Consider the following 288,358-nt stretch of genomic DNA (forward strand, 5'->3'; position numbering starts at 1 on the left):
TTTCTATGATTCTATGATTATAAGTGGAAGTAGATCAGATCTTGGGGTAACTTTTCATCTTCACTGCCTGGGCAGTAATCCAGCACAACACATCGCTTCCCATTGTGGAACTTGCCTGATTTCAATGGAATGAAAAGCGGGCAAGTTTGCCAACAGATGTGTGTTTCTCCCCGCTGGATTACTGCCCAGGCTGTGAAGATGAAAAGTTACCCCCAATCTCCGTTTCCCCTTTCCCTGAGATGGAGTCTCTCACCCTAAGTGAAACACTCCATCTAGTGGCTCTGTCAACAAACTAAATCAACACTGCCAGGCAGAATAGAGTGGCCAGCACTTTGGGACCTAAACCTTCTGTGATCAGCTTAAAACATAGATGGATAGTACACACTGTTTCAAGCAGCTAGAGTGTGTACTCTAAAAGGGAAAACTTTTTTTTTGTAAGGATGAAGTTCCTTTTACTGGGATTTAACAGTATCAGAGAACTGACATTTCAGGCCAACATTTTAAACACTTACATTTCCTTCACTGCTGGACGGTACATTCCTTACCATCATGCAAATGCCTGAGCTTGCAAAACCAGCTTGGCAGACTGTTTTCAGTGGAAAATATTCGTATGAACAGAGGACATGCTAAGATTACCAGTCTGTCATTTTGGAACCTTGAGTTAGTGTTGCATTTCATTGGCAGTAAATAGATTCTACATAACTTGTAATAATGTTAGCTTGCTGACAAGTGTATCAATTGTACAAACAACACAGCCATCCCGACCTTTAAATCTGCAGATTTTGTTTCTAACAGCAGTTTCCAACTCATTGAAGAAACAGATAAAATAAAGAATGGAAATCTGAAATAAAGACAGAAAATACTGGCAATAAGCATGTCAATCAATATTTGAAGGTGTGACTCTGTGGTGATGTGGTTTATAAGGTTCTGATATACAGTTACAGCTAAAATGTTAATCATTCTTTATCTGCTTTTACACCTGCGCTGCTTTAATTCTGATTCAGGAAGATCAGTGTCTGTGAGCTGGTTTTCAGAGTTTACACTGCTAAATCTGCTTTATTCCAGCGGTAGACTCATTGATCCAGTTTTTCATGGGTCTACAGGTCTGTCTTCACGATTAAGGGTGCCAGAGTTAGTTGTGTAATGACAGTCTCCTGGAATCTGAACTATATAACTAATAGGTATATAACTAGGTTTCCATTTGTAATCATTAATTCACTGATATTTTAGGTACAGTGGAATATCAGTTATCCGTGCTCCCCTTATTCATGTCTTGATTATTCAAGAACATTTTCACAGGAGCCAAAAGATTCATTAGGGTGGCTGCCAACATCTTTTTCCTTCTAAAATCTTCAGACTAAGGGATCATACATGGCAACTGTCAGTGTTTCTTCTCCCTCACCAATTTTCTTCGCTCCTATGCTGAAGTCATTGGCTCAGATAGAGAGAGAGAGAAAAATCAGCAGCAGCACTTGGTGGAAGGGGGGTGGAGAAGAAAAGAGAGGTCAGGAGCAGTACTTACGGGAAGAGAGAGTGAGAGAGAAGCCTGGAGGAGTCTTGGTTGGGGAGGGGGGGATAAGAGAACATGCCACAGATCACCTGGAAAATAAATCTTGTTCCACCAACATTCGTATAATCCTTTCAGGTTTTCATGTACTAAAAGTGAAGGAATATTGGTTATATCTGCAGCTTAAGTTCGAAGTTTGTGCCCCATCATTGGCATGCCCTCTGTAAACTGCTGCAGTATTTAATGGTTGCAGCAGCTTAAAGCGACACGCCATTGATGGAATGTTAGGAAGCAAGCAGAATAGGGATAACTTACTGTAGTGGCAACCCAGAGAACATGTTCAAATCCCACTATGACAAGTTGTGAAACTGAATTCAATAAATCTGGAAATCTGTGGACAAGCACCAGAAAAATAACCATAAAAGCTGCTGTCTTAAAAACCCATCTGGTTCACTAATGTCTGGGGAAGGGAACCTGCCACGCCTAAATGGTTTCGCCTATATGTGACTCCAGATTCGCGTGCATGGTTGACTCTTAATGCCCTATGAATTGGTCTAACAAGCCATTTAATTATAAAAAGCAATTACTGGAAGAAAGCCCACCACCATCTTCTCAGTGCAATAAATTCAGCCTTTCCAAGGTTGCCCATATCCTGAGAATGAGTATAATTTAAAAAATGACTTCAAGAATCATGTCTAAAGGTAGCGCAGCAGGGCTAAGAGGCCCAAGTTTTCAGACTTCTCTGAGGAGATTTTATTGGTGCAAATACAGGAAAAGAGATAGAAAATCTTTGGGACTGGAAGAAGGAGGCCCATGAAAGAAATGGTAAAGGCCCAGTTGAAGGAAGTGGCCTTGGCAGTCAGTGCCACTTCCATCAACCTCACACAGCAGCTCAATTCTGGAAGAAGTTCAGTGACCTTACCAGGCTACCTAACGCCAGAGGAGGCAGTCACACCATGTACCAATGCAAGAAGCATGTTCACATTTCCCTCCACCTTGCCCTCCATGTGTTGAACACCATCTACTACTTAACAGAAACTACCACAATAACTTTCACACCCCCTTCTTTCTCCTGCAAGTGTTCCTTCATTCACAGCCAAAGCAGTGAAATACTCATGTGATATATAGTTACTCATTTCTTTCACCTATTATCGTCTCCATTAAGGAATGTTTACAAACACCTTACATTCCATTTGAGACAACCAGAGGGCATTCACAAAGTGTACATACATTTTAAAGGAGAAGATGACCCATAACCAACACTAGAGCCTCAATTTTAACTGGGGGCAAAGGCTGAGCGTGGGGCTGGCAGGGCGAGCACCTGGCTCGCTGATGTGAGGCCTGGGCCATTTTAACTCTCAGGCTTCATTTAAATAAGTTAGATCTGACTCCCAGCCAAAGCTGGTGTCAATGACATGGCACCAGCAGAAGGGAGCGGGCGAATGTGGCAGGAGGCCGCCACCGGAGACCCATGGGAAGAGTCTCCAGCAAAGATAAGTTTAGTGGGGGGCAGGGGGTGGGGGTGATTCTGGAGACGATCATTGGTGGGTGAGTGAGTTGGAGGGGGGAAGGGAAACCCAAGACAGCCTTTGTAGGAAACCTTTAAAAAATAAAATTAGCTTACTTTATTGTCCCTCATCTGAGCCATGGCGCTCGGTGTTCCTAGCGAGGCTGGTACTGGGCGGCGAACGTGCGATCGTGCATTAAAATTTTAAGCCCCACTCTTGTCGGGTGCGGGGCGGGGGGGGGCGGTTAAAATTGGTCCTTAGAGACCAGCCATAGGTGGTGGAACCCCCAGCCTCCCACCTCTCACCCCATGCAAGGAGAAGACCTGGAACTCTTGGGCAGGCATACAAGAGAAGCAGTGGAAGATAGCAAAGAAGGAGGGGAGGTAACAACTGCAGGTTGCTCATAAAATTCATCCTCTCATCAGTTCCTGTAGCACTAACATCACAATATACTGTGAATGCTTAAGCTCACATCTTGTTGTGAAAGAGTTATGGCCATTGTGTAGTTCTTCAGCCCATGCTTACCTCTCTTCTTTTTGTGCCCTTTTAGATGTGTCACAGCAACAAACAGAGGAAGAGGAGGAAGACAAACCTGACCCCTCTCCTTCAGAGCCCTCATCCTTTCTTCATACATGTTGCTAAACGTTCTCTTTTTCCCAAGCACCAGCCCAGAGACACTTACTGGTAAGAGGGTCGGGAAGTAGTTAGTGAGCCTGAGGGGAGTGCACAGGGTCGTGCACAGGAGGAATTGGGGGTGGAGCAAGAGGAGGCAGTTGTTTCCGACCAAAGGGTCAGAAGACATCTGGCCTCGGCTGAGGAGCTTCAGAACCCAGACCTCACGGATCCTGCATTTAAAAGAAAGTTGCTTATAGAATATTAAACATATGTATGGTACTAGAGATGGTGTGCTAGAATGTGCTGTTCAGGGTGGCTCAGCTTTCTGTAGCACTATGATGGATGTTTATTCAGCACTGCAGTCAACTCTGCAGCGTATGGCAGCCCCAACAAAGGACCTAACAACAGACACAACTTACAGCATGGAAGTTGTGACTGCTGCCATAGATGCTATGGGTGGCAGAGTGGAGAAGGCTGTGTTTTCTGGTCTCCATGTGAGTGGGGCTCCAATCCAGATAAGTGTATCTCAGGGCTTCAACTATCTGATTAGTATCATTCGGGCAACTTTCCCACTGGTCAGTGGTTAATCAGAGTCAAGGTCCAGTACCAGTGGCCTGGCATTTGGGCACTCCCATGATGGTGCGGTCTCTCAGGAAAGTACCACATGTGTGCTCTCCCGGCAATCCCTCAGGTGCATGCATATGTGGAAGAAAGAAACCAAGGCCCTTACAGCAGCAGACGGAACACAGCCGGTAGCAGTTCCTCACCCTAAGGTGAGGGCCACCTCAGTCCTCTAAGGCTACTAAAGGAAAGCACCAGGCAGCCACTTCACAACCTTCTGCCACTTAGGGAACACCAAGGAGAAGTAGGAGACTAAGATTCAAAAGTCATACAATTTACAGGCACTGAGGGGAAGGATGATGGTAAAAATTTCTGTTCATTAAAAAGTTATTAGTACTTATACAAGGCGCAGATTGTTTTGGGGGCAAAGTATGGGAATACCTTGAAGAATGAATTGCAGAATGTTTCTAAAATGGAAGCCATGGTGGTTGTGACTGAGAGTCAAATGTCTGTATATGAATATAGTGGGGTTTGTGGAAAAGGTGGCACATGGTGACAGGACTGGTTTTGTAGCGGTCACGGGTATTAGTTAGGTAAAGACGTTCCCTGTGAACTGTGCTGACAGGCTTCTTGCAGCAATTAATATCATGCAGAATAATAATAGGCATATATATCAGTCTTAAGATGAGATTTTAATAGTACAAATCTCTTTATATTTCCAAGGCAAACAGACTGTTTACATGGTACTTACCATAATATTTATATAGTGCTGGAATGATTGATGTTAAATCCAATTAAGGATAATAAAGCACCCAGAAATAATCCTCAAGTGCAATTTGTGTTCACTGAAACATCCAATAATTCCTGTTTATATTGTTACTTCACAGATATCTATGACAGTAAACTCAGACTAATGTAACTTCTTCACATGACCATTCTTTTTTGATATAGATACAAATAAATTTAATAAAACAATATATTGTTTAAAAGCTGCATAAATAGTTATGTAATTTTATTTTAAAATTGAAGCGTATGCCGATATAGCATATGGATACATTCTGCAAATATGCTGAAAATTGGTTGGTATTATTTTATTGCCAAATCTTTTATGGAGTCCAGTTCTTTTAAATAAGTTTTTTGCAGATGGTGTCAGCCGTGGCTCAGTTGATAGCACTCTTGCCTGTGAGTCAGAAGGTTGTGGGTTTCAAACCCCAATCCTCGAGATAAGTATATAATCAGTGTTAACACTTCAGTGCTGTACTGGAGGACTGCTGCATTATCAGAGGGCCTGTCTTTCAGATGAGATATTGAACTGATCCCATGACACTATTTGAAGAAGATGAGGAGAGTTCCCCTTTATCCTAGCCAACTTTATCTCTCAACCAACATTACTAAACAGATTATCTGGTCATTTATCTCATTGCTGTTCAAGGGATTTGTAGTGCGTAAATTGGCTGCCACATTATAAGAATGCCTACACTTCAGAAATATTTCATTGGCTGCGAAGTGCTTGGGACATCCTGAGGATGTGAAAGGCACTATATAAATTCAAGTTCCTTCTTTCAGATGCTACCCCAGCCTTGCTGTTTGTTACCATCACAACTTTTAGTTTTTTTAAACACAGTGGCCCTAAAATTCAACGGCGGTGGCGGTGGTGGTGGGGGGGGGGGGTTTCTCCCAATTTTCCAGTATAACTCTGGCTGAAAGCAGCTGTTTACACCGTGTACCTGGCGGGTCTGCTGGCCTCCCACTGAAATTATGGAAGGAAATTGGGAGAACCCCAGTGGAATTTCAGGGCCCATTGTCTGTCAACAGTATGAACAGAGCTCCTCTTTGAGAATTGGGAATGTATGTCGTGGGCTGTGTAACCTTGGACTAACAATTATCCTGCAATCCAGAAGGCAGAAATTATCAATTGCTAGACCCACTTCACACAGGCTAAAAGTATGGATCGAATTTATTTACAATTAGATGATTTACAGAAGAAAAACCATTATACAGCAACAACTTATAGAAAAAGGGAGAGGGGATATAAGGCTGGAGGAGGTAGTGGAGGTAGGGTAGGATAAGGCAATGGAGAGATTTGAAAATGAGGATGGCGATGGATGAAGGGGCCTTAGGTCGGAGGCAGGAAACGGATGGCTGAGTTTTGGACAAGTTGGAATTTATAGAGGGTAAAGGATGGAACACCAATATAGAGGGTGTTAGAAAAAATGAGCCTAGAAGTAATTAAAGAGTGGATAGAATTATGGTGGCAGGGGGAGGGGGAGGTAGAGGCAGGTGCAAGTGATGTTATGGAGGATATGATGGACACTGGAGTTTCACACAGGCTGAACAAATGGTTGGGGAGGGGAATGCAGTGAGTGGCAAGGAAGCAGCATCTATGGCAAAGTTTGAAAATAGAAACACAGGTACCATCCTGGTAGTTGCATGATACAATGATAATGGAGTTGTTCACTAATCATAGCAAACAATGGCTCTTGTCTTCCTGATGTTCAGTTGAAGGAAATTTTTGCACATTCACGAGTTATTGGGTGAATTTCTGCTGGGGTTGTTCCACTCGTCCGCCCCAACTTCAGCAGGAAAGCCTTGGAAACCCTGGAAAAATGCTCCTCCCGACCCCACATGCTGCCGGCCACCGCTCTCCCACTGATCACCGTCACTACCCCCGGATCACCACCACTATCCCCAATCACCACCACTACCCCCTGATCACCACCACTACCCCCTGATCACCACCACTACCCCCCGATCACCGTCACTACCCCCCGATCACCGTCGCTACCCACCCCGATCACCACCACTATCCCCGATCGCCGTCACTACCCACCCCGATCACCACCACTATCCCCGATCACCACCACTACCCCCCGATCACCACCACTAACCCCCCGATCACCACCACTAACCCCCGATCACCACCACCATCCCCGATCACCGTCACTACCCCCCGATCACCACCACTACCCCCCCGATCACCACCACTACCCCCCCGATCACCACCACTACCCCCGATCACCACCACTATCCCCGAACACCACCACTATCCCCCGATCACCACCACTACCCCCCCGATCACCGTCACTACCCACCCCGATCACCACCACTAACCCCAGATCACCACCACCATCCCCGATCACCGTCACTACCCCCCGATCACCACCACTACCCCCCCCGATCAACACCATTACCCCCGATCACCACCACTACCCCTCCGATCACCACCACTACCCCCCGATCACCACCACTATCCCCGATCACCACCACTACCCCCCGATCACCACCACTACCCCCCCGATCACCACCACTATCCCCGATCACCACCACTACCCCCCCGATCACCGTCACTATCCACCCCGATCACCACCACTATCCCCGATCACCACCACTATCCCCGATCACCACCACTACCCACCCCGATTACCACCACTACCCCCCGATCACCACCACTACCCCCCTGATCACCACCACTATCCCCGATCACCACCTCTACCCCCCCGATCATCACCACTATCCCCGATCGCCGTCACTACCCACCCCGATCACCACCACTATCCCCGATCACCACCACTATCCCCGTTCACCGTCACTACCCACCCCGATCACCGTCATTACCCCCCGATCACCACCACTACCCCCCCGATCACCACCACTACCCCCTGATCACCACCACAACCCCCCGATCGCTGTCACTACCCACCCCGAATACCACCACTACCCCCCGATCGCCGTCACTAACCCCCCCAATCACCACCACTACCCCCCGATCGCCGTCACTAACCCCCCCAATCACCACCACTACCCCTCCGATCGCTGTCACTATCCCCCGATCGCCGTCATTACCCCCCTCGACTGCCACAGCTACCCTCCCAATCACCGTCGCTACTCCCCCGATCACCACCACTACCCCCCGATCGTCGTCGCTCCCTCCCATTCATCGTCACTACTCCCCGATCGCCGTCGCTACCCCCCTCGATCGCCGCAGCTACCCTCCCGATCGCCGTCACTACCCCTTATCACCATCACTGTCCCCCTCAATCGCTGTAGTTACCCGTCCCCGATCACCACCACTACCTCCCCCCACCAATCATCACCGTTTCCTTCCCTCGTCCCCCGCCACTGCTATTTCCCAACCCAATCGCCCCCCACCCTCGGAAACCCCCTTCCTGGTCGTCCACCCCTCATCACTTAACTGAGGGCTGCCACTGGCGTCGTAGCAGCCCGATATTCAATCTCACTTCGCTGGCGAACTGCCTGTTACTGTCCGCAGCTTGCCAGCTCGAAGGTGATAAGGCCCAAGGCCCAAGGCCCAATATCGGGTGCACCGTGGGCCTCACCATTCAGGCGCTGGGATTGATCCCTGCACCCCTCACGGGCCCAATAATGGGGTGCGCCCAAATTTCTAGGCCCACATTTCAGTGCGTCCTGCAAGCAGCCATCAGTCTCCATTTATCCTCTCATGATAAGATTTTATTGAAGAGTTGCTCTTCCTTTAAACATAAACAGGAGAGATTGGCACACGGAAGTCCCTGATCTCAGTTGGTGTGTTGCTTTCCCAGGATCACATATATTGAATATAAAATTGCCAGTTATCACCACACTTGCTTTCCAACACTGCCCATTCATGCATTCTGTCTCAGCCCCACCCCAGTTTTTTAAGGCAGAACACAGTTAGTGTGAATAGTTTAGTTTTGGCATGGGACCACATATCGACGTTGCATTCCAGGAACCCTACCAAAGAGAGATAAAATTAGACACTCCAGTCTGCTAGCAGTATCATTGAAATTACCTTTGAAACACAAAAGAATTCAGATATTTGGACCATCCAGGAAGCTCACTAGAATACACATCTCAGAATGCCCGATAATTTTTAACTGGCATGTCATATCCTTCCATAATATTGCCCTGTAACTTCTTGAGAAGGGCTTGGTTGTTTTCAGATAGTAGGTAATCACATTACTTATCTGTGCACCTGCATGGACCATTTCTGCAAGGTTCATACACTTGTAAGAGCTCAGCTAAAAAAAACTTTGGCAGACGATAATTTGCAACAAACGACATGGGCCGATTTTCCTGATCCTTGTCGCTGGGGAATGTTCAGATCCCTGGACGCAAAGGCCAGGAAAATGGGGTGGAGACTTTGATCACCTGGTCTACATCCCTTTAATGCAGCGCCAGGATTTCCGGGGTTTTCCTGGGATGGGAATCATGGCCTGCGCCTTCTGTAGGCAAGGGAAAACTTGGCTATTGCAATGAAACGGGAAAGGGCATTCGCAGCCTTTCACTTTCAATTTCTGTGTCTCTCACTTAGGAGGAAAATTTGCCCTAATGGGTGCAGCTTTCTCATGTGTGGTAGTGTCTATGTGGTATGACTACCAGCGTCATTTAGCACCTATTTTTTTAACAACATAAGAAAACATGGAATGGTAAAATGCCATTTAGTCTACTCTCCCATTCAGTCGTGTAGAAATTGGACAATAATCAACTAATGTATCTCTGGAAAGCTCCACTAAATTTCTCTGTAACCCCAAAAGTAATTGATTAACGATGCATCCATCAAATCTTACGACTACCATTATTCAACCCCTGACAAGTTGCTTTTCATGGATAACATTTTTTTTTATTTGTTCATGGAATGTGGGCGTCGCTGGCGAGGCCAGCATTTATTGCTCATCCCTAATTGCCCTTGAGAAGGTGGTGGTGAGCCGCCTTCTTGAACCGCTGCAGTCCATGTGGTGAAGGTTCTCCCACAGTGCTGTTAGGAAGGGAGTTCCAGGATTTTGACCCAGCGATGATGAAGGAACGACGATATATATCCAAGTCGTGATGGTGTGTGACTTGGAGGGGAACGTGCAGGTGGTGTTGTTCCCATGTGCCTGCTGCCTTTGTCCTTCTAGGTGGTAGAGGTCATGGGTTTGGGAGGTGCTGTCGAAGAAGCCTTGGCGAGTTGCTGCAGTGCATCCTGTAGATGGTACACACTGTAGCCACGGTGCACCAGAAGTGAAAGGAGTGAAAGGGCTGCTTTGTCCTGGATGTTGTCGAGCTTCTTTAGTATGGTTGGAGCTGCACTCATCCAGGCAAGTGGAGAGTATTCCACCACACTCCTGACTTGTGCCTTGTAGATGGTGGAAAGGCTTTAGGGAGTCAGGAGGTGAGTCACTCGCCGCAGAATACCCAGCCTCTGACCTGCTCTTGTAGCCACAGTATTTATGTGGCTGGTCCAGTTAAGTTTGTGGTCAATGGTGACCCCCAGGGTGTTGATGGTGGGGGATTCGGCGATGGTAATGCCATTGAATGTCAAGGGGAAGTGGTTAGACTCTCTTGTTGGAGATGGTCATTGCCTGGCACTTGTCTGGCGCGAATGTTATTTGCCACTTATCAGCCCAAGTCTGGATGTTGTCCAGGTCTTGCTGCATGCAGGCACATTTCCATGGTCCCTGCAGCTCAAGAATAATAATATTCCATACAATATTTGATCATTTATATCTATACTTATCTCTATCTTTAAATCAAGGGGGCTGAAAATCCACAGCTCTTCAGCAGGCATGTGCCGAAAGGGTCGCAAATTACTCTGGGCCCTGACCTTACGTTAGGGATTCTAGGATGGCCAGTTGGGGGGCGGCGTCGATCGATTCAAATAAGACCATCAGCATAAGGGAAGGGGTGGGAACGGATTCCCTACGTTGGAGTTTCCACTTTCCTGGCATCAGAGGAACCCAGTGTAGAGTCGGCGGAGGTATACCTGGTGAGACTAGTCATATCTACTATCTAATCGGCACAGGCTGGGCCCACCTCGGAGTCCAGGCCAGGATCATGTCTGAACCCCCGAAGAAAAATAGAGATTTTTATTAAAAATTATTTTAAAGTGGCCCCCCTTTAAGGACTCCCCCACCCCCAAGCCCGGAACAGCAACCTCTGCCGGATTTTCCAGCCTCTCTACTACGGTGGGTGCCCGGGATGTATCTCTCGTTTTTCAGATGCCTACTATTCCCATGTAAAACAGGGGATCTCCCCAGAATCTGTGAACTTTGGTGGAGTCTGTGTCAGAGGTCCCGGGTGGCGCATCTCAGCTCTTTCTCTTGGATGGCGCCCCTTCGCTGCAGATTTTCAGCACTTCGAATATTTATCAAGTATTTGCTTAAAAAAGTTTATTTATTACCATTAATTGCTTTTGCTGGGAGTCTGTTCCACAAGTTCAAAGTGGGAAAATATTTCTTTATATCTCTAGGTTTGTTTGAGGCGTGTTAATGTACTTATGTCCTCTATCCCTGTGTTTATAGTGCGAACTGAATTGCCCACTTACACCCACATCATGTAGCTTTTGTTACTATGTCGTATTCTAAATTATGCATATATGTATTTAGATTGGCTGCATTGTAATTGTTTATCATCATTATTACCTGAGGCCCACTTTGCTGCTCTTGTTTGTAGGGAGAGTGGTGACCAACTCCACCTTTCCTGCCCACAGATTTCATCTCAGCAATTCTACTCCTTCATACATCACTGCCTGATGTCCTGTGTGGTCATGGACAACATTTTTTTAAAAGTTAGGTGGAATTTTAACCCCTCCACTGCCTGGCAGGAACAATGCCAATGGACCAATGATCTTCCTGTAAATCGAATATTTATCAAGTATTAGCTTAAAAAAGTTTATTTATTACCATTAATCGCTTTTGCTGGGAGTCTGTTCCACAAGTTCAAAGTGGGAAAATATTTCTTTATATCTCTAGGTTTGTTTGAGGCGTGTTAATGTTGTACTTATGTCCTCAATCCCTGTGTTTATAGTGCGAACTGAATTGCCCACTTACACCCACATCGTGCAGCTTTTGTTACTATGTCGTTGGATTATAGGCTCATCAGCTTGCTACAAATACTCAGACACAGACAGATGGAGACTCCACTTTTCAAAAATATAGATAGATAAAATAAATCTCTTCTTACAATCTTTCCACCTCCCTTTGACTTGAGGGATTGCAGTAATGTTCAGCGTCCTATCCACTATGTATCTCACATGCAGCCACAGTATTTAGCAAACTTTTCTTAGTGTAGAAAGAGTTTTTTTTTAATTGCACCATTGCCTAATTTAGTCTGATCCTGAAATTCCACAGGGGTGACACCACTGTCCGGTAATCGGCATAACCCCCAGGGAAATTGTGGAAACAGCTGATTCTGCCGTTGCCCTGGGGGTTCTGCCAGTCTTCAGCTGGGGTTGTGGCATGAGACTGGTGGCATCCCCATGAATTTTATGGCCTTTGTCTCCTGGTGGGCAGGACTAATTTACCATTTGTCTACCTTTTCTTGCAGCTTCCTCTGTGGACTTTTCATGGATTTTATTGAGAAATCAAAGTGAAGGGCCATGGCCCATTGGCCATATTTTCCTCATTTTTTGATAAAAGCGTTAAATGCACTTTCTCATTGATTTTTTTGATAACTCAGAAAAACATTTGCAATGGTCGGGTAGATAACTCGTAGGAGACCAAAGTCATCCTCTGCATCTACAGCTCCTGACCCCACTGAGAAAACTCCTAACAGCAGAGTAGCACCTTTCTTGGGACACCTCAGCAGCTGTTTGCTGATTGTCAGCCGATACTTCTACCTTCAAGAAAAGTGTCCCCTCCTCTTGGTATGGGTCCACTTCAGACCACTCTGTCACCCGCTCAGTGTCAATCTCAAATTTCTCCCCACTCCGTGCAATTCAAGCTGCCTTCTAATCTCTGTTTACTTGACATCTCCTATCTTCAGCTTTTTCCGCCATCCTTGCTGCTGCTCCTGCTGCTCCCACATGCAGCAATTATGAGCTTGCTGTGGGTGGTTGTCCTTGGCAGCAGTGAAACCACTTCAAGTGGCACAGGGGATGCCAGGGTAACTCCAGCCTCGTAGCTCTCCCTTTTGCAGTTACAGCAACAGCAACCTCCAGCATCAAGGAACCCTAGTAAAATTGAAGTCAATGAGAATCAGGGGAAAACTCTCCAGTGGCTGGAGTCGTACCTAGCACAAAGGAAGATGGTAGTGGTTGTTGGAGGCCAATCATCTCAGCCCCAGGTCATTGCTGCAGGAGTTCCTCAGGGCAGTGTCCTAGGTCCAACCATCTTCAGCTGCTTCATCAATGACCTTCCCTCCATCATAAGGTCAGAAATGGGGATGTTCGCTGATGATTGCAGAATGTTCAGTTCCATTTGCAACCCCACAGAAAATGAAGCAGTCTGTACCCGCATGCAGCAAGACCTGGACAACATCCAGGCTTGGGCTGATAAGTGGCAAATAACATTCACGCCAGAAGGTGCCAGGCAATGACCATCTCCAACAAGAGAGTCTATTCACCTCCCCTTGACATTCAACGGCATTACCATCGCCGAATCCCCCACCATCAACATCCTGGGGGTCACCATTGACCAGAAACATAACTGGACCAGCCACATAAATATTGTGGCTACAAGAGAAGGTCAGAGGCCGGGTATTCTGTGGCGAGTGACTCACCTCCGGACTCCCCAAAGTTTTTCCATCATCTACAAGGCACAAGTCAGGAGTGTGATGGAATACTCTTCACTTGCCTGTATAAGTGCAGCTCCAACAACACTCAAGAGGCTCAACAACATCCAGGACAAAGCAGCCTGCTTGATTAGCACCCCATCCACCACCTTAAACATTCAATCTCTTCACCACCAGCACACTGTGGCTGCAGTGTGTACCATCCATAGGATGCACTGCAGCAATTCGCCAAGGCTTCTTCAACAGCACCTCCCAAACCCACAACCTCTACCACCTAGAAGGACAAGGGCAGCAGGCACATGGGAACAACAACACCTGCACGTTCCCCTCCAAGTCACACACCATCCCGACTTGGAAATGTATCGCCGTTCATTCATCGTTGCTGGGTCAAGATCCTGGAACTCCCTACCTAACAGCACTGTGGGAGAACCTTCACCACACGGACTGCAGCGGTTCAAGAAGGCGGCTCACCACCATCTTCTCAAGGGCAATTAGGGATGAGCAATAAATGTCGGCCTTGCCAGCGACGCCCACATTCCATGAACGAAAAAATAAAAACAGTGGAGGGGGAAAAGAGACAGGTGGGAGCATGAAGGAATATGGAATGTGAGAAGGACAATTAACCAGAGATTGACTGGGAATGAAGGAAGGGAAATTAGCCAGAAATTATACGGGGTTTCATGCTGACATGCAGGAAGTTGGAGTTGTTTTGTTTTTAACCTGATATAGAGTGGTTAAAACGGACATGGAGTAAATTTGTGTTTAAACTAACGCATGCGTAGTCTGGTTTTTTTTTGCAGTAAGAGCAATGAAATAAAAATATATTTTGCAGTTTACTAAGAAAGAAGAAAAGAACTTGGATTTATACTAGGGTTCTTCATCAAAAGTACTTGGCATTTCAAAAATGTAATATAATGAATGGAAAGTTTCCTAAAACGAATAAGCTCAAAATGATCTCTTTTACCATAGGAGTAAATTTCTCAGCTTTCAGCTGAAAATAATTACAAAACAAGTTTAAACACGTACTGCATGAAAAACCTTTCAAAGCATTTTCCCTGAGGGTCTGAATCATCCTTTTTAATGTTATTTCTTGTCTCCATTCCTTCTTCCTCTTTGATCTATGCAGAAGTTGTGGCTAAGAGGGCAGGTGCGAAGGTGGTTCCCAGTCCTCCACTTATGCTGCTCTGGGCGTGGCTGCTAGGGGGTGCATGACATCAGCTCAATCTTTCCTTCCTCCATGGGAAAGTGCCTGAACTCTGCTGTGCGCTCCCCAAAGTGATGTAGCTTTGATAGAGAACTCAGCGATGTCAGGGTCACAGGACTGAAGCCACATTCCATCCCACCTTGCACTTCAAACTGTCCCCTAATCTATGTGTGAGATGTTAAACCAAGTCCCCATTGGCCCTCTCAAGTGGATGTAAAAGATCCCAAGGCACTATTCGAAGAAGACCAGGGTTAGGGTTAGGGTTAGGGCCAACAGATATCCCTCAACCTAAACCACCAAAAGCAGATTATCTGGTAATTTATTTCATTGCAGTTTGTGGGACTTTGTGTGCAAATTGGCTGCTGTGTTTCCCTACATTACAACAGTGACGACACTTCAAAAGCACTTGATTGGCTGTAAAGTGCTTTGCGAGGTCCTGAAGACATGAAAGGTGCCATATAAATGCAATTTCTTTCTTTTGTTTATGTGTACTTGGAATCTCCTGCCTCCTGCTGGTTATCTGCTCCAGTGTTCTGTACTGCTGTACCAACCTAAGGTTTAAAACTGAATATTACAGGAGATTCTGTGATCTTACACTCCCAGTGGGAATGCTGCGCTCATGTGGAGCATGGTTGGAGTATCAGGACTACAGTGTTATCCCCTTATTTCAAGCCTGTGCTCCCTGCACGTGCATTTCCTCGCTGGGGGTGCAGGATTGCGGAATCACTCTGAAAATTCCTTTTATTAAAATTAATATTTTATTAATTTTCTCACCTTTCACCCGCAACTGCGCACATCCTCTGGCATAAAGGTACAGCTAGAGATCTGCTCCCAGGCATTTGCCAACATATCTCTACAGATAGCTACTCAGATAGAAGCGTGAAAGTGGCACAGGCTGACTAGAAATATCTGATGCCATTTGCTATCTTCCTATAATCAGAGACTCACTGTGTGGGCAATTGTGGCCATGATTCCATGTCCTACTATTTTGTGGGTTAGGGCACTGGACCTCTGCTATGTCATTTTATTTTATGTTCTAGTTTGCAGTTGTGCTTGGGTTTTGCAGTTGATCACAATGGGATAAAATAGAACAGCTCCCCTGATGGTTTAGTGGTTAAAGCACTGCCTAGCCTGATACTGAGCCACATAGACCAGGAAGGTCCCAAGTTTCATGCTTGGCTCAAAATCATGTTAAGGTAGCAACTGGGTGCTAGAATTGACTTTGCCAAAAACACAAATAAATGTTCTATTTACCAGTACTGCAATTGCTTACTATTCAAACACAAAAATGCAAACATTTCAAAGAAAAAGATATATATCTACAGGGACTTGAATCTGGAGCACTACTGAAATTATAGTTATGGTGATGTAAACTTGGCTTCAGAAATCTGTTGGCATTTAAGTTCTTAAAACAGAAAAAGATCCTGGTTCTCCCAATAGTTCAGTGAGCTTATCTAGTGAATAGTTAATCCATTCAGTCTAGGAAGTGCTCAGGTTTGATCCCCACTCTGTGCTGAATTAGCTGATCTCAGTAAAGGGAGAGGTAAGAGGACCACAATTGACCTCTGGGTCCCTGTGTCATGGAGGGGCAAATCAGCCAGGCTTCCCACTCATGACTGTCATCCAATGACTCCTGTTGGAAATGCATGCGGGACATTTGGTGTGGACAGGATTGGGTTCAGCTATGATACTCACAGATTTGAAAAAACCTGCAGACACTCTCTGTCAAGACTCACATGTGAATTATAGCCATTTGGACCAGGTACTGGAGGACAGCACCCCTCAGTACTACACTGAGGTATCAGCCTTGATTGCCAGACTCTGGAGTGGGACTTGAAACCACAACCTTTTAACTCAGCAGGCAAGACTGCTAACACTGAGCCAAGGCTGACACCTTGGTATCAGTTAAGAGTTCCAGTGGTTAACAATGTAGTAGGCCAACAAAGGCATACACTTTCATATGGCTCCAAACATAAATATACTTCATAGAACAGTTTACAAAGGCGGTGAATTTCATAGAGCGTCCTACATAATGGGGAGTGATGGGCTCCGAACAGGAAGTGAAAGTATTTTGGGGAAGGAGAAGTTAGACTGAAAGCATGGTCAAAGAAATACGTCTTTAGAAGGCATTTGAAGGCACAGATAAAGGTAGAAAACAATTATGGAAGCGAATTCCAGAGGGCAGGATATAATGGCTGAAAAATTAGCCTCTGATGGTGATACAGAGGAAGCAGGAAACAAGTAGTGATCAGTCAGGGGAACAGATGGTGCGAACTGGGATGTATAGTTGCAGAATATTTCCCAGATAGGGTGGAGCAAGGTTGTGGGTTGATTTGAAGATGAGAATAAATATCTTGAAACAGATTCACTGAGCCACAAGGAGTCAGAGGAGCTCAATGATAATGGGGATGTTGGGGGGGGGGGCGGTGGAATTTTGTGGGGAAGAGGACTTGTATCCCAAGTTCTAGATTAGCTGAAGTTTATGAAGGATGGAGATGATGAGGAGGCATTTGGGTTGATGCTGATGTGGATAAGGATTTCATTAGCAATGGAGTTGAGGATCGTCTTAGCGGCGAACCAGATATTTGTTTTGAAGCTCAGCTGATGGTTGAAAAGAATGGCAAAGATCCATATTAGCATGTTCAGCCTGAGCAGACAGACAAGGAGGTTGATCAAGTTGGAGTCAGAGCTTTGTAGATGCTGATAAGAGCCAAAACAATCACTGTAGTTGATTTTGAGCTGTAGGAAATTTCAGCTCATCCAGGACTTGATGTTGAACAGGCAGTTGGATACTGCAACAGCCCATGGGGTCAGTAGTGATGGTGAATATATAGATAGCATACACGTGAAAGTTGACCCAGTGCTTCCAGATGATATTGCTGAGGGGTGGCATGTTGATGATAAGTAGGAGGGGACTAAAGCTGGAGTTGATTGTTTGGGCAGTGGAGAAGAAACTATCAGAGGAGATGCAGTGACTGCACTAGAATAGATGAACCTTTATTGTGAGCATGGCTGGTATGATTATTTGAGTGGATTTTGCATAGTTTCTTGTTATTGCTGTACAATAGGCTCATTCTTAAAGAGTTTAGTGGCAGACTTTTACACTCTCATGTCATAATGAAACCCTACTGCTTGAGCTGTGTCATAAATAATTATTAATTCTTTGGCACTTCAAGGTGTAAGTCATTATTGGAGGAATTACTTGAATGTAAACTATTTCTCCCATAAAGCCAATTAGAAAAGATTGTTAACTATCCTCCCCAAAGCAGTTTTTGGAGACTGTCGCATTGGCCTCCTTACTAGAAGACAACCTCCCAAATATGTACCAGATATCTGTCTGTCCGTAGCCAACTGTTTCTGAAGAAGGTTGTGACTGGTATTCTGACCCTGGAATGAATGTCAAAGATCTGATACCGGTTGGGAAACTGTCCCGACTGGTATCAGGCTTCACTGTCAGATTCAGTGGGGGTGATTTTAGGAGGCAAATGCGGGTGCGTTGGGGGCTCCGAAAATCGCGCAAATCCCATTCGGGTTCGGAAGTCGGCTCCAACCTGCCGGCTTCAGAGTTTCCCAGGGACCCACCTGTGTGCGTGCGGGCGACCCGAAACCGGAAGTCCCGCCAGCTATTAAAGCTGATGGGATGACAGTTAAAGAGCCAAATGTACTTCAGAGGTACTTAAGGCACTTTACCTGTGACAGAGTAAGTGATTAGAAAGATTTTTAACTTAGCTGGGCGGCTTGCTCATCACTTCTGATTAACGCTTGGTGAAACCAGACATGAAGGGCCGGATCAGGGAGAAAGAAACTAAATAAATTAAATAAAGAACGTGCAATGACGTTAAAACACTAAATGCACCTACCTCTGAAACCTGCTCTGATGTCCAATGTCTCCCGCTCCCCCTCTTCACCATCCCGATGTCCCCCCGATCTCACCCCCCCGATCTTCCCCTGATCTCCCCCCGATCTTCCACCGATCTTTCCCCCGATTTTCCCCTCTCCTCCCCCCCGATCTTCCCCTCTCCTCCCCCCCCCACCCCGGTCTTCCAGTCCAGCGCCGGATGACGTCTGGCTCTCTCTCTTGCCCGCCCTCCCCCCTCGCGTTGCAGCTCCTGCTGGCAGCCAGTCTGTCAATCAGCCTGGCAGCCGGGCACAAAACCACCAGCAGTCAACGTGCGATCGTGTCGGAAACGGTAAGTTTGGTTCATGCGGGTTTGCCACGCGCCCAATCGCCCCCCCCCCCCCCGCTGCCAACCTGTCTCCCCGCTAATATCAGGGCCAGTGTAATGTGTTTCTGTGTGAGATTCGACAGCTACCACTGTGGTTCTCCAGTGGCCATCTGGTGGATCAATCGAGGAATGGCAATTGGGGATTTCTGGGTGTTGGATTGCTCTCCCTCTTGATTAAAGGCTACAATGTGGATGCGGGGGGTTAAATCTGCTGTGCATCAGTCCTTAAGTCCAATGAGTCATAGAGGAGTGACTGTAATTTAGATATCTACTCCAGGCATTTAAAATGAGCACAGCCAAATTGACAGAAGAGAACAACACCTGCCTTTGAACTTAACCCACTATACCCATCCACCCAGCCACCTGGCATTCTCATAGACCCAGAGTCATTCACAGAATGCTACCCAAGTACATTCAGGCTGGCCAGCAATTTCACTGCAGCCAATTGGTGACGTTGATGACATGTGTGTGAAGTACCACATGCGCAAAATGTAAAACTGACTTAATCTGATATGTTAAAGCATGTTAAAACTCAAAACATTTTATAAAAGCACATAATTCTGACTGACTCAATGCCACACCTTCCATTTGTAAATCAAATCCATTTTAACTAAACAATACAAATGAAAACTTAAAGCAACAGTGCCCACCAGGCTTTAAAGCATTTGGCTTAGATTAATATAACTATTATTTGTCTTTAGTCAAGTTAAACAACAAATAAAATATGTATCATGTGTTCAAGAAATCTCCGGAACATTGTTTTAAAATGAATCACAGTGTCAGTTTGCACAAGAAGGCAGAGATTAAAGGCCAGCCAACAATTCCTCCACTTGCCAACACTTTGTTCCCACTTCAGGACACTTTTCTCTCATAAAAACAATACACTGATAAAATGAAAAATGAAAGCAGGAGCAGGTAAGGCATTCCCCATGGGTCTATCCTAGAATGCCATCAACTTTTATATTACAGATTAATTTCAGGTAGTCATGGGGGATCTCTGTAATATCAGATAGAGTACAGAATGGAAATGCATTGGTCAGTAGATTGACCCACTTGCAGGAGAACCCAGGAATTCAGTGACTTCAGCGTCACAACAAGCGAGCCGTGAGATAGGGCCATTGAGTTTTATGGAGTTACTGGCTTTACCATAGTCCAGGGTGCAATTGATGGCACCCACATTACTTTGGGAGCTCACACAGAAAACCCCCTCAACTTCCTCAACAGGATTGATGTCCACTCCCTGAATGTACAGATTGTGTGTGACAACGTGTAAAGGATTCTAGATGTCAATGCGAGATATGCTAGAAGTTGTCATGATGCATTCATCCCTGACCTCTTCAAGAAGAAAATCATGGACGTATACTTGAAAAGGAACATTTACAGGGCTATGAGGAAAGATTGGGGGAGTGGGACTAATTGGATAGCTCTTTCAAAGAGCCAGTGCAGACATGATGGGCTGAGTGGCCTTCTTCTGTGCTGTAAGATTTGGATGGCTTGTGGGTGACAAAGCATACCGCCTGCTCCCATGAATAATGACCCCACTAAAATTGGCCCAAGCAGCAGCAGGGAAGTGCTGTAATGCGGTACATGCTTCTACAGGAGTGGTTATCAAAAGGACCATTGGAATCCCAAAGAGATGTTTTTGCTGCCTGGGCAGGTCTGGGAGTGACAATGCAGTATGCTCCAGCTCGTATGCCATGCATATTTGTAACCTGCTCTGCCCTGCACAACTTCACCATACAAAAAGGTTTGGACTTGGACATTGCTGGGGAGATGGCCCTAGTTGCTTTGGAGTCAGAAGTACATGGAGGCGAGCATCACAATGACCTGTACTTAGAGAACTCCTGAGTGACTGCTGCAGGAGGCAGCAAAGCATGTCTCATCACTAAAGTCATCTCTTCTGTTGAACACAGTCTACTTTTGACACCAATGCCGTACCTCCTTCTCCTCCAACTTTAAATAAAGGAACAGTCCTTCAATCCTTCTACTCATCCTAGAACATGACAACACAAGTCAGCCCACTTTGCCCCTACATGACTATGCCAATAATCATCACCTGCTTGAATAAATCAGCACCAAATAAATTTACTATCAAAGTAAATCAGTAAACACCAGGAGCAGGATTGTAACTGTGAAAAACAGGTGGGTTGGGGCATTGAAAATTGCAATAATTTCAGACCCGCTCCCAACCCGCCCATTTCCGGTTTTCACTGCTCTCAGGAGGCGGGTTGGTCACTAAAACCTTTTAACGAGGCTGCGGGCATCCATTTTGAAAGGTTTTGCGATTGTAACGCCTGGGGGCCGGGATTCCCGGGCCTCCTCCTTCACGCCACGTGAAAGGAGGCGAGAAGTCCTGAAACTGCAGGTAAGTGCCTTTCTGGCACAGCTTGTGGGCCCGGAGGAACTGGAGTGCTTCCCCCAGGCCCAAAAAGCCTACCTGCATTGACCTCTCCCAACGATCGCCCCACCCACCCAAATATTGTGACCCCCCCCTAACGTTTGCAGACCCCCAATCCCGACCCCCCCTCGGTGACTGACCGCCCCGGTGACTGACACCCGATTTCCCCCCCCCTTCCCCCATGACTGACTACCCCGGTTACTGACCTCCAATGACTGACCTCCCCCCCCATCAATGACTGAACCCCCCCCACCGTGGCTCCCATGCTCCCTGGTGCCCCATGCCCACCCATACCCCCTGTGACCCCATGCCACCTGGTGGCCCCATGCCCACCGATGCCCCCATGCCCACCCAGGCCCCTGTGCCTACCCATGCCCCTCTCATCTATACAATCTCAGACTTACCTGAACACTTACCTTTTCACGTCCTCTTCCTTACTCTTCTCCGTTCTGACTGAGCCCAGCCTGTCACTCAGGCCAGCCTGTCAGACGGCAAACCAACAAAATAAATAAAAGACGTCCTTACGTCAAAATCGTAAGGACGTCCGGGAAACCTATACTTCCAGGTTCCCTGTCCGCGATTCGACCCCCCTGCCCCCTTCCCGGCTCTGGGTGAAAATCCTGGCCCATAAGTTGCAAATCACAGTCTTAGTTTCTAAATTGAACTTATGGCACACAGCCGCTTTAAGTAGGAACTTATACATTATTTTCTCTGGTATTGGATGCAAGACAAAAATTACAATGCTCCTGCCAATAATGGAGCCAGAAACTAGCAGGACAGGATTAGTATCAAAGCAAATTGTAAATCTCATAGATTTGAACAAACAGACTTGCATTTATATAGCACCTTTCACAACCTCAGGACAACCCAAAGTACTTTATAGCCAATTAAGTACTTTTGAAGCATAGTCACTGTTGTAATGTAGGGAAACACGGCAGCCAATTTGCGCACAGTAAGATCCCACAAACAGAAATTAGATAAATGACCTGATAATCTGTTTTAGTGATATTGGTTGAAGGATAAATGTTGGCCAGGAAACTCCCCTGCTCTTCTTTGAATAGTGCCATGGCATCTTTTACATCCATCTGAGCGGGCAGATGGGACATTGGTTTAACTTCTCATCCGAAAGATGATCGTAATCCCACCTAGGAAAGTTATATTTCTGTATTAATGTTATCTTTTTAAATGGCATTTATTTTGTGCTGAGTAAGAGTTTTAAAGACACTTTCAAGGAAGACTCATGCACTGACAGTGATTATATTTTCACTTAATCAGCAACTGTCTTTGATATACAAGGGGTAAGTGTACCTGTCAGGAAAACTGTGAGTCAGATGTTCTTGTACCAGGCGTCGAGTACCTGGATTAGATGTTTTCCAATGCCCCCTTTACTTTACAGTGCTGTGATTGACAGCAGCTCTGACTTTAATGCCAATGGTGAACAGTAAATGAGGTGGCATTTTGCTGTACAGGCCTTTACCTGACCACAGGGGAAGGTTCTGCAGCCAGAAAACAAAGTGGTGAATCATGACTTTCAAACAACAGCGCATGCTGTTCTTTGCTCCAGTGCTGTGGAATCCATCTTGCAATATAACCTCTTGAACCAAGCTGACATCAGTGGTGGCATTGCTGCGGTAATGGTATTACTGATTGTAATTTGGTACTTCTGCCAGTGATGCTACTTTTGATATTGCACTGTGCAGTATTAGTATCAATTGCATTAAAGCATTTGGAAGAAATTCTTTGGGTGCCATTTTAATAAAGAAACTTACCCATTTATTTTAAATACTTCCTTTATTAAAATAGCAGACATAAGGATTTCATACAAATGCTTTAATGCTTTTCTGACTAATGTTGCAGTGTGATTTTTCCCAACAGAGCTATTACTGCCAGTCTATGTTTTATCACATGCAATTTGAAATGTTGGTAATGGAGTAATGTTTATTTCTTTTCTTACACCTGAATTTTCTTCTTGTGCTTTCTATCCTTTTTTTTCCCTCTTCCAATGTTTCTCCTCTTCTTTTTACTGTTCCTTTTGCTCTCTTCTTCGCTTCTCTTACTGCCTCCTCCCAAGCAGGGGGTGCCTATGAGTCACTCACTCACACTACATCAGTGCATGGTGATGAGCCATTTCAAAGGAAGAAAAAAGGGAAAAAGTAAATAACAATGAAAAAATGGAATAGTTCAGCAGGCTCCAATAGTAAGTATGGTCAATCTGATATCAATAGCCTTCTCTGAAATATAAGAGCAAAATGTTGAAATGCTATGATGCAGGTGATGGTGGATAAGTAATGGGGAAAAGTTCCTAAGCAAGTGCCCATGAGAAAGATCATGTGGTAGTGTTGAAAACAAGGGCCTAGAAATTCAATGGAGCCATGCCCATTTTTCAGGCAGTAAACGAGGGCCTAAGCCTCCAATATGGCAGGGAGGAAGTGCGCTGTCCACAATATTGATATAGGCAAAAGAATAGGCGTCCAGGGCCCGTGCCTGAAACAGGCAATAGACCCTTTGAATATGCAAATAAGGGGCCAAATGCCTGGTTGAGGCCCCCTGTGGAAAATTGGGTTGTAGGCCAGCATGAACAAATTTCTAGACAAAGATATCTTTCCCTTCCTTTTTCCCCTCTATACCCAAATATGTAGCTCCATTGGCAATGGATCACTGACCACGTGATTGAACCAGATCCACTGGTCCTGCAGCCTGAGAGTGCATGCACTATACCTGGGCAATATAGGGAACGCTTACACCAGTCCACTGGATTACTTAATATTCCTTTGTCAAACTTCGAAATCATCTTACGCAGAACAAGACTGGTGGTAACACTGCGAAAAATAAATTCACTTGGTCAAAAATGATTTCCCTTCTAAAAGCAGATAAAAGATATTGTTTGTTACAGCTGACTTTACAGCCTGTTAAAGAATTAGGCACGTGTAACTTTAGTGACGGTGAACAATTTGTAATATGAGATATTGGTGGAGAAGGTGGGAAAATTGAGCGGTGAGACCTGCCGCTTTGACCGTAAATCCCTAACCCACGACCCCACTAGGCGGCCGCTAGCTGCCCCTTCATTGTCCCCATTTTCTCCTCTTCCCCCCCGCCCCCCATCTTCCCCCCCCCCGCCCCCCATCTTCCCCCTCATTTCTCTCCCTACCATTCCGTCTGTCATCTTGTCCTCTTCCTCCTCTCCCACTGCACCACTGCCAGGATTTCCCATCGTTGGGAGCAGCAGGCTCCCTCTTGTGGCTGGTATCCTGCCTGGTGACCGCCCTGCACGTTGAATGACACTCGACCCAAAGAAATGGGTCGGGGTTGGGGCATGGTCAGGGTGGTGAGCAGAAGCCACGATACTGCTATGAAGAGGGAAATCCAGCTCCCTGTGTCAAAGTCTGGCAGCAAGCTTCAGGTGCCACAGTACAGGCCTGCACATGTGGCTCAAATTTCGTATTGATAAAACAGTGACAACGAAAAAGGTAAGGAATGTAAGAAATGAAATTGAGGAAAGTAGATAGAAAATCTACCAGTGCGGAATTACATGAAAACATCAAACCAAGTCAGCAAAATCTACCAATAGGAGAAAGTGGGGAAACCAATAAAATCACACCAATAAGGAGAAGAAGAACAGACAATCAACACATTTCCCAAATGAAATGTTACGCAGGTGATGATATCAAAATGTGTCATCTACCTTTAACATGTTCTTATTGAGAATTGAGATAAGAAGAAAAAAGTTGAAAACGGATTTTAAAAAAAATCTAATTACCAAAGGAAAAAATGTTATGCAGGATCTGAATTTGACAAAAGCACTAATACTGACTACAGAAACCAATGTTCTATCACAAGTGGTTTTATAATGCTATACTAAGACTAATTGCAGCATCACCTGCAACATTCGATGGTTGTAAGAGGTACTTCATTAATATTATCTTTACTCATATAAGAGCAGAATTAGGGCCTCTTACTTTATAGCTTATTACTGTTCAGTTCCTGGAAAATCGATGTCAAAATGACCTCTCTGGTACTCTCTCATTTTTATATTTCAAATCTGCCACTGGTCTCCTTTGGCCCATCAAAATTTGATTTGTTCCATGCAGGCCAGTTATTTTGCACTCGTTGGAATGCCCCATCCATATATCGGCAGAGTGCCAGATTAATTTGGAAATGGCCTTGTTATATTTTTCAAATTAAATTCGATTTGTTAAGCAGCTGATACATAGGTCTCTTTTCATCATGTAGCTTTTTAAAAAAGCTTCCAGATAATTATTTTTGACAGAAGCCAGCCCTGTTCATCGGCATGCTTGCGATATGATTCTATTTTGTGTCGTTACACAAATGTGCTAATACTGTGCACTAGCTCAATTCATTTAGAAGGCTATAGGAGGAAACAGTTGATCCAACGAGAGGGCACAAGACCCATAAAAATCATGGGTCTACGCTGCCATTTGGTTTGCGGTGATCTTTGGACAGTGCCTCGCCAGTCGGAGGGCATCGGCAATCGGCAGCACTCAAACAAGAAATAATTTGTAAATATAATAGCGCCTTTCAAATCCCAGGGATGTCCCAAAGAGCTTTACAGAAATTAATTTCTCTTGAGGTGTAGTCACTGTTGTGTTAGAGGCAAACACTGCAGCCAATTTGCTGACAGCAGTCCCACAAATAGTAATAAGAGGAATGATCAGATAATCTGTTCTAGTGGTGTTGGTTGAGGGGTAAATGTTGCCCAGGACTCGAGGCGAACTCCGCTGCTCTTTTATGTCCACGTGAACTGGCAGATTGAGCCCCGGTTTAACCTATCATTTCAAGACAGCATTTCCGATAATGAAGCTCTGAAGTATCAGCCTAGATTATGCGCTTAAATCCTGGAGTGGGGTTTAAGGTAAACGTGCCTAAGATTTGGGGTATATTCTATGTTCCAGCACTTACCATACAGTTAGATACCAAAATTGTTTTGATTGTACACTGCATATTTGTCTTTTTAATGGCACCATTAACCTGCTTATTCTAAATATTATTGCCTGGAATTTCCACAGGGGATCTTCCGATCTCCCACTGTAACTTCGACAGAAGATCAGCGGAAACCCTAGAAAAACAGAGTAAATGGCAGTTTACACCATTTCTCTTGGATTTCCACTGAAGTTAAGATGGGAGATCAGGGAGCCCCCATGAAAATTCTACCCAGTTATTACTTCCATTACAACAACGGAGAAAGGAATTTGCTACAGCATGCCAAGTATTTGTATAATGACATCGCTGAAAGGAATTTCTACCCAAATATATTTTATATATATTTATTAAATTAAAATTATATGGACTTTGTATTTTTCAAGGTGAATTAATGTTATTCACACAGATTTGTAGCTAAAGATTGGCAGGAATTATTTTATATATGACAAGATACTAAGATGTATAACATAGATTTGAGATATGAGATGCAGACTGTTGAACACATTTTGTGGCTAATAATCTTTAATTTGTGCAGGAGGCCTGAAACACCCCTTCCTAATAAGCTCAGAGCAACTTCAGCAAGGAAACTCTTCATATTCAGCTGTTACTAAGCAACAATCTTTCCACGTGACAATAAACAATTACACCTCACTAAACAGACTCACACTACCACTCAACTTCCCTTGCAAGAGATACCAGTTACCTTGTAGCAAATTCAAACACTACTATACTGAAGGGTGGGGGAGAGGAAGAGAAAGGGAGAGAGGGGGGAAGTGAATGGAAGGGAAGGGAGGGGAAAAAGGAGAAAGGAAGAGGACAGAAGGAAAGACGAGAGAAGAGGAAAGGGGGGAGGGGACAGCAAGGGATGGGAAGAAACTGTGTGGGGCAATGGGCTAGGTACTCCTCTTGTACCTCTGGGTCCTGGGTTCAAATCCACCCCAGAAAGTCTATTGGCTAGTATTTAATGGGCATATGGCCACAGATGTACATACAATGTGAAGGGATCTCTATATCTCATGTCACTTTACTGCTAAATATCCTCTACATACATTAATGTAGAATACATTGAAGTATTCATTATGCACAAGAAATATTGAATAATTGAATGATTTATAAATGCTTCCATTACTTTGCACATTCCAAATCTAATGTTGTTAATTTTTTAAAAATACCCTAGCAAATACAATTGTGTTATACATAAATCCATAAAAAAAGAGAAATTGAACTCAATAATTTCAGTATATATTCATTATTCTGGCAATGAAAAATACTTTTCTTCTATCTCCTAAATCACCAACATTGTTGCTCAAATCAGTAAAAATCTCAGCTTGTAGCACAATCCCCCACACAGTGCCCTCCCCAATCCTGTCCTCACCCAATGTCCACATTGCACAGGTCATTGGAAGCAGCAACAAAGGCTGATTTCCACCCCCTCCCACCCCTTCCCCCCTCTCTAGTTCAGGGACACTGAGGTTGATTGTAGCATCTCTATTGCACCATGGCTGAAATTAGCCAACTCAGCAAAGATCAGGAATTGAACCTGGGCTCTTCCTGTGTGGCTCGGTGATATAGACATAGTGCATGTCTAGAGCCATCAGAGAAGAGGCATTAGTCCAAATACATGGATGTTAAACATTTCCACTTCTATTTTTAATGATATGTTACACACTATGATAGTATATCAATACTAATGTAATACGGGTACTTTTAAATGACAGCATCTACTGTCCTTATAATAGAAACAAATTCCTATAGAATGGCAAGATTGTTTTTTAAAAATTGCTCTCGTTTTTGGTGAATTCTTATGCTCATCAAGTTGAGAAATGCTAATAGTGGGAATGGGACCCATTTCCACTTCTATCGTTTACAGAACTGTCAGAACTGAGTTTCCCAGGTCTGGTCCAGCAAAGGCCAGGTGCAGAGTAAAACTTCTTCCACTTTGTCTAAATCAAGGGAAAGATTTTCTTTCTCTATTAGATGTAGCAAAATCGTAAATATATTCTTTGTAAACACATTTACAATTTTGCTACACTAAGTGCATAGAAAAAAAATCAACCCCCAAAGATGCTTCAGCCCTAAACATATAAAAGCATCCCCAACTGCAAGCTATTCATTTATCCACCTCTCACCTTCCGTCATCATTATCACCTTTTTGAACAACTGCTAATTTGGTATCATATTGTGGTTAGCTAAATTTTAGCTTTACACCCACTGGAATCCTGGTTGAAACTATCCAACCTCATTTCATGCACTCAACAGAGAGGGAGACTTTCATCCTAGCAGTCTGAACTGGATTGAAACTCAGGTCTCAAGACCTTAAAGTATAGTGTGCAAACCCACTCCCACAACACTTTCTTTTGAAAAATATTCAGTATTTAGTCATAGCCAAGAAGTCCAGAAGGAGTTTCAGATTTTATTAGCTAGTTTTACAATATTTGGAAGTATCCCAGCATTTTCTTTTATAAGTGTATCAGTATATCAGTATACGTGCAGTACTGAGCCTGCTTTTCTTTGTCCCTTTCCCCCACTGAACATAAGGGATATTTATTTCTCCATTCACTAGCTAATGTTAAGAAAAAGGTCAGCATAAATATAAAACAGACTTCCTGCTTTACACTCACACTAATGTTTTTTGCTAAACTTAGACTGTGTTCTCTTCCTCCAGCTCCCCCATGAGAGAGAGAAAGGACACTTATCAATGACAGAGAGCAGCTGCCGAAGGCAGCACTCTATGTTTACTTCCTGGTCAGAACACTGTAAATCCTCCTCATGGTTAGTGAGGCCAAAATATTTCAAATTGCATTTCTCTAGAAATCAACTATAGAAATGATACCTATTGATGGAGAAAAACTTAACCTGTGATATATTCAGTCCAGGTGCTCCTATGTGACTCAATGCATTTTTAAAATGTTTTTTTTCTCCTTATTTTTAAGTTTTCCTATCTTGAGTTCATCCTCATGTCAAGACTAGAATGTAGATGAGAACAGCCCAGGTTGGCTCACCTTCACGGAAATATCTTTTGATTTATTTTGGACCTCCCAGGATGACACAGATGACTTACCTTCTTGATTTACCTTGTCTTCTCGCCTTTTCTTTGCTGGTATCCTGCACATTGAATTTTGGATTTCATCTGGATTTCTCAGTAAAACGAATGAATGTTCCCTGTTGATCAAGAAATATGAATCTGCATCTACTAAAAAACATTTGGTGCTGTACTTCTAGATTCCTCAAAAGTCGTGACTCAGATCTGGTCTCGGGTCAATTTGGGTCAGACTATTCCAAGAGGCTGATTTACTTGCCCTTAATGCTGTGCCAGTAAAACTAAACTTGTTTTTGACATACCAGTGACTTGAGACTGAAGCAAAACAAAATACTGAGAATAAACGAATTGTTTGGACATTACTTGCCTTTTTTTTCTATCTTTGCAAAACTAAAATTACAATTTCATGAAGTAGTTTGAGTACTGTGAAGTTGAAAAGTACCCAGAATTGATTAAAAGGTAGCTGGACACTGTTTGAACAGCACTTGGTTTAACGCTCTGTGGTGTGCTAGTCAGGGGAAATTGGGAGGGTGTGCCAACAAAATGTTGAGTTACCTAGGAAACCTTAAAAACATTCTAAGCTACCTTCAGGCAGGGGCAAAACCACAATATGAAAGGGAGGGTTATTGGAAGGTAACACTTGTTCTGCTACAGGACAAAAGTGATTTCTAAAGCTTTCAATCAGAGAATGACTAATTTTTCATTTCATTAAGCAGGTTTTTATGCCCACCAGGATACATGATAATGAGTCACCATGGTGACGGTACACCTACGTTTCCTTTTGCTGATTCTGAGCAGATCAAACTGGCACAAATACAAAAATCATGTGAAAATCTTAAAATTAAAATAATAAGGAAGAGCAAAGGGGCTATAAGAATCAGACTTTGTACCATCTCCAGGGTGTTTAAAAATGGTTGTTTAAGGATTGGATCCCGAGGAACCAGCATACATGGACTGTGGGCTAAATTCTGCATAAACAGTATGTTGAATTGGGGACTGAGTTACTCAGCGGATTTGCACACTGCCCTATCACCTCTGAGACTTGGGTTTAAATCCAATACGCACTGAAAAGCTGTAAGGGTTATGAGAGAAATAACTTTGAAAAGTCCTAATTTCATTCCTAGTGGCTGCAGGCGTACACACCAAAAAATAGCTCATAATTTAGCAACAATTGGCAATCTCCCTCAAAGAAACCATGACAGTGATTGGTGTGGGAAAACTTTACACTGGTGCAGCAAGGATAAATGTAAAGAATATGTGATGGAGGCACATTGTTGGAGGCTGAATAGATGGACTTTTCCCTTGCATCTGCCAGTGCAATACATAATCTTGGAAAACTTGATGCTGACGTTGAGTGCCAAAAGTTGGAAAGTCCTCCATTCCCCAAAACTAATACCTTTTACCTGAATAAGCACAAAATAAATTAAAATGTGTTGCACATTTTGCATTATGTAAGAAAGAGTGCTGTATCTTCTTTTTGACAGATTATATATTGGTCTAGTTAGTATGTCACATTTGGGTGTGTGGCTACATTTTGTTTGTATGTATGTAAATTAAGTATTTCACTCCATTTCACACAAAATGTGATTGCATTAGAGAAACTTGGCTTAAGTATGACCATTTTCTAATTACTTATTCCACTCTGCATTGGAGTAATTATTGCACTGAATACAGGTGGCTGTTTTTTTCCACAGTGGTGGATGGCTATTGATGGCACCAGCTCACCTGATTAATGTAAAGAGCGAGGCATCTCCCATTATTTACAGGCAAAATTTAGGTATATTTATTGGTTTCACATGCACTGTTTCCACAGATTTAGACTTAACCTGGAAGTGCTATTTAAACCTCTATAAGGAGAATTATACATTGCTGGTGCCAGGGAAGAAGACCACAGTGTTCACCTTCTGTACTACTGCCACCTTTCAGATCCCTGCTAGAGCAATTAAGCAACAGGTATAGAAATACATAAAAGTTACAACATGGAAACAGGCCATTTGACCCAACCAGTGCGTGTCGGCATTTATCTTCCATGTGAGCAAATAGTCCTAATTATATTTACCCATCCTGTTTCCATATCCCCATTTTCTTCATCCACCTATCCAATCTAATCTTGAATGTTGACATAGTTTCTGCCTCAACTGCTATCTATGGAAGTGAACACCATAACCTCACAATTCTCTTGGTCTCCGTTCTAAATTTCTTACATTTAATCTTGTATCTATGGACCCTCGTTCTTGACCCCTCAATTTACTGGAAATAGTCTGCTTCTATCTACCCTGTCCTATCGTTTTATAATTTTAAATACTTCCATCATATCACCCCCTAATCTGCATTGTTCTTACACTTTCTTGTGTTTGTATTTCCTCATACCATGCATCACCTCACACTTACTGACATTTTATTCCATTTGCCACTTTTTAGCCCATTCCCCCATATTATCAATATCCCTTTGCAGCTTCCTTTAGTCTTATAAAGAATGAGCTATACCTAGTATTTTGGTATCATCTGCAAATTTTGACACCAGTCCCCCATGGCCTATATCCAAATCATTGATAAACACAGTGAACAGAAATGGTCCCAGAACAGAACCCTGTGGGACACCATTACACACTTCTGACCATTCTAAAATACTGCCCTTAACAACTGCTCGCTGTTTTCTCCCTTCTGAGCAATTTTTAATTCAGTTTGCTATCCTCCCCCTAATTCCACAACCCTTAATCTTCTCTAATAATCTCCGACGTAGTACCGTGTCAAAGGATTTCCTAAAGTGCATGTACACTATGAATTCTATGAGATTTGTCAAACATAATTGTCCCTTTTAAGATCCAGGCTGGCTACTTATAACTATTTTCTCTTTATCTAAATATGTTGTAATTTCATCCTAATTAGAGACTCTAAAGTTTTCCTTACCACAGATGTAAAACTAACTGGCCTGTAATTACACAGATTAACTCTGTCCCTCTTTTTAAAATTGGGTACTACATTAGTCACTCTTCAGTCCTTGGGCACACACACATTCACTCAATGCAGCCATGAAGTATAATGTGATCATGGCAATTTCCTCGACCATGGCAATTTTCTCACTCATCTCCCTCAGGATCCTAGGACATATTCTGTTGGGCCCTGGCACTTTATCTTCCTTTAGTCTAACTAATTTACCTAAAATTTTCCTTTTATCTATCAGAATTTGCTTATCTTGATCTCAACCACTTCAGGATTCACCTCCTCTCTGATATAAATAAAGGCTTGCATTTATATAGCGCCTTTCACAACCTCAGGACGTCCCCAAGTGCTTTACAGCCAAAGTACTTTTGAAGTGTAGTCACTGTTGTAATGTAGGAAACACGGCAGCCAATTTGCACACAGCAAGGTCTCACAAACAGCAATGAGATAATAACCACATAATCTCTTTTAGTGATATTGGTTAAGGCATAAATATTGGCTAGGTCACTGGGGAGAACTCCCCTGCTCGTCTTCAAAACAGTGCCATGAGATCTTTTACATCCACCTGAGAGGGCAGAATGGGGCCTCGGTTTAACGTCGCATCCAAAAGACGGCACCTCCGACAGTGCAGCACTCCCTCAGTACTGCACTGGAATGTCAGCCTAGATTTTGTGCTCAAGTCTCTGGAGTGGGACTTGAACCCACAATTTTCTGACTCTTACATTCTGTAACAGGAACACGTTGGAACAGGAAAATCCCATTCTATTAATGTTCAGCCAGTACATTATGTGAGGCATATCATCACAACATGTGTGCCAGTTTTCTTGGCAGTATCCACAATACATTTGTGGAGCAGGTGGCAGGTTTGTGGAAGGAGGAATAATTGATAGATGGCTACTGTAGTAGGTAGAAAGCTGCAACTGAGACCCTATAGATTAGAAGGTAAAAGGATATTGGACTAGGAATTACAAAATATGGTTGTGTGGATTATAATAGAAAACTAAATGACCATATCAGAAATATTTACATATTTGAATGCATGTGTGATGGAAATGATGTATTATACTATTGACTTCTTTCTTTTTGTTATGGCACCTCTGGGTATAAAACAAAGTTCACTTGAGGGATAATCACCTGTTAGCTGCTGGCTTTGTTCTGAAAGCAACCAATAAAAATACCTCATAGGCCACCCAGGTGTGAAATACAGTTTAATACAACCCTAACAAAAGAACATAAGAATTAGGAGCAGGAGTAGGCCATACGGCCCCTCGAGCCTGCTCTTCCATTCAATAAGATCATGGCTGATCTTCAATCTCAATTCCACTTTCCCGCCCGATCTCCATATCCCTCGATTCCCCTAGAGTCCAAAAATCTATCTATCTCAGCCTTGAATATACTCAAAGACTCAGCATCCACAGCCCTTTTGGAGTAGAGAATTCCAAAGATTCACAACCTTCTGAGTGAAGAAATTTCTCCTCATCTCAGTCTTAAATGGTCGACCCCTTATCCTGAGACTATGACCCCTGGTTCTAGACTCTCCAGCCAAGGGAAACAACCTCTCAGCATCTAACCTGTCAAGCCCTCTCAGAATCTTATATGTTTCAATGAGATCACCTCTCATACTTCCAAACTCCAGAGAATATAGGCCTATTTTACTCAATCTCTCATCATAGGACAACCCTCTCATCCCAGGAATTAATTTAGTGAATCTTCATTGGACTGCCTCTAAGGCAAGTATATCCTTCCTCAGATAAGGAGACCAAAACTGTGCACAGTACTCCAGGTTTGGTCTCAGCAAAGCCCTGTACAATTGTAGCAAGACTTCCCTACTCTTGTACTCCAACCCTCTTGCAATAAAGGTCAACATTCCATTTGCCTTCCTAATTGCTTGCTGTACCTGCATGGTAACTTTCTGTGTTTCTTGTACGAGGACACCCAGATCTCTCTGGACACTAATATTTAATAGTTTCTCATCATTTAAAAAATATTCTGCTTTTCTATTCTTCCTACCAAAGTGAATAACTTCACATTTCCCCACATTATACTCCATCTGCCACCTTCTTGCCCTCTCACTTAACCTGTCTATATCCCTTTGCTGACTCTTTGTGTCCTCCTCACAGCTTACTTTCCCCCTACTTTTGTATCATCAGTAAACTTGGATACATTACACTCGGTCCCTTCATCTAAGTCATTAATATAGATTGTAAATAGCTGAGGCCCAAACACTGATCCTTGCGGCACCCCACTAGTTACAGCCTGCCAACCTGAAAATGACCTGTTTATCCCTACTCTCAGTTTTCTGCCTGTTAACCAATCCTCTATCCATGCTAATATGTTACCCTCAACCCCATGAGCCCTTATCTTGCGTAACAACCTTTTATGTGGCACCTTATCGAATGCCTTTTGGAAATCCAATTATACTACATCCACTGGTTCTCCTTTATCTACCCTGCTAGTTACATCCTCAAAGAACTCTAATAAATTTGTAAAACACAATTTCCCTTTCATAAAACCATATTGACTCTGCCTAACCATATTATAATTTTCTAAGTGCCCTGTTACCACTTCCTTAATAATGGATTCTAGCATTTTCCTGACGACTGACATCAGGCTAACTGGCCTGTAGTTCTCAGTTTTCTCTCTCCCTCCTTTCTTGAATAGTGGTGTTACATTTGCATAGTAGCAAGGTTACATGGGAGCAAGCTATTGAATTTGAATCTACTGACTCACAGGGGGTGCAGGTCTGACCAACAAGCATTGTCTGTATTGGTCATGTGAATATTTGACCATCTAATGTAATTATGAGAGGTACGCTTTTAATATCCTTTGATCCAGTTTCATTTCAAAGGACTTTTGGTGGTTTAGCTCAAGTTAACTTGCTCCAATTTTGCAATTATTCTTAAGCCATCAGATATAGGGGAAGGCCAGAGACTCTGTGGTAGGTTAACAGTGAACCACCATGTAAAATTAGTCAGGGATTTTGTTTCAGGTCCAGTTATACATTAAGTTTTAGCACAGGAGAAGTGACTTTGTTGTTTTCTACTTCCTGAGGAGGAATCCTTAAGTCTATAACTACTGTAAACATATAGTTTGTTATTGCTACTGTTCATCTGTCTATTTATTGTTCAAAAGGTTGGTCTGATAGCCATGGTCTGATAGAATGTTTATTCCAGTGCCTTTCAAAGTCAAGGTGACATGTGATATATCCATTAAACTGAAATACAGTGGCAAGGGCTTTTTGAATGACCCCTAGGCTTGCCACAGTTACTAAAGTAAAAATAATTCTAGTTCATAGGAAGTGACGGTTCATTTGTGGAAATGGTCTATGATGCTAAAAAAGAGAAAAATATCTCGTACAAACCCCAAAAATGTAATGGCATGCATTCCTCTAGTGGCCTTGGTTATGGCAGCTGTAGTGTTGCATACTATATCTGTGCACATGTTATAGGCTCATTAGCTGGTAGTGCAATAGCTTGAACACCAGCATTGCAATAGAAGGACACGTGGTTAGCCTACTGACACTGGTCCTAGAGAATGAACAGGCCCATTTGCATCAGCACAATGACACATATGGACCCTTCAGTTACTCCTCCAGGATTAATTAGATGGAAATGTAGTTTTCAGTTATATTCAACTCCATCTCAATGTGGAAAATCTTTCCTTCTCAATGTGCTTCAGATTGTTCCATTAAGTTATGATGCTTTTCCCCCCTGTTTCACTGATGGTGTGCTTTTCAGCCCATTGAATATTTAACCCAAAATTATGACAATCAAGTTGGTTTTATGTTCCCTGTTTGCACTATTAATTTTTAAAAATTACTTCTGTCACAATAAATTCGAGTTCTTATTTGGTAAAGTGCACTTTCCTCTGCTGGATATTTCACTCCCAGTCATGAGGCTTTCAGGCATATTACCATTTTGTCATATTCTGAAAGCCCCAGTGCTGACTCCATTCCTTTATTATTGTGCCATTAGCATCCCCATTTTATTTACATGATTTCTGGGAATTCACTTATTCATCAGCCTAAATAATAGAATGTCAAATTTGCACTAAAATTTGTTGGTGCATAAGTCTGTGTCAGGAATCACACAAGCAAAAAAAAACAAGTTCTTATTGTCACTTTTGATTTTTGATCTCTAAAAGAGAACAAGTCATATTACTCCTTGTCTGTAATAGGTTTTACCATGTCGTCAACAGCTGAATACATCTAGGTTTTGAGAGGTGAGTGAGGTGAGCATTGGGGAATGAACATTTTTCACATTTGTATCCGGTGTCAGAATCAGCAACTTGCAGGTCAGGTAGAATGCAGAGCAAATCTTCCGCTATGTTGCTCAGCGGTGTAGCTTAACTTAAATGTCAGAAGAGCAACCACTACTGCATCTATTGTGCATCCAATTGTATACAGTTTTGGAGACGTCAATCCTTGAGAAACTGGAATGAGGCTGCCAAACCTACTTCACTTGGGACCTATAAACCCAACAAATTGGAGACTTTTTTTCCTGCAGCCTGGACCGGGTTATAACTCAGGTTCCAGACGTGGAAATATTGTGTTCTAACCTACAAAACTACCTAGTCCCGCAGATACTTCTTTTTCAGTCGTATATTCAAATTTGGGATTTGATATTCTTTCCTATATACCCAATTCTTACACTTAGTATTCCAATCCCAGTCTCCATGGAACTATGTTTGTTTCAGAGGCCATTCAACAATGTTATTAATATATGGTGTTAGCCTTGCAAAGTAGTTTTCCAGTTGCCACAGAAACTGTGGGTATTGAGATTATGTCCCAAGAAGCAGAGTTATCAAAAGTTGAATCTTGACAGTGAAATATATTTGTGAGATCTTATGGGACATTAACTCTCAAGTGTTTGATTGGCTTACAAAGGCCTGCAACTCTTTCTATAATATCTTTTATATCTATATCAATCATAATTAAACTTCTTTCCAGAGGTGCAGGCAAAGTATCCTATTTATCCAAAGACAAATACTGCGGATGCTGGACATATGAAATAAAAACAGAAAATGCTGGAAGTACTCAGCAAGTCAGGCAGCACCTGTGGAAAAAGAAACAGAATTAATGTTTCAGGTCGATGACCTTTTGTTAGAACTGATCCTATTAATCCATTTGCACAGACCTGGACAACATCCAGGCTTGGGCTGATAAGTGGCAAGTAACATTCGCGCCAGACAAGTGCAAGGCAATGACCATCTCCAACAAGAGAGAGTCTAACCACCTCCCCTTGACATTCAACGGCATTACCATTGCCGAATCACCCACCATCAACATCCTGGGGGTCACCATTGACCAGAACCTTAACTGGACCAGCCAAAAATTACTGTGGCTACAAGAGCAGGTCAGAGGCTGGGTATTCTGCGGCGAGTGACTCACCTCCTGACTCCCCAAAGCCTTTCCACCATGTTACAAGGCACAGGTCAGGAGTGTGATGAAATACTCTCCACTGGCCTGGATGAGTGCAGCTCCAACAACACTCAAGAATCCAGGACAAAGCAGCCCGCTTGATTGGCACCACCCTAAACATTCACTCCCTTCACCACCAGCGCACTGTGGCTGCAGTGTGTACCATCCACAGGATGCATTGCAGCAACTCGCCAAGGCTTCTTCGAGAGCACCTCCCAAAACCGCGACCTCTACCACCTAGAAGGACAAGGGCAGCAGGCACACGGGAACAACACCACCTGCATGTTCCCCTCCAAGTCACACACCATCCCAACTTGGAAATATATCGCCGTTCCTTCATCGTCGCTGGGTCAAAATCCTGGAACTCCCTACCTAACAGCACCGTGGGAGAACCTTCACCACACGGACTGCAGCGGTTCAAGAAGGTGGCTCACCACCATCTTCTCAAGGGCAATTAGGGATGGGCACATCCCATGAGTGAATAAACAAAAACATGAATAATGGCCACTTGGGAGACTGGTACTATATGGCACCTAGCACCTGTGGGAGAAAGAGAAAAAAGGATGGTAAAAACATGTGGATTAATGTAAACAGAGCACTGGGGTCAAGTTTCTGCTTGTTTATGTTAGTTATATCAGTGCAATCCGGGTGCAATCGGCGGAACCAGTGCAAAAGATCGGGGAATTTTAAACGTGAGTTATGCCCAAAATCACTTACGCTCGTGTTTTCCGCAATCTTTTACGTTGGTTCAAGATTCAATTTGCCCGAATCAGGCCCTGCCCCCAGGTCGAAATTGCGAGATTCCGCCAATTGCGCTCGTTCAGGAAGGCTCTTCAAATTGGGCTCATTTTCTTAGGTGCACAGGCATGTATTAAAAGCTTTTTCATATCAAAAAAATTTAATTTACTAAGAAACTGTCGAATGTACACCAATGAAACTATTAAATGGTTCAGTATAGTTTTTCAAAGCCATTTTCAGTGATTTTAAATCAGATTACTCACAGGTGGAGGCCCGGACACCCTTTTAAAAATGCTTATTTTTGGTGATAATCCCATTTTCAGCTGTATTCATAAAACTGCACCAGGCTACTACTCTTAAATACATCAAGGGATACTTCTTAACGGAAAAAGAAAGAAACAATTACATTTCTTTACACTGCCCGATTGCGCTGCTTTATCGAAGATTTTACGTTTGTGATTCTGCAAATGAATTTTAGCAAAAACTTGAAATGTAACCTAACCAGCGCAATTTCAAGTGCATTTTGGGTGCAATTTCCTGACTGTGCCCAAAGTGGAAACTCTATCTCATTATGTTTATCTTCTACTGATAAAGGGTATTTTATTCTCCAGTCCCTACTGCTTTGTTGCAGTTCAGCACTAACTAATTACATACCGCATACAATCATTGCATTTAAAGGGACACTGTGTTCGTGAAATAAATGTTTGCAAATCTTTTGTTGTTTGTTTGTAATTATATAAATCACACTGCAACACATCTTACAAATAAGTCATCATGAAGAAAGCAATGCATCCCTTTTGGGTTCCCTCTCTCTGTAAGCAGAGGCTTGCCAATGATTTTAAAAGAAATGAAGTCAGTGTCCCTGTGCAAATAACATGCTATTGAGACACAAGTTTTTTGAGTGCTCATTAAAACAAAGAGCTCCATAAATACAGGGGAATTCTGTATTAAATACAGAGACTTCTACTGCCTCCCAAAGATACACAAAGCCAACACACCCGGACGTCCCATCGTATCAGGCAACGGAACCCTGTGTGAGAACCTCTCTGGATACATCGAGGGCATCCTGAAACCCATCGTACAGGGAACCCCCAGCTTCTGTCGCGACACTACAGACTTCCTACAAAAACTCAGTACCCACGGACCAGTTGAACCAGGAACACTTCTCACCACGATGGACGTCTCGGCACTATACACCAGTATCCCCCACGATGACGGCATCGCTGCGACAGCATCAATACTCAACACCAACAACAGCCAATCTCCGGAAGCCATCCTACAACTCATCCGCTTCATCCTGGATCACAATGTCTTCACCTTCGATAACCAGTTCTTTACCCAAACACACGGAACAGCCATGGGGACCAAATTCGCACCCCAATACGCCAACATTTTCATGCACAAGTTCGAGCAGGACTTCTTCACTGCACAAGACCTCCAACCAACACTATACACCAGATACATCGACGACATTTTCTTTCTATGGACCCACGGCAAGGAATCACTAAAGAGACTACACGATAACATCAACAAGTTCCATCCCACCATCAAGCTCACCATGGACTACTCCTCAGAATCAGTTTCTTTCTTGGACACACGAATCTCCATCAAAGACGGGCACCTCAGCACCTCACTCTACCGCAAGCCCACGGACAACCTCACGATGCTCCACTTTTCCAGCTTCCACCCTAACCACGTCAAAGAGGCCATCCCCTATGGACAGGCCCTGCGAATACACAGGGTCTGCTCAGACGAGGAGGAACGCGATGGACACCTACAGACGCTGAAAGACGCCCTAGTAAGAACGGGATATGACGCTCGACTCATCGATCGACAGTTCCGACGGGCCACAGCAAAAAATCGCATAGACCTCCTCAGGAGACTAACACGGGACGCAACCAACAGAGTACCCTTTGTCGTCCAGTACTTCCCCGGAGCGGAGAAACTACGCCATGTTCTCCGCAGCCTTCAACATATCATCAATGAGGACAAACACCTCGCTATGGCCATCCCCACACCTCCACTACTCGCCTTTAAACAGCCACCCAACCTCAAACAGACCATCGTTCGCAGCAAATTACCTAGCTTTCAAGAGAACAGCGTCCACGACGCCACACAACCCTGCCACGGTAACCTCTGCAAGACATGCCAGATCATCGACACAGATACCACCATCACACGAGAGGACACCACCCACCAGGTGCATGGTTCATACTCCTGTGACTCGGCCAACGTTGTCTACCTCATACGTTGCAAGAAAGGATGCCCCAGAGCATGGTACATTGGCGAGACCATGCAGACGCTGCGACAACGGATGAACGGACACCGCGCAACAATCGCCAAACAGGAGGGTTCCCTCCCAGTCGGGGAACACTTCAGCAGTCATGGACATTCATCCACCGACCTTCGGGTAAGCGTACTCCAAGGCCGCCTTCGAGACACACGACAACGCAAAATCGTCGAGCAGAAATTGATAGCCAAGTTCCGCACCCATGAGGACGGCCTCAACCGGGATCTTGGGTTCATGTCACGCTACACGTTACCCCACCAGCGAACAAATGTTATCTGTTTTTAATATAATGGGTCATTTGCTGGCTCTCTCTGCCTTCCGGATGTTTCTGCCTCTCACTGTTTTTTTTCTCTGTTTTTTTTCCCTGTTTGTTTTTTTGTTGAATGTGTATTCGGGGGTTCTGCAGGTGACACCTCTCTGTCTGAACACGGTGATTGCCTTGGCAACGGGCAGTTGCAGGGGCAGTCTGTAAACACCATGTATTGTTCTATATGTATAAATGCGTAGGCTTCAAGGAGCTCCTGAAACATTTACCTGAGGAAGGAGGAAGTCTCCGAAAGCTTGTGAATTTAAAATAAAATTGCTGGACTATAACTTGGTGTTGTAAAATTGTTTACAGGGGAATGGCAGAGGGAGTAGAACAAGAACTCTGTCGGTAGTAAAGACCTATGTTCAGAGAGGCACATCCTTCTAACGGGATGGCTTATATAATTGGTTGCAAGAATTTGGATTGTTTTCCCACAAGAGCCCCTACTTAGCATGGAGAAAATTCACCTGGGAAGAAATTGCTTGTTAAATTAATGCCAAATAAGTCAAAAGGATTGGGAATGAATGTTGGGTGTAGTTGAATGATGTCCTCTAATGTAAGAATTACATTGCTGCCAGATGAAGGGGCATCAGGGCAATTGAAGATAGATTGACTTTGCTCCCAGATATTTCTGATAGGTCAATCTCTGCCTTCCCAGAAACAGTGGCTTTTGGATAACAGGATGTGGTAATTGTCAGGAAGGAGTGCAGTCAATTGCTGGCAGAACAGATGTAATAAAATCAGGTAGTATGTGAATACATGCAAGAACCTGTTCTATATGTCACATAAATTAATGAATGATTCTTTTTTAAGGCAGGTAGAGACACTGTTCAAGATGGAAGCTCCACTAAACTAAACAGGAAAATGATCAATGTAATTAAGGCATTCTAGATTCTGATCAAGACTAAATTATGCATGTTAAACAAATACATACAGATGGCTGTACAATTAAGATATACATTACACTGTTCAACTCTTTTAACTGTAATGCGATGTGTGCTTTAAGCAGTTAAAATTAATTACCTCACTCTATTTGTGTATCTGTGCCAATGCTAGAAAATTCCACTCACTGCATTGCCAGGTGTGAGTAACCATCCATCTTTGGTGAGTCAAATAGCAAATGTGCCTGGTTACTAAGTAGCTTCAGCACCTTTCTTCACCCATCTCTCATCTATTCATATTTTCCCTGCTTCCTTACTGTTGTGATCCTTTGTGGAGTATTGTTATTCTACCTCGCTGAGGACAAAGCTGCTAAAAGCTATGGCACTGTCAATAAAACTCGGTCTATATTATTTTATAGAAGACCCATTTGTATGGCACAAAACCCATTGTGTCTTTTGAGCTGTAGATACTGCAGCCTTGAAAATCCTGGGAAGGCGAGGCGGCAGGTGGGCATAAGTTTGGGGCAGGACAGAGTTCACGGAGTCTGTGCCTCTTTTTTTCTCTACTGCAAAATTCCAGAGGAAATGGGTGAGGCACTTTTTCTGCTGTCCCCTCCATGTGAACGTCTGTAGAAGAGGAGGAAAGATTTCACTGGTCAGAAATCCTGTCAGTTCCACCTCACGTGCACCCAACACAAAGGAAAATCCTGGCAGAGATGGGGCCCCAATAAACAGAATATGCTGGTTTCCTAACGGCAATCGATCGCAGTGTGAAAAACAGGGAGGAGCTGAAAATGGCGCTGGCTTCCACTCCCACTAGGCAAATGACCCTAACCCTGGGAGTTGAGACTGGGCCAGGACAGGGCAAACTGATGGACACATAAGTCCTGCTCTACCACCCTTCTGGCGGTGGAGTGGGGCTTCAGGAATTTCGGGGTCTGGAACATTTTGCTCTTCAAAGGTCTTTGCTTATTATTTACTTAAACTTTCTCAGAGGGAACAAAGGCATCAAAATTCCTGGGCCCCAATCCGCTGTCAAAAGTGCAGCAAGGCAGGACTTCAGCCTGGTAGTCTGCCCCGACCCTGACCCCGTCCCAATTCCTGGGGCTTGGATCATTTGCATAGAGGGGACAGGTGCCTGTGCCATTTTGAGTGCTCCATATGTGTCTGTCCGGCAGGGGCGAAGAATTTGTCAGTGGCACCTTGTAGCACTGTCAGACGTGAGACCGTTCCGACCGAAGGCAGACAAAAGAGTTCCAGTTTTGAATTTGTCACCTTCCAGACGGCCACTAGGAAACTGGCATTTTCAGCTTTTTGAGGCCTCACTTCTGCCAGGATCTTACACCTACATCATGCAGATGTACTTTGCCTTGGGGCAAGTGAGGCACACTGGGAGGATTTCTGACAGGTGATGATACCCCATCAGTCTTGCCTCATCGAATGACACCCGTTTAAAGGGCGGTGAGTGAAATAAGTGGCTGCGTGGATTTTGAGAAGGGGGTTCCTGCCCCAAATTCTGGCATGCCCTCCCGGCTTACAATATCACAGTGTCCTCTCACACCCAGGAGATTTGGGGCCAAAGGCTTTATAAACCTGTCACATTCTATGTATAATTCTGAAATTTGGCTTGTCTGTTGTTTGCGAAAAAAGTATAGACCATTTCTCGTGTGGTCACATGTAAATCCACAATTAATCAAAATGTTTAAAATACTGAATTCACCAAAGGGCCACACTCTACTGCCTATTCCCCATTCCAATGTTTAAAAATACCCATCCTGGGAAAAACAACATTAAGTTCAACAGCAACTTAATTTGGAATACTCGGTTACAGGACCGTGGTTATGCCTAGTCAAGGGGCTGGGGGCTCATGGGCGGATGGGTCCTCATGGTCTCATGAAACATATTGGTCTCAATTTCTTAAAACAAGCACAGCTCCATATTTAAATGGATTTGCAATCTGTGTCTGGGTCTAACAACACTCCTGCATTCCGCACACATAAGATTGAGATCTCCTATGATGAATCAGATGGACATTAAAATTCCTATGGCACTTTTTGAAAAAGAGCGGGAGTTTCTCTCAACATCCTGGCCAATATTCTTCTCTCAACCAAGACTACCAAAAGTTGACTAATTAGCTATTTATTTCCATGTCCAGTCACAGGTTGTGAGGGTTGGCTAGATTCCACACTATAATTCCCTGGAGTTAGGCCAATCAGTAATAGTGCTGGAAATAGAGAAGAATGAGCCCTCCTTCAATTCTGATGAAAGGTATTCACCTCAAACATTAACTTGTCTTTTCTCTTTACATATACTGATCGACTTGCTGTGTATTTCTAGCATTTTCTGTTTTTATCAGGGAGGGTGAGAGGAAGCTAAGACACGAGGTGAAGGAGAAAGAAGGACAAGTTCAGACACAGGTGAGGGAGAGACGAGTTCAGAAATGGGGAAGGGAGACAGAGATACATATTCATTCATGGCAGTGGGGGACAGAGGGACAAGTTTGGACATGAAATTCAACTTTGGCAGGGCACAAATCCGGCAGTGACGAATTTGCATCCTGTTATACACCCTGCCCGATTTTACTTTCGGAAAAACTGAGAGAGGGAGAGTTATTTAAATACTTAGAGATAGAAATGTTTAGACACAGGGAGAGAGAGTCATGGAAATCCAGATAGAATGAGAGTTCAGACACATTGGGGGTAATATTGACTTTAAACTTCAGTGGAAACGAAAATCAGGAGGTGTTTAATGGGCAGCCGAGCCGATATCGCCTGTTTTACACTATCGTCTAAAGTCAAAATTACCCCCATAGAGAGATGGGGTGAGGGAGAAGAAGAAGCACATAGGGAGAAGGAGAAAAGTAGCAAACAGAAGTATGGGGGATCTTTTGGTCATGGTGACAGACACAGAATCTCAGGTACATATCGAGATACTGGGGGGAATTTTAACCCCCAGGAACGGGTGGGTTGGGGGCAGGTGGGAGGTGAAAATTGCAGCTTTTTAAATTGCATCTACAACCTGGCTCCAACGCGCCCACTTCCAGGTCTAATGAGGGCGTGTTTGGATGCACGCGCGCAGCTGAATCCCGGAAATCGCGTCCCCAATAATTGCCTGTGGGTGGATCGTTAGTGGGGCAATTTGTTTACTTGAGGTAGGTATTTTTTAATTGAGTCTTAAACAGAAACAAATTTAACATCTCCTGTAGGGGTTTCCCGGGCCTTTTGAATCTTGCCATTGAAACGGAGGCGAGATTCAGCCGAAGTTGATTTGGGCTTTTAAACCTGTGATGGACACATCTCAATAAAGGCTCAGGTATTGCAGCTGGTCTCTCAGTTCTCTCAGGCAAATGTCCTTGTATTGAGACATCTTTAGCAAAACTTTGGAGCCTCTCAAACTGACAAGGTCAGGATGGGGGGGGGGCGCAATGGATGTATTGCAGAGGACACTTGAGGAGGAAGAAAATCATCATCCATGGCAATCATGTCGTGCTGGGAACTGCAGGTGTACAAGAGAGAGTTGCTCAACAAGGATATGGAGAGCAGCAAAGAGGGGAGCAACAGAGGGGCTGAGTGGTTATGTTACTGGACTAGTAATCCAGAGTCATGAGTTCAAATCCCGCTATGGCAGCTAGGGAATTTAAATTTGATTAATTAAATAAATTTTTAAAAAGCTAGTATCAGTAATGGTGGCCATGAAACTACCGGATTGTCGTAAAAACCCATCTGGTTCACTAATGCCCTTCAGGGAAGGAAACCTGTCCTTACTCGGTCTGGCCTATATGTGACTCCAGACCCACAACAATGTGGTTGATTCTTAATCGCCCTCTGAAATGGCCGAGCGGCTCATCACCACCTTCTTCAAGGGCAATTAGGGATGGGCAATAAATGCTGGCCTTGCCAGCGATGTCCACATCCCATGAACGAATAATAAAAAAAAGGTCGCAGGAGGCATTACCCACATGAAAGGGTCTACAGGCAGAGGATGAGCTTCCTGGGAAAAAAATACATGCAGGGTTCGAGAGAAGAGAAACACAGATTATATATGTATAGTGAGACAGAGAACCATAGCTATGAAAGAGCTATCCAATTAGTCCCACTCCCCTGCACTTACGCCATAGGCCTGCAATTTATTCCTTTTTTTCCCAAGTGTATTTATCCAATTCACTTTTGAAAGTTATGATTTAATCTGCTTCCACCACCCTTTCAGACAGCGCATTACAGATCATAACAACTTGTTGCATAAAAAAAATTCTCCTTGTCTGCCCCCTGGTTCTTTTGCTTAAATCTGTGTCCTCTGGTTACCGAACCCTTGACATTGGAAACTTAAAAATTAGTATTGGTTATTTATGGCCACAGATGAACGAGTCCCGTGAGTGGAGCCACCCATGCGGATGCTCTTACAAAACATGAAAAAAAATAATTTTGCTCCAACAAAATTGGGTGTGTTGAAGGCCATTTATCCAACAAGAAGGACTTCCTACTCCATGCAGTTGAACATCTTCTCTGTGACCATGGAGGGTACCAGGATGTGGAGTTATTTATGTTCTTTCAAGTGGGGCACCATAATGAGCAGGATCTGGTGTTATCCCCAGACTGGAGGCCTCATATAAAGCCCATTTGATCAGTGTGGACTAAGCTGGGGGGGGGGGGGGGTGGAGAGGAGCAGGGGCCAGCGAGGAGGGGGGGGGCGGCAGTGACTGTTTCCAGTCTGGTAGCCAGGATCTTGGCCAGTATTTTGATGTCAATGTTGAATAGGCATATGAATCTTAGGATGAACAGAGTGGAATGTTTGCATTTTTTTACGTAGAATCATAGAATCATAGAAGTTTACAACATGGAAACAGGCCCTTCGGCCCAACATGTCCATGTCGCCCAGTTTATACCACTAAGCTAGTCCCAATTGCCTGCACTTGGCCCATATCCATCTATACCCATCTTACCCATGTAACTGTCCAAATGCTTTTTAAAAGACAAAATTGTACCCGCCTCTACTACTGCCTCTGGCAGCTCGTTCCAGACACTCACCACCCTTTGAGTGAAAAAATTGCCCCTCTGGACCCTTTTGTATCTCTCCCCTCTCACCTTAAATCTATGCCCCCTCGTTATAGACTCCCCTACCTTTGGGAAAAGATTTTGACGATCTACCTTATCTATGCCCCTCATTATTTTATAGACTTCTATAAGATCACCCCTCAACCTCCTACTCTCCAGGGAAAAAAGTCTCAGTCTATCCAACCTCTCTCTATAAGTCAAACCATCAAGTCCCGGTAGCATCCTAGTAAATCTTTTCTGCACTCTTTCTAGTTTAATAATATCCTTTCTATAATAGGGTGACCAGAACTGTACACAGTATTCCAAGTGTGGCCTCACCAATGTCTTGTACAACTTCAACAAGACATCCCAACTCCTGTATTCAATGTTCTGACCAATGAAACCAAGCAAGCTGAATGCCTTCTTCACCACCCTATCCACCTGTGACTCCACTTTCAAGGAGCTATGAATCTGTACTCCTAGATCTCTTTGTTCTATAACTCTCCCCAACGCCCTACCATTAACGGAGTAGGTCCTGGCCCGATTCGATCTACCAAAATGCATCACCTCACATTTATCTAAATTAAACTCCGTCTGCCATTCATCGGCCCACTGGCCCAATTTATCAAGATCCCGTTGCAATCCTAGATAACCTTCTTCACTGTCCACAATGCCACCAATCTTGGTGTCATCTGCAAACTTACTAACCATGCCTCCTAAATTCTCATCCAAATCATTAATATAAATAACAAATAACAGCAGACCCAGCACCGATCCCTGAGGCACACCGCTGGTCACAGGCCTCCAGTTTGAAAAACAACCCTCTACAACCACCCTCTGTCTTCTGTCGTCAATCCAATTTTGTATCCAATTGGCTACCTCACCTTGGATCCCGTGAGATTTAACCTTATGTAACAACCTACCATGCGGTACCTTGTCAAAGGCTTTGCTGAAGTCCATGTAGACCACGTCTACTGCACAGCCCTCATCTATCTTCTTGGTTACCCCTTCAAAAAACTCAATCAAATTTGTGAGACATGATTTTCCTCTCACAAAACCATGCTGACTGTTCCTAATCAGTGCCTGTAGATCCTGTCTCTCAGAATACCCTCTAACAACTTACCCACTACAGATGTCAGGCTCACCGGTCTGTAGTTCCCAGGCTTTTCCCTGCCGCCCTCTTAAACAAAGGCACAACATTTGCTACCCTCCAATCTTCAGGCACCTCACCTGTAGCGGTGGATGATTCAAATATCTCTGCTAGGGGACCCGCAATTTCCTCCCTAACCTCCCATAACGTCCTGGGATACATTTAATCAGGTCCCGGAGATTTATCTACCTTGATGCGTGTTAAGACTTCCAGCACCTCCCTCTCTGTAATATGTACACTCCTCAAGACATCACTATTTATTTCCCCAAGTTCCCTAACATCCATGCCTTTCTCAACCGTAAATATCGATGTGAAATATTCATTTAGGATCTCACCCATCTCTTGAGGTTCCGCACATAGATGACCTTGTTGATCCTTAAGAGGCCCTACTCTCTCCCTAGTTACTCTTTTGCACTTTGCAAGTGTCTGAGAGTGTGTCTGCCTCTTTAACATGTGCAAGACTTTCAGCAGGAGCAGTGTCAGTTCCGGAGGCAGAGCCTTGTAAAACATAACTGTGCAGATGTCGCGCCTTTACTGATGATGTTGTTTTGACACTTCAATTTTCCTTCACTGTTGTTGGGGTCCAGTGACTATGCTTTCTCCTGGGAGAGCTGGGAAAGGAGGAGGTTGGCAAGGTGGTATGTTGCCTAAAAACTCTGAAGTGCATAGTGAGGCACAGAAGTCTGCAAATTCCTTATTGATCTCACTAGGGCCTAAGATTAGCTTGCCCTCTGCATAGTTCTGTCCTTTGTAAACAATTTTACAACACCAAGTTATAGTCCAGCAATTTTATTTTAAATTCACAAGCTTTCCAGTTCTGTCCTGTGCTTGTTGTCACAGGGTGTCTACTAGGAGCTTTCCCATTTTGTCTCTTTGCTCATAATATTTTGCTTTGCTGTGTTGGTGAAGCTCTTCCACTCCCACTGATAATAGACTGTTTAGCTTAACTCGAGTCTGAATCAGGGCTCATTCATTGCTCTGCGGTTGGTGCCTTTTTTGTTGGGCTTCTAGTACCGTATTCTTTGCTCCAAGCCTCTTTGGCTGTACAGTACTAATATAGCCACAAGGACCGCTTTGGTAGTTTCCCAGAGTAGTACAGGGAACCCTTCTCCATTTTGCTTGTACAGTTAGGTCCACAGAAATTCTATGGTGCTGAGGGGTGTGGGATTTAGGCAATCGAACCAAGGATGGGTGATATGTTAGTGAGGTAGAGATGGAGGGGAATTAAAAGCGTGGCCTTATCTGGCAGATCTTGATTTGGGCAGGGGTCTGCTTTTGGAGAAAGTAGTTGATTCCGGTCAGAAAGATCATCCTGTACTTGATGCCTTGGTTGTGGAGGGCAAGCTCGATATTTTCAAAAGGCCTTATGTTTCTGCAGGAGCTCTGGGGACAGATCCACGAAGATTGGGACATGGTGGCTCTGGAATTTTAGTTCATCCTCGATCCTGGCCTAGGTGATTATTATCTCCTTGCTCTGAAAGTTATTGACTCATAAAACAAAGGCCTTGGGTGATGTAGGTCTGTGAGCATGGGTGCTAGGATTCAGTGGGGACGTTTGAATGTCAGGCCCAATTTAAATCCAGATCTAGGAGTGATCTTAGTGTCTCCTGGAAGAGGTGATTGACCTATTCCTCAACAGTTTTTCAGGGCTACAGAAGATCTGGGTATTATTGAAATGTCCCCAGTTGTCAGTCATCTACTTTTGTAGCCATTTCTCAGTCTCTTTCCAGTCAGCTGTCATTTGGGCTTGCATTGCTGTAGTCTTATCATCACCTTTGACAATCCAGTTTTCTACCCAGCCATTTTTGCGAAGAGCTCAAGAATTTCCACGTAGATGGTCGGATTGTCACCAGCGTTCTCTCTGAGCCACTGGATTTCCTCCATTAGGCTCGACAGCTAGTTGTGACTGGGATTTTCATTCACTTTAAGAGTCCTGCCCTGGTTTGTCGCAGTGGTTGATGTTCCCCAGGAGGTTGTGCCACAACAACGGCTTCCAGGGTACCAGTCTAATACTGTATTTTGGTGCGGAGCTGTTAATTATTACTGGGGGACTCTTTGTGCTGGTTCTAACCCTGATCCAAGGTGTGCTGTTTTCGCGAACTAGGGCTTGATCCTCAATGGGCAGTGTTGGGGATTTTAGGTTGTGTTGCTGTAGTGGGTAAACTGGACCTCCAACTCTTGAGGGAATTGGTTGGTCTAGGTTGAGTATGCTGGTGTCTGGGTCTGTGGAATGGAAGCGGGTGAAGTAGTCTGTAGGAGGAGGTGTACATCCAGATTCTGGGTCTGACAAGGAGAGAGGCACAAACATTTCAGACTTTTCTGTTGACTTGGAAGGGGTAGTCTGCAGCTCACTTTGATGTTCAATTACGAGAACTACTGGAAGGATCTTCAGAGATGAGCATCTTTCAAATCTTGTGCCCACTTTTCCAGCTGGGGAGGTTCTTGTAATATGCCGGATTAGCAGAATGAATGATGGGTCAGCAGGTTTAGTGAGTGTTATAGTCAGTGCTCCTGCTTGTCTTGAAGTCAGCCATGTGTGTGGTATGGTAATAGGGCGGGAAACAAATGATCAGCTGATGATGAATCAGATGATCCTGTTGGCTGTTGCATTGGATGTATCAGTGGATTGGAGATTTCATGCTCAACTCTTTCGTAGATGCAGGACTTGTAGCAGAGCCTAGAAAGAACATCTTCAGTGGAGTTCTTAGGCAAGGAAGCCAGGTGAGGTGAGGGGCAGCGTTCAGATATTGGGGAGGGTATTTCCGGCTTTTTGCTGCTTTCCTGAGAGGCATGTTGTAGAGAAGACGTGTCTTTTTACTTTTGACTGGTTTGCTGGGAGATCCAGAGCTCTCATTTTAGGCAGCTTGTTGACCATAAAGTCACTGGCAGTCCCAGGATGATTCTGAAAGATGTGATAAAGGAACTAACTATATAAATGCAAGTTGCTTTTTTCTGACACACTTGAATGGAGAGACTGCATATAAACAACAGTTCTTGCTTTTGTTTCTTTTACTTCCCCTTGTTGGAAAGGATCAATAGTTTTACATTTGATTTTACTCACGGATAGCCTGACCTCTACAACGTTCTCTTACTCTTGAGTGAGAGGAAACACGTGAAAAAGTGAAGACAAATGGTGCAACATTGTCCTGGCCAACATTTACCCTCAATGTTACTAAAACAGATAATCTGGACATTTATCTCATTGTTGTTTGTGGCACCTTGCTGTGTCCAAATTGGCTGCCATGTTTCCTTATATTACAACAGTGACTACACTTCAAAATTACTTCATTGGCTGTGAAAGGTGCTAAATAAATGCAAGATGTTAAAAAAGAGGACAAAATAAAGGAGGAAAAAAATTATTAATAGCAGTTCGGTCGGGCATAGATGGACTCAGTTTCAGCTCTACCTTTACAGTAATACAAATAGGATTTGTACAAATGTATTTTCATTGCTATGAAGTTGAGGAAGGCATACAAGAAGTACTGCACACTGGTCTCACAATGTTAGTGTAATAAGCATTGGAAACAGATGTAAATAGTTCTTTTCGATGGTAATGATGATACAACAGGCTATCAGAGTTTATTTTTAACTTCATAAGTTGACCTTTTTTGGAGGGGCTTTGCAACACTTGTTTTTGTATTATAGCCACTTCCTTCTGGTGTGAAGCTACCTGTTCCAGATGATTTCTGATTGATGATCAGATGTAAGCACTGCTTTCTGAAGTTATCAGGAAATACAACTTTGTTGCTCTATCCATAACTGAAGAAATCAGTGGTTTGGAGCAACCGCATCATTGTTAACAGGACAGTAAAAGTGTGGAAAAGGCATTAATTTGATAATATGGTAATTTGTCAGTTAGATAATTTGCTAATGCAAGATTTTGATACTGTTATGATAACAAAAGTAAAGAATGTGAAAAGGGCCCTTCTATCCATCGGAGCGTATACCCTAACTCTCCTATTTCAGTATCCAATTGCACCTTATTGATCAAGTTTAAGGACTCTTAGGAGTGAGATTTATGATCAAAAAGGATGAGACTGATCACAAACCTACATAAGTATATAGAGCTTGTTTAATTTTTAAGGCTGAGAAACATTAAAGTACACTACCTTTTCAAACCTGAAATGCCTAATATTTTTGATAGTACTACTCTGCCTGGCAGATTATTCCAAACACACCACTATTTGAGCAAAGAAGCTCTTCCTATGATCTAATTTAAATTTATTTCTTCTGATACTTTCCTGGCTTACTTTAAGATAATATTCCAGGTTTACCGTATCTAAACCATTAAATATTTTATATACCTTGATGAGGTCTCATTTAACTGACTTTCTTCGGTGAAAGTGGTTGAACTTCTCTAATCCTTCTTCGTAGCTCATCCTATCTATTAATGTTTTTCCCTGCACCCTCTACAGTGCACTTCCATGTTCAGTAACATGCCGAGCCGAATTGACCATGCTGTTCCAAATCTACTCTGACCAGTATGTTGTAAAGCTTTAGCTTATTCGCTGTAGCCTTGTACATAACCGTTCTGGGTATATATTCCAGCATTCTTTTAATTTTTAATAGCTTTGTCATATTGTCTAGACATTGAAAGTGACATGATTACTATTCTCCCATGGTCTCTTTCTAAGTCTCCTTGATCTAATTTATTTTCATTTATTGTATAATTATCTTTGAATATTACATCTTCAACAGTATGCAATCCTTTATATTTATCAGTGTTAAATGTCAGTTGCAATTTTTCTATTTGGGTAAAGTTCCTTCTGAATTCCCTAATAGGTTAATTAGCGACTATCTTATATTTACGGCCCTTAGTTTTGGCCTTACCCGCAAGTGGAAACATTTTCTCTACATCTATCCCATCAAACCCTTTCATAATCTTAAAGACCTCTATCAGGTCACCTCTCAGCCTTCTCTACTAGAAAAAAGAGCCCCAGCCTGTTCAGCCTTTCCTGATAAGTATATCCTCTCAGTTCTGGTATCATCCTGGTGAATCTTTTTTGCACTTTCTCCAGTGCCTCTACATCCTTTTCATAGGAGACCAAAACAGTGCACAATACTCCAAGTGTGGTCTATCCAAGGATCTATATAAGTTTAACATAACTTATTACAAACTCATTCAAACATATTGGCAGTGGACGTAAAAGAGTGAAATACATCAAAATAAATAACATTTATAAGCTAAATACAAGAGATTGGGCAACATTTCTCTTTTTTCCTGGAACATTTTAAAGTAGCATAAAATATATTGTCTTTACCGATGGGGGTTTCAGCGACGGACCGGAAGTCCACGCGGGGAAAGTGGTCCGGGTTCAGTTACTTAGCAACGGCCAGAAAGAGCGGGCCCGAGAGCAGAGATGGACGAGGAGGACACGGTGAGTGGGGGCCGCCGTGAGCCGATTCCTGCCGGTTAACCGACGGTTGCCGCAGCCGTTCTCCCGCTTCTTGTGCAGGCGGCACGCGTCCGCTAAGTGAACCGTACGTCACCCGGGTAACCGCCGCTCTCACCGAGCGGGGTGATGGGGCCCGTGTCACTCGGCTGCACTATACTTCAAATCCAAGGCTTAAAATTTTAAGTTATAAAACTTCAAGTAAACTTTTGAGAAAAGGCGAGTGGTGTCCCCGTCACAGGGAGCATGCAGTTCCTGTTTCCCCCATGACCTAGAGCGGTGCCCTTCTATCCCATCTTTATTATTGAGTATTATGCTCTGTGTACCTGTAACATGGAGCTGTGCATCTGTAATGTTGGTTTCATCACTTTTTTTAATACCCCTATGATTTTTCGCCTTTGTTTGCAGCAGTGACCAGGAGATTAATCTTTAAATCCTGGAGGGTTGGCAACCTTATGTGCATCTTCACCATTAAGTGGTGTCCTGGGCACCTGTAGCAATAGGCTGTGAACATTCTGTTCAGAGAATACATATGTGGAAAAAAAATCAAAGTATAATATCTTATTGCTGTCTGAATTTTTTTTTAATGAAGCTATAATTTTAACTGCTTCTAAAAAGATGGTCTTGTTGTAGGAGGATCTGTTTTTAGTGTTGCATTTAGATATGTTCCCAGTTTATGGGCACAAGATTTAACCTAACCTATGTCACATTTGGTGTGGTAAAAGTTAATTAAGGAAAACCTCTTAAGTCACTAATCAAACTAACTCTAGTGTGAGGGCATTAAAGGGTTGTGAGCTTCAATCTCTTAACGTCATTTGAACTTCACTGATGTCAATGGGGAGTTTCAGTTGAGGTAGACAAACCTGCAGGAGGGATAATTGTTGAAGCCTGTCATTTTTTTTTTATTCGTTGATGGGATGTGGGTGTTGCTGGCGAGGCTGGCATTTATTGCCCATCCCTAATTGCCCTTGAGAAGGGGGTGGTGAGCCGCCTTCTTGAACCGCTGCAGTCCATGTGGTGAAGGTTCTCCCACAGTGCTGTTAGGGAGGGAGTTCCAGGATTTTGACCCAGCGACGATGAAGGAATGGCGATATATTTCCAAGTCGGGCTGATGTGTGACTTGGAGGGGAACGTGCAGGTGGTGTTATTCCCATGTACCTGCTGCTCTTGTCCTTCTAGGTGGTAGAGGTCGTGGGTTCGGGAGGTGCTGTCGAAGAAGCCTTGGCGAGTTGCTGCAGTGCATCCTGTGGATGGTACACAATGCAGCCCCGGTGCGCTAGTGGTGAAGGGAGTGAATGTTTAGGGTGGTGGATGGGGTGCCGATCAAGTGGGCTGCTTTGTCCTGGATGGTGTCGAGCTTCTTGAGTTTTGTTGGAGCTGCACTCATCCAGGCAAGTGGAGAGTATTCCATCACACTCCTGACTTGTGCCTTGTAGATGGTGGAAGGGTTTTGGGGAGTCAGGAGGTGAGTCACTGGCTGAAGAATACCCAGCCTCTGACCTGCTCTCGTAGCCACAGTATTTATATGGCTGGTCCAGTTAAGTTTCTGGTCAATGGTGACCCCCCCGATGTTGATGGTGGGGGATTCGGCAATGGTAATGCCATTGAATGTCAAGGGGAGGTGATTCGACACTCTCTTGTTGGAGACGGTCATTGCCTGGCACTTGTCTGGCGCGAATGTTACTTGCCACTTATCAACCCAAGCCTGGATGTTGTCCAGGTCTTGCTGCATGCGGGCTCGGACTGCTTCATTATTTGAGGGGTTGCGAATGGAACTGAACACTGTGCAATCATCAGCGAACATCCCCATTTCTGACCTTATGATGGAGGGAAGGTCATTGATGAAGCAGCTGAAGATGGTTGGGCCTAGGACACTGCCCTGAGGAACTCCTGCAGCAATGTCCTGGGGCTGAGATGATTGGCCTCCAACAACCACTACCATCTTCCTTTGTGCTAGGTATGATTCCAGCCACTGAGAGTTTTCCCCCTGATTCCCCTTGACTTCAATTTTACTATGGCTCCTTGGTGCCACACTCGGTCAAGTGCTGCCTTGATGTCAAGGTCAGTCACTCTCACCTCACCTCTGGAATTCAGCTCTTTTGTCCATGTTTGGACCAAGGCTGTAATGAGGTCTGGAGCCAAGTGGTCCTAGCGGAACCCGAACTGAGCATCAGTGAGCAGGTTATTGGTGAGTAAGTGCCGCTTGATAGCACTGTCGACGACACCTTCCATCACTTTGCTGATGACTGAGAGTAGACTGATGGGGCGGTAATTGGCCGGATTGTATTTGTCCTGCTTTTTGTGGACAGGACATACCTGGGCAATTTTCCACATTGTCGGGTCGATGCCAGTGTTGTAGCTGTACTGGAACAGCTTGGCTAGACGCGCAGCTAGTTCTGGAGCACAAGTCTTCAGTACTTCAGCCAGGATGTTGTCTGGGCCCAAAGCCTTTGCTGTATCCAGTGCACTCAGCCGTTTCTTGATATCACATGGAGTGAATCGAATTGGCTGAAGACTGGCTTCTGTGATGGTGGGCATATTGGGAGGTGGCCGAGATGGATCATCCACTCGGCACTTCTGGCTGAAGATGGTTGCAAACGCTTCAGCCTTATCTTTTGCACTCACGTGCTGGACTCCGCCATCATTGAGGATGGGGATGTTTACAGAGCCTCCTCTTCCCGTTAATTGTTTAATTGTCCACCACCATTCACGACTGGATGTGGCAGGACTGCAGAGCTTTGATCTGATCCGTTGGTTGTAGAATCGCCTAGCTCTGTCTATAGCATGTTGCTTCCGCTGTTTAGCATGCATGTAGTCCTGAATTGTAGCTTCACCAGATTGGCACCTCATTTTTAGGTACGCCTGGTGCTGCTCCTGGCATGCTCTTCTACACTCCTCGTTGAACCAGGGTTGATCCCCTGGCTTTTTGGTAATGGTAGAGTGAGGAATATGCCGGGCCATCTGATAGTGGGAAGGCAGCAGTTGCAACTCAAAGAGAAAAATCTGATGGAAATTATCAAAATAAAATTGTTTCAATGGGATGGAGGGCGCAATAGTGTGTGCTGTAATTGTTCTAAATGTCCCTATGTTAGGGAGGGGAAAAATTCACTAGCAATGCCATGCCTGATTGTTGTACGATGATCCCACCTGGGAAGTGTGTATAACTGAACTTGGTTGTGATGCCTTGATAGTTGAATACCGAGTACACTAGATATTTTGGACATACAAGAAGAGTAACTGGTTGAGCCACAAGAAGGTATCTGTGGAATCATGTCCCGCAAGGAGTTAGTGCCTTCAGGAGAGGAGGGAAGAAAATTAGTGAGGGGAATAAAAGTGTTGTGCGGTATTACTGCTGATACATTTTCCTAATGTCAGTTTTTGTTTAAAATTCTGTGCATTCCAGATAATGTTTTTGAAGAGAGTTTGTTTTTCATTGTAATTTTCTTCCTGTATAGCTTTAAAATCTTTTCAACCTATTTTTGTCTTTTGCTTTTGTTGAAATTTAATTGGGCCAAAGAGAAAAAATAAATTATTTGGAAGGCTTCTGCTGATTTACAATCTGCTATACTAAAGGAGTTTCGGATTGCCTAAAGTGCTCAGAGTATGGAACCCACAGTGGTTTTGGTGCATATTGTAAATAACCTGGTTGTGTGTATGTGTTCTGGTGTCTTACTATTCTACTCAAATGTGCTTCTTGGTGGGCCAATCAATGAATGGGATTTACTGGGTTTTTGGAGATGTCCATTGACTGGATGGTTCAAATTAAAGAAATCTATGGAAATTAGTCTTTTTTTAAAAGAACAAATCAGGAACAAAACATTGTTTACTTAAGTTTTCTTTCTTCCCCCCCCCCCCCCCCCACCCCCACCCCCCCCCCCTCCCCTTCCTTGGTTCTTCCATACCATATGTCATTTTGTTTCTAGGGGGAGGCAACCAACTTGCCAGTCATCTAACAACAGTTCTGTTGAATTTGTTATAGAAAGGTCTGTGACCCTTGTAAAGGAAGTTCTGTTTCGCTGTCTGCCAGTCAGTCAGTCTTTATCTCCACTCCCACGTGACAAGGCCTCACTCTACACGTGCATCCTCCAGTAGCCTAGCTATGATTAAGAACTCATTGTGTGAGGGATTGTGGCTGGGATATTGTCTCTGGTGCAGTACAGAGGAGCACTATTTGAACTGTGTTGATGGCAACTTGGGTTTGATGTGTATTAGCATATTAATATTTTTGTTCCTTTTCAAATAGTTGCACTGCAGACCATTTTTAATCTGACAGCAATGAGGTGGCCTGCCGCTAGGTTTTTGGTAATGCTTTACGAGTTCGCTGGCTGTGACAGTAGCTTAAATTAACTTGCTCTGAATTCGAAAAATATATATTAATATATAATATACTGGGAACTTGCCATGTGCATGAACATGTCATGGCATTTTGAAGTATTTTAACTTCAATGTGAGGTAATATGACACAGTACCTTTTCCTCAACTTGGCTTCTTTAATCCCCTTTCCTAAAACAATAGAATCTTTGAATTTATGCTTCTGTTTCTTTCTTAGAAAGGGAATTGCTGAGATATATGTTTGTATCTTTTTCAGAGAGATTTCAGACAGCCATGCGAGCAATGTTCTGTGATTAACTGGGGGATCTCCGATGAAGGCAAGTTCTTTTGCAAGTCGTGCCATAATGTTATTGAGGTGAGTACAATAAGTGAAGGTTGCATGCTCAGCATTTTAAGTTATGTCTTCTCTTCACCATTGGGGAACAGACCAGGATACTGATGACAATAACTTAATTGCATTATAATTACATTTAAGATTATCTGGCAACCTGCACCAGTAAAATCCAGGACAAAAATAATTGTATAATTTTGAAAAGGCAAACTTCAAAGTCATCTGGATGAAACTAGAAGAAATTAGTTTTGAAATATATTGATAAAATATATCTGTTGAGCAAAAATGGAACACTTTCAAAACAATGGTGTTGAATAGGCATGATAAGTATGGGCATAAGGAAAATAAATGTATTTTGAAGAAATGATTATTTAATGTACATGAATGGGTCAATTAAAATGGGAAGAAGAAGGAATGCAAACCGAATAAAGCTACAGGGAAATGGAGAGGGCTCCAGGAGTAAGAATTTGCTAGAACAGTTCAAAGGGGTTTTAGCTGTACAAAGAGGACCCTTGCAATTATATTGCAATACTGAAGTTCTTCCAGTCTCATCTACAATGTCTTAAAATTCTTGATTTCATATTTGTCACGCCTATTTCCTGTTTATTTCATGATTAAGCATTACCAAATGTCACAAAAATATTACTAAAAGTGCTAAGGGCAATGCCTGTTCTGTTACGTTTAATAGTTAACACTAACACTTGCTAGTTTTAGTCCTTCCACCACTCTTGGCACTGGTGTAAGTCAGTGTTACTTAAAATTAAATTGTGGGCATAGGACAGGTTTAAGATAGTAAAAGATAACTTTAGGACTGATATCAGGAAGTTCTTCTCGCAGATTGTGATCAACACTTTCAGGCAGAGTGGTGGAAGCAAAAACCCTGGATGCATTAAAGGAACAACTGGATCCTGGGGTGGAGTGAGAATTTGGGTCTGCTGCAGGTATTGACTTGGGTTCAGTGGTGTCACTCGCTCCCTTAAATGATCCGGCTGTGGAAGTTGACTCTCACTGCCCTGTATCTGTTAGTGCGATAGCGGCACCTGGAAGTATAACAATGAAACTCCCTTGTGATCTAGACTGGATCTGTGTCTTAAGCACATGTACTCTTTTAATTTCTCTTGAAGGTGAACCAACTTAACACTAGGTGAGGTGTCATTTGATTCAGTTTGTAAGTGCTATATTCCGCGGTAGACCAAATAAAGAGAATACTGCATAATGATAGTCGCTTGGTACGAGTTCAACTTCTGTTCGTGTACTGTTATGAAAATAAAGAACATGTGTACTCTAGCCCACTTCAGTGGGGCCTTCACTTGTAAAAAGACAAACTGTGCCTGAGCAGGGCAGAGGTTTTAGCCTGTTGTCGTCTGACTGAATTCGGCCTTTCTGCTGCCTTAGTTGACTTAACTTGTAATCTTTGTTGATTCCTAAAAAGCCTCTCTCTCCGCAGAGATCAAAAGAGTTTGTCAGTACCAAGGTTCTAGATGTCTTCCTGAATGGCCAGACATTGCTAAGAAATCAGCCATTGTTTGGGATCTGAGCAAAACAACTGCCAATCGTTTGAATCACCCCTTGTCTGCCTAAGCATAGGGCTGTTTGGGAAACTACTCCTTTTCAGGCCAGTTTCTACCCAAAACATATGTTAAGACAGCTCATCTGGGTCCTACTTGTGTAAAAAAAAAAGGCCAAGAATTCCAAACTGTGATGGGGACTGTAGGGTACTTCAGGATAAATGACTTAATATAGGCTAAGTGGTCCTCCTCATCCACAATTATCTTGTGAAAGCTATATATTATTTCAATAACCATGTTTGCTGTTCAGATAAACAAACTTTTCTGCCTATTGCCTGCACCACTTCCTCCACCTCTACTGAACAGCCCTGTGTTTTCCCTGCTCCCTTCTACCTCTCGCTGACCCCACCCACCCCAAGCAACCACGCTTTGCCCCTTCCCTTCAAACACATCTTGCTGTCCCCACCCACCCTGTGTGCCGCATGCCACCTGTCTACTGCCTCTGAGTCTCAAGTGTCCTTGGCTTCCCCATCCCCCTTGTGGTACCTGCATTAACTCCTGCCCAAATGGTCATGTGTTTCATCCCCTAATGGCTCCACACTCGTCGTTCCTACCCAAAACACCAGTACCTTTGCCCCACTGTGCGCTCCTGCCATGTTGTACAGCTTTCGCCCACCAAGCACCTACACAGTACTTCCACAGTGCCTGTTCCTGACTTGTCTCTGACAAGAACCCATATTGCCATGTCACTGCACCTGTGACATCATTTACCAGGTGTTGGAGCATCTCCTTGCAAGGGTACGACTTGATGAGACAGCATTGGTATGGTGCCCAGAATGCGAATACTGATGCACTTTTGCCAAGAGTGAAGAGAACATGGTCTTTGCGAGCGAGCCCAAAGGCTGACACATTAGAGACCTACCCAGGGAGTGGGAGATATATTTTTCAGGATTTCAGACAGTGCTACTAGAATCATAGAATTATAGAAATTTACGACGTAGGAGGAGGCCATTCGGCCCATCATGTCTGTGCTGGCTGAAAAAGGGCCATCCAGCCTAATCCCACTTTCCAGGTCTGTAGCCTTGTAGGTTGTGGCACTTCAGGTGGACATCCAAGCACCTTTTAAATGCGATGAGGGTTTCTGCTTCTACCACCCTTCCAGGCAGTGAGTTTCAGACCCGGACCACACTCTGGGTGAAAACATTTTTCTTAAGCTCCCTAATCCTTCGACCAATTACTTGAAATCTAAGCCCCCTGAATATTGACCCCTCTGATAAGGGAAATAGGTCCTTCCTATCCACTCTATCTAGGCCTTGGCTAATAAAGGCAAGTATCCCGTATGCCTCCTTAACCACCTTATGTACCTGCCCTGCTACCTTCAGGGATCTATGGACATGCACTCCAAGGTCCCTCTGTTCCTCTACACCTCTCAGTATCCTCCCTTTTATTTTGAATTCCATTTGACACTTTTCTGCCCACCATTGATATCTTCCTGCAGTCGACAGCTTTCCTCCTCACTATCAACCACACAGCCAATTTTAGTATCATCTGCAAACTTCTTAATCATGCTTCCTACATTTAAGTCTAAATCATTGATATATACCACAAAAGGCATGAGACCTAGTACTGAGGCCTGTGAAACCCGACTGAAAACAGCCTTCCAGTCACAAAAACACCTGTTGACCATTACCTTTTGCTTCCTGTGACTGAGCCAATTGGCATGGGAGGGGTCCTTAATTTTTTTATCAATGAGCTTCCTATGTGGGACCTTATCGAATGCCTTTTCAAATTCTATATACACAATATTCACTGCACTTCCTTATCACTACAGAACTTTATTTCATCAAAGTACTCTTATTAAATTTGTCACACATAGCTTGCCTTTTATAAATCTGAGTTTGTTGCCCTAAATTAACTTTCATCTTTCTAAGTGAGTATTCTTATCCCGTATTATGATCTTTAGAAACGTACCCACTACCAATGTTTGGGTGACTGGTCAATGGTTACTCAATTTATTAATTTCTCTCCTCTTGAACAAAGGTGTTACGTTACCCTCCAGTCCTGTGGCGCAACTTCCATATCAAAGGATGTTTGGAAAAATTGTGGTCAGAGCCTCTGCTATTTCCTTTCTGATGCCACTCAGCATTCCAGGATGCTGTGCCCAGTGTTTTTTCCATCAACTTTTTAAATACCACCTCATTTATAGATATACTATCTAATTGTTCGACATCCCCCCCCCCCCCCCACCATGTGCCTTTTCATGCCCATTAACGCACTCTGAAAACTATGGGCAAGGGCTCATTTAGTATCTACAATTCATTGGTTTCCCTCAAGAGAAGATTAGCTTTTTTGTCTCCAATCGGCAAGACTTTGTCCTTGAAGGCCAGCTTAAACGGAGCTCCACCTTATCGTTAGTATAACTAATTGTGCACTGTATAGTATAATGCTGCTGTCCTTATAAAATGGCATAGCTGATTTAGTATGAGCAATGCCATGGAAGATCTTCAAGTAATAGTAACAGAGAGGGGTTAGAACTATAATTAAATAAGATAGTCATTGAAATAATAAATATGGGGACTAAAGGCTTTTTGGAAGTTAATGGTATATAATCTGTGATGCTGAAAGCCAGGGAGTAAATTTGAATGTTGTCAGGATAATTTTGCTAAATACTGGTGAAGTTCTGCAGGTAATCATAGTGCCGATATTTATAAAGGTCAACAATTTGATCCAGGCAACTGTAGACCCATAACCTAACATCAATAATGGGTAAAATAATGGACTTGTGCTAAGGAGCAAGCTGAAGGAATGCCTGTTAAGTACTGTAATGCAAAGCAGCCAGCACGGCCTTGGAAGGAGAAGACACTGACAAATCTCCTTTGCGCCCTTTACAGATAAAATAAATAATTGTACACCACATAACATTGTTAAAAGCTTTTTGAAAGTCTAAATAAACATAATTCCATGTGAAACACTTCTAATTAAATTAAAAGCTACAAGAATTGAGGTTAAAACAAGGGACTGAATAAGAAACTGCTTTGAAAACAGGAAAAATAACACTTGTGAGAGATATAATGTCAGACTGGAGTCTGTAACTTCCTACAACCCTCCGAGATCTCTGCGCTCCTCCAATTCCTGCCTTTTGTGCATCCCCGATTTTAATTGCTCCACCATTGGCAGCCGTGCCTTCACCTGCCTAGGCCCTAAGCTCTGGAATTCCCTCCTTAAACCTCTCCACCTCCTCCTTTTAAGGTGCTCCTTAAAACCTACCTCTTTTGACCAAGTTTTTGGTCACCTGTTCTAATATTTCCTTATGTGGCTTGGTGTCAAATTTTGTTTGAAAATCGCTCCTGTGATTCGCCTTGGGACGTTTTACTACGTTAAAGGCGCTATATAAACGCAAGTTGTTGTTAAATGGAGTCCCCTAGGGTTAGCATTTGCACTTCGTTTCTAATACACACAGATAACACAGATGCTGAAACCAACTGTAAGCTGTTCAAAGTTGCAGATAAAAATATAAGGAAAGCAGCAGAGATATAGGATTGCAAAAAGATTTGGTTCAGTTATACAACTGGGCAGATACATAGCAAATGAAATTTAACTCTGATAAATACAAATTATTTCACAGATTAAAAATCTGGGGCATAATGAATCAAATTGAATTAGCACAGGGGACTTGAAAAGAGACTTGGGAGTATTAGTGGCCACGTCATTTTCAATTTCCAGATAATGTACTAAATCAATTAAAGAAGCTAATAGGATGTTAGAGTATATTAATCAGATCATTAGAATACAAGCCTACATTGGTCATCCTAAAGTCTTAGAATGCACTGGCCAGCCCTCACTTAGAATACTGTGTTCAGATTTTGTCATAATGCTACCGAAAGACATAGTTGCATTAGAAAGGACACAGAAGGTTACCTATGTCCCAGAGGTAAAGTCACTGTAACTGAACCATACAGACCGGGAAGGTCACACATTCAGCACCGGTCTTGGTGAATTTGTTGATCTCAGCAAGGACAGAGGGAGGTGGTGCCACAGTTGGGCATTGCTCCAGGGGTGAGGGAAGGGAAAATAGTATAGTATTCCCATTCTAGAATTGTGCATTTAAGAAGGGCATTATGTCCTCCACACTCTAAGAACTAACCAACACTTAGTCTTAAGGCACATGCATGAATAATAACCACTTGGGTGAGGCTCTGGAGAATGACGGCCATTCTTGCAACAGTATCCCAGCAAATGAATTCATACCTTTTAGAAGAGGGGAAGGGAAGAAATTGGATAGAAGAACAAAAAGAAAGGGTACAGAAAAGACCAACAGGACTTGTCCCAACTGTAAAGGGAATGGGTTACAAGGAAAGATTAAAGAAGCTTAAGCTTTACAGCCTAGAAGGGTGGTGGTTGCGATCCATTTCATTGCAGCATATTAAATGTTATAGATGAGCAAATTTCAAATTAATAAGAAAGAGCTTGTATTAATATAGTGTCTTTCATAGCTCACCCAAACTTCTCGGTGCTTCAAACAGAATGAATGACATTGCACAGTTATGTGGCAGTCATTTTACACACATCAAGGGCCTACACACATCAGTGAGATAAATCATCAGCTGAGAGATATGTTGCCAAGACACTGGGAAAACATTCTCTCCTTCAAATAATGCCATGATATCTTTAATGTCCACCTGAACTACCATGAGATAAACAGGGCTTTGGTTTCATGTCTCATCTGAGAGATGAACCTTTTACAATGTACCCTCAACACTGAACTGTCAAACTAGATTACATGTCCTAATTTGGAGTAGGTCTTGAATTCTCATGTTCAATGACTCGGGGGAGAGTACTGCCAGCTGAGCCAAGCTGATACTTCAAAGTACCATGAATGTGGGAACAGAAGACATAAGTGGATATTAATGAGCAGTAAATTTAGAACTGATAAATTTGCTCTAATAAATGCTTGAAGTAATCTTCCAGACAAGAAGTACATTGAAGTTACAACATGGAAACAGGCCATTTGGCCCAACCAACCTGTATCGACATTTACCCTCCACGTGAGCAAATAGTCCTAATTACGTTTACCCGCTCTGTTCCCATATCCCTTCGTCCTCTTTTCCTTTATCCGTGTATCCAATCTGTTCTTGAATGTTGACATGGTTTCTGTCTCAACCACTAACCCTGGAAGTTAATTCCACAGCTTCACAGTTCTCTGTGTAAAGATCTTTCTCCAGCACTCTAAATCAGAGACAATAGAGGCCAAAGCATTGAGGTTACTCAAAATACAATTAGATGATAGAGTTAATGTACTAAAGGGATGAGCTTCAAGGGCTGAATGGTCGTCTTTTCATCCCTGCTAGAAGTCAGTACCATAAAAGTATTAGAAATGATTGGCCAGCAACTTTTAGCTAATTGCGTTGTCATATGATAAACGTGTGGATAAAGGACATTGCAGTACTTGATTACAGGGCGGGGGTGGGGGAACAGGCAAATTAGGAAGAGAAGGAGACTTTAGAGAGGATGGGAGGAAAGATGATTCAGAGACTTGTCAAGGGCATTGGTGGAGGTGCTGAGCACTATGCATCAGAGGTGGGTGCCACAGACATGTGATACATTGGGTAGCAGGTGTATGATGATAGGTGTTAGAAATCAGGCACAGCATGGGGAAGGAGAATCAGATGTAGAAGCAGCAAATTAAATGGAAACCAGTCTACACTGCCAGCCTCAGAAAAGCACCTTGTATTATTGCAGCAGTGTGTCATTTCTAATTTCAACATCTATACTTAATGCATCTTTGAATGAAACGTCTAATTTATTGCTAAATTACAGGTAAATCTGTGCTGTGGATGGAAGGAGGAGATCAGACATCAAATGTTACAAACCGTTCAAAGCTAGATGACTGGATGACTAAAGATATAGAGATTAAAATTAAACTGAAAAAGGAAGCTTATGATAAATGTCGGGCTCATAATACAGTAGAGAACCAAGCTGAATACCGAAAGTACAGAGAAGATCTAAAAAAGGAAATAAGAGGGGCAAAGAGAGAGTATGAGAATAGATTAGCGGCTAACATAAAAGGGAACCCAAAAGTCTTTTCTAAACATATAAATAGTAAAAGGGTAGTCAAAGAAAGGGTGGGGCCAATTAGGGATCAAAAAGGAGATCATCTTGTGGAGGCAGAAGGCATGGTTGAGGTATTAAATAAGTATTTTGCATCTGTATTCACTAAAGAAGAGGATGCTGCCAAGATCACCGTAATGGAGGAGGTAATAGAGAAATTGGATAGGATAAAAATAGATAATGAGGAGGTACTTAAAAGGTTGTCAGTGCTCAAAGTAGAAAGGTCTCCCGGTCTGGACGGGCTGCATCCTAGGTTACTGAGGGAAGTAAGGGTGCGGATAGCAGAGGCTCTGGCCACAATCTTCCAGTCCTCCTTAGATATGGGGGCAGTGCCAGAGGACTGGAGGATTGCAAATTTTACACCTCTGTTCAAAAAAGGGGAGACGGGTAAACCTGGCAACTGCCGGCCAGTCAGCCTAACGTGGTGGAGAAACTTTTAGAGACAATGATCTGAGACAAAATTAATTGTCACTTGGAAAAATGTGGGTTAATAAATGACAGCCTGGATTTGTTAAAGGCTAATCGTAATTTACTAACTTGGTTGAGTTCTTCAATGAAGTACGGCCGGCACGGGCTCGATGAGCCCAATGGCCTTGTTCTGTGCTGTAACCATTTTATGATTCTATGAAGTAACAGAGAGGGTTGATGAGGGTAGTTTGGTTGATGTTGTGTATATGGACTTTCAAAAGACATTTGATAAAGTACCACAAAAAAAGTTAGCAAAATTGAAGCCCGTAGGATTAAAGGGCCAGTGGCAATATGGATACGAAGTTGGCTAAGAGACAGAAAGCAGAGAGTAATGGTGAACGGTTGTTTTTCAAACTGGAGGGACATATACAATGGTGTCCCCCAGGAGTCGGTGTTAGGACCACTGCTCTTTTTGATGTATATTAATGACCTGGACTTGGGTATAGAGGGTATAATTTCAAAGTTTGCAGATGACACAAAACTTGGAAATGTAGTAAACGGTTAGGAGGATTCCAAGAAGTAAAAGGGAATTAGGGGTTACGGGGAGCGGGCAGGAAATTGGACATGAATTTAGATTTGAGGTTAGGATCAGATCAGCCATGATCTTGTTGAATGGCGGAGCAGGCTCGAGGGGCCGATTGGCCTACTCCTGCTCCTATTTCTTATGTTCTTATGATAGTAACAGATTTCAGGAGGACATAGACAGACTGGTGAAATGGGCAGACACATGGCAGATGCAATACAGAGAAGTGTGAAGTGATGTATTTTGGTTGGAAGAATGAGGAGGGGCAATATAAACTAAATGGTACAATTTTAAAGGGGGTGCAGTAGCAGAGACACCTGGGGGTATATGTACATAAATCTTTGAAGGTGGTAAGACAAGTTGAGAAGGCTGCTTAAAAAAAGCATATGGGATCCTTGGCTTTACAAACACAGGCATAGAGTATGAACATACAAAATTGATGGGCAGGGAAAGACCAGCTGGTCCATCTAGCCTGCCACACACCATGATGGCCAGACTATTGTGGCTAAACATTTCTTCCCTCCCCTGACCTCCCACCCTCTCACCCACCCCCGCAACCATGTAATCTCCTGGGAGAGGCAAAAAACAGAAAAAAAAACAGGGCCAATAAGGGAAAAATACTCTCTCTAATATTCCTCTTTGACCCCCCCCCACAAAAGCAAGGAAATTATGCTAAACCTTTATAAATCACTGGTTAGGCCCCAGCTGGAGTATAGTGTCCAGTCCTGGGCACTGCACTTTAGGAAGGATGTCAAGGCCTTGGAGAGGGTGCAGAGGAGATTTGATAGAATGGTACCAGGAATGAGGGACTTCAATTATCTGGAGAGACTAGAGTAGTTGATGTTCTTACAGCAGATCTGAGACAGTTAAGGGGAGATTTAATAGATGTGTTCAAAATCATGATGAGTTTTGATAGGGTAAATAAGGAGAAACTGTTTCCAATGGCAGAAGGGTCAATAACCAGAGGACATAGATTTAAGGTAATTGGCAAAAGAACCAGAGGCAAGATGAGGAGAATTTTTTTTACACAATGAGTTGATTTGATCTGAAAGGGCGGTGGAAGCAGATTCAATAGTAACTTTCAAAAGGGAATTGGATAAATACTTGTGGAGAAATTTGCAGGGCTATGGGGAAAGGGCAGGCACAATGGGCCAAATGGCCTCTTTCTGTGCTGCATCATTCTATGGCTCTATGAAGTAGTGGGAGAGGGAAATAATTAGTCACTACTGCCTTCATTTCTCCTGATGAGTTAAATCCCTCTATGTCACCTGTAGGTCCGTATTGTATAATGCGAACGTTATGATGTACCACAAAGCCACATTTGAGCCCTGGGCTTACAATAATAGAGGAAAAACTATGATGGCCAATAATGTCTCATAATTTCAGGTGGGAGGACAGGTTTAGCTAACTTTTTGAGTATTTATACATTTGAATGTCAGTTTTCAAATATTTCAACTGCTTGTTATCTCTCTGAGCACTATTGTGACCAGGACAAAAATTTCTATCTCCAGTTGATTTTTCTAAAAGTTTGATGGCTGAGTCAGAATTATCTTGGCGCTCAATAATTTCAGCAGAAATTTTAAAGAAATGCTTTCATGGGAAAACTGCATTTTCCCCTCCGACTACTTTTGCAAGTTAGACTCAAAGGGCAAGTGTTCCATATTTGTTTGTCCTTGAAGTTCTTGATTGGCCATGACAAAATGTAATGCTCGAGTAGTCACCAAGTCATATGGCTGCGTCAGAACTCAGCAAAATGATTTCTATTTCTGACTCTATCTTCAGTCGTGAAGCCGTGGGCATCAATTTTTTTCCCTCCCCCTGGATACAGTCACAAATAATCTCGATTTCTGCCCATGTCCTTAAATACTATTTCCTTTTAGGGAGCTATTGGAAGGAGAGGGTGTTAGTTTGCTCTCAAGTTTGGTTTTCCTCAATTTCCTTCTAGGAATGCAAAGTATAATAATTGTATGAAATTTGGGAGGGCACCATTCTGGGTGCCACCACTTTCAATATTGTTGGAGCATACTCAATGCTGAATTATTTCAGCAGTATTGTAAAACAAATCAAGCAGTTCATTTAAAAATGCATTTTTTTTCTTGTTCTGACAGAAAACAGCAGACGTTGCCTCTGAGGTTTTTATGCAAAATGCGAGAGTGAACACTATCCGCAAAGGTCTAAAGAAGAAAAACAAACTTGGTGGGTGTAGATTGATGATCCTACTGTACTTCAATTTTGGATCTTTTGATCGCCAACTTGCATTTGATTTCTGCATAATTATAACATTTAAGGAGTGTTAGAAGTGTAAAAATAATGCACTTGGAAGCTTTCTGACTCTGCATTTGCACCATTCTAGTTTGGGCTGAGACACTTCAAGTCAATTTAACATCAATAGAAAAAAATTTTGCATGATTGTGGCCACTTGCTTAAGGAAAGATGTGAGAGGAGGCTCATATGATATAACAAAGTAATAAAGGACCTTTACTGCGTGCCATAGTCCCTTTAAAATATATTTGTAAATGAAACATTAAGGTTATGCTGAATCTATGTGCAAAAATGACATGATACATTATACCACACGTGATTTAGTTACTATGAAATACTTTTAGGTTCACAAAGATGATATCAGAACTGACAGCAAATGGCTCTGCGAGGGAGGGGAAGGTTTCACAGTGACTTTTCTGCAATGTTCCATCAGATTAATTCCTCCAATGAAAATTTACATTTAACCTTCGGCCTTGCAATTTAAATGACTTGTCTAATTACTATAAACAGAATACTGATGAGGAGCTATCAGTTACAGTATATCCTGCTGGGCATATCACTCTGGTGAGTTATCAGATCGATCTCTGTGCTTTCATCCTCTCCTCCCCCCACCACCCGAATCCTTTCTGTCCATCTTTAGAATGCCCATACTGAAAGTGCCTTTGCACTGTTGCAGCGCTGTCTGATCCAGGATAGCCAGAAAACAAATTCTTGATGGAAACATTTTTAAAACTCATAAGCGAGCCCTTGTTCCCTAAGAACTAGTGTGACCATATAGGCACAATATCTGCGAATAGAGCATTGCCCTAAGCTCTGGAAATGCCTCCCTAAACCTCTCTGCCATTCCTCCTTTTAAGACGCTCCTTAAACCTACCTCTTCGATCAAGCTTTTGGTCACTTGTCCTAATATCTCCTTATATGGCTCATTGTCAAATTTTGTTTGATAATCGCTCCTGCGAAGCGCATTGGACGTTTTACTATGTTATAGGTGCTACATGAATGCAGGTTGTTGCTGCTTAAGGATTAAACAGCTTCAATTTGCTTACTGATATCAACATGAGCCGATGTGTTTTCCTCACAGAAGAATAAATGATGTATCAGGCCATGTGACTTGGACTATAAACTATGACTCGTGTTTATTAAGAAGAAAAAACGAAATCAGCACATCACATTTCACTTGAATAATTAACTTGTACCTCCTTGGATACAAAAAGTTCCAAAAGAGGTGGTTGCAGAGATAGTGGATGCATTGGTACTGATCTTCCAAAATTCCCTAGATTCTAGAATGGTCTCAGTGGTCTGGAAGGTAGCAAATGTAACCCCGCTAATCAAGAAAGGAGGGAGAGAAAAACCAGGGAACCACAAGCCAGTTAGCCTGACATCAGTTGTCGGGAAAATGCTGGAATCCATTATTAAGGAAATGGTAACCGGGCACTTAGAACATCAGAATATGATTAGGCAGAGTCAACATGGTTTTATGAAAGGGGAATCATGTTTGACAAATTTATTAGTTTTTTTGAGGATGTAACTAGCAGGGTAGATAAAGGGGAACCATTGGATGTGGTATATTTGGATTTTCAAAAGGCATTCGATAAGGTGCCATTTGTTCTGCCATCACCTTGTTACACAAGATAAGGGCTCATGGGGTTGGGGGTAACATATTAGCATCGGTAGAGGATTGGTTAACAGACAGAAAACTGAGAGTAGGGATTAACGGGCCATTTACAGGCTGTAACTAGTGGGGTGCCGCAAGGTTCGGTGCTTAGGCCTCAGCTATTTCCAATCTATATTAATGACTTAGATGAAGGGGATAGATATAGAGGAGTAAAAAGGAATGTGGTTGTAGTAGGTGACAGTATAGTTAGAGGGATGCATACTGTTCTCTGCAGCCAAGAGCACAAGTCCTGAAGGCTGTGTTGCCTAACCGGTGCCAGGGTTAAGGACATCTCAGGGCTGGAGAGAAACTTGGAGTGGGAGGGGGAGAATCCAGTTGTCGTGGTCCACGTAGGTACCAACGACATAGGTAGGACTAAGAAAGAGGTTCTGCTGAGTGAGTTTGAGCAGCTAGGGACTAAATTAAAAAGCAGAACCACAAAGGTGATAATCTCCGGATTATTACCTGAGCCACGAGCAAATTGGCACAGGGCAAATCAGATCAGAGAGATGAATGCGTGGCTCAAAGATTGGTGTGGGAGAAGTGGGTTTCGATTTAGGGGGCACTGGCACTAGTACTGGGGAAAGAGGGAGCTGTTCCGTTGGGACGGGCTTCACCTGAACCATGCTGGGACCAGTGTTCTGGCAAACTGAATAACGAGGGCGGTAGAGAAGGCTTTAAACTAAATAGAGTGGGGAGGGCTCAGGTGGGGCAAAGTTTAGATTGATAAAGAGAAAAGACAAGGAAGTAGTACAGGAAAATGATGGGGGTAATGATGAACAGAGTGTGTCAGGAAGAGACAGAACATAGAAACATAAGAGTGCACTAGCAAATGGGTCCGGGGTAGGAAAGAATGGTAAAAAGACAAAATTAAAGGTTCTTTATCTGAATGCACACAGCATTCGTAATAAGAATGATGAATTGACGGCACAAATAGAAACAAATGGTTATGATCTCGTGGCCATTACAGAGACGTGGTTGCAAGGTGACCAAGGTTGGGTGCTAAATATTCATGGTTATTTAACATTTTGGAAGGATAGGAAAAAAGATAAAGGTGGTGGGGTAGCTCTTTTAATAAAGGATGAAATTGGTATAATAGTGAGAAATGATCTTTGCTCAGAAGATCAAGATGTCGAATCAATTTGGGTGGAGATAAGAAATAGCAAGGAAAAGAAATCACTGGTAGGGGGCCAACATACTACTCCCAACAGTAGCTGCACTGTAGGGCAAAATATTAATCAGGAAATAAGGGGGGCTTGTAAAAAAGGTAATGCAATAATCATGGGCGATTTTAACTTTCACATAGATTGGACAAATCAAATTGGCAAAAATAGCCCTGAGGAGGAGTTCATAGAGTGTATTAGGGACTGTTTCTTAGACCAATACGTCGGGGAACCAACCAGGGAACAGGCCATTTTGGATCTGATAATGGGTAACGAAACAGGATTAATTAATGATCTCAAAGTAAAGGATCCCTTGGGAAGCAGTGATCATAACATGATAGAATTTCACATCCAGTTTGAGAGCGAGGATCTTGGGTCTGAAACTACTGTATTAAACTTAAATAAGGGCAATTATAAAGGAATGAGGGCGGAATTAGCTAAAGTGTACTGGGTAAACAGATTAGATGGTATGATGGCGGATAAGCAGTGGCAAACATTTAAAAAGATATTTTAAGACTCGCAACAAAAATATATCCCTGTGAGGGGGAAAGACTCCACAAAAAGGGTGAACCAACCATGGCTAACTAAGGAAGTCAAGGATGGTATCAGGTTAAAAGGAAAAGCATACAACATGGCAAAGATTACTGGTAAGCCCGAAGATTGGGAAAACTTTAAAAACCAGCAAAGGATGACTAAAAGAATAATAAAGAGGGAGAAAATAAATTATGAGAGTAAATTAGCAAGAAATATAAAAACTGACAGTAAAAGCTTCTACAAGTATATAAAAAGGAAGAGGGTAGCTAAAGTAAACATTGGTCCCTTCGAGGATGAGACTGGGGAAATAATAATGGAAAACAAGGAAATGGCAGAGGAATTGAACAGATAATTTGTATCTGTCTTCACAGTAGAAGATACTAATAATATACCAATAATAGTAGAAAATCAAGGGGCAAGGGGAGGGAGGAACTAAAAACAATCGCCATCACTAGAGGAAAAAGTACTAGGTAAACTAATGGGTCTAAAGGCTGACAAGTTCCCTGGACCTGATTGCTTGTATCCGAAGGTCTTAAAGGAAGTGGCTACAGAGATAGTGGATGCATTGGTTATAATCTTCCAGAATTCACTAGATTCTGGAAAGGTCCCAGCGGATTGGAAAACCGCAAACGTAACACCCCTATTCAAGAAGGGAGTGAGATAGAAAGCAGGTAACTATAGAAGTTAGCCTAATATCTGTCAATGGGAAAATGCTAGAATCCATTATTAAGGAAGTAGTAGCAGGACATTTGGAGACTCATAATACAATCAAGGAGAGTCAACATGGTTTTATGAAGGGGAAATCATGTCTGACAAATTTATTAGAGTTCTTTGAGGAAGTAACGGGTAGGGTGGATAAAGGGGAACCAATGAATGCAGTATATTTGGATTTCTAAAAGGCATTCGATAAGGTGCCACATTAAAGATTACTGCACAACATAAGAGCTCATGGTGTTGGAGGTATTGTACTGGCATGGATAGAGGATTGGCTAACTAACAGAAAGCAAAGAATTGGGATAAAAGGGTCATTTCGAAAATGGCAATCTGTAACTAGTGGGGTGCCGCAGGGCTCAGTGCTGGGGCCTCAACTATTTACAATATATATCAATGACTTGGATGAAGGAACAGAGTGTCTTGTGGCCAAATTTGCTGATGAAACAAAGATAGGTGGAAAAGCAAGTTGCAATGAGGACACAAAGTGTCTGCAAAGGGATACTGACAGGTTAAGCGAATGGGCAAAAATTTGGCAGATGGAATATAATGTGGGAAAATGTGAAGTCATCCACTTTGGGAGGAAAAATATAAAAGCAAAATATTATTTGAATGTAGAAAGACTACAAAATGCTGTGGTACAGCGGGATCTGGGTGTCCTCATACATGAAACACAAAAAGTCAACATACAGGTGCATCAGGTAATCCGGAAGGCAAACGGAATATTGGCCTTTATTTCTAGGGGGATGGAGTATAAAAGCAGAGAAGTCATGCTACAACTGTACAGGGTTCTGGTGAGACCACACCTGGAGTACTATGTACAGTTCTGGTGCCCTTATTTAAGGAAGGACATACTTGCATTGGAGGCAGTTCAGAGAAGGTTCACTAGGTTGATTCCGGGTATGGAAGGGTTGTCTTATGAGGAAAGATTGAACAGGTTGGGTCTATATTCATTGAAGTTTAGAAGAATGAGAGGAGATCTTATTGAAACATACAAGATTCTGAGGGGACTCGATAGGGTAGATGCTGAGAGGATGTTACCCCTCATGGGGGAATCTAAATCTAGGGGGCATAGTCTCAGAATAAGGGTTCGCCCGTTTAAGATGGAAATGAGGAGGAAGTTCTTCTCCCAGAGGGTCGTGAATCTTTGGAATTCTTTACCCCAAAAAGCTGTGGAGGCTAAGCCATTGAATACATTCAAGGCTGAGTTAGACACATTTTTGATCAGCAAGGGAGTCAAAGGATACGGGGAAAAGGCGGGAAAGTGGAGTTGAGATAAAAATCAGATCAGCCACGATCTCATTGAATGGTGGAGCGTGCTCGAGGGGCCGAATGGCCTACTCCTGCTCCTATCTCTTATGGTCTTACAGAAGGGACCCGAGTGTAATGTATCCAAGTTTGCTGACGATACAAAGCTAGGTGGGAAAGTAAGCTGTGAGGCGGACACAAATAATCTGGGATATAGACAGGTTAAGTGAGTGGGCAAGAAGATGGCAGATGGAGTATAATGTGGGGAAATGTGAGGTTATTCACTTTGGTAGGAAGAATAGAAAAACAATATTTCTTAAATGGTAAGAAACTATTAAATGTTGGTGTTCAGAGAGACTTGGGTATCCTCGTACAAGAAACACAAAAAGTTATCATGCAGGTACAGCAAGCAATTAGGAAAGCAAATGGCACGTTGAGGGTTGGAGTACAAGAGTAAGGAACTCTTAATATTGTACAGGGCTCTGGTGAGACCTCACCTGGAGCACTGCGTACAGTTTTGGTATCCTTATCTAAAGAAGGATGTACTTGCCATTGAGGCGGTGCAACGAAGGTTCACTAGATTAATTCCTGGGATGGGTGGGTTGTCCGAAGAGGAGGGGTTGAGTTGAATGGGCCTATACTCTCTGGAATTTAGAAGAATGAGAGGTGATCTCATTGAATCATATACTTGTATCACAATGGGCCCAGAAGAGCTGTAGGCAGAGTAACATATACCTTCTGTCCCCTTTGAAGTTTGAACAGGAAATCAAAAAGATGTCTTTTGAACAAAGATATCAAACTAAAGTGATGGTTTCTTTAGCCTCCAACAGGTGCAAAACACCTGTTTGTTTGTACATGGGTCCAAGCACCTTTATCTTAAATTGATTATTTTTAGGACAAAGAAAGGTGCATGTCTGATTTGATTGCTTTGCAATCAAAATATATTTGTAGAAGAATGCTTTATCTCCATGAATTGTTTACCCCATGATGGCAATTTCTTTATGATGCTTGTATATTCTAGCTCGGATGTGCTCAGTAAACAAACTAAAATTGACCAGCAACATTCCCTCAGTACATATTAAAAGTAGTATTTTTATTCCTAATATGACATCATCTTATCTGATACAGAAGGCTGGAAACATGAGTGAAAGCAAATGATATGGATTTTTTGTGTAATGACTGTTCAGACCAATAACAGACAATTTTGTAACTATTGCAACTATCCTGTACAATATTTTCATTGAAATGTTCACTTTGGTTATTCAATTAGTCACTGGATACCAATAATTAGGCAACTGAGTGGTGCTGTATATTAGCTCACTGTCCTTTCACCTCCAGGATTTGGATGAATGTTTCTCCTCTCTGATTGTAAAGGGTCCTTGGTGAAATGAGTGGCTCAGCTCAACTGAGTTGCTATGGGCATTCAGATAAAAAGAAAAAAAACAGGCTCTAGAAATTAGTGGTAAAAATGGAAAATGATAGAAGTACAAAGCAGGTCCATCAACATCTTCAAAAAAAAAAGAGATGAAACAGGTTAACATTTTCGGTTTTTATTGATGGGTTTACACCTGAAATGTTAACCTGTCTCTTCTCTTTTTAGATGCAGCCAGATCTACCTACGTTTCCAGCACTTCGTTTCTAACACCAATCTGCTGTGAATTTTAGCACTAAACTGGTGGTCTCATAGGAACAGGAATAGACCATTCAGCCCCTCAAGCCTGTTCTGCCACTCAATTAGATACAGATGACTGATCTGTACCTCAACTCCTTTTACCTGCCTTTTCTCCATATCTCCTGATGCCCACTCCAGAGACTTGAGTACATAATCTAGGCTGACGCTTCAGTCCAGCATTGAGGGAGTGTTGCACTGTCATAGAGTCATAGAGTTATACAGCACGGATAGAGGCCCTTCGGCCCATCGTGTCTGCGCCGGCCATCAAGCCCTGTCTACTCTAATCCCATATTCCAGCATTTGGTCCGTAGCCTTGTATGCTATGGCATTTCAAGTGCTCATCCAAATGCTTCTTGAATGTTGTGAGGGTTCCTGCCTCCACAACCCTTTCAGGCAGTGAGTTCCAGACTCCAACCACCCTCTGGGTGAAAAAGTTCTTTCTCAAATCCCCTCTAAACCTCCCGCCTTTTACCTTGAATCTATGTCCCCTTGTTATAGAACCCTCAACGAAGGGAAAAAGCTCCTTAGTATCTATCCTATCTGTGCCCCTCATAATTTTGTACACCTCAATCATGTCCCCCCTCAGCCTCCTCTGCTCCAAGGAAAACAAACCCAATCTTCCCAGTCTCTCTTCATAGCTGAAGCGCTCCAGCCCTGGTAACATCCTGGTGAATCTCCTCTGCACCCTCTCCAAAGCGATCACATCCTTCCTGTAATGTGGCGACCAGAACTGCACACAGTACTCCAGCTGTGGCCTAACCAGTGTTTTATACAGCTCCATCATAACCTCTTTGCCCTTATATTCTATGCCTCGGCTAATAAAGGCAAGTATCCCATATGCCTTCTTTACCACCTTATCTACCTGTTCCGCCGCCTTCAGGGATCTGTGAACTTGCACACCAAGATCCCTCTGACCCTCTGTCTTGCCTAGGGTCCTCCCATTCATTGTGTATTCCCTTGCCTTGTTAGTCCCTCCAAAGTGCATCACCTCGCACTTTTCCGGGTTAAATTCCATTTTGCCACTGTTCCGCCCATCTGACCAACCCATCTATATCGTCCTGCAGACTGAGGCTATCCTCCTCGCTATTTACCACCCTACCAATTTTTGTATCATCAGCGAACTTAATGATCATACCTTTTACATTCATATCCAAGTCATTAATGTAGACCACAAACAGCAAGGGACCCAGCACCGATCCCTGTGGTACCCCACTGGCCACAGGCTTCCAGTCACAAAAACAACCTTCGACCATCACCCTCTGCCTTCTGCCACTAAGCCAGTTTTGTATCCAAAGTGCCAAGGCACCCTGGATTCCATGGGCTCATACCTTCTTGACCAGTCTCCTGTGGGGGACTTTATCGAAGGCCTTACTGAAATCCATGTATACCACATCCACTGCGTTACCCTCATCCACACGCCTAGTCACCCCCTCAAAAAATTCAATCAAATTAGTCAGACATGATCTTCCCTTGACAAAGCCATGTTGACTATCCCTGATTAATCCTTGCTTCTCCAAGTGGAGACTAATTTTGTCCTTCAGAATTTTTTCCAATAATTTTCCTACCACTGATGTTAGGCTCACTGGCCTGTAGTTCCCCGGTTTTTCCCTACTCCCCTTCTTGAATAATGGTACTACATTAGCGGTTCTCCAGTCCTCTGGCACATCCCCTGTGGCCAGAGAGGTTCTGAATATATGTGTTAGAGCCCCCGCAATCTCCTCCTTTGCCTCACACAGTAGCCTGGGATACATTTCGTCCGGGCCTGGGGATTTATCCATTTTTAGGCCTGCTAAAACCGCCAATACCTCCTCCTGCTCGATGTTAATATGTTCGAGTATATCACAGTCCCCCTGCCGTATTTCTATGTCTACGTCGTCCTTCTCCATAGTGAAAACAGATGCAAAAAATTCATTTAGAACCCCTCCTACATCTGCCGGCTCCACACACAGATTGCCATTTTTGTCCCTAATGGGCCCTATTTTTTCCCTAGTCATCCTCTTACCCTTAATATACTTATAAAACATCTTAGGATTTTCCTTTATTTTGCTCGCCAGTGTTATTTCATGGCCCCTCCTTGATCTCCTCATTTCTTTTTTAAGTATCCCCCTGCACTTTTTGTACTCCTCTAGGGCTTCCTCCGTCTTTAGCCTTTTGTATCTGCCAAAAGCCCTCCTTTTTTTCCTAATCCATTCTCGTATATCCCCTGACATCCAAGGTTCCCTGGAGTTCTTGGAACCACCCTTGACCTTTACGGGAACATGTTGCCATTGTATGGTCTCAATCTCCCTTCTGAAAGACTCCCATTGCTCCGATGCGGATTTTCCTACAAGCAGCTGATCCCAGTCCATTTTGGCCAGATCCTGCCTTATCCTATTAAAATCGGCCTTCCCCCAATTTAGAACCTTTATTTCCGGCCCCTCCCTGTCCTTTTCCATGACCACCTTAAATCTCACCGAATTATGGTCACTGTCACCAAAGTGCTCACCTACTAGCACTTCTTCCACTTGGCCGGCCACATTCCCTAGAATTAGGTCCAGTACCGCCCCCTCTCTTGTAGGACTTTCTACATGCTGGCTCAAAAAGCTCTCCTGGATGCATGTTAAGAATTTTGTACCCTCTAAGCCTTTTACACTCTGAGTATCCCAGTTAATATTGGGGATGTTGAAATCCCCCACTATTATTACCCTATTATTTGCACAATTTTCTGAGATTTGCCTACATATCTGTTCCTCTATCTCCCCCTGACTGTTTGGGGGTCTATAGTACACTCCCATCAAAGTGCTTGCCCCCTTTTTGTTTTTAAGCTCCACCCATATGGCCTCATTAGAGGAACCTGCTAATATATCATCTCTCCTTATGGCAGTAATTGATTCTTTAATTAATATTGCGACCCCCCCTCCTCTTATACCTCCCCCTCTGTCTCGCCTGAAGATTCTGTACCCCAGAATATTGAGCTGCCAGTCTTGCCCCTCCCTCAACCATGTCTCTGTGACAGCAACAATATCATACTCCCATGTGTTTATCAACACCTTCAGTTCATCCACCTTATTCACAAGACTCCTTGCATTAAAATAGATGCCATCCAGCCTTGCCCTCACATATTTGCCCTGTCGTCCAAGCTGACTTGTTTTTTTCTCTATATTTGGCTGCACATCACCCCCTATTGTAGCTCCACTCTGTATCCCATCCCCCTGCCAAGTTAGTTTAAACCCCCCCCAACAGTGCTAGCAAACCTCCCCGCAAGGATATTTGTCCCGCTCTGGTTCAGGTACAACCCGTCCGACTTGTACAAGTCCCACCTTCCCCAGAAGCAGGCCCAGTGATCCAGGAAAGTGAAACCCTCCCTCCTGCACCAACTCTTTAGCCACGCATTCATCTGTTCTATCCTCCTATTTCTATACTCACTAGCCCGTGGCACTGGGAGTAATCCAGAGATTACAACCTTTGAGGTCCTGCTCTTTAATCTGCTACCTAGCTCCCTAAATTCTTGATGCAGGACCTCATCTCCCTTCCTACCTATGTCGTTGGTCCCAATGTGGACCACGACCTCTGCCTGCTCACCCTCCCCCTTGAGAATGCCCTGAAGCCGCTCAGTGACATCCATGACCCTGGCACCAGGGAGGCAACAAACCATCCTGGAGTCACGTTTACGGCCACAGAAACGCCTGTCTGTTCCCCTTACGATAGAATCCCCTACCACTATAGCTCTTCCACTCTTTTTCCTCCCAGCCTGTGGAGCAGAGCTACCCCTGGTGCCAGGAAGTTGGCTGCTGCTGCCTTCCCCTGATAAGTCATCCCCCTCAACAATATCCAAAGCGGTATATTTGTTTGAGAGGGGGATGGCCACAGGGGACCCCTGCACTGCCTGCCTGCTCCTCTTACTCTGCCTGGTGGTCACCCAATTACTTCCTGCCTGGACAACCTTTACCTGCGGTGTGACCATCTCACTAAACGTGCTATCCACGACGTTCTCAGCATCGCGAATGCTCCTTAATGAATCCATCCGCAGCTCCAGCGCTGCAATGCGGTTTGTCAGTAGCTGCAGCTGGATACATTTCCCGCACACATGGTCGTCAGGGGCACCGGAAGGGTCCCTGATTTCCCACATAGAGCAGGAAGAGCATAACACGGGGCTGGGCTGTCCTGACATGACTTACCCTTTAACTAATTAATTCAAATTAAATGAATCCCACCAATTTCACTTCAATTAAAAGGTATACTCAAGGGCCCTTGCTGAACAGCAGTCCCCCACGACACAACAGAGACCCGAGAATCCACAGACTCTAACCTTAGACAAATTCAGCAGGAAAATACTCACCAGCCAATCACTGACCTCTTCCTTGGTGACGTCCCACTTAGATTACTTTTTGCTTCTTATTTATCTTAGGTCCAGGAGTTAAGTCCCTGTGATGTCGCACAGTAGTTGTCTCTTGGTGCAGGTCTGCTGCTGCTTTTATTCCACAATCTCAGTCTTCTACTCTCAGGTCCACTACCGCTCTGCAGGAAAAGTTAGGAAAAGCAAGGCAAAGCAGGTGTTGTCTTTCGGACAAGGTTAAACCAGAACTTTATAAAACTGAAGCATCACTTCCTCAATTTGTATTGCACCCCTCGAGATAAAGGCCAACATTCCATTAGAACATAAGAAATAAGAACAGGAGTAGGCGCGGGTTTGATAGCATCGTGGTTATGTTACTGGACTAATAGTCCAGAGGCCAGGACTAATAATCCAGTAACATCGGAGTCATGAGTTCAAATCCCGCCATGGCAGCTGGGGAATTTAAATTCAGTTAATTAAATAAAATAAAATGAATTAGAAGTGAAAAAAAAAGCTAGCGTCAGTAATGGTGACCGTGAAACTACCAGATTATCGTAAAAACCCATCTGGTTCACTAATACCCTTTTGGGGAAGGAAACCTGCCGTCCTTACCCTGTCTGGCCAAAATGTGACTCCAGACCCACAGCAATGTGGTTGATTCTTAACTGCCCTCTGAAAAGTTATAAGAATAAAACCGGATGGACCACCCGGCATTGGACACGACAAAGGCAAACCATGCCCAGTTGACTCTGCAAAGTCCTCCTCACTAACATCTGGGGACTTGTGCCAAAATTGGGACAGCTGTCCCACAGACTAGTCAAGCAACAGCCTGACATAGCCATACTCACAGAATCATACCTTTCAGCCAACGTCCCAGACTCCTCCATCACCACCGCGGCACAGTGGTATACAGTCGGGGGGAGTGGCCCTGGCAGTCCTCAACATTGACTCCGGACCCCATGATGTCTCATGGCATCAGGTCAAACATGGGCAAGGAAACCTCCTGCTGGTTACCACCCTCCCTCTGCTGATGAATCAGTCCTCCTCCATGTTGAGCACCACTTGGAGGAAGCACTGAGGGTAGCAAGGGCACAGAATCTTCTCTGGTGGGGGATTTCAATGTCTATTACCAATAATGGCTCGGTAGCACCACTAATGACCGAACTGGCTGAGTCCTGATGGACATAGCTGCCAGACTGGACCTGCGGCAGGTGTTGAGAGAACCAACAAGGGGGGTGGGGAAGCCTTCTTGACTTCATCCTCGCTGATCTACTTGTCGCAGATGCATCTGTCCATGACAGCATTGGCAGGAGTGACCACCGCACAGTCCTTGTGGGGATGAAGTCCTGTCTTCACATTGAAGACACTGTCCATCATGTTGTGTGGCACTATCACCGTGCTAAATGGGATAGATTCAGAACAGATCTAGCAGCTCAAAACTGGACATTCATGAGGCAGCAGCAGAATTGTATTCCACCACAATCTGTAACCTCATGGCCTGGCATATCCCTCACTTTACCATTACCAACAATCCAGGGGATCAACGCTAGTTCAATGAGGAGTGTAGAAGAGCATGCCAGGAGCAGCATCAGGCATAGATAAAAATGAGGTATCAACCTGGGGAAGCTACAACAAAGGACTACATGCTAAACAGTGGAAGCAGTATGCTATAGACAGAGCTAAGCGATCCCACAACCAACGGATCAGATCAAAGCTCTGCAATCCTGCCACATCCAGTCGTGAATGGTGGTGGATAATTAAACAACTAATGGGAGGAGGAGGCTCCGTGAACATCCCCATCGTCAGTGATGGCAGAGCCCAGCACGTGAGTGCAAAAGACCAGGCTGAAGCCTTTTTCAGCCATCTTCAGCCAGAAGTGCCAAGTAGATGATCCATCTCGGCCTCCTCCCGAGATCCCCACCATCACAGAAGCCAGTTTTCAGCCAATTCGATTCACCCCGACAACATTCCGGCTTTAGTGCTGAAGACTTGTGCCCCAGAGCTAGTCGCGTCTCAAGCCTCTGTTCCAGTACAGCTACAAGACTGGCATCTACCCAACAAAGTGGACAATTGCCCATCAATGTCCTGTCTACAAAAAGCAGGAAAATCCAATCCGGCCAATTACCGCCCCATCAGTCTACTCTCAATCATCACCAAAGTGATGGAAGGTGTTGTCGACAGTGCTATCAAGCGGCACTTAGTCGCCAATAACCTACTCACCGCTGCTCAGTTTGGGTTCCGCCAGGACCATTCGGCTCCAGACCTCAGTACAGCCTTGGTCCAAACATGGACAAAAGAGCTGAATTCTACAGGTGAGGTGAGAGTGACTGCCCTTGACATCAAGGCAGCATTTGACGAAATGTGGCAGCAAGTGAGTGGAGGGGGGGGGGTCCTTGTAAAATTGAAGTCAATGGGAATCGGGGGGAAAACTCTCCAGTGGCTGGAGTTATACCTAGCACAAAGGAAGATGGTAGTGGTTGTTGGAGGCCAATCATCTCGGCCCCAGGACTTTGCTGCAGGAGCTCCTTGGCAGTATCCTAGGTCCAGCTACCGTCAGCTGCTTCATCAGTGACCGTCCCTCCATCGTAAGGTCAGAAGTGGGGATGTTTGCTGATGATTACACAGTGTTCAGCTCTATTCGCAACCCCTCAGATAATGAAGCAGTCCGTGCCCGCATGCAGCAAGATCTGGACAACATCCACGCTTGGGCTGATAAGTGGCAAGTAACATTCGCACCAGACAAGTGCCAGGCAATGACCATCTCCAACAAGAGAGAGTCTAACCACCTCCCCATGACACTCAATAGCATTACCATCGCCAAATCCCCCACCATCAACACCCTGCGGGTCACCATTGACCAGAAAATAAACTGGACCAGCCACTTAAATACTGTGGTTACAAGAACAGGTCAGAGGCTGGGTATTCTGTGGCAAGTGACTCACCTCCTGACTCCCCAAAGCCTTTCCACCATCTACAAGGCACAAGTCAGGAGTGTGATGGAATACTCTCCACTTGCCTGGATGGGTGCAGCTTCAACAACACTCAAGCAGCTCGACACCATCCAGGACAAAGAAGCCCGCTTGATTGGCACCCCATCCACCACCCTAAACATTCACTTCCTACAAGATGCACTGCAGCAACTCGCCAAGGCTTCTTCGACAGGACCTCCCAAACCCGCGACCTCTCCCACCTAGAAGGACAAGGGTAGCAGGCACATGGGAACAACATCACCTGCACGTTCCCCTACAAATCATACACAATCCTGACTTGGAAATATATCGCTGTTCCTTCATCGTCGCTTGGTCAAAATTCTGGAACTCCCTACCTAACAGCACTGTGGGAGTACCTTCACCACATGGACTGGAGCAGTTCAAGAAGGAGGCTCACCACCACCTTCTCAAGGGCAATTAGGGATCGGCAACAAATGCTGGCCTTGCCAGCAACACTCAACCCATGAATGAATTTTTAAGAAGGCCATTCGGCCCCTCAAGCCTGCTGCACCGTTCAATAAGATCATTGCTGATCTTCTACCTCAATTCCATTTTCCTGCCCTAGCGCCATATCTCTTGATTCCCTTATTGTCCAAAAATCTCTTGATCTCAGGCTTGAATATACTCAACGCCTGAGCATTCACAGTGCTCTGGGGTACAGAATTCCAAAGATTCACAACCCTCTGAAGAAATTTTTCCTCATCTCGGCCCAAAATGGCGGACCCCTTATCTTGAAACTATGCCCCGTAGTTCTAGACTCTCCACCCAGGGGAAACAGCTTCTCAGCATCCACCCTGTCAAGCCTTCTAAGAATTTTATACATTTCAATCAGATCACCTCTCATTCTTCTAAACTCCAGAGAATATAGGCCCATTTTAGTCAATCTCTCCTCATAGGACAACCCTCTCATCCCAGGAATCAATCTAGTGAACCTTTGTTGCACCCTCTCTAAGGCAAGTATATTCTTCCCTAAGTAAGGAGACCAAAACTGTACACAGTACTCCAGGTGTAGTCTCACTAGAGCCCTATAAAATTGCAGGAAGACCTCCTTACTCTTGTACTCCAACCCCTTTACAATAACAGCTAAGATACCATTTGCCTTCCTAATTGCTTGCTGTACCTGCATGTACTTCTGTGATTAATGTTCAAGGATACCCAAATCTCTTAGAAATGTTGGTATTCAAAGTCTCTCACCTTTTAAAAAATATTGGGCCAGAAATTGCTCCCGAAATAACGGAGGAGCTCAACAGCGCTCTGTTTTTAGTGGTGAATTGAAGGAGCAAGTGCACATGCGCAGTAAAACGTGGAAATCATGAACTTGCTCCTGGTGGTTCGCCGGCAATATGACCGCTTCGAATTAAAGGGCCATCGCATGCTGCAATCAGAGAAATCATTGAAAAATCGCAAATCTGCTTATCTGCCCAGCTGGAAAGTAACTAATTACACCACCAAAAGGTACGCTTAAAAATACCAAGTCTAAACTAAGTTTTAACAGTGCGGTTAGTCTTAATGACTGCCAAAAAACTAAAAATTAACTTTTAAAAAAAAAATGTGGAGTCTCATATTACTCCTTATTTTAATAGTTTTTGGTCAGTTTTAAAAAAAATTAAAAATTATTTCTTTTTCCCTTCTGACTTTTTAATTTAATTCAATTATTTCTTTGGCTTTTTATATATATAAAAAAATAATTTTTATTTACAGTGACATACAGAATACTAACTTGAAACGAATGAAGTCTGCTTGCCTGCTTGAGCAATGCAGACTGAATCTGTGGGCGTGACTTCTCTGTGGTTGCTGCACAAGATAAGAGCTCACGGTGTTGGGGGTAATATATTGGCATGGATAGAGGATTGGCTAACTAACAGAAAACAAAGCGTCGGGACGAAAGGGTCATTTTCAAAATGGCAATCTGTAACTAGTGGGGTGCTGCAGGGATTGGTGCTGGGGCCTCAACTATTTACAATATATATCAATGACTTGGATGAAGGAACAGAGTGTATTGTGGCCAAATTTGCTGATGATAGAAAGATAGGTGGAAAAGCAAGTTGCGATGAGGACACAAAGTGTCTGCAAAGGGATACTGACAGGTTAAGTGAATGGGCAAAAATTTGGCAGATGGAATATAATGTGGGAAAATGTGAAGTCATCCACTTTGGGAGGAAAAAATAAAAAAGCAAAATATTATTTGAATGTAGAAATACTACAAAATGCTGCGGTACAGAGGGATCTGGGTGTCCTCGTACATGAAACACAAAAAGTCAACATACAGGTGCAGCAGGTAATCCGGAAGGCAAACTGAATATTGGCCTTTATTTCTAGGGGGATGGAGTATAAAAGCAGGGAAGTCATGCTACAACTGTACAAGGCGCTGGTGAGACCACACCTGGAGTACTGCGTACAGTTCTGGTGCCCTTATTTAAGGAAGGATATACTTGCATTGGAGGCTGTCTGCCGCTCGCTCCCTCGCTCGCTGTCTGCCGCTCACTCCCTCGCTCGCTGTCTGCCGCTCGCGCTCAATTTTTACCCTCCCCGCTCTCTTATTTCCCCCCCCCCTTCACTCTTTCTCAAACTTTGAGCATAGTGTGGAAAGTTGAAATGTCACTCTAATGCAATAGAGAGTATTTTTCTGAGGCTCAGAGGCTTCCATTGAACTTGGGCTTTGACCTTCAGATTGATAGATGCGCTAGGTGCAAAATATAGAGAAAAATATTACTGTTGCTATATCTCGCTTAGTTGCAAAATTCACGTGCAAACAAAATTAAAATGACCTTTAATTGCTGCGATATATGCTATTGGAAGATTTGTAATTGTACAATCTTAACCCCCTCTCCAGCAAAAGAAAAATATCTTGTCACTCAACCATTAAAATGCTATACTTAGTCATCTAATAGGTCCTGTTGGTCTCATGTAAGTTGTGATTAGCTGTGCTTGTAATTTATTAGTTTTCAAATGAGAACCTAACCTGTGTTGCATCATTGTTATATTGATCAAGTGTCCATGTTGTGTTTTAGATCGAGGCTGTGAATGGTATGTTTGTGAAGGCTTTCAGTACATCTTGAATCAGCAGGCTAAGGCCTTGGTAGCCTTGGGGACATCTCCACTGCTCAAAGTAAGTGTTTTTAACACTTAAATGTAGAAAACTGTGTTCTGATTCTGTTAACGCTGCCATGCTGTCAAAATGTATTATTTTAATTTCAATTGCGATTAAAATCGAATTTTTTGTTCAATTAACGTAGCATATGCTGACATCATTTATTCCTGAGTGGACAGATGTTGGTATCAAGCACAATGACAAGTACGATATTAAGCCTGTTGTGTTTGACATTGTCAGTGGTGTCAGGCTGCAGGTAGACCTGGTCACGTGGTGGCTTAACTCTGAAATGGTGGTCCTTGTGAAGGAGAGTTCTTGTTTTGCCGCAGGTTGGGGGATGGAATTATATTCAAGTTATTTTTAAAGCAGTAATGCATTTTTGCTGAATAATACATCAAGGAAAGATTGCTACTTTAAAATGCTGTATGTTCGGACTGTAATATATTAGCATCAAATTTCCTGTTTTTTCTATCTGTTGTATGTCCATGTGTGATTGATGCAACAGTGAACATTTAGTCATAGTTTTTATTGTAACAGTAGCGTTTTTTTGTGGGATGTCATCCTTATGATTCACATCCAGACTTCCTCTCTCTAGTGCTTTTGCCGCCCATTGTACGCCTCGCCCGGTGTTCAGTTCCATTGACTGTCAGGCAGGGTGTATAACAAGTGGCTGATGCAATACCATCCGTTTTGTGCTACTGCCTAAGTTGAATTTCTACCCCATGTACTCCTGTTGGAGTGTCGTTCCATATCTGCAGGTTGCCCTATGCTATGTGTGAACTTGGCGGTGAATAGTGAACGTTAGCCTATTTGATCATTGGAACACTATATTCTAGCCTAATTTCGCCTTTGCTTGAGGTCCACATATGTAGTTTCCAGCAGGGTTTTTTTTGTATTACCTCCATTGCTTGAGCTTCGTTGTAGTGGTCCTCTACCATCCCAGCTGATCTTAGCTAACTAAGCATTGATCAGGGTTTGAAATTGGGATATGATCTGTATGTCTCAATCCACACTAGATTCTATTGGTAAACGCATTACCATCGGGGTGTTGGCAGTGTATTAAAAATTTGTTGAGATTTTATTCTCATAAAGGTGTTTGATGTTAGTGATGAAGAATGGAACACTTTGCATTTTAGGCACCCAGTGTCAGCATCAAACACTCTTAGATCAATAAAAGCATAGCAAGATGCAGATTAAACCTTCTACTAAGCTGCTCCATCAAGGCGTCCTGGTCCAATCTCAGAAGAGCACCCGGTACTGCACCTGTGTGACAGTTTTTCAATTTTCCACCCTGGCCATCCGTGGACTCCTGTAGAAATTACTGACTGCTGTATTAGCATGCCAATGCTCAAGACACTGCTGTCAGCAAATAGGTGAAGTAACAATAATAAAATTCTTGAGTTTTTGAAGTTGTCATGATTGGTAGTGCTTCACTTCCGCCTGTGTGACACCCACAATATTAATTTCTATAGGATAAGGTCACACTGTCAAGTCATGCCTACAATACACCATTGCTGGTGATGTGTGCCTCAACTGTATTCACTGGAAGCCTTCAAGCTACTGCAACAACTTCATACCTAAAAAGAAAGAAAGACTTACTTTTATATCGCACCTTTCATGACCTTAGGATGTCCAAAAGCGCTTCACAGCCAATTAAGTACTTTTGAAATGTATTCACTGTTGTAATGGCTGCTTTGAAACTTTGTTCTTCATTGCTCTACACCTTGAGGGATTTTGTTTTTTTTTTACATTTGGCTTCGGCCTTGAGCAAATTAAATAATTTACTTATGCCATATGCTATTTGCTTTGGCTGTAAAATAAATGATTAATTCCTGCTGTGTCAGAAATAAGCTGCAAATCTACATTTTTTGAGGGAGAGGGAAGAATGGCAAAAATTGTTTCAGCTGCTGAAGTCAAAACCCATTGACTTCAGCAGCTGAAACAATTTTTAGGTTCCCCCCATCCCCCTCAAAATGTATCTAAAAATAAATAACCTGTTCTTGCAATTAAAAACATTTCATCCTTCCAAAAATAATTCCGAATGCTAGCTTTGTATAAGTAAATCCCTCCATCTTTATGTATTTTCATTCCATTCTCACTGCTCCCATTTTATAAATAAATGACCCAGATATTAAATTAAAAATTAATACCTATATATAAATTACATTCCCACTGCTATGCTTTATGATTAATAAATCTCCCCAGTCTTCAAATTCATAAATAAATGCCCTGTGCTACCAATCTTATAAGTGAAGAAATGCCAGTAGAGTGCATTCCACTGCTGCCCTTCATTTAATAAATTACCCCCAATCTTAAAGCCTGTAAATTCCATTCTCATTACTGGCCTTTAATAATTAAATCACCCCGAAAGTATAACACCCCTATCCTTAAAATACTGTATCCTCCGACATACTGTGAGTAATGCCAGGAGACGTTCATTAATTAATTGAAAGGAATTGTGCCAACTATAATTAGAAGTAAAATTATATAGAATTCCCATTATTAATGTTTACATAGGGAGTTCCATTATAAATTTTGACAAAGCATTGTCTGACAACACGAAGTAAGGTTTGTAGACAGGAACTATGTGCACGTGCAAGACTTTAAATGTGTGCCCTATATTAATTCTGTAGTATATTTTAAAGAATTATCCAGTGTGCCCTAGATTAATTCTGTAGTATATTTTAAAGATCGTACACTGGGTTTGCGTGTTGGTGCAGTTGTACCTAGTATTTGCAGGAGCATACATTGATGACTGTAGATCTGCCAGATGGAAGTCCTACTCTCTCTGGTTGAATGCCACCTTAACATCCAGGGCAGGGGTTTTGGTGCTACTGCAGTGGTGAACCATGTTAAATAGACTCCTTATCTCTTCGATTGGCACGCTTCTTACCCTCCTCTTTCTCCCCCAACCCCCCCACCTCCCGAGAGCCCAGATGGGATGGAATAGTTTCAAGGCTACTGTGTCCAATCTGGAAGCCAAAATTTTGTATTCATTATTATTGAAGAGGGGTTCGAATCTATAGAATAGGTATGAGGTAAGGTACTTGCCTTTATTTACTTTTTGTGATTGTGAGGTTTGTTTGGGTTGGTGGCTTAGTCATTGATGGGCTGTGGTGGAGTGTATGTTTGATGTGGAGTCTCTTGGTCCCTAGGGCAGATTAATTATGGGATCCTTAGGACTTGTAGCTATGCTCATATCTAGTTGCTGCTAATGTGGAACCTTCTTGGGTGGATCTATTTGAAGGAGGGAGTATTGTTTCCTTTTGAGGGTTTTTATTTTTGTTGATTAAGTTTGGGAAGGGATTTTGGAGATATGTGTTGAACTGTGTTTCAGAGAGCCTCCTGGTTGGCCATCTTCCATGGCAAGTTTCAGCAACCCTAAATGAGCCTTTAAGAGCTGCTTTCATTAAATTAAGTGTTCTTGAGGTCAGATCCAACAGTATAGTGGATTCATCAGGCAAGTTCTGACTGGGCAAGGGGAAGATACTGCTGGAAATGTGAGGTCTGCATGATGCTTGTGTATTCCTCCGTGACAGCTGGTAGCTTGTGCTTCAGCTTGGCTCAGTTGGCAGCATTGGACAGGAGCCTGGAACGAGAGAGAGTGCTGACAGGTCAGCTGAGGCAACAGACCCTGTGTTTGGTGGCTGGAGGTAAGTTTCTGAGAGGTACACACTTCCTTCTGTCTCTTTGTAGCTGGAGCAAGGATGCTAGGATATGAGTTTGGAGGCCTATTCAGTGCTAGAAAGCAGTGGCTTCTAGATCCCTATTGTAGCTTGGAAATGAGGTTATTCAGCCTTATTTCCGGCTTCTCTAATTGTCATTGTAGAGTGCTGCTGTACCTTGTTTGTTTAAGTTGTCTTCCAGGTCATATGGGAAGAATTATTATGGAATCAGCATTGGGTCCTGGAGCTCCTCTTTTTGGTGATAAGTTAAATCTTGTGTTTTTTATACTACTGTAACATTAATATTCCAACATCTAAATTGTTACAAATTATGTACATGAGAACATAAGAAATCGGTGCAGGGGTAGGCCATCCGGCCCCTTGAGCCTGCTCCGCCATTCATCAAGGTCATGGCTGATCTTCTACCTCAACGCCATTTTCCTGCTCTATTCCCATATCCCTTGATGCCTTTAGTATCTAGAAATCTATCGATCTCTGTTTTGAATGTACTCAATGACTGAGCCTTCACAGCCCTCTGGGGTAGAGAATTCCAAAGGTTCACCACCTTCTGAGTGAAGAAACTTCTCCTCATCTCAGTCCTAAATGTCCTACTCCTTATTCTGAGACTGTGACCTCTGGTTCTAGACTCTCCAGCCAGGGGAAAACATCCTCCCTGCATCCACCCTGTTTAGCTTTGTAAGAATTTTGTATGTTTCAATGAGATCTCTTCTAAACTCTAGAGAATACAGGCCTAGTCTACTCAATCTCTCCTCATACGACAATCGTGCCATCCCAGGAATCAGTCTGGTGAACCTTTGTTGCACTCCCTCTATGGCAAGTATATCCTTTCTTGGGTAAGGAGATCAAAATTGTACACAATACTCCAGGTGCGGTCTCACCAAGGCCCTATATAATTGCAGTAAAACATCTTTACTCCCGTACTCACATTCTTTTTGTAATAAAGACCAAAATACCATTTGCCTTCCTAATTGCTTGCTGCACCTGCATGTTTGCTTTCAGTGACTGATGTACAAGGACACACAGGTCCCTTTTAACATCAACATTTCCCAATCTCTCACCATTTAAAAAATACTCTGCATTTCTGTTTTTCCTACCAAAGTGGATAACTTCACATTTTTCCACATGATAATCCATCTGCCATGTTCTTGCCCAGTCACTTAGCCTGCTTGAAGCCTCTTTGCATCCTCCTCACAACTCACATTCCCACCTAGTTTTGTGTCATCAGCAAACTTGGAAATATTACATTTGGTCCCCTCATCCAAATCATTGATCTACATTGTGAATAGCTGGGGCCCAAGCACCGATCCCTGCGGTACCCCACTAGTCAATCCGAAAAAGACCCATTTATTCCTACTCTCTGTTTTCTGTTTGTTAACCAATTCTCAATCAATGCCGGTATATTATCCTCAATTCCATGTGCTCTAACTTTGATCACCAACCTCCTGTGTGGGACCTTATCGAAAGCCTTCTGAAAATCCAAATACACCATATCTACTGGTTCCCCCTTGCCTATTCTACTAGTTACATCCTCAAAGAACTCCAGTAGGTTTGTCAAACATGATTTCCCTTTCATAAATCCATGTTGACTTTGCCAAATCCTATTATTTTCTAAGTGTCCTTTATAATAGATTCTAGCATTTTCCCTACTACTGATGTCAGGCTAACAGGTCTGTACTTCACTGTTTTCTCTCTCCCTCCTTTCTTAAATAGTGGGGTACATTTGCTACATTCCAATTTGCAGGAACCATTCCAGAATCTATAGAATTTTAGAGGATGACAACCAATGCATCCACTGTCTCTATAGCCACCTCTTTAAAAACCCTGGATGTAGGGTCCCAGAGTTTTGAAAGAGTCCTTGGGATTTATCGACTTTCAGTCCCATTAATTTCTCTAGTACTGTTTTTTTTTACTAATACTAATTTCTTTCAGTTCCTCATTCTCCCAAACCCTTAGTTCCCTAGTGTTTCTGGGAGGTTTTGTGTCTTCTTCCCTGAAGACAGACACAAAGTATTTGTTTAATTTCTCTGCCATTTCCTTATTTCCCATTATAAATTCTCCCGTCTCTGTCTGTAAGGGACCCACATTTGCCTTCGCCAGTTTTTTCCTTTTTACATACCTATAGAAGCTTTTATAGTCTGTTTTTATGTTTCTCACTAGTTTACTCTCATTCTATTTTCCCTTTCTTTATCAATTTCTTGGTCCTCCTTTGCTGAATTCTAAAATGCTCCCAATCCTCAGGCTTACTGCTTTTTCTGGCAACTTTATATGCCTCTTCCTTTGATTTAATACTATCTTTAATTTCTCTTGTTAGCCCTGGTTGGATCACTTTTCCTGTTGGGTTTTTGTGCCTTAAAGGAATATATATTTGTTGCAAATTATGTATTAATTCTTTAAATGCTAGCCATTGCCTGTCAACCATCATACCTTTTAATATAGTTCTCCAATCAACTTGCGCCTCATACCTTTGTAGGTTCCTTTGTTTAGATTTAAGACCTTAGTTTAGGATTGAACTACATCACTTTCAAACTTAATGAAGAATTCTGTCACATTATGATCACTCTTCCCTAAGGGCTCCTTTATAACAAGATTATTAATTAACCCTTTCTCATTGTACAATACTAGATCTAAAATAGCCTGTTTCCTAGTTGGTTCCTCAATATACTGATCTAGAAAACCATCTCGTATACATTCCAGGAATTTGACCTGCACAGTATTAGTGCTAATTTGGTTTGCCCAATCTGATTACTGTATTACCCTTGTTACATGCACTTCTAATTTCCTGCTTTATACAGTGCCCTACATTACCCCTACTGTTTGGTGGCCTGTAAACAACTCCCACCAATGTTTTCTGCCCCTTGCTGTTTCTTAACCCAAACTGATTCTACATCTTGATCTTCTGAGCCAAGAACCTTTCTCACTATTGTACTGATCTCATCCTTTATTAGCAGCACTACCCCACCTCCTTTTCCTTTTCGCCTGACCTTCCTAAACGTCGAATATCCTTGAATATTCAGTTCCCAGCCTTGGTCGTCCTGCAGCCACGCCTCCTTAATGGCAATTAGATCATATCCATTTACTTTTATTTGTGCCGTCAATTCATCTACCTTGTTGCGAATGCTGCGTACATTCAGATAAAGTGCCTTTAATTTTGCCTTTTTAACATTTTTTCCTATTTTGATCTTACTTGCTGCTGGCCTTTGTTTCTGCTGCCTTCCAATTACTCTTACTACTTTTCTGCCTTCCAGTACCAGCTTTGTTACTCTCCCTTCTGAATCTCCTCTCAGGTTCCCATCCCCCTGCCAAGTTAGTTTAAACCCTCCCCAACAGCACTAACAAACCTCCCCACAAAGATATTGGTCCCGGTCCTGTTGAGGTGCAATCCGTCCGGCTTGTACAGGTCCCACCTCCCCCAGAACCGGTCCCAATGCCCCAGGAACCTAAAGCCCTCCCTCCTGCACCATCTCTCCTGCTACGCATTCATCTGCTTTATCCTCCTATTTCTATACTCACTGGCGCGTGGCACTGGGAGTAATCAGGAGATTACTACCCTTGAGGTCCTGCTTGTTAATCTCTTACCTAACTCCTCAAACTCTGCCTGCAGGACCTCATCCTTCTTTCTACCTATGTCATTGAAACCGATACGGACCATGACCTCTGGCTGTTCACCTTCCCCCCCCCCCCCCCCGAATGTTCTGCAGCCGCTCAGTGACATCCATGACCCTGGCACCAGGGAGGCAACATACCATCCTTGAATCACGTCTGCGGTCGCAGAAACGCCTGTCTGCTCCCCTAACTATGGAATCCTCTATCACTATTGCTCTCCTGACCTTTCTCCTCTCTTTTATTCCCCCCCCACCCCACCCCCCAAGCCGTCCAGCTGAGCCACCCATGTGCTATGGTCTTGGCTCTGGCTGCGCTCTGCAGAGGAACCTTCTCCCTCTCCAGTATTCAGAACTGAATACTGGTTGGAGAGTGAGTTGCCCTCCGGGGACTCCTGCAGTACCTGCCTGGTCTTCCGTGTCTGTCTGGCAGTCACCCAGTCCCTCTCTGCCTGCACTCTCTTAAGCTGCGGGGCGACCACCTCCTGAAACATGCTATCCACATAGCTCTCAGCCTCACGGATGCACTGCAGTGACGCCAACTGCTGCTCAAGCTCCGAAATCCGGAGCTCGAGCTCCTCCAGCTGACGACACTTCCTGAATCTGTGGTTGTCCAGGACATGGGAAGCATCATGTAGTTCCCACATCGCACAAGATGGGCATTCCACAGGACTGAGCAGCCCTGCCATGCCTCGATTACTCTCTTTATTATTTTATTAAATAAACTTAATGGAAATAAACTATAAGACTTAAAAAAATCACTCACCAGCTACTCACCAATCAGCTCCTTACCTGTTGCTGACGTCACTTTTTTTCTCTCTCCTGACGCTCACGCTTCGGCTCCGCCTCTCCTCTGCTCCACCGCCTCAGCTGATCTCCGCGCTCCGAATCTCCACACTCCAAATCCTGCCTGTTTATGGGCCGCACCCTCTCCTCTGCTCCACCGCCTCAGCTGATCTCCTGCTCCGAATCCCGCCTGTTTATGGACCGCACCCTCTCCTCTGCTCCGCCGTCTCAGCTGATCTCCTGCTCCAAATCCCGCCTTTTTATGGGCCACACCCCCCCCCGCTGCCTCAGCAGTAAAATTCAATGAAGTAACAACATAAGTATAGAATGAGGAAAGGACATTTGGTCCATAAACTGGCTCCTTCCACAGACTGGGTACAATTTATCTGGTAACAAAACCAGAAAATACTGGAAATGCACAACAGATTAATTCACTTCTAAACAGAAAGATAGGATTATATCCCACATCTTGGACTTTGTTCCTCATATTTAATCCCTTGAGCAAAAGCTCTGCATAATTTCTCCCAAAACCCTGAAGGTGATCTAATAAAACTCTAAAATATCTATTCATCCCAATATTCCCACTATTCAAACCTGGCCAACTCCACAGGTGCCAACCGTCATCCCAGCACCACTGAAACTAATATTTCACAGAATATTTGATTATATCTCATCTACTTATATTTAACTTTCAGTGCCATTCCTTTACCAGATACAGTATTTGTCTAGTTCTTTTTGAATAAGTTGTGACAGTGTTAACTGCTTTTTCTATCTGTTCCATATACCCAGTAATCTTGGGGGAAGGGAGGAGGGGTATGCTTCTAACCTTTAGTTTTGCCAGAGGTTGGTTAAATTTTACTTGTGTTCTTTAGCTCTTTGTTGACAGAGTATGTCAAGTATGCTTACCTACATTAACTAAGCCTTGTTACCTTTTTATAGTTCAGTTTAATTTTGTCTGTCTTCATAACTTAAATTTTCTAGATTCCAGAATTATACTTGTCTTCCTCTGAGCACTTCCAACACATCAGTTATTTTAAAGACAAAATTGTACATACTCGTCCAAATGTTGCCTCACCCATGATCTACACAAATTATACATAGCTTGAATAATTTGTTCCGACTTCAAATGCCTTTGAGAGGCATCCTAGTTCTTGATTAACCTTTTTGATAATGGCTTCATAATGACTAGAAGCTTTTAGTGGTTGTCAATCACTTCTTTGTTTCCCATGGTGGGTCTGTGACCGACATTTGTTTCTTTTCAAGTTCTATATGCTGCTTTTCAATTTTTGGTTTGTGTTCTGGCAGTGGCAGGTGCCCACGATATAGTTGCTTTTCTTTGTGGTAACTTGCAGTAAATGAGTATTTGCCCCTTTAAAAAAAACTGTTCGTTCAAATTGTTCCAATTAGATTTATCCAATTTAAATCCTATTTGCTGTTCTTTAGCCCATCCAATTAATTGAACCAGATGCCTTTGAACCTCATCAATGTCCCTTATGCTCATCACATGTCCATATAACTTTGTATCTTCATCAAATTTTATAATGATTATATATGACATTAGTGTGGACAGCAGGGGACCCAAACCAGAACCCTGTGGAATACCATTAGTTGCTATCCATAGCTAGTGATTTTACTATTCGTCATCTGCTTATTGTCAGTTTTCAACCCATCAAACTAATGTCATTTAATTCAGTGAGATTTCATGTTCTTTAAAATCTTTGTGTGAAACTTTTATGCCGCTAAATTATATCTGCTGGATAGCTTTCATCCATTAATTTAGTTATCTCCTCAGAGAATTCCAGTGAATCACTGAGGCATGAGCAATTGTCTTTGAATCCATGCTGACTTCTGCTTATCGTTTCTGTACTCTTTAGATGAGCATTGATAGCATCCTTTACTATGCTTTTGATTTGTATAAAAATGTGTAGTACAGGATGTTGAAAAGTAATATATTAATCCCATGAGAGAATTTTATTTTAAGAACACATTGTCTATTTCTTCTAATTTTTAAAAAGTATTTTTGTTTGAACAGCAAGAGTCCTGATGACGACTTAGATAACGGGATAGAGAGCCACATATCCAAGTTTGCCGACGACACAAAGAAAGGCAGCATTGTAGGTGGAAGCGTAAAATTACAGGGCGATATTAGTAGATTAAATGAATGGGAAAAACTGTGGCAAATGGATTTCGGTGTAGGCAAGGGTGAGGTCATCCACTTTGGACCTAAAAAGGATAGATCAGAGTACTTTCTAAATGGTGAAAAGCTTGAAACAGTGGAGGTTCAAAGAGACTTAGGGGTCCATATACATTGATCATTAAAATGTCATGGACAGGTACAGAAAATAATCAAAAAGGCTAATGGAATGCTGGCCTTTATATCTCGAGGACTGGAATACAAGGGGGTAGAAGTTATGCTACAGCTATACAAAGCCCTTGTGAGTCCACACCTGGAATACTATGTTCAGTTCTGGGCACCGCACCTTAGGAGGGATATATTGGCCTTGGAGAGAGTGCAGTGTAGATTTACTAGAATGATACCTGGACTACAAGGGTTAAATTACGAGGAGAGATTACACAAACTAGGGTTGTATTCCCTGGAATTTAGAAGATTAAGGGGCGATTTGATCGAAGTTTGCAAGATATTAAGGGGAACTGTTAGGGTAGATAGAGAGAAACTATTTCCGCTGGTTGGGAAGTCTAGGACTAGGGGACATAGCCTAAAAATTAGAGCCAGGACTTTGAGGAGTGAAGTTAGGAAACACTTCTACACGCAAAGAGTGGTAGAAGTTTGGAACTCTCTTCCGCAAACGGCAGTCGATGCTTGCTCAATTGTTAATTTTAAATCTGAGATTGATAGATTTTTGTTAACCAGAGGGATGTGGGGCTACAGTGAACATATGGAGTTAGGTCACAGATCAGCCATGATCTCGTTGAATGGCGGAACAGGCTCGAGGGGCTAAATAGCCCACTCATGTTCCTATCTTCCTATGTTCCTATGACCTCATTGGGGAATTAGCTTGAAAGACTTGCATGACACAACAATGTATTAACATTAGTAGAGATACAATGATTAACTCAGGATTCTTCATCTTCAACAGTGCATGATAATTCAGCTCTTGCTGTGCTTGGCTAAGCAATTTCTCTAAGCAAATGTTCTCATTGTTGTCATCAACAGTCGCTGTTTAACCTTTCTGAATACCAGCAGCTTCAGGGAAAATCTGTCTTGGGAAGTTTGATTTTTAAAAATTCGTTCATGGGATGTGGGCTTCGCTGGCAAGGCCAGCATTTATTGCCCATCCCTAATTGCCCTTGAGAAGGCGGTGGTGAGTCACCGCCTTGAACCGCTGCAGTCCGTATGGTGAAGGTTCTCCCACAGTGCTGTTAGGAAGGGAGATCCAGGATTTTGACCCAGTGACGATCAAAGAACATAAGAACAGAAGAAATCGGAGCAGGAGTAGGCCAATCGGCCATCGAGCCTGCTCCGCCATTCAATAAGATCATGGCTGATCTGATCCTAACCTCAAATTTAAATTCATGTCCAATTTCCTGCCCGCTCCCCGTAACCCCTAATTCCCTTTACTTCTAGGAAACTGTCTATTTCTGTTTTAAATTTATTTAATGATGTAGCTTCCACAGCTTCCCGGGGCAGCAAATTCCACAGACCTACTACCCTCTGAGTGAAGAAGTTTCTCCTCATCTCAGTTTTGAAAGAGCAGCCCCTTATTCTAAGATTATGCCCCCTCGTTCTAGTTTCACCCATCCTTGGGAACATCCTTACCGCATCCACCCGATCAAGCCCCTTCACAATCTTATATGTTTCAATAAGATCGCCTCTCATTCTTCTGAACTCCAATGAGTAAAGTCCCAATCTACTCAACCTCTCCTCATATGTCCGCCCCCTCATCCCCGGGATTAACCGAGTGAACCTTCTTTGTACTGCCTCGAGAGCAAGTATGTCTTTTCTTAAGTATGGACACCAAAACTGTATGCAGTATTCCAGGTGCGGTCTCACCAATACCTTATATAACTGCAACGATACCTCCCTGTTTTTATATTCTATCCCCCTAGCAATAAAAGCCAACGTTCCGTTGGCCTTCTTGATCACTTGATCACCTCCTGCACCTGCATACTAACTTTTTGATTTTCTTGCACAAGGACACCCAGATCCCTTTGTACTGCAGTACTTTCCAGTTTCTCGCCATTAAGATAATAACTTGCTCTCTGATATTTCCTGCCAAAGTGCATAACCTCACATTTTCCAACATTGTATTGCATCTGCCAAATCTCCGCCCACTCACCCAGCATGTCTATATCCCCTTGTAGGTTTTTTATGTCCTCCTCACTCTCTACTTTCCCTCCCATCTTTGTATCATCTGCAAACTTTGATATGTCACACTCGGTCCCCTCCTCCAAATCGTTAATATAGATTGTAAAGAGTTGGGGACCCAGCACCGACCCCTGCGGAATACCACTGGCTACTGGTTGCCAGTCCGAGAATGAACCATTTATCCCAACTCTCTGCTTCCTGTTAGATAACCAATCCTCCACCCATGCCAGAATATTACCCCCAATCCAGTGATTCTTTATCTTGAGCAATAATCTTTTATGTGGCACCTTGTCGAATGCCTTCTGGAAGTCTAAATACATTACGTCCACTGGTTCCCCTTTATCCACCCTGTACGTTATGTCCTCAAAGAACTCAAGCAAATTTGTCAGACATGACTTCCCCTTCGTAAAACCATGCTGACTTTGTCCTATTAAATTATGTTTATCCAAATGTTCCGCTACTGTCTCCTTAATAATAGACTCCAAAATTTTACCCACCACAGATGTTAGGCGATATATTTCCAAGTCGGCGATATAAACAACGGCGATATATTTCCAAGTCGGGATGGTGTGTGACTTGAAGGGGAACGTGCAGGTGGTGTTGTTCCCATGTGCCTGGTGCTCTTGTCCTTCTAGGTGGTAGAGTCGCGGGTTTGGATGTCTTGGCGAGTTGCTGCAGTGCATCCTGTGGATGGTACACACTGCAGCCCCGGTGTGCCAGTGGTGAAGGGAGTGAATGTTTAGGGTGGTGGATGGGGTGCCAATCAAGTGGGGTGCTTTGTCCTGGATGGTGTTGAGCTTCTTGAGTGTTGTTGGAGCTGCACTCATCCAGGCAAGTGGAGAGTATTCCATCACACTCCTGACTTGTGCCTTGTAGATGGTGGAAAGGCTTTGGGGAGTCAGGAGGTGAGTCACTCGCCGCAGAATACCCGGCCTCTGACCTGCTGTTGTAGCCACAGTATTTTTTATGGCTGGTCCAGTTAAGTTTCTGGTCAATGGTGACCCCCAGGATGTTGATGGTGGGGGATTCGGCAATGGTAATGCTGTTGAATGTCAAGGGGAGGTGGTTAGACTCTCTCGTTGGAGATGGTCATTGCCTGGCATTTGTCTGGTGCGAATGTCACTTGCCACTTTTCGGCCCAAGCCCGGATGTTGTATGTGGGCATGGACTGCTTCATTATCTGAGCGGTTGCAAATGGAACTGAACACTGCGCAATCATCAGTGAACATCCCCATTTCTGACCTTATGATGAAGGGAAGGTCATTGATGAAGCAGCTGAAGATGGTTGGGCCTAGGACACTGCCCTGAGGAACTCCCGCAGCAATGTCTTGGGGCTGAGATGATTGGTCTCCACCAACCACTACCATCTTCCTTTGTGCTGGGTATGCCTCCAGCCACTGGAGAGTTTTCCCCCTGATTCCCATTGACTTCAATTTTACTCGTGCTCCTTGGTGCCACACTCGGTCAAATGCTGCCTTGATGTCAAGGGCAGTCACTCTCACCTCACCCCTGGAATTCAGCTCTTTTGTCCATGTTTGGACCAAGGCTGTAATGAGGTCTGGAGCTGAGTGGTCCTAGCGGAACCCAAACTGAGCATCGGTGAGCAGGTTATTGGTGAGTAAGTTTGTTCAAATTTTCAGTTTGTACTTCATGATGCTAGAAAAAACACTTGGAGTAATAAAGTCACTTAAACAATATCCTTATTACTGTAATACAAAACTAAGTACTAAAACCTAATTATGCATAAACATTTTTATAACCTTTACCTCTGCTTGCCCGAATGTCTTTTTGCCCTCCCTTTTCTCTTTTCCTTATTCCCTTTCCTGTGCCTTTTTTCTAATTAATATTTTTCTCTCCCTATTCTAAAATTTTGCCATATTATTTCTAACTACAATGTTGCACATACCTTTTTCTCCTGCCTCCCAGTTTGCACTGTTCATTTTGTAGGTGGAAGCAATTTCATAAAAATTGCTGCCTGGCCAGTTAAAAGCTATCTCCAAAGATCTGATTGCCAACACTATTATTTATCACAGATACAATCCTATGAATGCCCCCACAACCCAACAACAGTTGGATCATCCACAGTAGTCAAAAAAGTTAAATAGGTATTTAAAAAAAAAAATCAAAAACAGAAAAATGCTAACATTTTCTAAATACTGATGGCCATGTATTTTGAAAATTATGTTTATAATGGGATACAATAATTTTTTAAGTTGCATCTGTCGTGCAATAAGTGAAGCCATTGCCCTATGTAGTAAGGTCAGCAGGGTTACTTGAACTTATCTGAATGGGATGCTATTTCCATCTTCACGTTTTCTGCTTCTTCACTTTAACGCTTCAGTTCTATCATGTAGAGATGCGTTAACTGTAAATGCACATGGATAAGTGGTCACTGCATCCAGTATCGCAGACTCAACTATGCCAAAATGTTTAAAATGCATAGTGCTATTCATGCATCTAAATTACATTGCAATCATTTTTAATTGTCTGCATTGAGAATTTAGAGTCACTGAATCAGTTTTGGATTCTGAAAGCTATATTTAATACTGCAGTTGCACTTCAAATTGTCTGGTATTTTTTTCCAAAATGTATTTTAGTTTTTTTGCCTTATTTTTCCCCATTCCAAATTGTCTTCATGCTTCCAAACTATTGTTCTGTCAAGAAGAGAATATGGTGCAGTCTACAAACCTTTCTACAAACTTGACCTTTCATGCTTAGGACTACTGCTGCGGCAATCGAATAAATACCATAGGTGTTTTATGTTAGCGTGAGGAAGAACTGTTTAATTGACAGTGGTTTTGCCTCTGACCTAGAAGGTTGTGCATTTAAGCCCCAATGTGGGATTTGAGCCTAGGCTGAATCCGTATTGAAGATATGTTGCATTATCTGAGGTGCTATGCTTCGGGTGCGAAATCCTGTTTGCTGTTCATGAGTGTTAAGGATCCCATGGCACTATTCGAAGATGAACAGGGATTTATCACTGTGTGCTGGCCAACAATCTTCACTCACCCAACACGACTAAAAGTTTGTTAACTGACCATAAATTACATTGCTGCTGGAGTCTTGCTCTGTGTATATATAATGGCTGCGATGTTTCCGAACAAAATGGTGACTACATTTCAAAATAAGTAGTATGTGAAGTGCTTTGAGATGTTGTTGGGAGACTTGATAAGACACTATGAAAATACAAGTTCTTTCTGCCCTTTCTTCCCCTTCCCCCTAACTTTCCTTTCTCCCCTTTTTACACCTCCCTCAAGCCTTTCCCTTCTGCCTTTTGCTTTCACAAATTTCTACAGAAGGATGAGCTGTAAGGGCTGAAAGCTTCCTTGATCTGTTAACCGCAGCTCATTTTTCTTTTGGATTGGGTCTATATACAGATTTCAAGTATTTTTGATGTCCTCGTGCTAGCACAAAACTTTTATCATTTGAGGATGTTTCCTGAAGGTGTACTGTAAAACCTGGTATACGTTAAATGTTCATGTATGTCTTTTAAAATCCTTTCTATGTTACTCTCCAAATCTCAATTTGTGGCTGGCATTCTGACCTGCAAGACTAGTGCTTTCTATTTCATTATCACATTTTTGACCTAAACAAGCGATAGACCAAATTACTTGTAATTATTAGAAATTAGGGTTAACAAATTACTGCCATTCCAGGTGTAGAAGTTTTGAGGCATTTCAAGTACTCAAAGTTAACTTTGACATATTGCAAAATGGATTCAAACATTTGTTTTTGGAATTTGGATTCAAATCTCTAATATTAAGATGACTGACATTTAAATATGAATTATCGATTCACTCCATATGATACCAAGAAACGGCTGAATGCACTGGATACAACAAAGGCCATGGGCCCCGACAACATCCCGGCTGTCGTGCTGAAGACTTATGCTCCAGAATTAGCCGCGCATCTAGCCAAACTGTTCCAGTACAGCTATAAACACTAGCATCTACCCGACAATGTGGAAAATTGCCCAGGTATGTCCTGTCCACAAAAAGCAGGACAAATCCAATCCGGCCAATTACTGCCCCATCAGTCTACTCTCAATCATCAGCAAAGTGATGGAAGGTGTCGTCGACTGAGCTATCAAGCGGCACTTACTCACCAATAACCTGTTCGCCGACGCTCAGTTTGGGTTCCGCCAGGACCGCTCGGCTCCAGACCTCATTACAGCCTTGGTCCAAACATGGACAAAAGAGCTGTATTCTAGAGGTGAGGTGAGAGTGACTGCCCTTGATATCAAGGCAGCATTTGACTGAGTGTGGCACCAAGGAGCACTAGCAAAATTGAAGTCAATGGGAATCGGGGAAAACTCTCCAGTGGCTGAAGTCATACCTAGCACAAAGGAAGATGGTAGTGGCTGTTGGAGGCCAATCATCTCAGCCCCAGGGCATTGCTGCAGGAGTTCCTCAGGGCAGTGTCCTAGGCCCAACCATCTTCAGCTGCTTCATCAATGACCTACCCTTCATCATAAGGTCAGAAATGGGGATGTTCGCTGATGATTGCAGAATGTTCAATTCCATTCGCAACCTCTCAGATAATGAAGCAGTCCGTGCCCGCATGCAGCAAGACCTGGACAACATCCAGGCTTGGGTTGATAAGTGGCAAGTAACATTCGCACCAGACAAGTGCCAGGCAATGACCATCTCCAACAAGCGAGAGTCTAACCACCTTCCCTTGACATTCAACGGTATTACCATCGCCGAATCCCCCACTATCAACATCCTGGGGGTCACCATTGACCAGAAGCTAAACTGGACCAGCCACATAAATACTGTGGCTACAAGAGCAGGTCAGAGGCTGTGTATTCTGCGGTGAGTGACTCACCTCCTGACTCCCCAAAGCCTTTCCACCACCTACAAGGTACAGGTCAGGAGTGTGATGGAATACTTTCCACTTGCCTGGATGAGTGCAGCTCCAACAACACTCAAGAAGCTCGACACCATCCAGGACAAAGCAGTCCACTTGATTCGCACCCCATCCACCACCATAAACATTCACTCCCTTCATCACCGGCGCATCGTGGCTGCAGTGTGTACCATCTACAGGATGAACTGCAGCAACTCGCCAAGGCTTCTTCGACAGCACCTCCCAAACCTGCGACCTCTACCACCTAGAAGGACAAGGGCAGCAGGCACATGGGCATAACACCACCTGCACGTTCCCGTCCAAGTCACATACCATCCCGACTTGGAAATATATCGCCATTCCTTCATCGTTGCTGGGTCAAAATCCTGGAACTCCCTACCTAACAGCACTGAGGGAGAACCTTCACCACATGGACTGCAGTGGTTCAAAAAGGCAGCTCACCACCACCTTCTCAAGGGCAATTAGGGATGGGCAATAAATGCTGGCATTGCCAGTGACGCCCACATTCCATGAACGAATAAAAAAAAAATGAATTACAGTGGATTTCCCCCCCTGTTCAATGTATGATCATTATCTTCCTTTGCTGTTGTGATAAAGTATAGCTTGTCACCAGTTCCCACAATGGCTCAGCTGGTTAAGATAATGAGTAGTTGAGCTATACAGTCCAGGAATGCCCAGGGTTGTTTGTTTTTTTCTTGTTTTGTTTGATATTGTGGTACAGGGTGGTTTGCTCTGATTCATGACTTTATCAGAGAATGCTTTTAACTATATCTGTTTAACAAGACTTCTTAGTACATACTTATTGCCATGCTGTCACAAGGCTATCATAATTTTTCCAAGCTGATGTAATGAATTGAAAGACTTGCAAGATTTGTACTTTTTTCAAATTGGTTTTTAATTCCTTCTTTGACAAAAGTATTGTCATAATTTCAAGGATATATTCCTAAAGCTTGCATCCTAAAATATGCGCATAAAACGCTGGGTTTCCAAATGCCATGTACAGTCCATTACGCACAGGGAACTTCAGTTCTTTTTTGGGTTTGATTTCTTGCTCCCTGGTTTGCTCTCTGAATTTTGTGGATTCTTAGTGCAATTGTCTCACTGGTGGATAAATCCTAAATTAGATCGTCAAGATTTGCCAATATCTGCAGTTTGAAATATATGCAAATTATGGGTAACCTTCATTTATTTGGCCCTTGAGGCTCCATGGCATGGAACAATGCTATCCATGAAGATAAAAGCTTCATAACGTAATGTCTTAACACTCAACTGCTTGTTGCAGTTTATTTCGTAGAAAAATTATACGTCGGTTTCCTTGTGACACTCTCAGATCGTTTAAAATTGCTTTTCCGCTCCCTAGAGCTACCTCCACTAATATCAGCAGTAGCTGACCAAGTCACAGTACACCTGCATGGAATAATATGATAGCCCCATGTCCAGAACTGGAGATTGCACATAGATCCCTGAAACATTATCTATGAATTAGGAATAAGAGGTGGGGATACTGATTGTGGGTACGTCAAGGAATGCCATTTTAAAAATTGAAATTTGTTGGGAGTCCTGGATTATAAAGGAAATTAGTTGTAGTTGAAAGAGGGGTGAGTATTACTTCTATTACTTTGTGATTATCCCGGAAGGACAGCAGGATTCTGTCACATCTAATACTTCCTGCAAAAGAAAAAAATGGAAGATTAGCATTTTTATTCCCTTCTGGAAGATTGCGTGCTTGATAATTATGACTCTGGTAGTTGTAGTAGAGAAAGAATGATTATTTCTCTGGGATGAGGGGGGAGGACCTCTTCAAGGTACTGGTGATGCTCTGATGTTTCCCAATTGCCTATTTTGCGACACATACATTATATAGTGTAACCTTTTTTGTTTTGGATAAGTGTACTTGCAGCTGGAGGAAATTTCTAATAGCTAAAATTTGTTGTGTTGTGCAAGTTTTTATTGTTGAAAAAAGAAAGGTATGCAGCATCCTTTACAATTTTTAAAAATCCAGCAGGGGGCACTCTTTAACAAGATCACGTTATTTAACTTCTACACTACACATTTTAATTTGAAATCTGTGTGCATGGATTTAATTTTTTTCTTTAAGTTAATTTAGCTGTAATTTTACAACATAATGACTAATTTTTTGATTGTTTGTTTATTTTTGTTACTGTTAAAATATTAAATGACATTTAGACTATTAACTTACTCACATCAAATATATAATTGAACAGGTAAACAGGAAGATAATAGCAAATCATATATTAATGCTAAAGGTAGTGGTTATGGAACAGGTGCTCCATGCAGCTTAAATCCTTCTCTAATAATCCTATTTAATACAGGGTATATAATAGCTATGTTACTTTGTTTGTTGAAAATACTTGGAATTATCACGGTGAGTTAATTGCACATAGAAGTTCCAATGCGCATGAAGAACATGAGACCTATATGGTATCTTGAGTATAATATTATGGTTTTCTGACCCATACAATGCAAAATTCAGAAAAATATGAGGCTTGTAGGTTACACTTCACGTTTACAAGTAAGAAACAGTGAAAATAAAGTGCTCAATATATGGAGGTGACGCCTGCAATGATGTTAGTTACCAATCAGGAAAATAGAGCTACAGTGGGTGTGTTTTTTAACTTGTTCCATTGATCCCATGTATAGATACTGCTGAATTTTCTTGATTTGAGGAATAAATGGAACTTCATTGAGCAGCGATGTTCTCTCTGGTTAATGTATTAGTTTAGGGTAAAATCAGAAGTAAATTAGTCGTTCCCTTGAGGACCATCGTTTGGGGGAGGTGCTGCTTACTGCATTAGGCTTTTGGAATCCTCAAGTGTTCAGTAGCTAGCTTTGACTATTACGATGCAAAAGGCAGGATTTAAAAACAATATGGTTGATGAACGAATTAAATTCCCTATACTAAAAGTGGCAATGTAGACAATTGTACATTTCTTATTTTCTCCTCATGGGAGGCGTCATAGGAAGTATCTGCTCCCTGATATCCCAGTGGATAATGGAAGTCCATTGACAATCTCAAGTTTGATTCCCAGTCTGTGCTGAGTTAGGTGACAGCAAACATGCTACAGTGGTTTCCGCATCCCTGAGTTAGGCAGGGAAATTAAGCCAGCGTTCCCACTCTTGATTGGAATCCAGTAATCCCTGCTGGAAAGTGTCTGTGTGGATGTCTGGTAAAGACTGGATTGGGCTTAGATGTGATGTAGCCCATAGTTGAATAAACTGCCTAAATTTTTATAAAAAGGATGTCTATCAGGGAGAGCTACCAAAGGATAACCAGTGTCTGTGGAACTGTATCCTAGCATAGGAACATAGGAACAAGAGTAGGCCATTCAGCCCCTCGAGCCTGCTCCGCCATTTGATAAGATCATGGCTGATCTGTGATCTAACTCCATATACCTGCCTTTGGCCCATATCCCTTAATACCTTTGGTTGCCAAAAAGCTATCTATCTCACATTTAAATTTAGCAATTGAGCTTGCATCAATTGCTGTTTGTGGAAGAGAGTTCCAAACTTCTACCACCCTTTGTGTGTAGAGGTGTTTTCTAATCTCACTCCTGAAAGTTCTGGCTCTAATTTTTAGACTGTGCCCCCTACTCCTAGAATCCCCAACCAGCAGAAATAGTTTCTCTCTATCCACCCTATCCGTTCCCCTTAATATCTTATAAACTTCGATCAGATCACCCCTTAACCTTCTAAACTCCAGAGAATACAACCCCAATTTGTGTAATCTCTCCTTGTAACTTAACCCTTGAAATCCGGCTATCATTCTAGTAAACCTACGCTGCACTCCCTCCAAGGCCAATATGTCCTTCCGAAGGTGCGGTGCCCAGAACTGCTCACAGTACTCCAGGTGCGGTCTAACCAGGGTTTTGTATAGCTGCAGCATAACTTCTGCCCCCTTGTACTCTAGTCCTCCAGATATAAAGGCCAGCATTCCATTTGCCTTCTTGATTATTTTCTGCACCTGTTCATGACACTTCAATGATCTATGTACCTGAACCCCTAAGTCTCTTTGGACATCCACTGTTTTTAACTTTTTACCATTTAGAAAGTACCCTGTTCTATCCTTTTTTGATCCAAAGTGGATGACCTCGCATTTACCTACATTGAATTCCATTTGCCACAGTTTTGCCCACCTAATCTATCAATATCCCTTTGTAATTTTGTGTTTTCATCTACACTGCTCACAATGCCACCAATCTTTGTGTCATCGGCAAACTTAGTCATGAGACTTTCTGTGCCTTCATCTAAGTCGTTAATAAATATTGTGAATAATTGAGGCCCCAAGACAGATCCCTGCGGGACCCCACTAGTCACATCCTGCCAATGTGAGTACCTACCCAATATCCCTATTTTCTGTTGCCTTTCGCTCGGCCAACTTCCTAACCAAGTCTATACTTTTCCCTCGATTCCATGGGCTTCTATCTTAGCTAACAGTCTCTTATGTGGGACTTTATCAAATGCCTTCTGGAAGTCCATATAAATAACATCCATTGACATTCCCCTGTCCACTACTTTAGTCATCTCTTCAAAAAATTCAGTCAGGTTTGTCAGGCACGACCTACCTTTCACAAATCCATGCTGGCTCTCTCTGATTAACTGAAAATTTTCGAGGTGTTCAGTCACCCTATCCTTAATTATAGACTCCAGTATTTTGCCCACAACAGATGTTGGGTTAACTGGTCTATAATTCCTTGGTTTCCCTCTCTCTCCTTTCTTAAAAAGCGGAGTGACGTGCAATTTTCCAATCTAGAGGGACGGTCCCTGAATCTAGAGAACTTTGAAAGATTATAGTTAGGGCATCTGCAATGTGCTCACCTACTTCCTTTAAAACCCTGGGATGGAAACCATCTGGTCCTGGGGATTTGTCACTCTTTAATGCTATTATTTTCTTCATTACTATTGTTTTACTTATGTTAATTTTATTGAGTCCCTGTCCCCGATTCAATATTAGTTTTCTTGGGATTTCCGGCATGCTATCCTCTTTTTCTACTGTAAATACTGATGCAAAGTAATTATTCAACATGTCTGCCATTTCCCCATTGTCAATGACAATATCCCCACTTTCAGTTTTTAAGGGGCCAACACTGCTCCTGACTTCCCTCTTTTTCCTAATGTAACTATAAAAGTTCTTTGTATTGGTTTTGCTATCCCTTGCAAGTTTCTTTTCATACTCTGTTTTTGTAGCTCTTACTATCTGTTTTGTGACCCTTTGTTGATCTTTGTATCTTTCCCATTTGCCAGGATCTGTGCCATTTTTTGCCTTTTTGTATCCCCTTTCCTTATGTCTTATACTGTCCCTTACCTCTTTAGTTGTCCACGGCTGCTTTTTTTTGGCAAGTAGGGATCTTGCCCCTCCGGGGTATAAAAGGGTTCTGTATCACGTTAATTGTTTCTTTAAACATTTCCCACTTTAAACATTTCCCACTGATCATCAGTCGGAGTCAATGCACACCAGTTCTCCAACTTTGCAGTGCTGCTCTATAAACCATCACGTGTAAATTTGCAAGAATGGTTCAGGGTGAGTTGCCTCTGATTCTCATGACTTCTTCCCTTCCTGATTTCCTGCTTTGAATCTTTCCTAATATAGTCAGATTGTAATCTCAAATGTTATGGGAACATGCATTTTCACAGTGCACCGCAGTTGAACACCAATACACTGTCACTGAGCCACTCCCTGAATTGCAACATAATAGTTTAATGTATTTTTCTTTTCCTAGGATGAAATTCTGTGCAATATTTGGCGGCGTTACTTGCAAAAAAGCCAACAGGCCTACACGAACAGACCGATTGATATCATTAGAAAAAGAACGGTAGGTCTGATTAAATGAAAAATATTGTCTCAAAAATGAGTAAGAAAACCTCTTCTATCTTTTTGACATTGAGTAGGAGCTGCTTAATTCCCACATACATTTGGGGCCATTTGACCTCTGTTGAACATAGAAATTAGAAATATAAACATGGAAATGGGCCATTTGGCCCCACAAGTCCATGTGAGTGTTTATCCTCCACACAAGCAGTAGTCCTAATCCCGTATGCCTGGCTTGATCCCATGTCCCTTTACTTCCTATTCCTTCAATCACCTATCTAACCTATTCTCAAATCTTGACATGGTCTCTGTTACAGTCATTTACTCCAGTAGTGAATTCCACAGCCTCAGAACCCTCTGTAAAAAGGTTTGTCCTGCTATCTGTCCTAAATCTCTCACGTTTAATCTTATATTTATGTCTCCTCATTCTGGACTCCTCGATCACTGGAAACAGTCTGTTTCTATCTAATGTGGCCCATCCTTTCATAATTTTAAACATCACTATCAAATCACCATGTACTCTTCTCTCTCCTAATGAAAACTTTTCATTAGAAATTATCAAGTCATTCTTCATATTTGTATTTCCTCATACCAGGCAGCATTCTAGTGAATCTGCACTGTACCCTCTCTATTGCCTCACCATCTTTCCTATATTGTGGAGCTCAAAACTGCACACAGTACTCTCAACTATGTCCATACTAAAGTTTTATGTGGATTCCATTACATCTTGAATTTTGTATTCTGTACCTCTTGCCATAAAACACAGTATTCCATTAGATTTTTTTTGGCCCTATCCACTTGAGGTTCTGCTTTTAATATCTTGTGAACCTGTGAATATCTCTGCTCTTCCACGTCACTCATCTTTCTCCCATTCAAAGTATAATTATTATTTTTAACCAAAATGTGTCACTTCACATTTAGTGACATTGAATTCCATCTGCCACTATTTTATTTTGCTATTCCGTCATCTTATGAATATCCCCATGTAGCTTCCTTTAGTCCTCAGAATTGTTTATTGTTTTCTCCATGTTGTAATTGGTATTGCCTTCAAATTTGGACACCGCATCCTCTAGCCCTACATCCAAATCATTGATGTATACAGTGAACAGAACGCTGTGGGACATCACTGCCCACCTCCAACCACTCTGAGAACCTGCCCTTAACTCTACTCGCTGTTTCCTTTCTTCTAACCAATACTATTTCCTTAATCCCATTACCTTTGATTTTCTTCAATAATCTTCTATGTGGTATCTTGCCAAAGGCTTTCTGTAAATGCATTACATTTCCCAGATCCACCATATCTGTCACCTCTTCAGGTTTGTCAAGCACAATCATCCCTTCTGAAATCTGTGATGGCTGATTCTAATTATTTTCTCTTTACCTAGATATTTAGTCATTTTCATCTTTAATTAACGATTCCAAAATTTTCTCTACCACAGCTGTTAAACTAACTGGTCTGTAATTATCCTGTTGGATCGTGTATCAATTTTTGCAGAATGAAAGCTGTCCCAGCACAATTTTGACCTGTTTAGTTTTGTATTAAGCAAATATATTAATATTTAGATTTGCTGCATTCCTTGTACTTGAAAACGATATAAGAAAACAGCAATACCATTAAAAAAAAATAATATTTATGGAAAAGGAGTCTAATCCATGGTATCAAACTCAGGCATTCTCCCCACAAGTACTCAGCTCTACTTTCACTTGATCCGAAGAGACATTTTACATAGGATTCCGTAAAATGTACAGCACAGAAACAGGCCATTCGGCCCAACAGGTCATGCCGGTGTTTATGCTCCACTCGAGCCTCCTCCCTCCCTCCTTACTTCATCTAAACTGTATCAACATAGCCTTCAATTCCTTTCTCCCTCATGTGTTTATCTAGATTCCCCTTAAATGTATCTTTGCTAGTCGCCTCAGCTTCTCCTTGTGGTCGCAAGTTCCACATTCTAACCACTCTCTGGGTAAAGAAATTTCTCCTAAATTCTCTATTGGATTTATTAATGACTATCTTATATTTATGGCCCCTAGTTCTGGTCTCCCCTGCAAGTGGAATCATCTTTTCCATGTCTATTCTATCAAACCCTTTCATAATTTTAAAGACCTCTATCAGGACACTGCTCAGTCTTCTCTTTTCTAGAGAAAAGAGCCCCAGCCTGCTCAATCTTTCCTGATGGGTATAACCTCTCAGTTCTGGTATCAGAACATTTATTGCAATTGTACCCCTTCAGTGTAGTTTTTGGAAGTTTCCTGTAATATAAAGGCATGCTCTAAATAGGTTCTTTCTTTCGGAAGGAACCAAAACAATCTCTTATATCAGAAGTCATTAAATATTGAAAAAAAACTCATGAGAGATTGTTATGTGTGCTGCCTTTGTCCAGATGTAGGGATACCAATAGAGCTGAGTAGAATTTCTGGTGGAGTGCACTATAATTTAATATGTAGATCTATTTCCTCTTTTGGTTACATGCATGTCTTTACATGTTTGGACATGAATTGAACAAAATCTCTACCATTCAAAAACCTTGCAGGAGGTTGTTTCCAGTAAGTGTACTTTTTTCCCTCTTAAACAAAGTACCTACAATGATCTGGACAGGGGCCATTTAAAAAGAAAGCTGTGTCTATAGAAACTGATGATGCCAACAGGACACTTTTTAAAAGTACTTAAAATCTTGAATGTAATATGCTTTACATATTCTGATTTTTTTCATAAGGGCTAGGATAGAGTTAATTGATTTGATGGAACAATTAAGTTTACGAACTAGAGATTCTCCAGATCTGCCTTAAAGCTGAAACAACACGTTTGCGGTCTTTCTATTTTTTAAAACAGTGCATTCCACTTCTGGTGTGCTCTGTACTTCAATTCCTATTCTTTATAAAATTTCTTTGGTGAGCACTGATTTTGATTAAACTTGAGCAGTAAGTTAATTTTATGCATTAATCAAGTCACTCAAAATATATTGGGACAAACTAAACATACCAAAAGACGAGGGGACAGATTTTCCTTCATGCACGGTGTAAAAAATACCTGGATGCAGCGCGTAGAGGAACATTGGATGGGGAAGACCACATATCCACGACTAAGCCAGCTTGATTTTCATCTAATCAGGCAGGCTGCATTACGGGTTTACAATCCTTCCTGCCTGATCTTTCTTTGTGCACTGCGCTCAAACGATCCTTTGAGCCCAAGTGCAATAAGAAAATCTAGCCCAAAAAGTCTATACTTCAACATTTGGTTTTAATTTCTCACCAGAATATTGTGTAAATGAGTGAACAGCTCTGTATGTAATACCCTTGTGCTTTGCTCCTACGTCTCTGCCACAACTGTTCTTGAGCCATAAGTGCATGAGTATTTCAGCAAACACTGTACCTTTTTTTTCTTTCTCTTATGTGAGGAGGTTTTTGGCATTCATTTAGTACCTGTTTATTATAGAATGACTGAGAACAACAACTGAGCAGTCTCACCACTTATAGTGCCACGCCTTGGAGCTTTAACACTCTGCACTGCATTTTTGCCCGTAAACTAACAAACAAAATAAGGTATAACAATCTAACTGGAGGATCACAGATGGGCACAGATGTTTCTTTGAGTAGCGATGAATCCCAATGGATGAATCATTGCAGTACAAAATAACGTTCTTCAGCTGTTTGGGTATTGTTGACTAAACAAAACTGCATTGTTGACTAGAATATTACCAAAAAGTAAGGATTAAATACAGTACTAATTAACAGCAATTGTATATAATTATTGTATTTAAAGATATATAGGAATTTTTGTTTGAGTACACCTAATTTAATGAAGATGCTTTCTGCATGTTAAAAATGTTATGGTGCTAGTGGAATTTTCAGATTCTTGAAAACCTGCCTGCCATTCATTTTTTTTAATAAGTGAAATAGGTTCAATATATCTGGATGTTTGTGGTTACTTTAATTGCCCTTTAGACACCAGGAAGTCTGTACAGCAGTAATAAACTGAACACTGGGTGTGATCTCTTTGCCTTTTAAACCTAATTTTCATTTCTAATTTACTGTAAATGGGAGTAGAGTCTTGTAAACTGTTGGATGCTAGCAACATAATGGCATATCTGTGTGACTGTATCATCTTGCTGTTGTCTGGATAATTGATTATTCCCAGTATTTTCAATCCCCAAGTTCACAATGATAGTACTGTATTATCTATGAAAATGACGAACATCTGAGGCTTTAAAGGTGACATCATCCCTGTTTCTTTTCCACGGGCTTATGATGCATTTACATTGCCAGTTTGGCATCAGTGGCGGTTCTGCAATTGACACCGAACCAGCAATGTAAGTGCAGGAGGAAGTTTTATGTCGAAAATAGGTGGCAATGTCTCTGATAACAATTATTAAGGGGACTGAAGAGTCTTGGCCATCCTGTACAAACTGGTAAAGCTGTTTTGCAATTCCTGGCCTGTACAGAGATTCTTTAGATGTTGGAGGAGGTATTGCTGCCAGCTAAATAGTCAGTAACAGCATCTTCAAAATAACTACAAAGCATAATCTTATACATGATCAGAGGTCTTTAAGTGGAATCAGCTGCAATAGAAACTGCATACTATATAAAAGGAGTAATTTGAGATCTGGAAGCCGTTCTGCAAGATGAATGTGCTGTTAGACATACCAAGGGTTGAATGAACAAGGTTTCATCTGAACTACCCCAAATTTTGACAATCCTAACCTTGGCAGAGAATCTTCTGTAGCAATAATGTATCATTTTCATTTCTTACAGCAGCCATTTAGGTGCTTAGAATCATAGAAGTTACAACATGGAAACAGGCCCTTCGGCCCAACATGTCCATGTCGCCCAGTTTATACCACTAAGCTAGTCCCAATTGCCTGCACTTGGCCCATATCCCTCGATACCCATCTTCCCCATGTAACTGTCCAAATGCTTTTTAAAAGACAAAATTGTACCCGCCTCTACTACTGCCTCTGGCAGCTCGTTCCAGACACTCACCACCCTTTGAGTGAAAAAATTGCCCCTCTGGATCCTTTTGTATCTCTCCCCTCTCACCTTAAATCTGTGCCCCCTCGTTATAGAATCATAGAAGTTAAAGACATTTTTGTAATGTTGTTTGTGACCAGTAGGAACTGGTTTGAGATTGGCCAAACTCTTTTCAGTGGGGCCTTAATAGCCAGAAGGGAGTGGGAAAACCACCCCTTTTAATCTGGCTGTATTTGACATCATTTTCAGAGATGAAAGGATGGAGTTCTGCCCACTGTGCCACCTGATTCCTGTGATTTTAATTTCTGTGAATTTGTACTTGTTTAATCAATTTTTATCAAAGATACATTTTTGCTTGGAAAGAGAACATTTGGCAAATTAATAGAATAAATTGTTTTACCCAACCTGGTTCTAAATTAAATGGAGCAAATCATTGTTCAATAATATCTTATTTACTGTGTGACATTAAACAAAGGTGAATTTATAGAATCATAGAAAGGTTACAGCATGGAAGGAGGCCATTCGGCCCATCGAGTCTACGCCGGCTCTATGCAAGAGCAATCCAGCTAGTCCCACTCCCCTGCCCTTTCCCCATAGCCCTGCAAATTGGGGAACAGAATTATATGGAACAAGTAGGATGAAATCAAATGGATTGAAACCAAGTAGGTGTAATAACAAAGAAAATTATGCTCTTTTTTCTAAATAAGTCATATTCATAGGCTCATTAATTGTGCCACCAAGTTGCCTAAATAAGCTCTCGAAATGGAGTGTTTTTCATAAACTTCATTTTCTCTTCTGTCTCCCTCCACCTTACCAAATGCTGGCGTTTACTAAACATTTATATTAATACAGATTTCAGAGGTCAGTTCTGGTTCATCAGGATTGGAGAGCGAGTCAGATTTGTCGCTCCTGCGTGGATGGTCTTCATTGTCTGCAAGTGATTCTGAAGGTTTCTGTCAAGACAACAGTATTCAATTACCCAATGGTGCAGTTGTATCAGGTATGAGACTTGGTCTGTATTTAATGTTTTTGTAATATTTTATTGTTTCTAAGCTGGACCATCTAACCATTCACTTGAGATGAGGGTCTTTTGCCGTTCTCCTCATCTCCCACCGAAAGATTACAACCTCTTTCTCATCTATTTGTTCTCTTATCTCCCCCACCCCCCTCCCCCCCTAACCGTGTACCTTGAGATCACTGCCTTGCAGTCATTTCCATGTGGGTTTGTTTTCTTCATTTTTATTAATATACTCTGGAGTTCATGTGAATAGATCAATTTTATCAGTCTACTTTTTGGTAGTGGTTTTCATGGAAGATAGTAACAGTGAGAATCCTACGTGCAATTGTGTATGATGGTGTTCACAGTAACAAATTAATGTCTGATCAGTTGATACTGGGACATCACACTATGGTATATTCATCAAATCCAATTCAATATTTGTTTTTGCAGTTAATGCAAAATAACAAATTTTACTGTTTGCAGTAGGATCCTGAAGTCTGTCTTGAGCTTTATAAAAATATTAGCATGTTGTTCAGTTCTAAGTTGTTTTAAAAGAGAGACCTTTTCATAGGGCAGTCCAAGAGAGCTGCAAGTAGGTCTACCAACCACTCTACACCAGATTGGTACAAACTGTTTCACATTCATAATCTTCCATACAGACAATACCCAGTTTAATCTGGATGTTCACCCACATGGAGAAAAGAAACAGAAGAGCACGAAGAATTCCACTTAGCTCTTCATGGTTGGTTATCTAGTGGAATGGCAGAGGCCTGGGAACAGTTCAGCTGTTCGCTGTCATTGTCAAGAATGGTGTTTGGTGTTTGAATAGGAAATTGAAAAATCATTTTGTATGCATTATAATGTTATTTTGAATATGAGACAGCCTGATGGTGCAGTACAGTGTGATAGATGATGTGATGGTTTGTTTATTGTACTGTACTGTTCCTAATTTCAGCGGTATTGCTGTAGTGAGGTGTTGAGGCAGGCCATGAGTTTCTCCATGAAGGTGGTGAAAGAATTGTAAGGGAGAGTCTCGTGGCCTGGAGAGAAAATGGAGGGATTTCATGCCTTCAAAATAATTCTTAAATATTGTGATGTATTTCTTTGTTAGAGGATGAAGCAACATCTATACGGTCAGGATCTATTGATGGCCGTCTATATCTACGCGCTGCATGTCGCAAGGGATTGCTGATGTCTATGCCTATGACGCTGGCATTTTGTTATCTGGCGCTGCTGTGGCTTCGAGAATCAATTACTCTTGCAGACCTCCTACGGTAGGGCAGTGACACTCACCTTTCACCTTTTGCATAATTGTTTAGTATATTGATACATTAACTGTTTAGTATATTGATACATTAACTCTTTCATATTAAAAGTAAAATGTTCAGGTTGATATTTTTTAGTAAACTAATTGATTTCCTGTGGCATTACTCACTGTAAATTAGATAGAACACTTTTCTAAGGACAGGAGCATTATATGATGCAATGCACAATGTATAATTCTGCTACTATCCTGTATGCCGCCTAAACCACCTTATCTACCTGCTCTGCTACCTTCAGGGATCTGTGGACATGCACTCCAAGGTCCCTCTGTTCCTCTATACGTCTCAGTATGCAGGAGTTCTTCAGGGTAGTGACCGAGGCTCAACCATCTTCAGCTACTTTCATCAATGACCTTCCCTCCATCGTAAGGTCAGAAATGGGGAAGTTTGCTGATGATTGCAGAGTGTTCAGTTCCATTTGCAACCCCTTGGATAATGAAGTAGTCTGTGCCCGCATGCAGCAAGACCTGGACAACAACCAGGCTTGGGCTGATAAGTGGCAAGTAACATTCGCGCCAGACAAGTGCCAGTCGATGACCATCTCCAACAAGAGAGAGTCTAACCACCTCCCCTTGACGTTCAACGGCATTACCATCGCCGAATCCCCCACCATCAACGTCCTGGGGGTCACCACTGAACAGAAACTTAACTGGACCAGCCACATAAATACTGTGGCTACAACAGCAGGTCAGAGGCTGGGTATCATGTGGCGAGTGACTCACCTCCTGACTCCCCAAAGCCTTTCCACCATCTACAAGTCAGGAGTGTGATGGAATACTCTCCACTTGCCTGGATGAGTGCAGCTCCAACAACACTCAATAAGCTCGACACCATCCAGGACAAAGCAGCCCACTCGATTGGCACCCCATCCACCACCCTAAGCATTCACTCCCTTCACCACCGGCGCGCCATGGCCGCAGTGTATACCATCTACAGGATGCACTGCAGCAACTCGTAAAGGCTTCTTCGACAGCACCTCCCAAACCCGCGACCTCTACCACCTGGAAGGACAAGGGCAGCAGGCACATGGGAACAACACCACCTGCACGTTCCCTTCCAAGTCACACACCATCCTGACTTGGAAATATATCGCCGGTCCTTCATCATCGCTGGGTCAAACTTCTGGAAATCCCTACCTAACAGCACTGTGGGAGAATCTTCACCACATGGACTGCCGTGGTTCAAGAAGGCGGCTCACTACCACCTTCTCAAGGGCAATAATGCTGGCCTTGCCAACGATGCCCACATCCCATGAACAAATTTTTTTTAAAATGCTCCCGTTTATTGTTTTCCCTTGCTTTGTTTGCCCTCCCCAAATGCATTACCTCACATTTCTCTGGATTGAATGCCATTTGCCACTTTTCCACTCACTTGACCAGTCCATTGATATCTTCCTGCAGTCTACAGCTTTCCTCCTCGCTATCAACCACATGGCCAATTTTAGTATCATCTGCAAACTTCTTAATCATGCCCCCTACATTTAAGACTAAATCATTGATATATACCACAAAAGGCAAGAGACCTAGTACTAAGCCCTGCGGAACCCCACTGGAAACAGCCTTCCAGTCACAAAAACACCCGTCAACCATTACCTTTGCCTTCCTGCCACTGAGCAGGAAGTGCTCTAAGCATGCCTAAGCATCTTGCATACATCAGTAAGATTCCCCATAGCCGTCAGTTCATTGTAAACATTCCCAATTACTGTAGTCTGTGTAGCTGAGAAGCCAAACTTAGATATTAATTTAGTCACCCTTCTCTGTATCTTCTGCAAAACAAAAGTGACTTAATTGTGGTAGCCAGTCAAAATTGTTTGCAGTTCTTGGGTAGGGCTTGATCAGTACTCTGCACAAACTCCTTTTCTCTTCCTGGGACCTATTCTGTATTATAACTGTATGCTGCAAAGTCTTGTTTGTTGTCAGTACAGTTGCAGCATATTGTGTTGATGTTTTTAGTTATCTATCCACCACTACCCCTGTATTCTTCTTCTGTATTGTGTCCTTTAGACTACTGTAATTTAGTTTATATTCCCATCTCTTATTCACCCTCCCTAATTTCATCACTCAGAATTTATTCACATTAAACATTTGCCATTTGTCAGTCTAGCTTCCCATTCTATCTGTATTTTGTCCACTTGTTCCCTGTTTTTTTTGCAAACTAATGCTGCAGTTATATGGCTAATTGGGAAACCAGATGTGGTTATTGCATTTCTGATAGGTAAATAAAAAATTAGTAAAAGACACTGTCTTTGGGCGTGTGATCTCAATACTCATATTCGCATGATGTAAGTATATGCATTTTATCCTTTTGTGTGTTTGTTTGTAAAATGTTTTTTTGATCATTGTGAGTGCGTTACTTCGTTGGTTGCTGAATGTTAGTAGATGTTTAAATGAATATACACATGTGAAGTACATGTATTGTGTGAGTATATTGAGGCATTTTCTACTAAAATTAATGCTTGTGGTTAAAATGGTGTTGCCGTCGCCGCACAAGTAGCTAGTCACCAATTTCTATTGGTCAACATTGGTGTACACAAACCTAAATCTGACTGGCACTGAGGTGCAGCAACAACAAAGCTCCACGCATGTGTATTTCGATGTATGTGCTGGGCTCTAGTTTTTCATGTTGGGGTGAAGTATCTGTTTTCTCCTAACAGTAAAAAGATTTGCTTCTTACACAGTTTTACGTGGCTACTTTTGATTTTCTATAATGTTTTCTTCAGAGAATTCCATTTCATACTCCTCTCTCCTAAAAATGTGATTCAATCTAGCCCATCCCACTCAATTTTCTCGTTTCCTCAAATTCTACCTTCCCAAAGTTAAGAATTTCTGTCCTATCAATTTGCCCTCTTCACTGTTAGGCTGACTTTATACTCAACCACTTTGTGATCACTATTTCCAAGTTGCTTTCTAATCATAATCTCCTCTACCAACCTCTTGTTGCCATATACTATTAGGTCTAGAGCTGCCCCTTACCTGTAGATTCCTTGACCATTTGAATCATCCATCATTTTCATGTCAAGAAGTGTATGTATGCTCATATCCTTCCATTCTAGTCGTCCCATCTTATCACTGGTAAATTGAATTCACTCATAACGGTTGTGTTTGATATCTTATGTTTTTGTTGTTTCTGTATAAAATTCCAGGTTGCATCTCTGTTCTTGACCTGGTGGCCTATAACAGATCCCAGTTGGTTTTTTCCTCTCTAACTCACTTACCTTGATTTGCAATGTTTCCACTTCATCTGCACCTGATCCAAATTTATCTATCTCTGTTATGGCTGGGTTGCAATGAAGGTCCTAAGCAAAATATTAGGCTACCATCTCTCTTTTCAGTTGCTGATGGACCTGCTGTGTATTTCCAGCATTTTCTGAAGTCATTTCAGTTATGTCCTTCACATAAAAAGTCATGCCCCTTTATAGTTTTATCTTCTCTGTCCCTGCATTGTAGCCTATATCCCTATAAATTCCAGTTGGCAATCCATATTATTTTTAGGGGTGGGGGGGAGGGTCCCGTTGGAGAGAAATCTAGAATGCTGAAGAGAAAAGACAAAGAAGCAGTGCAGGAAAGTGATTGGGGTAAGGATAACCAGATTGTGTCAGGAAGGGACAGAGTGTACAAACAAAAGTGTGCACTAACAAATAGGGTCCGGGTAAGAAAAAATGGTAATAAGACAGATAGGGCCAAAGTACAAAAAATGTTAAGATGTCTAAAAATGTTAAAAAGACAAATCTAAAGGCATTCGTAATAAGGTAGATGAATTAACAGCACCAATAGATGTAAACGGATATGAAATAATTGCGATTACGGAGACATGGCTGCAGGGTGACCAAGGCTGGGAGCTGAATATCCAAGAGTATTCGATATTTAGGAAGGACAGGCAAAAAGGAAAAGGAGGTGGGGTGACATTGTTAGTAAAGGATGAAATCAGAGCAATAGTGACAAAGGATATTGGCTGAGAAAATCAAGATGTAGAATCAGTCTGGATGGAGTTAAGGAGCACCAAGAGGCAGAAAACACCGGTGGGAGTTGTCTTTCGGTCTCCAAACAGTAGTGGTAATGTAGGGGATGGCATCAAACAGGAAATTAGAGATGCATGTAACAAGGGTACTACAGTAATCATGGGTGACTTTAATCTACATAGAGAATGGCCAAACCAAATTAGCAATAATGCTGTGGAGGATCAATTCCTGGAGTGCGTACGAGATTTCTTTTAGACCAGTACGTTGAGGACCCAACCAGGGAACAGGCTGTTCTAGATTGGGTATTGTGCAATGAGAAGGGGCTAATTAACAATCTTGTTGTGCGGGGTCCTTTAGGGGAGAGTGACCATAACATGATAGAATTTTTCATTTAGATGGAAAGTGAAGTAGTCCAATCCGAAACCAGGGTCCTAAATCTAAACAAAGGAAACTACGAAGGTATGAGGAGTGAGTTGGCTATGATAGATTGGGAAGCTTCATTAAAAGGCATGATGGTGGATAGGCAATGGCTAACATTTAAGGAACGAATGCATGAATTGCAACAATCATACATTCCTTTCTGGTGCAAAAATGCAAAAGGAAAAGCAGCCCAACCATGGCTAACAAAAGAAATTAAGAATAGTATTAGATCCAAAGAGGAGTCATATAAAGTTTCCAGAAAAAGTAGCAAGCCTGTGGATTGGGAGCAGTTTAGAATTCAGCAAAAAAGAACCAAGGGATTGATTAAGAGGGGAAAAATAGAGTATGAGAGTAAACTTGCAAAGAACATAAAAGTGGACTGTAAAAGCTTCTACAAGTATGTAAAAAGAAAAAGATTAGTGAAGACAAATGTAGGTCCCTTACAGTCAGAAACGGGAGAATTTATAATGGGGAACAAGGAAATGGCAGAGCAATTAAACAAATTCTTTGGTTCTGTCTTCATTGAAGAGGACACAATAACTTCCCAGAAATGCTAGGGAACCAAGGGACTAGTGAGATGGAGGAATTAAAGGAAATTAGTATTAGTAAAAAAAAATAGTGCTGGAGAAATTAGTGGAACTGAAAGCCGATTAGTCCCCAGGCCTGATAATCTGCATCCTAGAGTACTAAAAGAAATAGCCATGGAAATAGTGGATGCATTAGTTGTCATCTTCCAAAATTCTATAGATTATGGAACAGTTCCTGCAGATTGGAGGGTGGCAAATGTAACCCCACTATTTAAAAAAGGAGGGAGAGAGAAAACAGGGAACTACAGACTGATCTAGCCTAACATTAGTAGGGAAATATAGTAGGCTATTATAAAGGATGTGATAACAGGGCACTTAGAGAATATCAATGGGATTAAACAAAGTCAACATGGATTTATGTTTAACAAGCCTACTGGAGTTTTTTGAGTATGTAACTGGTAGAATAGATAAGGGAGAACCAGTGGATGTGATTTATTTGGATTTTCAGAAGGCCTTTGATAACGTCGAACATAAGAGGTTAGTGTGCAAAATTAAAGCACATGGGATTGAGGGTAATATACTGGCATGGATTGAAAATTGATTAACAGACAGGAAACAAAGAGTAGGAATAAATGGGTCTTTTTCGGGGTGGCAGGCAGTGACTAGTGGGGTACCGCAGGGATCAGTGCTTTGGGCCCCAGCTATTCACAATATATATCAATGATTTGGATAAGGGAACCAAATGTAATATTTCCAAGTTTGCTGATGACACAAAACTAGGTGGGATCGTGAGTTGTGAGGAGGATGCAAAGAGGCTTCAAGGTGATTTAGACAAGCTGAGTGAATGGGCAAATACATGGCAGATGCAGTATGACGTGGATAACTGTGAAGTTATCCACTTCGGAAGGAAAAACAGACAGGCAGAGTATTATTTAAATGGTGATAGATTGGGAAATGTTGATGTACAAAGGGACCTGGATGTCCTTGTACACCAGTCACTGAAAGCAATCATGCAGGTGCAGCAAGCAGTTAGGCAGGCAAATGGTATGTTGGCCTTCATTGCAAGAGGATTTGAGTACAGGAGCAAGGATGTCTTACTGCAGTTACACAGGGCCTTGGTGAGACTACACGTGGAGTACTGTGTGCAGTTTTGGTCTCCTTACCTAAGAAAATATATACTTGCCATAGAGGGAATGCAGCGAAGGTTCACCAGACTGATTCCTGGGATGGCAGGACTGTCTTATGAGGAGAGATTGGGTCAACTCGGCCTGTATTCGCTCGAGTTTAGAAGAATGAGAGGGGATCTCATTGAAACATATAAAATTCTGACAGGGCTAGACAGACTGGATGCAGGGAGGATGTTTCCCCTGGCTGGGGGTTCTGGAATGAGGGGTCACAGTCTCAGGATACAGGGTAGGTCATTTAGGACTGAGATGAGAAGTTTCTTCACTCAGAGGGTGGTGAACCTGTGGAATTCTCTACCACAGAAGGCTGTGGAGGCCAAGTCACTGAATATATTTAAGAAGGAGCTAGATAGATTTCTAAACACAAAAGGCATCAAAGGGGTATGGGGAGAGAGCGGGAATATGATATTGAGATAGAGGATCAGCCATGATCACATTGAATGGCGGAGCAGGCTCGAAGGGTCGAATGGCCTACTCCTGCTCCTATTTTCTATGTTTCTATATTAGCGATGCCTCCATGTTGCCTATGACATTAGTCTCCCTCGCGGGCATGGACTTCTCCATCTCTGATTTGCGATACTGTTACATCCTTATTTAATATCCTCCCCTGTTCCGTAACATCTTGCCTTTTGTATTTTTCCTAGTTTCATCATTGTGTATTTGACACTACTTTGTTTACTCTTTTCCCCTGACTTACTATTTTGAATCCACCTACTTTCCAATGCACCCTCCATGCAAGGACCTTGATACCAATCTGATTCAAGTGAAACCTGCCTCATCTAACCAACTTCACTGGTCCTCATAATTATCCTGATGTTCCAGCATTCTAAAACTTTCTTACAGGAAGAAATCATGAAATTGCTACCCTTGAGGTTTTACACTTTCATACACCCCTAACTCCTCAAACACTTCCTGATTTTCCCATGTCGCCCATTTTTACATGTACAAAGGCTTCTGGTTGTTCTACTTGTTATCATTTTTCCACCCCCTTTATGTTGCTTACCCTGGCTCCAGTATGAGTCAAAAGTGCCTGTATGCTCTCCTGGCCAGCCTCACATCTTCCAGCCGCCATAAACTTCAACTCATCCAAAACTTTGCTGCCTGTATCCTAACTCGCACCAAGTCCCATTTACCCATCACCCCTGTGCTCACTGACCTACATTGACTCCTAGTCGAGCAATTCCTTGAATTTAAAATTCTCATCCTTGTGTTCAAATCCCTCCATGGCCTCACCCCTCCCTATATCTGTAGCCTCCTCCAGCTCTACAACCCTCAGAACTCTGCATTCCTCCAATTCTGGCCTTTTGTGCATCCCCGATTTCCTTCACCCCACAATTGGCTACCGTGTTTTCAGCTGCCTAAGCCCTAAGCTCTGGAATTCTCAGCCAGAACCTCTCCACCTCTCTCCTCCTTTAAGACACTCCTTAAAACCTACCTCTTTGACTAAGCTTTTGGTCACCTGTCCTAATATCTCCTTATGTAGCTTTGGGTCAAATTTTGTCAGATAACACTCCTATAAAGCACCTTGGGATGTTTTACTACGTTAAAGGCATTATATAAATGCAAGTTGTTGTTGTCTATCATCTTGATTGCAGAGTTGCCTTTAATTGCCTAAAGCTGCTTCTCTTGGATTGTCTCATTCTTCCTCCCAATGGTAAACGCTTGATCTGTGATACCTTGGTCTTCTACCCAATTAACCTCCTAGGTGTTGTTATCCTCATTTCACATCAGTAAGGATTGCATATATTTGGACAAGTCAGATTCTCGCTCTTTGTTTTGGGCTGGGTTTACGAGCCCTGAGCCTCTACTTTCTTGATGCCCTGGTTTGCACGCTCAATAGTAATTTGACTGTCTGACTGAGCTTGGCTCAGGATCTCATTTTACTTTGCAAGGTTAAGGAGGCAAAAAATCTTCCCCTCTTGAAGAAGGGGCTGGAGGAGTTTCTACTACATTTTTACCAGCTTGGAGCCTGGCACCTGTGCTGTTTTTTTTGCTCTACCTCTCCCTATATACCTCTGTTGGTATATGTTCAACTACACATGTGCGATTCTTGTTGGTAGATCATTGGTCTGAGAAATATCCACGTAGACAGTAACTATCCTTCAACCATTCAGATCAATAACACTTTCCAACTCTCGGCTGCCAGATGTTACTTGAATTAATTGGTATCTCTTTAAATTCTACTGTCTTTTTAGATGAAATAAACATTTGTTAGGGTATGCAACTTGCACTGTATTCTGAAGTCCAATATAACAATTCATTTTTCTTAAATAAATATATATATTTGTTTGAAATAGGTTTGTTTCAGAACGACATGTACCGTATTTAAACACCTTCCAGTATTTTCCTGAAGAGATGAAACTGTATGGACCCGATATCCGTATCTTTCAAGTACAGGTAAAGACTTACTATCTTGGACTAAACCTTTACATATCCCTAAAAAAAAATTGTGACGGCAATACAAGGGTAATATTGTCAAAATTGCTTGTTATAGTATTATCTCTTAGCAGCTTGTTGCACTGCCTTGTGATCTTGTGTCTAGTATTCCCACCATAAGGAAAGTGTACGTTTTAATTTTCCTTGTTTTGTTTTTGCATGTAATTAAGTAGAAGATTGGTTCCAATCTAGCAGTACTAGATTTATATATGGACAAAAATAATGGCGAATGTATAGTGCAATGTTTGTGCACTGAATATCAAATTAATACAAAAACTAAGATCAAATGTTAGAGATCGTCATGGACAGCAATTGCTCCTTTTAAGAACTTGAAGAATTTTGGTTCGAGCTTTTGTAGTAAAATATGTTGTACAAAAATGGATGGTATTTTGTTATCTTAAAATCTACTGGATTTGTCTCGTGTGTAAAAGTTGCATGTATGATTGCTACATCAGTTTGAGGAAAATAAATTAATTGCACTGATTGGTGTATAGTCACAATCTACATGAAGGCATGACATGCACTGGATTTTGAGGTATTTTGAACTTGAGGCAGTTTAACATTTTTTGATATTTTATGACCTATAGAAACTGGTTGTATTGGTTTATTTGGACAGTTTAATATATTCTTCATAAAGACTACTGTGATTCTAAATATTGGCAATTGTTGTCACTAGTGCTTTGTTTTCTATCTTGACAGATGAAAGTTCCTCTTCCTGGTTCCCCCTCCCCCCTTCCTAGGCATTCTTTCCCTCCAGATCATATGTGCTAATCTTGAGGGGATTAGATGACCACAGTTACACCTAATCTTCAGTGATGTAATTCATTATCAACTAAAAGTTTCATTTTTTGGGGAAAATCTCAAGATTCTGTTTATTATTTTTGAACATATTTTTAAATCAGAAAACCCCACAGAATATTAACAATTGAAAGATTGAATACAAGCTATCACATTTCTGAATGGCTTTAGAGATCATTATAACAGATTCTCTCTTCACTTGATTTTCGACATAGAGATTTTTCTACAGGGCAGATAAGAGTCACAGAATTTGTCACATTATCATTCTAGAGAATCTTGTTGCTACCTGAAGAGTATTTTCATTACGCATCAGTTCACAAGCTTATTCAGGTTTTTAAAAAAAATCAAATATTCTGTAAATATGAAATTGCCAGAGCACTGCACGATACTTTGTGTAAGAGCAGCTGTTTTCTTTTGGGCGCATCTGATGGTTCAGTTTATCCAGTGAGCAGCTAAACAGGAAGGTCCCAGATTCAATCTGAGGTCTGTGCAGACTTAGCTGATCTCAACTGGAGCATCAATAGAGATGGTACAATCAATCTTGGTGCCCCCTAGGTTAGAGAGACAGAAATTTACCATTGTCCCTGCTCCTGATTGCTATCCAGTGACCCCTGTTGGAAGTGCATAAGTGTAAACATTGGCTTAGAACAGGGTCAGGCTCCACTGTGATAGATTTCCCTCCACCCACCCACCCAGTGGCCAATATCTCTCCTACAAGTATCGGCTCCCTGAAAGGTACCGCAGGGCATTTGACACTTGTAAAACTGTGTCCCAGTCTCAGCAAGGAGATGGGGAAGGGAGAAAATTAGTGTGGAAGAAAAATAAACTTGTTTTGTATCAGTACACTAAGGTGATGTAATCTTGTGGGTGTATGTATGTGAATCTAATTTTACTCAGTTTTGTGGTTTTGGAATGAGAAGTAGTATTTCAGTGAAGCTCATTTTTACCCCTGGCTGTTTTTCTGAATATTGGTGAAGTTGCATATTGTGTTCTTAGCAAAGGGAAACAATAAAAAAGTTATTTTCTTAGAACCTATTGCCAAAACCAACCGAGCATGTGGGCAGTTATACTGCCTGTTCATTTTACTTTTATGGGAGGAGAAGGCAAAATTGGGTTGACTCCTAAAAGATAGGATTGTATCTTATCACATTGATCAAGCACTATCACAGTTTAAAAGACAGGGTTATTGCAACAGTCTATCATGTTCTGTATTTTTCTTAAGTATTGAGAAATGACAAATGTATTAAACTTGGTTTACAATAATGAAAATTGAATTAGCCTCGAGGAGAAAACAAGTCAGGTGGAATTTCCTTCTGTGTTGAGAAGAAGAAAAAAAGTTATTTACACTCTGGGAACATCCTTCAATCAAATGTGACATTTTGCAAATCCTTTGGTACCTCCAAAGTTTCGTGAGTTGTGGACTGGAGTGCAACTGTGGTGCATATGGCTTATCTTAGTCATCCAATTCCCTGTGGAAGATAGCTACCAAGGGGAGCATGGCTCATATATCCAGACTTGAGTCTGGAAACTCCTCCCCCGAATTAATTACTTGTTTTTAATCTGGTCCTCTGTTTGAGCTCATATCTTCCTGTGACCTTCAACCTTAGCAACATGACCTTGTCCTATTGGTAGCATTGGCATCTGCTACAAGGATCAGGGAATTACATGCCTCATTTGTGGATACAGTTTGCACCAATTTGTATCATGATGTAATAGTTCTGTCATCTCATCCAGTTGTGTATTTTTTAAATTTGGATCATAGCTGAGTATGTTACTGCAGTGAGGAGTCTTGGAAGTTGCTAAGGAGGTATGGGGAAAATCGATATAAAGAAAGCAACTTCATAAATGGTGAATGTTAAGTTATTGGAAAATGATGAGAACAGAAGAATAGCATCACATTGTTCATCACAAAAAGGATACCTAATCGACGTTAAATCTATTGAGTTTTTGTCTAATTCAGTGTTTGAGTAGGTGTGAGTTAATCTTTGTACCAATGCCAAGTTTTTCAGACTTAATGTAGCCAGACTGATTAATCCTTGCAGTAACCGTCACAACAGTTGCTGTGCTTGCTGTAAGCGGTTCTTTTTAATAAACCAGCTTAATAAAACATTGAACAATAGAAATATTATTCCTATAAGGAGATTGGGTGTATTAGCTCCAATATTTTGTATCATAAAATTGGGGAAAGGAAGGATTTTTCATACTAATCTATTGAAGCAAGTGCAAGGATTTTTTTTATTCGTTCATGGGATGTGGGCATCGCTGGCGAGGCCAGCATTTATTGCCCATCCCTAATTGCCCTTGAGGAGGTGGTGGTGAGCCGCTGCAGTCCTTGTGGTGAAGGTTCTCCCTCAGTGCTGTTAGGAAGGGAGTTCCAGGATTTTCACCCAGCGACGATGAAGGAACGGCGATATATTTCTAAGTGGGTGGTGTGTGACTTGGAGGGGAACATGCAGGTGGTGTTGTTCCCATGTGCCTGCTGCCCTTGTCCTTTTTGGGAGGTACTGTTGAAGAAGCCTTGGCGAGTTGCTGCAGTGCATCCTGTGGATGGTACACACTGCAGCCACAGTGCGCCGGTGGTGAAGGGAGTGAATGTTTAGGGTGGTGGATGGGGTGCCAATCAAGCGTGCTGCTTTGTCCTGGATGGTGTCGAGCTTCTTGAGTGTTGTTGGAGCTGCACTCATCCAGGCAAGTGGAGAGTATTCCATCACACTCCTGACTTGTGCCTTGTCGATGGTGGAAAGGCTTTGGGGAGTCAGGAGGTGAGTCACTCACAGCAGAATACCCAGCCTCTGACCTGCTGTTGTAGCCACAGTATTTATATGGCTGGTCCAGTTAAGTTTGTGGTCAATGGTAACCCCCAGGATGTCGATTGTGGTAGATTCGGCGATGGTAATGCCATTGAATGTCAAGGGGAGGTGGTTAGACTCTCTCTTTTTGGAGAGGGTCATTGCCTGGCACTTGTCTGGCACGAATGTTACTTGCCACTTATCGGCCCAAGCCTGGATGTTGTCCAGGTCTTGCTGCATGCGGGCATGGACTGCTTCATTATCTGAGGGGTTGCGAATGGAACTGAACACTGTGCAATTATCAGCGAGCATCCCCATTTCTGACCTTATGATGGAGGGAAGGATATTGATGCAGCAGCTGAAAATGGTTGGGCCTAGGACACTGCCCTGAGGAACTCCTGCAGCAATGTCCTGGGGCTGAGATGATTGGCCTCCAACAAGCACTACCATCTTCCTTTGTGCTAGGTATGACTCCAGCCACTGGAGAGTTTTCCTCCTGATTCCCATTGACTTCAATTTTACTAGGGCTCCTTGGTGCCACACTCGGTCAAATGCTGCCTTGATGTCAAGGGCAGTCACTCTCACCTCACCTCTGGAATTCAGCTCTTTTGTCCATGTTTGGACCAAGACTGTAATGAGGTCTGGAGCCGAGTGATCCTGGCGGAACCCAAACTGAGCATCGGTGAGCAGGTTATTGGTGAGTAAGTGCCGCTTGATAGCACTGTCGACGACACCGTCCATCACTTTGCTAATGATTGAGAGTAGGCTGATGGGGCGGTAATTGGCTGGATTGGATTTGTCCTGCTTTTTGTGGACAGGACGTACCTGCGCAATTTTCCACATTGTCGGGTAGATGCCAGTGTTGTAGCTGTACTGGAACAGTTTGGCTAGAGGCGCGGCTAGTTCTGGAGCACAAGTCTTCAGCACTACAGCCGGGATGTTGTCGGGGCCCATAGCCTTTATTGTATCCAGTGCACTCAGCCGTTCCTTGATATCACGTGGAGTGAATCGAATTGGCTGAAGACTGGCTTCTGTGATGGTGGGGAAATCGGGAGGAGGCCGAGATGGATTATCCACTCGGCACTTCTGGCTGAAGGTGGTTGCAAACTCTTCAGCCTTGCCTTTTGCACTCACGTGCTGGACTCCGCCATCATTGAGGATGGGGATGTTTGCAGAGCCTCCTCCTCCTGTTAGTTGTTTAATAGTCCACCACCATTCACGACTGGATGTGGCAGGACTGCAGAGCTTTGATCTGATCCGTTGGTTGTGGAATCACTTAGCTCTGTCTATAGCATGTTGCTTCTGCTGTTTAGCGTGCATGTAGTCCTGAGTTGTAGCTTCACCAGGTTGGCATCTCATTTTTGGTATGCCCGGTGCTGCTCCTGGCATGCTCTTCTACACTGCTTATTGAACCAGGGTTGATCCCCTGGCTTGTTGGTAATGGTAGAGTGAGGAATATGCCATGAGGTTACAGATTGTGCTGGAATACAATTCTGCTGCTGCTGATGGCCCACAGCACCTCATGGATGCCCAGTTTTGAGCTGCTGGATCTATTTTGATTCTATCCCATTTAGCACGGTGATAGTGCCACACAACACGTTGGATGGTGTCCTCAGTGTGAAGACGGGACTTCATCTCCACGAGGACTCCATTGAAAATGCAAATGCTGATCCAGAGACCAGATTGATTCCTTAATCCCATGTTGGTCTTGTTCTGGTTTATGGATCAACCTCTGCTGTGGCTTGGCATATATAGGAATGAAAAAGATGGCATTCAGTTTACTCAACTGCTGACTTAGCTCATTGCGGGATAGTGAAATGCTGCACTCAAACAAATAGGGAATATCTTAAAATGTTTAATTTAAACAAGGGAAGTACTTTGCTTTGCAAGTACTTCCTAGATAGGAACTGCCAGGCAGTCTTCTGTAAACGATATTCTGCTGAGATGATGTATTGATGAAAGCTGCAAATCAATATCCCACTCGTCATCTTGTCTTTGCTTTATGACCTGCTGTAAAGCACTTCTCCAGATTGATCTTTCAATTTTAACTTTTTTGGGGCCTGAATATGTGAGGGATGTCTGTGCTGGGCAATGAAACACCCTTCTATTTCCTGCATCCAGAGTGCTCATCAGGCTTCCTTCTATATTGCCTTTACAATGTTCCTTAACCCCAGTCTCAGAAGAATGTTTCATCATACACCCTTGTGAGATTTCCATTTCCCACAACAGCCATCGTTGTAAGCCTTTCATCTCATCGGTCCTGCCTCGACTTAATCTCAGGTTCTTGTGGTGAAAGGAAAATGTGTTCAACTATTGCACCATTCAATTACTATTTTGCATATCATGTTCCTTTATGTATACGTGATTTTATGTGGATTAAATAGCAGTAACTGTAATTCATGTTTATGTTCCACGAATATCTAAAGTTTGAATACATCTTTGTGAAGTGCTTTGGGATGTTAAATGCTTGTTGTGTCACTAATTTTATATAAGCTCCTCCTCTGCTGATCTGTTGCAGTCCATTCCATCCTATGATGAGATCCAAAGAAAGATGCATCAACTTGCTGAGTTTCTGGACTTGCCTCGTTTTCCTGAAATAACTGAGAAGTGTTTTCTCCATCCAGATATACTTTGTATCAAGTATTTGATGGAAGCTAACTTGCCAGGTAGAATGTTACAAATACATCTCCAAAACAGTACAGTTCAGAACCAAACGTGTGGGGGGAAAGGACTATCAATACAAAGTACTTCTTCTCTTCCCTCCCTCCAACTCTAGGTTAATGTTTTTTTTAAAATGTAGAATCTCATACAAAGTAACAGCTTTCCAAAGTTTGTTTGTCCTTCCCTGGAAGACTGCTATTTGGGAGAGAGCTGCTCAGCTGGCAGATTCAAAACCTGTTGAGCAGCATCTCCATAGAAAGTAACGAACATCATCGTTCTATCTGGTTACTGACTGAGCTGATAACAGAGAGATGCAGAGCTAACTCTGACTGAGTCTGGATCCTTAAGATGCAGGTCTCACAGTGGGAGGGGAGAGGTGGCAATAGTTTTTTTAACCCTTATTTAGGTTAGCGGGATTACCTTCAGTGTAAAATAATCAATTCTTATACATTGAGAAGGTAAGTGGGTGGGGAAGAGGTTTTGAAGTGCTTTAAAACATAGTACTTGGCCCTATATTAACTTCTCTTTTACATATATTTATTACTTTACAAATAATGTGAAACCCAGTCTCTTAGGAAACGCTGTCCTTAATATTGTTATCTGATATTGTGCATAAATACAAATAGATGTAATTTCAGTCATGTGAATGTGTTAATAATTATACCAACATACCCCATATGTTGTTTACTTTCTATTAGGTTTTGTATGAAACAGACAAGCACAATACTTCTCCATCTATATAGTCTCTTACAAAAGTATTTATTAGTGCATTGCAACACACATCATAAAACATACACAAAGCAATCCTTATGTAAGGGATAGTCTTTTATAGCTTTGGATGATTGAAGATGTTACCTCCAGAATAGTCAGCAGCACAATATTACCTCAACTTTCCTGTGAACTCCACTTATTCCAGCAGACTCTTTATTTTGCCTTCAGTTACAGTTGTAAAGACTAGTTGGCACCAGCCAATCCTTGTTTACATTCATTACTGTTTACAGTCATTAATACTAAAAGGCTGGCTATCACAGGGTCAGTGCAAACTAATCTAGTTGGTCTGGTACTGTATAGCCTGAAGTTTAAAACAAATCTTGCTATCTTTTTAATGTTTATTTATGAACCATTCAATTAAACAAATTGGAGATACAGGTGAGAGGTGTGATTGCATTGGTAATCAGACCGGTTTTACAGAGAAAAAGCACAAGGGAGAAGATGGGCGATCTCCCCCTCCCCCACACATCCCAAATAAATATAAAGCCTTTTTATTGTAGCTTGAAGGATTACTTCTGAGTAGAAATAATCTTTAAGATGGCAGTACTGGAGTAAATTGTTTTTATTTTAATTTTTTTTTGGTTACCTAAAACCAGAGAACATGCATATTTGGACTCAAAGATTGGTGAAGAAAATGGGCATTGGAGAGGTGGACTTTCTGACCTTTCACCCATTGTCGAGAGGAACAAAGACAGTGAAGTATGAAGTTCAGGCTGTGGCAGTAATTGTGGTTGCCCTGAAACTGCTGTTTGTGCTTGATGACAAACACGAATGGTAAGTCACTTGATGTATATGGTAAAGTATTGCAGAAGGTGCAGAGCTCTGATTTTAAAAATTGTTTTGTAATTTTGTATCATTTAACAGGTTGCTATCTAACAGAGCGGATGAGATAAACAAACAAAACAGTGAAGGTATTTAATTATCATTGTTGCAAAATATGTGAATCTACATTCCAGTTTTATGGTAGTCATGGAGGAAGAGATTCTATAACTCATACTGAAAACTCATTTAATAATCAACATGATTTGTTTTTTTATTTTGGGTTTTAGATATGGAGCAACCTGCTGTACAGTTCCAGCAGTTTTTGTTTAATTTCTAGTATTTGCAATTTTTAATTGAACTCTTGGAAAAGTAAATGTTATGAAGCCATTGTACATTTCGATTGAGTGATGCTTGCAGAGGAATGCATTGATACATCTGGGTTTCTTGGCATCGCTGTTTGCACTGGGAGCATGGTGGGTCAAGCAGTTGAAACAGCTTGTTTCGTCTTGGTTCTTAAGATTAGTTAGGCTTGGGGACTGGGCAGTAGTGGGGGGGGGGGAAGGTACCTATGTATTAGTGGTATTATTGGTTGGGACCATTGCCCTTCATGATCAGTGGGTGAGTTGATGTGCTAAGGGGATGGAATGCAGTTTGTGCTGAGTGAGCCTCCAAGACCTCTCCCAAGATGGCTTGGTATTTCTCCAGTTGCAGTTGGTAGATGTACATCCTTTGTTATGAATGAGATATGTATCGCACGTGCTTCAGCTACATATTTATTGTGGGGAGGGCTGCACTTCACCACAGAAGAGGAATGCAGCTAGTAGCAAGAACTGTGCTAGCCTGCAGAGGGGCCTCACTCTTCACTAGGTAGGTCCGCCAAATGTCAGTTTGGGTTCAATGCAATTACTAGATTGGTCATGGTTCTTGTGGTCTCCTGGACTGCTATTCAGTCTAGATTTTGTGTAGGAAGGTCATCTCCTAGCCTCAATCCGTCCAGCAGTCGTCTGGTCTGGAACATGTGGTAATTGTGATGTTGATCTTGAATTGGCCTTTGTGCATTTCTTATCTTGTCTCTAATATTAAGTATCGCACATTCTCATGGTGCATTTTACCGAAGTTATTTTTCCATTTCAAAAGCAAAGTAAATGATGGCTATATTTGTTTTCAAATACAATTGAAAAAGGAACTCAGTGAGTTACTCAATTAATTATAAACCAGCTACTTCAATTTGACCTTGTCAGCTCCCAGTCTGCTTATTATGGACCGAGCCCTGAGGGGTAAATGTGTGAACATGCATCTGCAAGTGAAGAAGTAATCATGGTCCATTAGTAGATAAATAAATAATGGACGCAGCTATTGACAGCGCCATTGCTGGCAATGACAAATTCACAAGCCGGTTTGATGCGCGTGGTCAGAAACGCAGATGCATGCTTTTAAAAAGCGGCATTGTCCCTGACGGCCTGGTCCACATTTACTGACAAGCAGCGCAGACTGGGCCTCTCTCCGCTGCATGATGCTCATATCTGAGTCCTGCTGCAGTTGGAAGCGGTGTCAAGCGAGAAACAAGGGAGAAACTGGGCGCAGTGCTTTCGAATAGGGTGGAAGGTTGTTTGGTGCCCACCAGCTGGGAACCTTAGAGTCATAGAGTTATACAGCAAGGATAGAGGCCCTTCGGCCCATCGTGTCCGCGCTGGCCATCAAGCCCTGTCTACTCTAATCCCATATTCCAGCATTTGGTCCATAGCCTTGTATGCTATGGCATTTCAAGTGCTCATCCAAATGCTTCTTGAATGTTGTGAGGGTTCCTGCCTCCACAACCCTTTCAGGCAGTGAGTTCCAGACTCCAACCACCCTCTGGGTGAAAAAGTTCTTTCTCAAATCCCCTCTAAACCTCCCGCCTTTTACCTTGAATCTATGTCCCCTTGTTATAGAACCCTCAACGAAGGGAAAAAGCTCCTTCGTATCCATCCTATCTGTGCCCCTCATAATTTTGCACACCTCAATCATGTCCCCCCTCAGCCTCCTCTGCTCCAAGGAAAACAAACCCAATCTTCCCAGTCTCTCTTCATAGCTGAAGCGCTCCAGCCCTGGTAACATCCTGGTGAATCTCCTCTGCACCTTCTCCAAAGCGATCACATCCTTCCTGTAGTGTGGCGACCAGAACTGCACACAGTACTCCAGCTGTGGCCTAACCAGTGTTTTATACAGCTCCATCATAACCTCCTTGCTCTTATATTCTATGCCTCAGCTAATAAAGACAAGTATCCCATATGCCTTCTTTACCACCTTATCTACCTGTTCCGCCGCCTTCAGGGATCTGTGAACTTGCACACCAAGATCCCTCTGACCCTGTGTCTTGCCTAGGGTCCTCCCATTCATTGTGTATTCCCTTGCCTTGTTAGTCCCTCCAAAGTGCATCACCTTGCACTTTTCCGGGTTAAATTCCATTTGCCACTGTTCCGCCCATCTGACCAACCCATCTATATCGTCCTGCAGACTGAGGCTATCCTCCTCGCTATTTACCACCCTACCAATTTTTGTATCATCAGCGAACATACTGATCATACCTTTTACATTCATATCCAAGTCATTAATGTAGACCACAAACAGCAAGGGACCCAGCACCGATCCCTGTGGTACCCCACTGGCCACAGGCTTCCAGTCACAAAAACAACCTTCGACCATCACCCTCTGCCTTCTGCCACTAAGCCAGTTTTGTATTCAAAGTGCCAAGGCACCCTGGATTCCATGGGCTCGTACCTTCTTGACCAGTCTCCTGTGGGGGACTTTATCGAAGGCCTTACTGAAATCCATGTATACCACATCCACTGCGTTACCCTCATCCACACGCCTAGTCACCCCCTCAAAAAATTCAATCAAATTAGTCAGACATGATCTTCCCTTGACAAAGCCATGTTGACTATCCCTGATTAATCCTTGCTTCTCCAAGTGGAGACTAATTTTGTCCTTCAGAATTTTTTCCAATAATTTTCCTACCACTGATGTTAGGCTCACTGGCCTGTAGTTCCCCGGTTTTTCCCTACTCCCCTTCTTGAATAATGGTACTACATTAGCGGTTCTCCAGTCCTCTGGCACATCCCCTGTGGCCAGAGAGGTTCTGAATATATGTGTTAGAGCCCCCGCAATCTCCTCCTTTGCCTCACACAGTAGCCTGGGATACATTTCGTCCGGGCCTGGGGATTTATCCATTTTTAGGCCTGCTAAAACCGCCAATATCTCCTCCCGCTCGATGTTAATATGTTCGAGTATATCACAGTCCCCCTGCCGTATTTCTATGTCTACGTCGTCCTTCTCCATAGTGAAAACAGATGCAAAAAATTCATTTAGAACCCCTCCTACATCTGCCGGCTCCACACACAGATTGCCATTTTTGTCCCTAATGGGCCCTATTTTTTCCCTAGTCATCCTCTTACCCTTAATATACTTATAAAACATCTTAGGATTTTCCTTTATTTTGCTCGCCAGTGTTATTTCATGGCCCCTCCTTGATCTCCTCATTTCTTTTTTAAGTATCCCCCTGCACTTTTTGTACTCCTCTAGGGCTTCCTCCGTCTTTAGCCTTTTGTATCTGCCAAAAGCCCTCCTTTTTTTCCTAATCCATTCTCGTATATCCCCTGACATCCAAGGTTCCCTGGAGTTCTTGGAACCACCCTTGACCTTTACGGGAACATGTTGCCATTGTATGGTCTCAATCTCCCTTCTGAAAGACTCCCATTGCTCCGATGCGGATTTTCCTACAAGCAGCTGATCCCAGTCCATTTTGGCCAGATCCTGCCTTATCCTATTAAAATCGGCCTTCCCCCAATTTAGAACCTTTATTTCCGGCCCCTCCCTATCCTTTTCCATTGTAAACAATTTTACAACACCAAGTTATAGTCCAGCAATTTTATTTTAAATTCACAAGCTTTCGGAGGCTTCCTCCTTCCTCAGGTAAATGACCACCTTTTCCATGACCACCTTAAATCTCACCGAATTATGGTCACTGTCACCAAAGTGCTCACCTACTAGCACTTCTTCCACTTGGCCGGCCACATTCCCTAGAATTAGGTCCAGTACCGCCCCCTCTCTTGTAGGACTTTCTACATGCTGGCTCAAAAAGCTCTCCTGGATGCACGTTAAGAATTTTGTACCCTCTAAGCCTTTTACACTCTGAGTATCCCAGTTAATATTGGGCAACCGCACACAGTGCCTTCTGGAGGCACTGTGTGCGGTTGCCTCCCCAGGTGTCGGAATTCGCAAGGGGCATTGTTTTCTTACATTGTGGCCGGTGAAGTGTCTGGTTAGCAACTGAATAGCAGATCGGTCAGAGCTGCTGTGTATTACAGTGTAGCCCAGTGAAGTGGTGTAGTCTTGATGGCAGAGCAGTCCAGGAATTAGGAAGCCAAATTTGAGCAAAGAGCAGGCATGGTCAGGGGTTGGGCAGTGGGCCCAGAAAACTTTAAACTTGCATCATGAACTTGTAGTTGGGGCTAAAACGCACCCACTATTAGAGCCAAGGGAACTTAAACAATGGAAGAGAAGAGATTTGGAGGGGCGGGGGGGAAGAAAGGACCAAGGATGGTGACAGATGGCCAAGGGTAGAGTTGCACAGCAAAGGAGCTCCCTAGAAAGCTGCCAGCCCAGGAGCTGTCTAACCTCTCACAAAAAAAAAGTTAAACATTTTGATATTAACTGTGTTAAAGAGATATTAATACGATAAACTTTAGATATTTATCAAGTACATTTAAACCAATGTAAGGAATCTTACAACACCAGGTTATAGTCCAACAGTTTTATTTGAAAATCACACCCTTTCGGAGGCTTTCTCCTTCGTCAGGTGAAGTGTGGGATTCCTTGAATGTTACCGCATTTATAGTCAGAGAACATTACCTGGTGATTACAGATAATCTTTCCAACTGCCCGTTGTCAAGGCAACCAAAGTGTTTAGACAGAGAGATGTTACATACAGGACCACCGAATATACAAACGGCCAGAACAAAAGACAGAGAGAGAGAGAGAAACATCCAAAAGGAAGAGAAAGACAGAGAATGAACCGTTGTATTAAAAACAGATAACTTTTATTCGCTGGTGGGGTTACGTGTAGCTTGACATGAACCCAAGATCCTGGTTGAGGCCGTCCTCATGGGTGCGGAACTTGGCTATCAACTTCTGCTCGACGATTTTGCGTTGTCGTGTGTCTCGAAGGCTGCCTTAGAGAACGCTTACCCGAAGGTCGGTGGCTGAATGTCCTTGACTGCTGAAGTGCTCCCCGACTGGGAGGGAACCCTCCTATCTGGCAATTGCTGCGTGGTGTCCGTTCATCCGTTGTCGCAGTGTCTGCATGGTCTCGCCAATGTACCATGCTCCGGGGCATCCTTTGCCTGTAACATATGAGGTAGACAACGTTGGCCGAGTCACAGGAGTATGAACCATGTACCTGGTGGGTGGTGTCCTCTCGTGTGATGGTATCTGTGTCGATGATCTGGCATGTCTTGCAGAGGTTGCCGTGGCAGGGTTGTGTGGTGTCGTGGACCCTGTTCTCCTGAAAGCTGGGTAATTTGCTGCGAACGATGGTCTGTTTGAGGTTGGGTGGCTGTTTGAAGGCGAGTAGTGGAGGTGTGGGGATGGCCTTAGCGAGGTGTTCGTCATCATTGATGACATGTTGAAGGCTGCGGAGAACATGGCGTAGTTTCTCCGCTCCGGGGACGTACTGGACGACGAAGGGTACTCTGTTGGTTGCGTCCCGTGCTCGTCTTCTGAGGAGGTCTATGCGATTTTTCGCTGTGGCCCGTCGGAACTGTCGATCGACGAGTCGAGCGTCATATCCCGTTCTTACGAGGGCGTCTTTCAGCGTCTGTAGGTGTCCATCGCGTTTAAACCAAGACACTCTGCTGTTCCTCAGGGATGAAGTCTTCAAAGATCGTTCCAAACCGTTGGACATCTGCGCATGCCGAATTGCGCATGTGCAAACTCGATGCCGCACGGAGGTGCATGTGCCGAATGTGTCGCTAACGCATGCGCAATGGAGCGTCGAACGAGGACTTGTGACGGGTCCGATTTGCACATGCGCGAACTCGATGTCCCGCGGAGTTGCGCATGCGCTGTATTGTCACTAGTCACTCCGATAATTGGGGGCTTCTGCCTATAGATGGTAACTTTTAAAATGAAACTTGTACACCTATTGGGCTGGGGAAGAAATGTTTTCCATTGAATGTATCAACCTGATTCAGGTACATTGTCCTTGAGTGTAAGTTACATCATAAATTAAGCAAAAATGTAGAGGTTCTAAAGTTAGAAGAAAAATGGTGATTTTAAAATAAAACCAGAAAATGCTGGAAATACACAGCCAACCCTGGCAGGATCGGTAAAGAAAAAAAGACAGGTTAATGTTTCAGGTAAACACCGTTATAAGAACTTTTCTTTTTCTTTCATGGTTTGTTTTTTTGTTAGGCATTAAGCTCTTTCAATTCAGAAAATGGTACAAGGTAGTGAGACACTGTTTGGATGAAAGTGAGAAGGAAGTGGAAGAGCAGGCAGCCAGGTAAAGTATCCACAATTTTTATAGAACATATACTGAATGTTGAATTGTCATTATCAACTACAGATTATTTATAAAATGCAGTAATAGAATTCCAATTGTTAATCCTCTTGTATAAATGTCATACAGCTGGATTAAAAGGTGGTATCCATACTGAGCATCAGCTCAAAGGTTGACCAAAATAGTAAGCTTTCTGTATAAAATTGAAAATATCTCAATATAGCTTTTGTGGGAAGAACAAGAGTGAGGTCACCCAAAGCTTCATGGAAGAGGTGTGTTTGCGACTTATTTAAAAGGAAAGAGGAGAGGCAAGAGGAGTTTAGGAAGAGAATTCCGGAGGGTAGGGTCAAGATGACTGAAAGGTCAACCATCAGTGGTATGGAAGGAAGTGGGCATGCACTGGAGGCCAGAGTCAGAGGACCAACGGCATGGGAGGGGACATAAGGCTGTAGAAATTTGCAGAGATTTTACACTTAATGTGTTGGATCATTCATTTGACTACTGTAAGTTATTGCATAGGAACAGGAATGGGCCAGTCAGCCCCTCAAGCCTGTTCCACCAGTATTGAAGCTACACTCAGGTTTTATCTTGAATAGATTACTGCTTTATAATTATTTGAAGATATCTGTCCTCTGTGGCAAGAACCACTGTGAAAATTAGGCAATTGAGGGTGACAGACGTATTATTTTGTGACAATAGTGTTTTTTAACAAAACTCCTTTTTCCATTCACTGTTTATTGTCCCATGTGATCAGACTTTTTCTTGCACGATTCCAAACGCTGCTCAGATGCCTTGTAGAAGGCGCCGTGCTGTATTGAGCTCCCGATGACTGGAACCTGCCGTGCAAAAGCCCTTGGAAAGTCTATGGGCAAGTGCAAGACTAATGAACGGTGCCACTCAGCACAAAATCTGGCCAGTATCTCTTCTACAAAGAAAAATGGGGGAAGCTTCACCAGCATGTATTTCTGGTGTGGCGTTGAATTAGTTTTTGATGCATTTTAGCTTTATATGTAGATGGAGCACACCTGACTGGTAGACTGCTCCATCTCACACTGGGAAATAAAATGAGCAGGATTATCCCTGTCCAATAGAAATGCACTCCTCATTGGTTGATCACAGATTATGGAAGAAATATGGTGACAAATGACACTGGTGGATTTTAAGTATATAAAATAAATTGTAACACATACGTGTCTAAAAATACTAATATATGCATTGGATTTCACAGGCACTTGTGGAAATGTGAAAAACCACTATTCTTTTCTATAAAAGATAAGTCAGTGATCTACAAAAGGAAACGTAAGTAGATGTATTTGTGTGTATGTGTTACTGATTTTCTTTTTGAAACGTGGAAATCTTCCCTGTGTAACTTTTTTTCAATTTTCAAAAGTTCCTGAAGTGCAAGAATATGCATGATCATGGCCTAGACAATTTGATGGAGAAAAATGTGAAAATTTTGGTTACACACATTGTAACTGTTAGATAAACACATCAATACATGTCTGGCGTAAGCCATTTACACACAGATTATGAGCCAGTTCCCATATGTATGCTGACAACACCCTCCCCACCACAACCATTTGTGTTTTTATCGAACTGCCTATATGACATCTAGTTATAAGTGAGCCTGAACTTCTTCCAGTTGTAAAAGCCACCTTACAAAACATTGTAAAAGCCACCTTATTCACTTGCTGTAAAAAAAAAATTCCATACTCTTGCCGTTGACTCCATCCCTTTTTCTGACTGCTTACTCAGGTGAAACCACATAGTGTAGAACCCTGATGCCCTGTTCAAATTTGAGCTGAGCTTCAAACCACATATCCTATCCAACACTATATCTGGTTCCCTGTTCCTCAACAAACAGAATTCAAAAGTGTTGTACTTGTTTGCAAATACCTCCAAGCTTTGCCTCAGTCCTCTGCCCTAGCCCAATTCCTACAGTCCTCTGGCCTCCTATGCATCCTCCTACCTTGCCTGGTATTCCTCATTTAGTAGCAGAGCTTTCAGCTTCTAGGTCCTTAAATCTCCTTGCTTTGCTACTTCTGTGCAGTTGTAGGAAGAAAATCTTCTGTCGATATCTCTGAACAGGCAGTAGCTTCTGTACAGAATAACTTATACTGACTAAATCAGTTGAAACAAATGTCTTTCTCTCCCTTCCCACTCCCCAAACAAGGTGCATCATTGGGATGTGTTCTGATGTGAACCTGACTGCTCCACAAGGACTATGTCCAGAATGTATCTTGATGTATCCCATCGTTGCAATATCTGACATTGCTTGTTTGGCGTTTGTGTGCTCAGTGAGCTTGGAGGCAGGGTGTGAAGTTTAGGGTGTTTCGATCAATGCTTCCTAGATATTCTAGATTCTAGCAATTTCTTTTTTGCCCTTTGAAATATGCAAAAATGTTGGCCTAAGAACCAATTTGGTGTTTTCCCAGAACATGGAGGATGTTCCGTGACCTATTTAGTTGCAGGAATGAATTCAACTAAAAATGAATATGGGGACAAACTGGGTCTCAAAAAAGGCTGCCAGTGAATCACTCATGAGAGGGTAATCCTGCTGGAAGATGACATATAGTATTATTGGTTTATAGTATTATTGACCTTATCTTGCATTTCTGGATGAGGATAACGAGAAAGAATTCATATACAAGTAGAAACCGTGTGAATTTGAGTAGAAGGTAACATCAGAGATTGCGATTCTGCCAAACTCCGCTCCACAGTTGTTTGCAGGCCCCTCGGCATAGCAAAGAGCTGCCACTCATTTATCACTACTTCAGCGTTGGATCAGAATTAAGATCACCATGTTAAATTAATGTAAGGAATCTTACAACACCAGGTTATAGTCCAACAAATTTATTTTAAAATCACAAGCTTTCGGAGATTATCCCCTTCATCTGACGAAGGGGATAATCTCCGAAAGCTTGTGATTTTAAAATAAATTTGTTGGACTATAACCTGGTGTTGTAAGATTCCTTACATTTGTCCACCCCAGTCCATCACCGGCATCTCCACATGTTAAATTAAGTATGTAGAGTCAGGATCACGTAGAATTCTATCACAACTTAGGTGAGTAGTTGGTGTTTGGTCCACCAAGTATATGGGTAGAGCACTGAAATTTATGATTTGCAGATAGCGTGATGTGAGTTAGATCTGAACCCAGTTCTATGTGGGTGCAGACCCATTGCATAAAACTGGCAATCTGCCACAAATTAACAGTTTCATTCAGCCCACAAGGGTGGCTGCTTAGCGAAGTAGAAAAATACAGATTATTCTAGTGGAGGATATTTTAATGAGGTTGAGCCTAAGTTGAGGGGCTGCTGTGCTATAACTTACTTGAAGCTTTTTTTTAACTCCCAGTTTTCTCCTCTCCATTCCTGAAGGCGCTGACTCTTCCTTAAGTTGATTTACCAGACACAGGCAGCTATTTGATATTGTGCCCAGGTGATTTCTTCATTTGTGAGCCAAGGCAGTGAGCATTGGTGCAATATTGGACTGTGGAGGGCACTACATCTGCCATTCATGCGCACTTTCTAGCAGGGTTCATTGGCTAGTATCAAGAAAGAACACGCTGGGTGATTTTACCCCCACCCCCACTAACTCCTTCTCTACCTCTCTAACTCAGAGGAGCTGAGGCCAATTGTAGTGGCCTAACTGATGTCCTGGTTGAGATCAGCTAGCTCAGCATAGACTGGAGATCAAACCTTCTGCTGTATTTGGCTTAGTGTTGTGTCATGCAGTATATTTACTCACTAGCCATTGAAGGAAGCTGTTGACTTGGGTGTGTTTGAAACTGACACGAGATGCCTGAAATGGGGAAGTATATTGTTCCTTTGCACTGATATCCCCACACCTTGATGAGCAAATTATCCATCTCATTTTGAAATGAGTTTGTAGCCAGAAGCCACCACTTTAAAAACAAAAATTGAGTCTAGCCTTTTCCTGGTTTGAAATTTGAGTTTATTTTATTTTTAAATTAATTTTAGGTATGATCCACAGTCTTAAGAAGCAATTTGTTAGACTCACTAGCTCCTATCAAGCGATGGAAAAGAGAGGACCTTCCAGTTTCTGCTTCAGTTGGCGTGAAGGCAACTTGGAGAGACCTTGCTTTCATGGAGACAGCCTAGAAGGATACGATGATGAAAAAAGTAAAAGGATCACAACTGTCAATGAGCGCTACTGGCTCAGTTGTCTGAAAATTTGCAAAGAAAAGTATGTATTTGTTTTTAATTCCAAGAAAACTTTCTCATATTTAAAGATTCCAGTCCTCTTGAATTTGTTGTACTTTGCAGTTAGAAGAAATTGTCAATCATATTATGAATTAACAAATAATAGCATATTCAGTTTTGTACCAGACCACCTCAGTAGTTAAATATAGCTGTTTTGATGTAACACAATTTGATGTACTCATTTATTAAAAATATCCAATACAGTCCCTTTTATAAATAAGCTAAAATATAATTCAAAAGCAGAAAAGGTAGAACACATTTGTCTATGCGGGAAAGGGCATAAAAATTCTATAACCACATTATGATGCAAGGATTTTTAAAAATGATTATTTGGTCATTGCTTGGCAAAATATTCTGTGATGTATGTCGATAGCAGCGGCCTATCTTTTTGCATTTATAGTACTTACCCATGCATGAATGTTGTCTCAGTTATTGAACTTCTTGACTCTGCCTTGATTGTATGGCAGATGAATAGTAAACAGAGTGTTATATTACATGGGCTTTGTTGTACAAGTACATTCTTCTGGGTGAGGCAGAATTTTCCAGCCAAAAGTGAAAGAAATGATAAGTCATGCACATCTTAGAGTAAACACACATCCCAAGTGCTCTTCAGTTCTTTCATTCGACAAAACTCTGCTTTTCTCTCTACTTGTATAGTTTAAAGGCCAGGTTATGAGTAATTTAAAAACTTTATCGTTTTTCTGCATTAAAAGCATTTTTCTAGGTTGATCAGAAAGGAATAAAATGAGTAAATTTGGCTCCAAGTTAGATGTATAATGAACACCATGCAACATATATTGTGATAACTCTTATTGGAATGGAATGAATATAAATATTGCAGGCTTTTAGATTCATTTCCTCTGTTGAACTGGTGTCTTGCTTACACTGAGTCCTGGGGGTTGATTTTAGGAGGCAAATGCGGGTGCGTTGGGGGCGGGGAGGGTTCCGAAAATCGCGCAAATTCTGATCGGGTTCGGAAGACGGCTCCAACCCACTGGCTTCCGAGTCTCCTAGCAACCCACCAGTGCGTGCGGGCGCCCGAAACCGGAAGTCCCGCTGGCAATTAAAGCCGGTGGGATGACAGTTAAAGAGCCAAATGTACCTCACTGATGTACTTAAGGCACTTTACCTGTGACAGATAAGTGGTTAGAAAGATTTTTAACTTACCTGGGCGGCTTGCCCACCGCTTCTGATTCACGCCTGAGGGCCGGATCAGGGAGAAAGAAACTAAATAAATTAAATAAAAACACATGCAATGAAGTGAAAACACTAAATGCACCTACCTTTTGAAACCTGCGCCGATGTCCGCTGTCTCCTGCTCCGATTCCCCCTCTTTACCTCCCCGATGACCACCCGATCTCACCCTCCCGATGGTCCCTCCTCCGATCTCACTCTCCTGAACGCCCCCTGCCGCCACCACCATCCCCCCCCCCCCCCCCACCCCGGTCTTCCAGTCCAGTGCCGGATGAAGTCTGGCTCTCTCTCTTTCCCGCCCCCCTTCCCCCCTCGCGTTGCAGCTCCTGATGGCAGCCAGCCTGTCAATCAAGCTAGCTGCCGGGCATGAAACCTGGAGAGGACATTAACCACTATCAGTCGGCGTGTGATCGCGTCGGAAATGGTAAGTTTGCCACGCGCCCAATCGCCGCCGCCCCGCTAATATTGGGGCCCTGGTGTCTTAACCTTTCCTCAATATTTGCATTTCCAGTGCCAAGTTCAATAGAGCTACCCTATTTACATTGTAAATTTCAGCACTTCATGGCTGTCGTGTTTTTTTTTACAGTTGCATTAATTTTAGTGCCCAAGATCCTTTTTGTGCTAATGAACATGGCAATGTTATTTGAAGAAATAAAGAAAAGAAAGAACTTACATTTATATTGAGACTTTTACAACCTCAATGTCCCAAAGCACGTTACAGCCAATAAAGTTATTTTGAGGTGTAGTCACTGTTGTAAAGCAGGAAACGTGGTAGTCAATTTACGCACAGCAAGGTCCCACAAACACTAATGAGATAATGACCCGTTTTAGTGATGTTGGTTGAGGGATGAATATTGGCCAGGACACCGGGGAGAACTCCCCTGCTGTTCCTCGAATAGTGCCATGGGATCTTTTACGTCCACCTGAGAGGGCAGAAGGGGTCTCTGTTTAATGTCTCATCCGAAAGGCGGCAATTCCGGCAGTGCAGCGCTCCCTCAGTACTGCACTGAAGTGTTAGCCTGCAATTATGTGCTCAAGTCTCTGGAGTGGGACTTGAACCCACAACCTTCTGTCTCACAGGTGATAATTTATAAGGACTGTTAAGAATGGTATATACATTTCACCATTGAAAAACTAAGAAGTCTACTGCTGTCAAGGCTTATCATATAATAGGTACAGCACAGGAAGAGGCCATTCGGCCCATTGTGCCTCTTTGAAAGAGCTACCCAATTAGTCCCATTCCCCTGCTCTTATCCTATCATATGATAACCTAATACAATGAAAGTATCTACATGCCCATATTCAATCAAGACAGCAGTAATGAGGAACCTAATCCTGTATCTGTATTTGCTGCCGGTATAAAACGGGTGTTTCAGTTAAACGGGATTTTATTCTAATAGGCCCGTTATACTGCACATTTTGCAGTGACATCTTTGCTTTTGCATCAGTGCCAAATCTGTGGTATAAGTGGGGCAAAGCCACTTGAAATGAATTTAGGCAAGTGGTATAAGACTACAACAAATCCTGTTCATTTGACCCTACTTGACTGCAAAGGTCATTTAAGGATATACTGTGTTAAGCACAGTTTTGAAATTTTTCTCAAATAAAAAGTCTTGCAGGACACTTTCAGTTGAAGATTTATAACATTTTTTTTGAAAAAGGTGCCAAACTATCAATGTCTGTTGCCCAGTATTTTATTCTTTCGTTTACAGGTGGACTGGGCAGATGATCTTCTCCCATATATGGTAAATGGCACTGGGCAAAATGTAGTTAGAAATGAAAGTCATAAATTTCAGTTGTTTTTGTGTAGCTGCCGGGCTGTGGAGCCTGCCTGTAATGTTAAAGAGGCAAATCCCATAGCATCAGAAACTCCAGGCAAACAGAATCCTTTCAAGTAAGAGTGGTGCCATAATGTAAATTCAATAGTAGATCACTGGACTTGCAGATTTTTTTTATTACTTATAAGAAAATTGCTTGTAAGCAATTATATATTTAATTTATGTCTTAGTTTGGTGCCTTATTAATTGCAATATAATCTCTTGGAGGGACCTAGCAGGCCTAATTCCAAAATGGTAGTCCTGGCAATGCTAGAGAGATCAGGTCAATAAAATGCATATTTTTATATACAAGTTGAAGGAAGCCAAATTCTTTTTAACGTGGTTCATTCAGACAGGATTTAGCTACAAAATAAATATTTTAGTGACTTTAATTAAAGTACATTGCTCCTTTAATTAAAGTCACTAAAATATTTATTTTGTAGCTAAATCCTGAGGTCTTGCGCATTTTTTAACACTTTACATAGTGTTGCCCTTTTCAAGCCCCTCCTGAAGTTTTTAAAAACATTTTTTCTCTTACTTTTCCACTTTCACGTTTAATTTTGTAATTTTCTTATTCCATTGAAATGCATTCTATTTCAAAACAATTATTTATGTGGTATTCCAGTTTTAGCTCCCATGAATATTTTGGATGATGTAATGGCATATAAATTGTAATATTCTTAACTATTTTGCCACTGAAGGATCTTGATATGATTTATATTTAAAATGTTCCTTTTTAAGTTAAATCTAGTTCACAAGGGGTTACAATTGCCACAGCAGCCAGAGGACGAGGAGGGAGGATACATATTGAAGCTAGACAGACCAGTGTGTGGAATGTAACTCTGTATACTTGGAACAGGGACAATAAGAGTCAATTGATTCATCCCAAGCTCATTGTCAACTTGGCCCTGTTCATTTAGGAGACAGCAGGAGATAGTTTCCAGGGGGCTTTATGTGTTATGCGTATGTGTTGGCGGGGGGGGCGGATAACCAGTTAATAGCCCTCCTGGCCAACTCCTGGAAATGGATTGGGTCAGAGGGTGAACTGGCTTCTTATCTATCTTGGGACTACAGGACAAAAATACATGATCTTGGTCAGTTTTGTATGAAATCTGGTAAAGGATACAAGGGTTGGATAAATCCCCATGGAGCTGGTCACAGAAAGCTAGAGAAAGGGCTGACCAGAAAGAGTAACTGTTTATCCCATGTTTTGTGTTTGGTGTTTTCTATACAATGAGGAGGTTTGGACGAAGGAACAGAGAGTTGTAGATCCAAGTTTACAGATGACACTATGTAAGGAGGCACAGTAAATGTTGTGGATGGGAGCAGGAAGTTACAAAGGGACATAGGCAGATGAGTTAACTTGGCTTGTATTTCTTAAGTTTAGAAGGTTGAGGGGTGATCTTTGAGGTGTTTAAAGTGATGAAGGAATTCGATAGGGTTGGTACAGAGAAACTATTTCCTCTGGCGGGGAATAGAAAATAAGAGGGTATAATAAAATTAGAGCTCTGTCATTTAGGAGCGAAATCAGGAATCACTTTATCACACAAATGATCGTGGAAATCTGGAACTTGCTGTGGATGCTGGGTCAATTGAAATTTTCAAGACTGAGATTGATAGATATTTGTTAAGTAAAGGTATTAAGGGATATGGAGCAAAGTCGGGTAAATGGAGTTGAGGCACAGATCAGCCATGATTTAATTAAGTGGCAGAACAGGCTCAAGGCACTTGAATGGCCTACTCCTGTTCCTATGTTCCTGAAATTAAGTTGAATTGAGGTGAGATTTACTATAACTATATGTTCACTTACTAACTCTAAAGCAAAGCAGCTTGGCGATTTGCATCTTGCATTGTTTCACTTTTGGAAGATTAGAGAAGTGCACATGGTGACATGTGAGATTACTGTATCCAGTTTATATAATACCAGGATTTCATTGAGCCTAAAGTCATGCTATTGTTTGACTAGCTATGGGCAATAAAGGTAAACTCCTGATCATGAGGATCCACTTACAAGGGAGCCAGTGACACTGAACCTGAGGGACTAGCTAGAGCAGACTTGGAATTTGTAACACAAATATTGTAATTTTCTTTATGAATGGTAACTTACCAAAATCTTAGAAATGACAGCATTTGTTGAAACATGTTGGGACTTCAGACTTCCCAATCTATTTGGATAAAATAGGAGGCCAGCACACTCCTTTTATCCCTGAGATCTAGTTATACATCCAAGTCAGATTAACAGGATAAAAGTCTCTCCTCTCTGCTGATTGCAGGGATCCTAGGAGAAATAACTTTGCCTGTTTCAAGTCAGTTCTTGGTGCATTTAAGTGTCAGTCTTACATAGAAAGATCATACGGTTGTTATGGTGTAGTAGGGGTGTTTGTTGAGAGAGAGAGAGAGAGAGTTTTTTGGTGTTGAAGTTAAGACATGTCCTTTACCTTTATAGATTTAAATTCCAAGTTGCTTTAAAAAAATACTTTGCAGAATGTTAGAGAACTTCGAAAATATTCTGATTATTTTTATTTTTCCCTTGCTAGGAATTGCAAACATTTAACCAAGTCTGAAAAAAGAAATTTTCCTGGAAGTTACCTGTTTGTGCTAAAACTGTTTTCCTTCCTGCTTGGGGTGGATTTCTCCATACTACATAAAGAAGTTTGTCAGTTAGAACATAAACTGTTTGATATACCAGAAGCATTGAAACCCAGAAGAAAGCGCAAGAAAACTAAATAACTGGGATCTATGAAGAGAGAAGATTACATGGCACAAACAACTCTTGAATCTGAAATTGACAATTTTTGAATGTTAAGCTGTTTTACTGTAAGTTGCTAAGATTGCATCAAAATGATCTGATTTAAAAATCTATTCCAGTTTTTCAAATAATAAACAGTTGCTCTGGGAAGGAAAAAAAGGCAAATGAGAATAATTATACAAAAAGGTGCAATATCGACTTCAGTAAGGCAAGTTTTAAGTTTGCTGTGTTCAACCTCAGTGTTATTATTGTTACTTGTTTATTAGGCATTTGTGGAAAGGAGGTCCCATTTTCAAACCCATTTTACAAAGAGGAGTACATCATTGCACAATCCAATAGTCATAATGAATATGCCTCCATTAAGCCAGTCTGATAAAGATGCAATGCTGTACAAATTCTAATGCAGTTCAGTGTTTTTGCACTAAGATGTCACATTGTCATTTTGATACAATGTTATAATAATGTCAATGCTTTCATAACTTATTTTTGAAGAATTTAATACTTAAATATTTCTCCTAGATATTCTAATGGTAATTAGAATTTAATAAAGTTACAATTTTGTTATAACACTCTTCATCCAGGAAAGATTTGTTGGCTTCAGTATTAAATGTCATTAATGCTATCCTAATGAGTCTTCAGTGCTAATTCCAGCAACCCACCACCTTCCAGCCTCCAATTTGACCAACATTGTTGAAAGTTTCTTCAAACTAAGACAATTAAAGGAAGATGGGGGTGGCGGGTGCTTGTTTTGACTGACCAAATCAATGGAAAATCTGGTTTGCTTTTAAGGACATACCCTACCATTTTAGCGATTGCAGGTAAGGGTCTGATTCAGTCTTAAGACTACTGGAACTTCCTGTATCCTACATGCATACGAATTAAGAGCAAGAGTAGGCTATTCGGCCCCTCAAGCCTGCTCTGCCATTTGATAAGATCATGGCTGATCTGATTGTGACCTCAACCCTACTTTCCCGTCTACCTACTATAACCTTTGACTCCCTTGTTAATCAGGAATCTATCTAACTCAGCCTTTAAATTATTCAATGACCCTGCCTCCACCGCTGTCTGGGGAAGGGAGTTCCACAGACTCACGACCCTCTGGGAGAAAAAATTTCTCCTAATCTCTGTCTTAAATGGGAGACCCCTTATTTTTAAACTGTGGTCCCTAGTTCCAGTCTCTCCCTTCAGCGTCCACCCCTTCTAGTCCCCTCAGGATCTTATATGTTTCAATAAGATCACACCTCATTGTTCTAAACTCCAGTGTATACAGGCCCAACTTGTCCAACCTTTCCTCATGATAACACCCTCATCCCAGGAATCAGTCGAGTGAACCTCCTCTGAACTGCCTCCAAAGCAATTATGTCCTTTCTTAAATGTGGAGACCAAAACTGCATACAGTATTCTAGATGTGGTCTCACCAATGCCCTGTACAACTGTAGCAAAACATCTCTACTTTTATATTCCATTCCCTTTGCAATAAATGATAACATTCCATTTGCCTTCCTAATCACTTACTGTACCTGCATACTAACTTTTTGTGATTCATGTACTGGGACACCCAGATCCCTCTGTACCTCAGAGTTTTGCAATCTCTCTCCATTTAAATAATATACTGCTTTTCTATTCCTCCTGCCAAAGTGGACAAGTTCACATTTTCCCACATTATACTCCATCTGCCAAATTTTTGCCCACTCACTTAACCTATTGATATCCCTTTGCAGACTCCTTATATCCTCTTCACAACCTACTTTCCTACCTACCTTTGTGTCATCAGCATATTTAGCAACCATACATTCGATCCCTTCATCCAAGTCATTGATACAGATTGTAAATAGTTGAGGCCCAAGCACTGATCCCTGTGGCATTCCACTAGTTACATTTTGCCAACCTAAAAATGAACCATTTATACCTACTCTCTGTTTCCTGTTAGCTAACCAATCCTTTATCCATGCTAATATGTTACCCCCTACACCATGAGCTCTTATTTTGTGTAGCAGCCTTTGATGTGGCACCTTCTCAAAAGCCTTCTGGAAATCCAAGTATACCACGTCCACAGGATCCCCTTTATCCACCTTGCTTGTTACTTCCTCAAAGAACTCCAATAAATTAGTCAAACATGATTTCCATTTCACAAAGCCGTTTTGACTCTGCCTGATTGCATTGAGATTTTCTAAGTGCCCTGCTATAACCTCCTTAATAATAGATTCTAGCATTTTCCCTATGACAGATGTTAAGCTGACTGGCCTGTAGTTTCCTGCTTTCTGTCTCCCTCCTTTCTTGAATAGAGGAGTTACATTTGCTATTTTCCAATCTGATGGGACCCTTCCAGAATCTAGGAAATTTTGGAAAATGAATACCAATGCATCTACTATCTCTGCAGCCACTTCTTTTGAAGTCTGTCAGGACATGTGGACTTGTCAGCTTTTAGTTCTAATTTTTTTCAGAACCCTTTCCCTGTTTTAAGTTCCTCCCTCCTTTTCACCTCTTGATTCACAATCATTTCTGGCACGTTATTTGTATACTCTACAGTGAAGATGGACGCAAAATATCTGTTCAATTCATCCGCCATTTCCTTATTCTCCATTATTAATTTCCTCTAGAGGACCAACGCTCACTTTACTTACTCTTTTCCTTTTTAAATACCTGTAGAAACTCTTACTATCTGTTTTTATATTTCTAGCTAGCTTTCTCTCATACTCTAATTTCTCCCTCATTATTCTATTAGTCATTCTTTGCTGTTTTTTATATTCTGACCAATCTTCTGACCAGCCACTAATCTTCATGGAATTGTAAGCTTTTTCTTTCAGTTACTATCTTTAACTTCCTTAGTTAGCCATGGATGGTACGTCCTTCCCCATGAGACTTTCTTTCTCACTGGAATGTATCTTTGCTGAGTGTTATGAAATATCTCATTTAAATGTCTGCCACTGCATCTCTACTGACATATCCCTTAACCTAAGTTCCCAGTTCACTTTAGCCAGCTCTGTCTTCATGCCCTCATAATTGCCCTTATTTAAATTTAAAACATTAGTCTTAGACTTAGTCTTCTCTCCTTCAAACTGAATGTGAAATTCAATCATATTGTGATCACTGCTACCTAGAGGCTTCTTTACAATGAGGTCATTAATTAATCCTGTCTCATCACACATTACCAGATCTAGAATAGCCTGCTCTCTGGTTAGCTCCAGGACATGCTGCTCTAAGAAACTGTCCTGAAAGCACTCTATGAACTCATCTTCCAGGCTACCTTTGCCAATCAGATTCTTCCAATCTTTATGTAGATTGAAATCACCCATGATTATTGCTGTTCCTTTCTCACAAGCCCCCATTATTCCTGTATACCATGTCCTACAGTGTGGTTACTGTTAGGGGGCCTATAAACTCCTTCCACAAGTGACTTATTGCCATTACTATTTCTTATCTCTACCCAAACTGATTCTACATCTTGGTCTTTAGAACTAAGGTAATTTCTCTATTATACTCATGTCATCCTTAATAAACAGAGCTACCTCTCCACCTTTTCCTAGCTTCCTCTTCTTCCGAAATGTCAAGTACCCTTGAATATTCAGGTTCCAGCCTGTGTCATCTGTAATGGCTATCAGATCGTACATATTTATTTCTATTTGAGCTGTCAATTCATCCATTTTGTTATGACTGCTACGCGCATTCAGATACAAAGCCTTTAGTGCTGTTTTTTTACTATTTTTGCAACCTCTAGTCTTATGTGCTGGCGCACTCTTAAGTTTGCATGCTCTGTCCCTTTCTGCCACTCTCTGATTATCCATTTCCCTTATTGCTACCTTGCTCTCTTGCCTTGTCTTCTTTCTTTAATTTATCACATCTTCCCTTACTTGATCCCTCACCCTCCTGGGCTAGCCCTTCCACTTTTTGTGGCCAGACAATGCAGATTTTTCAATGATGTATTGAGTATAGGAAAACAGATAGGAGTTGGGCATTTGACCCACTGAGCCAGCACTGCCACTTTGTAAGCCATGGTAGCTCTCTGTAGGTTAGATTTTCTACCCATTGACTATGAATATGCATAAAATTATAATCATAATTCCTTATACTTCCTCTATACGGGTGATTCAGTGATCTGGCACGCTATGCGAGCACTGCTTCCCGTTTGGGAGCACTAATTTGCAGAATCACCCCTCCTATCCCTTAATACCCTCGCTCCCTTAGTCTCCCTTCTACACACTTGGCTTGATGGTGTTGCTGTGGTCTTCAAGGACAGTGCATTCTCATAACCCTTAGTGTGTAGAAATTTTTCCTAGATTCACTTTGAACTGGCTTATTTCTAATGTCCTTTTGCTCCAGATTCCCTGATCGAAGGGAGATTCATGTTTCATCTATCCAGTATTCCATTAAACATCTGAATCAAGGCATCTCATTTCATAACCCAAGTTTACACAGTCTTTCATCATAGCTAAGTACCTTAATTCCATGTATCATCATTGTGAGTTAGCACAAAGTTCCAACCAAGGCATATTCTTCCTAATGTTAACCGCCCAAAATTGAACCCTATTTGTGCTTTTCCATGTCCTTATTTCTAATGGCCTTGATGGTATTGGTCTCTCAACAGTCTGACATAGAATCGCTGTTCTGATAGAGATAAATCCACTCATAAATCATCTGTGTTGGAACATAAGAAAAGTTACGGATGAGAAAAGGCCATTCTTATTTCCCAGCCCAATCCAGCATCTAACTGTGTTTTCAACATCTAATATCTGTGTCTCTCCTCCCCTGACTGGCATATGGCCCCTGCCATTTAATCACCTTTTGTGTGAAGTTCCTTCTGATACATCTGATCTAAATTTATTTTTTGCTAGTTTATAGTTAACAACGTCTGATCGTATGATTCTGCTTTATTTTGAAGTAATCAGGATTTACATGAAGCCATTTAATACTGTTCAGAATCCCTCCCCTTCATCGTCTAGTCTGTAGAGATTGATTTTTAAAAAAAAAAACTTTTATTCATCGCTCAACCCTATCCCAATACTAGAAATCATAATTGTTAGTCCTTGCACTTTTTCCAGTGCTTGCACACCCCTTTTGTAGCATGACAAGCAGAGCTGTACACAGTACTCCAACTGCGATCCGACCAATGCATTGTACAGCCTCACCATAACCTCAGTGGAACTGCATCTACAGTTTTGATTTTTTACACATATATGTAAAAACAAAATCAACGTTTGTCAATTTTTAAATTGCCTTACTGCAGCATTGTCTAGGCCAGAAGTTGCCAAACTTTGTTTGCTGCACCCTCCGGAGATTCATATCCCATGTGCCCCTCCCCCCAAAAAAGAAACAACACATTGCGATTGAGAACTAGTAAGTGTTAATCCCAAGACCAAGGAGGAAGGATCATATTTCCTACTTTTTTGCCGGCTCTAATTGATCCTTCCCAGGAGCAACATCCTTAACTTTATACTTGATAAAACTCTGCGTTCATTCACAGTTATCGAACACCAAACATCATATTGACGTCAGTTATATAGTGCGAGAGCTAGGAGGCACTGACGTGGCGTGAGCACAATGGTCAATGATTTGGTACTAATCTTAGGATTTGAGGGACAAAACACATGTGTCCCTCATGCCGCCCGATAACCCCGTTTGGGAACCACTGGCCTAGGCGTTGACAGTGATTAAGTTCTATTGTTTGCAGGTCTGCCGAATCTCCTAGTGCTTTTTTTTCATTTGTGTTGCATTTATGTTGTACATTATTTCCTCCAATTTGCAAAGTTTGCATTTATACGTATTTCATTTCTTCTGCTATCTGTGCCTAATGCGAAATTATCCAAATAATTGCTTCCTTTATTTAATGCTTTACCTATTTAATGTCATCGCCAATTTGTCAGTCTTGCAGTTTGCAGAGTTTTAAAAAAAAATTCTGGTTAAGCATTTATATCTTTGTACATATATTTTTTTTAAGTTGTGGTAAAACAGTTCTAAAATGGACTCCAAGTGTTTTATTGGAAACTGAAATGGCTGCTAGGGAATGCCTTTTAATCAAATAGAATCTTTTACTTGCATTCCTTCTAAGCAGACACAAATATAGTTCCTGGTTATTGTTGAGTATAAGTAGGATTATTTGTATGGTGATTTATTCTTTGTGCTCTGTTCTGGCAGGCCTGCAGGCAGCATGGTTTTATTGATCCCTCTCCCACTCTTTGCAGATGATCAGTGGCTATGGCTGCAGCACACAGTGTTAATGCTCAGGTTAAGAATGAGCCACCATCAAGATCTGACCTGTCGCTGCCCAACACTCATACTGCTGTCAACCTTTTCAGCCCTGCTAATTCCCATCAGAATAGAAGGATAGATTTTCACCCCCCCCCCCTTAACTGTGTGTAATTAAAACCCTAATATTAATGTAGTAGACACATAGAATTAAGGGATAAAGTCCTTGACAAATAATTACATAAAATTGAAGCATCAAGAAAAACTTTTAAAGGATTAATTAATGGAGTAAGATAAAGTATAAAATGACAGCTGTAATTATATAACTTCTCATAGGAACAGGGTAGACCATTCAGCCCCTTGAGCCTGTTCTGCCATTCAATTAGATCATGGCTGATCTGTCTCTTAACTCCATCTACCCACCTTGGTTCTGTAACTCTTAATGTCTAACAAAAATCCATCAGTCTCAATTTTGAAATTTTCAATTGACCTAGCCTCAACATCCATTTAGAGGAGAGTGTTCCAGATTTCCACTACCCTTTGTGTGAAGAAGTGCTTCCTGACATTACCCCTGAATGGCCGTGTTCTAATTTTAAAGCTATGTCCCCTTGTTCTGGACTCTCCCACCAGAGGAAATAGTTTCTCTCTCTCTACCCTATCAACTCGTTAACACCTTAAACACCTCAATTAGATCACCCCTTAACCATCTATACACAAGGGAATACAAGCCTCGTTTATGCAGCCTGTGCTCATAATTTAACCCTTTTAGTATCATTCTGGTGAATCTGCGCTGCACCTGTCCAAGGCCAATATATCCTTCTTGGGATGCAATGCCCAGAACTGAAATAGGGGTCTAACCAGAGCTTTATATAACTGTAACATAACTTCCACCCCTTTGAGATAAAGGCCAGCATTCCATTGTCCTTTTGAATTATTTTTTGTATCTGTCCACTAGCTTTTAGTGATTTCTGTACTTGGACCCCTAAATCTCTCTGCTCCTCCACAGTACCTAGCTTCTTGCCATTTAGAAAATACTCTTGATCTTTCATTCTTAGGTCCAAAGTGGATGACCTCACATTTTGACAATTTTCCTGAATTTAGAAGATCATGACTAGAGCATCTACAATTTCCTCACCTTTTAATACCCTGGGGTGGAATCCATCCGGTCCTGGAGATTTGTCTATCATTAGTCGCATCATTTTCTCCATTACCATTTTTTTACTTATTAAATCTAGTATGTTCCTCCCCTTGATTTATTTTTACTTTTCCTTGTATCTCTGATACTTTATTCTCATCCTCTACTGTGAAGACCGATACAAATTAAATATTTAGCAAGTCTGCCATTTCCTGATTTTGTTTAATTCTGGGCACCACATTTTAGGAAGGATGTCAAGGCCCTAGAGAGGGTTCAAAAGAGATTAACTAGAATGGTGCCAGGGATGAGGGACTTCAGTTATGTGGAGTGACTGGACAAGCTGGGGTTGTACTCCTGAGAGCAGAGAAGGTTGAGGGGAGATTTGCTAGAGGTGTTCAAAATCATGAATGGTTTTGACAGAGTAAATAAGGAGAAACAATTTCCAGTGGCAGAAGGGTCGGTAACCAAAGGACACAGATTTAAGGTGATTGGCAAAAGAGCCAGAGATGACATGAGCAATGTTCCCTCTAATTTTTTTCCGCCATGTGGGGAATGAATTTGGGTTTGTGCACTGATATAAAGGCAGTGTGCGCCACCGTAAAAAAAAATCACAACTTTGAATAGAACATCTTTTTAGAAAACATTATTCAGGGTAAATAATAAACAGAACAAATGTACAAAATAATGGATAATTGTAACAGTTTAATGATATATTGGTGATAAATTTATATAATTTATGAAATGGGTTTCTTAAGTTGCACTAGGATTGGACAGACCAGTCTCGTTATATTTCGTTAAAAATTATCTGATGGGAATGAATCCAATCAGCTTTTTGTTGAATCAGCTTAAAGATCAGCTATGATCTTACTGAATGGCGGAGCAGACCTACTCCTGCTCTTATATTCTTATGTTGACTGATTGCACACGATTTATTTCTGTTTGAATCAGAATTTTTAAATTGAGTCAGAAATAGAAAACAGTTGTCAAATCAGTCAGTGTGAATTTGGGGATAGGGAAGAGTTTAATTAAAACTCCTCCCCCCTCCCCCCCAAATTGAATCCTCAGTGTATTTAGGGATGGGCAATAAGTGCTGGCCTTGCCAGGGACGCCCACATCCCATGAACAAATAAATAAAAGCAGGGTTTAAAAAATTATTGCATTACAATTGTACATCTTGCAGGCCTCATTAGTTTTGGCTGCCTCTATGTAAGGCAAGGAGCAGTTTGGTCATGAAGAACCTGAACTGAAGGAAGCAACGGACAAAAATAGAAAGAGACAATCCTTGGGGCAACTGAGGGCTTTTGGATAGCAGTTGTATAAAACAATTTAAATCAACTTCGTTATTTTGATTACAATGTGCCAATGTGATTAGAAAGTATATTTTACCACAGTTGTAGAAGGATCTTTAATGACAGTATTACATATGATCTGTGTCAGAATTACTTAATTTGTAAATATGAAATATGGAGATTGATAAATGATTATTACAATATGTCACGTAATTTGGGTTCATTTGTAGTTTACTTCAGAAGCTAACGTCGAATAGGATGGTGACAAAAACTGTTAATTGCACCAATTGTAGACTCCCTCCAATGTTATTTGCTACTAATGCCTTAAATTTGTTTGTTTTTAGACTAAAGTAACAGTTCTCCACAATTTGCACTAGAGGTGAAAAGCTTTCATTTAATTGAATGCATTGCCTCACACTTCACTCAATTCTCGTGTACTGAAGTTTTCTGATTGGAAACTTAAATCAGTTATATCATGAAGGGATGGAAATGCGTATATATATATATACACACACATATATATATATATATATATATATATAAACTTTTAGACTAATTGTCCAATGAATTAATATATATATAAATGTTTACACTATTTATCCAATATATATATAAACCTTTATACTATTTCTTCAACATATATATATAAACTGTTACACTATTTCTTTAATATATTTTTTATATATATACATTTACACTATTGGTCCAATGAATATATATATATATATCCATCCATCGGACAGTATACTATTTGTGGAGACCGGTTTCTGAGCAGCTGTACCACTGACCCGCACTAGACGCCGACATCCACAGTAAAACACTCCCATCCAACCTAACTTTAACTCCCGCCCTTGCTGCAAAGTGATTGGTAGCTAACATCACTGCAGCAGCGTCTCCACCAGAAAGCACTGGTTTGGTGCACAAACAGAATGATTACGTGCGCGGCACACAAACTGCTGCGCAGCCGCGCAGCTTAGAGGGAACAGTGGACATGAGGAAACATTTTTTTATGCAGCAAGTTGTAATGATCTGGAATGTACTGCCTGAAAGGGTGGTGGAAGCAAATTCAACAGTAACTTTCAAGAGGGAATTGGATAAATACTTGAAGGGGAAAAATTTACAGGGCTATGGGGAAAGAGCAGGAGAATGGGATTAATTGGATAGCTCTTTCAAAGAGCCGACACAGGCACGATGGACCAAATGGCCTCCTCCTGTGCTGTACCTACAATGATACTATGTACAGGTCTTGTATTCTACTAAATACTTCTTTGAATATTAACCATATGAAAATCGTTTTGGCTCAGCGATGCCATGAGGTTAGTGCCCATGTTAGTTCTACTAACGATGCCCTGGAGTCTTGGAACCCTGCTATCTGATGGAAGTTACGTGCCCTTTTCAGCTAATGTCTCCTTTCTACAGGGGATGTGATGAAGGTGTTGCACTTTGCAAACACTGCATCTATATTTGATTGATACACGTGCTGACTGGCTGATGTCTCCTGATTTAGAAGAATCTGATATCTTAAAAGCTTTATGCTGTGAAATGTTCACTGGTGTGGGAAGAGCTGTCCAAGGTTTTGATTGTCTGCAGGTCAGTCTATCTGAAGCAAAGATTTAGCTATTTGTAACACTTGGGCAAGGTGTCTCTCTAGCCCATTGAAGGTCTCCGAGATAATTATAGTATGCTGCATGTTGCATAACTTTGTAATATGAAATGGAGGGCTATGTTGCCGCAGAAGCAGAGGATGAGGTGAAGGAGAAGAAAATGGAGTAAGTAGAAGTCCAGCCTGGAAGATTGATGCAGCAGTCACTGATTTTCATATGGGATGCTATACTGGAAGAATTGCCTGAAAATTGTGTGGATGATGTCATAACATAATTTTGGCCTTATTTGTATGCATCTGACCACAAAGTGCCAGGTGCGTTCTGAGGCCATTTAAATTGCACATACAAAATTGGGCGGCCCAAAAAAATGTTGGCGATCCAATGGAATAGATCTCTACCCAATTTCCTAATCAGTAATGCCCACTTTGTGCCTGAAAATTGGACACTACTGATGAGAAAATCTGCACTATTGAATTCAAAATTCTTGTCAACAAATCATTCCTTAGTCTCGCCCACACCGTATTTCTGCAACCTCTCCAGCCGTTACCTTTGTTCCTCCAACTGGCATCCTTTGCATCTCCCCTCCTTCCACTCTAGCACCAGCTGTCTTGGCTTAACTTTCTGGAACTCCCTCACTAAACTCCCTTGTGTTACTAAATTCTCCCCACCTTTCAAAGCCTCATCAAAACCTAGCTGTTAGCTATGCTTTTGGCCATTTCTCTTAACACTGCTCAATATCTGTTTCTTTACGAAGTGCCTTGACAGGTTTACTATATTATATGAGTTATATGCAAACGAAGAGCAAAAAATTCATATAGTGGAAATCTGAAACAAAATGTTGTAGCTTCTTGTTCATTGTACTTTCCTTATGTTGGTAAGACAGAAATTACCGACATATGGAGGGAATTTTAACTCCCCCCGCCTGGCGGAAACTGGGTGGGGGGGGGGCAGTTAAAATGGAGTGGGAGAATTACCCGCTGGCCACCTCCACAGATCCCGCTGACTGTAATATTAAATTACAGGCACCAAGGACACCTGGCAGAAGCCAGTGGGACTTTCATTAAATTAGGTCCCGATGACACTATTGGGACCCGACTGCCAGTTTAACGTTGGCCTGAGCGGGGAGCCGGCTGCACCATTAGGATCAGTAGGAGGAGTGCTTCTCCGGGCCCCACAGGGGAAGTTTAGGCCTCCCCTGCCTGAGCTCCTCCCTGGCCCCCTGCCCAACCTCCCTTCCCAAACCACTGACCGCCCCAGAATCCCCTGTTTCTCCCATCCTTGCATTTACCTTAGACCTGGCCAGCAGCCTCCGCGATGTCCAATTTTAACGGCTGAACAGCCGCTTTGCGATGACTCCCTGGCTGTTTTGGTCGGGACGTCGGCCAACAGCAGGTTAATGAGGCCTAGCCGTTAAAATCAGTGGGCTTCTTGCTGCCGCTCCCGGATGGGCCGGCTGCTTTCCCCCATAATCCAGGGTTTTCCATTTCTGTGCTGACCAGCCCCCTTTTTTGCACCCATTCACTTTAATGGATAGAAAGTCATAGATTGATGAGTGCAGAAGCAGAAAACCCCAGCCACAACTTTCAACAGATTATGCAAATAGGCTTAGTTCCAAATAGACATCCAATAAGTACAGAGTGACAGTGAATTTTTTTCCCTTTTTTTTAACCCCAAGGCAAGAACAGTTGTTTATAAGAGGGAAGTTCCTTAGTGGTGAGAACTGACGAAACTGAACATGCAGGGACTTGCAGAGTCCGTTGTCAATCAACTTTCTCTCAAACCTGCGATAACAACAAGGTGTCATGAGCATCTAAATTGCTAAACTATGAGGTTGTCTCAGCCTTTTATTGGGTTTAGGATAAATGGACCATTTAACCATGGCAAATAATCCAAATCTTATTATTGTGAAGTATTTATATGATATGAGCATGCCATGTCTCAGTGGTTTTAATAAATCATTTGTTTGTTTCAAGTTACCTGTTACTTGCTAGTATGTCTGCGATTATTGTTTTTCCTTCATTTTGCTAACTCTTGATCTTTGTTCCTGTGAGGCTGTTAGATGCAAATCTGAATTTTAAATTCCATGATTGATGTTACATCAGTGCTCCTGTTCTGATCCTTGCCTATTACTTTTTAAATCAGAGTTGTCTCTTTTAATATCTTCTCCGATCCCCACTGTCAATTGCAGTAGTTATTACTTTTCATCAGCAAAAAGGTGGAAAGCAGCTTCTGCCTGCAGTGTTTCTGAATTACTCCTGTGTTTGTTTTTTACTCAAAGTTTTCCTAGTTTACCAATGTTTATTTTCCTACATAGGCTCATTGCTGTATATGTGTATAAGTCATAATTGTGATCTGGTGTGTGTAACAAGGCTACTCTAGGTATAGTTGTTACATTTTTGGGCTCTTTTGTGTTACTCTAGATATTTTTGGCTTCTGCATTTCGGACTACTCTCGAAGATGAGACCTAACTCCCTACATCCTCAAGGGTTTTTACTTGCTCTAATAGCTATGTAAAATTCATAGACTGCCCAGGAAACAAATAGATAACACTTTTTAAGATTCTTCCAGCTACTGTTTCTGTCCTGTGTTTTTATGGTGTCTACTTGCCATGGGATAGTAGGAACATAGGAACAGGAGTAGGCCATTCAACCTCTCGTGCCTGCTCCGCCATTTGATAAGATCATGGCTGATCTGTGATCTAACTCCATATACCTGCCTTTGGCCCATACCCCTTAATACCTTTGGTTGCCAAAAAGCTATCTATCTCAGATTTAAATTTAGCAATTGAGCTAGTATCAATTGCCATTTGCAGAAGAGAGTTCCAAACTTCTACCACTCTTTGTGTGTAGAAATGTTTTCTAATCTCAATCCTGAAAGGTCTGGCTCTAATTTTTAGACTGTGCCCCCTACTCCTAGAATCCCCAACCAGTGGAAATAGTTTCTCTCTATCCACCCTATCTGTTCCCCTTAATATCTTATAAACTTCGATCAGATCACCCCTCAACCTTCTAAACTCTAGAGAATACAACATTATACCAGACCCTGGGCTTTGGACTTTGCTACCGAATTTCTTAAACCGTAATAGAACAAGTGAATAGTAGAAGTAACACAACATGTATGTTTTACAGTACTTGTGAAACTTAGCCAGCTTCTCGTAATCGAAAACAAAATTTCGTAATTTCAATGCTAAACTATACTGTAATTAATTGTCTTACAAATTGGTTGTGTTTTGTTTCTCATCCACCTTAAGAGGTGAGCAAAATGATCACCAAAATTTTTCCCCCAAAATTATTTTCTTAGAAATTTCAGAAAAAAATCTCACTGAGACAGACCACTGCATTAAAACGGTACAGAAAACATTACAAAAAAAACCCTTTGAAGGGCTATTTGAGTTCTTTTACCCATGAAAAGAGTCGATATAGAGAAATAGATTTTCAGGAGGCATTTGATAAGGTGTCTTACAGGATGATTGTTACAAAAATTCAGGTATATGTATATGAGGAAAAATTTAGCAACATGGATAGAAGGTTGGTTGATGGACAGGAAACAAAGATTAGGGTTAATGGCTGTTGCTTGGATTGGAGAAGGGTTGGAAGTGGTGTACTCCACAGGACAGTGCTGGGTTCACTGTGTTCACTATATATATTGATGATTTGGGCTTGAGTGTTGGAAACGCAATATTGAAATTTGCTGATGTCCTAAAAATAGGAGGTTTGATAAACAGCATGGAGATTGTAAGACTTTAGGAGGGCAGAAACAAATGGGCTGATGGGTGGCAGATTAAATTTAAAGAAATAATTTGTGTTATATGGCGCCTTTCATGACCTCAGAACCTTACAGAAAATGAAGTACTTTTGAAATGTAGTCACTGTTGTAATGTAGGAAATGCGGTCGCGAATTTGCCCACAGCAAGGTCCCACAAACGAATGAGATAAATGACCCGATAATCTGTTTTAGTGATATTGGTTGAAAGATAATTGTTGGCCAGGACACCGGGAGAACTCCCTTGCTCTTTTTCGAATAGAGCCATGGGATCTTTTGTGATCTGAGAGGGCAGACCAGGTCTTGGTTTAACATCTCATCTGAAAAATATCACCTCCGACAGTGCAGTACTCCCTCAGTACTGCATTGAAATGTCAGCCTAGATTATGTGTTCAAGTTTCTGGAGTGGGACTTCAATCCACAATCTTCTGACTCAGAGGCAAGAGTGCTACCACTGAGTCAAGGCTGACACTCTAAATTTAATGCAGGGAAGTGTAAGTTAATGCATTTGGGGGGGGGGATGAAACAAGGATTGGGAGTATAAAATGTTTATTAAGATGCTGAAGGGTTTGGATAAACAGAGAAACTTAGGGGTTCAAATACATAATTCCTTGAAATGCAAATGATGAAGCCATAAAAAAGGCCAGTGGCATTTTGGGTTTTAGAAATAGGGGCATAGAGTAACGGGCAAAGAGATAATGATAAAGTTGTCTAAGGCAATGGTCAGGCCACAGTTAGAATATTGTGTACAATTTTGGGTGTCCCAATGTAGAAAGGATATTAAAGCCATAATGTACAGTGTAGATTCGCCAGGATGAAGCCAGGGATAGGAAACTACAGTTTTGAGAGATTTAAGGTACTGGGACTATGGGAGCACGTTTATTTTCCTATGAACATGCCTGCAGAAACACTGAAGTGGTTTGGATATTGTTTGCTTTCAAAATGTGTGGGGAAGATTCCTTTCTTTTCTGAGGAGTCATTGGAGGGCCTGCTGCACTAGTTTCAGGAAAGGAGTAGCGGGCCATCTTCTGTTAATCACGGGTCCAAGGTGCGTGGTTTTGCATTGTGATAATGCAGTCTCGTAGGTCCATTGGGCTTGGGAGCAAAAGCAGAAGTTCAATGGCATCAAGGGGAATGCCAAAGAAAGTCTATCCATCTTTGTATACATGCTTAATATTTGGATATAGAAGCATGGCATGAATCTAAATGTTGAGTTGCTGCACCCTCAGCATGGAGGTAACACTTACAGAACACCTGTGGAGCACATTACAACCTTGCACATGACAGTTCAATGTTGTGCTTGCAAAGCACCTAGCTTTGTATCGTCAGCAAACTTGGATACATTACACTCGGTCCCTTCATCTAAGTCATTAATATAGATTGTAAATAGCTGAGGCCTAAGCACTGATCCTTGCGGCACCCCACTAGTTACAGCCTACCAATCTGAAAATGACCCATTTGTTCCTACTCTCTGCTTTCTGTTCGTTAACCAATCCTCTTTCCGTGCTAATATATTACCCCAACCCCACAAGCCCTTATCTTGTGTAACAGGATGATGGCAGAGCAAATGGCAACACCTACCCTGGTACATCAGAGCAGCTTGCGTCAAACACTCTACCTGTACTAAGCACCAGTATAGATGTTGGCACAATAGAGAAAGTAGCTAGTAAGTTTGAGAAAGTATAACCAGATAATTCACTACTCAAATGTGAGGAGGAACAGGTACTGGTGTCAGGAGAAGAATAGCAAAGAGCATTACAGGCTGAGAGCCTAAAGCATTTCTCTGCTGTATGGGGAAGGGATTGGTACCCTTGGTACAGTGAAGTGCAGGTGGTGAATGAGGTCTCCTCTGACGTACTGAGGTAGGAGTTGCGTGGTCTATATATACAGGTCCTTGGGTTTTGACAAGAGTGCACGTACCACCTATATTGCTGTTGAATCTTAAGGTTTTGTTCCCTCATGAAACTGTCACCCTCATCTAATTTATACAGTACCAGTAGGACTATCCAAAGGGATGTCCATGTTCATAACTCTGTTAGCTGCAACTGGTAATGCAGTAGTAATGGAAAAGACTATAGAAAATTCTTGCTTTGCAAAGTGAAAGCTTTTCCAGACAAGCTCAGGCAAAAAAAAACATGTTAAATGCAAAAGTCAATAAATGCTAACTGGCCAAACACCAAGTTCACCACCAACTTCATTAACATCAATGTTGCTTTAAGGATTAAAGCAGGCCAGACCCGGTGGAGCAGGCGTACACCCGTTGTATACAGCTGAGGTGTGTGCTGTGGTCTGAGCTTGGCCAGAGTTCATCAACTTCAGCTTGGGACCTTTTCTAAGAAATTCTTCCATTTACATGAAGTTGTACTTGCTAAAGCACAGCCTCATTTAGGCCAGTAAAACTGCAGTCCTTAAAATTTGGTATACTGCAAATTGGGCATACAACCTCATCTGCCTGAATATGTGATCCATGTCACCCACCAGCACTGCCTTATTGAGTAAAGAGATTCTTCCTACTTCTAAACTTATTTTTCACTAATTTCAATTTATGTCCTCTGGGCCTACTTTCTTGGTATACTTTGAAGAAATAATCTGAGTTTACCTCTGTGTATTTATACTATACTATTCATCTATCCATCCCATTTAATGTTTCAGTGAGGTTTCTCTTCCCCCTTCCCCAACTGCCTTATTTCTGGAGTTTAAGCTTCTCTAATCTGTCTTCATAATTCATCCTCTTTACACTTGGGATGTCTTGTTCTTTTTTTTCTGCACCCTTCCTGATGTAAGTATATCTTTTCTGGGCACGGTGATGAAAACTGAACACAGTATTCAAGCTGTGGTCTGGTTAGAGAAGCTGGGATTGTTCTCCTTAGAGCAGAGATGGTTGAGGGGAGATTTAATAGAAGTGTTCAAAATTATGAGGGGTTTTGATACAGTAAATAGGTGGAAACTGTTTCCACTGGCAGGAGGGTCAGTAACCAGAGGACACAGATTTTAGGTAATTGGCAAAAGAACCAGAGGGGAGATGAGAAGAAATTTTTTTGGTAGCGAGTTATTATAATTTGGAATGCACTGCCTGAAAGGGTGGTAGAAGCAGATTCAATACTAATTTTCAAAAGGGAATTGGATATATACTTTTAAGGGGAAAAAATTGCAGGGCTATGGGGAAAGAGCAGGGGAATGGGACTAATTGGATTGCTCTTTCAAAGAGCCAGCACAGGCACAATGGGCCACATGGCCTCTTTCTGTGCTGTATGATTCTGATTCTATGTAACCTAAATATGCGATAAGAAAGCAAAATGGTAAACTACACAGGTTCTACTTCATTTTTTTGAATTCCACAGTGTCGTTAAATCTAAGATTACTACCTAAAGCATTCATATTCACAAAATACTAATGTAATCAAAGACATTTTCATGAGTCTCAAAATATATTGTGTACATAAAGCAAATAGCAATGTCATCTCATTAATTATTCTGTTATAAAAACAAATGTACATTTTATAAATGGAAAGTACAATAATGTCCCATTATTGACAGCACTTAAATATCTCGTACAATATTCTTGATGCGCAACAAAATGCTTCGAGTCCTTAAATTCACCTGTTATGCCACATCTTTATTACAAACTTCACACTTCAAAAAATACAACCAAAAGTAAGTGTTAAAAGCATGACAGTCAATTAAAATCAAGATGGTTTTGGATCATTATTATTGTCAATAATTTTCATATAGCGTGAGCTAACCTCGAGCTTAAACATATATAAAAAATAGGATCTGATACTTCAGGATTAGGTGTGTTTATCCCTCCCCAAGAAACTACAGAAAGGAGATGTATGCTGGGTGCTGACTGTACTTTCCACAAGCCAGCCTTTTTTTCTTTTTGGTGATATTCATTGCAGAACTTTAGTTCACTGTTCAAAGGATTTCCTTCAACTTCCATATCACTTTGGCTCTGAATATAAGGTGAAACTCAAGCCGAAAGCCATTGTCATGTGCAGGGGTGGATTTAGCCATGGTCCTATGGGGCCCATACAAATAAACAGTTTCAATTAAGTGTGGTATATTGTGATCTGATAAGCTATTAATGCGGTGTGTAAACATTCTACAGGCCTAATTCTTAATACATTATACTACACATTTGTGTTTTAAAACTCTGCTGCTCGTATCTTAACTCACCCCAAGTCCCATTCACTCATCACCCCTGTGCTCACTAATCTACACTGGCTCCCAGTCCACCACTGCCTCATACATAAGAACATACATAAGAAATAGGAGCAGGAGTAGGCCAATCGACCCCTCGAGCCTGCTCCGCCATTCAACAAGATCATGGCTGATCTGATCCTAACCTCAAATCTAAATTCATGTCCAATTTCCTGCCCGCTCCCCGTAACCCCTAATTCCCTTTACTTCTAGGAAACTGTCGATTTCTGTTTTAAATTTATTTAATGATGTAGCTTCCACAGCTTCCTGGGGCAGCAAATTCCACAGACCTACTACCCTCTGAGTGAAGAAGTTTCTCCTCCTCTCAGTTTTGAAAGAGCAGCCCCTTATTCTAAGATTATGCCCCCTCGTTCTAGTTTCATCCATCCTTGGGAACATCCTTACCGCATCCACCCGATCAAGCCCCTTCACAATCTTATATGTTTCAATAAGATCGCCTCTCATTCTTCTGAACTCCAATGAGTAAAGTCCCAATCTACTCAACCTCTCCTCATATGTCCACCCCCTCATCCCCGGGATTAACCGAGTGAACCTTCTTTGTACTGCCTCGAGAGCAAGTATGTCTTCTTAAGTATGGACACCAAAACTGTATGCAGTATTCCAGGTGCAGTCTCACCAATACCTTATATAACTGCAGCAATACCTCCCTGTTTTTATATTCTATCCCCCTAGCAATAAAAGCCAACATTCCGTTGGCCTTCTTGATCACCTGCTGCACCTGCATACTAACTTTTTGATTTTCTTGCACTAGGACCCCCAGATCCCTTTGTACTGCAGTACTTTCCAGTTTCTCGCCATTGAGATAATAACTTGCTCTCTGATTTTTCCTGCCAAAGTGCATAACCTCACATTTTCCAATATTGTATTGCATCTGCCAAATCTCCGCCCACTCACCCAGCCTGTCCATATCCCCCTGTAGGTTTTTTATGTCCTCCTCACGCTCCACTTTCCCTCCCATCTTTGTATCATCTGCAAACTTTGATATGTTACACTCGGTCCCCTCCTCCAAATCGTTAATATAGATTGTAAAGAGCTGGGGACCCAGCACTGACCCCTGCGGAACACCACTGGCTACTGGTTGCCAGTCCGAGAATGAACCATTTATCCCAACTCTCTGCTTCCTGTTAGATAACCAATCCTCCACCCATGCCAGAATATCACCCTCAAATTTAAAATTCTCATCCTTGTGTTCAAATCCCTCCATGGCCTTACCCCTCCACCCCTCTGTAATCTCCTCCAGCCCCACAACCCTCCGAGTACCCCCAATTCTGGCCTCTTGTGCAGCCCCAATTTTCTTTGCCCCACCTCTGGCGGCCTTGCCGTCAGCTGTCTAGGACCTGGAAATCCCTCCCTAAACCTCTCTGCCTCTCCACCTCTACTCCTTTGAGATGCTCCTTAAAACCCACCTCTTTGACCAAGCTTTTGGATTCCTGTCCCAATGTTTCCTTCCTTGGCTCAGTGTCAATTTTTGTCTGATTATGCTTCAGTGATGTTTTACTACTTTAAAGGCGCTACATAAAAGCAAGTTGTTGTTAATGGATGGAGGTGGGGTGTGGAGGGTCCCAGAATATTCTTGGATGCCCCAAGGGCCTCAGGAATTCTTAATCCAACTCTGGACCTGAGTAAATTTAACAGATCCAAGACATGCCCCGATGACACGCCGAAGCGGGAACAGGTTGCCGTACACAACTCAGCTCACACCCAATTTACCTGGAGTCATTAGCATGTCCAATCACATCAGCCACCAGATCAGGAGGAGAGGGAAGAAAAAACACTCCGATAGTCCAATCCAAGTTTACACCTGAATCGCTGCAATACGACCGGGCGAGGAGAGAGAAAACAAACAAAACAAAAACATTTCGGAAAAACCCGTTTTCCTCCCGCGCTGAGCGGAGACGCTGGCGGTTCGGGTTGGATTTTCTGTCCCAACTAGAAAGTCCAGTTGGACCGACCGATCGAGAGAGAGTGAGAGAGAGTGTGCGGGGGGAGAAGATGACACAAGAGCACGACAAGTAAGTGAACGCACCCTCCTGGGGCTGTCAGGACACCTGGAGGAACCGACGCTTTTTAATCTCTGGCTTTAACCTGGGGGGGGTTTGTGGTGTATGGACCGACCGGGGGGGATCGCTCCGCTTGAAGGAGGTGTCTGTAAACTGCGCTGTTGAGGTAATGTGTGGGAATGTGGTGCACCTGTCAAACCAAACCTGACCCACTAACACCTGCTACACAACAAGACGGGGCAGCCTCCTTCAACAGGAGGCGGTGGACTGGGACAGGCTCTATTCTTGATTTTGTTAAACCCACTTTGTAGACCGTGTTTTAATAATACAAGTTGTACAGGTTTACTCGCGGCTACCATCCCTCTCCTACCCCCCTACCTCTCCCTCCTACCCCCCTACCTCCTACCTACCCCCCTCCTACCCCTACCTCCACCTCTCCCTCCCTCCCTCGGTGTGCTGATCACCCCATGTAGCCGGGGATTTCCTCGGGGGGGGGTGGGTTTCTCCCGATCAGCCGCTGTAACTTCGGGCGGAGAGCCGGGGTAGACACTTAAACGGGATTTCCATTGACCCACCGCCGAAGTTACGGCTGCCGATTCCCCCCCCGAGGAAATTCCCGACGAGTATTTCACCGCAAAGATCGTTACTCCGGGGGAGAGGTGTCTCTGTGAGATTATAAGAGACCTATTTCCGCGACCAGTGTCAGTAAATGTTTGGCGTTTATTCTTGGTTCACTGCGCCGTGTGGATCAGAGACCGGGCTCTGGAGAAGTGATTTAACATTAGAGAGAAGGCAGAGGGGCTGGGGCTGGTTCACAATTAGCACAAACTGGGATTGATGTCGGATTAGGCACAAGACCCAGTTTATCAAAAGATGAAAAAAAAAACAATTAAGTTTAGGGAAAGAGATGAACAGAAACTAAGTTTAACAACAGGGGAGAGCTTAGCAAAGAAGGAATTGTGATTTTATGGTGAGGGACAAGGCAGGAGATAGCAGAAAGTAGCATTGATTTAGGGTCTGGGCGAGGAGTTAACAAACCAAGGTTGATTTTAGGGTCGGGGAACGGGTTAACAGAAGATGACTGGTTTAGGTATCAGGACAGGGTTGGCAACCTTTTTAACCACATGTCGCCGTAATAGGCGAAGGCAGACAGCTGCTTTGTTGCTTTCTCCTTTCTTTCGGTCGGGGGGTTGTTTAAGGAAGTGTCCCCTGCTTCCCCCCCCTCCAGCCAATCCCCCTGTTTTTAATTATTCTACAGTTACAAATATGTGGCATTGCAGTGATGTTAAAATTCACAAATCAGAGCAACATTTCCCCGAGGCACAATGGGACTTCTTTTGGCCACAGCTTTCTTGTTAGTTTCGACAGGGAGACTTGAAGGAAAAATGGCGTGAAGACACTTGGCAGCGGTGAAACACTACACCTGCTAGGCGTTGGCCGCCATCTCTTTAAAATCCCTGAGTCAGGGGAACAACAGGTGCTTAGCAATAAACACCTTTCTGAGATGTAAAGGGAGAGAGGGGCTAAAGATTCATCAACTTACATTCATTTGACCTTGTTTGGATCACTCATCTGATGATAATGATGACCCTGTGACGCGGTTTGTTTTATACTCTCCCGTGAGGAATGTCAACCTCAGACAACGTTTCACTGACATTAATGGAGATCAGAGGCAAAATGCGTTAAATGTCAACCAAAAAAAGGCCATTGTGCTTTCAGCCTCTTGGCAGTGAGGATTCCTGTTTTCAGTTTTATTATTCGTTCCCTCTGATATCCTAATTCTCAGTTAAGGCTTAAAATATTTTCTTGCTCTTTTCTCACTTTATTCCACCCCCTCCCCTACCTTCGAGTTAGGCACGTAAGTAGCTTTTGCAAGGATTTCCATCGATTGCACAACTCTTCAGTTTATTCATGATTGGGACTCTGGAGTGATAACCTGATATGAAAGCCTCGTTAAACTTTAATTAGGTTTTAAAGTAGGAGGTGCCTAGAGAAATAGGGGAATGGTGGGAATGTAAGTGAAGGATGTATATCCTGAAATCCGGGGCTAACATTTGATGACCAGTTTATGTGGAAGGTGGGGAAAATTGCTCTGGTTTCTAAATTGATTTAGCACAAACTTCCATGTGGGAGCCCCCAGCAAATATTGATAGCTTCCCAAGGGGGCCCTGTCCTAACTTTTGAGAGACAGTGCCTTTCCAAAGAAAAGCAGTACCAGAAAACCGTCATTTTAAATTTTCTGCTTTTGGGACATAACTTACACTGTGATTTCTGTTAACAGTATTTGGCCTGAGGAATATTTTTTGTATAGCTATTTTGGCTAGAACATAAAAAAAGTTAGCTAAATTCTGGAAATGCTGGCTGATCAGATGTCCCCTATTCATTTCAGCAATTCTAAATAAATTGCTAAACTCTAAATTAATAAATACATTCTAAATAAATACATTAATCTACTTATTAAAAATGTCAGGAAAATTACCCTTCAATTAGTATTTGTGTTTACCTGGCTAGTGGTAAGCACTATTTAAATACATTTTTAGAACTCTGACCTACAGAGCTCAAAAAGAGTGGGTAATAACAGTACTGTTTGTGTTACCCCATCAGTCGTTATTTAAAACCACTTTCTGGATTTTTTTCCTTCTGGTAATTGAAATAGGCTTGTTATATGCTTCATTGCACTAGAAGCTGCATAAGCACAGTTAAGGTTGTAGCTTATCTGATTACTTCAGTAACCACTATTATTATCATTTAATTCTTACTCAGAGTGGTCCCCTATGCAAAGTTTGTTCTTTCCACAATTTCACCCACATACTGCAGTGCTCAGACCATATTGGTCGATAAACTGCAACTCATTGCATACGTGAGAACACTGGAATGAAAACAGTGAAGAGATCTTTAAAGGGGCATTGATGCCCTGTTGGATTGGGTGAGTCTCCACAATTTAACTTATCAGTAATGATAGTAAGGTACTGTTTGATTTGGTGGTTGACTGTGAGTCTGCTGTGATGGTTTTATTAGCACTGAGTATAGCACTAAATATTTCTGGCTGGAAATATGTACTGCTAATACTCTTCAGACATAGTATTGAAAAGTTAACTGTGGGACACGCATCTCCAAATAAAGTGGCAAGGAGGAGGAGTGAAAAGGGGAGAAGATGATGGAGTTTTTAAAGTGTGTAGAGGATTCCTTTCTGGCCCATTATGTAAGAAGCCCAACAAGGGAGGAAGCACTGCTAGATATGGTAATGGGAAATGAACTAAAGATATAGAGAAGTAAGCATGGGAGAACATCTAGGGATTAGTGATGACAATATAATAGGATTTAAGATGATGATTGAGAGATATATAGATAGTACAAAGACCAAAATTATAGATTTGGAAAAAAGCCAACTATGAGGGAATGAGTTTGGAGCTAACTGGAGAAAATATTGACAGACAAAGAGGTAGACCAACAGTTGGCAATATTTAAAAGAGATAGATGAGTTCACGAAAAATATATTCCACTATAAAATAAGAACAAAACTAGCCAAGAATGCGACACCATGGATACATAAAGAGGAGAGGATAAAATTGAATCTAAAGAAAAAGGCATATGCAAAGTACATAAACCATAAAGGAGAGGATGACAAAAGGGAATATGATGAGTTTAGGAGGAGGTACAAAAGACAATTAGGAAGGCCAAGAGGAAATATAAAAAATGAAAATAGGTGACAAAAGGAGAATTAAATTGAGGATAGGGCCACTAAGGGCAAGATAAACTCATAGGAAATTATACTGAAACGACAGGGATACTGAACAGATACTTTGCCTCAGTTTTCACTGAAGAGGCAATCAAAGAGGAAATGATGACAATAGTAGAAGAAGTTAAGAGGGATAGAAAGAAAGGGAGACACTAGACAAACTAACCAACTTAAGGCGGACAAGACCCTGGGTCCAGATGGACTGCATCCACAGATACTCAACGAATCTAGAGAGGAGATAGCAGAGGCATTAGCATCCATATATAAAAGTTCAATAGAAAAATGAATAGTGTCAGAGGACTGGTGTACAGCAAATGTAATTCCTATGTTCAGAAAGGGAGATGGAACTAATCCAGGAACTATAGACCAGTTAGCTTAATGTCTGTTGAAAAGATACTAGGATCTTTGCTAAAAGATCAGATAACAAAACATCTAGAGATGGTGAACATAATAAAAAAAATAGCATGGATTTATAAAAGGAAGGTCATATTTAATGTAACTTATTGAATTCTTTGAAGAAATAATAGGAAGTGTAGATAAGGACATTGCAGTGGATTTGGTATATATCGAGTTTCAGAAGGCCTTCGATAAGGTGCCACATAAGAGACTCATAATATCGAGCGAGGTAGCAGAATGGATTGAAAAATGGCTACAAAACAGAAAAGAGAGGGTAGGAGTTAAGGGAAGTTTCTCGGTCTGACAGAAAGTGGTGTCCCTTGGGGATCCGTGCTGGGACCACTGTTGTTTACCATATGGATATAAATGACTTGGATTCAGAAATTGGAGGTATGATGTCAAAATTTGTAAATGATATCAAATTGGGGGGGTTCTGGCTTATAATGTGGAAGACTGCACCAAAATACAGGAAGAGATGAACAGGCTTGTTGAGTGGGCAGATAAATGCCAAATGAAATTCAATATAGTGAACTGCGATATGGTTCATTTCGGTAGGAGCCATAAGGAGGCCACTTATTCCTTGGATGGTAAGAAACTAAATGGGATAAAAGAGCAAAGAGATCTTGGAATACAGATATATAAATCACTAAAAGCAACACAAGTTGATAAGGCCATTAAGAGTGCAAACAATGTACAGTCCGCACCACTTATAGCAGGCATGTTGGTGTCAACGGATTTGCCAGCTATAAGTGTTTGACATCAAACCATCCTAGCCCCAGACACTCTAGAGGATTTGGTGTGTATCATTAAAAGTAAATTCAGGTGTGTTAAAGGGAGAGGCATATGAGAGATACTGGAAGCTGAAACAAATAATCTACACAAAACAGTGCCAATACTTAAGTTGATTTTAATGTATTTGCCTCACTGCCTTATTAAATGGGACTTGAAACTTTCGTGTATCAACGGCGGCAGCACCAGGTTCAGGAACTCTGAAATTGATCAGCTAACGGTCGCAGATGGCAACCCCGCCCACCGCCCACCCCATGGCATGGGCAGCCCTGACCGTCTGCCCCGCGGCACGGGCGGCTTCATTGTACTCGGTGCAAGCGGCGCCTAATTAATTGATTTCTTGATGATGGAAAATGATTGTTGCAAATAGACGGTTGTCTGCCATAACCATGGACGGTATAAGTGGTGGGCACTATTTCTAGAGGAATAGAATACAAAAACAGGGAGGTAGTGTTTAGTTTAGGTAGAACCTTGGTTACACCACACAAAGTACTGTGCGCAGTTCTGGTCTCCATACTACAAAAAGGATATTGATGCACTAGATTTAAAACGTTGTTACCAGAACTGAGAGGATGCAACTCTCAGGAAAGATTGAGCAGGCTGGGGCTCTAGTCTCTGGAAAAGAGAAAACTAAGAGGAGACCTGATAGAGGTCTTAAAAAAATTACGAAGGGGTTCGATAGAGTGGATGTGGAGAAACTGTTTTCACTTGTGGGTGAGTCCAGAATAAAAGGGCGTAAATAAAGGATAGTCACTAATGTATCAAATAAAGTTTTTAGGAGGAATTTCTTTACACAGAGGGGTGAGAATGTGGAATTTGCTGCCACACGGAGTGGTTGAATCAGATAGCATTGATGCGTTTGAGGGCAGGCTTGGTGCATACACAAGGGAGAAGGGAATAGGTGGATATTGGGGCAGGATGGGAAGAGCTATTTAGAGTAGGAGGAGGCTTATGTGGACTACAAACACCAGCTTAGACCAGTTGGGCTGAATGGATCAAACTTGGAACATTCTTCTTTATAACTCAATTCCATACGAGACAGTGTGTTTTCAACTGAGTCTGAGCCACTGGGGAAGCTGCCAGTCCCTCTATAAGAGGAGTATCTGTGGTCATGCTGACAGGTAATTCATGAGCATATTTCTAGGAGCAGTTCTGAAGGTGGTAGAATCCATGTTGTATTGGGTGGGGACAGTCAGGATGGGAGAAGTTACAAATTTCTAACCATTTCTAAAATAGTCTCCTTTGTGAAATGCTAATACAGACTGAGTTGGTGACATAGCGTATTTTTGTTTTGGCAGAGAAACCCAACTTATTAATTCTTCTTTTAAATCAAGAGGATGAAAGGTCTCTGTCAGAATATTGACTTGAAGATGCCATTTGTCTTTCATTTGCATGGGACTCTAATATTGGTGCACATACAGTTGTTAATGGGAAGTAACCCTAAACTATTACTTGAACAAGAACATAGCAGTTACTGCAGCACATGAGCCCAAGAAGAGACTGAGGCTAATCTTCCCATTCGGCAGGGATGGAAAACTGGCATTAGTGGATCGGTCGCCCATTATATTGAAGTCAATGGAAAGGAAAATGGGGCAGGGTGTATATTATGGGCGGCCGACCCACTACCGCCCCTGCTAAAAGTGAGGATTACCCCCCAATGTGTCTTGACTGTGTCAGTTGTCTTAACAAATTACATAACATCAAGCTCATATTGGTGAACATTACATATTTGGTGGTTACTAACCACTTGATGGGTATTAACCACTTGATTGCTCCATGCAGAAAGTTCATTAACTTATCTTCAAACATTTCTTGTTCACTGAGTCTGCTTGACACAGATCCTTTAAAGAAAATGAAAAGAAAGAACTTGCAATTATATAACTCCTGTCACAACTTCAGTACGTCCCAAAGCGCTTCACAGCCAATGAAGTGTAGTCACTGTTGTACTGTAGGGAACGCGGCAGCCCGTTTGTGCACAGCAAGGTCCCACAAACAGCAATGAGATAATCTGTTTAGTGATGTTGTGGGATAAATATTGGCCAGGACAGAAGAGCCCCTGCTCGTCTTTAAATAATGCCATAGGATCTTTTACATCCCTGTGAAAGGGCAGGTATGTAAATGGGTGAGCAGCTCGGGTACAAATGGGCAGAGTGTGCACCGTGCACACGTCCCCTGGTTGTACCAGGTGGTGAAGAGGCCCTAAAAAGGAAAGTGAATTTTTGTTTTATATTGGTCCAGAAGCAGCTGGAGTGCTCCTCCATCTGTCCCCCACCTTTTCAAAACCACTGTCATTGCCCCCTCCTCAGAAAACCCACCTTCCACCCCTCTGTCCTTGCAAATTACTACCCCAGTTCCAACCTCCCTTTCCTCTCAAGTCCTTGCATGTGTTGTCTCCTCCCAACTCCATTCCAATCTTTCATACAACTTCCTGTTTGATTCTCTCCAATTGCGTCTCCGGTCCTGACACAATATCAAAAGTACGCTAACCAAAGTCATAAATGACAACCTCTATGACTCTGATTGTGGTGCAGTATCCTTCCTTTTGCTCCTTAACCTCTCCGCAGCCTTTGATATGGTCAACTCCACCATTCCCCTCCACTGCCTCTCCTACATTGTCCAGCTCAGTTGGACTACCCTTGCTTGGTTCAATTCCTCCACTACCACAGTGTTATCAGACTGCTTGTCCAAAATTCAGTCTTGGATAAGCTGCAATTCCGTCTGGCTAAACATTGGGAAGACCAAAACCCTTGGCCCTGATTTTTAAAGGGAGGGTGGCGGACCTGGGGAGTCCGGGGACGTGGAGGCCCGGCTGATCTTAACAGTTGGGCCTCATTTCCAGAGATTTTTTTTGCTGACCTGCACCAATCTGGTGAGATCCACTGCCTGACCGGCGGGCAGAAGTGGTAATTTGGTGGCAGGAGGCCACAGCCAGGGACCTGCCGGATCAGTCCCCAGCAGTCATATAAGTTGTGGCAGGGTGGCTCGTTATGTGATCGGGGAGGGGTGGGGCAGGTGGGGGGGGGAGTCCGTGGCAAGGCTTCCTCGTGGGGCCTGGAGGAGCACTCCTCTTTCTGGCCCACAAGGACACCTAAAAACAAAATTAAACGACTTACCTGTCTGGGCCTCTTCTGGCCTGCGATCCCCCTACCCAACAGGTCTGGCCTGATGGAAAAGCCGTCACTGCTTCCTCGCTCAGGCCTCCAAATAAAATTACAGATTAGCTCCCGATCACATCATTGAGTCGAGATCGGTATATTTAAAGAAGGACCCAGCTTCCTTCCTGTGGGTGTCCCACTTGCCTGCTCAAAAGAGCAGGTTAACATCAGGTGGGGGGAGTTAAAGTCAGGGCCATTGTCCCCACCACACATACTTTACCTTTGCCATTGATTCCATCACCCTCTCCGGCCATTGTCTTACGCACGGACAAGACAGTTTACAACTTTGAAATTGTATTCAACCCTAAGCTTAGCTTCCAACCCCAGCTCCTCTCCAAAACAAATATTGCCTACTTCCACCTTAGTAACATTGTCCACATCTGCTCCTACCTCAGCCCATCTGCTGCTAAAACCTTCATCCATCTTTTTGTCATTTCCAGATTTGACAATCTCAGTGCTCTCCTGACCAGCCTCCCATCTTTCACCCTCTGTAAACTTGAATTCAAAACTCTACTGCCTGTATCCTATCCTGTACCAAGTCCCGCTCATCCATCACTCCTGTCATTGCTGACCTATGTTGTCTCCCAGTGCCTCAAATTTAAAATTCTCATCCTTATTTAAGTCCCTTCATAGCCTTGCCCCTCTCTTTCTCTGTTGCATCCTGCAGCCTTATAACCCCTCTCCTCCCCCCCGAACTCTCCAGTCCTCTTGCTCTGTCCTCTTGTGCATCCCTCCTCCCTTCGGTTCACCATTGGCGGCTGTGCCTCTAGCCGCCTAGACCCCATACTTTGAAATTTGCTCGCTGAACCCTTCCAACTCTCCACCTCCATCTCGTCCTTTGACCATCCTTAAACCCACCTCTTTGATCACCACTCCTAATGGCCTTTGGCTCTCTGTCCATTTTCTGCTTACACCTCTGTGATGTGCCTTGAGACATTTTTCTATGTTAAAGGTGCTATATAAAAGCAATAAGTTGTTGTTGTTGGAAGTTTCACTTTGCTCTGTTATTTACATTGCTTAATTCAAATTATTGGATAATATTTTTTAGGTGCAAAAGTTGACATCAAATTTGTTAGGAATAGATTGTAACTCCATAGACACCAGAACTGCCTGATCTATGTGGCTTGCTTTTATCTTGTATTTTATTCAAACTGTGATTAAAAAGATAATTTGTGGTGCCACCCAAGAGCATTTCTATCCTTTCACAGCATTCCCCTCCTCCTGTAAACATGGTAAAGTGCATTGCTCGACACTTTAGCCAGTGTGGAAAGCACTTTTCAAGATCAACAAAATCTGAAATTTAATCAGTTATTTCTGAAAGATACCACAACATCTGTGAGGTATTTTGTTATGGTAGCATCTATAAGTATGTTCTCAATGTTTCAGATATTGATCTGGAGCAAGGTTTAGTAGAGCACAGTGCCAATCAATAGATAATTAAAGTGCACTTGTCAAAAACATATAGTGAGTGGGATATTTAGATACAAAATTATAATCTTAGCTTAAATGCTCCAATGGTTAAAACAAGATATTTGTATTGTGATTACTCATTATTGGCAGCAATGCAAAGCTGTGCTAAGTTTACTGAGAACTAGGAGAGCTGTGCTGTAAGATTATTACCGTGTGACGGTTAACCAGATACAGCTTAGGGGTGCGCACTTAAAATGAGGTGTGGTCAAGGAATGTAATTTCTGTAAACAATTATACTCTTAACAGTTTTATGGTCCTACTAGCAAAGCTATTTTCCATATGCGTTAAAGGAATCAGCCTTTTCAAATATTTCAGTTGCATTTAGGGTTCAAAAAGTGAACGGCGATAGTGTAACATGTTGCTAAAGAAAGTTCGCTTAGCTTTAAATGATTCCTTTTGAAAGTAAAAACTGAACTGAAAACTGATGATAGATTTAGTCTGTCATTGTGAAAAAGTAATGTGTAGGCAGGAGCCTGGGCAGGTCTATTAAAGTAAAATAACTTGAATTGTAAAAAAGAAAGTCCCTTTTGTAATTTCAAAAGCATTTTCTAGAGGTTATCAAAAAAAACCTCTCTAAATCTAGCGGCTAATTGCCCTAAACATTGCCAAACATGTCCCGCCTAATGGTAGTTTCTTTTCTCTTTCCTTTCAGCTGCATGCAGTCTGTTTCTCTGTCTTATTGCATCTTACTGTTTTCTGGCCCCTCTCATTCGTTGGGGGAATTTTAACCTAACTCGCCTGTCGGGAAACTGACGGAATTGGGTGCTCTGCTGATTTGATGTAAATAGAGAGCAATATCAGGCGGGGTGTAAAACCACCGTTCCTTCTGGTCCCGTGGATTCCCCCCCACTCCCGGGCGTGTTGTTGAAATGACCCCCATTGTCTCTAGCTCTGGAATATCACATAGGAAGATAGGAATGAGAAAAGCCTAATAAAGCTGTCTAGTATGTCTATGGATAGGACTCAGACATTATCATTTTTTTCTACCAGTGCCAGGCGGGTATCCCTTTGCTCCTTGTTGAATAAAGATTTGCCCATTTCCTTTTTAAGAGAGACAGTAGCATCAGAGGTCGAGTTAAAGGCAACAGGAGGTTGGGACTTGGGTTGTGATTAGAAGCAGCAGCATTGGACCAGGCGGTGGGCTGGTTAGAGGATGCCACCATATATGGGGCATGGTGGGAAGGAATGCCCACGACACTACTATACACTGGGGGTGGGGTCTGTGACTCTTGGTTGGTGGCTGCCTGCCGGAGTCGGGGTTCTAGCATCCTCAGGTTCAGCCGTTGTGACTCTGGGTTAGTTGGTTGCTCTAAGGTGAGCTGCCTTCCACAGATCTGCAGATAGGTGAGATAAGGTGAGCACTATTAGTGAAAAGTGCTCACCTCTGGGGAACAAACCTCCAGCTGATCGCCTCCTTCAGATGGGATCTGCAGTATTGTGGACTCTTGAGGCAATGCTGCTGGGACAGGACGCTCATTCAGTCCAGTGCACTTCTACTGATGAAGCTGGTAGCAACGTCGGTGACTTTTTAAAAAAAAAAAGCCCTACTGGCAGGTTAGCTGTTTTTACCAGTGAAAGGAATCAAAAGGTGAAGCTAAGGGGGCCGGCTAAGATCGAGAAGCTGGCCCGATGCAGAGTTGTATACCTCTATTTTACACCATTACAAATAACACGAAGGAGTGTAATTCTTGTAATAGTATTTGTTGATGACACCAACCATATGTGACTAAGTAATTAATGTAAAGGAGATTGATACCATTCAAATGGATCAGGTTAAAATTAAGTGGATGGGATAAGGAATGGCAGATGGATTTTATTGTGGGTGAATGTAAGGTTCTGCATGGAACTGTGAAACATTTAATCATAGAAGGTTACAGCGCGGAAGGAGGCCATTCGGCCCATCTTATCTCTTATTTCCTTTTTCACTTTTCCTCTGAACTGTCCATATTCTGCCTGGTTCTCGTTTGTGTTATCAACCTGACATCTGTCATACAACATTTTTTTCTGCTTCATCTTATTCTCTATCTCTTCTGTCATCCAGGGAGCTCTGGCTTTAGTTGCCCTATCTTTCTCCCTCATTGGAATGTACCTTGTCTGTACCCAAATCATCTCCTCTTTAAAGGTCGTCCGCTGTTCAATTACAGTTTTGCCTGCCAATCTATGATTCCAATTTATCCGGGCCAGATCTGTTCTTATCCCACTGAAATTGGCCCTCCTCCAATTGAGTATTTTTACTCAATTGGTACAGAAGATTATCCTGGGAGTCTAAATGGTGAAGGAGGACTCAGAATTACACTTGTTTTCATTTGAGCGTAAAAAAGTAAACATGATTCAGGTGTTTGGAATGATGAGGGTAATGGATATGGTAGATGTAAGGAGATTATTTTACTTAGACTGTGAGTACAGAACTGGAGAACATGAGTAGAAAAACTACAAGTCTCAAGCAGAACTACAGACTAACAGAGACTTAAGTCCCAATATTTACTCGGGGTCGTGAAGAGAGTGGGATTGGTGGGGGGGGCGGGGTGAGGATTTCTGTTTGGGGAAACCCAAAAGTACGGCTTTCCCGGACATCCTGATGATTTTGACGTCAGAACATCTTTAAAATTTTTTCAGCGGGTTTCCCGCCCAACAGGCAGCATGAGTGACAGGCTGGCTGCCTATTTGGACGGGAAAGCAGCCGGGGAGCGGATGCCAAGTAAGTGGGACATTGTTGGGGGGGGGTCGGTCATCAGGGAGGGGGTCGGAGATCGTGGGGGTGCGCTGTTCATGGGGGCGTCAGATTGGTCACCTGCCCCTCGACCCGCCTCCATTAAAACCAGAAGTGGGCGGGTTGAGGTTGGGTGTTATATTTTTACAACTTTTACCTTCCCACCCGCCCCCAACCCACTCGTCTTTGGGAGTTAAAATTACTCCCCTTATTTCCCACAAGGTAGTGAAAATGTGAAATAGATTCTCAGCATCAACTCCTTTTACTAAGAGCTTAACAAATATCTGGTTAGGGACATGATGATTGAAGATGGTAAAGATAAGTATGGCCATAGATGATCAAATGTTCCACAGAACAAGATTTATGCACTGCAGGAACCATCGGTGGTGAGTGCTGTAAATGTAGGTCATAGAGTTGTATTAGTACTCTGGACTTTTGCTTTGAGGGGATCAGGAGTTGGAGAGACAGTTCACAGAGCTTTATCTTGGAGGGTGATTTGTGGTTATTTGCTTCCCTTAGGAGATTGAGTGGGCTAAGTAGACTCCATCAAGGTCTGTGGAGGAAATGGGCATGATGGGCTAAATGGTTTTTTATCATTAATATTATAGTCTTCCAATTTTTCATTTTTGTTTCTTTTATGTTGTATGTTTCTTGGTCTGTTTGGTTTATGCCCTGTTTTCTCTTTTTTTTTCTATCCCCATCCCACTCGGTCCTCTTTCTTTTCAGCTGCATGCTACCCTGACCTCTCACGGTTCTGCTCTGCTGTGCCTGTTTCTATCTGCTTCTATCTGCTTCTATTCTTCCAGCAGAAGCAAGTTCTTAATTTAGCTCCATGTCTGGAGGGTTTTGTTACACCCTGAGGTGAGCTGTTGAGGTTCTGATAAAGTTTCTAATGTTCAATTGCTCCAAACACTGCTGTTTCAAATGGGATGAAGAAGTAATTTATTTTTTAGTTACCCATCACCCTTGGCTGCCAAAATTTGATCTTTCCAACAAACTGTCAAAGATTGATTACTTTCATTGATATTTCAAACTGCCACCTGATTGGAAATGTGATGCAGTGGTTCACTACCGGACAGGGGGGCCATGACTTAAAGTGCCAAATATTTGGGCTGACGACCTGTCTTACGATGCTTTTGGGTTGTTGTATTCCTTGTCAAAGTTAAATAGAAATTTGCATATGATTTATTGTGATAAAGCATTGGTAAATTCATTAGTAGTGGCATAAAGTAACTGTCATTAAAATTGTCCATACTGTAGATTTGCACTCTTGATTAAGATGCTCAAGTTTGAATTTGAGGCACCACTGAGACGGACTATTACACTGAGAGGACAAGATGCCTCTCTTTGTCTAGTGATCTAATGCAGGCGAGGGAAAACTGACCATGGAGGTGGACTGACCAAAAGTGATATTGATCAAATGATGCAAATGTCTATAGGCTAAACGGGTGGTTGTATGGTTGCATAGCCTGGCTACATGGCCTGTAAAAGCAAGTGAGTTCCAACTAGTACATTATTCCTGTTGTCGTTAAGAGGATTTATTGCTGATATAGTACCAGTTTTAAGTTGTCTCTTGTCTGTGACGTTATTCTGAGTTTTTTTTCTTTGACAGTTGCAGAAGATGAAATGTATCCTTCTGCCGCTGATTGTGTTGTGCAGCCACGACTCCAGCAGCTACTGTAGTTATGGACAGGGGTGCCTGGCACCATCCATTGTAGGGAAACATTTTGGAAAGAAAAAACTTTTAGGGCAACAGAAAAGATAAATTATGCCTATAGTCAGCAGCAAGGCTAAAGCTCACTTACATTGTGCAGACAGTGTATTTCAGCCAACCTCAGAGGGCTGAATGTCTTCAGTTGTACCATAAGGTTTTACTACAGGTTAATGAGTGATCCCTGAGATTACTAAGTACAATGAAATACAAGTATTGAGAATTATACAACATGAATTGAAAAGCAGCACATTTCTATCTGGCCCTGTTCTAAAACTCCGCACTTGCCACACCTCACGCTCCCATAAGTATTAAATATGCAAAATTAATTTTAAATTTTAAAATAAATATTCTCATAAATGGAAACCCACACACATAATGGCCTCAACTTTTTTCCTCCATCACCCTGATATACTTTACAATAGAAACACCAAATTTGTGGCCTATCAAGACAAAAAAAGTTGAACACTTGAAGCAAAACTGTCCCACCTTCTCAACTAAAGAGAGTAATCTGGACTAGAGGGGAAAGGAGAAAGTAGAGGAAACATTGTCATGCTTGTGTCACACATTTGTATGCCAATTTTAATTCCAGAAAGAAAGGAAAAGAAAGAACTTGCATTTATATCGTGCCTTTCAGCTCCTGTAGGATGTTCCAAAGCACTTCGGCCTATAAAGTACTTCTGAAGTGTAGTCACTGTTGTAATGTAGGAAACGTGGCAATCAATTTGTGCACAGCAAGGTCTCACAAACAGCAATAAGAAAAATGACCAGAGAACCTGTTTTAGTGGTGTTGGTTGAGGGATAAATATTGGACCGGATACTGTGCAAACTTCCCTGCTCTTCTTTGTGTAGTGCTATGGGATCTTTTGTGTCCACCTGAGAGGTTTAATGTCTCTTCTAAAAGATAGCACCTCTGGCAGTGCAGCACTGAAATGTCAACCTAAATTATGGCTTAAGTCTCTGGAGTGGAGCTTGAATGCAAAACCTTCTGAGTCAAAGGTAAGAGCGCTACCTCTAAGCCAGGATAAAGGTGTCATTCTCTGAAATGAGCTGAGCTGTGCTGGACTGAAACATGAATGTCCAATATTCATATGAGGCAAGTCAATCAGATACATTATGGTGCTGTCTGAAGTTATATTGATTGATTTATTGCAGACATTTACGGTGTATTGTTTGGTGTTCCAGCTGTGCATCCTGTGTGGAAGGCTCTGATTCAGACCTCCAGTGTCTGTCAGAAGCTGTTTTTGATTTTCCCATTGTCAGCTATAGCATGGAGGCGTTGGCTTAACCTTTAAAACAGGATTGGCCAAACATGCCAATGGGGACTGTCAACCTGCAAGAGTAATCTTTAGATATCAAGGCTTTTGAGTGGTTTGTCAGTTAATAGATGCTTCAGGAACTACCCTGGCACACCCTCTTAACATACATACACTGAATTGAATGATTTAGGACGAGCAAGTCATTAAGAGGTGATGGCAATGAGGCACGCCATTGTTCACATTTATTATTAGATGCATAGATGAAGTCATAAATCCAACGTTCAGGTTCATGCCAGATTGGAAATAAGGATGGGGCAAACACTTACTAAGGAATCTTTGCCATGTAGAGATATCCAAGTTGCATCCAGCCTCTTTATGTACATGAAGGACATTGTGTAAGAACCTGATGTACCTGTCATATCTTTTGAGTGGTTCAGTGATCCTGTGTACCTGAAGACCGAATGAAAGAATTACCATAAAATATGAAATTATGTCACAAGCTATTATTGCCAAACCTGTTTATCAAATAGAAAGAGCTGTTTGGAACCAACTCCAAAGCTATGGAATTTACAATTTTTTTTAAGGAGCTTGGCTAACTTGTTTATTTGACTACTGATGAACACATATTTGTCTGTTTCTAATCTTATGACACAAGTATGGAATATTATTTTAAAGGAACACTTTTTCCTTGGTTCTCGAAGGGGTTAAACAGTCTTTCATAAGTTTTCTTCCCCCCTCCTTTGCAGTAAGAGAGCAGTTTTGGTGCTACAGAATGAGCAACTTTATCCCCAACGGCGCTCGTATACAAGTGAAGATGAAGCATGGAAATCCTTCCTGGAAAATCCCCTGACTGCTGCCACCAAGGCCATGATGAGCATTAATGGCGATGAAGATAGCGCTGCTGCGTTGGGTTTACTTTATGATTATTACAAGGTATGTGATCGCAGCATACAATATACTCCATACAGAGAATCTCCAGCCATGCTCAAATGGGCCAGTGGTACCTTAACTGCTCTTTGTGTTTGATTTGGCCCTGCTAGTTGCTATTTTTAACTGATACTGTTCAGCGCAACAATGAATGTTATCTTTGTCGATATTTATAAATCGATTTTTGCAAATTAAATTGATTAACAGGTATTGAAGGAATGGTATGAATTTTTTTTTAACTCTTAGGTTGTAAGCAGGTTCAGGGAAACTCTATGGAATTCTCTACCCCATTGGTTCCTGAGTCATTGAATGTATTCAAGGCTGAGATGGATAGATTTTTGGACTCTAGGGGAATCAAGGGATACGTGGATCGGGCGGGAAAGTGGAGTTGAGGTCGCAGATCAGCCATGATCAGATTGAATGGCGGAGCAGGCTCGAGGGGCTGTATGGCCTACTCCTGCTCCTATTTCTTATGTTATGTCTCCCTGGACCAGCTAATTTACAGTTTATTTACCGTGACACTGAGACAAAAATTTTAGAGCTACTAGAATGTCAGACACACCTTTATTACTGTAATATTAACCCTAAACGTAAAAAACAAAATTGCATTAAAAATAAAAACATTTAAACTCTTGATGCGAATTTTAACTCTAAGCGTGAGAGGGGCATGCAAGGACTGGGTGAGCGGCAAACTCACATGACCATGCTACGTGAGTTCTGGGAGAGATTTTAACTCCCGGGCCTCGTTTCCATGTGAGATGTTGGACTCCCCCGCCTGATCCTGCCGGGAATCTCCACCTTTGCCGGTGGGCAGAAGCAGGATTCCGGGCAGCTCACCCGACGGACCAGTGAGTTTGTCTGGTGAGCAGCTAAAGTCATGCAGGCCAATGAAGTTCTAGTTTCAATCTCTGCTTGTGCTGAGTTTTCTGATCTTGGCCTCAGCACCTCTGAGTTAGGAGGTGGGAAAAAAAAATCAGCCAGGATTCCAGATCACTGAACAACAATCCCTGCTGGAAATGTGGACCGGATCAGGCCTTGCTGTGATGCCTCAAACAGTTGGATGCGTGCTGACATTCACCATCTAGGCTCACACATGAAGAATGGCCACTTGGAGAGTGATTGGCAACCATGGATCCATACCCCAGCTAGGAATCAAAACCTTCAGGGGAGGAGAGGAAGGGAGAAAGTCAGTGAGAAAAGGAAAAGACAAAAAAAAATGATTTTGCTTGAAATAAATTTAAGAAATTGAAACTATAGTCACTGAAAATTGTATTCATTCATATAGATGTCAAATAAAGCATATGGCTCCTTTAAATTAGAGTTTAAATCAGATTTAAGCCATCCTTTGATTTTTAAAAAAATTATCCATTCATGGGATGTGGGCGTCGCTGGCGAGGCCAGCATTTATTGCCCATCCCTAATTGCCCTTGAGAAGGTGGTGGTGAGCCACCTTCTTGAACCGCTGCAGTCTGTGTGGTGAAGGTTCTCCCACAGTGCTGTTAGGAAGGGAGTTCCAGGATTTTGACCCAGCGACGATGAAGGAACGGCGATGTAATTCCAAGTCGGGATGGTGTGTGACTTGGAGGGGAACGTGCAGGTGGTGTTGTTCCCATGTGCCTGCTGCTCTTGTCCTTCCAGGTGGTAGAGGTCGCGGGTTTCGGAGGTGCTGTCAAAGAAGCCTTGGCGAGTTGCTGCAGTGCATCCTGTGGATGGTACACACTGCAGCCAAGGTCTGCCGGTGGTGAAGGGCGTGAATGTTTAGGGTGGTGGATGGGGTGCCAAACAAGTGGGCTACTTTGTCCTGGATGGTGTCGAGCTTCTTGAGTGTTGTTGGAGCTGCACTCATCCAGGCAAGTGGAGAGTATTCCATCACACTCCTGACTTGTGCCTTGTAGATGGTGGAAAGGCTTTGGGGAGTCAGGAGTTGAGTCACTCACCGCAGAATACCCAGCCTCTGACCTGCTCTTGTAGCCACAGCATTTATATGGCTGGCCCAGTTAAGTTTCTGGTCAATGGTGACCCCCAGGATGTTGATTGTGGGGGATTCGGTGATGGTAATGGCGTTGAATGTCAAGGGGAGGTGGTTAGAATCTCTCTCTTGCTGGAGAGGGTCATTCCCTGGCACTTGTCTGGCGCGAAGTTACTTGCCACTTATCAGCCCAAGCCTGGATGTTGTCCAGGTCTTGCTGCATGCGGGCTCGGACTGCTTCATTATCTGAGGGGTTGTGAATGGAACTGAACACTGTGCAATCATCAGCGAACATCCCCATTTCTGATCTTATGGTGGAAGGAAGGTCATTGATGAAGCAGCTGAAAATGGTTGGGCCTCGGACACTGCCCTGAGGAACTCCTGCAGCAATGTCCTGGGGCTGAGATGATTGGCCTCCAACAAGCACTACCATCTTCCTTTGTGCTAGGTATGGCTCCAGCCACTGGAGAGTTTTCCTCCTGATTCCCATTGACTTCAATTTTACTAGGGCTCCTTGGTGCCACACTCGGTCAAATGCTGCCTTGATATCAAGGGCAGTCACTCTCACCTCACCTCTGGAATTCAGCTCTTTTGTCCATGTTTGGACCAAGGCTGTAATGAGGTCTGGAGCCGAGTGGTCCTGGTGGAACCCAAACTGAGCATAGGTGAGCAAGTTATTGGTGAGTAAGTGCTGCTTGATAGCACTGTTGACGACACCATCCATCACTTTGCTGATGATTGAGAGTAGACTGATGGGGCGTTAATTGGCCGGATTGGAGTTGTCCTGCTTTTTGTTGACAGGACATACCTGGGCAATTCTCCACATTGTCGGGTAGATGCCAGTGTTGTAGCTGTACTGGAACAGCTTGGCTAGAGGCGCAGCTAGTTCTGGAGTACAAGTCTTCGGTACTACAGCCGAGATGTTGTCGGGGCCCATAGCCTTTGCTGTATCCAGTGCCCTCAGCCGTTTCTTGATATCACGTTTAGTGAATCGAATTGGCTGAAGACTGGCTTCTAAGATGGAGGGGATATTGGGAGGAGGCCGAGAGGGATCATCCACTCGGCACTTCTGGCTGAAAATGGTTGCAAACACTTCAGCCTTGTCTTTTGCACTCACGTGCTGGACTCTGCCATCATTGAGGATGGGGATACTTACAAAGCCTCTTCCTCCCGCTAGTTGTTTAATTGTCCACCACCACTCACGACTGGATGTGGCAGGACTGCAGAGCTTTGATCTGATCCGTTGGTTGTGGAATCGCTTAGCTCTGTCTATAGCATGTTGCTTCTGCTGTTTAACGTGCATGTAGTCCTGAGTTGTAGCTTCACTAGGTTGGCACCTCATTTTTAGGTACGCCTGGTGCTGCTCCTGGCATGCTCTTCTACACTCCTCATTGAAGCAGGGTTGATCCCCTGGCTTTTTGGTAATGGTAGAGTGAGGAATATGCCGGGCCATGAGGTTACAGATTGTGCTGGAATACAATTCTGCTGCTTCTGATGGCCCACAGCACCTCATGGATGCCCAGTTTTGAGCTGCTAGGTCTGTTCTGAATCTATCCCATTTCGCACGGTGGTAGTGCCACACAACACGTTGGATGGTATCTTCAGTGCGAAGATGGGACTTTGTCTCTATGAGGACTGTGCGGTGGTCACTCCGACCAACACTGTTATGGACAGATGCATTTGCGACAGGTAGATTGATGAGGACGAGGTCAAATAAGTTTTGCTCCCGTGTTGCTTCGCTCAAAACTGTGAGTGACGAGGGGCCGACTAGTAGTGCACAAAAGTAGGCATTTTCTGGACGTACAGCAACTACTCACAGAAAATACAATTTGCCCTGATTTCGTTCCAGTAAAATGCTGTTTGTCACATTTATACAGATGCATCTTAATACTTTTGTACTTTTTTTTTAAGGTTCCCAGGGAGAAGAGGAATATACCACCAGAAAAAAATTCCAATACTGACTCTGAGCACAATAAAAGGTAGAGATGCAGAAGTATTATAACTATTGATATATGTTTAGAATCATACAGCACAGAAGGAGGCCATTTGGCTCATCGTGCCTGTGCCAGCTCTTTGAAATAACTATCCAATTAGTCCCGCTCCCTCGCAAATTTTTCTTAAGTATTTATCCAATTCCCTTTTGAAAGTTACTACTGAATCTGCTTCCACCACCCTTTCAGGCACTGCATTCCAGATCATAACAACTCGCTGCGTAAAATAAATTCTCATCTCCCCTCTGGTTCTTTTGCCAATTACCTTAAATCTGTGTCCTCTGGTTACCGACCCCCCTGCCAGTGGAAGCCGTTTCTTCTTATTTACTCTATCAAAACTCTTCAGAATTTTCAACAGCTCTATTAAATCTCAAGTAGCTTTTCTTCTTGTGTGAGCTCAGACAGCAAGTGTTGGTGGCCTGTTTAACCATAAGGGCATTCTGAACCGAACATTTTCCAGCAGGCTTTACTGAGTGGTGCTCAGGAATGGGTATCCCACTTCATTTTCTTTTATCCTTTCCATACATCCACAATCTTGGCCTGGACCCTCCTGATAGATCTGACTTCCGCAGGTGGGTCAGCTCGTAATACCAGGGCTGTCCGTGCACCAGTAGATCCGGGGTGCTGAAACACGCGCCCCCTTACATTGATGGGTGGAAACTCAGGCTCCACAAAGTCATCCTGCAAACTTTAGTGCTAGATCGGAACCTGGCTTAGCCAGGTCCCAGCCATTCCTGTGGTCTCCTGCCGGAACAGCTGCAGATTTTTGGCCCTAATATATCATCCATATATGTGAACATATTGTGAGCACAAATCATTCACATTCCATCTGTCGCACACCAGACATTACAGTTTGTTGCAGATGCAAAACAATCTTTTTTTTTAAAAAGAAACCCAGTCATTGACTTGGAATCTGAAATTTACAGCCATCTACAATGATCTAGATTTGTCAATTTTTTGATCAGTAGCGTTAAAGGGACTGATCAGTTTAGTAGCTAAAGGTTGTATGGATGTTCCAAACCCCGGACTCTCCATGAGCAATGCTATGGAAGATCCAACAGAAACTCTCAAGACCATCAGCGCACAGCAGTCTGAATATGATGCCTCACTTGTTAAATATTGTGCTAATTCTGCAGATAATGGAGGATGGCGGATTCTGTATTTTAGTGCATTTGCCAATATTATCAATGACTCAAATTGGGGGTAATTTTAACTTTTGCCGATAGTGTAAAATAGGTGATATCGGCTTTGACTTCAACGGGAGAGGTGTATAACGGGCGGCCGATCCGATATCAGCCATTTTACACTATCGCTGATAGTTAAAATGACCCCCAATGTGAGTCATTTGGGATCTAAGCCATAGGGATAGGACTGAAATTGAGTAATTGTGGAATTGTCCCAATTTTGTCTATCGAGGTTCAGAAGTACCCAATCTTTAAAAGGAGAGATGTAAATGTTTTGTTCCTTCTGTGCTCGGCTAAGAGCAGTTTCTAGGTGACACAATGGTTCCTATGCTCCAGTGGTGACAGAAATGTTGTCATCTGTGGACTGAGGCTGATCACAATTGAACAGCCTGTTGGGCTGATGTCCTGGAGTTTGGTTGAGTAAATTCAGAGATCATGTAGAAGTTTCACAAGAGTTTTATCTTCTCGAAGGTTTTACCTGCGGTTGGTTGCTTCCCTCAGAAGTTTGAGTGGGTTAGGAGGAGCCCACAAAAAGGTAAATTACATACAGTCTGTGGATCCACCAGACTTGATAGGCTGAATCGTACATACCTTATTATTCATAAAGAATCGTAAATTGTTGACACATGACTACCACTCGCAATTCTTTGAACAAATTTGAAAGACTGACCAGCAATCCCAGGAACTTCTGTGCTACAAAATGATGAATGCAGATTATGAATAATTACCCAAAGTGGCAGTGACATCTGATGAACGTATTTTATTCTGTTCTTTTTTTAATTGTAAAATGTTATTATTTTTCTCCATTTTATTTTACTCATTGAAGATTGCTCACCCTCATGCATCCTCCTCGAGCTAGAAGGGCAGTGCGATCTGGCATGCAGCCAGCATCAATGATGCTTTACAATCGTCCAGAAGGAGGCACAATTCAAACAGGGTGAGCTGGCAGCATCGGGTTTTATTTCATTCCTCTGATACACAATGGCTGTTGTTATGTGGTGCTCCATCTGGGAGTCTAGTTCAGAACTAACAAACCTCAACCAAGTGAGCTAGGCAGATTTGAGTACTAGTCAGCCCTGAGACTTGAACCTGCAACTTTCTGGTCAGGAGACAAATGTACTGCTAATTGTGTTACTGAATCATGCTTTATTCTGTTAAAGCTCAAGTTTTACTCATTCAACACAGTCGACCTATAGGGGTGATAACATTTGATCTACAAAGAGATGTTAAATTATGTTGTGAGGTGTTTCAGGTATGTTTATCGTACTTACTGAAAATTAGTGGCGAACCTTTCATTACATTATTCCCCCTTCTTTCCAATTAATTATTCAGAGTGCTTCTTGATTGGTTCTTTGCTCTGGAATAACACTGTGGTCCCCTTTGGTCATCTGAATTGTCAGGGTACCTCTAACGCTGCTTGGAATTATGGGCTTTAGAGAATGCTTTCTACTTCATGTAAACTCTGATTTTGTTGCAAGTATTGCAGTTTTTAGGGGTCAGGAAATAAAAATTGCAACTGTTTCATCAAAAATTTACAAGCATTTCACCATTTAAAAAAAATTGGATTTCCTGCCCTGAATCTTTTAATTGATAAATTAGAAGATAAACTGAAATGTGTATATACATAGTGTAGAGAAATGTATCCATTCTAAAATGACACATACGTCAGCTCTGCTAGAAATCTATATGCACTACTGTATATTAAAATATGCACATTAAGTGGTGAGACTAATTATACAGAGATCAGAATTGTGGTGATGTGGAAATATTAGAGGTCCTAGGTTTTAGCCTTGGTCTATGCTAATTTAGTTGATAGGGGTACTAAAATTTGCTTCAGAACCGTAGGGCTAGTGAGGGGGAAGAATCAGCCAGGCTTCCTGCTCCTGAATAGTATCCAGTAAACTAGGTGGAAATGACATGTGCATGGGCTGTGATGACCTCCACAGTCGAACAGTCTGCTGACACGCACTTTCTAGGCTCGCGCATCAATGATGCCATCTGTGGATTGTACCCCAGTATGAGTCATGTTCTTTGCGATGGAAGGGGCAAAGATAATCACATTTGTAAAAAGTGTATTGCTCCATTTATCAATATTAATTAAAATATTTATTGTATAAGAATCTCCATTTTTATACTGACTTTTTTAAAGGAATGCTCTGGAAAGGTCACTACAACAGCATTATTTGTCAAATACCAGCTCAGAAAATACATTCTCTGTGTTTATTGTTTTTAAAAACTTATTTCAGAGTAAGAACATATAGTAATAATTAGCATCACTGCCATCTTCCAGTGTTTTGAGGCTGGGCTGTGGAAAGTCGTGGAGTGCTGGCAGACCAAGTGCTGAAATGTGACATTTTTAAAAATAAATAAATATGGGAAATAAAAACAGGAAAAGCTAGAAATACAGGTTAGTCAAATAACATTGCAGAGTGGTGACTGAATAATCTAGGGCAAGGCTTTTTCTAAAATTGGCTATTGATAATATGGGAATAACCCCTGACTGACTGTACAATGTCATGCTGTATCAGAAGAGATGTCTCATTACATGTAATATTTATTGTGTTGTTGAGTCAGTTCTCTGGGACTGTTATTACATCAATTATGCATCTTTCATATTTTTAGTAGAAACAGAAATAAATTACCTGTGTGATGTGTATTTTTGCTTTATAAATAAACCCATTTTAGAATTCTTGCTCTTATGTACAATGTCTAAGAACCCCCTCCCTCCCCCCAGTGTCAGCGTCCCCTCCTGAGCTACTTCACAGTCCACAGGTCTTTCAGGAAGATTACTTTTTTTTTATTCACTGCTTCCTTCTTCTAAATCAGTGTCAATTCTGTAGCAAGTGGCAGAGTTGGGATATTTCCATTCATTTGCATGGCATTCTTGCTCTGCTTTTGTCGACAGCCTATGAATGCCCTAATCTTTCCACAAATCTTTGGGGAATGCTGGAATTGTGAGGACAGGAAAACAATTACAGCGTTTGCGTCACATTTTGATTTTAAAATCAGATTGATAAAGCCTTCCTCTTCAATTAACTTCATGACCATTTAATTACGGTAATGGTAACATTTGATAATAAGAACTATGGGTCAGCTTTGAATGGCCTCGCCTGGCATTAACGGGGCAGTAGTGGCCACTAAATGGGACCGGTAGCCTTACTGCCCATTAACACCAGTGATGGAGCCGGCTCCATTTTAAAAGGGGTCGACCTCCGGGTGTCCAAACTGCTAGCCTGATTCAGGCGATGGGCCACTTTTAATATGGCTATCCGGGCCCAAGACGTAAACAGGACCCCGATTGCCATTTTCAATAGGAACTGTCAGAGCCTGTGCAGTGCAGGACCTACCGGGGCCCACAAAAATAATCTGGATTTCTGCTGCCATGGGACCCCACCCTCTGCAATAGTGATTTTATTCCCCCCCTCACCGCAACTTACCTTCCTGGTGGCAGTTCCGGCCTGTTTTCCTGTGCTGAATCTGGCGAGCTGTGTCAGAATGTCCGTTTGGCGCCCCGTGGCTGGCCTGGTGAATGTAAATGAAGCCGGTGTCTCAAAATCACGGGGGCGACTTCTCCGCCGGAATGAACGGCCGACCATTGCGCTCCACCAGTCAAAATCTATCCCCCAGTGTTAAAATAGAGTCTGCGCATTTTGAAAGAAGGAAAGAACAAGTTGAGAAGACAGCCTGAATGTACGATGAGTGGTTTACTACATCATTGTTGTATTACAATATTTTTGAAACTATCTTCTGTTTTTTTTTTAAGGAATTGCATACAGTCTGTCACAGATCAGCCAGTCATTTCCACGGCAAACAGCCGAGTGCAACAACTGAAAGTTTTGCCTGTCAATTTGGTGTTGCCCAGTAACCCCATAGGCCACGACAAAGTAAGTCAGTTTACAGCCCCAGATACTACTGTCACTGTCTCCGTCACAACGGTACCGACTCATTCCATCAAAACGGAAATGCACCCCAATAACTTTTCAGTGGGTATCCCACCAGCGGTGTACTGTGGCGAGCCTCCTGAGCGCATAGTCACCTATGACAGAAATCTGCACGGTGACCACTTCACCTCATCTGCACAGTCTTCACAAAGAAGGACTCCTGACACCACCTTTACAGAGACATTCAAGGAAGGACCTCAAGAGGTAAACCAGTGGTATACTTATTTATTGTATGGCATGACGTAACTTTATTCTTTCTTTTCCTCTTTTATGATGGAATAATGACATTCTATTTTATCTCTGGTTGCCCTGAGGGCAGGTGGGAGATGATCCCCTCTGATTACCACTCTGAGCCTGCTCTTTGAGGTATGTATGAGTGGGCCTGGGATGACCGCTGCTCTAAATTTCCATCCTCGCTGATGCTACCCCACAGCAGGGTGATTGAGATTGAGAACTCGGCAGAATTGGATGGGAAGAATTGAACCTGTGTCTCATGAATCCATTGTGCCATAAAGTGGTGTTCCAATAGACCACGACACAAAGCATTCACAGCTTTGTTAGTTAAAGCTGAATCTTTATGTGCCATGTAATTTGCTTACTGAGTTTACTCAGTAACCATTAAATCACTGGGGGTGAAATTCATCTCTGGCAGTAGTGCAAAACAGGCGATAGTGAATCGGCTGCCCCTTTTACCCCCCCACCCACTTGACTTCATTGGAAAAAAGAAACCGGGCAGAGGGTAAAATGAGCTGCTGATTTGCTATCGCCGAGATGAATTTCACCCCCAGTGAACCTGTGGGATCTTTGTGACTCCTCCTTACTGTAAACTCCTCCTTACCCACTGTCTTCACATCCTTCCTCTTTGCCTTTCTGTGGATGGTTGGCTTCTACTTGAATAATTGGACAAAATGTGATTGGTTGCCAGCTGCCTCAGTGGGAGCAACTGAGACTACAGGAATGTTCCTTGTCTTGGGGCATGACCGGGTTTATATTGCAATGTTTTTCTTATTTGTCCTCCTTACCCTGTTTCTTTTGAATTGACTGTTATGATTTCAACCAGATGGTGTAACCAGATTGGAGTTTAAACTTCAGTTTCCTAATCAGCTGGAAAACCAGCCTTTGGGATGGATATTCTGCCAATTAGGGACTAAATTTGACTTACCTGGGTGTCAGTTTCCACATGGACAGTGGGATAGTGAAGATACAGGAAAAACAGGATGTTGCTTTTAAGTAATTAAAATTAAGAAATAAGGTAAAATAAAAGTCAAAATAATGAATATGAGAAAAGAAACTAGGAAGAACGAGAGAATAAGGAAAAAGAGAAAAGAAACAGAAGTGAAGGTTTTAAGTTTTTATTTAGAATGTTTTTATTGCAATAATAAAACTACTACTGATATTGCAGTAGCATCACCACTGTAATACAATACTGGGAGATTTTTCATCCTCCTCACACATAAGCTGAAATTAAAAGAAACATTCAGCCCTGGGAGTGCAAGGAGGTGCTGGCAGAATGAGACTTGGCACCTCAGTAACAAAAACCATTTCATTAGATTTTGAGAAAAGTGTCATTTGTGACTTTGAGTGCTTCAGAGATGCAGCATTCAGGAACATGTATGCAAGTCTGTGTTTGCAGTTATCCTCAAGTTCCCTATCTCAGTGGTGCTGTGGGGGAGGTATGAGACAAGGGGGTGGAAATTTGTCTGGGCCTGACTTTGAGCTCAGAATTGGCGCTGCGCAGGCAGCACGAGGTCCGAGACTGGCCCGAAATTGGGCCTCGGGCCAAGTCAAAAATGTTTGCGCAAGCAGCTCATGTATTTACTTCGAGGAATATCAGGCCGCTTACCTCTTAAGTACTGGCGGAGGGGAAGGTGATGATTGGCTCCACAGGGAGGTTTTCAACAAAACAAATCCTCAAAACCTTACCTTAAGTTGGTGGCCGCTGAAGAATTCTGCCGCTTGATGCCTGCCCTGCTCATCACTGCCCAATAGGGTCCTCATTTACAATTTTTAGGGACCTAACAGCAGTTTTAGGTGGCCACCAGAGATGCCTGAAGAATGGCCTGAACAAATTTTGAGTCAGACATTTCTCAGGTGTCCCTGGGGCTTTGGACGTTGGTCCCTAAAATTATGCTTTGTTGCGTGAAATGCATGCAACAAGGTCCAATTTCTACCTCAAGGCTCTTTCACACATGGCAGGGGAGGAAATCTAGGAGTGAGTTAACACAGTCAGCACTCACTCAAATATTAACAGAGGCTGGGGAGAAAGTAATCTCCTTAAAATGGTGTGTGACATGAAGGGACTTACAGAGAGGGTAAAAACAACGAAACAAAATGAATGGCCTATAATTTCTTTTTTAAAGTGATCTCTGATTTAAGAAAGAAATGCTTGCATTTACATAGCACTAGTGCAATGACTTATTATGCAGGAAAGTGTACTTTTCATCTAATTGCTTCTGCTGACTTTGTGCATTCGAATTAGCTGGAATCTGTACGGAAACCAATTCCCTCTATAAATTCATTGTTACCTTATAATTATAGCATTTTACAAATGAAAATGTCGCTATTTTGTGGGGGGGAAAAAAGTTTCCCGTTGATTGAAACAGTCAACCATCTGGATGTTGTTCACTCACCACCTAATGTAGGACGTGAGAATTGTTCCTGAGTATTCTGAGAGAAATGTGTGGTTTTATAATTAAATCACATTCTGTCATCCTGTCTTTAAACTTATTTGTACCTTGTCCCATTTAACAAAATATACTACATTCTTCCACTCATTATATATACAGAGCTTGAAATACTGCCAGTTTTAATGTGGGGAAATGAGGTTATTCAATTGGTAGAAAGAATAGAAAAACAGAATATTTTTTAAATGGTGAGAAACTATTAAATGTTGGTGTTCAGAGGGATTTGGGTGTCCTTGTACAAAAAACACAAAGTTAGCATGCAGGTACAGCAAGCAATTAGGAAGGCAAATGGCATGTTGGCCTTTATTGCAAGGGGGTTGGAGTACATGAGTAAGGAAGTCTTGCTGCAATTGTACAGGGCTTTGGTGAGACCACACCTGGAGTACTGAATACAATTTTGGTCGTCTTGCCTAAGGAAAGGTATATTTGCCTTAGAGGTGGTCTAACGAGGGTTCACTAGATTGATTCCTGAGATGAGAGGGTTGTCCTCTGAGGAGAGATTGAGTAGAATGGGCCTATATTCTCTGGAGTTTAGTAGAATGAGAGGTGATCTTATTGAAACATACAAGAGTCTGAGAGGGCTTGACAGGGTAGATGCTAAGAGATTGTTTCCCCTGGATGGAGAGTCTAGAACTAGGAGGCACGGTCTCAGGATAAGGGGTCAGCTATTTAGGACTGAGATGAGGAGAAATTTCTTCATTCAGAGGGTGGTGAATCTTTGTGATTCTCTACCCCAGAGGTCTATGGATGCTGAGTCGTTGAGTATATTCAAGGCTGAGATCAATAGATTTTTGGGCTCTACAGAAATCAAGGGATATGGGGATTGAGTAGGAAAGTGGAGTTGAGGTTGAAGATTAGCCATGATCTTCTTGAATGGCGGAGCAGGCTCGAGGGGCCGTATGACCTACTCCTGCTCCTATTTCTTATGGGCCAGAACCAAATCTTTTTTTAAATCATTACGCTGGAGCTAAAGCCAAAATAATTACTCTCTTTATCCATTTCACTGCCATTTCAGTTTTTTGCCTAGTTTGTCCTTGTTGCTATATTGTATAATTTCATTACTACACATTGACAAAATATTTCAGTTGCTTTCAAAAACCTAGGGGGTGAAAATTGGACTTTATTGCGCCTGTTTCATGGGCATAAAATGAGCGTTACGAGTCCCAATTTTGGTGACTATCGTCCTGTGCCTCAAGGATGCCTGAAAGGCGAGTGCCCTGAATTTGATTCGGTCCATTTTTCAGGCAGCCAAGCATTAAGCCCCTCATTTACATATGTAAGGTTTCCTAACACCTGTTTTGGGCCACCTTCCAGAAATTGGTCTGCGATGAGCAGGGCAGGCATCAGACCTGACCCGCTCAGGATTATTAGTCATTAATAAATCCAATTGGGAATTCAGGAGAAACTTCTTTACCCAGGTGAGAATGTGGAACTCGCTACCACAAGGAATGGTTGAGACGACTAGCGTAGATGCATTTAAGGGGAAGCTAGATAAGTACACGAGGGAGAAAGGAATAAAAGGGTTTGCTGATGGTGTTAGTTGAAGTAGGGAGGGAGGAGGCTCATGTGGAGCATAAATGCTGGAATAGACCTGTTGGGCTGACTGGCCTGTTTCTATGCTGTAGTTTCAATGTAATTCAGTGGCCGCTACAGCCTAAGCAGTGGTCACCAACAGAATTTTAGTATTTAAAAAAATAAATAATCCTAAAACATTGCTGTGGAACCAGGAGGAGCAGGAGTACTCCCCTGATTCCACAGTATTTGTGGTCGTCCCCCTGCCGTTGCCACTACACCTCCCTCAGTTCCGGGACTTACCTTCGGGCTGTTGTTGGCAATTGGCCTGTCATTTATGCAGACAAAATGGGCGAGCTGCGTGTGGAGGCAGATCGCCCAAATTCAGCATATGAGGAAATCCTCGGCCTCCCGGCTGGGGAGTACATTCCATGCCAGAAACTGGCCATAATCAATTTCTACCCTTAAGTCTCAATCAAACTGTTAAGATAAATTATTATATAATAGGGCCTATTCAAGTCAAAAGGTCCCCAAAGGAAGAACCTGATCTGGTACAGAGGCCTTTGAGCTGTTGTACTACCATTTGAGAGCTACATTAACTACTAATACAAAATATGCAGTAGCTTACCTGGTTATTCTTCCTTACTGGATGCAGTAAGCTTTATGTGGTCTATGGAAGGAGATTTCCAGAGGCTGATCACCTATATGTCCTATACATTGATGAACAGTTACACTCACTTGCAATAACCTTGCAAAAGTAGCAACATTAGTTAAACATTTTAGTTAAAAATGTACAAGTTAAGAATAGAAGAAAAGTCCGGCTGAACTTTTTTACTCGATGGTTAATAGAGTTGTGAAAAAAGTTACCAGGGGAGACAATTGAAATGGATAGCATAGGATCACCCTGATGGCTCAGAGTTTGAGTCTCTGAGTCATCAGACCAGGAGAGTCCCAGAATTAATCCCTGGTCTGTTCTGAGTTGGCTGTTCTCAGCCATGCCAGTAATAGGTTTGCTACAATTGGCTGGAAAAGGAAAAAAAAACAGCCAGAGTTACTGCTTCTGATCACAATACAAATTCACGGAAAAAAATTGGAGAGAAACAAAATCTTAAATAAATTCCAGAGACAATCAAATGTGTCTCTAGAGAGGAAGTGAGAGAAAGAGAGCGAAGGGGTTTAAAGATATGGTGAGATGATAGGTTGGCATGTTTGAGACCTAGCAAAAGGAATAGGATTGTTGGGCCTGATAGCAATTTTCAACTATTCAATATTTTCATGTTTTTTTTCATAATATAGAACAATTACACCATCACATGGAGCAATAGCACACCAGGGCTATAATTAACTGGAACTTTCCTAGTCTGATTAGAAATTTCCATAATAGCCCTTGCCACAACCTTTTACAGTAATCTAGTACACTGTGTAATAAATAACTAAACTGCTTTTACCACTACAGCTGTTCAGAGGATCAGTTTAAACTCTGGAGAACCAGTGTAAAGAGTTATTTATGTAGTTTCTCTGGGGTTTCTGCTGATCTTACGCTGAAGTTTACCGCTGGACAGCGGGAGAAATTTTGGGGTAGAAATTGGTCGTGGGCAGTAGCGCAAAATGAGTGGTATGGCATCGGCCACCTGTGCTGCACCGTCTTTTGGATGAGATGTTAAACCGAGGCCTCATCTGCCCCCTCAGGTGGACATAAAAGATCCCGTGGCACTATTTTGAAGAAGAGCAGGGGAGTTTTCCCTCTATCCTGGCCAATATTGATCCTTCAACCCACATCACTAAAACAGATTATCTGGTCATTATCACATTGCTGTTTGTGGGCTCCCGCGTTTCCTACATTACACCAGTGGCTCTACCTCAAAAGTATTTCATTGGTGTAAAGCGCGTTGGCACCTCCTTTATGTTTAAAAGAAGGAAAACTTTATAACACATACATTTGAACTTCAATTATAGCTAAAATTAACCTCTTGTAACACTATGAGCTCACCTATGAGCACACTGGACCTTTGGAAAGGTTAAGTGGTAAATGCTCTGGACTGTTATTATCCCTTCTACAATCTATATAGGCTTTTAACACCTATGCTTGATGTCATCTAATCACTACTTCCTGATATGCCTCACCTTCTCTTATTCTTTTCAATCTTACTGATGACCTGTACCACAGTCCTTGGCCTTTTGCCAAGGTTTCTCAATTTTAAAAAAATTCTGAAGTGGTTGCCATCAACAAGAAAGAAATGAAGAAAGACTTGCATTGATATAGCACCTCTCACAACCTCAGGATGTCCCAAAGACTATGATTTTTATTTTTCATTTTTTGATAGGGGTGTGTCAGGCTGGTGATTTAGTACTGCCACAGAATCAGGGTAGAGGCCAGCATAAATGCTGTGACAGCACCTTGCGGTCAGATCTTCCAGACGATCCAAACAGGACTTTGTATTAAAGTATGAAATGCTACACAAGCTGGGTATTCCGCTCCTGCTCTCACTAGCTCGTATTTACCAGCCTAATAAAATGTGTGGGAGTATAATCACGGGTTGGCGAGAGCAGAAATGGAAAACCACAGACACTGGCTCCTGTTTCCTTCTCTATAATCACAGCTGGTGGATAAGACGCAGGCTGACTAATGGGAAGGGGACTTGCATTATGTGTGGGTGTATATTTACCTCTATTTGGCGACTTTAGTGAAAAGGTAGCCATGAGTATAAGGTAGTGTTGTCTGGTTTGTACTCCCATTTGCTTTTTGTTAAAGTTAATGGAGGAAATTATAGCCCATAGTCATTCTACACAACTTAGAGAAGGAAAGAACTTGCATTTATCCCTTCTCACAGGACATCACAAGGCACTTCGCATACACTGAATTACTTTGATGTGGAGTCACTTGCTATCTCGGCAAATGCAGCAGCCATTTTGCTCAAAGTGATCCCCAAAAACTGCAGTGCGATAAATAACCAGTTAAACTTTTTTTGGCAGTAGGCAGAATGTTGGCCGTGATATCACGAGAACAACCTGCTTTTCTTCAAATAACGTCACGAGTCCTTTAATGTCCACAAATAGGGGCCTCATTTTACCATCTCATTTTAAAAGATGGTACCTCTGACAATGCAGCAGTCCTCAGTGCTGCACTGACATGCCAGCCTACATTATGTACTGAAGTTCTGGAGTTGGGCTTCAACCCACAATCTTCTGCTTCAGAGGGAAGAATGCTACCAACTGAACCAAGCTGACACTACCATCAGTGCTCAGCCTTCCACAGACCGCAGCACCAGGACTCAAGGAACGGAGCAAAATTTCTAACATTCCACCCTGGATGAGCAAGTAGTACGTACACAGGCACAAACAGAATTTTTGCTTCTGCACTTAGTGAAGACTATTGATCATTTAAAGGAAAAAAATAATTAAGTTTATTCACCAGCATCAGCCTATTTGTGGGTCAGACTGAAGTTAGTTAAGGTGCTAGTGAAAAGGGCAAGTTGTTCAGTACAAAATGTAATAAAGAATATGATCGACTTTTGCAAAAACCAAATTCTATTTTATTGTGTATAGAACATTGAAACTCCACTCTGTTTGAAAGCTGAAAACTGCAATCACGAATTCAGTCCATACATTCTTACTGAAGAAGGTCTGGTTAAGAATGGGACACAATAGTTACAGCACTGCTGGGACCAGGAAGATACCATTTATGGCATTCAATAATATAGGTTGGGGTCAGGGTGACAATTTGCAGAACTTTCCCTCAGACTTAGGTTAAACAAATTGGAGTCCACGATAAGATAAATAGTACAAAGTGGATGGAAGGAGTGTTGACATAGGCTGAGTGACCTTTTCTCATTCCATGTTTCTTATGTTTTGTTTCACCAACAGGTGTTTGGTTTTCCTACCGATCACCACATTCGAATGCCCACAATGGGTTCAGAGGAATATGCCTTTGATCGAATGAGGTATGTATTTAAAATACTCTGTTCATCTTTATGTGGGCGCTTAATATATATCTATAATTATATGTATTAATAATTGCATTTCAAATAATTCAGTCGTCTCTTAATTACTAACACTTGCAAGTCTAAAAAGAACCAACATTATGTGCAAAGGTGAGTTACAGGACTTCATACAATGTATGTAGCCAGCAATAGCATGTGATAACTAGAAAGTAGCTCACATTAAGCAGGAGAGTAGGATTAGACCTAGGTGGCTCATGTGGAGAAAAGTATCAGCAAAGTCTTGATGGATCAAATGGCCTGTTTCTGTGATTTAACATTCTATGAATCTATTGTGAAACACAGAATCCAATGAGTACTACCTTCTGTGAGCCATTAGTTGTTGAACAAAACTTCAACATGCCACTCAATATCAGAGAGTGTTGGCTACACCCATAGCTACTCAGGCATAATAACTGTAGCTGATCTTTCTGAGGTGTCAGGACCAGAAAGTACATAGCTGAGACAATGTACTGGCAATAATCAAGAAACCCTCATGATGACTTGTGCCCTCTGTATTACAATGACCATCACCTCCACAGTAGCTTGATCTTTGTAATAAATAAAGACCGATGTTTCACATGATGAGCACAGAGGACAGGACCATTTCTTTTGTGGGATTCCCAGGATTTCTAGATGTTCTGTAGATGTTTTCAGGGCTGTTCAAATGTCAGGGCAATACCAAGCTCAATGATGTTTATCAAAGAGTGTTTGTTGTTCCATGAGCAATAAGAATGTAGGAAAGCATGGAATCAGGAAAAGCCATTCAGCCCATCAAGCTCATTTCTACCACAGTCCAAGTGCAATCTACCTTATCGTGCACTTCACCCCACCAATTTAATTTGCTAAAGGAAAGTCATACATAAGTGCACCCTGATCCCCAAAGGTAATCAAGGAAAACTCCAGAATATGTATCCAACCCCACATCTCAGTGCCCACTGCCTTCCACAGATGGTACAAGATCCATTGTGGTCTATTCTGTGAAGCATTTGACTACCTCAGTGCCATACTCCCTGCAGGTTTATTGGAAAATAAGTGTTTGTGAATTACTTTTTCCCACCAATTTTTTCCCCTACTCTCCCCTCTATTCCTGAAAGCATTAACTCCTTCCTGAGGTACAGTTCCATGGGTGCTGGTCACCCTCTGATACCTCACCCAATTGACCATTCTTCATGTGTGAGCCTAGACAGCGAGTGTCAGCAGGCTATTCGACAGTGGAGTGTATCAGGGCCGAGCCTGAATCTTCCCTCACTCGACATCCATGTGCACTTCCAGCAAAGGTTGCATGTTAATTATTTCCAAGAGAAAATACATGTATTTAATGTAAAGGAAGAAATAAATGTGTAAGCTGAGTAGAGTAAAGCAAAGCTTTATAACACAGCATTCGATATATGGTTCCATTTTTTAATTTACTTTTTTACAGTGCATTTGAATATGTGTTGGAAGCCTCCAAGTCCCTTAAACAGAAGACAGGTGATGGAACCATGACATACCTGAACAAGGGCCAGTTTTATCCCATCACACTCAAAGAAGTGGGTTCCAACAAAGAAATGCATCATCCAGTGAGCAAAGTCAGAGTACGTGTCATTAATAATTTGTATGAATTTCAGGTGTATTTGATTGTAATAAGTTGTTCTAATTGTTAACTGTAGTAGTACTGTAACAACATTTTAATTTATTTAAGAAACAAATGTTTTTAAAAAAACACTTCTTGACATAGTCCTTGAAAGAAGCATCCATTTTGTGAAATATTTTTACTACTTAGCTGAAGCCCCACCCTCTCTTTAAGTGGGATAAATTTTGACTTTGTGCAATATTGTAAAATGGGTGATGGCGAGTGGGCAGCCTGACTCTCATCCCTCCCGATTTTTATGTCCATTGACTTCGGGAGGTATGTAAAATGGGCTGCCAACTCGCTATCATCCATTTTACACTATCGCACAAAGTCAAAATTTATCCCAATGTTTTTAAAGGATTGGATGAAGAGTTTAGGACAAAACACATCACTTTCTTTCTATGAATAAATGTCCTGGTAAAGTTTGCACTTTCTTATCATAACAAATAATTCTGAATTTTCTTCTATTTTCAGAGTGTGATAATGATTGTTTTTGGTGATGATAAAGTCCGTGATGAGCAACTCAGGCACTGGAAATACTGGCACTCCCGGCAGCACACTGCAAAACAGCGCTGCATTGACATTGGTATGGAACCAGAATCTTCTTGTCTTCAGATATAAACCACTTTGTTTAAGGAACTAAACATTTAGTGGGATGGTGTGCTGCAGTATGTTACCACACTGTCCCTTGTGGACTGGTCTCTCATTTTGACTCTGGTCATCAATGGGAGACAATATGTATCAGTCTGCCCTGGAAAATGAAGCATTGGTCATCTCCTTCATGCACTTATAGATGGCTGACTGTGAGATGTCCACAGTAATACCCTGGAACAATCCCGAGGCAAAGAAGTTCAGGGCGGTTGTCACCTTTACAGCCACTGGCATGGCATGGCCCCTTGGCACAGCAGGTCTTCATGCAGGAGGATGCAAATGTCAGAGACTAGCTGCCTTGAGAAATGCTTCCTTCTCAGACACTGCTCCTCAGACATTTCTAGAAAGGTCACCCTTAGCCTGCAGACCCTGTTGGGTGGGTGATGCCTTCTGCGAGCAGGTCTCCTCACCTGTCTTCTCAGAAATCCAACTGTAGTTCTTCCTGCTTCTTGAGGACTCTTTTGCTGTTGCTCTTCTTCCTGCTCCACCTGCACCACCCATCATAAGGCTTCACGGCTTATTGAGGGCAACTATCCAAAAGGAAGTATTACAGCTAAGCAAAATAAGCGATTTCCAAAGTCACGACTCACTCCACCTCCATCGAGATTGGTAACACACAGATGCCACCGAACTGAGTGCCTGCAGCTTTAAATACTACAGCCTGCAGCTCTGAACCAATCCCTCTACATTTCACCTCGTGGGCCGGGTGACGGGTGGGACTTTGTCTTTTCTCCAGTTAATATCGCGCTAGGGTCTTAATTTCATCATAGGACCTCGATTTGCATGAGATTCATGAGGCTTCGGCCTGCTTGTAGTGAGGGCTTCGGTCGCCTGCGATGTCCGCGTTGCTAATGCCTCCTCATCTTGAGTAGGAAAAAACTGGTAGAGAAACAAATACAATTCACTTCCACACACAAGGTGTCTCAGCCATTGTAAGTTACAGCTGAGGATTCTTTTTTATTGCAATTGTTCTCTGGTTACAGTACAGTCTACTCCTCTTAATTCAAAGTTGCTTAGTTCAAATTTTGGGGGGTAAAAATGACTTTGAATTATCAGGGGTAGATTGTACATTGTCATATATTATCACATTGTTATATTCATAGTGTACAAGATGGTACAGTGTGATTGCGAGTGAGTCTTTCTCTGTGGTTTGGCTTGTGTGTGACCCCGAGGACTGATTCCAGAGAGTAGTGGTAATGTTAGGTTACCCACAGACTCACCATCTGGTGGCTTTGGTTGTGTCCTCATGGCTTTATTAGTTCCTATATTCGGTTGGGATGAGGTGCGTATCTTTTGCGTTGTGTTTAAGTTATGACGTGCTTCCCGGGCACAGGATCCTAGATCTCAACGCCCGTTGGCAGAGGGCCAGAAGAAGGAATCAGATTCATTTTTAAAGTTCTCCTGATTCGGCCTGAGAGAATACATGATTTTCTTGGATTGGGTTATTTTCCTGTAGTGGATCAATCAATATTGTCTGATGACAGGGTCCAACTGCAGTCATCAGAGTGGCTGCATGTCTGGCCGCAGCTAGGCAGAAGTCCAGGGTCATGCTGAGGATGCTTTTAATTCAGGAGGCTTGACCAGATGATCCTTGATAACCAAAGATTTTAAGGAAGATTTCTAGTCATAGTCACGAGGAGGTTGATGACGTAAGCTGACATGTATGCAAATTCCTTTCTTTCCCCTCCTGCTGAAAGACAAGTTTTATCTTGCAATCTAACACCAATTCGCAAAGCTTGAATAATTATAGGTTAGGCACAGCTGGTTGTCATGCAAGGCGTCAGTGGCTATTGTTACATTTCCAAACAGATGAGTCTGACCTGAATGGATATTTAATAGTTTTTCATGAGAAACCCTGGATTGATTTCTCAACAGAACTTTACAGTTGAAGGTAAAAGTAAACACAGTAGAAACTTTCTTTGAGAGCCATGCACACGTCATGTATACTGAGGTACATGTTTTAGACAAAATGTTTAGTTTAGTGAAGGAGCCATGGTGCAAGGTATAAAGAGACAAGATTCAGATTTACACAGACCTTGGACACCAATATTAAGATTAAATGAATCTAGACTTCTTAAGAGACACAAATTGCTAGTGTGTGAGGGGAGTGCCTCTCTAGAGTGTCAGCAAAATGAGCAACTCAGATGAGTAGCTTTCCTTGACACCAGGTAAGTGTCTAATTTAGACAGTTAACTCCTCCTTGCCCTCCAGCTCTCCCAAACTGCTAAGAAAATGACTGCTTCAGACAGATAGCCCCTAGGCCCTCAGCTTTGAAACTTCACTGAGACCATTTGGAATGGGTAATCCAGACATATGGCCCCTACCAGCTAGACTGCCAGAGAACGCCAATTCTTGGGTACTTAGTGAAGCAACAAGACCACTATGAAAATCAGATGGGTCTGATGGCAACAACGCAATCTAAAATATTATACAAGCAGGAACTGGGCAGATTAGCACTTCATGTGCCCCATCCGTATACTCAAATTCTCCTTAGCCCCCCAAAATACAAGCTCATGTAGGTAGTATGGAATGCTTGATAGTTGTGTAAATTCAGCTTCGGAAGAAAAGAAGAACTGGGTAACGTAATTTTTATTACTGATTCTGTTCCCCAGGAGGCTAAAGTTGAACCTTTTTGGTACTAATTTAATTTCTTAAAAAAAAATGTTTAAAATTGTATTTTTCTTTGGGCACTCTCTCTTGGATCAAGTAAGTTTAAGGACGCATTTTATGAATTTGTGCTCCCAAAGTAGAGTGTCACACATCGGGAGCGCACATTGAGAATTGGGACATTGAGGTCAGCGGGCCCTATGAGATTTTCCAGCCATTAACTTTGATGGATCAAAAATCCTCCAGGGCCTACTGAGCCCTACACCTGCATTCCTAATATGTGCTTTCAGTGTGTGAAACTCCATGCTGGGAGCACAAGTTTAAATATAAATCCTTTTCCATGTGGTGTGGCCACTGGCAAAATGGTGAATCAATGTACAGACAGGAATTTTGGCAATGGCAAAATATTGTGTGTCTGCATGTGTGTGTCTGTGTCTTGGGGTATGTGTGTGTGGAGGCAAAGTTTATACAGTTCAAATATGGGATGGCTTATTAAACTCTGTTTTAAAAAAATGACAATTTCTTATTGCTGTTGATTTCCTGCAGCTGATTACAAAGAAAGTTTCAACACAATTAGTAACATTGAAGAAATCGCTTTCAATGCCATCTCCTTTACATGGGACATCAATGATAAAGCTAAGGTAGGACTGTATTCCCTGCACGGCAACGTATTTCAGTCTGTTTTGTTTTATCATCATTGGGTTTTCACCAGACAACAAGGCACAAATGTGAATATTTTGACTTGGCTGTGCCCCCATCAATGCTTCTGTAAACGCATCACTTTGATCCTTATCTTTAGGACCTGGGTTCAAATCCAGCCTTTGCTAATAGGAGGAAGGTCTTCTTTTTCTAGTGCCTCTAAGAGTCCACCATTAGATGCGTTTAGTCATTTCAACCTGGTTCTTAGTGGGTGCAGCTCTACACCACAAAATGGTATGTAATTTGGTATACATCATCATTAGGAGAGGGACCTTTACTCTTGTATGATATCCAACCTGGGAATGCCTACTGCTGACTGACACTGGCTACCAAAGAGTGCAGCTATGTTCCTTCACCAGCACTGACCTGCCTCACCATGATGAGCACAAAATTCACCCAAATATTTTTTTAAAAATACTTTGATTGAAATGTTCGTGGTGGCTTTAAAAAAAAATGCTGTCATCTCGGGCAAGCTGAGCTCTTGGGCCAATCAGAACTTGATTTACAAATTTTTGTGAGCAACTGCAGTTACTAACATGATGATGCCATTATACATGGTTCTCTTTACGAGGCTGATAAAATGTTGTTCAGGATACTTTAACAGACAATGTGACTTTTTAATGTGCCTGTGTCTGAGTAAATAGCTATTTTATGAGTTTGTTTTTATTAGGAAACCTAGGTGAAGGGCCACAGCCTATAGTGCAGGGCACCACCAAAAGGATGCACAGAAACACTTGCATTCATACAGCACTTTCTCATGTATCTCAGAAACATCTCAAAGCGCTTCACATGCAAGGAATTACTTTGAACAGGGGCGGTGTTAGGGCCGTGCAATTGCACAGGGCTCTGAGCCAGTCACAGGCCCCGAGCGGATCCGTGGCTTCTGATCAGCGGAGGCATCGGCTATGTGCCTGAGATGGTCTCACCGGCCAGCAACTCTTTGTCTCCGCCAATGGACTCGTGTACAAGTAAAAGCCGCCATTAATCCGTGTCTAAAATATAAACGTAATGCATTCTAAGCTGGGCATACTGCTCACCTGGCTCCACGCTATAGGGATGCAGGAGCTGAGTTATCAGTGTTCTCCTCCCCTACCCTTCTCCTCTCCATTCATTCATAATTTACAATCACTAACATGGAATAAGATTCATTTTCTGCAAGTGTGAGGAGAGTTAAGGGTAGAGAGTAGCCTCCAAGCTGCTGGGGAATTTTCCTCCCTCTTTCCCTCCAGCCTCTCTCCCTTCCCTACTCTCGCCTCCCCTTTCATCCGCCCCCTTCTTTCCCTTCCTCGCTTCATTCCTTCCCCCTCATGTTGCTGGGAAGTTCCTTCCCATCCTATCCCATGCTGTTGGGTAGCATTCAGGCCCCATTCATTTAAGAAATGTCTCCAAAAATGCATCAGACTTAAAAAAAAAAAATACAGGCTGGTTAGAACTCAGCTCTTTGCAGTTCAGCCACCGAGTGCTGGAATTTATGCAGTGGTTCGGTCAGTGTTTGAAGAGACAGATCAATGTTTTGGGTGGAGACCCTTCCAGAGAATTCTTTTCTTTTCTCAAATGCTGATGCGGATTTGGCACCAGATTAAGTAGGTAGTGTTTAGTATCATTGTCTAGTAAAATGCAAGGGCTCCAAACTGTACCTTTGTGCGGGACCCCCCCCAGAAGGCAAACACTGCCCCCGACTTTGAAATGCAGTGATTGTCATCAATTAGACAGATGGGACAGCCATTTTGTGCAAAGCAAGATCTCTCAAACCGATGAAAGACCAATTAATGTATTTTTCATGGTATTGATTGAGATCAGAACAACTCCTTGTTGTTCCTCAACTAATGCCAAGGGATCTTTTAATGTTCATCTGAGCAGGCGGACAGGATCTTCGATCTGAAGGTAACCACCTTCGACAATACAGTATTTCCTCAATGCTGCTCTAGAGTGTCAGGCCAGATTATGAGCTCAAGATCCTGGTATGAGGCTTGAACTCCAAACTTTCTGACCTTGAGGTGAGAGTGCTATCAAACAAAACAAGCTGACACCAAGGTTGAAAATAGTAAGTCAAAAAGTTGTTTTTAGATGATGGCTGCAAGCGGATCTCTTGTGGCATTGCAAAGTTGTTAGGTGTTATGCTGTTTTATAATCACAGGAGTGATTTACTATGTAATAGACAATGTATTATTCTGCTGCTGTGATGGAACTGTTGCCTTACCACAAAGTCTAATTACTGCAGGTAAATGCAGTTTAAGGTCAATTGGTGCTTATCTGCTGTTGGTGAGGGAAGTTTGCAGATTGGAAGGTTCTTACAATTCCATCTCGAGTAGGATAAAAAGTCTACTTTGACACTGGAGTGTGACGCCTGAAGAGTAGCAGATGCGCTCAATACTTTTATATGGATAGGCTGCTTCAGAGGGCAGTTAAGAGTCAACCACGTTGGTGTGGGACTGGAGTCACATATAAGCCAGACCGGTTAAGAACGGCAGGCTTCCTTCCCTAAAGGACATTGGTTGGGTTTTTGTAATAATCTGACAGCTTCATGGTCACTTTTACTGATACCTGCTTTATTTCCAGATTTTTTTTAAAAAACTGAATTCAAATTCTCAAACTGCCATGGTGGGATTTGAACTCACATTCTCTGGATTATTAGTCCATTAAATGGTGGAAATGCCAGTAGATCTGTCAGCATCTGAAAGAGAAAAGTCAGGTGGACGTTTCAGGTGTCTCCCTATTGATGCCCACCTCAAATGTTTATTTGTCGTCTCTTTCAGATGCAGATGGGCCTGCTGTACATTCTCGGTACTTTTTTTTTTGTTGACCTCTGAGTACCAGCAGGCCTTTTTCCATGGAGGACAACACAGTTGAGCTCTGAGTAATTTTTTAGTGGTCATACACTGTAAACCGGACACTTATTCCCCTCACTAACCTAGAGGAACTGCCAATTGTAGCACCTCCTAATGCTTCCCTGTTTTGAGATGTTAGTTCAGTGCAGACCAGCGATTGAACCTGCAACCTTTCTGATCTGGAGACTTTACCCTGAGTCATGGGAGCAACCTTATTCTGCAGCTGGTTGACAAGTCCTACCTCACATAATTGGCTTCTTTTTCTTCTTCCTCCACATGGACTAAAGTCTTCAGAATTCTGCCAAACTACTCAAAATCTAACGTAAGCCAACATTGTAGCCGAGAGCCACCTCAAAGTTGCATTTCCTCTCTCTATTCCTATATTGTCCTCCATGACAGCAGAAGATACAGAAAGTCAAAATAGCTATAGAAAAGACTGGCCCTCCTGATTACCACTTTCATCAGAATGAGAAAGAGTGAATTCTGGATCCTATACCTCACTCTATACAAACTGCATACATTGCACCTTGCTCTGACAGATGGACACTGGTGGTGGTGTAGTCAAAAGGGCACATTACTGCACACATCCCAGTCACATCCCTGCCTCTGGCCTTCTGGGCAGATGTCCTGACCCTCGATCTGGCTTTGTGCTATTCAGTGCCTGCTGCCAAGAGGGCAAAGGGCTTCTACAGCTCACTGGCTTACACAGTTATCATTCTTCACCATGAGAAGGTCCATCCCTCAGTTGTGGCAAAACCTGACACCTACCCTGCACCCACCACCCCCCCCCCCCCCACCCACAACAAAATGTTTGTAAAGAACCTATGGGGCATGTGTCAATCAAAGTGAGTTAAGCATGGATTCTGTCTGCAGCTGGAGAAATATCTGGGAATTTGGGTGTCCTACCTGGAAGCTCCCTCCACAAACACCCTGTGACCACAGCAACAAAGAACACGGGATTAGCAGATAGAGAGGGGATGCCACAACAAAACCCTACTCACTGAAACACCTCCAACATCTCATACGCTGTATCAATCTCTCAACACTTACATGCTGATTTTTTTTTTTAAAGTTCAATTTTGATAAGCCTCTGGCCTCTTATAGCTCTGGTTTCCAAACAAGCCTTTTCACAGGGATTTGTAGTCAACTTTGAGCTGAAGTTTTAGGAGACATGGGTAAGAAAGGGTTACAAACTTCAGCACACAGGACAGGCGGAAAAGATCCCTCTGTACCAAAACAAGAGAGAGAGAAATACTCCTTTCATTAGAAGGGAGGCTTTGGAACCTTTCTTAAGATAAGCACCTGCATCTTTACCCTGAGAAAGAACACAGCCTGACACTAGAGAGATAGGGAAGTTGATAATATGGGAAATAGCATTGTGAGATGAAGTCATCTCACCCATGTCAATCAATAGTATAACTTTACCCATTTGATATATGATTATATATAATCTTGTAGATTAGCGAGGTAGTTGCATATCTTTTTAAGGGCATTTAGATTAGTGATTTGTATCTCAGAAAGGTATAAGAAGTGGTGAATTGTTACGGGACTTTGGATTCGACCCAGGAAGTTTGAGCTCAAAGAGCTGTATACTTGATGGACTTCATTTCCCAGAATCAAGTTCGCTTGGTTTGGTAAGTATTTTACCTTATTTGAAGGATCGAACTTTGAATGAACAAAACTTTGCTTGTATGCGTATTGTTTTATCGTCATTGGAGGAACTCACTTAAAGCTAGCTAGCTAACAGACCCAGTCTGTGGTGTACTGCCCTGCTTCTTGTGTCCAGTGTGAGTTTGTCAATCCCCATCCCAAATAGTGATTTGCACTGCTGAAATTGCTATCAGTCAGGACCCTCTCACCCTAGTCATTTCCTCAATTTTCATTTTGCCATTTTTCAAAACTTCTGTGCACTCCATAGCTGGATGAACAAAATAATTGTCAGTTGTTCAAATTAAATTGCGATTTAGCTACTTGAGGACTGTGAAAGGAACATTATCATTAGTGTACTCTGGTTGACTGATCTTGTTTGTGCCATTCCCGCAACAGATTCATATTGCACGAGGTCATCTGCAGCAAAATTGTGAGCACCTTGTGTTTTGATTTCAGTTTGTAAAAAAAAAAAATTGAAATAGGGCAATAGGGGTACGGTAGCATAGTGGTTATGTTACTGGACTAGTAATCCAGAGGCGTGGACTAATAATCCTGATTCATGAGTTCAAAATCCTGCCACGGCAGCTGGGGAATTTAAATTCAATTAATTAAATAAAATCTGGAATTAAAATACTAGTATCAGTCATGGTGGCCATGAAACTACCGGATTGTCTTAAAAACCCATCTGGTTCACTAATGTCCTTTAGGGAAGGAAACCTGCCGTCTTTACCCAGTCTGGCCTATTTGTGACTCCAGACCCACAGCAATGTGGTTGATTCTTAATTGCCCTCTGAAATGGCCTAGCAAGCTACTCAGTTGTACAATCTCGCTTAAAAAAAAAGTCATAATAAGAATAAAACCGGATGGACCACCCGGCATCGGACCATTAGGCACCGGACACGCCAAAGGCAAACCAAGCCCAGTCCACCTCATTAACATCAGGGGACTTGTGCCAAAATTGGGCGAGCTGTCCCACAGACTAGTCAAGCAACAGCCTGACATAGCCATACTCACAGAATCATACCTTTCAGCCAACGTCCCAGACTCTTCCATCACCATCCCTGGGTATGTCCTGTCCAACCGGCAGGACAGACCAACCAGAAGTGGCGGTACAGTGATATACAGTCAGGAGGGAGTGGCCCTGGGAGTCCTCAACATTGACTCTGGACCCCATGAAATCTCATGGCATCAGGTCAAACATGGGCAAGGAAACCTCCTGCTGATTACCACCTACCGCCCTCCCTCAGCTGATGAATCAGTCCTCCTCCATGTTGAACACCACTTGGAGGAAGCACAGAGGGTAGCAAGGGCACAGAATGTACTCTGGGTGGGGGACTTCAAAGTACGTCACCAAGAGTGGCTCCGTAGCACCATTACTGACTGAGCTGGCCGAGTCCTGAAGGACATAGCTGCCAGACTGGGTCTGCGGCAGGTGGTGAGCGAAAAACTTACTTGACCTCGTCCTCACCAATCTACCTGTCGCAGGTGCATCTATACATGACAGTATTGGTAGGAGTGACTACCGCACAGTCCTCGTGGAGACTAAGTCCTGTCTTCGCACTGAGGATACCATCCAACGTGTTGTGTGGCACTACCACCGTGCTAAATGGGATAGATTCAGAACAAATCTAGTAGCTCAAAACTGGGCATCCATGAGGTGCTGTGGGCCATCAGCAGCAGCAGAATTGTATTCCAGCACAATCTGTAACCTCATGGCCCGGCATATTCCTCACTCTACCATTACCAACAAGCCAGGGGATCAACCCTGGTTCAATGAGGAGTGTAGAAGAGCATGCCAGGAGCAGCACCAGGCGTACCTAAAAATGAGGTGCCAAACTGGTGAAGCTACAACTCAGGACTACATGCATGATAAACAGCAGAAGCAACATGCTATAGACAGAGCTAAGCGATTCCACAACCAACGGATCAGATCAAAGCTCTGCAGTCCTGCCACATCCAGTCGTGAATGGTGGTGGACAATTAAACAACTAGCAGGAGGAGGAGGCTCTGTAAACATCCCCATCCTCAATGATGGCGGAGTTCAGCACGTGAGTGCAAAAGACAAGGCTGAACTGTTTTCAACCATCTTCAGCCAGAAGTGCCGAGTGGACGATCCATCTCGGCCTCCTCCCGATATCCCCACCATCTTAGAAGCCAGTCTTCAGCCAATTCGATTCACTCCACGTGATATCAAGAAACGGCTGAGTGCACTGGATACAGCAAAGGCTATGGGCCCCGACAACATCCCAGCTGCAGTGCTGAAGACTTGTGCTCCAGAACTGGCTGCGCCTCTAGCCAAGCTGTTCCAGTACAGCTACAACACTGGCATCTACTCGACAATGTGGAGAATTGCCCAGGTATATCCTGTCCACAAAAAGCAGGACAAATCCAATCCGGCCAACTACCGCTCCATCAGTCTACTCTCAATCATAAGCAAAGTGATGGAAGGTGTCGTCGACTCACCAATAACCTGCTCACCGATGCTCAGTTTGGGTTCCACCAGGACCACTCGGCTCCAGACCTCATCACAGCCTTGGTCCAAACATGGACAAAAGAGCTGAATTCCAAAGGTGAGGTGAGAGTGACTGCCCTTGACATCAAGGCAGCATTTGACCGCGTGTGGCATCAAGGAGCCCAAGTAAAATTGAAGTCAATGGGAATCGGGGGGAAATCTCTCCAGTGGCTGGAGTCATACCTAGCACAAAGGAAGATGGTAGTGGTTGTTGGAGGCCAGTCATCAAAGCCCCACGGCATTGCTGCAAGAGTTCCTCAGGGCAGTGTCCTCGACCCAACCATCTTCAGCTACTTCACTAATGACCTTCCCTCCATCATAAGGTCAGAAATGGGGATGTTCACTGATGATTGCACAGGGTTCGGTTCCATTCACAACCCCTCAGATAATGAAGCAGTCCGAGCCCGCATGCAGCAAGACCTGGACAACATCCAGGCTTGGGCTGATATGTGGCAAGTAACATTCGCGCCAGGCAATGTCCATCTCCAACAAGAGAGTGTCTAACCACCTCCCCTGTACATTCAACGGCATTACCATCGCCAAATCCCCCACCATCAACATCCTGGGGGTCACCGTTGTTCAGAAACTTAACAAACCAGCCATACAAATACTGTGGCTACAAGAGCAGGTCAGAGGCTGGGTATTCTGCGGCGAGTGACTCACCTCCTGACTCCCCAAAGCCTTTCCACCATCTACAAGGCACAAGTCAGGAGTGTGATGGAATACTCTCCACTTGCCTGGATGAGTGCAGCTCCAACAACACTCAAGAAGCTCAACACCATCCAGGACAAAGTAGCCCGCTTGATTGGTACCCCATCCACCACCCTAAACGTTCACTCCCTTCACCTCCGGCGCACAGTGGCTGCAGTGTGTACCATCCACAGGATGCACTGTAGCAACGCGCCAAGACTTCTTCGACAGCACCTCCCAAACCCGCGACCTCTACCACCTAGAAGGACAGGAGCAGCAGGCAAATGGGAACAACACCACCTGCACGTTCCCCTCCAAGTCACACACCATCCCGACTTGGAAATATATCGCCGTTCCTTCATCGTTGCTGGGTCAAAATCCTGGATCTCCCTTCCTAACAGCACTGTGGGAGAACCGTCACCACACGGACTGCAGCGGTTCAAGAAGGCGGCTCACCACCACCTTCTCAAGGGCAATTAGGGATGGGCAATAAATGCCGGCCTCGCCAGCGACGCCCACATCCCGTGAACGAATTTTTTAAAAAATTAAAAGTTTATTTTTAAAGAGGCTCCAAAGTCTCTTGTTACTCGAGAGATAGTTGGAGATTACCAATTAAAAATGGGTGTGTGTTTGTGGTTCTTGAGAAATAAAGGAACACTTTGGTACATGTGGACGGTAATAGGAGAACGGTAAATAATAAAATGGGGTTGTGGTTTTTAAAAGGGCTCTGATATCTTTCAAAACAAAAAACTCTATCTGCAAACATGGGTGTACGTGATGATGTCAATGTGCAAATAAACCTTAACATCTCTCGAAGCCAAGAGACCTATTAAAATAGTGCAAAGTATCCATAACTTTCAAAGGAAGGGGTAGAAAAGTTTAAACAGCGGAAGTTGTGGCAAAGGCTGCAGCATTTAGAAGGGGAATAAAAGTAATATTGGATGGTCGCGTCGAATTGAATCCTACCACTTGGGAGCCAGCTGTCAAGGTCATGGAGTTGTCCATGACCAATGTTGTCTTAGTTGGTGGAGGCCATGTTAGTGAATGGGGAGAGGATGCGGGAAATAAAATGGAAGAAAATTAGAGATAAAATGAAAATAGGAATGAAAAAAATCTTGAGAGGAAAGAAGCAACTTGTAGGTAACCTGAGTGTAACCTATAATCTTTAAAGACTTTCATCGCTGGTTATTGTGGCAGTGTAGAAGCAATAATTCTGAAGTTGTGACTGTTATCTGAATTTCTGGAGACAGCTCCCTGGATATATGTAAACAGGAGAAACACACACTGGTGAGCTCTGCAGACAACTGTCAGGAGGTCATGATGTGGAGATGCCGGTGATTGGAAACAAACCTTCACCTGAGGAAGGAGGAAGCCTCCGAAAGCTTGTGAATTTAAAATAAAATTGCTGGACTATAACTTGGTGTTGTAAAATTGTTTACAACTGTCAGGAGAGCAGTGCAGAATACGGTCTCCTGAAATTCAGGAAATATGGTTACTATTGTATATTTACTCTGTGGAAAGTGCAATGGTATATCTAAGGATAGAATGTCTGATCATCCATAAATGGGTTAATCCCTGTGTAACAATAGCATGTACAAGAATGTATGAGCACATTAAGCTTCCTTGTGTGAACTCCATTGACCAGAGGTTCTACCCATAGGCGTGTGTTTTTTTTTAAACCTTTTTGTGTTTTATGTGTGTAATGGATGATGGCCCTCCCAATTTGTGCTTTAAAAAAAACTTTGAACAGGGTGGCCACTGCAGTGATTCAACTGGAGAGTGCATTGCTGAGCCATTCGAAACTGCTACTGCAATAACAAGAAGTAATCCAATTCAGAACACCCGCGCTGTCACCAAACTCAGCTGAAGATAGTTTTAGTTTTCTTGGATAGCTCTCCTGCAACTGTTTTAGAATTGTTTGAGAATAGTTAGAATGGGTAAAATATTAGAAAACAAGTAAAGTAAAAATGAAAAAATAGAAGTAGGAGGGAAATAGGGGTAATGTAAGTGTCATGTTTCAGGATTTTTTGACCAATTTTCCACAGATAGGAATTGGAAATAGGTTACATTTAAGTAGTGTGTTTTAAATTAAAGAAGGTTTGCAAAGGTTTAAAATTCTCCTTGCAGCCATATGCTGTGTCTGCTGTGACAAAATGGCGTTAGATACGTTAATGAGCCGGGCACTGTTGGTGTTCCACAGCCACTGGGGATAATAAGTAATTCATTATCTTGTCTCAGAGCTCCCAGTAAACATTCACACCTAGTATTGTTGGGATGACACAATTTTTTTTAGCTGAGCAGGGGTCAGGGTAATCCTGGTGAGAATCCATTCTTTGGAGGGGTGGGTAGCAGTTTTGATTGGTAGCAATGCTGACCAACCTCTGGATAGGATAGGTGAGGCAACAGGAACAAAATCCCTCCTTATGTGCTGAGAAGTAATAAAAAGAAAAGATACATGGTCAGTCAGTTGCAAAGGCTGCAAGAGACAGGCCATGGACTAGGCTATAAATTCAGCAGAATGATATTGGGGCTAAAAGAGTTAAATTATGAGGACAGTTTGCATAGACTAGGCTTGTATTCCCTTGAGCATAGAAGATTAACGGGTGATCTAATTGAGGTGTTTAAGATGATTATAGAGTTGATAGGGTAGATAGAGAGAAACTATTTCCTCTGGTGGGGGAGTCCAGAGCAACAACTTGCATTTATATAGTGCCTTTACTATAGTAAAACATCCCAAGACACTTTACAGGAGTGATTATCAAAATTTGACACAGAGCCACATAAGGAGATATGAGGACAGGTGCCCAAAAGCTTGGTCAAAGAGGTAAGTTTTAAGGAACGCCTTAAAGGATAAGAGAGAGGTAGACATGCTGAGCGGTTAGGGCCTAGGCAACTGAAGGCATGGCCGCACTTCTTCACACAAAGGGTAGTGGAAATCTGGAACACTCTTCCCCCAAAAAGCTGTTGAGGCTGGGGGTCAATTGAAAATTTCAAAACTGAGCGCGATATATTTTTGTTAGGTGAGGTTATCCATGAACCAGCTCCCTGCAGCTGTAGACCCAGTTTTTCAGGGGTCCACAACTCTGCTGATGGGATCGGAAAGTTGAATTTAGCAGGGTAATCATGGGGAACTGCTTCACGGATGCCGGACTCCTGGAATCCAAATGAAACAGGAGTTAGCATAAAAGTGGCTTTAAGAAGAAAAATTAAACCAATGTGAGGCTTCAAAAAATGTGTAATCAGGTTATAGAGCATATTTTTCATGCAAATATTTAGATACCGTAGCCATCATATCGAGATGCACGTGACTGTGTTCTTAGCGAAATCTCAATAAAGAAGAATTGCAAAGTTGAAAAGTTTATTACAAACAGTGGAGCCTAGAAATTTGATGGTGCCACGCTGTTTTTTGGTTGCTAATCGGGCACTAAAACTCCCATTATGGCAGGCAGAAAGCGCACCCTAATTATGTGCCGTCCACCATATTGGTAAAGGCAAAAAAAAAAGCATCGAGGACCCGCACCTGAAACAGGCGTTAGGGCCTTTGCAAATGCAAATAAGGGGCCTGACTCCTGTTTGAGGCCCTCGCTGCAAGATTGGGTTGCCCTGAGGCAGCCAGCACGGTCGCTGGCTGTGTTCAGGAAAACCAAGACTACATGCGGCCTAACAGGCAGTTCTAAAAAGGACCGCTGCAGGCTGCCACCAAACTTTTAAGTTTGTAAAATTACTTACCTGAATGTGGAGCCAGGAGGAGCAGGAGTGCAATTAATAACACAATCATTTCTTGGCCTCACAATGTGAGTGTAAAATAGGTTTTCCAGTTTTATATTTGTACCGACATTTTTGCTCACAGTGACTAGAGGAGAACATAAGAACAAATACAGTTACAGTAACTCACTAGATTGTTTAAATATTCCTGCCAAAATTCACTCCAAAGCAGACTACCTTACAGCATTGGCGGTTTTAAAGATCTAATCTAAAGATATTAACCCACCCACTCGGATCACACATACGCATGTTCTTTGAAACTTAATAAGAAAATTTTAAAAACTATGAAGTTTCAGGAAATTTGTGGCCAGGGTATAGAGGATATCCTTCATGCAAATATTTTAGACACCTCAGCCATTATATTGAGATGTGTTTGACTGCACAATCACAAGCTCCTCCCACTCTCACAACACAGTTAGTGACTTTCAAATGGAGTATGTGTTTTTATGTGGTTTGGCTTTGTTGAAAAAACTCAAATCTACACAATACCCTCATCAGTGTTTAAAGTACTTTCCAAAATGTTTCATAGGGTTTCACCTGAATAAAAAGGTTTATGAGCTTCCTTCTAATACACGTCATCATTATTTTGAGTAAACAGCACCGAATGTTGGCATATTAGAATAAATTAGAGAAACGGAAACTTATGGATTTTTTTTTAAGGAGATCCATAATAGTCAAAGTGCAAAAGAACTTTGCGTGCCTTGACATACAAGATTCATTACAATAGAAAAATGGAGAACTGGTTCAAATTTCATGGATCCAACTGGATTTTCAATGGATCCATTTTTATTCTTTCTCCACACTGCTTCCTCTTTCAAAATATGAATGTTATTTATATTGCACTGATCATCAAATCGCTTCTCTCCTGCTCACCCTGGAATAGGTTCCTTATTCCTGGCCTGAATCTGGAGCCAGCTCTTCGTGCCCTCCTCCTCATGCAGCCTTAGTGAAGACCAGCATGTAATGCAAGGGTGCGAGATACTGGTGGCTCCCATTGACTCCCTGCTCAACTTCAGTACTTTGGCTGCAGGTCTTTCCTTGCTTAATATTGGTATATGTTGTCTGCTGGCTTCTCCCCACCAATATACGGTCAGTAATGAAAAACCTAAAATTGTTTGTAATCATAAGGAAGTGTAGAGTACTTTTTAAAAATACAGCAAGATGTGTAACCTGCAATGAACAAATGTTCATGGAAATCCAGGATGGTGGAATCCTCAGAGCAATAGGCAACCCCAAAGAATGAATCCCAAATAACATGAAACGCAGAAGCCAACCAAAAATGATTGGAAAAAGTTCATTAACAAATCTACTTGAATTACACTTGTGGCTGGCGATGGGTGTATGTGTCCTTCAAATAGTTCAGCAAGCTTCCAACCTGCCGAGGAAACTACCAATCGGACTTGTTGCTGAGTTCTTGAGAAGCATCAAGACAGAAATCAGATAAATTGCAAGCTCCTGCCTCGTTGCCCCTTCCCCCACTTGTCCCTCTCTCCTCCTCCACCTCACCTTCTTTCCTCCCTCTCCCCTCCTCCTGCTCCCTCTCTCTTCCTCCCCCGTCTTTCATTTTCCCGCTCTCCTCTCCCTCATTATCCTCCTCTCCCCTCATTGCTCCCTCAACCCACTCCTCACCCTCTCTCTGCTCCCCATTCCCTTACCCTTCCTCTCCCCATTCCCTTACCATTCTTCTCCCCCTTGCTCAGTCTTGCCTTCATTGTTCCCACCCTCTCCTTTTCTCTCACCCCTCTCCTCCCTGTCTTGGTTCAATTATCTCCCTTGGTTGACCTGAGAAGTTGCATTGGTTTTGACTCTCCATGTGCAAATACTGCAACCAATGAAAAGAAATCTCTCCCCTGCGGCACCACCTTTGCGTCACTTTCTACATCCCCCTGTAGAATAATAAACGTGGCCCCCACTCAACTGAGCATAGGACCACAAGCGCATAGCAGAAATTCCAGGATAGGACAACAAACCTTCTCCCCACCACTGAGCAGAAATTCTGGCACAGGATCACAAACTTTCATTCAGCCCCAACCACCCCCATCTCAGAAATTGCTGGTTAGGATTTAAACCAACATTCACAACAAGACCACCCACCACCCCCTGATGACTGAGATCCCCAGCGATGTCTCCAACTACCCCCCCACCCCTCCCCATCTCAGACTTACCTTGCATCCGCTTTCTGGCTGCTTTTCCCTTCCGACAGGCAGGCAGCCTATCAATCTGACTGGTTGTCGGCGGGAAACCCGGAAGCAAAAATAATTGCCTTCAATTGAGTTGCGACCACAGATTCCGACATGCTCACTTTTACTTCCGGATTTCCCACTCAAATCTGCCCATCTTCCCGGCTCCAAGTAAAAATAATGCCCATTAACTCCCCTCCGTAGATACTGACTGCTCTGAGCATTTTCTGTTTTTGTTTTGAATGTTCACCTTTCCCTACTCCTCACTACATTTCTTATTTCGTCTGGGAGGGTGGGTTGCTTTGAACTGTGACGCTCTCAATGCTTCCCCCACCTGTTACGCCCAACCCTGAGCTAGAGTGCTCCTCTCTGTCATAACACCCCATTTAGCAGCTTGCCTCACAACTGCTGACTTTAAAGAGAATTGTAATGGTTGCCGTTTAATGTTATCTCTATGTAGGGAATGCAGGAAGAAACTCTTTATTCTGAAGAGAAGTTTTTTTTTTAGATTTTAGGCGCAGTTGTGAAAGATTGATTGTAACTGAGTTGCCTAGCAACAGAACATCCCTGAGGAGTACTGAAAGATGAGAGCTGATCCAATCAAGCTTTATTTGAGCAATGGCATTCCCTCACTGATCAGGATATTAAAATTCTGTGATCTGCACTACTGCTAATTAAAAGGGCTTTTGATAAGAAAATTAGACTGTAGTTTCCCACTCCAGATATTTAGAATAAAAATGTACATTGCGCATTATTAATGTTGATTCTACAACTTGCAAGGAATGAGGAACTGTGTACTAAGGTAGATTTCTTAGCAGGAAAGGAATCTTGCCATACAAGTGAAATGTGTGACACAAAGACATGATGGGCATTTCCTTGGATCAGGCAATGTCAACACGTTTTATGTTTTTTTTTCCCCCTCTCCCCAAATGCAGCACACCCCAGCTGGGAGGACAGGTCGATCTCCTCCCCATGGCCTCCTCCACCCAGGTGGACTCAGCCTTGTTACTAGGGATGCCTTCACACTGTCAGCCATCAGATATTTTACTGTGCAGAGAATCCCAGGTCTGTGACCTACTTATTTGTGGAACAGCGTGTTAATAAAACAAAGGACATTCATGCCACTGTCAGATTATACTATCTACCTAATGCCTTCTGCAAGATGGAAAAACCAACAATCTGGAAAAATAAGCAGCAACTTCACAGAAAACAGCGTACAATGGCTTGCTGACATTTTCATTCAGCTAGCAGGTGTAAAAATGTCTTGGAATTAGCTGCTCATCTTGAGTGATTCAGGCTTTAGATTAGGGACTTTGAATTTGACATTGGTTCTGTAGAGGGAAAAATAGATTCCTTTGTGGTTTCATTGGTGAATCTTGTGGAGTTTTGAACTGAAACATCTCTGTTCAAACTAGGAACTGGTGGCATCCAAAGCCCTAGCTAGATGAAATCCGCATAATCGGAATACTGTCGTTGTAGCTATCTTAGTTCAAGGTTTTGAAACTACATTGGAGCTTGTCCCATGAATCCGGCTCATCTACAGCTCACCCTAGTGTTATCTGTTGCCAATCAGAAGATAAGAATGATTTCTTAAACAATGAAAATACCAGAAACCCATAAAGGATAAAGTACTGATGGATGCTTGACTGATGACTGGACCAGTTCTACAACTAATTTATGCTGGCTGGATGCAAAAACCTGTACAACCTGATTGATTGTCTGTTATGGACAAGTCACACCCAGTTTTCTTACCAGATTAAAAAATGCATTTAACTCCTAGGGGGTGAATTTCCTCCGAGCTGCTCCTACTCCATTGCCTTAAGTTCAGTGGAAACCCTGTAAACGAGTTTCCCCCAAACTTCTGTCGAAGTTACTGCAGTGGAGCGGGAGAAACTCTGAGGAAATTCACTCTCAGACAACAGTCATTGTAACTCTTTGGGAGACTATGGGCCATACTTCCCTCTGGGGTGGGTTTGCCACCAGAGGAAGGTGTCGGGTCAGTACATCTGCCTGCCGCTCGACCTCACTGTGATCCTGGCCTATTATCCTTGGCTGAGTGTCATTAGTTATGCAGGGCAGGCTTCCAGTGGGAACCCCACCACCAACAGGGAAGCTGCCACTGCAGCAACGGAAGAGAAGGGAGCCGATTGGAGGTAGAAGTATCTTGCAGACTTTACACAATTTTTAAATGAAGGCCTCCGACTGGACTGAGGCCTTCAAATGGTGAGTATTTTGGGATCATTATGGAGGGAGAGATTGCCGCTGCTATGCCCTTTTCCTCCAAACAACTAAATGGCAGGCCTTCCCCCAATGTCCTGGGGTCTACTACCACCCCTCTTCTGCCGATCCCTGTGGTCAGCAGAAGGAGAGGTAGAAAGGAGGTCAATCAGGTGAATTACTAGGCCTCGCCTCCTGCTGCCATTTACATGTAGCCCAGTGGTCTGGGGTCAGGTGGCCTACTTCTCTGTAGTGGGGGAAGGAGGGAATTTGAAGTCAGTGCACATAAGATACAGCAGTAGGCCTCAGTGCCCAATTTATCTTCATTTCCCACCACCTTATTTTGAGTTTAAGCAACAATTTTGCTTCAAATCATCAATGTTTTTTTTTGCCAGCTGTGTGGGTGAAGAATGCTGCATTCTCTGTTGAACGTTGTGCAATGCTTTCAGAACTCGTAGGTTCCCCGCAGTGCAAGTATGAAAGAGTTCTGATAACGTTGCAGACCCAGATTTTCATGGATCTTCCAAACTGCCAACCGATTCGCACCTCTTGCACAGGTTTACTAATCGCACAGAGCCTTTCTGTGTAGTTGCGTGCTTGCATCGTGGAGCTGATCCACAACTAGATACAGTAATGGATTATGAAACAAGGCTTATATCATCATACCCATTTTATTATTTTTCCAATCAGCATTTTCATTTGCTTTTACTTCACTTGCCAGTCACTATTCTCTGATGAAAGTGTTTAGTAATCTGGTGTGGTCAGAGGTTAGTGACAGACTGGCGATAACTGAAGATCCAGTTTGGATATTAGCTCATTTTTTGTGCCATTCGCAGCTGTTTCTGGTGTGAAGTGTAGTTTGCTTTTATTGGATGAGAATTTCCCCTGGGGTTTTCCCGATCTCCTGCTGTAACTTCAGTGGAAGATCGACAGAAACCCTGGAGAAATTAGGTAAACGTCTGTTTTTAATCATTTTAAGCGTTGTTTCTCTGGGAGTTCCATCAGTTGTCCGCAGGAGAATCCCTGTGGGAATTCTACGCAATTAATTTTAATGGGAAGCATTTAGTAAGGATATTGATGCAGTGAAGGAAACTTAATAACAGGATTAAACGTGCAGAGCATGTTTTAATATTAAACAGCTTCTAGTCTATCTCCACAAATTAAAATCTGCCAATGTGCAATTTTAGACAGGCTATTAATAAAAATACGTTAAGGGAAACCAAGCTGAATTTCTGAAGCCCACAATAACCTAGCGGTCTATTTTTTTTAAAATACAGAGTTTGTACTTTTAAAGTAATATAAAAATCTGATTCTTGAATTGTATTTTTATTTTAAACTTTAAAAGCCAAATGGTATCCTTGCCCATTTGGTGCAGAAGTATATAACTAATAACACATATTGCCTCAGACCATATCATCCTGTGTGCATCCTATTTAATTTAAATTCAAAAATTAAAATATTCCTTCCCACATGCACCAATTCTTTTAATCAGAAGTACCTAGTAATCCATGATGTACATATAAATCTACAAGAGATGTGACCATTTCTATATAAAACCCTCTCTTTTCAAAATCCTGGGTGTGAAACAGCTGACTGTTGAATTCTGTTCCACTGATCTTTCACGTTCTGTACACAGAATGTACAATGGATTAGAACAGTTCTAACCTCATTTTTCCCTATTGTCCTGTATAAAAGCTCTGCTATCGGCAGTTTAGCAGCAGGCTGACACTTCAATGCAATACTGAGGGAGTGCTGCAGTGTTGGAGGTGTCGTCATTCGAAGAGCTGTTAAACCATGAGCCTGTCTGCCCTCTCAAGTAGAGTAAAAGATCCCATGGCACTATTCAGAGAAGAACAGTGGAGCTCTCCCCGGTGCCCTGGCCAATATTTATCCCTCAACATCACTAAAACTGATTATCTGGTCATTATCACGTTACTGTTTCTGGGACCTTGCTGTGCGCAAATTGGCTGCCGCATTTCCTACATAACAAGTGTCTAGGCTTCAAAAGCGCTTTGGGATGTCCTGTCCACTCTTTATTGCTAACGTGTACCTCAGTGTCATGTTTTTATGTACCATCTATGCGTATTGCAGTCAATGCAGAAAATGGTGAAATTGGACCCCAGAAAATATGGGATTTTTTTTAAATGTAAGAAAAAACTTGTAATGATTCAACGAGGGTAGGAACAATGGATGGCCTTTCCTGAGCTATGTTTGTGGTGTTTTCCTAAATGCAATTTTTTTTAAAATCTGGTGAATCAGTGATCTCTATTCCAATTTGAATAAAAGCCAGATATTCAGTTCTGGGCTCCCAGTGCCTACTGATCAACAACAACAACAACTTGTATTTATATAGCGCCTTTAACGTAGTAAAACGTCCCAAGGCGCTTCACTGGAGTGATTTTCAAACAAAATTTGACATCGAGCCACATAAGGAGGTATTAGGACAAGTGACCAAAAGCTTGGTCAAAGACGTAGATTTTAAGGAGCGTCTTAAGGGAGGAGAGAGAGGTAGTGAGGCGGTGAGGTTTAGGGAGAGAATTCCAGAGCTTGGGGTCCAGGCAGCTGAAGGCACTCCGCCAATGGTGGAGTGATTAAAATCGGGGATGTGCAAGAGGCAAGAATTGGAGGAGCGCAGAGATCGTGAAGGGCTGGAGGAGGTACAGAGATTGGGAGGGGCGAGGCCATGGAGGGATTTGAAAACAAGGATGAGAATTTTAAAATCAAGGCATTCCTGGATCCGGAGCCAATGTAGGTCAGCAAGCACAGGGGTGATGGATGAACGGAACTTGGTGCGAGTTAGGATATGGGCAGCAGAGATTTGAATGAGCTAAAGTTTATGGAGGGTGGAAGATAGGAGGCCGGCCAGGAGAGCCTTGGAATAGTCCAGTCTGGAGGTAATAAAGGCATGGATGATGGTTTCAGCAGCAGATGAGCTGAGGCAGGGGCGGAGATGGGTGATGTTACGGAGGTGGAAGTAGGCGGTCTTGGTGATGGAGAGGATATGTGGTCGGAAACTCATCTCGGTCAAAATAGGACGCCAGGATTGCGAGCGGTCTGGTTCAGCCTCAGACAGGGGCAAGGGAAAGGGATGGAGTTGGTGTTGAGGGAACCATCCAGGACAAAGCAGCCCGCTTGATTGGCACCCCATCCACCACCCTAAACATTCACTCCCTTCACCACCAGCGCACTGTGGCTGCAGTGTGTACCATCCACAGGATGCACTGCAGCAACTCGCCAAGGCTTCTTCAACAGCACCTCCCAAACCCGCGACTTCTACCACCTAGAAGGAGAAGAGCAGCAGGCAAATGGGAACAACCCCACAAGCCACATACCATCCCGACTTGGAAATATATCGCTGTTCCTTCATCGTCACTGGGTCAAAATCCTGGAACTCCCTTCCTAACAGCACTGTGGGAGAACCTTCACCACACGGACTGCAGTGGTTCAAGAGGGTGGCTCACCACCACCTTCTCTAGGGCAATTAGGGATGGGCAATTAATTCTGGCCTTGCTAGCGACGCCCACATCCCATGAATGAATAAAAAAAAACGGAATTTGTGGCGCGGACCGAAGACAGTGGCTTCGGTCATCCCAATATTTAGTTGGAGGATATTTTTGCTCATCCAGTACTGGATGTCAGACAAGCAATGTGACAAATGAGAAACAGTGGAGGGGTCGAGGGAGGTGGTTGTGAGGTAGAGCTAGGTGTAGTCTGCGTACATTCGGAATCTGATGTGTTTTTGGATGATGTCGCTGAGGAGCAGCAAGTAGTTGAGAAATAGGAGGGAACCAAGGATAGATACTTGGGGGCACTCCAGGGGTAACATGAGCGGGAAGAGAAGCCATTGCAGATTATTCTCTGGCTGGATAAGAATGGAACCAGGCGAGCGCAGTCCCAAACGGAGACGGAGGAGAGGCGTTGGAGGAGGATGGTGTGGTCAACCGTGTCAAAGGCTGCAGACAGGTCGAGAAGGATGAGGAGGGATAGTTTACCACAGTCACAGTCACATAGGATATCATTTGTAACTTTGATCAGGGCCGTTTCAGTACTGTGGCAGAGGCGGAAACCTGATTGAAGGGATTCAAACATGGAGTTGCGGGAAAGATGGGCATGGATTTGGGAGGCGACAACATGTTCAAGGACTTTGGAGAGGAAAGGGAGGTTGGAAGGACAGAGGAGTCAAGGGTGGGTTTTTTGAGGAGGGCGATAACGGCCGATTTGAAGAGGAAGGGGACAGTACCTGAGGAGAGGGAACCGTTAACAATATCGGCTAACATGGGGGCCAAGATGTGAAGTTGGGTGGTCAGCAGTTTGGTGGGAATAGGGTTGAGGGAGCAGGAAGTGGGTCTCTTGGTCAAGATGATCTTGGAGAGGGCATGAGGGGAAATAGGAGAGAAACTAGAGAAAGATGCGAGTTCAGGGCTAGTGCAGGGGGGAACCTTAGGGGAAGTTTGGCTTGGTGGGCTTGGGGAAGGGTGGGAAGTGGCAGAGGCAGCTGAACGGATGGTCTCAATCTTAGTGACAATGAATTCCATGAGCTCCTCGCACTTTTCTTTGGAGGTGAGGGTGGAGGATGCAGGGAAGGGGTTTAAGAAGAGGGTTTGTAGTGGAGAAGAGAAGCCGGAGGTTATCTTTGAATTCCAGGATGATCCTGAAATAGTGAACAGTTTTGGCAGAGGAGAGTAGGACCTGATAGTGCTTAATGTGGTCCAGCCGGATCTGGCAATGAATGGCTAAACCAGTTGTCCGTCATAAACCAGTTGGACTTAAGGGAGCAGAGATGAGGACCATACCAGGGGGAACGACCAGGGTGAGAGAGGGTATTGGTTTTAATGGGGACAAAGGCATCAAAGTTGGAGGTGAGGCTGTGAGCAGATCGGTAGCTGCAGAAATGTCGTGGTGAATGGAGGGGCAAAGGCTAGAGAGTTGGGAATTTGAAAGTGCCATTGTAAGTGACCTGGGGGAGAGTTTTTTTAGGGGTGGACACAGAAGGAAGTGGGGTTGGGAGGGGGAAGGTGGATGTGGGTGGAGAGGGATACAAGGAAGTGATCAGAGATGGCCTTGTCTGTAATTGACATGATAGGAGTAGAGAGCCCATGTGAGTTGGCAAGGTCGAGGAGGTGACCATGAATATGGGTAGGGGAGTTTATATGGAGATTAAGGGAGGATAGGAGGACAGTGAACTTAGAGGAGAGAGAGAGCATGATGAGTTGAGATGGAGGTTGAAATCACTGCGGATGAGAAGTCACTCGGTGTAGAGGCTGAGGGAGGAAATCAGTGAAGATATCTCGGTGAGACCCTTGACGTGGTACTTGGGTGGATGGTAGAGAATAAGGTTTTTAAAGGAGAGGCGAGAGGGATGAAACAAGGTGAGATGCTCAAAGGAGGAGAAGGTGCCAGAGGAGTAGGGGGTCAGACCAAAGTGAGATTTGGTGATAAGGGTCACACCGCCACCATGGCAGTCTGGGCGGGGCAAGCGGTGGAAGGTATAGCCATGCAGGGAGGCTTCATTAAGGGGGAAGGTATCATCACCCGTCAGCCAGGTTTCCGTCAAGGCTATGATGTCAATGCAATCATCCACAACATGCTCATGGATGGCAAGGGCCTTGTTCACAAGTGAATGGACATTGTGGAGGGAGATGTGGAGAGGGGTGGTGATAGCTGATCTACTGGCAGAGTCCACAGGGTCAGCGCTGGGAGGGGAAGGAGATTGGCAAGATTAGCCCCTAGTGGGCGCGCTGGGCGGGAAAGTTGGCAAGAGAGTAGGATGGAGCAGTGGGGGTTGCTGCTCGTAAAGAGGCAGTTACGAGTGCTTCGATGGTTCCTTCGGAGGATGCCAAGGGAGGCACAGAGGGAAGCTGTAGGCTTATCTAAGAGGGAATCAAGCCTGGGATGGCAGCAGGAGGGTTGGTAGGTCGAGGAGGGTTGACGGGTTGGGGTTGGGATTTGGAGGGGCAGAATACCCAAGAGGGGAGAAATAAAAGGAGGCATGATGACAGGAATGAGGGGCCTAGGAGAGGTAAAGAGAAAAGAAGACAAAATCACTCGCTTGTTCATTCTGGTACAAGCTGGACTCATTTGCTTACACCTTTTCCTCCCAAAGAGCAAATATGTCCAGAGGTTAGAAGAATCTGGGCCAAACTGTGACAGGCAGGTGAGACTTAGTGCAGCGCTTAAAAGTCATTTACTTTACTCCTGTGGTAGCAGATGGTTTGAAGCTACAGCCCAGGGTCTTTTGCAACGTGGCTGATTCTTAACTTCCCTTTGAAGTGGCCTAGCAAACCACTACTTTGTATCAAATCGCTACAAAGAATAACAGCATTGGGGGGAGTACCTTCACTGCTTGGATCGCAGCGGTTTAAGAAGGCGGCCCACCACCTTTTCAGGGCAGCAAAGGATGGGCAATAAATGCCGGCCTTGCCAGTGACGCCCACACCCCAATTCTCAGCTATATACTTGACCTGAGGAGTAATAAAATATATCCTGTTTCCATACTAAAGATACATTGTATTTGTTTGATAGTTTAGATGAATCTTGCATCAGTTTCAGAAATCAAATCAAATTTCTTTTACTGTTTTTTCAAGTTAGTCCTGTGCAGTGGTCAAGGTAATTAGGGGGAAATGACTGCATGGAAAGCCAGCTGGCAATGGAAGGGTGGGAAGAGTTAGGTACAGTGGTGCCATTTCCTGGTAGCTAATAAATCTGACATCCATTTTAATACCGAATGAGTCATTAAAGGAATAACTTTAAAGGGAGGAGAAACTGAGGCAATGTTCATAGGACAGCAGTATTTTGTTTGTATCTAGCAAGCAGACAAACAGGTCTTTCCAAGTTGTTTTCCTTCAAAATGCAGTGAATTAATCTCCTGGTTGGATAAATAACACTGAATTAATTGCCTGGTTGCCCATTGACACTAGCTCCCTTGGAGCTCATGCCTTCGGCAATCTGACTCATTCCTGTGTAATAGTTCAAAAGTGCCCCCTACTGGCCAGCTGAAGTGGCTGCACTGCACAGACAACAGAAAGAACATTAGATTAGTAATGGCCCCTTTGAAGCTCATCCCTGTAGTTCTTTAGCCCTTCTATTATGGTATGTAACCGTATTTTGAATAACCCCAATGTTTTTGCTTTTATGACCTTACTTAGAGTCATAGAGTTATACAGCACGGATAGAGGCCCTTCGGCCCATCGTGTCCGCGCCGGCCATCAGCCCTGTCTACTCTAATCCCATATTCCAGCATTTGGTCCGTAGCCTTGTATGCTATGGCATTTCAAGTGCTCATCCAAATGCTTCTTGAATGTTGTGAGGGTTCCTGCCTCCACAACCCTTTCGGGCAGTGAGTTCCAGACTCCAACCACCCTCTGGGTGAAAAAGTTCTTTCTCAAATCCCCTCTAAACCTCCCGCCTTTTACCTTGAATCTATGTCCCCTTGTTATAGAACCCTCAACGAAGGGAAAAAGCTCCTTAGTATCCATCCTATCTGTGCCCCTCATAATTTTGTACACCTCAATCATGTGCCCCCTCAGCCTCCTCTGCTCCAAGGAAAACAAACCCAATCTTCCCAGTCTCTCTTCATAGCTGAAGCGCTCCAGCCCTGGTAACATCCTGGTGAATCTCCTCTGCACCCTCTCCAAAGCGATCACATCCTTCCTGTAGTGTGGCGACCAGAACTGCACACAGTACTCCAGCTGTGGCCTAACCAGTGTTTTATACAGCTCCATCATAACCTCCTTGTTATTCTATGCCTCAGCTAATAAAGGCAAGTATCCCATATGCCTTCTTTACCACCTTATCTACCTGTTCCGCCGCCTTCAGGGATCTGTGAACTTGCACACCAAGATCCCTCTGACCCTCTGTCTTGCCTAGGGTCCTCCCATTCATTGTGTATTCCCTTGCCTTATTAGTCCCTCCAAAGTGCATCACCTCGCACTTTTCCAGGTTAAATTCCATTTGCCACTGTTCCGCCCATCTGACCAACCCATCTGTATCGTCCTGCAGACTGAGGCTATCCTCCTCGCTATTTACCACCCTACCAATTTTTGTATCATCAGCGAACTTACTGATCATACCTTTTACATTCATATCCAAGTCATTAATGTAGACCACAAACAGCAAGGGACCCAGCACCGATCCCTGTGGTACCCCACTGGCCACAGGCTTCCAGTCACAAAAACAACCTTCGACCATCACCCTCTGCCTTCTGCCACTAAGCCAGTTTTGTATCCAAAGTGCCAAGGCACCCTGGATTCCATGGGCTCGTACCTTCTTGACCAGTCTCCTGTGGGGGACTTTATCGAAGGCCTTACTGAAATCCATGTATACCACATCCACTGCGTTACCCTCATCCACACGCCTAGTCACCCCCTCAAAAAATTCAATCAAATTAGTCAGACATGATCTTCCCTTGACAAAGCCATGTTGACTATCCCTGATTAATCCTTGCTTCTCCAAGTGGAGACTAATTTTGTCCTTCAGAATTTTTTCCAATAATTTTCCTACCACTGATGTTAGGCTCACTGGCCTGTAGTTCCCCGGTTTTTCCCTACTCCCCTTCTTGAATAATGGTAATACATTAGCGGTTCTCCAGTCCTCTGGCACATCCCCTGTGGCCAGAGAGGTTCTGAATATATGTGTCAGAGCCCCCGCAATCTCCTCCTTTGCCCGCAATCTCCTCCTTGGTAGATTATTCCAAACATTTAGCACTCCGAGTAGTGAATTTTTTCTGGTATTTGCTCTAAATTTACATTTCACCAATTTCAATTTATGTCGTACCTGCTTGTGTATTTTGATGAAATGATATGAATGTATGATGACTCAAAATATAATAATTGTAGTTGATATAAAGCAGTAGTTCAGTAAAATATCACTCCTTAGCTGTAGATCTTCAGAGAATGACTTGCCTAAGCAACCAGTGACACTCTGACACAGATGTTGTACACTTGAAGCGAGAGAGGTATGATTGTCCACATAACATGATCCAGGTACTTGGTTGCAAATACTTTATGCTTTCATACATGGGCAACAATCCAAGAAAGTTGCAATTGTGTTCTTGGGTCACTGTCCCAGGGGTCCCAGACACATGTCCAGAGGAAAGCTGTGCTTAAATAGTTCCGCACTTGGCTCAGTTCCCCTCCCCACTTTTTGCTGGCTCAGGCCTGTTTTATTTTAGTGAATGTGAGCTTCCAATTGGTAATAATGGGCTACACATGGCCCAGAGGATGGTGTTTTCTCAATACTAGAGCACAGATAGATAGTATTTATTAACTTATTATTTAGCAAATTGCATAATTGCAATGTTGCAATACATATTTTTGGCTGTATTTTGTTTTTCACAGTTAATAGGAAAGTACACAGGAAGATGTTTCAAGCTATAGAGGACTAGTTTGGGAAAATAGTACATGGGATCTGGATGCCCAGCTGTCCAGGCCAGTTTCCAACATACAATCTAACCTTTCAGCTTTTGCTGCAGGTCTCCTCCTCCCCTTCAGGACTGTAATCAGTGTTTTGTTTCTTGACCTGAGCCCACTTTCCACCAATTAGTTGTCTATTTATTTTTTTCAGTCAATTTTTAAAAAAAATATTTTAAAAATCTATTATTGTAAACTTTCAAGTCCAGAGGCGGAGGGACTAGATCACAATGAGCATTACGTTCCCTGGTTTTCACAAGGGTTGACTTTATGAAAACGAGCTCATGTCAGAAAGGTAGCGAATTTCTTGAGTGTGTTCAGGACAGCTTTCTGCAACAATATGTCCTAGAACTAACAAGGGGGCAGGCCATATTAGATTTAATAGTGAGTAATGAGCCAGATTTAGCTAACAGCCTAACAGTGCGTGAACATATATCTAATAGCGATAATAACATGATCGAGTTCCACATCGTGTTTGAAAAGGAGAAACCCGTCTCAGCTACTAAGGTTCTAAATTTAGGTAAGGCCGACTTCAACGGGGTGAGACAGAGACTGTCCGCAGTAAACTGGGCAAATCTGTTAATGGGTAAAACAACAGAAGATCAGTGGGCAAGAGCTCTACTTGCCAAAAAAAAAGCCGTGGACGACAAGAGGTAAGGGACAACATAAAACTAAAAGAAAAAGCATATAAAAATGTAAAAAATAACACAGATCCTGATGACTGGGAGAGATACAAAGATCAGCAAAGGGTGACAAAACAGATAGTAAGAGCTACAAAAAGGGAGTATGAAAAGAAACTTATAAGGGATATCAAAATTAACATAAAATTTTTTTACAATTATATTAGGGAAAAGAGGGTGGTCAAGAGCAATGTGGGCCCCTTAAAAGCAGATAATGGTGATATTGTAAATGAAAATAAGGAAATGGCAGACATGTTAAATAATTACTTTGTGTCAGGAGTTAGAGCAGAGGAAGAGGATAACATGCCGGACACCCCAAGGAAACTAATTTTGAATCAGGGACGGGATCTCACCATAATTAACGTAAGCAAATTAACAGTAATGAAGAAAATAATGGCACTAAAGAGTGACAAATCCCCAGGAACGGATGGCCTCCATCCCAGAGTTTTAAAGGAAGTAGGTGAGAACATTGCAGATGCCTTAACTATAATCTTCCAAAGTTCTCTCGATTCAGGAACCGTTCTTTTAGATTGGAAAGTTGGACATGTCACTCCACTATTTAAGAAAGGTTGGAGAGGGAAACCAAGGAATTATAGATCAGTTAGCCTAATATCTGTTGTCGGGAAATTACTAGAGTCTATGATTAAGGATAGAGTGACTGAACACCTTGAACATTTTCAGCTGATCAGAGAAACTCAGCATGGCTTTGTAAAGGGTAGTTCATGCCTGACGGACTTGATTGAATTTTTTGAAGAGGTGGATAAAGTAGTGGACAGGGGCATGTCTACAGATCTTGTTTATAGGCATTTCCAGAACATAGGAACATAGGAAACATAGGAACAGGAGTAGGCCATTCAGCCCCTTGTGCCTGCTCCGCTATTTGATAAGATCATGGCTGATCTGTGATCTGACTCCATATACCTGCCTTTGGCCCATATTCCTTTGGTTGCCAAAAAGCTATCTATCTCAGATTTAAATTTAGCAATTGAGCTAGTATCAATTGCCGTTTGCAGAAGAGAGTTCCAAACTTCTAACACCCTTTGTGTGTAGAAATGTTTTTTAATCTCACTCCTGAAAGGTCTGGCTCTAATTTTTAGACTGTGCCCCCTACTCCTAGAATCCCCAGAAGGCATTCGATAAAGTCCCTCATAAGAGACTGTTAGCTAAAGTTGAAGCTCATGAAATTGAGGACAAATTATTGACCTGGTTAGGAAATTGACTGAGCGGCAGGAGACAGAGAGTAGGGATAATGGGCAGATACTCAAATTGGCAGGATGTTACTAGTGGTGTCCCACAAGGATCTGCGTTGGGGCCTCAACTATTTACTGTATTTATTAACAACTTAGATGACGGGATAGAGAGCCACATTCGGCTGATCAAGAGAACCCCTAAGAAAATTCCCAGCACATATATCTTATCCATCACCAAGACCACCTATTTCCACCTCCACACCAATGCCATCTCTGCTCTTGTTCTCGCCACTAATGTCACTGAAATCCTCATCCACTTTTTTGTCACTTCCAGGCTTGACTTCTCCATTGCTTTCATCTGGAGCTCTCACTAAGCCCTGCTCCCCTTCACCCTTGTCTTTGCCAACCTCCATTGGTTTCCCACCTCCAAGCACAAATTCCAATTTTTTGTCCTTGTTTACAAATCCTTTCACAATGTCACCCCTTCTTATGTCTGCAGCCCGCTCCAGCCCTACCTGCCAGTGTGCCCTCTGTGTTTCCAACTCTGCCTTCCCCCCACCACCCCCCCCCCCCCTCCCCACTCCATCTTCAGTGACAGAGCCTTCAGCCACCTTGGTCCCACATTCTGGAACTGTTTCCGTAAATCTCTCGCACTATTTTTTTTCAAAACCTACCTCTTTGACCATGCTATCAGTCACCTCCTGCAGCTCTCCTATTACCACTCTTTGTCCATTCTTGCCCCTGTAAAGTACCTTGCGATGTATTTTGGGGTGGATTTTGCTGTTGCAGGGCATCTAACGGCATCTGCCATTAGTTAGACTTGCCCCGCACCCTTCAACACAAAAAAATTTAGCCCACAAAGTTGCTGAAAGTGCGAGCTGATAACGGCACAGCAAACAAAACAGGGCATCAGGGACCTGAGTCAACAGGGATCTCCTTAACTAATCAGATTGAAGAATTGGAAAATAAACACAGGAAAGACCGAGAAGGAGGGTGGATTAAAGGGGGTGAATTCAATGTCAAATCAGGTACAGAAAGAGGAATAAAGAGAGGGAAAGAAAGTTTGGATTAAGAGAGAGAGAAAAAAAAGTTAGAAAGGAAAAGCAAGAAAAAAATTAAAATTTGACATTTTTAAAATCTCCCCAAAAATTTCAAAACCCGAAGAAATGAGACTCCATACTTGTAATAGTTAATTTTCGGTGCAAGAGAGATTGATTGGCAGTAATTAACACATCACTCGTTAAAAGGGTACTCACACCTGTAATGACCAGACTGAACTTTCCGTGGTGAATTTAATGGGCAATTAATGGGCAAATACAGCAAATTCCTAACAAAAAAAATGGGGAGGCTAAGAGTGAGATGCCGTTTTTGCGAAGCTAATGGCGGAGCGACACAACTCAGACAGCAACTTTTGGATATTCACGTTTAACCACGCACCTGCTCCTCGCCTGAAGTTGCTGTACCAATTACCCATGAAGAACAGCAAGCGCCATTAGCCTCACTGTTATTTTGACAGCAAATTCCGGCCCGATATGTTAAAGAAGCAATATGAATGCAAATTGTTGCTGTTGTTGAATGTATTTTTTAAAAATACATAAACCGGAAAGGCCTCTGACAAAGACAAATATTAAAAGAAAACAAACAAAAGCATTAACTCTATTGTGTTTTTTAATAATACCATACTTGCCATTTAGGCGTTAAATATACATATTATTTTACATTTGGGTAAGACCTACACAACTCCCTCATGTTTTCTTATCAAATCATTTCGGTATTTAACACTTAAACATTTAGAGAACACCTAGAGAATATCTGTGATCCCCAGTTGCCCCAGCAATATTAATATTGAATCGTGTGCCATAAAAGCAGGCATTTATGGCCTGAAAAATGCAGGGTGCAAAATATATGTTTGCACAAATGATTTCTTTTTGCTAGTTGGCATAAAAATCAGGATAGAACTCTTAAGATACTGGATTGTACAATGCACGACTTATTGCATTAATGAATAAAAATTCCTCATGAATTGTTTGTTTTTGGGTCATTTCCAACTTTAAAATAATGAAGCTATTGATGGAAATATGGAAGAGTACAATATCCATGACAAACTCCTGATGCTATCTTGTTCTCGGCAGCAACAATGACCCTATTCACACAGATTAGTTGCATGTTGGTGACAAATTTGCTGGTTTTTTTGGCCTAGTTTTGATTAATAGCAGAGGATGGTTTGTTCACCATTTAGTCATCAAAACGAGAGAAGTATGGGTTCGGAAGTTAGCAGACTACTGTTTTATTGATCTACACCAGCCTATAAAATATCAAGCTGATATAAGTGTGCAAGATTTTTTTTTAACAGGTACATTGGGGGAAATATGCGATAGGGGCCGTTTTTGGATGTGGGTAGCGCGATGCGGTAGTACCCCGTGCCCAATGGCCCCTGCGCAGGCAGGATGCAAGTTTGGATCCACCGGAGCACTTACCTGCAATCAGCGTTCCTTTCCAGGCCTTGCACATGGAATCAATGCAATTCGCACTTTCCACCACCAGAGGGAGCTCAATCTCTTAAAGGGAGGATGTTTCTTAGAAATCTCTTAAAGGTAGCTGGTACCTGTTATTTGCTGAAAATAACAGTCTACTGTCTGCACGGAATCTGAACGGAGATCAGACATCATACACATAAAACAGAGATGCAGGTCCCATCCCTATGTTTACACACTGATGAGTTTTGTTAAAACATTGAATTAAGGTTGCACACTACAAAATCCCACATCCTCCAATCTGCCGATCTGAGTTGGTATCAGGTCTTTGAGAGTGCATGCACCAAGGTTCTCTGCTGATGCACTAGAGACCTTGGGCGCAAGAGGTGGACAGAAGGAGGGACATTCTATATCCTCGGTGGGGGGGGGGGGGAGGGAGAAGAGGCCCTCCAGACATATACTCAAAAGGCAGTGGGAGGCAGCGGGGGACAAAGTCAATGCCAGGCGCACAGCATCGTGAACATGGATGCAGTGCAGGAAGAAGTTCAATGCTTTGACATGAGTGGTCAAGGTGAGTGAGGTCAACTGTCAAGTGGTGTCTCCTACCAACTGCACCACTAGCCGCATCCACTGCTCCACACACTACACCCCCCATCACCCACATACCAACAAACTCTTTCCATCAGTACTCAATTCTTCCAATCAGATGCTTCCTCTCACCCTTACACATTACTACTGTTTCAAGCCGCCCACCCACAACTCACAGGCCACACACACTGGCAGCTATTCAACCATGACGGGCACATCACCCAGACACACATCTCACTTTCTTGCAGGAGAAGGTGGCGCATATCAAGAGGCAGCAAGTGGTAGTGGCATTTAGCCCCTCAAGCCTGTTCCACCATTCAATGAGATCATGGTGGACCTGTGACCTAACTCCATATACCCGCCTTAGCCCCATATCCCTTAATACCCTTGGTTCACAGAAATCTATCAATCTCAGATTTAACATTCACAAGTGAGCTAGCATGACCTGGCGTCTGCAGAAGAGCGTTCCAAACGTCTCCCACCCTTTGCGTGTAGAAGCATTTCCTAATTTCTCTCCTGCACGTCTTGGCTCTAAATGTTAGGCTATGTCCCCGTGTCCTTGTATTCAAGTCTAGGAGACCTCCAAAAACAATTACAAATGTCTTGGCAGCCAGAAGCAATAATCCAGCCACTAACCTGTAAATCCTGCATGGTCCCTTTAAATAGCGTCGGTGGGGGGTCCTCCAGGCACTCTAAGATTCGTTCAGATGGTTGGATTTAAGACTGTGCGTTGAGTTGAGCGTTAAGTCCCGAAATGGTGTCTATCACTTTAAATTAGTGTTACACACTGATTGAAGCCATTTTCTCCCTAGTTTACATGATTCCAGCATTCGTTATCTGCGCCTACGCTAACTCCTATACCAAGATGGCGTCTTGGATGTCGGAGAGGCCGTGTAGCGCCAAAACAATGGGGTCTACACAGCCCAATTTAGGCCCCATTGCGTTAATGTGTATCATTTTGACTGAGGTGACTCGTGTCCATTTCATCACAGAACTGTAGTATCATTACCTGGAACAATGTCTCTTATAGGTAGAAGCTTAAACACAGAATTAACCAAGAATACTGGCACATATATTAGGTTGTGGAAAATCTATTGCCTGTTGCTAAATCTACTGTCTGATGGTAAATCTACTGTCTGATGGTAAATCTACTGTCTGATGGTAAATCTATTGTCTGATTGTAAATCTATTGTCTGATGGTAAATCTATTGTCTGATGGTAAATCTACTGTCTGATGGTAAAGCTATTATCTGATGGTAAATCTATTGTCTGATGGTAAATCTACTGTCTGATGGTAAATCTACTGTCTGATGGTAAAGCTATTATCTGATGGTAAATCTATTGTCTGATGGTAAATCTACTGTCTGATGGTAAATCTATTGTCTGATGGTAAATCTATTGTCTGATGGTAAAGCTATTATCTGATGGTAAATCTACTGTCTGATGGTAAATCTACTGTCTGATGGTACCGCTGTACAATTTCACCAAGTCTCCCTGTGGGTCAATTTTGGGAGATGTCTGCTTGTTACAGTTGGCTCTGGCTGTAACTTGATATTATATTGCCAAATATATATTTTTTTAAAAAGTTGCTGCTACGTGTCGTTCAGCAGAGGGCACCACATACTGCAAGAGAAATTCAAGCAGGAGCCTTCCATTCTTTGACGAACATGTCCAAACTTGCTGAGTGGCTTGCACTCTCCCAGGCAGTATTTCATATATAGTAGGAGCAATTAGGAGGGCAAAGTCGTAAAATGATCCCTATGTGATAACCTTATTTATGGGTGTCTCCTCTTTATATCTAATTAAACTCTGCTGGGAAACAAAGGGTGTTTTTTCTATATTATTGGTTACATTTTGCCATTTTAATTCAGTTTGTATACCACTATCTGACAGCAGAAATTGTGTACAGTCCTTTTGAAGGAGCTGGCTTTTGGGCTGACTGTCCTTTTTTCCTTCCAGACTTTCTCACTTTACTCTTTCACCTGTTTTGTAACACATCTGCCACGTTCAGTTAGTGGCATGGGCCCTGAAAAATCTGCAGGCCGCAATCCCAACAGTTACGTCGGAATAAGACCATAAGAGATAGGAGCAGGAGAAGGCCATTCGGCCCCTCGAGCCTGCTCCGCCATTCAATGAGATCATGGCAGATCTGATTTTTACCTCAGCTCCACTTTCCCGCCTTTTCCCCATATGCTTTGACTCCCTTGCTGATCAAAAATTTGTCTAACTCAGCCTTGAATGTATTCAATGACTCAGCCTCCACAGCTTTTTGGGGTAAAGAATTCCAAAGATTCACGACCCTCTGGGAGAAGAAATTCCTCCTCATTTCTGTCTTAAACGGGCGACCCCTCATTCTGAGACTATGCCCCCTAATTTTAGATTGCCCCATGAGGGGTAACATCCTCTCAGCATCTACCCTATTGAGTCCCCTCAGAATCTTGTATGTTTCAATAAGATCTCCTCTCATTCTTCTAAACTTCAATGAATATAGACCCAACTTGTTCAATCTTTCCTCGTAAGACAACCCTTCCATACCCGGAATCAATCTCTGAACTGCCTCCAATGCAAGTATGTCCTTCCTTAAATAAGGGCACCAGAACTGTATGCAGTACTCCAGGTGTGGTCTCACCAGCACACTGTACAGTTGTAGCATGACTTCCCTGCTTTTATACTCCATCCCCCTAGAAATAAAGGCCAATATTCCGTTTGCCTTCCGGATTACCTGCTGCACCTGTATGTTGACTTTTAGTGTTTCATGTATAAGGACACCAGATCCCTCTGTACCACAGCATTTTACAGTATTTCTCCATTCAAATAATATTTTGCTTTTTTATTTTTTCCTCCCAAAGTGGATGAATTCACATTTTCCCACGTTATATTCCATCTGCCAAATTTTTGCCCATTCGCTTAACCTGTCAATATCCCTTTGCAGAGACTTTGTGTCCTCATCGCAACTTGCTTTTCCACCTATCTTTGTTTCATCAGCAAATTTGGCCACAAGACACTCTGTTCCTTCATCCAAGTCATTGATATATATTGTAAATAGTTGAGGCCCCAGCACTGAGCCCTGCGGCACCCCACTAGTTACAGATTGCCATTTTGAAAATGACCCTTTTATCCTGACTCTTTGTTTTCTGTTAGTTAGCCAATCCTCCATCCATGCCAGTATATTACCTCCAACATCATGAGCTGTTATCTTGTGCAGTAATCTTTTATGTGGCATCTTATCGAATGCCTTTTGGAAATGCAAATATACTACATCCATTGGTTCCCCTTTATCCACCCTACCCGTTACTTCCTCAAAGAACTCTAATAAATTTGTCAGACATGATTTCCCCTTCATAAAACCATGTTGACTCTCCTTGATTGTATTATGAGTCTCCAAATGTCCTGCTACTACTTCCTTAATAATGGATTCTAGCATTTTCCCAATGACAGATGTTAGGCTAACTGGTCTATAGTTGCCTGCTTTCTGTCTCTCTCCCTTCTTGAATAGGGGTGTTACGTTTGCGGTTTTCCAATCCGCTGGGACCTTTCCAGAATCTAGTGAATTCTGGAAGATTATAACCAATGCATCCACTATCTCTGTAGCCACTTCCTTTAAGACCCTCGGATGCAAGCCATCAGGTCCAGGGGACTTGTCAGCCTTTAGACCCATTAGTTTTCCTAGTACTTTTTCTCTAGTGATAGTGATTGTTTTTAGTTCCTCCCTCCCCTTTGCCCCTTGATTTTCTACTATTATTGGTATATTATTAGTGTCTTCGACTGTGAAGACAGATACAAAATATCTGTTCAGTTCCTCTGCCATTTCCTTGTTTTCCATTATTATTTCCCCAGTCTCATCCTCGAAGGGACCAATGTTTACTTTAGCTACCCTCTTCCTTTTTATATACTTGTAGAAGCTTTTACTGTCAGTTTTTATATTTCTTGCTAGTTTACTCTCATAATTTATTTTCTCCCTCTTTATTATTCTTTTAGTCATCCTTTGCTGGTTTTTAAAGTTTTCCCAATCTTCGGGCTTACCAGTAATCTTTGCCATGTTGTATGCTTTTCCTTTTAACCTGATACCATCCTTGACTTCCTTAGTTAGCCATGGTTGGTTCACCCTTTTTGTGGAGTCTTTCCTCCTCACAGGGATATATTTTTGTTGCGAGTCTTAAAATATCTTTTTAAATGTTTGCCACTGCCTATCCACCATCATACCATCTAATCTGTTTACCCAGTCCACTTTAGCCAATTCCACCCTCATTCCTTTATAATTGTCCTTATTTAGGTTTAATACAGTAGTTTCAGACCCAAGATCCTCGCTCTCAAACTGGATGTGAAATTCTATCATGTTATGATCACTGCTTCCCAAGGGATCCTTTACTTTGAGATCATTAATTAATCCTGTTTCGTTACCCATTATCAGATCCAAAATGGCCTGTTCCCTGGTTGGTTCCCCGACGTATTGGTCTAAGAAACAGTCCCTAATACACTCTATGAACTCCTCCTCAGGGCTATTTTTGCCAATTTGATTTGTCCAATCTATGTGAAAGTTAAAATCGCCCATGATTATTGCATTACCTTTGTTACATGCCCCCCTTATTTCCTGATTAATATTTTGCCCTACAGCATAGCTACTGTTAGGGGGCCTGTATACTACTGCTACCAGTGATTTCTTTCCTTTGCTATTTCTAACCTCCACCCAAATTGATTTGAAATTGTTCTCGCTGGGGCTCTTAGGCACTGCCCTCCCCCGGAATTTTTAAATTATTATTTGTTCTTGGGACGTGGGTAATGCTCGCAGGCCCGCATTTATTGCCCATCCCTAGTTGTCCTGAAAAGGTGGTGCTGGGCCTTCTCCTTGAATTGCTGGAGTCCTTCCGGTGATGGCATTCGCTGAGAACAGGGAATGAGGCAATTGGATTGCTACTCTGGGTGAGCAACAATGAGTGCTACAGTGGGCATGACAAAGGAAACCAAGGGTAGAGCAGAATGAGACAGTGGGCTCATCGAGAGGAAACTCAAGCCTGGGGCCAGAGTAAATTGCATCAGGGTTGTGGGTTCAAGCCCCACTACAGGTTTTGAGGAAGTAATCTGGGCTGTCACTTCAGTGCACTGAGGGAATGCTGCATTGTTGGAGGGGGTCTCTTTCATTTGAAATGCTAAGGAGAGGGAAGAAGAAAGAAATGCTAAATAGAGGCCCCGTCTGTCTGCTCAGGTGGACATTATTAAAAGAAGAGTAAGTAGATCATCCTGTGTCTTGGTCAACATTCCTCCCTCAGCCAACACCTAACTGGTCATTTATCTTATTTCCTGTTTGTGAGAATTTATGTACAAATCGGCTATTCTGTCAGCCTAAATAATCACAGTGACTGTGTTTCAAATGTAATCAATTGACTGTAACGTGCTTTAGGATATCCTGAGGATATGAAATGAGAATATGTAAATGCAAGTGTTTTCCTTTTGATTTGAAAAATAAAATTTTTAGTTGCATGTAATTTAAAATGTGCCACACTTTGGTGGCTATTTTTTTTCACTTGGGGACAAGACAATTGTGTAGAGGAAGCCCCCAAAAAGGTAAGCAGTTAGTCTTTCCATAATTATCTACATAATGGGCCAAATTTAGCTGCAGCAGGGCATCTAACGACGTCACAGCGAGGGAATCGGGGCATCTCGGACTTGAGTGAACAGGACATGCAACTGTATATCTCCTTAACCAATCAGATTGAAGGATTGTGAAATTAACAGCGCAAGGACTGAGAAGGAAATGTAAATTAGAGCGGGTAAATCCAATGTCAAATCAGGTGCAGAAAGAGAAATAAAAAGAAGGAAAGAAAGATTGGATTAAAAGAGAGAGAAACAAAGAGACAGAAAGGAAAAGTAAAAAAAATGTTTTAAATGTAAAGTTTTACATTTTTAAAATTTCCAATGACAACTAAAACCTGAAGGAATGAGACTCCACACTTGTAATAGTTAATTTTCAGTGCCAGAGAGATTGATTGGCAGTAGTTAACACTTATCACGTAATTAAAAGTGTGCTTAAACTGGGATGGACAAGAGTTAACTTTCTGTGGCGAGTTTAGTTCCTATCTATTGCGCAAATACAGCAACTTCACATCATTCATTGCATTTCAACGCTGAGGCAGACAGCGAGATGTTGTTTTCGCGAAGCTAACGGCGGAACGCGCAACTTGGACAGCAACTTTTGGATATTTGAGTTTAATCGCACATCTGCCCCTCGCCTGAAGTTGCTGGACCATTTATGCATAAATAACGGCGAGAGCCATTAGCCTCTCTGTATTTTGCCAGCAAATTCTAGGCAATATTGTCCGAAGGAATTCTCTATAGTCATTGGATTTCTGTCATGACATATTCAATATATTTTTTTAAATGCATGGGAGATTACTTCTGTAGCTTGTGTGTAACAAAATTGTACACCGGATCTGGATTGTGATTTCATTTCACAGATCCCCCAGAGGAAATCTCTCCCCTCCCCCTCCCACCTGTGAAATGGAGTTTTCAGTGCAACTAGGAAACCAGAAACAGTGCTTTTCCATATATGCTGGTTCATGTCTTCATCCCAGTGTTCCAGCCCATCTAATGTGCTTGTTGTAGGAATAGATCAGTACAGATATTGAACCGTTCCAGTGTAAATACTGAATGTGGTAAACTCATCCAAAGGTCATCGGTTCAAGTCCACCGAAAAATCATTGCACGTCTGATCTAGGGATTATGGGGATAATTTTGTGAGTCTCCGACCCTGACCCAGAGTGAAACTAGCAGTGAGCAAAGTCTGTAAAATCGGAGCTACTATCTTCATCAGCACACTCGCTACTCGTGAGGCTCTGTGCTGGAAACGGAGCCTTGCAAAATTAACCTCGCTATCTCCCACTTTTACATTTGTGGTATTGAAACTAAATAGGTGCCAGTGATTACTGTAGTCATAGTACAGTTAAAAGTATTTGTCTGCTTTACTACTTTATCCTTAACTTGCTCCACTTAAGGTTTCTGACTGCTTGCTGTTACAGATTTTCATCTCAGTAAACTGTCTCAGCACAGACTTCTCATCTCAGAAAGGAGTCAAAGGGCTACCTTTGAACATCCAGATCGACACATACAGTTACAACACCCGAAGCAACAAACCCATCCACAGGGCCTACTGCCAGATTAAAGTCTTCTGTGACAAGGTATGGTGATGGACTAAGGGGTCTAACTTTACCCTTTACGGTACTTTTTTTTGGTCAAGCATAGATCTTGACGTCAGACAATACCATGTGGTTAGTTTGCACTGAGTACTAACTTGCTGCAAAGCTCCATGCTCGGAGGGTAAATTTGTAAAGTGCCTCCTTGTATGTAATCAGAAGGAAATGACCGAGTGCATTGTTTGTGGAGCAGCAGCATTGCTTCTTCCACCATTTTATACTTTATGCTTGGGAGGATGGGCTATGATGTGCAGCCAAGATGTAAGTTGCCAGTCCCTCATGTGTGTGGGATTGCATGGGCCAAAGAAGGGAGACATTCTGTTCTGTAGCTTTTAATGGACCAACTTGCTCCAGACCACATTGGGAGTGGCGCCTTGCAAATTCCCTCCCTATAGTGGCAGAATCTTCACAAGTATCTGTACAACAGTGACTACACTTAAAAAAAAGTACTTCATTGGCTGTAAAGCACTTTGGGATGTCCTGGGGTCGTGAAAGACGCTATATAAATGCAAGTCATTCTTTCTTTCTTTATGTTAGAATGTTTTGCACAAAACAAGTTTTGTAGATGGCAAAACAACAGGGAGCCAAACACCAGTATAATAAGGATACACATCTGCAATCTCGTATAAAGTTACAACTTGTCCTGCACATTCCTCACAGTATCGTGTAATAGGGCAAATTGCACATTGTCTGCAGAGGAACAGGCCTGATGGTCCAAGTGGCCTTCTCTCATTCCATATTTACATTCCCATACAATTGAAAAATAAATGATAAATGCACATAGATGAGAAGAGAATAATAGTGTCATTTTCTAAATGCCAGCCTTGTTTAGGTAGCAGCCTCATAGTATCGTAGTAGGTACAGCACAGGAGGAGGCCATTCGGCCCATCATGCCTGTGCCAGCTCTTTGAAAGAGCTATCCAATTAGTCCCATTCCCCAGCTCTTTCCTCATAGCCCTGTACATTTTTTCCTTTCAAATATTTATCTAATTCCCTTTCGAAAGTTACTATTGAATCTGCTTCCACCACCACTGCTTCAGGCACTGCATTCTAGATCATTACAACTCGCTACGTAAAAAAATGTTTCCTCTGGCTCTTTTGCTGATCATCTTAAATCTGTGTCCTCTGGTTACCAACCCTTCTGCCACTGGAAACTGTTTCTCCATATTTACTCTATCAAAACCATTCATGATTTTGAACACCTCTATCAAATCTCCCCTTAACCTTCTCTGTTCTAAGGAGAACAACCCCAGCTATTCAGTCTCTCCACATAACTGAATTCCCTCATCCCTGGTACCATTCTAGTAAATCTCCTCTGCACCCTCTGTAAGGCCTTGACATCCTTCCTAAAGTGTGGTGCCCAGAATTGAACACAATACTTCAGCTGAGGCCTAACCAGTGTTTTATAAAGTTTTAGCGTAACTTCCTTGCTTTTGTACTCTATGCCTCTGTTAATAAAGCCCAGGATCCCACATGTTTTTTTAACAGCCTTCTCAACTTGTCCTTCAAAGATTTGTGTATGTGCACCCCCAGGTCTCTTTGTTCTTGCACCCCTTTTAAAATTGTACCATTTAGTTTATATTGCCTCTCCTCATTCTTCCTACTAAAATGCATTACTTCACACTTCTCTGCGTTAAATTTCATCTGCCATGTGTCTGCCCATTTCACCAGTCTGTCTATGTCCCCCTGAAGTCTGTTACTATCTTCCTCATTGTTTACTACATTTCTGAGTTTCGTGTCATCTGTAAACTTTGAAATTATGCACTGTATACCCAAATCCAGGTCATTAATAAATATCAAAAAGAGCAGTGATCCTAATACTAACCCCTGGGGAACACCACTGTATACTTACCTCCAGTCTGAAAAACAACCGTTCACTGCTACTCTCTGCTTTCTGTCCCCTAGCCAATTTTTATCCATGCTTCCACTGTCCCTTCATTCCCATGGGCTATAATTTTGCTCACAAGTCTATAATGTGGCACTTTATCAAATGCCTTTTGAAAGTCCATATACATAACATCAGCTGAACTACCTTCATCAACCATCTCCGTTACTTCATCAAAGAACTCAATCAAGTTAGTCAAACACGATTTTCCTTTAACAAATCCGTGCTGACTTTCATTTATTAGCCCATACTTTTCCAAGTGCCAATTAATTTTGTCCTGGATTATTGTCTCTAAAAGTTTCCCCACCACCAACGTTAGGCTGACTGGCCTGCAATTGCTGGGTTTATCCCTCTCTCCTTTTTGAACAGGGCTGTAACATTTGCAGTCCTCTGGCACCATCCCCATATCTAAGGAGGATTGGAAGATTGTGGTCAGAGCCTCCGCAATTTCCACCCTTACTTCCCTCGGTAACCTAGGATGCATCCCATCTGGACCAGGTGACTTTGAGTACTGTAAATCTTTTAAGTACCTCCTCTTTATCTATTTTTATCCCATCCAATATCAGTACTGCCTCTTCCTTTACTGCTACAATGGCAACATCCTCTTCTCTAGTGAAGACCAATGCAAAGTACTCATTTAGTACCTCTGCCATGCTCTCTGCCTCCACAAGAAGATTTTTTTGTTGTCCCTAATCTGTCCCACCCTTCCTTTGACTACCCTTTTTACTACATATAAAAGATGTCAAGGCCTCAGAGAGGGTCCAGAAGAGGTTTATTAGAATGGTACCAGGGATGAGGGACATCAGTTATGTGGGGAGACGAGAAGCTGGGGTTGTTCTCCTTAGAACAGACTTTTGAGTTCCCTTTTATGTTAGCCATCTAATCTATTCTCATACTCTCTCTTTGCCCCTCTTATTTCCTTTTTTAGATCTCCTCTGTACTTTCTCTAGTCAGCCTGGTTCTCTACTGTTTTATGAACCTTACATTCATCATAAACCTCCTTTTTCTGTTACATTTGAATCTCTATATCTTTAGTCATCTAGAGATCCCTAGCTTTGGATGCCCATCCTTTCCCCTTCGAAGGGATGGGTCTATTCTGTAGCTGAACCAACTCCTCCTTGAAGGCCTCCCATTGTTCAATTACTGAGATAGTGTAAAACAGGCGATATTGGATTGGCCGCCCGTTACACGTCTCTCCCGATTTTCGTTTCCCCTGAAGTAAATGGAAATTAAAATCAGGAGAGATGTATAACGGGCGGTTGATCCGATAACTCCTGTTTACACTATCACCCAAAGCTAAAATTATCCCCAATCTATTTGACAAGTTATTCTCCAACCAAAGCCACTGCTTTGTTCTTGAGACACACCACAAAAATGCTCACATTCTTCTCCCTGTGACTCTTTTTTTTCCATAAGTTCAACAGGCCAGAGATAGATTTCTCAGTGCAAAAATCAGACATTATTCAGAGTATATGCTTAGAGTATATTGCCGTTACCTGCTTGTGGAGCAATAATTTGCAAACTAGTACAAAACCTGGGACCTTTTCCACTGAAAACCAGGCCAGTATTCAGTTATAAATACTTCAGGAAGAGGGAGGAAGGTTCCCCCTTTGTGCTGAGTAACTAGTGTTGCAGACCAAACTCTTCTAAGCAGGGGCATGTGCAGGGAGCTTTGTTGGTGGCCAAGTTATTGAGATGATCCGCTTAAAATGGTATCTCCCTTAATTCAGCATAAATAATCTTGGAAACTGCAGTAAGATCGGTATGGTAATTATCATTTTTATTTTTCACATGATGTTGATGTACAGGGTGCCGAGCGAAAGATACGCGATGAGGAACGTAAACAATCTCGTAAAAAGGCCAAATCCAATGATGGTAGTTCCCATCTGAACACGTGTGAGTATTGAAGTATATAAAAATGACAAAACCAGGAGAATGCGTGTGGATATTATAAAGAGTAACAAAATGTCACGTGTTAGATTGTGCACAGGTTTTTGAGATTACAGATTAGGTTAGGGGTTATTTAATTTTATGATTTTTTTTTTACATGGTAGTTGTGACATTTATCAGTTTTCAAAATAAGAACAATCTGTGAATTTTGCAAATACCATTTTTTCAATTAGATTTGTTGTGTGTTTCAGGAGATCATTGAAACATACTTTCCATTTCTTTGCCAATTGGACTCACGGAATAATTATCAATTTTGAGGCATTTCTCTTGTGGAGATTATTATATAAATAGTGGGAGTAGTTAGGGGCTCCAGTGAGAATTTATTGTACTACAGCTTACAGAAGTGTGATGGACCAATGCCAAAGACTAAGGACATTGCTCTACCATTTATTAAAAGTATTGTTACAGATACAATCTTGCAACAACCAACTTCTGAATAATGATCATTTAATGGAAGGCAGCTAATATTTAATCATCTAAAGATTCAAAACCATTTCTGGTTAATTTTTGATCTTTTTTGAAAATGATATAGAAAAAACGTCAGCCATGTCATTTTAATATGTAATAGGTCAAATCCCCAACTAATACAATTCAGCACCATTGGTCATAGCACGATTCTCTCTTATTCTCACTTTGTGATTTCTGTTTGCAGTCCATGACGTCAAGTTACCGTTGATCCCCAACCATAAGCAGACGGAGGCCACTATCTTCAAATCCATTCTTGATCTTATCACTCAGCCAGCTCTCTTCATTCCTGACGTCCAGCAGCGCACTGTGCATGTACGTCTCATCTTTAATTTGATATGAGCTTGTTTGTAATAAGAACTTTTTGTGAATACTTTGTGCCGCAGCTGACCTCACTTTTAGCATTGCAGTAACATAATGCATTACCTGACAACGCTGCAGAAGTCTTTTACTTTTCAAGAGAAACAGAATGGCTTCTGACACTTCAGTTGTGGTATGAACAATTATTTTATCAGAAAAATGTTTTGATTAACAAACATGGAACAGAGTTCAATTTCAGTGGCCTGTGGCTTTATATTTTTAAAATGTGAAATTTGTTCACTATTAATACTTCCTTGATATTGTTGGATTTATATGTCAGTTTAAGAGATTATATAATCCTCAAGCACAAAAGAGGAAAATCTGCCTCCAAAGATCTAGAACTACAGAAATTATTTATACTTTATTGCAGGAACTTACTTGCAGATGATTTCTGCTCCTCAAATCAACCTAAGCTCACCAAGGCCATTCGTTAGTTAATTCTGAGCTTGTGGATTGGTTGGTAGATTACTGTAGCAGAGATATGGCAAGTCATTAAGCTTTATGACAGTTGGGACTTTATTGAAGTCAGATTAACTAATGATGGCATCCTGTGTATTTCCACAGGGATTCCCTGTTGGAGCAGAAGATCTAGAAGGTGAAGGGTAAGTTTGTTCTTCAATTAATTTCAAAATTCATGCCAATATTTAGTTCACTCTTAGCATGTTTTATTCTCTATTATGTTTGAGTTTGTTTATGACCCAGATATACTGCAATGCAATAAAGAAGGCGGTGTCAACAGCACGTTTGATAGTGTGGGTTATACAGTAACTCTGTTGAGTGAGGAAAAGCAGAGTTTTTCTTTAATCCAATTTTCTTCCCTCCCCTCCCTTCCTGAAGTGCTGACTGTACTAGAACATTGTTGCAGCTGGTGGTTAACCTTCAGTACCTCGAAAAAGTGATCATTCTTCAGAGTGAGCCTACACAATGAGTGTTGGTAGGCAATTCAACTGTGGAGTGCTTCACAACCAAGGCTGATCCTGTTCTCACCCAGTCTCCACTCATGTACACTTTCCCGCAGGTATCATTGGATAGCCACCAGGAGAGGTAGAGACTGATTTTATTCCCCCCTGTTCCCTAGTAGTATGGTTGGTGCTGCCTTTACTCACTGGGCTATTGGGGTGGTGGGGGGGTTGGATAGAGAGGAATCTGCACATGCACCTCTGATACATATACAGTACACTGATTCCAATCTTCTGATTAGCAGTGAGCTTTCCAATGATTGAAAAAAGCTGCTGATATTGAATGGCAGTACACATAAGAGACTGTTAGCTATAATTAAAGCTCATGGAATAGAAGGCTAAGTAGGGATAATGGGTATGTACTCAAATTGGAAAGAAGTGACTAGTGGTGTCCCACGAGGTTCTGTGCTGGGGCCTCAACTATTCACTATATTTATTAATGACTTAGATAAGACAATAGAGAGCCATATATCCAAGTTTGCCGATAACACAAAGATTGGTGACATAGTAATTAGTGTGGATGGGAGCATAAAATTACAAAGATATTGATAGATTAAGTGAGTGGGCAAAACTGTGGCAGATGGATTTCAACACAGGTGTGCGGTCATCCATTTTGGACCAAAAAAGGATAGATCTGAGTATTTTTTAAATGGTGAAAAGTAGTAACAGTGGAGGCCCAAAGAGATGTAGGGGTCCATGTACAGAGGTCACTAAAATGTAGTGGTCAGGTACAAAATATAATCAAAAAGGCTATTGGAATGTTAGTCTTTATATCTAAAGGGGAGGAAGTTTTGTTACAGCTATACAAAGCCCTGATTAGACCACATCTGGAGTAATGTGTACAGTTCTGGGCATTGCACTTTAGAAAGGATATATTTGCCTTGGAAGGAGTGCAGCATATATTCACCAGAATGTTACCAGGGCTCTAAGGGTTATATTATGAGGAGAGATCACATAAACTAGACTTGTATTCCCTGGAATATAGAAGGTGAAGGGGTGATTTGATTGAGGTTTTTAGAATTTTGAAAGGAATTGATAGGGCAGAGAGAAACTTTTTCTGCTGGTGGGGGAGTCTAGAACAAGGGGACATAACCTTAAAATCAGAGTCTGGCCATTCAGGAGAGAAGTTAGGAAACATTTCTTCACGCAAAGGGTGGTAGAAGTGTGGAACTCTTTCCAACGAAAAGCAGTAAATGCTAGCTCAAGTAACAATTTTAAATCAGAGATCGATAGATTTTTGCTAGTCAAGGGTATTAAAGGATATGGAGCCAAGGGTGGGTAAATGGAGTTAGGATACAGATCAGCAATGATCTCAATGAATGGCGGAACAGGGCAGGTGGAAGGAGTAGCAGTGGGAGAGGATTTTGGTGGTAGTGATAATAATTCAATTAGTTTTAGCTTAATTACGGAAAAGGACAAAGATAGAACAAGAGTAAAAGTTCTCAATTGGGGAAAGGCCAATTTTACTAAGCTGAGAAGTGATTTAGCAAAAATGGACTGAAAACAGCTACTTGAAGGTAAATCAAGGCATTCAAGGGGTTCAGAGTAAACATGTTCCCTCAAAAAGGGTGGGACTGCCAATTCTAGAGCCCCCTGAATGTCAAGAAGCATACAGGGTAAGATAAGGCAGAAAAGGAAAGCTTATGTCAGACACCGAGAACTCAATACTGCAGAAAGCCTAGAGGAGTATAGAAAGTGCGGGGGTGAAATTAAAAAGGAAATTAGGAAAGCCAAGAGAGGGCATAAAAAAAATTGGCAAGAAAATCAAGGAAAACCCAAAAATGTTTTATAAATACAATCGGAGCAAGAGGATAACTAAGGAAAGAGAAGGACCTATTAGAGACCAAAAAGGTAACTTATGCATGGAGGCGGAAAATTTTGGTATGGTTCTTAATGAATATTTTGCGTTTGTCTTCACAAAAGAGAGGGACGATGCAGACATTGTAGTTAAGGAGGAGGATTGTAAAATATTGGATGGGATAAACATAGTGAGAGAGGAAGTATTAAGGGGATTAGCAACTTTAAAAGTAGATAAATCACCTGGGCCGATGAAATGTATCCTAGGCTGTTAAAAGAAGCAAGGGAGGAAATAGCGGAGACTCTGACCATCATTTTCCAATCCTCACTGGCTACAGGCGTGGTAAAGTTGTACCGTTGTTTAAAAAGAGAGCGAGGGATAAACCGAGTAATTATAGGCCAGTCAGTTTAACATCGGTGGTGGGCAAATTATTGGAATCAATTCTGAGGGACAGGATAAACTGTCATTTAGAAAGGCACGGAGTAATCAAGGACAGTCAGCATGGATTTGTTAAGGGAAGGTCGTGTCTGACTAACTTGATTGAATTCTTTGAGGAGGTAACAAGGAGGGTAGATGAGGGTAGTGCATTTGATGTAGTTTACGTGGATTTTAGCAAGGCTTTTGACAAGGTCCCACATGGGAGACTGGTCAAAAAGGTACAAGCCCGTGGGATCCAAGGGAAAGTGGCAAGTTGGATCCAAAATTGGCTTAGTGGCAGGAAGCAAAGGGTAATGGTCGACGGGTGTTTTTGTGACTGGAAGGATGTTTCCAGTGCAGTTCTGCAGGGCTCGGTACTAGGTCCATTGCTTTTTGTGGTATAAATGATTTAGACTTAAATGTAGGGGGCATGATTGAGAAGTTTGCAGATGATACAAAAATTGGCCCTGTGGTTGATAGTGAGGAGGAAAGCTGTAGACTGCAGGAAGATAGCAATGGACTGGTCAGGTGGGCAGAAAAGTGGCAAATGGAATTCAATCCAGAGAAGTGTGAGGTAATGCATTTGGGGAGGGCAAACAAGGCAAGGGAATACACAATAATTGGGAGGATACTGAGAGGAGTAGAGGAAGTGAGGGACCTTGGGGTGCATGTCCCCAGATCTCTGAAGGTAGCAGGACAGGTAGATAAGGTGGTTAAGAAGGCATACGGGATACTTTCCTTTATTAGTGAAGGCATAGAATATAAGAGCAGGGAGGTTATGCTGGAACTGTATAAAACACTAGTTAGCCACAGCTTGAGTACAGCGTACAGTTTTGGTCACCACATTACAGGAAATATGTGATTGTACCAGAGCAGGTACAGAGGAGATTTATGAGGATGTTGCCAGGACTGGAGAATTTTAGATATGAGGAAAGATTGGATAGGCTGGGGTTGTTTTCCATGGAACAGAGGAGCCTTAGTGGTGATTTAATTGAGGTGTATAAAATTATGAGGGGCCTAGATAGAGTGGATAGGAAGGACCTCTTTCTCTTAGCAGAGAGGTCAATAACCAGGGGGCATAGATTTAAAGTGATTGGTAGAAGGATTAGAGGAGAGCTGAGGAAATATTTTTTCACCCAGAGGATGGTGGGGGTCTGGAACTCACCGCCTGGAAGGATGGTAGAGGCAGAAACCCTCAACTCATTTTAAAAGTACTTGGATGTGCACCTGAAGTGCTGTAACCTACATGGCTACAGACCATTTGCTGGAAAGTGGGATTAGGCTGGGTGGCTCATTTTTGGCCTGCGCAGACACGATGGGCTGAATGGCCTTGTTGACCGGAGGTCACCGGTTATGGTTATTGGCTTAGTACAAAGAGGAGAAGAGTCAATTCTCTCTTAATTCTCAATTTGCTTTATTAACGTTGTTAGATCATGTACATATAGCTTATATGTCTGGTTAGATATAGGCATGCAGTTTACAGCAGGTTATACAGTTTACAGCAGGTTATACAGTTTTATACCCAAACTAGGATTTAAACGCACACCCACTAGGTTTCTCTGACACTCCCTGAGTGGTCACAGAATAGAAAGGATATTATATTACCCGGAAAGGAGAGCTGACGCTGGCCAGGCGTTCCGTTCTCTCTCTCTTGACGTCGTCTCCACGTCCCTGACGTAGGGTCTTCCACTTCCGCGATGGTTGGTCTCCGGAGTCTCGCACTGGCACCAAGCCTGCAATTCTTCATTCTTATTCCAAGTCTTATCTCTTCGAGCTGTGTTGTCTTTCTCCTGTTGGTTTAGGTTTGCTCGAGTGGTCGGTGTCATCCCCTGATTGGCTCTGTTCCAAGGGGTTAGGTAGCATTACCTCCTTACTCCTTTTCTAAATAAGGACTGGTGTCTCATCACATCCCTTTTGTCTCTTAGAAGCGTAGCTAATTCAAACCGGTTCCAACCAGCCCAGACCAGTGACTGAACTTCAGGTTACTTCAGTTCAAAAGTTACTTTTGCCTGAGTGTTAGCATGTAGGAATAAACTCAGTAGTTTTTGCAGCCCCTGGCCAACAGCCTCCTTCTGTGCTGTAAATTTTCTATGATTCTATTCTAACAGGCGTGAGATGCTGAATGGCCAACTCTTGTTCCTATGTAATCCGCCTGAGTTTTTTCAAACTTTTATTGTGGGTTCTGCGCCATACAGATCAGGCAGGTCCCAGGTTCAGTCTGTCCTGGGTTGACTGATCTCAGTCAGGGTAGCAGTGGGAGTGCTGCAATTGGCCTTGTTGCCCCTGAGCTATGCAGCAAAAAAAACAACCAAGGTTCCTACTCCTGGTTGGTATTCACTGATCGTTATTGGAAACTTCACTTGGGTGAACATCGGTCGGTGAGGATGCACTGGTTTTAGCTGCAATGCCACCCACGTTTGAATATCCTGTCTACATTCAATGCCTTGGATCATACATGTGGGTTGGTCATTTGGTCAAAGTGACAGAGGGCTACAGGCACCTGCCCAGCATGAGTCTGTGCTTCCAGGAGTGTAGAAGAGAAATAAAAATGGGTGAAAAAATTAAAATAGATTGATTACTGGCTGTGGTTACATTGCAGTTCAGGCGGAACATGATCATTGCAAGACCACCTGTTCCAGGTTTGCCAAACATTTTTATGCAAACTATGTCCCTTTAATGATACCCAGTCTTTTTGATTTCCACCTCCACAAGTTTTACTAACACTAATTATATGTGTAACCCTTTATTTGGTATACGTGAGGTCAATATTGCAATGGGATCTTTCGTTTCTATTGTATTTATTTTCATATTTACACGAGAGGTGTTTGTTCATGAAATTGGTTTAAAGACGCAGGAATATTTTACCTATAAACAGGTTAATGCATTGCAATCGGTTGAAAATTTAAACCTATATCGTCGATATTTTACATGCCGCTCATACATCTGGAACTACAGAAATTGGTTAGATTTTATTTCAGAAACTTATCAACTAAACATGCAATACACCTGGCCTGTAAGCTGCTCTTAAACTCTTTTATTCACTGCCAAGAGAAAATAAGTGAGAAGCAGGAAAGCTAAATAAATTATTTCTTTGACTTTTTATTGGCCTGTATGTTAAAGAGGCAGTAGTTGGAGGGAAGCTGTTAGTTGGTAAGGGCAATAGTTGGGGAATGGCAGTAGTTGGTAGGGGCAATAGTTGGTGGATGGCAATAGTTGGTGGGGTAATAGTTGGAGGGAGAGCAGTAGTTGGGCAGGGGCAATACTTGGTGATGGCAATAGTTGGTAGGGGCAATAGTCAGGGATGGCAGTAGTTGGTAGAGGCAATAGTTGGTGGATGGCAGTAGTTGGCAGGGGTAATAGTTGAGGGAGAGCAGTAGTTGGGGCAATAGTTGGAGGGGAGGCAATAGTTGGGGAAGGCAGTAGTTGGCAGTGGCAATAGTTGGGGGATGGTAGTAGTTGGCAGGGGCAATAGTTGGGGGATGGTAGTAATTGGCAGGGGAATAGTTGGGGGATGGTAGTATTTGGCGGGGAATAGTTGTAGAGGGCAGTAGTCAGCAGGGGCAATAGTTAGGGTTGGCAATAGTTGGGGAGGGCAGTAGTTGGCAGGGGAAATAGTTGAGGGAGGGCAGTAGTGGTTTGATAAAATGAAATATCTGATAGGAATTGTAGCTGTACAGAAAATTTACAAGACTATTATCCTCATCGATTCAGTATCCATGCTGTAGTGTCTTTAGTTTCCTTCTTTATGCCTGTATCTTAAATACTTTGTGATCCTGTCATTTTAAATGCGAGAGATGGGTTTACAGAGTACCGCTCGAGATGTTAAAGCCCATAGCATGTTGGGAACATAGGAACAGGAGTAGGTTATTCAGCCCCTCGAGCTTGCTCCACCATTCAATTAGATCATGGCTGATCTGTATCTTAACTCCATCTACCTGCCTTGGTTCCGTAACTCTTAATACCCTTGCCTAATAAAAATCCATCAATCTCAGTTTTTACATTTTTAATTGACCCAGCCTCAACAGCTTTTCGTGGGATAGTGTTCCAGATTTCCACCATACTTTGTGTGGATGAAGTGCTTCCTGACATTACCCCTGACTGGCCTAGCTCTAATTTTAAAGCTATGCCCCCTTGTTCTGGACTCTCCCACCAAAGGAAATAGTTTCTCCCTATCTACCCTATCAGCTCCTTTTAATCATCTTGAACACCTCAATTAGATCACCCCTTAATCTTCTATACTGAAATAAATCCACATCATGAAATAAATAGAAGCTTAGTCTAGGCAGCCTGTGCTCATAATTTAACCCTTTTAGTCCCAGTATCATTCTGGTGAATCTGCGCTGCACCCCCCTGCCAGGTCAATATGTCTTTCTTAAGGTGTGGTGCCCAGAACTGGACGCAGTATTCTAAATAGGGATCTGACCAGAGCTTTATATAACTATAACATAAGTTACACCCCTTTGTATTCCAGCCCTCTTGAGATAAAGGCCAACATTCCATTAGCCTTTTAAATTATTTTTTGTACCTGTCCACTAGCTTTTAATGATTTCCGTACTTGGACCCCAAAATCTCTCTGCTCCTCCACAGTTCCTAGCTTCTCGCCATTTAAAAAATATTCTGATCTATCTTTCTTAGGTCCAAAGTAGATGATCTCACACTTCCCCACTTTGAACTCCATCTGCCACAGTTTTGCCCACTCACTTAATCTATCAATGTTCCTTTGCAACTTTCTGCTCCCATCTACACTATTTACTGTGCCACCTAACTTAGCGTCATCAGCAAACTTAGATAAATGGCTCTCTATTCCTTCGTTCAAGTCATTTATAAATATAGTGAAAAGCTGAGGCCATAGTACAGTTCCCTGGGGGACACCACTAGTCACATCCTGCCAATTTGAGTACATACACAATATCCCTACTCTCTGTCTCCTACCTCCTAACCAATTCCCTGCCCATGTCAATAGGTTGCCTCCAATTCCATGCATTCTCATTTTTGCTAACAGTCTTGTCTGGAACCTTTTCGAATGCCTTCTGAAAGTCCATATAAATAACATCCACAGACACTTCCTTATCTACCACGTTAGTTACCTCCTTAAAAAATTCAACTCGGTTTGTTAGACATGACTTACCCTTTACAAATCTATGCTGGCTCTCTGATCAGTTCATGCTCAGTCACTCTGTCCCTAATAATAGACCCTAGTAACTTCCACACCACAGACGTTGGACTAATAAGCCTCATTAATAGTTAAATTTCCCTACTATCATGAGGACTAATCTCAAAACATAGTGGGCATGCACTCTCACTCTGCAGAATATATACATACTTTACTGTATTTCACTGTATAATAAGCTAGATATTTCTGCTGATAGTAACAGGTGTGAACACTTTTCCACCAGATGCTAACGTTAAAATTGCCAAATTTATGACTTTCCACCACTTTCTAGCCCTGTAAAAAGGGGTTTTTCCTGAGTCTGGCAGGAGGGGCCAGTCTTACTTGCCCCACACCCCCAATATTTCTCTGTATGGTAATGTTACTGGTGACAGAGGTGGTCAGACAGAAGCTGCTGTTATTCTTGGAGCAGTAGCCATTTTCTGCTCCCTGGGTGTTTCTCATCTTAAATGGTTGGAGTCATGTTTTGGGCAAGAAGTGGTTGCTTTCTCAGCCAACACTGCCAATACCCAAAGCCAACTTGCACCTCTGCCGAGTGTTTTAATCTCTTTTTGGTCCTCAAGAAGTGGCCAAACATAGGAGAAAACAGTTTATGAAGAAGCAAGCTGGCTACGAGAGACTAGTATTACTGAACGGATTTTTAGGTCCTCGATTCAGATGTAAAGCTGAACCCAGGATACAGCATTGGTCAGGGCTTCAAAGCAAAGTTTTAGGTGGGTCCAGGCCAACTTGGACTCTGGTCAGCATTCAAAACATCTAGTGTACCAAACATGTGTCTCCTTTAGAGCTATCGCTATGAAAATCCAACATCTGTTTACTGCACCAAACAGTATCAGCCCCAACTCCTTTCAGAGTGCCCTTTATGGCAGTGTACATACATATCTTGCTTGCGATCGATTTTCAGCAAATTTGCAATTTTCACAGTTTGAACAACTTCTTTGAAACATTGCAAACTTGATGAAAATTGCAACTTTGACAATCCATAAGGGGGAAATGCAGGAAAAAGCAATCTTTGGAAAACTGTACACTTAATTCCTAATGATTAGCCATGTACCATTGTACTGGACTTTTCAACAGTACATGCAATTAATTTTTCAGATCAGGGATGAAAAGGCTGTCGTTTCTGCCTGAAGAAGATTTTGGTTCACCCAATAAGATCCTCAGGATAGAAGAGCCAAAGAAAGGTAAATGTTTCTGAAAGGACTGGAGATATGGACCAGTGTTGAGAGACTATCTCTACTATTCCATCTAAAATGTTATTAGGGAATGGTAGAAGTCACAACTGTACCAACTTTGTGTAGTCCATGTGAACTAAAAATAGTTTTGGGGAAAATGAAAATGACTTTCACCAATAAGTAGTGTGACCTGTTTTGGTTTATGATGTAATTTGTTCTATTTCACTCTTTTCAAAAAAAAAATTCTATGGGCTTGAAATTACACTGCGATGTTATCATTGTCTCCCAGTCCTCCAATGCTTCAGATTTAAAATCCTCATCCTCATGTTGAAATCGATTCATAACTTCATCCTTCCCTATCACTGTAACCTCCTCCTGCCCTAAAACCATCTCCCAAATTCTCCATTCTGCTGGCACTGCCCTTTTGTGCAACTCCTCTCTCTTTGCCCCACGATTGGCAGCTGTATGTTCCACATTTTATTATGCTCTTCGCAATGATGTATAATGGGAGGTTTTGTTTTGTTGGAACCCTCCATTATACTCCTTTTTTTGCCCTGTATAAAGGCCATCCTGACAATAGCAGATCTGAGGAAATAATCCAGACAGACTTTTAACACCACTTGCCTTAGGAACAAGGGAGAATGACTCAGCCATGTTGCGATGAGGAGCCTTGCTGAGGTACTTGAGGTGGTAGCCCAGGTGAGGGGGTGAGTGATTCCTCACTGGCATTCTAACCACTTGTCACCAGGCTTATTGCACCAATCTTTTCCTGTTCAGAAACTTTCTATTTATATTAAGAAATTATTCAGGAATGCCACAAATAGTGGATGGAATGTGATTTAATTGATTTATGAGGTTAAAGAGCACCAACTGAGATCCATTAAATAATTTCCCATTGGTGAGCTATCTTAATTGGCTGAAGTAAGCACCACTGAAATTAAATTACTTGCTGTGAAGGAGATAAATCATTTGATTGGGAGAAAGAATATTGTAATAGATTGCATTCACAATGGCTGCTACATTGCTGTGCTGCAAGAAGCCCAGCTTAGTGAGAGGGAGAGATTCCAGTCTGATGTGGTGAAGGGGCTGGGTTAAAATAGGGGTAGAAGATTTAGGAATGAGGCAAAGGTAGTAACAGCAAAGGAGGGGTCTCCTATGTGGGAATCCAATATAGTCATATTCAGCCAGGAATTCTTAATGTTTAAAATACTTAAAATGCAATTTGTTTCAGTGAGTAGATGAGTGTTACTTGTTCTTGGATGCCCATATAAGGGACAAAAGTAGTTTTGTGAAAAGCATTCATGATGATTGTTGCCTGATGGACTGAGCAGCACAGCCCATGGTATACAGACTCATAGGTTATGCGTGTTTGTGCACAGAAGCCTGTCTGGTTTTAGACCAATTTGAGAAAAAGCATAAATCCTTGGGAAATGTGCCCCATTAAACAGAAATACCTCGACACTGAAAGTAACTTCTAGGCTCCCTGAACTTGACAGCCGGACTGCTCCGTTCTGGTGGCACCGGTGCTGGAACTCTGGTGAGGCGGACGTTGCACTCCCCAACTGGTGAATTTCCAGGGTCGGATTAACTCGCAGGCTCCTGGAGGTATTCACGCCTGTGCTTGAGGGAGAGAGGAAGGGGTGGGGGGCAGGAAATGTCTTCTGCTGCAGGAGACAGATGCTTGCAGCAGCTTAAAGGGGCAAGCAGCCTTGGAGATTTTTTTTAAAAATTCCAGACACTGAGCAAGTGGCAAAATCTACTTATGTGAAACTGCTGTTCCATAGTGTCGATATTGATCAATGCTGTTGCCTTGGTTCATTAAAATTTTTGTGCCATCCCACCTCCCCTAACAACGTTGGACACCCATTGAACGCTGGTGTTTCTAGTGTCCAGCGTTGCCACGGTGATAATGATGCTAAATGTGGCATATGACTTTACTCTATCGGTACTGCCTTGACGAAATGCACCTGGCTATATTTGGACGAGCACTTCCATTGTGTCCAGCCAGACTGACACTGGAAAATTAAATGCACACAAAAATGGTAGGGGATCCAAAGTAATGGATCTCCAGCCCATTTTCTGCTGCTGCCCGCCCCAGTACCACAGGAAAGGCATAGGAACATCCTGCCCGAGGTTTTTCACCAAGAAGAAACGCAGTTGTAACCTAGTGCTTCATGTACGTCATCTGACTCTGGGATCAAATACCTCTGGTGTTTCTATTAGTAAACATAAAACTAGGGGGCATTTTTTTGTCTTTAGTAAAGACAGGGTAAATTCGATCCTGCCCTCCCAGTGGGGAGCTGTACTCGCATGGAGTGTGGTTGTAGAATTGGGGCTACTTTAGAGCTAAAAAAGGGAATTAAAGAAAAAAGGGGATAAAATAAATTTGAAAAATGAAAGAGACTAGATCAAGCGGCTATTTTTTTGATTGCATGGTTTTTTTTTCCCCGAGAGTTTTGTATTTAGCCTTGAAAAATGATCAACCTCTTCATTTACTATTTGTAAAAATTACTTTGAAACATATGGTCAGAAAAATTTACCAGAAACTGTCAGAAAGCTGGGCCCAGATTATGTTTATATGTTATTTTTAAGGAACATCTTTGATTGTACTTTGGAGGTTGTACATATGTACAGGATGGTTTGTTCAGTATTACACCACAGATAAGGGGTGAGCGTCCAAATAATAAAAGTCTGCATGGATTTGTTAAAGGAAAATCGTGTTTGACTAACTTGATTGAGTTCTTTGATGAAGTAACGGAGAGGGTTGATGAGGGTAGTGCTGTTGATGTATATATGAATTTTCAAAAGGCTTTGATAAAGTACCACATAATAGATTTCTTAGCAAAATTAAAGCCCATGGAATTAAAGGGACAGTGGCAGCATAGATACAAAATTGGCTAAGGGACAGAAAGCAGAGAGTAGTGGTGAACGGTTGTTTTTCAGACTGGAGGTAAGTATTCAGTGGTGTTCCCCAGGGGTCAGTATTAGGACCACTGCTCTTTTTGATATATATTAATGACTTGGATTTGGGTATAGAGGGTATAATTTCAAAGTTTGCAGATGACACTAAACTCGGAAATGTAGTAAACAATGTAGAAGATAGTAACAGACTTCAGGAGGACATGGACAGACTGGTGAAATGGGCAGACACATGGCAGATGAAATTTAACGCAGAGTGAAGTGATGCATTTTGGTAGGAAGAATGAGAAGAGGCAATCTAAACTAAATGGTACAATTTTAAAAGGGGTGCAAGAACAAAGAGATCTGGGGGTGCACATACACAAATCTTTGAAGGACAAGTTGAGAAGGCTGTTAAAAAAGCATATGGGATCCTGGGCTTTATTAACAGAGGCATCGAGTACAAAAGCAAGGAAGTTATGCTAAATCTTTATAAAACACTGGTCAGGCCTCAGCTGAAATAGTGTGTTCAATTCTGGGCACCACACTTTAGGAAGGATGTCAAGGCCTTGGAGAGGGTGCAGACGAGATTTACTAGAATGGTACCAGAGATGAGGGACTTCTGTTATGTGGAGAGACTGGAGAAGCTGGGGTTTTTCTCCTTTGAACAGAGAAGGTTAAGGGGAGATTTGTTAGAGGTGTTCAAAACCTTGAACGGTTTTGACAGAGTAAATAAGGAGAAATTGTTTCCAGTGGCGGACGGGTCGGTAACCAGAGGACACAGATTTAAGGTGATCGGCAAAAGAGCCAGAGGTGACATGTGGAAACATTTTTTTACGCAGCGAGTTATAATGATCTGGAATGCACTGCCTGAAAGGGTGGTGGAAGCAGGTCCAATAGTAACTTCTGAAAGGGCTTTGGATAAATACTTGAAGGGAAAAAATGTACAGGGCTATGGGGAAAGAACAGGGGAATGGAACTAATTGGATAGTTCTGTCAAAGAGCCAGCACAGGTACGATGGGCCGAATGGCTTCTCCTGAGCTGTACCTACTATGATTATCCCAGAACTGCTTACCAACTTGCCACGTGAAGCAGTTCTAGACGTCAACAGACTAAAAGTTCACGTACCACGTGGAAGCTGAATCAAGCTCTCTTCATACTGCTATCTGTTGAATATTTGTAGTTGGCAGCACGATGGTAAGCAAAGAGCATTTGGCACTGGTGCAGTGTACTTTTGTCAATACATACTTGAACTCTGTTCACTAACACTATGTTAACAAGCGCAGCTATGTAGACTGGATCCAACACTGGCCCAGAAACCTGGACAGTGGAAAGTTCCAAACTATGTGACCTTCACTCAGTTGGAATGCTGATTTTCAGTTATTTAGTTGGTCAGATAAACAGTAGTTTCCTATTGATAGAGCTACAGTAGATGTTCCACATCAAAATCCCACGTGTGACATCAATGATCACGTGAGTTATTTGCTGCTTGCATCCTGCATAGATATCATAAAATCCCAATAATTTTAACAAGCCTGAGTCCCTTAGATTCCAAACGCTTCAAAAAAAATTATAGATAGTGTTGTATTGAACTATAGTGCTTTAGTTTCAGTGCCAGAGAAGAGATCACAAATGTCTGGAAGATCTATCTGTGTTTTACTTTATATTCAGACTCTTACTGTCTGTTTTCAGTTTTGCTTTATGTCAGGAAGGAATGTGAAGAGGTGTTTGATGCACTGATGTTGAAAACTCCTTCTCTGGCAGGCCTAATGGAGGCGGTAAGTAAAAGAAAACTGCTTCTGAACAACTTAATGTTCTGGCATCTAGTTACTTTCTCTTATTTCTTCTGATTATTCCATCTACACAGTAAATACAGGTCTCAGTGTGGATATTTTCCACTTCTGTACTTTGAAGGGATCCTTAGTGGCCCTTGGTTAGCAAATGATGCTGCAGTGCTTGCTGTGTGCACAGAAAAGATTTTAAAAATATATACATTTCATAAAAATAGGTCTTATTATAGATACTAAACAGAATCGAGCTTTCTTTGAGTTAGTGATCATCTTGCTATCTGCTGAAAGAAGGAAAACAATAATTTAAAGCTGTGAGAAGATTTTCATATATTTCACAAAGGACTAAAAAACATGACATCTTCAATTAAAAACAGAAAAGGCTGGGAAAGCATAACATCTGAAACAGAAAGCTAGGTTAATATTTCACGATTAGTGAAGTAACAGGAGAAATGTGAGGTGGGATCCTTGAAAGGAGAGGATAGTGAGTTACTGGAGGATTAGTGGAAATTGGTGTGAATACTTAACTAGTACTTTGCATCAGTGTTTACAAAAAAAGAAGGGTATCAGCAAATAGCATTCAGAACTTCGAAATGTTTCGGGGCAATACTGTGGGAAGTTGATTGGGTAAAGTAGATGGACCAATAGTCTACATCCAACAGAAATTGTTCTATGATTTCTACTTCTGACGCTTACAAAGTGTTTAAATGATGTCTGCTGCACACATCACATACAGATATAAATGAGAGTTGTTTGCTATTGAGGCAGTGTGGGGGGGGTGGTGATGGTGGGAGGGGCAGGGGGGTGGTGATGGTGGGAGGGGCAGGGGGGCGGCGACGGGGGATGCCAAGCCACTCACCCAAGTGACCGTTCTTTGTGTCAGCCGAGACGGTGAGTATTAGCTGGCTTGTTGAGAGCCAGGCCCAATTTTTATACACTCACACACTTCCCAACAGGAGTTACTGGATAATAATTAAGAGTAGGAACCCTGGCTGATTTTTTTTTTTACTCTCCCTAGCTCAGCGTTGACAAAGCCAATTGTGACGCACTTACTCCCATCCTGGCTGAGTTCAGGTTCTTCATCTACTTCTGAACTAGCCACATGGGAGGGGGCATCAAGGCTTAATTTATAATATAGTAATTGCCATTAGCCACCTCTAGTGATAGAACATCAGTGTTATGTAAATTTTTCTTCATATAATCAATATATTCAAACTTACGAAGATTAAATTACTCTCATGCTAAATATTTATCTGTATATATATATTAATGACCTAGACTTGGGTATAGAGGGCATAATTTCAAAGTTTGCAGATGACTTGGAAATGTAGTAAACAGCAAGGAGATAGTAACAGACTTCAGGAGGACATAGACCGACTGGTAAAAGGGCCAGCTTGACTGTTCGGTCTGTCATTCTAGATTTCAGAAAAATATGAAGTACCCCTTGAGAAAATTGCAAAAATCTACAAGAAATGCAAGAAAGGGTGAGTAAACACTACTTTGTAGTTGGCGTAGGTTGTTTGGGGAAAATCATTCTGCAATAAGGTTAATTAACTAAACAAATATAATTGTGCCATTCCTCCGATACAGCTTCCATCCTCACTCCATTAAGTCAGAAAGCTGCAAACTTGAGAGCACCTAATACAAGGTGGTCTAGTCCTTCATTCATACATCTGGCTCGACCATGTTAAAGGCTACCATTCCTCCATCTCATAGGAACACAAGAACAGGAGTAGGTCATTTAGCCCCTCGAGCCTGTTCCGACATTCAATGAGATCATGGCTGATCTGTGACCTAACTTCTTATACCCACCTTAGCCTCATATCCCTTAATACCTTTGGTTAACAAAAATCTATCAATCTCAGATTTAAAGTTAACAATTGAGCTAGTATCAACTGCCTTTAGAGGAAGAAAGTTCCGAACTTCTCCCACCCTTTGCGTGTAGAAGTGTTTCCTAACTTCATTCCTGGAAGTTCTAATTTTTAGGCTTTGTCCCCTAGTCCTAGACTCCCCAATCAGCTGAAATAGTTTCTCTCTATCTACTCTATCAGTTCCTGTTACTATCTTGAAAACTATGATAAAATCACCCCTCAATCTTCTAAATTCCAGGGAATACAACCCTAGTTTGTGTAATCTCTTGTAATTTAACCCTTGGAGTCCAGGTATCATTCTTGTAAATCTATGCTGCACTCCCTCCAAGGCCAATATATCCTTCCTAAGGTGCAGTGCCCAGAACTGAGCACAGTACTCCAGGTATGGTCTAACCAGGGCTTTGTATAGCATAACTTCTACCCTCTTGTATTCTAGTCCTCTAGATATAACGGCTAGCATTCCATTAGACTTTTTAATTATTTTCTGTCCCTGTCCAAGACATTTTAATGATCTATGTACACGGACCTCTAAGTCTCTTTGGACCTCCACTGTTTTGAGCTTTTCATCATTTAGAAAGTATTCTGAGCTATCCTTTTTAGGTCCAAAGTGGATGACCTCACACTTGCCTACATTGAAATCCATTTGCCATAGTTTTTCTCATTCATTTCATCTGTTAATATCTCTCTCTAATTTTATGCTTCCATCTACACTGCTTATTATGCTGCCTTTCTTTGTGTCGTTGGCAAACTTGGATATGTGGCTTTCTATCCCATCATCTAAGTCGTTAATAAATACAGTGAATAGTTGAGGCCCCAACACAGATCCCTATGGGACACCACTAGTCACATCCTGCCAATTTGAGTACCTGTCCGTTATCCCTACTATCTGTCTCCTGCCACTCAGCCAATTTCCTAACCAGGTCAATTCCATGAGCTTCGACTTTAGCTAACAGTCTCTTATGAGGGACTTTATCGAATGCCTTCTGGAAGTCCATATAAACAACATCCATAGGCATTTCCCTGTCCACTACTTTAGTCACCTCTTCAAAAAATTCAATCAGGTTCGTCAAGCACGACCTACCTGTTACAAATCCATGGTGGCTCTCTCTGATCAGCTGAAAATTTTCAAGGTGATCAGTCACTCTATCCTTAATTATAAACTCTAGTAATTTCCCGACAACAGATGTCAGACTAACTGGTCTATAATTCCTTGGTTTCCCTCTCTCACCTTTCTTAAATAGCGGAATGACATGTGCAATTTTCCAATCTAAAGCAATGGTTCCTGAATCGAGAGAACCCCTCAGCCAAATTCTGTTACTCCAGGGTTATCCTTTTGTCATGTGACATGGTTGACCACAGTGTTCTGTTCCACAGCTTCTCCTGTTATCCTGCTCCATGGGACTGCTCTTGCGTGGTTCTACTTCTACCTCTCTCAATGCAGCTAAGGCATCTCCAGTAATGGAATCTGTTCCATCCTCTGCATCATCACCTTCGAAGTTCCCTAAGTATCCATTACTGCCCCTTTTCTTTTCTTCATCCACGTGGTGCCCCTTGGTGATATCATCTGTGAGTACAGGGTTAGATTCTAATGTTGATGACACTCGGCTCTTCCTCACCACAATTTTCCTTCATCTCATGACCACTCTGTGTTGTCAGATTGCCTGTCTGATATTAAATCAAGGATGAGACAAAACGTGCTCCAACTGAACATCAAGAAAACCAGAGCCATTGTTTTTTAGCTCCTGCCATAAACCTTGCTCGACTCCACTGAGTCCCTCCCCCCCCCCCCCCTCCACGTAACCTGTTCTGGACTAAGTCCCACTCACCCACCATCCTTGGTATTGTTGATTTACACTGGTCCCAGTCCCTCAATGCATTGAGTTTAAAATCTTTGCACTCATCTTCAACTCCCTCCATGGCCTCACCCCACCCTATCTCCACAATCCTTACGGCCTTGCACCCTATCGCATCCTTCAGTCCTCCAGTTGTGCTCTTTTGAACACCCCCTTCTCTTTCCATGCCACTATGGCAGAGACTTCAGCTGCTACAGCTCTTCTATCTAAAACTCCCTCCTGAAATCCCTCCAGCTGTTCTCTCTCCACCTTTAAAAGCCTTCTAAAACCCATGATTTTGATCAAGCTTCCAGTCACAATAGCTTAACAAACATTCCTTTTTTTCTCCTCTTATAAAGGACTTTGGGTGTTTTTTCTGCATTAAAGGCACTCTATAAATGCAAGTTGTTGATTACTTTTATTTACCCTCCCATCCCTCCCATGTAGGAACAGGAGTAGGCCATTCAGCCCCGTTAAGCTTGTTCTGCCATTTAATTAGATCATGGCCGATCTGTACCTCAACTCTATTTACCTGCCTTTGACCCATATCCCTTAATACCCTTATCTAATAAAAATCTGATGATCTCAGTCTTGAAAATTTCAATTGACCCACCTTCCACAGCCTTTTGGGGAGATAATTCCAGTTTTTTTCCATCCTTTGTGTGAAAAAGTGCTTCCTGATTTCACTCCTAAATGGCCTAGCTCTAATTTTAAGATTTGTCCCCTTGTTCTGGATTCCCCCACTAGAGGAAATAGCTTCTCTGTGTCTACTCTATCGAATCCTTTTGTCATTTTAAACACCTTGATCAAAACACCCCTCAACCTTCTAAACTCAAGGGAAAACAACCCAAGTTTATGCAACTGTCCTCATAATTTAACCTTTTAAGTCCCAGTATAATTTTGGTAAATTTGCGCTGTATTCCCTCTAAGGCCAATATATCCTTCCTGAGGTGCCGTGCCCAGAGCTGAACACAATACTCCAGATGGGGTCTGACCAAGCTTTATTTGTTTGTCATCTCTTTCAAATGCTACTTCTGTCTTCCTTTGAACCATTCAATCGATAATTTGCTGTGTTTTGTTTTGATTTTTCTTCCCTTTATTGTGCTTTGTGGAGCATTTTAAGGTACGTTCTGCCTTCTCAACACAACTGCCTTGCTTTATTTTTGCAGTCCCAGACCAGCAATATTGATCCACTTTCAACTTCCCTGGGCATAGAATCTAGTTCTGTAAATGTCCACTTTGTATTCTTGATGCATCCTCTATCTATTTTATTGATGCTATTTGGTCATTCTACCTCTTAACTTTCCTCTATTGATCCTTCTCAATACACTGTCCTACACACACGTCCTCATTTGTGCTTCCTCACTGTATTGAAATAAAGACTGTAAATTATTCTTTCTCGACCTCAAAAATGTGGAATGTTTTGCCTCCTTTTAATGCTTCCTTCCTCCTACAATCTGCAGGTTTTCAAAGCCCATGCTTGGTGTTACTTAATCGGTGCTACTTGCTTTATCTCGTCTCCTCTCCTTTTCAATCTTGGTGGCCCTGCACTTAAGAGTCTGTGACTTTTGTGATCATATTGCCATTTAAAATCTGAAAGTATTAAAGTGGCATAAGAATGGATCAGAATTTTTGAAATATTATTAAAAGGTTTATATCGATATGCTTTCATTCTGTTGCTAGCATCCTGGTGAATATGGATGATAATATTGTGAAGCATTATTCTAATGAAGACACGTTCCAGCTAAACATCGAAGAAATTGCAGGATCCTACAAGCTTACCCTTGCTGAGATATGAAGAAAATTGACTAGTAGTTATGATTTTATAGCTCGTTGTCAGTCTTGTGCATTTATTGGCCAGGCTAATGCAACACACAAAATGTGAGAACAGAGGAATAAAAGAAAAAAAGACAGTGTGAGAACATAATATGATATATACCACACACACTGTACTAGTCAATACTGACATCCAAAGTGAAAGTGTGTAATATCCTAGCATGTGTCATGGTAATCATAAACACTTACGGTAAGACGTCACAATAAAGTAACAGCCAATTGCTCCCATGCTATGATCCTTGGGCTTCCACCAATACTTTTTCCAATCTTTTTGTGTTCATTCCCCTGAGCTCCTCAATGAAATTCCTCATCACTGTGACATCAACATTGATATAAACACACAACATCAAGAACAAAATGCATAATGTATGACAACATATTTTAACCAAAGAAAAATTGCAATTAAAAAAATCATGCCCTTACTGGTCTTGTATATATTATATATAGAATAAAAAGTGCATAGCAGTGTCTTTCAAAGCTGTAACGCAACTTGGGGTTCAGGTGATAGCAGTTGAACTCTTTAATGTGTTGCAGCCTTGTTATAGATGCCTCAATAACTGTATCCTATATTTTTATTATGGAAGGTAAATACTGTTTTGTCTCAATTCATATCTTGTCTAAATTTCAGATTTTAGTAATTTAAAAGTTATCTTTTTATAACTTAAAAATGTCAACTGCAGGAATTAACATTTGAGACAGAGCACTTGAAGAATGTTCTTTGTGACATTTTCACACAAATGGTGGTAAGACTCCTTTGTATAGGTGTTGGACTGCCTTAACTACAGGAAAATGCAGTGAATGGCTAAAGAAGCCATAGAATTAAAGCCATGTGTTTTGTGTGTATTAAGTGCAATATATTATCACAGAAATATGTAACTTTGTACTACCTTTTATCATTGTCATTCATAAAAAAAAAAGGTTTACTAAGGATGAGGGTATGGGTCTTTAAGTTTTACAGATAAACTGTATTGTTTAATTTTATTTTTTAAAAATAAAACCTCAACTGTATTTCTAAATGTTTACGATGCAACAATTTTTTTTAGAAAAACAGTTAAGGCAAATTTAAAACTGTTTTGGGTTTCCTGGGAAAATATAAAGGGTTATTAAACCTGCAGTTTTCTTTTCCAGTAATCTGCCAATTTGAGGCCAGGTTAGTATTTTTTAAAACAAATAGCCAGCTGTGACTGTGCACTCGTCCTGATAGAGACTATCAATAAATAGGTCACTGCAATCATAATTAGAAAATTATTGCCATAATGTAGTAATTATAGACATTTGAACATTAATTTTGTTATAAATTCCAGTATAGGCCGTAAACTGCATTAGAATTAGGATTAGGACGTTTTACAGCATCCTAATGGTATGAAGGACTCTTCATTGTTCTTCTAAAATGAAACATGCACTGAGAAATTACTTTATATGTTAACCTGTGGCAGATGATTTGATTTTGAATCTCAGAACCAATAATTTCAATAACTACCAATATTTTCAAAACTTGCTAATATATTTTTATGGCACATCTTTTTATCACCACATTGTAAATTTGTTGTGTCTATGTTACTAGCGCAGCTGCACATCCGAATATGATGGCTGAGATGTCCAAACATCCGCCCCAGTCTGTTTTCAGGACACTGCTAAATGTCTGTTATCTCAATCTGAGTTTTTATTGAATAGTTTAAAAAAAAATTTAAATCCCGAGCCAGGCATCACCCATAAGTGAAAGAATTACACCCAGTAGCTTCTTTGTACGGGGCCACGTAATCTTTTTTTCTACGGGGGCCCAAGCCAGATCCCAGCCTGGACACCCAAGTGGAGCCCACAACCGATATTTGGCGGCTGATACTGCCGCTGATGATCCACCCGCCGACTGAAAGGCTGGGGATGCAGAAAGTCCCGGCAATCCCCCCCCCCCCCCCGCCCCTCCCATGCCCACTGGCCTTGTAAAGGATGGGCAGAGACTTTGTCAGTTATACGGTTCCACAAAATCTCCGATGTAAATCCAGGACCTGGTGTATCTGAGTCCCAGCCTAATTTGTGGGCCTTCCATCCACTCTGTCACAATTATGGCAAAAGTGTGCCTGAAGTGGCGCAGATTTTAGGCCCCCGGTGGTCCCAAGTTTGATCCGTGGTCTGTGCCGAGTTAGCTGACCTCAGTCACAATGAGGGGCATTATAATTGGACGCAGTCCCCATAGCTAAGGAAGGGAGAAGAATCAGCCAGAGTTGCCACTTCTGATTGCTATACAGCGCCCCCTGCTGGGAAGTGCATGTCCGAACATCAGGTGAGAAGAGGCTATGGCTTGACTGTGATGGTTCCCATAGTTGAATATCACACTGGCATTCATTACCTGGGCTCATACATGAAGGGTGGCCACTTGGTCAAAGTACCAGATACAAGATACTGGTATTCATGGGACTGTATCCAATATTAGCATTTTTTGAAGAGGAGAACATTGGATGGAAAAAGTTTATTTGCTAAAACATGTTTGTGCAACATTTTGACAGAACAAATAAGATGTCCAAACATCCGCCCCAGTCTGTTTTCAGGACACTGATAAATGTCTGTTATCTCAATCTGAGTTTTTATTGAATAGTTGTAAAAAAAATTTAAATCCCGAGCCAGGCATCACCCATTGCACCATATAGTGTGGAACTGGGACTTACGGACCATGGGGGCAGGAGAGTGATATGATAGTGCTGCCTGTAGCCTGTGCCAAAGGTGTTTGTTTTAAAGCTGTACAATTGTTAGAACAACAAGTTATTCTTAATCAAACCTCATCTTTTTGACCATAGCAGAAGGATAGTGAAATATTTTGACAAAATAATTCCCCTTCTTGCAAATGCTTTTGTCAGCACTCTATTGCAGAAAATTAACAAAAAAAGACACTTTTTGACATTCTTCAATAAGTAAATCAAACAAAAGGATACAAAACCTTGAAAATTCAATTTATTCAGCAAATGAAAACATTAAAAAGATCAATGTCTAGTAAATAAGGGCCTGGCCATTAAGGAAAAGAACTATTGCAGTTTTATACAATTAAATAAGAAAGAAATACATACATCTCTATATGTATATATCTGGTAAGAGGTCATGCTACAACTGAGTATCATTACACCTTCCAGACATCCTATAATTATTATCCAAATTTTTTTAGAAGGAAATGGAATCCGGCTTATTTGCAACTGTTTTTATTATATTATTGAAAGTGTTTTTCTGATATGCATTTGAAAAGATGTATTCAAGCTTTATTGTACACCAAAGGGAATAAATTTTATATGGACATTTCTACACTGAGTCACTCAGATATTGATTGTTTTTATACCATGTAAAAGCCTAAAGAAATAGTAAACTGTGGAAGATCTTATGATTTCAAACAAGACATATCTCTGATCCATCAACATTGTTATTATTACAGCTTTGTGCTGACAGAATGCAATATTCACTTTGTATCAATGCAAAAGCTGCAGTGTAACATCTTGGGAGGAACCAGTAAGAAAAGAAAAGGAAAATAATTTACAATCCATTCTCAAGGCAATGCCTTCAAAGAGAGTTAAGATTGTAAGACATTTTGGGGGCAGATTTTCCTCTTTTGTGCTTGGTCATAAATAATCCTGGGCAGAATGCAAGTTGGAAATCAGTTGGAGAGGATCCCATGCTGTATGGCACCCATGGCTTGTAAATAACTAAGCCACATCACTAAAACAGACTATCTGGTCATTATCACATTGCTGTTTGTGGGACCTTGCTGTGCGCAAATTAGCTGCCGCATTTCCCACATTACAACAGTGACTTCACTTCAAAAGTACTTCATTGGCTATAAAGCGCTTTGGGACGACCTGAGGTTGTGAAAGGTGCTGTATAAGTGGAAGTCTTTCTTTGTGGTATGTAAATGGGGTTCACACCACACTTCTGGCAAAGTTATGGCGGCAGAGCAGGAGCAGCTCTGAGGAAATTCCCAGCCATAGGGTTTCAAATACATAAGTCCCTGAAAGTGTAAGTGCAGGTAAGTAAAGACCAACAGCATTTTGGGTTTTATAAAGAGGGGTACAAGAGTAGAGAAGTGATAAATTTGTACAAGGCAATTGTCAGGCCATAGTCACAATACAGTGTGCAGTTTTGGGTGCCCCATTATAGAAAGGATATTAAAGCCATAAAGAATATACAGTGTAGATTCACCAGGATGAAGCCAGGGATGAGAAACTATAGTTATAAGGAGAGACTTGAGACACTGGGATTATTTCCACTGGACCAGAGAAGGCTAAAAGGAGATAAGAGGTTTAAAAAATGATGACAGGTTCTGATAGGTTGAATACGGAAAGCTTATATCATCTGGTTGGTGGCCAATGTTGAGGGATAATCAAATTAAAGTAGTCACTAAGGGAGGGAGGAGGGAGGATAGAAGAAATTTCTTTATGCAGAAGGTCGTTAGAACCTGGACTGCTTTGCCAAAGGGAGTAGTTGAGGTGACGATCCGGATTCTTTCCCCTCAGTCTGGTTCAGTAATAACTGAAGTCGAATACATTTTAAAGTCCAACACATCTTTAATAGCAGGGTTCTTAGTCTGCAGCATTGATTTGGACTCCTGATAGAGTCCCTCTATGCTGGCAGAGCAAGAACCAAAACATACAGAAATCCACACGTTTTTATACAGATGAATAGGGTTGGAACATACTTAACGAGGGTCAACACCAATCATAAGCCGGGCATAGGTTGCCATGCGAGGTTACATTATTTCTGGCGAATCATAAATAATCATGTGCTGATCATGCTGCTGTTAGACATCAAAGGGGATAACTTCCTCACTTTCCAACTTGGAATGTTCTTCCCTGTTCCTTCTGTTCCTTATCTCCCAACCTGGAATGTCTTTCAACTTTGGCTAAGCTCGTTACCTATATTGATCTGCCATAAACATGGAGACATTCAGACCAGTCCTTGACTCACATCAAAGACCTATCATTGATAAGACAATGCAGGCCTGCTGACTAAGCAAACATATGGCCCAGCAGGAGGGCCAGGCCACTTGTATCAATCTCAGTTACTAACTAATTAACCCTTTCTAACCATTTTGCATTCTGCTTCTTTGCCACGTAGGCATCTTAATATTTTACCGAAAACTGACCACGTAGGGATTCTCAGAGGCAGAGACCATTGTATCTTTTTAGGGAAAATTAGATAAATATTTGAAGCAGAGGAAGATGCAGGGCTATGGGGAGAGAGTGAGGTAGTGGGATTAGTTTTGGATTCCTCCAGCAAATAGATGGCACGGACATGATGGGCCAAATGACTTCCTTCCGTGCTGTAAGCGTCTATGGTTCTTGGAAAATTGTGGTTTGTACCCTACCGTCCATTCTTGGTGGTGTCCTAGGGTTGGCAAATCTCATTGGACGTATTCCTGGAGGTTTGATTACGTGACTTCTGATCATGTGACATCTGGTCGCGTGCTGTCTAATCACATTACACTTGCCCGCAGTTTGCAAATGTTATTGTAAATGTTGGGTCTTCTGTAGTTGAGTGTCTTTGCTCATAGTTTTGTGCCAGCAGTTGTCACGTGAGACGTTCTGAGAACCAGGAAGCCGTCTGCGAACAGACGAAGAAAGTGCACAGACGCAAACCACAGGTATGAAACTCCAAAGTAATGAGGTCCTGGAAAGAATTAGTTAGAGTGGGAGATGTGGAGACCAGGCTTGCTTTCAGCACAGGGAGGAAGTAAGCAGAAGGATGTCTGGAATTCAGAAGGAAGAAGAAAGTTAACACGGCTATAATCATATTGATGCAATCAGAAGACAGGAAAGGATGTAATGGGGAATGGGAGGTCAGAGGGGAGACAGAGACCTTTTTGTTGTATCGAGTCTGCTAGAATGTCAGAGGTGTTGGCATTGGTAGAAACGAGAATTGTTGATTGTTTGGTGTGAAGGGAGATGGCGAGGTCTGGCGGGCGGGGGCGGTTGGGAGTGGGGACAGCTTCAGCAATGTAGGCGACGCGAGCGGTGGTTTATGAGTTTCGGACCATTTAGAGTTTATATCGTTGGCAAGAAGGGGGTTAGATATAATGTCACTCCCTGGTTTTCAGACAGAGAGAAGTTTTGGTCATGTGTTAATTGTGGATAGTGTTCCTTCCCACATCTAACTGAACTCCCTCCCTGTCAGTGAAGAGCTTTCTGATACCAAAAACAGTGAGGCCGCAATGGTGGTGCCAAATACCCACAATGCCCCGTGCTGTTGAAAGCACCCTATTGGGTGAGTGGAGTGGCCGCGCGTGCACAGACACACTCCGGGCTGGTCATGGGAGCGGCTGCACCGAGTCAGGGAGGAGCCGGGAGAGAACAAACTGTGTCGTTCCAGATACAGCAGCGGCCGTCACCAGTGAGTTTGCAGGTTCTTCTCCCGGGTTGCTCCTGGCAGTATCCGGGAGATCAGTCCTTAATTCCGGGAGACTCCTGGGCAATCCGGGATGGACCTTAACCGTCATCTAGGTCTCTCAGTAAAAAGAAAAGTGCCATGTTTGTCCTTCTTCCAAGATGAGTTTGAGTTTTATTCCTTTTCTGCTACTCACTATTGAATTATTCCAATTACATATTCCCATGTTTGAGTCCAATATGTTTGTGTTTCCCTGGCATTATTTTTCTTTTGATAAGTTGCTGCCAGCTGTTGTATATGTTGGAACTATGACTGTAGTCAAAGGTCAGTGCCTATCAAGGTCAGTGTGACCTGTTTACAATTTTGGTGGCAATTTGTCAAAATGATACTTCTGGTAAAAATGGAGTCAATTATGAACCACCTCTTTATTTTACACTCATTCCTGTCTTTCATCTGTTGACACCACAGTGTTTTATAAGCTGAGTAACTAATGAGTCCGCAGACTTACTACCTAAGCTACATTGATAATAGTGATTCTTATAAGTAATTGCATATCTGGTGCAATAAAAATGAAGATGAAAATTTACCCGTTGATTGACACAGTTTAGAAGAAACCACTGGGTATGTTCAGTAGAAATCGCAGTTAGATGAATGGAATATTGCTAAAATATGAGACACTCCATACATTTGTGAAATGCAGGTTTTATTGTAGGAGTGAGGGACACCAAAATCACTAGTGAATTCTAAAGAAGTTATTGGGGCCGATTTTGACTTCCATCGGATTTCAGGCAGGTTGCGGGTGGGGTGTTATCAGTGCGAGAGCTGAAACCATTTTGATGGTCGGGCTGTATTTGAATCTTATTGGCGAGCTGCCCAAACATTTTCCACAATGGTGGGCAGCTTACCGAATTGGATGATGGGATTTCAGGCAGGGCTAGTGCCTATTTAAAGAGTGCTTGAAGCTCTTAAAGTGAGGTGTAATTTTACTCGGCTGAAGTTGTTGTGGTGATTCAGAGATTTGAGGTGTGAGACGACTCATTCAAGAGTTCCAAGGTTCAGTGATACAGCAGTGGAGGTTTTAGTGGAGAAGCTGAGGGCCCACAGACAGATCCTCTTCCCCTCCGATGGCAGGAGGGTGCCCAGGCAGACGCTGCAACAGGCTTGGTGGGAGATGGCAGAGAATATGAATGCCAGCAGCATCATCCCCAGTACATGGGTGCAGTGAACAAAAAGTTCAGCAACCTGACCCGGACATCAAAGGTGAGAATGATGTCTTGCTATCTCCATTTTTCATGTTATGCCTTACCACAGTACTCCCCACCACTCTTCCACACACCCCCCCCCCCCCACCTACCTCTAGATGGAGGAGAAAGCCGAGCACATAATTGGAGCAGGCAGCTCGCAAAGCACTGACGCTGATGAGCTGGAGGCCACGTACAGCAGGCTATCTAGTAACATAGAATGGTTACAGCACAGAAGGAGGACGTTCGGCCCATCGAGTCTGTGCCGGCTCTCTGCAAGAGCAATACAGCCAGTCCCGCTCCCCTGCCCTTTCCCCGTAGCCCTGCAATTTTTTTCCCTTCAAGTACTTATCCAGTTCCCTTTTGATGGCCATTATTGAATCTGCCTCCACCACCGCCACCCCCCCAGGCAGTGCATTCCAGATCTTAACCACTCACTGTGTAAAAAAGTTTTTCCTCATATCACCTTTGGTTCTTTTGCCAATCACCTTAAATCTGTACTCTGGTTCTTGACCCTTCCACCAATGGGAACAGTTTCTCTCTATCTACTCTGTCCAGACCCTTCATGATTTTGAATACCTCTATCAAATCTCCGTGCAACCTTCTCTGCTCTAAGGAGGACAACCCCAGCCTCTCCAGTCTAGCCACATAACTGAAGTCCCTCATCCCTAGAACCATTCTAGTAAATCTTTTCTGCACCCTCTCTAAGGCCTTCACATCCTTCCCAAAGTGCAGTGCCCAGAATTGGACACAATACTCCAGTTGTGGCCAAACCAGTGATTTATAAAGGTTCAACATAACTTCCTGTTTCTCTTTCTTCAAGCAGTCACACATACAGGCAGCGTAGCAACCTGGGGCTGCACTGCACTGCCACTCATATGTTACCATAGGTGTCGGCTGTGCCTCAGTGGTGGGACTTTCGGTTCTGAGTCAGAAAGTCGTGGTTTCAAGTCCCACTCCAGAGACTTGAGCACATAATCTATGCTGACACTTCAGTGCAGCACTGAGGGAGTGCTGCACTATCGAAGGTGGTGTCTTTCGGATGAGATTTTAAACCGAGGCCCCGTCTGACTTCTCAGGTGGACACAAAGCATCCTGTAGTATTATTTGAAGAAGAGCAGGGAAATTCTCCTGGTGTCCTGACCAAGAAGCAAAACAAATAATCTGGTCATTTATTTCATTATTGTTTGTGGGACCTTGCTATGTGCAAATTGGGCTGCCACATTTCCTACATTACTTCAACAGTACTTCATTGACTATACAGCACTTTGGCATGTCCTGAGGTCATGAGAGGTACCATACAAATGGAAGTTCTTTCTTTCTTTCTTTACTGCCAAATCTTCCTGTTTTTGTGCTGAGCCTTGTTCCTCTCCCCTTTTCTAGGTCCATCCAAGACTGCAGCAGAAGACTTGGAAGGGGACAACCCTCCAGAAGAAGCACCAGCACTCATTCATCCCAACCAAGCACTGACACTCAATCCATCCCAACCAAGCACTAACACTCATTCATCCCAACCAAGCACTAACACTCATTCCCTCCCAACCAAGCACTAACACTCATTCCCTCCCAACCAAACACTAACACTCATTCCATCCCAACCAAGCACTAACACTCATTCATCCCAACCAAGCACTAACACTCATTCCCTCCCAACCAAGCACTAACACTCATTCCCTCCCAACCAAACACTAACACTCATTCCCTCCAACCAAGCACTAACACTCATTCCCTCCCAACCAAACACTAACACTCATTCCCTCCAACCAAGCACTAACACTCATTCCCTCCCAACCAAGCACTAACACTCATTCCCTCCCAACCAAGCACTAACACTCATTCCCTCCAACCAAGCACTAACACTCATTCCCTCCCAACCAAGCACTAACACTCATTCCCTCCCAACCAAACACTAACACTCATTCCCTCCAACCAAGCACTAACACTCATTCCCTCCAACCAAGCACTAACACTCATTCCCTCCAACCAAACACTAACACTCATTCCCTCCCAACCAAACACTAACACTCATTCCCTCCCAACCAAGCACTAACACTCATTCCATCCCAACCAAGCACTAACACTCATTCCATCCCAACCAAGCACTGACACTCATTCCATCCCAACCAAGCACTAACACTCATTCCCTCCCAACCAAACACTAACACTCATTCCATCCCAACCAAGCACTGACACTCATTCCATCCCAACCAAGCACGAACACTCATTCCATCCCAACCAAGCACTGACACTCATTCCATCCCAACCAAGCACTAACACTCATTCCATCCCAACCAAGCACCAGCACATAAATCGGCACCCCGGGTGGGAAAGACAGTGGTCCTGATATTAGAGTGGAGGCGAGATGGCAGCGGAGAGGGGGGCGGGGTGGGGTGATTGGGTTTGCCGTCCAACAGCTGCGCAGCAGGCGGAATGCACACCCGCATCACAGGCTGTCAGCTGGAGGAGCTCTATTTAAAGGGGCAGTTATCCAATGGCTTCTCCTGGAGAAAACACCCACACACCACAATGGAGCAGCCCAGGGGCAAGGCTGCTCCAAGATTCAATGATGCCTCACTCCAGATGCTACTGGACGGGGTGAGGAGGAGAAGGGATCTCTTTTACCTGGCGGATGGGAGGAAGTGGCCTGCCTCAGCCACCAAGAAGGCCTGGCTGAAGGTGGCAGAAAAGGTCACCAGCAGCAGCAACATCTCCCGCAACTGGATTTTAAAAAAATTTGTTCATGGGATTGGGCGTCGCTGGCAATGCTGGCATTTATTGCCCATCCCTAATTGCCCTTGAGAAGGTGGTGGTGGTGAGCCGTCTTCTTGAACCTCTGCAGTCCATGTGGTGAAGGTTCTCCCACTGTGCTGTTAGGTAGGGAGTTCCAGGATTTTGACCCAGCGACGATGAAGGAACGGCGATATATTTCCAAGTTGGGATGGTGTGTGACTTGGAGGGGAATGTGCAGGTGGTGTTGTTCCCATGCGCCTGCTGCTCTTGTCCTTCTAGGTGGTAGAGGTCGTGGGTTTGGGAGGTGCTGTCGAAGAAGCCTTGGCGAATTGCTGCAGTGCATCCTGTGGATGGTACATACCACAGCCACTGTGCGCTGGTGGTGAAGGGAGTGAATGTTTAGGGTGGTGGATGGGGTGCCAATCAAGCGGGCTGCTTTGTCCTGGATGGTGTCAAGCTTCTTGAGTGTTGTTGGAGCTGCACTCATCAAGGCAAGTGGAGAGTATTCCATCACACTCCTGACTTGTGCCTTGTAGATGGTGGAAAGGCTTTGGGGAGTCAGGAGGTGAGTCACTCACTGCAGAATACCCAGCCTCTGACCTGCTCTTGTAGCCACAGTATTTATATGGCTGGACCAGTTAAGTTTCTGGTCAATGGTGACCCCCCAGGATGTTGATGGTGGGGGATTCGACGATGGTAATGTCATTCAATGTCAAGGGGAGGTGGTTAGACTCTCTTGTTGGAGATGGTCATTGCCTGGCACTTGTCTGGTGCGAATGTTACTTGCCACTTATCAGCCCAAGCCTGGATGTTGTCCAGGTCTTGCTGCATGCGGGCTCGGACTGCTTCATTATCTGAGGAGTTGCGAATGGAACTAAACACTGTGCAATCATCAGCGAACATCCCCATTTCTGACCTTATGATGGAGGGAAGGTCATTGATGAAGCAGCTGAAGATGGTTGGGCCGAGGACACTGCCTTGAGGAACTCCTGCAGCAATGTCCTAGGGCTGAGATGATTGGCCTCCAACAACCACTACCATCTTCCTTTGTGCTAGGTATGACTCTAGGCTCTGGAGAGTTTTCCCCCTGATTCCCATTGACTTCAATTTTACTAGGGCTCCTTGATGCCACACTCGGTCAAATGCTGCCTTGATGTCAAGGGCAGTCACTCTCACCTCACCTTTGGAATTCAGCTCTTTTGTCCATGTTTGGACTAACGCTGTAATGAGGTCTGGAGCCGAGTGATCCTGGCAGAACCCAAACTGAGCATCAGTGACCAGGTTATTGGTGAGTAAGTGCTGCTTGATAGCACTGTCGACGACACCTTCCATCACTTTGCAGATGATTGAGAGTAGACTGATGGGGCGGTAATTGGCCGGATTGGATTTGTCCTGCTTTTTGTGGACAGGACATACCTGGGCAATTCTCCACATTGTCGGGTAGATGCCAGTGTTGTAGCTGTACTGGAACAGCTTGGCTAGAGGCGCAGCTAGTTCTGGAGCACAAGTCTTCAGCACTACAGCCAGGATGTTGTTGGGGCCGATAGCCTTTGCTGTATCCAGTGCACTCAGCCGTTTCTTGATATCACGTGGAGTGAATCGAATTGGCTGAAGACTGGCTTCTTTGATGGTGGGGATATCTGGAGGAGGCCGAGATGGATCATCCACTCGGCACTTCTGGCTGAAGATGGTTGCAAACGCTTCCGCCTTGTCTTTTGCACTCATGTGCTGGACTCCGCCATCATTGAGGATGGGGATGTTTACAGAGCCTCCTCCTCCCGTTAGTTGTTTAATTGTCCACCACCATTCACGACTGGATGTGGCAGGACTGCTGAGCTTTGATCTGATCCGTTGGTTGTAGAATCGCTTAGCTCTGTCTATAGCATGTTGCTTCCACTGTTTAGTGTGCATGCAGTCCTGAGTTGTAGCTTCACCAGGTTGGCACCTCATTTTTAGGTACGCCTGGTGCTGCTCCTGGCATGCTCTTCTACACTCCTCATTGAACCAGGGTTGATCCCCTGGCTTGTTGCTAACAAGGTCAACCAAAGTGAGTGCACTTACTCATTCCCCTACGTTCCGTCTTCCATGTCACCACCCCACCCCCAACTCATTCTGCACTGCCAAGATTACTCTATCACATCACTCCTCACACCCATTTAAGGCTCAACCTCAACTTACCTGCACTTCCTTGCCACTTCCTCACCTCCCCATTGGTCATCCCACCACAACCACTCAACCCAATCTTCATGCAAAGTCATGGCTCTGTCTCATACTCATCCTCTGATGCATCTCTTTCACGGTCAGCCGCACTCAAACCAATGCATTCATCGGTTGGCCGCTTCACCGTCACTCACTAACGCGTCTGTACCTTCTCCCCTTATAGGAGAAGAGAGCTCAGAATGAACAGGAGAGGGCGAGAACCGGAGGGAGGCCGCAACAAATAGTCGTCCTCACAGACGCGGAGCAGGAGGCGCTGAAGCTGAGCCGCACCCTCGAGTGCCTGTCCGTCAGGGACGCCAAGACTGGCACCCCACAAACGTCTGGTGACAGAACTTTAACATTCAGTGCACACAACATGAATTGATATTAACAATGCTTGCCATCTTCAGCACCTCAGTACGCTCATCGCAACATGACAGATCTGTGATGATGCTTGATATTGCCTTCTATTCTCTTACAGGGCCTTCAGCGACCGTTGTGATGGCAGAGGGCGATTCCTCAGAGGACCTGCCGGCCTCTGGTACACACACCTCGGTGGATCCTAGTCCGGAGTTAGTTGAGTTGGCACCTGATGAGCTACCACACACGTGAGCACGAGCAGACACTGGTGGCAGGGGCAGCTGTGGAGAGTCCACGTCGGTGGGAGCACTCCTCTCCAGGCTCTGCTCAGCTGGACGCAGATGCTGAACCCTGGGGGCCATCCTTTAAAAGGAGAATGATCGAGGGGCAGCAGCACATTTGCGAGGTACTGGAACAGGTGCCATGCACACTCTCCACAATAGCCCAGACGATGGAGGAGTCCAACTCCTGCATGAGTGAAATGTGGCACAGATACGGGAGGGAATCTCTGAGATAGTGTCACAGGGACGTGAGGGCATCTCTGAGATAGTGTCACGGGTAAATGTGGGAATGTCTGCAATGGATGGAAGGCTAGCCTCCATGGAGCTTCAAGCACGGCTCACAAATGAGTCCATTCAGGCCCTGAGAACGGCCCTTCGGACTCACAGTGAACAACATTCTGCTGCCTTAAACAGGCAGGCAGATACTCTAGCACTGGTCTTACAAGGCTTCTCACATGTCCTCCAAACTGTTGTCCAGCAGAGTGGTAGGAGTGATGTGGGCCTGGCCCAGGAAAGGGATGATGGCGAAAGGGGACATGGAAGCGGGGACGCCACTCAAAGCGCTCCCACGTCTCACCCGTTGCCCCCCTCTCAACCAGTACCCGCAATGCTGCTTTCTCTCCAGGTGGTCGAGTCTGCCCCTGCACAGGTGCAGGTGGAGCAGTCTTTGGAGGGGCCCTCATGGGCACCGAAACCCAGAGGGCGTAGGCCCAAAGCATCTAATCAGTCAGGGCATGAACAAGAGCAACCTGCCACTACCTCTGCTGCAGCCACGGGGGAGGCACCACATAGAAGTAGTTGGAAGAGAAAGACGAAGGTTTTGTGAGCACGAAGGGTATGCACAAGGGTGTTTGACAGACTGTCATGTTTTTCATTTATATTTTCTTTTTGTTAAACTAACATTAAATATTATTGTCACCACTACTGCCATGTCTTGGCCATTCTTGACTGGCTTCTGTAATAGGGCCCTTTCATGAGGTTCACCATGAACGGCGACACTTGATGCCACCCATTGGGTCACTTTACAGTGGGTTTATGTGTAGTTGCAGGACTGTTTTGTGCAGGGAGGGGCTGGTGTGGGTGATGCTCTGTCCAGGTGATGAGGACTGGACTCTTCACAGTCTGATGTTAGGAGAACCGTTCACATATCAGTGACTCCCTGGCCTCTCGAGCAGCCAGGTGAACCGCTGTTCTGCCCATGGGTTCCTCCTGCTCCTTCTCCTCCTCTTCAATGTGGGTGGCAGATGTGAATGGGGCCTCCTCAAGCGGCACCCCTCTCTGTTGTGCCATTTTGTGCAGGGCACAACATACGACTATAATGCGTCCCACTCTATCTGACGCGTATTGAAGCACTCCCCCAGAATGATCAAGGCACCTGAAGCGCATCTTGAGCAGCCCTATAGCATGCTCAATTATAGACCTGGTAGCGATGTGGCTGTTGTTATATCGACGCTGTTGCTCAGTGATGGGGTTCCTCAGAGGTGTCATGAGCCACATGTGCAGGGGGTATCCCTTGTCCCTGAGGAGTCAGCCCTTAAGGATGTTCGGTGCGTGGAAGAGGGGCGGGATGTTGGACTCCCAGAGGATGAAGGAATCGTGGCAGCTGCCACGGAATCTGGCGGACACGTGAAGGAATCTCTTGCAGTGGTCACAGATGAGCTGAGTGTTGATGGAGCGATACCCCTTCCTGTTGATGAACAGTCCTGGCTCACGTGGAGCTGCTCGTATTGATATATGGGTGCAACTGATTGCACCCTGCACCCGTGGGAAGCCAGCCACAGCATGGAATCCCACTGCCCTCTCCGTCTGGTTAAGGTCGTCCATGGGGAAGTTGACGTACTGCGGGGTCCCGCGAAACAAGCCGTCAGTGACCTGTCTTATGCACTTGTGTGCAAACAACTGAGGGACCCCGGCGATGTCCCCGGTGACACCCTGGAATGATTCAGAGGCAAAGAAGTTGAGGACAGTGGTGACTTTGACAGTGACAGGTAAGGAGATGCTGCTCGGGCCAGCCGGGAGCAGCTTGACATGAAGGAGGCTGCAGATGTCCGCGACTACCTGGCGACTGACTCTGAGCCTCCGTATGCATTGCTCCTCAGAGAGGTCCAGGAAGCTGAGCCTCGGTCTGTAGACCCTGTGGTGAGTGTAGTGCCTCCTGCGACATCGCTCTCTCTGTTGTTGCCCTTTGTGCTCTTGTGCAGGTCCCTGTGGCGCAGCACTGTGTTGTGGAGTTCCACGTGGCAGAGGTGGACATCGTGCCTGGTGAGGCTGGTGATGTTGCCCGTCCTTGGACGAAGTGATGAATGCAGCCATGGCGCCCCCCCATCCTGATGGTGTGAGTTTGAGGGGGTCTGCAAAGTAGTTAAATATGTTTGAACAGAAGAATTTTGAATGGAAAGTAAGAATTTTCAGTGAAACCACAAAGATCTCGCAGCCAAAAGTTGTCTGAATGAACTGAGTGCCCTGCTGCAATAAGTGACCTTTTCTCCCCATCTGTCAAAGAAGCACTTGAATGTGCAACTGGCTGCTGGCTGAAACACGTCTGTTGCAACATGGAGTGTTTCCCACAGCACGGGAAACACGCTGAGGATGCTTCAAAATTGCACCCCTCCCTCAAAGTGGAGAAAATTAATTAGTTCAACTACTTAAACTATCTTAACAACTGTGTAAAGTATCATCCTGCCGGCTCTAATTGCCAGCGGGACTTCCGTATTTGGGAGGTGTGCGCACACCCAGACGCGTCCATGAGGAAACATAGAAACATAGAAAATAGGAGCAGGAGTAGGCCATTCGGCCCTTCGAGCCTGCTTCGCCATTCAATTTGATCATGGTTGATCCTCTATCTCACTACCATATTCCCGATCTCTCCCCATACCCCTTGATGACTTTTTTTTCTAGAAATCTATCTATCTCCTTCTTAAATATATTCAGTGACTTGGCCTCCACAGCCTTCTGTGGTAGAGAATTCCACAGGTTCACCACCGTCTGAGTGAAGAAATTTCTCCTCATCTCAGTCCTAAATGTACTATCCCATATCCTGAGACTGTGACCCCTCGTTCTGGACCCCCCCCCCCCCCCCCCCAGCCAGGGAAAATATCCTCCCTGCATTCAGTCTGTCTAGCCAGTCCAGTCTGGAACCCGGAAGTCTGTGGATTGGAGCCATGTTCCGAACCCGATCGGGATTTCCCTGATTTTTGGACCCCCGCCCCCATCGCACCCGCGATTTCCTGGGAAAATTGAACCCAGTGAATTAGAGGGGGTCTGCGCATGATGAATCACTCAGCACTAGCAAGCAGGAGCAGGTGCTGGTGGAAAGAATAGCTCAGGACATGGCTTACTGAGAAGCTCAGGTACTAGCTCTGCTGAAGAGGACTGAGTTGCTAACTTCAATGTCCCAGGCTTTAAAAGCCTGCCCGCAACATGTCTGACAGTATGGAGGAATCTGTTTCCAGCTTGTGTGATGTTCTGGCACAAGGCATCAGCACTCTGCAATCTACCATGGAGCATGTGGTCACCTCTATGGACACTGCAGCTGGGCTCCCACACCAGCACTAGCATTTTAGATCAAAGCTCAAACTGGTGCCAGTCAGGCTATGAGCTCCACCATCTCAACTGCCTTCAAAAGGTTCAGGAAACACATTGATAGGAGCTTCAATCACATCATACATCCCCTACAGTCTGCTCTCCCACAGGTTTTGCTGTAAGGGGTTGCACAAGTTGGTGAAAGCCTCTCTGGAGAAGCACAGCTCTTTACGCACTGTTCCTCGGTAAACTGGAGGTAGGTAACTCTGGGCCTTTAGACCCTATGGGCAGGGGAAGGACATCTGTGAGCTGTCCTCCTCCTTTGTGGACTTGTAACAGCCCCAACTGCAGCCCCCTGAGGCTCCCCACTGCTGCTGTTCCTCTTCCTCCAACTTCCTCCAAGCAAATTGTAACAAAAATCAAGTCATGTCCAAGTCAACAACATCACTATGAATTAAGCAATGTTTTTTTCCAGACGGATACCAATGATCTGAGTACTTGCAGGTGAGTGCCCCTTTAAATAACGCTTCAAATGGCCGCTTCCCGTCTGTACCACCCGATACTACTGGGCAGGTCCAGTATTCCTCGTAACTTCGACAAATCCAGGTGAAAATGGTATTGGGGACCTATTGATGTCATATGACCCCAAACATCTCGGCAATAGTGATCATAATATAATAACATTTAAAATAATGATTGTGAAAGATATAAGTAAGACAAAGACCAAAGTAATAGATTGCGATAAAGCTAATTTTGAGGGGATGAGAATGGAACTAGGGAAGGTAAACTGGAAAAAAATGTTGACAGACAAAGAGATAGAACAGCAGTGGGTAATATTTAAAACAGTGATCAATAGAGTTCAGGAGAAATATATTCCTCTAAAAAGCAAGATCAAACTAGCCAATAATGAAACACCATTGAAGAATAAAGAGGTAAGAGTAAAATTGAAACTAAAGAAA

General features: G+C 42.7%; 2 protein-coding genes, 1 long non-coding RNA gene and 1 other non-coding gene across 4 annotated transcripts; 2 read left to right on the forward strand and 2 right to left on the reverse strand.

The window, feature by feature from the left end:
* Positions 1-23,423: 23,423 nt before the first annotated feature.
* Positions 23,424-53,734, reverse strand: LOC137321700 (uncharacterized). The gene is made up of 3 exons (XR_010962887.1): positions 53,506-53,734; positions 29,508-29,608; positions 23,424-23,609 (listed from the first exon to the last, which is right to left on the reverse strand). It is a non-coding gene; the product is annotated as an uncharacterized lncRNA (long non-coding RNA).
* On the reverse strand, positions 29,086-29,300 carry LOC137322385 (small nucleolar RNA U3). The gene has a single exon (XR_010963098.1). It is a non-coding gene; the product is annotated as a small nucleolar RNA U3 (small nucleolar RNA).
* Positions 53,533-150,325, forward strand: taf1b (TATA box binding protein (Tbp)-associated factor, RNA polymerase I, B). The gene is made up of 15 exons (XM_067984257.1): positions 53,533-53,622; positions 58,226-58,324; positions 69,016-69,103; positions 86,468-86,565; positions 109,553-109,645; positions 115,459-115,606; positions 116,718-116,880; positions 125,315-125,414; positions 131,559-131,706; positions 133,069-133,246; positions 133,337-133,383; positions 139,685-139,775; positions 141,001-141,071; positions 143,756-143,981; positions 149,547-150,325. The coding sequence occupies exons 1-15, from the start codon at positions 53,605-53,607 to the stop codon at positions 149,737-149,739; spliced, it is 1,761 nt and encodes a 586-aa protein (XP_067840358.1). The 5' UTR covers positions 53,533-53,604; the 3' UTR covers positions 149,740-150,325.
* Positions 150,326-169,704: 19,379 nt separating this feature from the next.
* grhl1 (grainyhead-like transcription factor 1) lies at positions 169,705-273,994 on the forward strand. The gene is made up of 17 exons (XM_067984261.1): positions 169,705-169,963; positions 185,927-186,113; positions 189,988-190,055; positions 192,078-192,188; positions 195,015-195,396; positions 203,253-203,329; positions 204,789-204,942; positions 205,455-205,566; positions 208,785-208,879; positions 246,132-246,290; positions 249,999-250,086; positions 250,793-250,920; positions 251,530-251,567; positions 260,408-260,493; positions 265,076-265,161; positions 266,590-266,654; positions 270,557-273,994. Exons 1-17 carry the CDS (start codon positions 169,944-169,946, stop codon positions 270,669-270,671), a joined length of 1,971 nt encoding a protein of 656 aa, XP_067840362.1. The 5' UTR covers positions 169,705-169,943; the 3' UTR covers positions 270,672-273,994.
* The last annotated feature ends 14,364 nt before the right edge of the window (positions 273,995-288,358 follow it).

Source organism: Heptranchias perlo, chromosome 5 (genome assembly GCF_035084215.1).
Source record: "Heptranchias perlo isolate sHepPer1 chromosome 5, sHepPer1.hap1, whole genome shotgun sequence".
Lineage (NCBI taxonomy): Eukaryota > Metazoa > Chordata > Chondrichthyes > Hexanchiformes > Hexanchidae > Heptranchias > Heptranchias perlo.

Excerpts from the sequence above, each read along its gene's own strand:
- taf1b (XM_067984257.1), top strand. Across the intron at positions 131,707-133,068 it reads GATGGAAGCTAACTTGCCAG|AGAACATGCATATTTGGACT; the intron begins GTAGAATGTTAC and ends ACCTAAAACCAG. Across the intron at positions 133,384-139,684 it reads AAACAAACAAAACAGTGAAG|GCATTAAGCTCTTTCAATTC; the intron begins GTATTTAATTAT and ends TTTTTTTGTTAG.
- grhl1 (XM_067984261.1), top strand. The coding sequence starts at position 169,944 with ATGACACAAGAGCACGACAA. Across the intron at positions 190,056-192,077 it reads GACTCTGAGCACAATAAAAG|ATTGCTCACCCTCATGCATC; the intron begins GTAGAGATGCAG and ends TACTCATTGAAG. Across the intron at positions 250,087-250,792 it reads TAGTTCCCATCTGAACACGT|TCCATGACGTCAAGTTACCG; the intron begins GTGAGTATTGAA and ends TTCTGTTTGCAG.